The 240,883-nt window shown below is 48.9% G+C and overlaps 1 protein-coding gene and 1 pseudogene across 1 annotated transcript; both read left to right on the forward strand.

The window, feature by feature from the left end:
- The first annotated feature begins 19,550 nt into the window (after positions 1-19,550).
- CACNA1B (calcium voltage-gated channel subunit alpha1 B) lies at positions 19,551-215,787 on the forward strand. Its single transcript, XM_039220724.1, has 47 exons — positions 19,551-19,831; positions 20,877-20,982; positions 24,608-24,747; positions 60,148-60,239; positions 61,430-61,582; positions 62,843-63,033; positions 73,182-73,285; positions 76,287-76,402; positions 77,068-77,124; positions 78,151-78,240; positions 86,099-86,308; positions 90,671-90,783; positions 95,401-95,513; positions 97,661-97,792; positions 98,018-98,090; positions 107,167-107,284; positions 110,502-110,569; positions 113,532-113,641; positions 121,383-122,165; positions 123,099-123,316; positions 152,692-152,818; positions 155,497-155,626; positions 155,938-155,997; positions 157,824-157,930; positions 160,631-160,727; positions 162,303-162,463; positions 165,918-166,055; positions 166,811-167,012; positions 167,245-167,409; positions 167,712-167,822; positions 168,242-168,325; positions 177,614-177,619; positions 181,310-181,426; positions 181,802-181,867; positions 183,461-183,552; positions 186,410-186,554; positions 193,491-193,618; positions 199,353-199,449; positions 202,391-202,499; positions 207,629-207,736; positions 208,396-208,508; positions 209,470-209,597; positions 211,295-211,430; positions 211,584-211,700; positions 212,849-213,056; positions 213,309-213,553; positions 213,929-215,787. Exons 1-47 carry the CDS (start codon positions 19,551-19,553, stop codon positions 214,457-214,459), a joined length of 6,996 nt encoding a protein of 2,331 aa, XP_039076655.1. The 3' UTR covers positions 214,460-215,787.
- On the forward strand, positions 103,986-104,479 carry LOC120222771 (annotated as a pseudogene).
- Positions 215,788-240,883: the final 25,096 nt, after the last annotated feature.

Genomic DNA, 240,883 nt, shown 5'->3' on the forward strand with positions numbered 1-240,883 from the left:
TTGTCCCCCAAAACGTTCCTGGTGCCTCTTTGCAGTCAACCCCACCCTGCGCAAGGAGATGCTGATCTGCCCGGGTCAGTATAGATGAACATGTCCTGTTCTAGAATTTTCTGTAATTGGAACAATACAGCATGTACTTCTGTTATCTCACAATTTAAAAATATATATTGAGCCAAGGAAGCCAGATAGAATCTCTGACTTCTAGAAAAGATGCAGGACAGTGCAAAGAGCTTCTTTTTTTTTTTTTTCTTAACTCTGAACCATTTGAAAATAGCCAGCTTGATGCTCCATCATCCCTGCAAGGACCAGGATGGTGCTGCACTCTCCCAGTAGCCTGAATCTTACATCTGACTCAGAACTTCACAGAATAATTCGTGATCTTGTCATTCATTTTACTCTCTATAGTTTATACCCTAGGACACCGTTATTTTGCCTTAATTAGCCATGTATTATGCTTTTGATTTGTAGCTTGTCTACTCATGTTTTCCTTTCTGGTAATGGCATACTTGTTTTATTGTGTTTTGCTTTATTATGCTTTGCAGATACTGTGTTTCTTACAGATTGAAGTTTTGAGGCATCCCTGCATTGAGCAAGTCAGTCGGCATCGTTTTTCCAACAGCAGCTGCTCACTTCTTGTCTCTGTGTTACGTTTGGTAATTCTTGATTTGTCAATTTTTCATTATTATTATATTTGGTATGGTGATCTGTGACCAGTGACCTTTGATGTTCACGTGCTTTGGGGCACGTGAACTATGCCGTGTACGGTGGTGAACTTGAGCGATACGTGGTGTGTGTGTTCCACCTGCTCTAATGAATCAGAAGCGAGGAACGAGTCAGCTCGGTGAGGAAGGCACGTGGACAGGCTGAAGGCTGGGCCTCTTGCACCAAACATCAGCCAAGCTGTGAATGCAGAGGAAAAGTTCCAGAAGAACATGAAAAGCACTCCTCCAGTGTGCGCACGGACGATAAGGAAGTTAACAGCCTCACTGCCGATGTGGAAGAAAGTGTTCGCTGTCTGGACACAAAGATCAACCAGCCACAACGTTCCTTTCAGCCAAAGCCTCACCCAGAGCAAGTCCCCAGCAACTTTTCAGTTCTGTGAAGGCTGAGGTGAGGAAGCTGCGAAAAAGAAGTGAAGAGCGCAGAGGTGGTTTATGAGCTGGAAGGGACAAGCCGTGTCCGTGAGATGGCCGTGCGGCTGGGCCGGCAGGTGCTGATGCAGAGGCTGCAGCAAGTTCTCCACAAGCTGGAGCTGAGAGCGTCACTGGGGGTGACCACACGGAACAGACTTGCAGGGTAGACAGAACAGCCTTCTGTTGGGAGACGATGCTGTCTAGGACCGTGACAGGGAGAGAGAAATCCGCGCCTGGCTTCAAAGCTTCCAGAGACAGGCTGACTCTCGTTAGGGGCTAAAGTACCTGGTGACTTGAAGTTGAGACCAGCATTCATGAACATTCCAAAAATCCTGAGCCCTTGAGAATTGTGCTCCATCAACTGTGCCCAAGCCCCAGGAAGAGGACAACAAAGCCTGGGCAACAGCACCTCTGTGGTTTGCTGTAGATTTTAAGCCCACTGTTGAGACTTGCTGTTCTGGATAAAGGATTCCTTTCAAAATATTACTGCTCAAGGGCAGTGCGCGTGGCACCCAAGGCTCTGATGGAGATGGACAGTGAGACTAATGTTCTCATGCCTGCTAACATAACATCCGTTCTGCAGCCCCTGGACCAAGGAGTAATTTCTACTTTCAAGTCTTATTATTTTTTTTTTAATGTTTACTTATTTTGAAGGAGAAAGGGGCAGAGAGATTGGAAGAGAGAGAATCCCAAGCAGACCCTACACTTCCAGCACAGAGCCCGACGCGGGGCTCACAAACCGTGAGATCATGACCTGAGCTGAAATCAAGAGTCAGATTCTCAACTGGCTGAGCTGCCCAGGCGCACCACCCCCCCACTGGCCAAATCTTATTATTTAAGAAATACATTTTGTAAGGCTGTGGCTGCCATAGTGATTCCTCTGATAGATCTTAGCAAAATAAATTGAAAACCTTCTGGAAAGGATTCATCATTTCTAGATGCCATTAAGAACACTCATAATTATGGGCGCCTGGGTGGCTCAGTCAGTTAAGCATCTGACGTCGGCTCAGGTCATGATCTCATGGTTCATGGGTTCGAGCCCCACGTCAGGCTCTGTGCTGACAGCTCAGAGCCTGGAGCCTGTTTTGGATTCTGTGTCTCCCTTTCTCTCTGACCCTCCCCTGCTCACGCTATCTCTCTCTTTCAGAATTTTTTTTTTTTTTTTTTTAAAGAACATCCCTAATTCATGGGAAAAGGCCAAAATGTCAACATTAACAAGACTTTGGAAAAAACTGACTTCGAGGGGTTCGGCCTTCAGGAGAAGGTGTGGGTGCAGGTGTGTAAGAAAACTAGGATTAGAAGAGCCTAAAGGTGCTGGCATCTCAGGATAAAACTTTAATAATGAGGCGTTGCTATCGAGCAAAGAAAGTGGTTCCTTGAGGTGGAATCTACTGGTGAAGCTGCATGAAGAGTGTTGGAATGACACACCTACTTAGTTGTCAAGCAGCTTCAAGGTTGAGAGGATGGACTCTGGTTTTCAAAGACGTTCTCCTCTGGGTAAAGTGCTGTCACAGAGGCGCCTGGGAGGCTCAGTCGGTTAAGAATCCAACTCTTAGTTTCAGCTCAGGTCATGGTCTCACAGTTTGTGAGTTTGAGCCCCATGTCAGGCTCTCTGCTGACAGTGCAGAGTCTGCTTGGGATTCTCTGTCTCCCTGTCTCCTGGCCCCTCCCCTGCTCACCCACACACTTTCTCTCTCTCAAAATCAATAAAATAAACTTTTAAAAAATGCTATCACAGAATGCTACAGAGAAATCATCTGTGAAAGAAAGAATTGATGGGGAAGCTCCATTATCATCTTATTTTAGGAAATTTCCACAACCACCCCTGCCTTCAACAACCACCACCCTGATCAGTCAGGAGCTACCAACATGGAGGCAAGACCTGCACCAGGAAGAAGATTCTGGCTCACTGAAAGCTGAGTTGACGGTTAGTATTTTGTAGCAACTAAAAACTCCTTAATTAAGGTATGTGCATGGTGTTTTGATTTTTTTTTTTTGGTCTAATGTTGTTGTACTTAATAAGCCACAGTAGAGTGTAAACATAGCCTTCATATGTACCGTGAAACCACAAAATTTGTTTGACTTGCTTTATTGTGATATTTACTGTGGTCTGGAACCCACCCCTCACCATCTCTGACGTGTGCTTTTTCCAGTTAGTCTATCATGGCTGGAAGTAAAGGAATACCAGAATTTTATCTTCCTCCAAATTGAAAGCCAATGATCTCAAAAGCATTTATTGACTAACCTTTCCTGTCCCACAAACCTTAAATCTCATTTATTAAACTGTGTGCCCGGGGGGGCGCCTGGGTGGCTTAGTCGGTTAAGCGTCCGACTTTCGCTTGGGTCATGATCTCATGGTTCGTGGGTTTGAGCCCCGTGTCGGGCTCTGTGCTGACTGCCAGCTCAGAGCCTGGAGCCTGCTTCAGTCTGTGACTCCNTCGGGCTCTGTGCTGACTGCCAGCTCAGAGCCTGGAGCCTGCTTCAGTCTGTGACTCCCTCTCTCTCTGACCCTCCCCCGCTCACGCTGTCTCTCTCTCTCTCTCTCTCCTAGAAATAAATAAAACATTAAAAAAAAAAATTAAAAAAATAAAATAAAATAAAAAAATAAACTGTGTGCCCGCACACACGCACACCCCTTTTTGTTGTGCTGTGCTATCCTATTGGTTTATTCCTTTCAGAGTAGTGTCCTATTTCCTTATGTTTTCAAATAGAAAAAATCCATTGTAAATACAATACAGGAAAAAAGTCCACTCACTCCCAACGTCTTCCTCATGATTAACAGTTTCATGAACATTCTTCCAAATATTTTATACAAAAATTTATTAGGTCGCCTGGGTGGTTCCGTCGGTTGAGTGTCCGCCTTGGGATCAGGTCATGATCCCGCGGTTTGTGAGTTCAAGCCCTGCATCAGGCTCTGCTGTCTGCGGGGAGCCTGCTTCAGATCCTCTGTTGCCCTTTCTCAGCACCCCCTCCTCTGAAAAGTAAATAGACATCTAAAAACATTCATACTGATAAAAAGAACAATACGTAACGTTTCTGAAGCTCTTACTATATTGGGTGCTGACTGTGTCCAGACCCTTCTAAGTGCTTCACAGACACAATCACCTAAATCTCCTGATAATTATATGCTAGGGACTGTCCTCTCCTTAACAGAAGACGGAACAGGTGTCAAGGACCATGACCGCGGTCACACAGCTGACCGACCCACAGTCTGACTCGAGAGCCCACACCTCCCACATGGTCTCTTGTTAGTTACTGAACAGCCCCACTGGGTGCCGGTCGCCTCCCGGCCTCTGCCCGCCTAGGATCGCCTGTGTAATTCCAGGTTCTTTCGTGATTATGTCTACCTTTCTCTGTGAAGCAACTTCTCATGTCTTTTGCCAGTTTTCATTGATACTGTTAATCTTTTTATTATTGATCAGAAAGAACTCGTTGGCTAGCAAGAAGGTTCATCCTTTGTCTTATACATCAATAGCACTTCTCAGATGTGCTGCTTACTTTGTGATGGGTTATTTAAATATATATATATATATATATATATATATATATATATTAGCTTTTGAGTGCTTTTTTTTTGCTTCTGCCTTACAAGACTTTCAAATTCTTCTATAATGTACTTGGGCAGCTTCTTCCTGTAAACTGCTAGTTTTTAGCCGCTAGCTGTGCGGTGTCGCCCAGGGCTGAGCCCGCTGAGCAGCCGTGCGGAGGCTTCTGGACTTGGTGTCACTCTCGACCTCTCTGGGCCTCAGGGTTACAACACCCTTGCTGATCTCCTGGGGAGGTTACTTCACATTTGCACCAGCCTTTCTAGAATTTCTTTTAAAGGGTAGAAACTGCACAGTCTTCTTGGTTTTTAGTATATTTTATAGTGTATTTTTATATTGTTAGGATTGTTTCTTTATCGTTCTTTTTTTCTCTTTCTCATCATCTTATGTTTGCTCTTCCATATTAGCTTCGTCACATTTTTTTTAATTAAAAAAACTTTTTAACATTTATTTATCTTTGAGAGACGGAGAGAGACAGAATGCAAGCAGGGGAGGGGCAGAGAGAGAGGGAGACACAGAATCCAAAGCAGCTCCAGGCTCCGAGCTGTCAGCCCAGAGCCCGACTGCGGAGCTCGAACCTGTGAACTTGTGAGATCATGACCCTGAGCTGAAGTCCGGCGCTTAATCAACTGAGCCACCAGGCACTGTGCTTTGTTACAAATTTGTCAACTGCCATCTATCTTTATAAAAATCCCATTTCTCTGGGGAAAATGTCCAGAAACAAATAGATCCCCAGGTATGAAAGTCAGGAGAGAAAACTATATAGATTTGGAAAGTACCAGGACGGAGCACTGGTTCTCAGTTGGGCGACTTTGCTTTCCAAGGGGACATTTGCAAGATCTGGAGACGGACCTGCTTGTCACAGCTGAGAAATGCTGTGACATTTGCTGGCATCTAGCAGGGATGCCGTCCAGCAGCCTACAATGCATGGGAAAGGGTCCTGTGCCTCCCAATGCCCGTGCTGTCCGGATGCACCAGCCCCGTGATGGAGAGACTGACTGAAAAGGTGGGGGTAGGCGAGGTATCTCCAAGGGCACAGGGTGGGTGGAGGAAAGGCAGTGGGAGCATCCAGCGCAGGCCAGTAGGAGCCCAGGCGTCACCGGTTGGGCAGTGAGGGCTGGAGAGGAGGCGGGCCGGCCGCAGATCTCCCAGGCTTGTCAGGGAGCTTGGAGTTTGAAAGTCACAGAGAGAACGACACTGTTGGGAATGTGCCTTGGAAAACCTGCTCTGGCCGCTGCGGAGAAGGGACAGGGCGTGGCCATCCGTGTGGGGCCAGGGCAGAGAGGAAGGAGGGACCAGGGACTTCTGGAGTTGGAGCCGGCAGGACAGGGAGGTGCCCTGGGCACAGGGGAGTCAGAAGGGTCTTTAGGAAGCAGTTCTGCTTACCTGCCACCCAGCATTGTGTCACAGCTGAGGACAGCAGCGGGGAGCACAGACCTTGTTCTCTTCCTCGTGGGCTTCCATTCTAGCGAGGGAGACGTTAGAGAGTCACGCATCAATGCACAACAGGAAGTCAGGACGCTGTGCTGGAGAAGCAGACGTTAGGATGAGGATATGGCTGCTGGCTGAGACCTGAGGTGTGGACCGAGTTGTCCAGGCTTAGGGGACATGTGGCACCTGCGTGGACCTGTGTGCCAGTGGTGCTGGCCCTGGAGGAGCAACGAGGCCAGGGAGGCTGGAGAGTGAGCGGCACCACAAGAGAGCCCGGGGGGAGGGGGCAGGCAGGGTAACAGGCCACTGTGGCTGCAGAGAGGGGACAGGACAGGGCCATGACACTCCCGGGTCACAGCACTGGTCCAACAGGCAGGACAGTGGCCACGCTGATGAAGAGATGGAAGGGGCCCAAATAGCTTCATTTTTTAAGTTACTTACATTTCTTTCTTTCTTTTTTTTTTTTTTTTATGTTTTTTATTTATTTCTAGGAGAGAGAGAGAGAGAGACAGCGTGAGCAGGGGAGGGTCAGAGAGAGAGGGAGTCACAGACTGAAACAGGCTCCAGGCTCTGAGCTGACAGACAGCACAGAGCCCGACACGGGGCTCGAACCCACGAACCGCGAGATCACGACCTGAGCGAAAGTCGGACGCCCAACTGACTAAGCCACCCAGGCGCCCCAGAAACTTACATTTCTTAAAAGTTTTTATTGAGGTAAAATTCACTAACAGAAAGTTCACCATTTTAACCATTTAAAAATACAAAATTCAATGGCTTTTAGTAAATTCACAATGTTATGCAATCATCACCAATATGCAATTTCAGAAAATGTTCATCATCCCAAAAAGAAAGCCCACACCTACTATCACTCCCTCCATCTCAGCCCCTCCCCAGCTGGCAGCTACTAATTGCACTTTCTCTGCAGATTTCCCTATTCCAGAAACATTTCGTAAAACAGAATCCTGTAATAGGTGGCTTCTTATGTCTGGCTTCTTTCAGTTAGCATGATGTTTTCGAGGTTCATTCAAGATGCAGATGGGATTACGTGTTCAAGGATTTTATTAGGTTGTATTAGGTGACAATGAGTAGATGTTGTTATTACTAGAAATAAACTGGGAGGCAGTGGGGAAAAGCTGGGGGAGTGACAGGCTGGCACAGCTCTTGACTTGTAGTGAAGAAGAGGGATGGAAGGCGGAGTGGGAGTGTCCTCCCTCACTGAACGTGAGAAGCAGGCTCAGTTGACACACCCCAGAGTCCTCAACCTAAAGAAGTGTGGCCAGAGCACAAACACTGTGATCGATTAGGAGCTTGGCGGCTGAGCCCCTTGTGACTTGTGTTTCTTGTAGTTTGAGGGCTCCCATTTTCATGGCAGCCACAACTGTTTAAGATAATAATGTTTTGTATGTTTCTTTTGTGAAGGGCTGAGTGAGAATTAATTAGCTAACCATCCCTCTGGAGAACCAAGTAAACCCGAGCCAGGGGAGAGAAAGTATAAAGAGTAGATATTGATGAAATCGAAAACAGATTTGGAGACATCAGGAAAGCCAAAAGTTGATTCTTTGGCAAGATTAAATAAGATGGCAAACCTCCGGCGAGATTGAGAGCGGGAGAGAGGAAAATATGTAAGCAGTAAGAGGGACCTGAAAGCAAGCACAGCCACAGATACAACATAGATTAAAAAGATAATATTAACAGCTTTGGGCCGGTACATGTCTAGAAAAATAGACGTGAATCAAATTGACCCAAGAGGAGATGGAAAGTCTGAACAGTCTTATGACCCTTCAAGATAGTGAATCAGTGATTAGAATCACAGAAGAAACACCAGGCCCAGCCGGTGAATTCCACTGAGTTCTCAAAGTACAAATTTTTTGTAGTAATGCTCCCCAGCTGACTTATAGGGCACCATAACCTTGACACCAAGCTCTGGTGGGAATGGGTTCAAGAGGGGAATGCTCCAGGGTGATGTCATTCAGTGACCAGCCCCCAAAACTCTGAACAAGTTCCTAGTTAACTGAATCTCAGTAGTGCATAAAGACAGTAATCAGTCGTGACCGACTGTGAACTACCTGAGGAACAGGAGGTTGGCTTACCTTCGGGAGATCAGTTACTGTAAGCCGCTGTCTTAACATCCAGGCGAAAAATCAGATGATCAGGCTAATGCAGAAGAGGCATGTGATGGGACTCAGCACGTATTCGTGGTAAAAACTAGGAATTAAGACTAGAGGAGAATTTCTTAATTTGACAAAGGGAACCTACTATTCTAAAGGACGTAGCAAACACCATACTTCATGGTGAAAGGTTGAAAGTATTTTAAGATGAGGAATGAGAGGGTGCTCACTGTCACGTTTCTGGACATCATTATGCCAGCTGCTGGCACAGAAGAGAAGGAAAGGAACACGAGACATACGATTTGGAGAAGGAGAAATGAAACTTAGTTTTTCAATATTATCTACATAGAAAACATAAAGAAATCTAACAATAAATTGTTAGAATTAATCAGAAAATTTAGCAACATTGCTTATAGAAAAGCAATATACATAGGGAACTGCATTTTAAAATTATGAGCAATAGGAAATTGGACTTTAAAAACGAAATGTTTTATTATAGCATGAAAAGGTAAAGGATGTCAGAATAAAGCTCATATAATTGTGCAGGACCTAATTTATGGAGAAAATAACAAAACAACAAAGTTTTAGATAAACTAAGTTTTAAATAAACTAAAGTTGTTGTTGTTTTAACCTACTGGGCCACCCAGGTGCCCTTAAGTTTATTTTTAAAAGATATTTTAAAAATTTCTTCAAGTCTGCAAAACCTTTCTTTTACCTAAATAAACTAAAGTTTTAAATAAACTAAAGACCACTCAAATAAAGAAACAGATTTCAGGGGCGCCTGGGTGGCTTAGTCGGTTAAGCGTCCGACTTTCGCTTAGGTCATGATCTCGCGGTTCGTGGGTTCGAGCCCCGCGTCGGGCTCTGTGCTGACTGCCAGCTCAGAGCCTGGAGCCTGTTTCAGTCTGTGACTCCCTCTCTCTCTGACCCTCCCCTGCTCACACTGTCTCTCTCTCTCCTAGAAATAAATAAAAAACATTAAAAAAATTTTTTTAAAAAAATAAAAATAAAAATAAAAAAAAGAAACAGATTTCATTAATGCACTGAAATTCTCGGGCGTCTGGGTGGCCCAGTCGGTTAAGCGTCCGACTTCACCTCAGGTCATGATCTCACGGTTCATCAGTTCAAGCCCCGCGTCAGGCTCTGTGCTGACAGCTTGGAGCCTGGAGCTGCTTCCGATTCTGCGTCTCCCTCTCTGTGCCCTCCCGCTTGTGCACTGTCTCTCTCTCTCTCAAAAACAAACATTTAAAAAATTAAAAAAAGAAAAGTCTCAGTATACAAGTATACAAAGATGTATATTTGCTCCAAACTGATCTTTGGAATTTTATGCAATTCCTGTCAAAAGCCCATTGTGTGTGTGTGTGTGTGTGTGTGTGTAACCTGACAAGTTGATTCTAAAAATTATATGGACAGATAAAAGAATAGCAAAAATTCTCCTACAGGAGAAAGCTAGGTAGGAATATTTACCTTATGTAGATCTTAGGTAACTGATACAGTGTGATGCTGGCACACAGACCAATCGGTCATCTGAGCAGAACTGAGAGCCCGGGAACAGACCCGTGTGTGCACACCGCTGGGGTGCGGGAGCAGGCTGGCTCTGCGGTGGGGAAAGGACGCCTTACGCCACACAGAGACATTAGCTGCATATGGCTCAAAATGCAAAGAGCAAGACATACAAATTTTAGAAGAGAATATGGGAGGATGTACCCTTAACATTCCAAAAGAATATCTTCACAACAATAAATTAAGGAAGAATTTCCTATGATTCAAAAATCACAAAGTACAAAAGTTGAGTAGATTTAGACATGTGTATATCACCAGTGAGACAAGGTTCTGCAGCGCTTTCACCCAGCAAGCCCATGCAAAAATGTGCAAGAACTTCCACAAGTCAATAAGGAGAAAAATGACCGTGCTGAGAGTGGACGAAAATTTGAATGGATGATTTGATTAAGGGGACACATGCATGAGTAACAAATCTATGAGAAGCCGCTCAACTGTATGAATAATCAAGGGAACACAGATTAAAAGCTGTAAGGAGATATTTGAAATGCCCGCCAGATTGACAAAAATATTGTCCTGATAATAGCAGAGTGTTGGGGGGTTGGTGAGGGAGTGTCAGTCGGTGCCCTTTGGGCACTAGTCACGTGGGGCCTCATGAGGCAGAGGCCTTGTCCCTTGGCTCCTACTAACCCCACACCCCAACTGGGGTCTCCTGGAGCCTCTTGCCCACATACCGAGAGAATTATATTAGATGTTCATTGGAGAATTTTTTTGAAATAGCAGAAAACATATAGAGACATATATAGCGTGTCTGTATCCAAGTAGAAGGGACAAATAAATTGTCATACCACAGGCTAATATATGTGATAAAACAACAAATGAATCACAGCTGTGTGCAATGACATGGGTACATTGTGGCAACACAGTGTGGGATGAGAATAAACTTGCAATTCTATTTACATAAAGTTCAAAAGCATGTAGAACTATACAAATACTGTGCAGGGATAGAAGAAGAGAGAAATAGAAGGGGAAGCATGAAAATCAGGGCAGCGGCGGCTTCTGTGGGAAGTGGGGGTACCCAGGGGCTTCGTAGGATATCCTGGGTCTATTTCCTAAGCTGGTTCATGGGTCATTCTTTAAACTTTATGCATATTTTATAATTTGCATGTATTCCTTGGTTTTAAAATGGAAGTAGCAATATGGGGACGATTGGGGAGGGTGCCAAGAGCAGAGGGTGGGCAAGGGGCATGTGGGGTGCTAAATCAGAAGGGGAGGTGGCACAGTATTTGAACACTGAGGGGATGCAGATAAGTTGGAGGTACGGGAGTCTTGGCTTCATGTAGCATCTACCTTTATTATTTTAAAAAAAAAATAAGCATTGAGGTGCCTGGTGGCTTAGTCAGCTGAGTGTCTGACTCTTGACTTTGGCTCAGGTCATGACTCCATGGTCATGGGATCGAGCCTCACATCAGGCTCTGCGTTGACTGTGGAGCCTGCTTAAGATTTTTCTCTCTCCTCTGCCCCTCTCCCTTGCTTGCATGCTCTCTCTCTCTAAAATAAAGTAATACAATATTTAAGAAATTAAACATTATACAAAAACAAAAAATTTTCTCTTAGTTCTGTCTCCCCAACTCCCCACATGAGAACCCAGCATACAGTGGCAAAGGTGGGGTCTAGAAGGGGAGGCACGTCTCACATCAGCATCAAAAACAATAAAATACTGGGGCGCCTGGGTGGCTTAGTCGGTTAAGCGTCCGACTTTCGCTTAGGTCATGATCTCGCGGTTCGTGGGTTCGAGCCCCGCATCGGGCTCTGTGCTGACTGCCAGCTCAGAGCCTGGAGCCTGTTTCGGTCTGTGACTCCCTCTCTCTCTGACCCTCCCCTGCTCACGCTGTCTCTCTCTCTCTCTCTCCTAGAAATAAATAAAACATTAAAAAAAATTAAAAAAAAAATAATAAAAAATAAAATAAAAAAAAAACAATAAAATACTTAGGAATAAGTTTAACTAAGGAGATGAATGATCTATACATTGAAAACTACAAGACATTGATAAATTGAAAAGGACACTCCCCCCAACACCCACACTTTGTGTTCATGGATCGAAAGTTAGCATTGCCAAAATGTCCATACTACCCACAGCCATCTATAAATTAAATGCAATCCCTATCAAAATTCCAATGATATTTTTCATAGATGTAGAAAAAATAATATAAAATTTTATGGAACCACAAAAGAGCCCAAATAGATAAAATTTTTAATGTTTTATTTATTTCTGAGAGAGAGAGAGAGTGTGAGCAGGGAGGGTCAGAGAGAGAGGGAGATACAGAATCTGAAGCAAGGTCCAGCCTCTGAGCTAACTGTCAGCACAGAACCCAATGCGGGGCTTGAACCCACGAACCGTGAGATCATGACCTGGGCCAAAGTTGGACGCTCAACCGACTGAGCCACCCAGGCGCCCCTAAAGAGCCCAAATAGATAAAGTAATCTTGAGAAAGAAGAAATCGAGAGGCATCAAACTTCCTGATTTCAAACTATATTACAAAGCTATACAAGTCAAAATAGTACGGTACTGGCATAAAAACAGACAATAGACGGGTGCCTGGGTGGCTCATTTGGTTAAGTGTCAGACTCTTGACTTCGGCTCAGGTCATGATCTCACGATCCACGGGTTCAAGCCCCGTATACAGCTCAGTGCTGACAGCTCAGAGTCTGGAGCCTGCTTGGGATTCTCTGTCTCCCTCTCTCTCTCTGCCCCTCCCCCACTCATGCACTCTGTCTTTCTTTCAAAATAAATAAATAAACTTAAAAAAACCCCAGACAGTAGGCCAATGGAACAGAATCAAGAGCCCAGATATAAACCCACACATATACAGTCAACTAATATTTGACAAGGAAGCCAAGAATACTCGATGGAAAAAGGATAGTCTTTTCAATAAATAGTGTTGGGAAAACTGGACATTCACATGCAGAAAAATGAAATTGGCTTCCTATCTTACACCACTCACAAAAGTGAACTCGAAATGGATTAAAAATTTAAATGTAAGACCTGATATCAGAAAACTACTACAAGAAAACATTGGTAAAAAATCTCCTCGACATTGGCAAAAATTTTTTGGCTATGACCCCAAAAGCAGAAGCAGCAAGAGCACAAATCCACAAGTGGGATGTCAAACTGAGAAGCTTCCGCATGAGCGGCACTGGCTCAGTGGGTGGAGTGTGTGACTCTTGATCTCAGGGCTGTGGGTTCAAGCCCCACATGGGGTGTAGAGATTCCTTAAAAAATAAAATCTTTAATAAAAAAATTAAAAGCTTTGCACAGCAAAATAAACCATCAGTAAAATGAAAAGTCAACTCACAAAGTGGGACAAATATTTGTAAACCACATGTCTGATAAAGGGCCAATATCCAAAATATGTAGGAAACATGTGCAATAGCAAAACAAAACAAAACAAAAAAACTCAATCTAATTTTAAAATGGGCCAAGGACCTGAACATTTTCCCAAAGATGACATACAAATAGCCAATAAATGGGGCGCCTGGGTGGCTCAGTCGGTTGAGCGTCCGACTTTCGCTTAGGTCATGATCTCGCGGTTCGTGGGTTCGAGCCCCGCGTCGGGCTCTGTGCTGACTGCCAGCTCGGAGCCTGGAGCCTGTTTCGGTCTGTGACTCCCTCTCTCTCTGACCCTCCCCTGCTCACGCTGTTTCTCTCTGTCTCCTAGAAATAAAAAAAAAAAAAAAAAAACAAAAAACAAATAGCCAATAAGTTCATGAAAAGCTAAAAGATATCACTGTCTTCAGAAAGATGCAGATTGAAAGGACAACGAGATATCACATCTATTAGGACAGCCGTCATCAAAAAGACAAGAGCTGACAGGTGCCTTGTGAGGGTGTGGAGAACCCCGTGCACTGTTGGTGGGAATGTAAAGTGGTGCAGCCACTGTGGAGAACAGTGTGGGGGGTTCCTCAAAAAAATTCAAAATAGAATTACCGTATGGTCCAGCAATCCCGCCTCTGGGTATTTACGTAAAGGAAATGAAACTGGGATCTTGGAAAGATGTCTGCACCCTGTGTTCACTGCAGCTTTATTCACAACAGCCAGGACGTGGAAACACCCTACGTCTCTATGTACAGGTGAATGGATAAATAAGATGTGAGACGTACAGACAATGAAATATCTAAGTACGGTCATAAAAAAGAAGGAAGTCCCGCCATCCGTGACAACACGGATGCTCCTGTGGGCACCATGCGAAACGAAGTAAGCCGGATGGAGACAAATACTGTATGAGCTTCCTGACGTGTGGAATCTCAAATAGCTCAACTCCTACGAACAGAGAGGAGAGTGATGGTCGCCAAGGGCTGGCAGGTGGGCAACAGGGAGATGTTGGTCAAAAGGTACAAAGTTCCAGTCGTCTTAAGCCTTCTTATTACAACAACAAAAGAAAAGGTAACTGTGAAGTGATGGATGTGTTAGCCAGCCTCACTCTAGTACTCATTTTGCAGAACACACACGTGTCAAGTCATCACACTGTACACCTTAAACCGACACGTTACGTGTCAACGATATCTCAGTGCAGTTAGGAAAAAAGAAGGGGGCCCTGCAGGCGGGGCTGAGGAGGTGCTGGCCGTCCGGGTATGGTGGACGGAGGTGGGCAAGGCCCCTCCCCTCCAAGAACGGGCAGGGGGCTGAGTTTCGAGGGCAGTGGAGCGTGATGGCAGCGCTGTTGCCGAGCCTGGGGCAGGACGAACTTGGAGACCTCTGAGGACTTCCTGGGGGACGGTGGGTGGCACAAGTCTGTCTAGTGTGTGGCCCTCTGCGGCTGCTGGGCTCATGGGGGCACCCCTGGAGGTTCAAGGCGGGGCATTTTGCCAGTGAGTAGGATGGAGGGCGAAGGACCAGGGAGGAAGAAAGGGCCAGGAAAAGAGGGGCTTGGGGGTCGGAAACACTGAGGTCAGGGTGGGGGGAAGGCCCGGGGAGGAAGAGTAGTGTCATCAAGGGGTAACGGGCTCCAGCCTCCTGGTCCGATGTCCTCCCTCCCGATGACGCCCCCCCTGCATCCCACTCGGCCTCAGGACTGCCTGCCCCACCCCCTTTCCCAGTGAACCCTCTTTTTCTGGAGGAAGTTTTTAACCTGCTCCTCCTTTCCACCTGCAACACCCCTTCTCACTCTCTGTGGATTATCTTATTTCTTAATTCACTGAGAAAGTAGAGCAATCGGAAGCCAGTCCTCATCCTCCACCCAGTTAACCTAGCAACCCACGTGTGCCTTTAGCCGTGCGGTCTCTTTTCCCAGTGAACACGCCCAAGTCCTGCACTCTTGCCTGGACTGGGCAACACACCTTCCCCGCACCAGCGTTGTCCTTCCTATCGGGTAATTTCAAGTGCATATAAAGTCCGGTAACGTCCCCATCTTGAAAGAAACACTAACTCCTTAAAGGCCACGCCTCCGTTAGCTGTCCGGTTCCAGGTCTCCGTTCCCATTTGTAGAAAACCTGGCTGCACCAGGTGTGTTCCCTTGCTGTGCGCCGTTCCTCCTGAGTCATCCGTTTAATCCATTCCACTCAGGCTGTTTCTTACTCTTCTATGGAAACTGCTTTTATCAGGGTAACAGGTTCCTCTGTCTCGCTGATGATTGAGTGTTGTCCTTCGTCTCTCTGGATTGCTCAGCAGAATTTGCCAGATGACTGTAACCTCTCTCTTGACACATGCTCGTCCCATGGCCCTGGAAACTCTACTCTCCTGATCCTTCCCTCCCTACATTCCCTGACTGCTCCTTCTCAGGCCCCTTTTCCACGACTTGATACTTTCTGATTTCCCTGCCCTCCCCCAGGGCTCTCTTCTCTCTGTGTGCTTGTTCCCTCAGTGATGACTTCTGATTCAGGCAGTGCTCTGCCAGGATGCCACCCTCAAGAGGACTGTCTACTGTGACTTGCGGGGGGTCTAACAAAACCTTGGGGGGAGGACTAATAATTGGGCCCGGGCACCACTCCCCCGCTTGCGGCAGCAAGGAGGGGCTGTGGTCACCGGAAGAGGAAGGCAGGAGCTGGGACCTTCGGTTGAGGCTGATGGCCAACCCCAGGTGAGCCAGTAGGAGGGAGCTGGGGGAATACAGGCCTTGACCTTGCTCCCCACCAGCCAAGTACCACCGAGAGTGGGAGGTCGAGAGAGTGAGCTGGTGCAGTCTACAGAGCCAGCACACGGCACAGGGCAGACCGGGGCAGGGCAGCGGCAATGGGAGGGGCAGACACACAGTAGTTAAGGGGCTTCCAGATCTGTGTCTGCAGCTGTCACCTGCCATGTGCGCACCCCCTGCAATATCTACTCAGCATCTCCACTTTTATGTCAAATACAAAATTATTTCCTAATGTCCACCCCTCATTTCCCAGATTCCGTGATGGGTACAGTCAACAGTCACTTAGGTCGACACTGAGAGCCCCCACCGCTCACGTCCCCTCACGTCTTACGACCAACACATCAGCCATTCGGTCAGCGGCGCGACAGAACAGCCGAGCGCGGTGCTTCTCATCCAGACCACCCCAGCTCTCCTTTGGACCGCTGTCAAAACCCCTGATGGCCGCCCGGTTGCGCTCAGTGACAGGACTCCTGCAGCCTCCGCAGCTAGCCTTCCCTTCACCTCACAGCCAAGGGAAGCTCGTTTATGTCTCGGGCCACCATGTGCCCACCTTGGTGGGGAATGTCAGCGCTGGTCCTCTTTGCCATGCGTTCACTTCCCCACCCCCTTGGTACATGGTCCACATCTACCCAGTAGAGTTTATTTTTAATGCTTCTTTATTTTTATTTATTTATTCTTTTCTGAGAGACAGCATGAGCAGGGGAGGGTCCGAGAGAGAGGGAGACACAGAATCCGAAACAGGCTCCAGGCTCTGAGCTGTCAGCACAGAGCCGGACGTGGGGCTCAAACCCATGAACTGCGAGATCATGACATGAGCGGAAGTTGGATGCTTAACCGACTGAGCCACTCAGCGCCCCTGTGTTTCTTTATTTTGAGAGAGAGAGAGAGAGAGAGAGAGAGCGAGCACGAGCAGGGGAGGGGCAGAGAGAGAAAATCCCAAGCAGGCTCCATGCACAGTGCAGAGCCTGATGTGGGGCTGCATCCCATGAACTGTGAGATCATGGCCTAAGCTGAAACCAAGAGTTGGACACTTAACCAACCCAGGTGTCCCTCTGATTTTTTAAACAAGTTTATTTATTTTGAGAGAGACAAAAAATGAGTGGGGGAGGGGCAGAGAGTGAGAGAATCCCAAGCACGCTCCGTTAGTCCAGAGCTGACATGGGCCTCCATCTCATGAACTGTGCTGAAATCAAGAGTCAAGATGCTTAACTCACTGAGCCTCCCAGGCTCCCCTGCCCAATAGAATTTAAAGAGGAATTTGCTGGGGAGCTGCTGAGAAACATTTCCTTTGTTATAAAAGGATATGTTTTTGTTTTAGAGAGAAAGCGAGAGAGAGAGAAAGAGGGAGAGAGAATCTCAAGCAGCCTCCCCACTTGGCATGGTGCCTGATGTGGGTCTTGATCCCACAACCCTGGGATCATGATTTGAGGCGAAATCAAGAATTGGATGCTCAACTGACTAAGCCACCCAGTCGCCTCCATTTGTTTATTTTATTTTATTTTTTAATATTTTATTTATTTTTGAGAGAGAGATAGAGACAGCATGAGCAGGGGAGGGTCAGAGAGAGAGGGAGACACAGAATCCGAAGCAGGCTCCAGGCTCCGAGCTGGCTGTCAGCACAGAGCCCGATGTGGGGCTCGAACCCACGGACCGTGAGATCATGACCTGAGCTGAAGTCGGACACTTCACCAACTGAGCCACCCAGGCACCCCTCCATTTGTTTATTTTTAAAAAATGGATGTTCTTGGGGCACCTGGGTGACTCAGTCGGTTAAGCGGCCGACTTTCGCTTAGGTCATGATCTCGCGGCTCGTGGGTTCGAGCCCCGCGTCGGGCTCTGTGCTGACTGCCAGCTCGGAGCCTGGAGCCTGTTTCGGATTCTGCGTCTCCCTCTCTCTCGGACCCTCCCCTGCTCATGCTGCCTCTCTCTCTCAGAAATAAATAAAACAAAAAAATTTAAAAAATGGATGTCCTTTTTACACCTTTCTCTTTCTTCATTTGAGATGGTGATATAAAGATGGGATGCCTTGTGCCATGGCAGCCACCTTGGGCCATAAGAAGAACGAAGACAAAAGCTGTACACTGCAACCATGGGAGGGAGGAAAGGATGGAAAGAGTTTGTGTTCCTGAAATGGCATACTTTATGCCTTTTTATTCAGCAAGGCTAAAACTGTACTGTGTAAGCCACAGCTGGGACTTGAGCTGCGTACCTCTGAATGCGTCCTGGGCAACACACACCCCAACCTCTGCAGTCTGTCCCCCACTCAGCAGCCAGAGGGATTTTTCAGAACAGGAGTCATGATGGCCTCTCTCCTCAGAACGCTTCTCGGATGTCCCATTACACTGGGAACGGAAGCCGGAGCCCACATCCATCAGCACAGCTCCGAGGTTGCCACCCTGGGCCCCTGTGCTCTGTCCTCGCCTCGCCCGGCACATCTCACTTCTCGACAGCATTCAGGTCCGCACGAGGGTGATTTCCCGACAGAGGTCGTCCCTGACGTGGGGGTAGAAAAGCGTCTTCCACTGTCGCTTGCCATCTCGTTGCCTCGTTCTGTTCTCACAGCACCCACCGTGCGGCGTTGATTGGCCCTCCTGTGCTGGCGAAGGGGACAGGGTCCAACACTTGCCTTATCCCCTCTGCCGCTCACCAGGACTGAGGCTTCTTATCTGCATGTTGTGAGGACCGAATGAACAACTCGTGTGTAAATGGAGTAGAACAGTGTGTGGCACCAAGCAAGCGTTTGCCACTCCTCGTAGGAGAACGTGAGCTGCAGGAAGGCAGAGCTGGGGCCCTGCGCCCGGCAGGTGTGCGGCCGGGTCGCTGGCCCCCGAAGAGCACGCGGCAGCCTCTCTTTCGTTTTCATCGGGTGGAACAAAGGGTCTCTGAACTGAGATTTCAGAACGGATTCAACGCGTGTTGACAGGAAGGCCTAGGAAACGTTCGAGGGCTGAGGGGCCCCAGGACAGAGTTGCGCACCCTGAAAACCTGAGAGCAGGGAGTTGACATCCGTCAGGATGTCAGACTCCGAAAGGGGGGGGGGGGCGGGAACCAGCATCTTCTTGGAGGGGGCCGGTGGTGCCCGCGGGGGGAGTGAGGTGCGGAAAGAGACCAGGGGAGCCAGGGGGCCTAACCCGCCGCGGTTTGGGCTGGGGCTCCTCACGGTAGGTGACGCCTCCCGCTCCTGGGGGAGAAGAAGGGGTCCGCTGGGGCCGCTCAGCCCCGGCCGTCTGTCGAGGACGCCCGGCCCCACCCGGCTTCCCGGCCGCAGCTCCCGCCTCGGCACCTGGCCAGCGCCCGGCCCCGCGAGGGGCGGCGGGAGCAGAGGGCGCCGGACCCCCGCGCCCGCCCCGCCCCCGCCGCGGGCTCATCCGGGAGGCCCGGGCGCCGGGGCGCAGCCCAGAAGGCTGGCGGCCCCGACCGGCCGCGGGGGACAGGGCGGGGGCGGCCAACTGGGGGCGGGGCGGGCGGCATCCGGACGGGCGGGGCGAGCGCGGATTGGCCAGGCGCCGCCACGTGACCGCCCCCTTATAGGGCGTGGCGCGGGCGGCGGAGTCGGGTGCGGCGGCGGCGGCGGGGCCGGGCGAGGTCCGGTGCGGGTCCCGCGGCTCCGCTGCTGCTCCGCTCCGAGCGCCTGGCCGGCGCGCCCCGCGCCCTCCCTGCCGGGGCCGCCGGGCCGGGGGATGCGCTCGGCGCCCGGGAGCCATGGTCCGCTTCGGGGACGAGCTGGGCAGCCGCTATGGGGGCGCCGGTGGGGAGCGGGCTCGGGGCGGCGGGGCCGGCGGGGCGGGCGTCCCGGGCCCCGGGGGGCTGCAGCCGGGCCAGCGGGTCGTCTACAAGCAGTCGATCGCGCAGCGCGCGCGGACCATGGCGCTGTACAACCCCATCCCGGTCAAGCAGAACTGCTTCACCGTCAACCGCTCGCTCTTCGTCTTCAGCGAGGACAACGTCGTTCGCAAATACGCCAAGCGCATCACGGAGTGGCCATATCCTGCCGGGGGCCCTGGCCGCGCGGGGGCCGGGGGACCGTCCGAGGTCGCGGGGACTGGGACCGGGCGCGGCGTCCGGTGTCCGCGACCCGGCGCGCCTGGGAGGAACGGCCTGGGCGGAGGGCCGGGGCCGGGGCCGGGGCGGGTCGCGCGCAGCGCCCAGTGGCCATCTTTCCCGGGGTCGGGAGGAGGGTGCGACCTGGGGAGCGGCGGATGGGGCCGCCGCTCTCGGCGAGGAGGGGGCGGGGCGGGGCTCCGGGGGCCTCCGCGCGCCGCGAGTGCGTGTGTGTTTGAGGGTGTGCGCGCGCGCGCGCGTGTGGTCGTGGTAGTGGCGGCTGCGGGACGGACGCTGGGCGGAGCCCCCTCTCCCTGGACTCGTCCCTTCACACCCCTGGTCTGGGTGCAGAGCGCGCGGCCAGCCTGGAGGGCACACGAGGGCGAATCCGTGTTCGTGTAGGTGTGAGCACCCGTGTGGACGCGAGCCCGGGCGCGTGCCTGGCTGCAGGTGCTTGCGTGTGTGTGAGGGCAGAGCGTGAGCCCGGTGTTGCGCGTGCGTGCGTGCGGGACTCTCGGCACATGTATGTTCGAGCGCCTGGGTAGGTGCATGTGGCTACGTGTGCCTGTGGGTGAGCGTGTGCGCCTGCGCAGCACCCTTCCCCGGCCTCGCGCGGGACGGGGGCGCTGTCCGCGGTGCTGACGAGCGTCTGGACGGGCGGGGGGGGGGGGGCTGGAGGCCAGGACCGCAGAGGCTCCGCCTCCAGGCAGCCCCTGAGGATGCGGGCCAAGAGGGGAGTCCGCGGTGCTGACGAGCGTCTGGACGGGCGGGGGGGGGGGGGGGGGGGCTGGAGGCCGGGACCGCAGAGGCTCCGCCTCCAGGCAGCCCCTGAGGATGCGGGCCAAGAGGGGAGGGTGGGCTTCTGACCGGTCGTTCTGAGCCCCCCGGAGGCGGTCTCGCCGCGGCTACTGCACCGCGCGCTGTGGGCCTCGGCCTCCTCGCCTCCCTCCCCCTCGGCACCTCCTGGCCTGTCCTTAACCCACGCACGCCGTTCGAATACATGATCCTGGCCACCATCATCGCCAACTGTATTGTGCTGGCGCTGGAGCAGCACTTGCCTGACGGCGACAAGACGCCCATGTCCGAGCGGCTGGTGAGCGCGGTGGGGCCGAGGGCGGGGCGCGCGTGGCGGCGGCTCGTCGCATTCCAGGGCCCGTCGGGGTCTGTGGCTGAGCTTGGCTTCCGGGGGCGGGGCGACCTAGGTAGCCCTCCTGCCTGTAGCGGAGGAAGAGGTTAGAACCGGGCAGCCGACACCTCCGTCAGGACCAGGCGGACTGGGGTCGCCAGCTCAGTCCCTGATGGGAAGGGCGCCCCGAGAGAGGCCACGTTAGCTAACAGCTCCCCTGCCTCGTGCCGCTAGCCCCCCCCCCCCCCCCCCCCCCCCCCCCCCCCCCCCCCCTAGCAAGGCTGTCCAGTTCCACAGTCTTAAGCCTTGATCTAAGAAACTAAGTGAAACCTAGGGCGGGGAAGTGGCATTCATAGTGGCCCAGGGTCAGGAATGCTAGGCTCTGTTAGCACCTTCGTGGTGGGTGGGCTGGGTGCCCACCCTCCCCCGCAGGGCTGTGGCGGTCCCTGTGGTATGGTCCTGGGTCTAGGGGCTGTCCGTTTCTCCCTCAGAGTTGTCTTTCCTGGCTCTGCTTGCACTCTCTTCTCATGGGGCCACCTCTACCCAGGGGAAGCCCTCCTTCCCAGGCTTTCTTCCCAAACATCCTAAATCGTTCTCACCCACTCCTGGCCAGAGCTGCACAGATCCCTGGGGTGTCCCCTGTTGAAGCGCGTGAGAGTCAGGATGCCAGGGCAGGGTCTCTGGAGGGGCTGGGGTAGAGGAAAGGTGACATTTGGAGAAGCGGGTCCCATTTCAAAGGTGTGGCTGTGCCCTCTGGCCCCTAGTCTTTCCTGCTGTCCTGATCCCTTTGCCTGGGCTTGGTGTGGCAAGGTCTCTCCCAGGCCTGAGAGACTGAGCCTCAGAACAGAGAGAAAGAGGAACAGGTTGCAAGGGTCTGGAGAGCGAACCTGGGGCCTGGCTGGAGAGCTGCCGGGGGTCCAAGGTCTCTGAGAGACAGTCCAGCCTCTCCAGGGGGCACGGGGCATCAAGAGGAGAATCCCTCTTTCTTTGCACCCTGACAAGTGATTGAAACTCTCCGTAGCTTCTTTCTCTGACGTCAGTGGATATAGACGGGAGGTGATACAGGGCCTGTTCGGTGCTTAGTGTGGGCCCTGAACCCCCACTCCCCACCATCACCATCACAGGCCCAGAGGTGGGGAAGGGGAGACAGAGTAAGACTGACCTGGGGGTACTCAGTTTTGCAAGGCATCAAAAGAAGGCAAGGAGGTGGACAGCCAGCAGGTGAGAGGTTTCCTGGAGCAGTCATTTCTGCAGACTCAGAAGGCCAGGGGGTTTTGGTTGTGAGAGCGGAGGGGTATGAAGGACAGCCCAGCCATGCCACCAGGCAAGAGTGGGTGTGGTCCCTGTGGGGGAGTCCTGCCCCAACTGGAACCAGGCAGGGTCACTTGCCTCCCGTGGCCCCCTTGGGCATGCCGGTGTTTGTGCTTGTGCTGAGTGGGTGTTCTGGAGGCTAGAGCAGAGGGTGGAAGTGAGAGCAGAGAGCCTCTGCCAGGCCACAGGGCGCGGCCGTGTCTCCAGGGAAGTCTGGCAGGGGTAGGGCCAGAGGGAGGCGGGCCAAGAGACGGTGGGGGGTAGGGGGCAGGGAGGCCAGTGCACGGTAATTGGGCTCAGGCTTGTCCTGCTGGGTGACAGGCTTGAGTGGGCCAGCGGGGCATCCAGGCAAGTGTGAGCTGCTGCCTCCCAAGTGAGGGAAGATTTGCTTTGGGGTAATGGAGTTAGGCTGTTGGGAGAACAAGCAGAATGTGCCTGGAGGCCTGGGGAGCCCTTGCTGGCCCTAGTCCTGTGTGTAGACACAGGCCTTCAGGCCCTTAGGATGGATAGAGGGCTGGAACACAGACTGGGGCCTGGAGAGGAGGGGCTGCGGCGGCTTCAGGCCTCAGGCCTGGAGGCTTGTGCTGATGCCGAGGACACGTAGGGGGCTGGGTGATGAAGGGGCAGCTTCTGCATTGTTTGCCAGCCTGGAGTGGGATGGGGCCTTCATAGCTCTCTGTCTCTTGGGGTTCTGCTTCTTGGCCACTCACCAACTTCCTGAGTGGTCTTTGGCCAGAACCTCTAGCTTGCAGTCCCACCTCACCCCTCCCGAGCCTTCCCTGAAGAGAGGGATCTGGGGCAGGCCCTGCCCCATCTCCCAGCTCAGGCTTGCTCTTTCATCTGTCTGGAAGCTCTCTGTGAAGACGAGTTTTTTGGAGCCAGAGTCTTTTCTGGGACAGATGGTCAGCTGCCCCTTCATTTGGGGGAGAGAGGATCCTTCAACTAAACTAGACCTAAAGCTTTCAGAGGATGATTTCTGTCATGAGTCAGCATCTGGGTAACAAGATGGGAGAGCTGGGCCGTGATGGGCACGGGGCTGACGGGGCCCCTGGGGGAGGTAGCTCCTGCCAGGCACAGCCAGGCTGAGGGTTTTCCCAGTCAGATGGGGAGAACGCTTGAGGCCCAGGCTTCCTGTGTGTGGCGAGCGGAGACAGAGGCTGCTGGCCCTCAGTGGGAACTGACAGCAGCCACGGGGTGCCAGCCTGGCCCTCTCCTTCCCTGCAGCCCCCAGGCAGCCAGTCCCCGGGGCCCTGCAACCCTGGCCCCTCTCAGGCAGGGCAGAGCCCCTTTCTGCAGGGCAGTTCTTCCTGCGGCTCCCTGAGGGCAGGGCCTTCCCACCACTCCTTCCTCTGCTTTTTATAAGAGCAGCCCTGGCGTACAGGTGTCCTTGGTCTGCGCTCAGGCCATTCCCCATGCCGACCTTCCCGGTGCACCTCTGTGGTCCAGTTCCCTGGGGCTCACCTGCCCCAAGGCTCTCTGTGCCACTGTCCCCAAGTGAGCAATGCCCCTGGTCACTTACCACACCATCTGTGCATGTCTCCGTGTGACGTCCTCCCCCCCCCCCCCGCCCCGAGCCCTGTACAGCTTGCTCCCCACCTTGCTCAGCACCAGTCAGGCCTGGCCCCAGTTGGTGCTCGAGGCTGAGTGACAAGATGCAGTGACAGCATTCTTTTGCTCCCACTGTTCCTCCACCTGGAATTCCTTTCCTTGCTTGCTGCCTGTCTGTCTTACTCTCCAGAGGCTCTCTGAGGTCTGGGCCATATTTGCCCCCACCGAGATTTGCATTTGCATGTTATGATTCTCCAGAAGATGTGTGTTGAATGAATAAGCAGGTCCTGAGCTGCACTCTAGGAGTTGGGGCATTATCCAGGCAACCCCTGCAGCGATTGGAGCCCAGGATCATGCCGGGTCACCCCTGGGTCTGAATATGGCTTGGTTTCCAACAAGCTGGGAGTCTCCAGCCCAGTTCCTTGATGCCTGGGCCCGTTTCCTTTAGAACCAGGATGATGATACACTTAATGCGCGGGGCGTGGGATGGGCTGCAGGAAAGGCCTGCAGGTGTTGTCAGAACAGCTTCTCCTGCTGCAGGGCTTCGAGGGGTGGGAGGCCCCTCGCTGTTGTGGCTGGGGTGTCGCTGGCTGTGGGAACAGGGCCACATTTCCTGTGAAGTCTGTAGGTGGTGTGGCCAAGTGGGGGGTCAGAGCTGGGACAGTGTCCCCGCCTGCTGCCCCGGGCTGCTCAACTTGGGGTTGGTGGCGACCCTTTCTCTGCTTCTCCACAGGACGACACGGAGCCCTACTTCATCGGCATCTTTTGCTTTGAGGCGGGGATCAAGATCATAGCTCTGGGCTTTGTCTTCCACAAGGGCTCCTACTTGCGGAACGGCTGGAACGTCATGGACTTTGTGGTGGTTCTCACAGGGTAGGCGGCCAGAGCCCGGGCTGTGCCCTTGCTGGGGGCTGGGGGCTGGGCAGCAGGGTCCACACCGGGCCGTTGTGGGTGTGGGTGATCATGTGAGGAAATGCCTGATTGTGTGGGACGGGGTTGTTGCCCGTGAGTGGCAGTCTTTGCTGAAGGGCCTGCTTGCAGCGTTCTGTCCTCAGGTGGAGTTCTTCTGCAGACCACGGGCATGGGGCCACTGGCTCTGTGGCTGGGCCACTGTTGGGGGGTGGCTTCCCAGGGCAGGGGAAGGGCTCTGGGCTCCACAGCCTGTGGCTTGAGCAGTTTCCTGCTTGAAGAGCTGCCTGGAAGTGCGTTCTCAGGGCGCTGATGCTGTGCTTGGATGAGCTTGTGAACGTTAAGTGTTTCCATGGTTTATGGCTCCAGAAAGGTGCTTAATCAGTGTGTCCTTCCCACACTGTCCTCCTCAAATGGACCCTGGTAATTAACAATGTGTGATTCCAAAAACAACGCAGGAAATCTCCACATTGACTTGGGGGTGGGCTGGGGTGGGTGTGCAGGCAGAGCATCCAGCCCGTCGTCGCTGAGCCCCTCCCCTGAGGGGTCTCAGTCTTTCCGACTGCCTGACGATACTTTAGAGCCCTTGCCCTGCTTCTCTGGCCAGAGGACTGATGGCTGGAGCTGAGCTGCTCTGGGAGTGGGGTGGGTGAGTACTTGGGGAATTTGCTCCACAGGACCTGTTTGCACAGCCCAGGCCCCAGAGGCCCCGCCCCAGGCTAGGGACTGCAGTCTCTTCTCTGGGGCCTTGTGGTCCCAGAGAGGCTCAGGGCCCCAATCAGAGAGGAGGAGGCAGGCCCCACTGTTGCCCAGAACACTCCTTCCCAAGGAGGGGTGATTGTGGCCACCCTGCCCAACGACCCCTGACCTGCCTCGGTGCAGGTGACCGCATGTGCAGAGGAGGAAGGAGGTGACCGTGGAAGCCCCAGGCCTGGGGCTCAAGCCTCCACGGGCTCCCTGTGTGTAAGAAGACATGGACTTGGCTAAATAGTCTCTGGGCTACCGAGCAAGACTCTTGTTCCACTGATGATGCTGGTGGGGGTGCTCGTGGTGAGTGTGGCCCCTCAGAGGGTGGGGCGCTCCCCATGCTCCACTGGGCACTGTGTGGGGTGTCCAGGAGCATCGCTGGCTGTTTACATCGCTCCCTCCCTCTAGACAGGAGTCCCTGAGGACAAGATCAGTGTCTTATTTGTCAGGGTGTCCCCAGAGCCTAGCTTGGGGCGGGCCCCCAGGAGAGGTCAGAGTGTCTGCTGAATTTAATGGGTTATGAAACGGCGGTGCTCTGTGCGGGGAGCCCTCTGGGTGGCGCGCATCCATGGGTGATGCTGTCCATGGTGCTGAGTTTCTGGGCACAAGGCAGGGAGGCAGAGGAGCCCCCGCCTACTCCTTGACAGGACCCCTACCCCTGGTCTTCTGATACGTGATAAGCTTGTGCTGATTTCAGGTCCAGGGAGCTGGTGCCTCAGTGAGGGCTGGGAGAACTTCTCGAGGGGAGGGCACAAGACAGAGGAGGATGGGCTCCCCTTCCTGGGAGCGCTAGTGAGAGGGTCCCAAGCGTCCTGAGGCCTTAATTCTGGCCCCTGACCCCAGCCTTGGAGATCCCTGCCTTTGTCCATCTCTTTTTTCGTGCTCTGTTTCTACCCCTGCCTCTCTCTCATCTTTCCTTGCTTCTTTTTCTTCATGTGTACTTCTCTCCCTGCACTCACTCCCTGCCCCCACCTCGGTCGTTCTGGGTCTCTGTCTCTCTTTCTTTCCTTCTCTTACTTTTGTGGTACTTGTCTCTATATAACTAATCTTCTCTGCCTTTCTGCCCTTTTCTGTCTTCTTTGCCTTCTCTATCACTATTTCTTTCCTTCTCGATGCCTTTGTTTCTCTGTGTCTCTTTGCTTCCTCTCTCCCATTCTTCCTTGTTCTCTTTCTCGCTTTGGTTTGTTAGGGTTGCAGAGTCTCTGCTCTCTGCCTCTGCAGAAGGAGGGCTGGGAGTTGGCACTGGTGGTTTCCAGGCTCCCTCTGTCTGTACATCACTGCCAGAGGTGGCTCGGGTGGGGAGGGCGACCTGTGTCCTCTAGGGACTCACACGTCGGCCCAGAGTTGTGCAGGGAATCCGCTCAGGTGCTCCTGCTTGTGGCTCACGGGGGCTTGTGAGCCTGGGTGTGTGTGCATGTGGGTGTGTGGTAGAAGCAGGCCCCAGGTGGTTTTGGTGTGAATGCTAGCCAGTGGGGAAGCCAGGGAGGTGCTCTAACCCAACCCCTCCTGAGCTGAGGTCCCTGTGGGTAGCCATGGGAGGGGCATTACTTCTCATTACTTTGTTGTTTTTAATTAGGGTTTACTTAATTGGGGCTCAGAGGGCTTGGAGGCCCATGGTGGGGAGGGTAAGGGCTCTGGCTGGGGAGGCCACGTTGCTTGGTGGAGCCCGATTTGCCCCTAGAGGCCTTCTGGGGTCCCTTCTGCTTCTGAGGCTGGTGTGCAGGTCCTGAGAGGAGACGGGTGGAATGGGGTCCCCACCCCTGCCTCAGGGCACCCCCTGTCCTCAAGCCTGGGTCCACCCCTAGCAGTAGGGAGCACAGCACCTCGTCCTAGCTCCACAGGGATGAGCTGAGGGGCTTTCCTGCCTCCATCTGCCCTCTCGTCCATGCATCTGCCACTTGGGGTGACTCTTCTGATGCTCCCTCTGCTAATCATCACTTGTTAATTGCTCATTCATTCAAAATCTGCGGAGCCTCTGCCAGGTGCTGAGGACACAGGAGTGAACAAGACCACTGATCCCCTGCTCTGTGGCCGTATCCCCAGCCCTGCTCTATTTCGTCTTGGTATAGACAGGTCTCCTAGAACATTATACTTCATTACGTGTGATGTTTAGTGTGCCCCCCACCGCTCCTGCCCCTGGACATATGCTTGGCAAGGGTAGGTTCTTCATGGCTGCATCCCAGTGCCTGGGGGAAGGTGTGCCATGAAGATCACTCTGTAAATGGAAACGCCTTGCTTCGACTTCCCACACTGAGAAGGGAGTAAGGAGGGCAGAGTGTGGGCCAGGATGCTGCTGCTCTGTGTAGGATGCGTGGAGAAACCCTCAGTGTTAAGGTGAGTTTGGAAGGACATGAGGGGCGAGCCATCTACATATTTGGGGAGGCTGAGGCTGGAGGTGTCAGTGGAGGACACAGGTGTATCGATGGTCTTCAGAGCCCAAGAATAGACAGGCTCCCTGGGGAAGCTGCCCATAGCTGAGCCCAGAGACCTGAGTTTGTAGGTTGGGACTGGCCAGCGAGGTGGGTGGGGAACCCAGAGGAAAGTGGATGGTGTTTCAGGAAGGAAGAGCTCTTCCGGAGCAGAAGCAAGAAGAGGTTGCACAGTTGAGTACGGTATTCAGCAACCTGGACGTGGTCGGGTCTTGACAAGAGCTTGCCGGGAAAGTCTCCCGCAGGAATGGAGGAGGGGTTCATGGTGAGCACCTTTGGGCAGCTCTTCTTTTCAGAATTTTGCAGCACAGCAAGGCAGAGAAGTGAGGTAGCGGCAGGAGGGAGATGAAAGGTTGGGCTCGAGCCTCCGGCCTGTGTGTAGTCCAGAAGGCAAGGACTCACAGAGAACGTAGGCCGCATGTGCTGGAGAGATGTTCTGGGTGATGAGGGAACGTGGAATCCAGAATGTTGGGAGTCCGTGTCTGCTGATGTCAGCGGGAAGCGGGGGAGGAGCTGAGAGTGCACTTGGGCTGGCGGGTGAGGAAGCAGGGCTGGTGCAGAGGTCCTTGGACTGTTGTGTTTCCGGTGAAGTAGGGAGCAAGCACGCGAGCTGAGGTGTGGTGTGGAAGGGTTAGAGGCTGATGTGCGAGGACAGGGGATGGGATGAGGGGGCAGAGGAGGTGGGGGCAGAGGGGTGGGGAGTCGGGTGGGAGACTGTATGGAAGGGAGGGCGGAAGGAAGAGCTCCCTCTGCCCACATCCAGTCCCCCCTCTTCCTTAGCTTCCCTCTCTACTCACCTTCCCTCCTTTACTCAGTGACTGCCTGGCCGCCCATGCCGTCATTCGCTTGGAAGGTATTCGTCAAATGCTCTAGTTGCTGGGGACACGGTGGTGAGCAAGGAGGCTGCCTCCTCCTGGGGGAGACCGTGAACAGACAACACGTGTCATGTAGGGCAGTGAAGTGCAGCAGTGGGCAGATAGCCAGGGTGGGTGGAGGGTGAAGTTTGTACTTTCTTAGGAGTCAGGAAGGTCCCTGAGAAGCGCCTTGAGCAGAGGAGCAGGTGGGAGGGGAGGTGGGTCTTGGAGAGCCTGGGAGGGGAGTGGAGGGTGAAGATGCGGGAGGCTGTGGGGGCTGCTGGAGGGCAGAGTGCAGGGGCTGGAACCTGGTTCGGGGCTGACGTAGGGGACCGTAACCCAGGTGGATATGATGGGGCCTTGCACTGGGGAGGAGTTGGAGGGAGCACTGGTTTGTAGACTGCCCACAGGAAACCCTCTGGCATCTCCCTAGTGAGGCGCCCGTGTCCCCAGCTCACCTGTAACTGACCCCGTGCGTCTGACTCCCTGATGCTGTCGCCATGTCACTGCCTCTTTCCTCACAATCCCTCTTTGAAGCTCCCGCCCCACCTTTTGGTCCTGAGGGGTTGATTCCAGCTGGCAGTCAGAGCAGGGGCAGGAGAAGGGTCTCCTCAGACCCCGGGCACGTCTGCCGGCTGACAGAGCCCAGAGTGCCCACACCCTGAGAATCCCTGCCCCTGTCATGGTGCTTTCCTTCCTGGTCCTGGGGGACAGAGAGACACGTGTCCTAGCTCAGGCAGGTGGCTCCTCCAGGGACATTTCCAACCACAGCTTCTCATTTTACTTCAAATTAAACTGGGATTTCTTTCCAGGACATGTAATTAGAGCTCAGGGTCCTCCCTCCCTGGACTGGGCCTCCTGTGGGAAGCAGAGAGGGTGAGCGGGCTGCGTTGCTCCGGGACGAGGTCTGGGCCTGGCTCGGCCCTTGACCACTGGGGGGCTTGCTTCCTGTGCAGTCGGGGCGTGGACAGGCTTGCCTGCTGGCGCCGTGGAGCCTGGCTGAGAGAGGTGGGGAGCGTGCTCTGAGGGGGCCAGGCCCGGAGGGCACCTGCCCTGGATGAGGCGGGTCCAGCAGGCATGGGCTGAGGGGAGGTGAGCAGTGACAGCGTGTCCGAGTGTGGACCCCAGGGGGCCGGGCTTCACTGTGGCTGACAAGTGGCTTCACGTCGGAATATGAGGTGACCCTGTGTCTGAGTCTGAGATGACAAACCACCATGTCTGAGTGCACAGCAACACTGGATGTGGACGTTGGCTGCACCCGGTGCGTGTCTGGGTCGTGGGCACTGGAGTAGCGTCATGTTCGGCCACGAGAGCTGGCTCCATGTAGGGTCTTCCTCCGCCCTGCCTCTCCGGTCCCACCGGTGGGGTCTCTGCTGGTCAGGCCGGGGGTTTGCCACGGGGGGTCTCCGTGCCTGGTCAGGTCGGGGGCTTGCTGGGTTGGTGCTGGGTCTGGTTGGAGGCTTTCTGGACTTTCTGTTCTGGTCCTGATTTGGGGCTGGAACCGGTCTTCTCAGCATGAAGCTGGACCAAGGGGAGGGGCTGAGTTCCACCAAGTGGCCCCTGGAGCAGCAGAGGGAGGTTCTCGGGACCATGATTTGGGGTCTGAAGTTTCAGTCATTCCAGGCAGCACCCATGGTGCGTCACTGACGACTCAGAGCAGGTCTGGCCGGGGGTCCGCAGGCCTCTCTGGTGCCGCGGTGTCATTGAGAAGTCCACTCCCAGGGGATGGAGGGCGGGGGTGCTGTGTGCCCCGCCCCCAGGTGCCTCGCTCCTGACAGTGGCCTCCGCCTGGGGCTGCTGGGCCCCAGGGACAGGCCTAGAGCCCCATGCTGGATTATGTAACTGAGGGAGGTGGAATCCCGGCCTCCCGCAGTGGCACACACCCCCAGGCTGGGTATTTATAGAGGACCGGCTCACTCACTCTGCTTGCTGTCTCTTTGGTGTCTCCTCTCTCCTATTCCCCCTCCCCCTTCTTCCCGTGTTTTAGGGTTCTTAACAGTCTCCTGGGCTGGAGCTAGGAAAGCATGAAGAGCCAGGCCCCTCCTAGGCACTGCCCGTACCCTCCAACCCTCCCGCCTTGTGGCCAAGGGCTGAGGAAGAGCCCTCTCCCCTCCAGCCCCAAGGACCTGGTGATCCTGGGTAGGGCAGGGGGTCCGGACTTCCCAGCCTTCTGGAGCTGAGCTGTGCTGTGGGCAGCTCACTCCGGGATTCAGGCTCTGGTGCTAGGGCGTCCCCAAGGTTGGCTGGAGCTAGGCATTCTCATGTAGGGTGGAGTGGTGGGGGTTGGGGGGTACTCTGGGCAGGAGCCTTAAGTCAGTGTGCAGATGCCTGGGGGGCTCTGCATGACTTGGGGGTACCTTTTCCATGCCACCTGTCACAGCAGCCCTGAGGGAACACTGACTCAGTCTCTGCAAACCTGCGGCTGTGGAGCCCAGAGCGGAGAAGCCCCTGGCCCAGATATGGCCAACCAATTCCTGGGCAGCCGACATCTGAGCAGGAAGGAGGCTGGGGAGGTTGGCGAGCAACTCCTTCCGGTTTTGTTCCGAGTGAGCTCTGAAGCCTTGGAAGCCGGACTCAAGGGGCCCCTCCACCCAGGGCCCACCAGATTTTTCAGGGAGGGATGGTGGGGAGGTGGGTGGTGCAGACTGAAGACATAAATCCAGTTTTGGCTGCGGGGAGGGGCTGGGATGTGTCCGTTCCTGGGTCCCGCGGTCTGCCTGGCTGCACTGAGTGGCCGGGGAGGGGGGGGCGGGGACTGGGCTGTGAGAGTCAAAGGCTGCTCCCCATCTTGGATGTGGGGCTGGTGGGCTGAAGAGGCATGACCAGAGTTCTGAAATGGGCTCTAAGTTAGTTGGCAACATTTAAGGAGTTTTCACATAAAAATCCACATTTCCATCCAGCTGAGAAGTTCCTAGAGCCTCCTCCCCTCCAGATCCTGCAGAGCTGCTCTTGGGGCTGGTCTGTGACCTCCCCTCCAGGCTCAGGCCTCGGTACTCTGCTCCCCCAGACCCACGGGGTCAGGTGCCTCCATGGAGGTGGCTGAGGGTACCTGTTCACGTATTTGTGGCTGCTGCCCCGTGACGCACGAGACTGTGCGCGTGGGTCGAGCACGCAGCTGCCCTGATGGGTGGAGCCGCCAGCCCGGAGTCTGTCCCCACCCCACCCCAGGCAGCTGCCCTGCTGCCCCTGTGAGAACACTTGTGGGCTCAGAGCTGCAAATTCATACTGAGGCGAGAATGGTTGCTAATGTCTTCACGTGTTACTAGGTCTGAAGCCAAAGCTGTCTCAGGACTGGAGCAAGCGATGGCAGAGCAGGTGCAGGATGGAGGGTCCCCTGCCCCCCCCCCCCCCCCCCCCGCCTGGCGCCTGGTCCCTTCTGGGCTGTGTAAGTAGGGGAGCCGCCGGGATGTGCAGGGCCAGGCTCTTTGTGACCTTGTGCCTTCCTCCCCCGCCTGCAGCTCATGCCTCCTGGGCCCCCCCCAACCCGACCTGCAGTCAGAGGGACCTAGAGCTCTGCGGTTCTCAGGAAGTCAAGGGTAACAAGTCCCTGGGGCGTCCTGCCACTCACCCCTGTCAATGCCGTCCTGCGCCCCTCACTGAACCCCTTTCCCCAGTTCTGTGTCTCAGTCTCCTTCCTGGGGAGGCCACTCTAGGAGCCCCCACCACACCAGCCAGTGGCAGTCTCTCCCCACCAAACAAGATCTGCGCCTCTGGCCCCTGTCCTGGCTGGTGGTGTGGCCCTTTGTACCTCCTGTTGAGTGGGCCGTTTGTGGCTTCTCTCCAGCTCCCACACTGCCCTCCGCCCCCTGGCCGCTTTGGCCTTCTCTTACCCAAGAGGCCCCCCTCTGGCGCTGTGATGCGCTCACCTCTCCACTCACACATGTGTTCCCTCAAAGGGCTGTGTGTGAGCTCGGGCTGCCGTAACGGAATGCCACAGAAGGGGCGGCTGAAGCAACAGACATTTGTTGGTGACTGGAGGTCTGAGATCAGGCGCCGACAGAGTGGGTTTTGGTGCGAGCTGTCTTCCCGGCTTGTGGACAGCTGACCTCTCGCTGTGTCCTCACACCGTCTCTCGTCCACGCACACAGAGAGGTGTCTGGTGTCCCTTCCTCTTCTCCTAAGACAGTCTTGTCTAATGAGGGCCCACCTTTATGACTCTGTTTAAACTTATTACCTCTAAATACAGTCACATTAGGGGTTAGGGCTTTAACACAGGAACTTGGAGGACACAGTTCAATCCATAACGGACTGTGCTCTGACCCCAGGCTGTCTGGACAAGCCTCTGTCTGTTCCCGTCACCACTGTGCCCCGTTCCTAATGTGCTCACCAAATTCTGTGGGGTTGAAACCCAGCCGGCACAGCAGGAGCCCACTTGACCCCCATGGACACAGGGTAGTGTTGTGACCGGTCCCGGCCCCTGTGCCGTGGCTGGTGTACGTGGCTCAGCCCCTCCCTCGCCTTGCCTTCCTCATCCCTCGTGGGCACGTGCCTTTGTGCGGCCTGACAAAGCCGCCGCCGAAGCAGCAGCAGCAGCAGGGCCAGAGAGCCCTGGGATGGCCGACCCAGCCAGGACCGGGGCAGGCGGTGGGGGTGCACTCTGCCGGCACTGCAGAAGGGGGGGTGTTCCCTGGCGCCGTGGCCTCCTGCGAGGGCAGGGACCCCTGAAGAGCCCTCAGCATTGCCTCCCTGCACGCTGTTGGCACCCGGCACCCACTGTGTCAGGTGCAGGTGCTGAGAGTGCAGTGCGGGGGGTGGGGGGGGCGGCCTCTGGGACCGGCAGGAAGTCGGAGCCTCCTTCCGGTCACCTAATTGGTGCTGGGCTCCGTGTGTCCACTGAGGCACAGCTGGAGGCAAGCCCTGCAATGCAGGGCAGGCGCAGAGACCCGAGGCCCCGCCTGCCCCATAGCCCTCCGCTCCGGGCCTCACCCTCTGGTCTGTCTCCTTGAGGGTAAAGTCCTTCCCGGATGGTGCATTTCCTCCCTGGCCTTCCCTGGGCCCACGTGCCGGGACGCGGGCAGGATGGGTGCTGGCCTGGGCAAAGAGACCTCCAAATCTGCCCTCGGAGCTGCTGGGGAAAGGGAGGTAGGCAGTTCTAGCTCCTGAAATGTGAAGAGGTAAATACAAAGTGAAAGCCGACTGTTGTATGAGGTTTCCCGTGTGCTGGCTGCTGTTCTAATATGATAACCCTGCAGCCGTCCTGAGCCATTATCAACACCTCCATTTAAGAAATTAAATACTTCGGAACCCCTGGGGGGCTCAGTCGAGTGTCCTGCTCTTGATTTTGGCTCAGGTCCTGATCCCAGGGTCGTGGGATTGAGCCCCCTGTCGGGCTCTGCACTGGGTGTGGGGCCTGCTTGGGATTCTCTCTCTCTGAACTCCCTCTCTCTCTCTCTCTCCCCCTCCCTCTCTCTCTGCCCCTCCCCCACTCAGAAAGAAAAAGAATTAAATATTTGAGCTAATTGTAGATTCTCAGTATGCAGAGAGAATGGTAAATGGTCACATCCCATGAAACTGGGGCACAAAGTCATAGCCAGACATTTGTACCCTCACAGTTGTGTCCCCCAGTGGCCTCCAGCCTGTGGCAGTCACTATTCTGTCCTCCATTTCCATAAATTTGTATTTTTAAGAACATTATAAAAATGGAATCACACCTTTTGGGACTGGCTGTCCTCGCTGAGGCCAACTCGGAAGATCTGGCATCCAAGCTTTTCCTTTGCGCTGCTGTGCGCTGTTGTGTGGCTTCCCTGAGTCTGCCTAACCGCGCACCTGCTCTCAGACACTGGGTTGTTTCCAGATTTTGAAATAATATGAACAAGTTGCTGTGCACATTCTTATACAGGTTTTTGTGTGAACATAAGTTTTCTTTTCTCTGGGATGAACGCCCAAGAGCACAACTTCCCAACTGTTATCCAGAGGCTGTTATTTTACTTTTTTTACATTCCCACCAATAATGTGTGAATGATGGAGTTTCTCTGCATCCTCACCAGCATTTGGTGTTATCAGTACTTTTTGTTTTACTCGTTCTGATAGATGTGTGGTTTTAATTTGCATTTCCCCCATGGCCAGTGGGGCCGATGTTGGACAGCTTTCACTGTGCTCATTTGCTATCTGAGTATCCATTTTGGTGAAATGTCTCTTCACATACTCTGCTCATGTTCTAATTGAATTATTTGATGCCAGTTCATTGTCAGATATGTGGCTTGCAAATATTTTCTCCCAGTCTGTAGCTAATTTTTTCATTTTTACAGAAGAGACTTTTTCAGAGCAAAAGGTTTAAATGTTGATGAAATCCAGTTTACCAGTTTTTCTGTGTAGGTATTGGACTTGTGGTTTGGTCTCTGAAAACTCTTTGCCAGCCCTCGGTCCTGAAGGTTTTCTCTTATTTTTTTTCCCTGTAAGTTTTATTGTTTGCGGGGCACCTGGCTGGCTCAGTCGGTTAAGCATCTGACTTGGGCTCAGATCATGATCTCGCAGTTTGTGAGTTCGAGCCCTGTGTCAGGCTCTGTGCTGACAGCTAGCTCAGAGCCTGGAGCTGCTTTGGATTCTGTGTCTCCTCCTCTCTCTGCCTCTCCTCAGCTCATGCTCTGTCTCTCTCTGTCTCTCAATAATAAATAAATGTCAAAAATTTAAAAAAAGTTTTATTGTTTGCATATTATGTAAGTCTGTGACCCATTTCGAGTTAATCTTTATATCAGGTGTGAGGGTTCGACTGAGGTTCTTTTTTTTCTCTAGTGCCTGTGGATTTCCATTTTTTTCATACCATTTGTTGAAAAGGCTATATTTCTTCCACTAATTTTTTTGGACTTATGTCAGAAACAAGCTTGACATATTTAGTGGGTTTTTTGGGGTTCTCTCTTCTGTCCTACTGACTTGTGCGTCGAACCCCAAACCAGGGCTGCACTGTCATGACTGCTGCGGCCTCCAAAGTCTTGAAATCATGTAGGCTCACGGCAATTACTTTCTTCTTTTTTTCCCCCAACTGTTTTAACTATTCTAGTTTCTTTCCTTTCGTATAGATTTTGGAATAATCTTGTCAATGTATACACAGATCTTCAGAGGAATTGTGTGTGTTAACTTGCGCAGAACAGACTCTAGTCCCTGAGCGTGGTCTGTCTCTCCGACTGCGTAGATCTCATTCACTTCTTTACTCCACGTTTTATAGATGTCAGGGTTCAAGTCCTGCACATGTTTCGTTAGATTAACATTTGCATTCTCTTGTACTTTTGCTTGAGAATAAATGCAATCGTATTGCGTTAAAAATTTTTTTTTAATGTTTTATTTATTTCTGAGAGTGAGAGAGAGACAGCCTGAGCAGGGGAGGGTCAGAGAGAGAGGGAGACACAGAATCTGAAACAGGCTCCAGGCTCCGAGCTGTCAGCACAGAGCCCGACGTGGGGCTCGAACCCATGAACTGTGAGATCATGACCTGAGCCAAAGTCGGACGCCTAACCGACTGAGCCCCCCAGGCGCCCCCATATTGCATTTTAAATGTCAGTTTCTGCATGTCCGTTGCTAGTATCTAGGACGGGAATGGATTTTTATACGTTTGCTTTAATCCTGCAACCTTGCTGAACTCACTAGTTCTTGGAGGTTTTTTTTCAGTAATTTTTTAAATGTTAATTCCTTTTTAAAAGACAGACATAGCGCAAGTTGGGGAAGGGCAGAGAGAGAGGGAGACACAGAATCCGAAGCAGCTCCAGGCTCCGAGCTGTCAGCACAGAGCCCGACGCAGGGCTCGAACTCATGAACTGTGAGATCATGACCTGAGCTGAAGTCGGACGTTTCACCGACTGAGCCACCCAGGCGCCCCAAGATTTTTGTTTTGAGATTGTTTGGAATTTTCAATGCAGACAAATATGTCATTTGCAAATAGGGACGGTTTATTTCTTTCACTCCAATCTGCATGCCTTCTCCCCTCGTCTTGCTTTACTGCACTGACGGGGCGGCCGGGACTGTGCTGAGCAGGAGTGGTGAGAGGGAGCCGTGGTCTTGTTCCCACCGTGGAGGGGACACATGTTCAGCCTGGTGTGGGTTATAGGTTCTCATTATTAGGGTGAGGCAGCTCCCCTCTATTCCCATTTTCTTGAGTTTTTGTCATGAATCAGTGTCACATTTCATTAAATATTCTGTCTGCATTGGCATAATCACATGACTTTCTCTGTAAGCCTTTTAATATGGTGGATTACAGTGAGTATTGAACCAGCCTTACCTGCCTGGAATAAAACGGTCATGGTGTAGGATTCTTTTTCATATACTGCTGAATCCTCTTTGCTAGTATTCCCACCAGTAATGTGTGAATGATCTAGTTTCTCTGCATCCTCACCAGCATTTGGTGTTATCACTACTTTTTGTTTTACCTGTTCTGATAGATGTGTGGTTTTAATTTGCATTTCCCCCATGGCCAGTGATGTTTGTGTATGGCCAGTTAGCATGTTTATTCATGAGGGTTATTGGTCTGTAGTTGTTTTGTTTTTTGGTACTGTCTTTGTCTGGTTTTAATATCAGGATAATCCAAGCTTCATGAAATGAATTTTGAACTATTTCTCTTGCCATTCTGTTTTCTGGAAACCATTGTGTAAATAGTATGAATTTTTCTTTAAATATTTGGTAGAATTTTGCAGTGAATCCATTTGGGCCTGGAGACTTATTTTTTTGGGAGTTTTAAAGCTATGAATTCAATTCCCTTAATAGTCACAGGGATATTTAAATCATCTATTGATATTGGATGAATTGTAGCTGTTTGTGCTTTTTTTTTTAAAGAAATGATTCATTTAGTCTAAATCGTTAGCTTGCTGTGTATGGAGCCGCTGATGGTGCAGTCCATTTGCCTCCTGACGTCTGAGGCTCTGTGGTGGCACACTGTGCTTCCTCCCTGGCCCTGCTGACTTGTGTCTTCCCTCTCTCTCTCTCTCTCTCTCGCTCCTTAGTCAGCCTCGTTAGAAATTGTCGATTTTATGATCTTTTCAGAGAAATGGTAGTTTCATTGCTATTTTTCTTTTTTTTTTTTTAACATCTTTATTTATTTCTAGGAGAGAGAGAGAGAGACAGCATGAGCAGGGGAGGGTCAGAGAGAGAGGGAGTCACAGACTCTGAAACAGGCTCCAGGCTGAGCTGGCAGTCAGCACAGAGCCCGACGCGGGGCTCGAACCCACGAACCGCGAGATCATGACCTAAGCGAAAGCCAGACGCTTAACCGACTAAGCCACCCAGGCGCCCCTCATTGCTATTTTTCTTTTCCTCTTTCTTTTTCAATTTCATTTATTTCTGGACTTAATATTTCCTGCATTCTGTTGCTTTGGGTTTCTTTTACCTTCTTTTTTTCAATTCTTGTAATGAGAACGTAGAATAGTGATGTGAGACCATTTTTTCTTTTCTAAGTGTGCATGTCGTGTTATGAATTTGCCTCTCAGTGCTGCTTTAGCTCTACCCACACATTTTAATATACTGTCTTTTCAATTTAATTCAGTTCCGTGTGTTTTTAAGTTTTCCTTTAGACTTCTTCTTTGACCTGTGGATTGTTTAACAATGTGCTGTTCAGTTTCTAAATGTTTGGAGATTTTCCAGTATCTTCCAGTTACTGAATTCTAGTTTGATTCCACTATGGTCGGAGAACATACTATACTATCTTGATTGCTTTTGGTGTGTCAGTGTTTGTCAAAGCCAAACCCTAGGTTTGTTCCCTGGGGTCTTGAAAAGAATGGGTGTGCTGCTGCGGGTGTGCAGAGCCGCATAGCTGCACTGGAAGTGCGGGTCAGACCCTGCTCGTGGAAGGTGCTACTGAGTTCTTGTGTGTCTTTGCTGGTTTCTGCCTACCTGTTCTCCCCACTGTTGAGAATGCGTCGAGGGCCCTGACAATAACTGCTGCGTCTGCTTCTCTTTTCAGCCTAACTGGTAGGTAGGTTTTTGCTTCACGTATTTTGCAGCTCTGTTGTTGAGCGCACACACATTTAGGATTGCTATGTCTTCTTGATAGATTGTATTCTTCTGTGACCATCTGTGTCTCTGGTAGTTTATTTGCTCTGGTGTCTACTTTATCTGACTTACTATGGTCTTTCCAGCTTTTCTTTGATTAATATCTGCACAATATATCTTTTTCTATCTTTTTACTTTTAACTTGTCTGTATCATGATATGTGAAGTGACTTTCTTATAAAGAGCATATAGTTGGGTTATCTTTTTTTTTTTTTACTAATTATGCCAATTCTTTTATTTGGTTTAGACCAATTCCATGTGATATAATTATTGATGTGTTAGAACTTAAGTCCATTTTCGTATTTTTTGTTTCTGTTTGATCTCTCTTACTTCTCTGATTTTTTTCTTGCCTTTTCATGGGTTACTTGAATGTATTTTAGAATTCCATTTTAACTTATCTATGTATTCTGAGTGTATCTCTTGTATAGGGAGTGGTTGCTTTAAGTGTTGCATTATATATACATCACTTATCTCAGTCTATTGGTGTCATTTTACCAGTTCAAGTATAGTAGAAATCTTATACACCTTACATCCATTGCCCTCCCCCATTTATAATATAATTGTCTTAAATGTTTCCTCTGCATGAACTGCATCAGGATGTGCAGTAATTTATGATTCAATCATCAAACATAATTTAGGAAACTCAGAGAGAAATTGTATTGTATTTATCCATATTTTAATTCTTTCCATTGTTCTTCCTTCATGGTGGTCAGTGATTCCTTTTTTTCATCCTGTCCCTTCTGTCTAGAGAGCTTTTTATAGTCATTCTTTTAGGCTAGATCTGCTGGTGACAAATTCTCTTAATTTTTCTTCATCAGACAATGTCCTGCTTTCTTCATTCCTGAGAGATATTTTTGTTGGGTATTGGTGTCTAGGTTGACTCATTTTTCTTCAGTACCTGAAAATATTGTGCCACTTCCTTCTGTCATGGTTTATGATGAGAAATCTTGTCCTTTGAATTGTTTTCTCTTATAGGTAAGATATTGTGTTTCTCTGGCTACTTTGAAGATTATATATACTTTTATTATAAAAGTTCTCAGAGAATAGTTGTGTGGTACAATGAACAGTGTACATACACTACCTAGATTCAGTAAATGTTAATTTTGCAATCTTTATTCTTCCTGTATTATATATTTAAAAGATGTAGGTATTATGAAGCTTCATCTCTAGTGTTCCAAGAATGAGGACACTGGCTGACACGATGACAACAATATTATCAGCCTCACAAAACAATCCCATTATCACCTAATTCATTCCATTTTCAAATTTCCAATGGTCTTAAATTTCTTTTTAGCTTTCAGAAGTTTGTGATACGTCTTGCTGTTGATATCATTGAATTTATCTTGTTTGGAATTCATATAATTTCTTGAAACTGTAGGTTTGAGCCTCTTGCCGAATTTGGGAAGTTTTCAGCCAATATATTCTGAGTGCTTTTTCAGCCCTACCTTCTTTCCCTGTCCACGCAGGAACGTGGTATATTAATATTACAGTTGCATAGATCCTTGAGGCTCCCTCCTCCTCTTCTCTTCCTCTTTCTCCTTCCTTCCTCTGTTTCCTGTATTCTGGTGTAGAGCCCATCCTCCAGCATTTCATTTTGGTTATTTTATTTTTCAGTTATAAAATTTTTATATCTTTTATTTTGCTGATACTTTCTTTTTGTTTGTTTCAAACATGTTTGTAATTGTTTGTGGAAGCATTTTTATCATAACTGCTTCAATATCTTTGTCAGATAACTCTAACATCTCTTTTTCCTCAGTGTCGGCATCTACTGGTTGTCTTTTTTCATTCAGTTTGAGATCTTTCTGGTTTCGATGAATGAATTTTTTAATGAAAGCTGGACTTTTCCTTACTATTTTCTGAAACTGGATCTTATTTAAACCTGTTTTAGCTGGGTCTCTGATCCTGACTCCTCAGGGTCACTGATGGTGGTGAGTGGAGGCATCTCCTCCTGGGGTATCTGTGGCCGCTGTGACTGTCCCAGGTCATGAGGACTTCCCTGATCAGGGCTTTGCTGCACTTCACCAAAGTAATAGGCCTCTTGTGACTTGGCTCCAGGCTCCAGGACTTGATGTCCGCCTGAGGGCCACCTTCTGCCAGTGCAGGTCAGGGGTTGGTGAGGGCTGGGGGGGTCGGAATGAAGGGCTGTATAGCGCATCCCTGCAAGAAGCACCCACTGTGCCCTGGAGGACCGTGGGGCCTGTAGGCCCAGCTGTCCACTCTGCAGGGTCGCCACTTGTCCTGTAGCCTGATTTTGAGAAGAATGATCACATGTGGCTTCTCTGCTTTGGGCCGGGACTGTGGCATTTCCTGCATGTAAGGCTGACCTCAGCACGTGTCAGTGTGTCACTATGTGGGGCATGAGATACTGGCTGGTGTCCTAGCCCCGTCTCTTCCTGGGTTGTGAGCCTGGACACTTGGATGTGCTCTCTGAACCTGTTTCTTCCTCTACAAGAAGCAGGTAATGGTGTTGGTCTCTGAGTCCCTGGCACACAGACAGCCCATGCGGTTTTTTGTTTTGTTTTTTTTTTTTGAGTGACATGTGAGTGCCATCTGTTGCCAGGAGCATTCTCCAGGGTGAGGGCTCCCACATGACAGGCCGGCCCTTCTTCAACCCTGCTGGAGGCTACCTGGATTGGGGGTGGGGTCAGGGCCTCTAGTGCAAGGGAGATGGGCCTGCTCAGCCCCAGGTTGGTGGTGGGTTGGGAAGCTGAGAGGATGCTGAGGCATCTTTGGCCGAGACCTGCGGGCTGTCTCCATGGCAACTGTCAGCAACCTCCTGGGCAAGAACCAACACCTGGAAAGTCAGTGATAGAGCGGTTCCTGGAGATGGTGTTGCCCTGTGTCTGCCAGCTCAGCTCCCGTGTCTCCCTGGGCCGGAGCAGGGCTGTGGCCTGACCAGCATGGTGCCCAGCCAGCGGGTTCTGGCCTGGAGACCCCCAGCCTGCTAGTGTGAGCCAGGACAGGGACGTGTAGGGGTGGATGCCTCTCCTGGGTGGAGCTTCTGGCCTCCCATGGAACCACCTTGACTCCCCACCCCCTCATGATGACAACAGCGATGGCTGTAAGGATGCTGGTGCTGGCACTTCTTCCACTGGTGGGTCCTGATACTGCCAGGCACCTCTGTTGAGTGTTCTCTCCTGGTAACCTCACCATGGCCTCTGGGGCCCTCACGCTGTTTGTTATCTGCAGGTCACAGATGAGAAACTGGTTGCTCCGACACGCAGTACCTTCCCTAAGTCCAGCAGCCAGGAAAATGCAGGCTCAGCCTTGAATCCTGGCCTCTTGACTCAGGGTCCTGACCCTAGTGGCCCAGGGCTCAGTTTCCTCCAGCCAAGCCCTCCTGAGCCCAAAGTGCTCATATCAGGGTGGTGAGGGCATCTCCAGCTCCCTGGCCCCAGCAGGGCCTGACCTCCCTAGGACGGGCTGAGTGGTGCCTCGGGAATGCTTCCTGCCTCAGGCCCTAGCTGGGATGGGGGCTTAGCTCAGCTCAGCCAGCCCGGAGCCAGAACCACCATTGCTGGGGTCATGGCATCTCTGAGGGGATGGGGCAGGGGGGCCACCAGCTTTCAGACCCCTACTGATTTGTTGTCTGAACTGAAGTGTTTTTGAGAATCAAAGCCTTGGCTGTAGCAATTGTGCTGGGTCAGCAGCTCAGACCGAGGCTGTCCTGTGACCCTGTCTCTGCTCCCTTTGCTGGGCTTGATGGAATGGGTCTGGGGTAGAGCTGCCTGGTTAGCCTGGGGATGGACAGAGGATGCCCTTTACCATCATAAAACAGCAAGACAACCATCCCCCTCCCAGGGGACAATTGTGAAGATTCAGTGAGCTGTGCATGCCCCCAGTAGGGCAGAGACCCCCCAGACCATCATCACCGGCCTCCTTATGGTTGTGAAGGCTGTCCCCAAACAGTTCCAGGACACGGGCTGAGGAGCTTGGGGATTGTTGGGCCACACTAGGTCTGTGATCTTCCCCAGGCTCAGCATGAACCCTCTGAGAGGCTGGCCCAGGGGGCTGGGGCCAGGCTCTGTCACAGAGGGGCAGCAAGGGGCACGGAGGGGAGCAGGGGTAGGCCAGGCATGAGCACCAAGATGTGGGTTAGAGTTCAGATTGGGATTAGGGTTGGGGGTAGTTGGTGGTTTCTCTCTCTAGCCACTTCTTTCAGACACAGCAGTTGTGGCTTCCTGGTAACCTCTACTGGCTCTTGGCATCTTCAGAAATGGGTGGTCTTGTGGGGTGCAGCTGGGGTGGGTAAGGCCTCAGAGACTGGCTCTGGCTGTAATGTGAGCCCAGAGGCTCCTGCACAGAACGGCAGGGTGACCTCAGCTGGGACCCCAGTGTCTGGGGAGCATGGGGTGAATTCCTGGATTAGGGTAAGGCAGGGTCCCACCTGTCCTGTAGCACCGTGCAGCTAGGAGGGCCGCCTGTGTCTTGGGTGCCAGAGGAAGTGCATCTCTACAGGGGACTGGCTGTGGTGTCTGTGCCGGGCGCCTGCGTGTCCATATGCCACGTGTCCTGTGTCCCTGTGTGCGCTGTGTGTTGACGTGTCCCTAGTCCACACCCCCTGTGCAGGGGTGGCCTGGGGCTGGGAGTTGGGTGACAGTCAGAAGCAGGGGTTCTCTGTGCTCCGGGGCCCAAATCCCTGCGCATGTCATGTAGTTGTAATCATAATTTACATAAAAACTTGTATTTTCCGTTTTTCTTTTTGTATAGCAGCACACTGAGGTAAAGTTCATATACCACGACATTAACTTTTTACAGTGTATAATTCAGTGGCTTTTGAATGAGTGTGGCCATAGTGTTGTACACCCATTACCACAACTGGATTTTAGAACATTTCCGTCGTCTCCCCAAAGAGACTCATCATCAGCGCTCACTCTCCCCCCCCGCCAACCCCCCAGGCCCTGGCAACCTCTCATCCCCTTTCTGTCCAAGGGTTTGTCTGGTCTGGACATTCACACACACGCAGTCGCACACTGTGAGGCCCTTTGCGTCTGGTTTCTCTCAGCCCGTTTTCAAGTTCTTCCATGTCGCACATGCGTCAGTCCTCTGTTTTGTTGTGTCACAACCATGTTAAGTTGTTCTCTGTTGTCGCCATATGAATGACGAGCCAGTGTCCTGTTCATGACCATATGTGTGTTGCTGAACACTGGGATGTCCCATCGGGTTATTAACCATAATGCTGTGACGCCAGTTTTTGTAACTGCGGCTTCTTAATTTTGCATTATTTCGATGGGGCAGATTCCCAGAGTGGACTGGTTAAAAGTGTTGAAACCTTTTTTTTTTTTTAATATTTTTATTTATTTCTAGGAGAGAGAGAGAGAGAGAGAGACAGCGTGAGCAGGGGAGGGTCAGAGAGAGAGGGAGACATAGACTCTGAAACAGGCTCCAGGCTCTGAGCTGGCAGTCAGCACAGAGCCCGACGCGGGGCTCGAACCCAAGAACCGCGAGATCATGACCTAAGTGAAAGTCGGACGCTTAACCGACTAAGCCACCCAGGCGCCCCATAAAGTGTTGAAACCTTTTATGGTAATTCATTTTGGCACGTTGTTCTCCATCCAAATGAGAAGCATTGGTTTACGTCCCCACCAGTTGTATTGAAATCATTAGTTTCACAGCAACCCTGCCACCGGTGGGTGTTATATTTCTAAAGCTCATGTTAATTTATTGGGTGTAAAGCCCTATATCATTGCCGGTTTACCTTCCAGTTTCCATTATCGGTGAGACTGGATATGTTCACACATTACTAAATTGTGTTTAGTTTAATGAGTTATCTCTGTGGATTCTTTGCCTTTTGGTTTTGGAAATTTCGGTGCTTCTTCACTAGCAGCTGTGGGTGTGCACTTCCTGCCAAGCTCGGAGCCAGGTGTGGAGCTGGAAGGAAGCACTGGCTGGTCCTGGAGGGGAGGAGAGCGGACACCCCGCCCCCACCTTCCTCTCTGGCTCGCTTTGCCACCTTGCTTTCCAGGATTTTCCTAAGACTTTGAGAACAGTGGCACCAAGAGATACTTGCCGAACACAAGGATGTGCTTTAACTGCCTTTCCGTCACTGTTGTTCATATAACAGCAGTACTTAAAGTACCTCAACCTTCTTATATTTTGCATTTTTTAACTTCAGTGAAGGGTAAACATTTTTCTTTTCTCTATAAATAAAAAATGTTGATTTTCTCACTTTAAAATGCTGATCTAGAAAAGAATAAAAATCATGACCCACAGTCTCACTGTCCTGAGATAACTTCTGTGAATATTTTGAGCCGTTTCTTCCCAAGTGTTTTCTATGTGCAGGTTTTAAAAAGACACAATTGGTATCGTCCCACAGGGTACCTTCCAGCGTGAGCAGGCCGCCCCCACGCAGGGTGTGCTCCGAAGACGTGGCTCGTTCTGCTGCCGTGGGGACGGGCCGTTGTCACCCCTGTTGTTGAGCGTGTAGTTTGTTTCCAATTTTGCTTTTATAGCTAAGACCCCAAAACATACATGCATCTTTCACACGTCTCTCGTTACTTCCTTGAGACAAATGCCTCCGAGTTGGATGATGGTTTATTTCCTCTCAGTCATATTTAAAAATTCTCCAGTTTCCTGTCATTTGGTTATGCTTCTGTTATCATATATTTAAGTGTTTTTGTGTATAACGGGCTCTGTGTCTGTGTTCCGATTTGAATCCATTTGGTGCTCTCTCCACGTTGGTGTGCGGGCTAGTTGCTGAGCTCAGAGTAAGGCCCTAGTATCTCATTAAAGAAGCTCTTTAGTCTTGGCTCTTCTTTTCTGAATCTTTCTTTAATTTTTTGCCTATTTAGTTTTCCAGAAAAGTTTTGAGATCCCTTGTTGTAGTTCAAAGAATTCCTTTTGGGATGTTGTTTCAATTATTGAGAACCTCTACATCGATTTGTGGAGAATCAAATCTCAAAATACATGTTGTGTCTGTCCATCCAGAAGTACAGCTTATCTTACCATTTATTCAGTGCTGACCTTTCTTTGTTTTTAAAAACTTTCTTTAATGTTTTATTTATTTCTGAGAGAGAGAGAGAGAGAGAGAGAGAGACAGTGTGAGCAGGGGAGGGTCAGAGAGCGAGGGAGACACAGAATATGAAGCAGGCCCCAGGCTCTGAGCTGTCAGCACAGAGCCCGATGCGGGGCTCAAACCCACAAACCGTGAGATCATGACCTGAGCCAAAGTCGGACGCTTAATCGACTGAGCCAACCGGGCACCCCAATGCTGTCCTCTCTTTGTAAACAAGATGCTGTGGTTTTCTGTGTGTCAGTCACTCATATTGTTAAAGTTGTTCCTAAGTGGCCTGTGTTCATCGATGCCAGTGTGGTTGAGGTGTTTGGTGTCATTGTATCTCCAAGCAGTGTTGTCTGGTATCCCTTAACTTTTGAGCATTTACATTCTTGCCACGCTCCGGGGCTCAGGCCTGACCCTGGCTCAGGCTGTATTTGGGTGGAGCTGTGATTTAGTGTTTGCTGATGGCGGGCTTGCAGTTGGGCCCGGCCATTTTCCAGCCCAGATTTCTCAGTGTAGGTGAGATGACAGCACCTGCAGCCTACTTTTCTCTCTTTGCTTTTGGTCTCACTGTGCTGTACTTTTCCTTTGAGGTCCTCTCCCTATTTTCTGTCCCCTGTAGTAATTGAAGTTAGGGGCCTCGCACACATGCAGGGCAATGTTCAAGTCGCTGCTGTTGGCCAGCGGGCCCCACGTGATGCCGCGTGAGTGCCGTCAGAGCCACCCCTTAGGGCTCCTTGCACCCTGTTGCTGGGCCCGCGTCACGTCCCCCTCGAGGCTGAGGCTGCAGGTCCCGGGACAACGCTGTGAAAAATCTGCTCCCGACCAGGCTCCTGGGGGTTTTATCGTTGTCTTCAGAAATCATCGTCTTATCTATTCATTTCCTTATTTCTTACTCACGTTCTCTTATGTTAGCTAGAACTCTTTAAGAAGATTGAGGATTATGCTGGTAATTGTTATTTTATTATCTGATTTTAAAGGAAATCCTTCGTGCTAAATTTGGGTTTGTTGGTACTCTTGAGAGTGGATTTTGAGCATGGAAAGGATCATTCGGAAACCATTTCAGTTTCTAAACTAAACATTCAATCTATCAAAGTTACAAATCCAAAAAAGGTAGTTCTTTTTAAAAATTTTAGATGACTTTGTGACAACATGGATGGTCCTAGAAGGCGTCATGCTCAGTGAAGTGAGACAGAGACAAATACTGTATGGTGTCACACGTGGAATCAAAAAAGAAGGAAACAAAGCCAAACACCGTCAGATCTGTGGTTATCGGAAGTGGGAGTTAAGGGGAGGGGGGAACTGCAGCGAGGTGGTCAGAAGGTACTGACCTGCAGTTCTGCTATAAAGACAGTGAGTAGGAGGGATGCACCGGGCACCCTGGTGCCGCACGGAGAACAAGCAAGCTGTGAGGACTGGGTCCTGAGAGACCCGCACCTCTCCTTCGCGTCTCTCCGTGCGCGATGATGCGTGTTAACTTGACCTGTCGTGGTGGTCATTTCACAGCGGATGTAAATCCGAACATCGTGCGGTGCACCTGACGCTCACATGGTCATGTGTGCCAATTACTTCTCAGTAAACTGGGGAAAAAATTTTTACATTCAGCTGATGAAAAATTATACATTTAGCTATTTTTAACAGTGACTTTCAAGGTGACTCAAATAGTGTTTTATCCCATTTCATAAACTTAGTTAATGTCAAACATTTAAGATTTCATTTATAGCGGCACCTGCGTGGCTTAGTCAGTTAAGTGTCCAACTTTGGTCAGGTCATGATCTCATGGTTTGTGAGTTGGAGCCCCGCATCAGGCTCTGTGCTAACAGCTCGGAGCCTCGACCCTGCTTCAGATTCTGTGTCTCTCCCTCTCTCTACTCCTCCCCTGCTGGTGCTCTCTCTCTCAAAAATAAATATTAAAAAAAAAAAGAATAAAATTTCATTTCTAAATTTACCATAACTGGATCTTTCTAAGTACTTAAGAATTTTGTTTCCAGTACATTAAAGTGTAAATATGGTGAATCATACGTTTGTTTAAATGTTCCAATGCTTTTTACAGATTTATTAAGTTTTCAACTTAAAATCACAAGTCTAAGTCAATTTTTTCATTCCATTCATAAAGTCAGACCCATAGGGTGAATGTGATGCTAGATGCGACCACATTCAGCATGCTGGTGTGTTCTGACAAATTCCGTATATAATCCTCCCAGGGGTTAGATATGGTCATCAACCGAGGAGACTGTCTCAGAACAAATGAAGCTGAGGTTTCTTTCTGATTCATTTCGGGATGTCTTGTTGGCCTATGGTGAGGGCCAGATTCTTTCCAGAAACACCGGTGGCCATGGCAAGTACTTCTCAACTGAGTACTGGGGTCTCAGAGCAGTTGTGGGTGCAGTTAGGCTGTAATTCTGATATTGTGGGTAGATTGTGTTTTTATGGTTCTTTAGATTGTAGATACCTTGTTGCCTGTGTCTAAACACTTTGGCACACTTCACTAAAAAACAAAAAGTTGTTTTCTTGTCCCATGGGACCGTGACAGCTCTGACGTATCTGGCTACTACTTTTGAGGTCCTTTACTGACATTTCAGGGTCTGTCAGTGGGTATCAGGATGCCTGGTAGACAAAAGACTATGGGTGAAGGTAGACATTGCTGTTCCTCCTTCCTGGGAATGACGCTGGAGCTTTCCAAGTGCCCTTCACCAGCTGAAGGCCTGCGTCTTTCCTCGGCTAGACTCCGCTGACCGAACACCTGTGTGCTAACACGCGTTCCCTCCCTTGCATTTCCCTGTAAATTGGCAGTTACATCTGGAGATTTCTCTTTGAGAAATAAAACACTACAATTACAATGGAAGTCTTCTGGGGCGCCTGGGTGGCTCAGTTGGTTGAGCATCCGACTTTGGCTCAGGTCGTGATCTCTCAGTTTGTGAGTTCGAGCCCCACGTCGGGCTCTGTGCTGACAGCTTGGAGCCTGGAGCCTGTTTCAGATTCTGTGTCTCCCTCTCTCTCTGCCCCTCCCCGCTTGCACTCTGTCTCTGTAAAAAATGAATAAATGTTAAAAAAAATAATGGAAGTCTCCTTTATACACTCCCTCAATCAAATTCTGTTCCCTTTCTTCCCTTCTCTTTCACGTTCTGGATATAACGACTGTCCTGATTTGTGGTTGTGATGCCAGTGCGTGCGTCTGTGAGTGTTCCAGTTCTCCCATATATGCCTGTATCCATAAATAATATACAGCATGGCTTGCATGACTTCGGTTGTGTGGGTGTGATATGTATTTACACACAGATATATAATCATTTCACAACGTGCTTTTTTACCCTTCGACGTTGTTTTAGACATTTTCCATGTTAGTAATGTGCAGGTTTATCTAATTTTTACGTGCTCGTCCATATTTTATGCAGAATAATGTGTCGCTGCGTGCATGTACCACTGCTGTGGGCACGCCTGTACGTATTTCTGCAGGCGTTTGTGTGACGTGTCTAGTATGCAGTTAGAAATTGTTTTCCGAGTCATAGGGATGCTCATTTAAAAATTTTCTAGAAGTAGCCAAATGTTCTCCAAAGCGATTCTACGCTTCTCTCCTCTGCCCTCAGAACTGTTGCTTGACGTCACTCGGCTGTGACTTGGCTAAACCGAGGGGGTAAAATGCCATCTCTTCTCTAGTGTGATTTGAATTTCTCTAATTGCCAGTGGTTTTGAGCATCTTCTTGTGTCTGTTGCAATTTGCTGATTTTTCTGATAGGGTATTTGTATTTTTAATATGAATTTATAGAAATTCTTTATATTTTCCGGAGACAGATTCCATATCAGTTATGTGCATTGCAAATATCTTTTTTGTTTTCTCTATAGTATCTTTCATGGTTTAGTTTAAATTTTATTGTAGTGAAATTTATCAACCTTTTACTTTATGGTTTGGGATTTTCATGTCTTCCTTAGAAACCCTTCCCTACCTTGCAGTCATTGAACTATTTTCTTGTTTGTTTCAAAGTTTTAGAGTTTGTTTTCTGCCATTAGTCCTCTTTTTATTTTCTAATTTTTAAATTGTGGCAAAACACATACGACATGAACTCTGCAATCTTAGTCACTCTTAAGTGGTGTTTAATGTACTCTCCGTGTTGTGCAGGTATCAGCACCATCCAGGACTCTGTTCACCTTGCAGATCTGAAACTCTGTCCCCGGTAAACGCTAACTCCCCAGCCCTCCCCTCAGACTCTGGCAGCCCCCATTCTACTTTCTGTCTCTATGATTTTAATGACTTTAAGTACCTCACATGAATGGAATCAAACTATATACATATATATATTTTTTTGACTGGCTTATTTTACTCAGCATCATGTCCTCGAGGTTTACCCATGTTGCATCATGTATTAGGATTTCTTTTCTTTTTAAGGCTAATTAATACCCCGCTCTATCATAATTTGCTTCTCCGTTTGTCCACTGATAGACACTTGAGTTCCTTCCACCTTGTATCTGTTGTGAATAACACCGCTATGAACCTTTGAGATCCTGCTTTAAATTGCTTTGTGTATAGACCTAGAATTAGAATTGCTGGATCATGTGGTAGCTCTGTGTTCAATGTTTTGAAGACCTGTCGTAGTTTTCCACAGTGGGTGCACCGTTTTACACTCCCCCCCGGCGGTGCACGGGGATCCAGCTTTTCCACATCCTCTACAACACTTACTTTCCGTCGGTTTCTTTGTTTCTTTGTTTTTGTTTTTTCTTGATAGTAGGTGTCCTAATGGGTGTGAGGTGGTATCTCAGCGTAGTCTGGATTTGCATTTCCCAATGATTAGTGATGTTGAACATCCTTTTATATTCTTAGTCCAATTGTGTATCTTTTCTTTGAGAAATATCCATTGAAGTCCTTTGCTATTTTTAAACTGGGCTTTTGTTGTTGTTGAGTTGTAGGAGTTCTTTATATATTCTGGATATTGATCTCTTAAAATTTTTTTTAATGTTTATTTATTTTTGAGAGAGAGACAGAGACAGAGTACAAGCAGGGGAGGAGCAGGGAGAGGGGGGAGACCAGAATCGGAATCTGTCAGCAAGGAGCCCAATGCAGGGCTCGAACTCATGGACTGTGAGATCATGACCTGAGCCAAAGTCGGATGCTTACCCGACTGAGCCACCCAGGCGACCCTTGATCTCTTATTAGATAAATGATGTGAATATTTTCTCCTATTCTGTAGATTTATTTTTTCACTCTCTTGATAGTGTCCTTTGATGCACGGAAGTTGTAAATTTTGATGAAGCTCAATTTATGTGTTTTTTTTTCTTTTATGATTTTGGTGTCATATCCAAGAATTCATTGCCAAATTCAATGTCATGAAGGTTTTCTACTATTTTTTCTCTTAACAGTTTTTATAGCTTAAAGTCTTACATTTAGATAAGCAGAGATCCATTCTGAGTTGCTGTTTTGTATCTGATATAAGATAAGGGTCCAACTTATTATTATTTTTTTTCATGTGAATATTCAGTCTTCCCAGCACAATATAGGGAAAAGATGGTCTTTTCCCCATTGAATGGTGTAAGCATTCTTATTGAAAATCAATTGACTGTACATGTGAGGATTTGTTTCTGGGTTATTATTTTATTCTATTGGTCTATATATCTGTCCTTATGCTAACACCACATTGTTTTGATTACTGTAGCTTTATAGTAAGTTCTGAAATCTGAAGATGTGAGTCTTCTAATTTTGTTCTTTTTCAAGATTGTTTTGGCTATTCAGGGTTCCTTGAGATTCCATATAAATTTTAGGATGAATTTTCTATTTCTGCAAAAATTATTATTGGAGTTTTGACAGATTAAATTGAATCTGTAGTTTACTTTGGGTAGTATGGACATCTTAACAATATTAAGTTTTCCAATTTATGGATATGGGATATCTTTTTATATACATTTTTTAAAACAAAATTATTAAAAAAACAAAAATTAAATAAAAAAACAAACTATAGATTTATTTTGAGAAAACTGAAATCATTTGGGTTTTCTGACTTGTATACAAGATGTACATCTTGGATATGGGATACTTTTAAGTTTCTTTAGTGTTCTTTAATTTCCTTCAGCAATGTTTTATAGTTTTCAGTGTATAAATCTTTTACCTCCTTGGTTAATTTTATTCCTAAGTATTTTTTTTTTTTTTTGGTGAAGTTTATTTATTTTGAGAGCGAGAGAAAGAGCATGCAGAAGAGGGGCGGAGAGAGAGGGGGAGAGAAAATTCTAAGCAGGCTTCATGCTGTCAGCACAGAGTCCAATGTGGGGCTTGAACTCATGAACCATGAGATCATGAACTGAGCCAAGATCAAGAATTGGATGCTTAACTGACTAAGCTACCCAGGCACCCCACCCCCCAAGTATTTTTTTTTTGTTATTGTAAATGGATTAAAAAAGCTTCCTTTTTTGTTTGTTCATTGCAGGTGTATAAAAACACAACTTATTTTCTTGTTTTGACTTTATATCCTGAAACTTTGTTGAATTCATTCATTCTGGTAATTTTTGGTGGGTTTTCTACAAATTTAGGGTTTTCTCCATTTGAAATTTGTTGGGATTTTATTTTATTTATTTTTATCTGTTGGGAATTGCATTGAATTTATAGACTAATGTGGTAGATTACACTGATAGTAATTCTACTATTGAACTGTTATTATGTTGCTATGACAACTCAGCTGGCCATTATATACTCTTTTTTTTTTTTAATGTTTTATTTCTGAGAGAGAGAGAAAGAGAGAGAGAACAGGGGAGGGTCAGAGAGAGGGAGACACAGAATCTGAAGCAGGCTCCAGGCTCTGAGCTGTCAGCACAGAGCCCGATGCGAGGCTTGAACCCACCAACCATGAGATCATGACCTGAGCCAAAGTCGGAGGCTTAACCGACTGAGCCACCCAAGCGCCCCTATATACTCTTTAAATACCTACCTTGGAATTTGGTTTATTCTGATTTTTAACTTAAGATTTGTGTTCATAATTGAGATGTGTATAAAGTTTTCTTGTCTTTTCTAGTTTTGATATGAGTTGAGAAGCTTTTCTTGTATTTTTTTAAAAATATTTTTTTATTTATTTCTGAGAGAGAGACAGCATGAACAGAGGAGGGTCAGAGAGAGAGGGAGACACAGAATCTGAAACAGGCTCCAGGCTCTGAGCTGTCAGCACGGAGCCCAACGCGGGGCTTGAACCCACGAACTGTGAGATCATGACCTGAGCCGAAGTCGGACACTTAACCGACTGAGCCACCCAGGTGCCCCTCTTGTATTTTTATTCTCTGAAACAGTTTGCATAAAATTATCTGTTCTTTGAATGTTCATAGAACTAGCTTGTAAAATTGTCTGGGTCTGATGTTCTGCCAGAGAAAACCTGAATCCAAATTCATTAATTATTATTATTTTTAAAAGTTTATTTATTTAAGAGACCGACAATGTGAGTGGGGGAGGGGCAAAGAGAGAAGGAGACAGAGAATCTGAAACAGGCTCCAGGCTCCAAACTGTCAGCACAGAGCCTGATGCAAGGCTTGAACCCACAAACTGTGAGATCATGTCTGAGTGGAAGTCAGATGCTTAATCAACTGAGCCACCTAGGCTTCATTTTTGTAAATGGCTGTGGTAGGCAGGACTCCAAGGTGACTTCCAAGGCTTCCATCCCTGCCTCTGGCCATCTCCCCTTCAGTGTGGGAAAGACCGTGGATATGATAAGATATCACTGCCATGGTTAGTTTATAATCAGTTGACTGTGAGTTAACCAAAAAGTACCCCTCCTAATTAGGTGATCCTTTTAAAGGGACCGGGTCCTTCCCCAAATCAGAGAGTTTAGAAATGTGAGGGACTGTTGAAGGCCGGGTGGCAAGGACCCGAGCCGTCTCCAGGAGCTCAGAGAAGCCCCCAGCTGACAGCAAGACAGCGGGACCCCTTTCCCTGTGAAGCGGCTGGGAAGCAGGACTTGCCCTAGGTTAGCCTCCAGGTGAAGGTGCAGCTGGCTGACACCTTGATCTCAGCCTTGTGAGACCCTCATCAGAGCACACAGCTGCACCGCGCCCTGACTTCTGACCTGCAGAGCTGTGAGCTAATCAGTGCTATTTCAAGTGACTAAAAGAGTGGCAAGTTTTTACCCCACAATAGAAAAGGAATACAATTGTTCATGGCTTATTCAGGTTTTTAAAAATTTCCTGTGAGATATATATATATATATATATATATTTTTTTTTTTTTTTTTACAAATAGTTTATTGTCAAGTTAGTTTCCATATAACACCCAGTGCTCATCCCCACAAGTGCCCTCCTCCATGCCCATCTCCCCCTCCCCCGCCACACCCATCAGTCCTCAGTTTGTTCTCAGCAGTCAAGAGTCTCTTAGGGTTTGCCTCTCTCCCTCTCCTCCACTATTTTTCTGCTTCTTCTCCCCCATGGTCCTCCATTAAGTTCCTCCTAATCCTCCTATACGTGCAAACATATGGTATTTGTCCTTCTCTGCCTGACTTCATTCGCTCAGCATAACACCCTCAAGGTCCATCCATGTTGCTGCACGTGGCCAGATTTCATTCTTTCTCATTGCCGTGGAGTATTCCATCGTATAGATAAACCACATCTTCTTGATCCATTCGTCCGTTGATGGACACTTAGGCTCTTTCCATTTTTTTTATTCAGGTTTTCTACTTTTTCAGTTACTTTTGATAATTTGCATTTTGGAAGGATATATCCATTTCATCAAGATTTTAACATTGGCATACAATTGTTAATAATATTCTTTTGGAATTCTAAAAATCTCTCATGCCTGTAGTTACATTCCCTGTGTGTAATGCCTAACACACTTAGGCATGTGTGCATACATGTGTACACACACGTGCACTTGCATGAGCACCCATGCAAATGCATGCAAGTGCTGTATGTGTTTATAAATGTGTGTGTCTGTGTACAGGTATGTCCAGATATGTGCACACTCTTTCTTTTTCTTGATTATCCTTGCCAGAAGCTTTTTCATTTTATTAAACTTTCAGATTCAGCTTTCTGTTATTTCTCTATTTTCTATTTTAAGCATGTCCGCTCTTTATTATTTCCATTTTCTCTCTTCTGTAAATTTATTCTGCTTTTCTTTTTGAAGATTCTTGAGGTATATCTGTGTTTATTTACTTTCAATCTTTTAAAAAAATCATTGAAGGTTATAAATTTCCCCTAAAACATCACTTTAACCGAACCCCCACATATTTTAATATGTGGTATTTTTTAAATGTTTATTTTATTTAAAACATTTTTAAAATTAATTTTTAATTATTTATTTTAATGTTTATTTATTTTTGAGAGAGAGACACAGCACGAGCGTAGGAAGGACAGAGAGAGAAGGAGACAGATTCTGAAGCAGGCTCCAGGCTCTGAGCTGTAGACACAGAACTCAACACGGAACTCGAACTCCTGAACCTTGAGGTTGTCATCTGAGCTGAAGTCAGATGCCTAACTGACTGAGCCACCCAGGAGCCCCTAAAATTTTTTTTAATGTTTATCTATTTTTGAGACAGAGAGAGAGAGAGAGAGAGAGAGACAGAGCATGAGTGGGGGAGGGGCAGAGAGAGAGGGAGACCCAGAATCCGAAGCAGCTCCAGGGCCTGAGCTGTCAGCACTGAGCCCGACATGGGGCTCAAACTCACAAGCCCCATGACCTGAACTAAAGTCAGCTGCCCAACTGACTGAGCCTCCCAGGCTCCCCAGCAATACATTTTTTAAGAGCCAAGCCTTCATCTCAAATTCTTTTTGTTTTTAAGTTTATTTATTTGGGAAACACACACCTACACACACACGCGCGCGCATGCGTGCGCGTGCACACACACATATCTCCGGGAGAGGAGCAGAGAGAGAAAGAGAGAATTCCAAGCTGACAAACTGTGAGATCATGACCTGAGTCAAAATCAAGAGTGGATGCTTAACCGACTGAAGCACCCAGGCACCCCCCAACTGTCTTTTCTATAGTATCTCCTTGTATATCTTTTAAGAAATATTTTGTTTTAAATATTTCTGCATTTCCACCCCGTTGTGTCTTTTGTAAGTAGCATACATTTGGATTAAAAAAACCCAATGTTGGGGCGCCTGGGTGGCTTAGTCGGTTAAGCGTCCGACTTTCGCTTAGGTCATGATCTCGCGGTTCGTGGGTTCGAGCCCCGCGTCGGGCTCTGTGCTGACTGCCAGCTCGGAGCCTGGAGCCTGTTTCAGTCTGTGACTCCCTCTCTCTCTGACCCTCCCCTGCTCACACTGTCTCTCTCTCTCTCTCCTAGAAATAAATAAAAACATTAAAAAAAATTATAAATAAATAAATAAATAAATAAAAATAAAAAAACCCAATGTAATAATCTTTGCTTTAATAGAAAATTAATAATCATTTATGGTTTCTTTGTAATTACTGATACATTGGACTTAATTCCGGTATATTAATTTCGTGTTTTCTCTTGATATCTTTTTTGCTTTTTTGGGCAGATTTTTCTGACTCCCGTAATTCACAAATTGTTCTGTGTTACCTGTTACCCACACACCTTTATCCCCTCTGCTGGTTTTCTCATACATTGTATTTCTAGCCATTTAGCTGATATCCTTAACATTTTATCATTTATTTATTATTTATTGATTTATTTTTGAGAGAGGCAGAGAGAGTGCAAGTGGGGGAAGGGGGGAGAGAGAGAATCCCAAGCAGTTTATGCGTGGTCAGTGTACAGAGTCTGATGTGGGGCTTGAACTCATGAAACCTGAGATCATAACCTGAGCCAAAGTCAGATGCTTACCTGACTGAGCCACGCAGGTGCCCTGATATCCTTCATATTTAAACACATATTTGTAACCATACATTTGTCTGACACAGAACAGCAAACTACAGCCTATCTTTTTGGCAGCCTGTGGTTATAAATAAAGTTTTATTGGAACACAACCCTGTCCATTTCTCTACATATTGTCTGTGGCTGCTTTTGTGCCACAAGATCAGAGTTGAGTGGTTGCAACAGAGATCTTACATTCGCAAAGCCTAAATACCTACTAATTGGCCCTTTACACAAAATTTTTGCTGCTTCCTTGTCTAACAATTAAGAGTGAGTTAGTCTCTATGACATAGTTTGATTCAGCTACACATGCAAGAACCCTTTCTGTACATATTTGTATTGTTGCCTAGATTGTCAGTCTTACATGTGGAGAATACACACAAAATAATGAAAAGTGAATATCACAATTAAAGAACAATCAAGATTTATTAAATTTAACTACTTACAAATTACTTTCTGTGTCTGCCATTATTCTTGTATACTATGCATTGTTTTTGGGCTCAGGTTTCATCTTGTTTTACTGAGAGTCTGGGGTCATGACTTCTTTTATATCTGAAAATGTGTTTATTTTACCCTCACTTTTCTTTTTTAAAAAAATTTTTTAATGTTTTATTTATTTTAGAGAGAGAGAGAATATGAGTGAGGGAGGGGCAGAGAAAGAGGGAGACACAGAATCTGAAGCAGCTCCAGGCTCTGAGCTGTCAGCACAGAGCCCGATGTGGGGCTTGAACTTGTGAACTGTGAGATCATGACCTGAGCCAAAGTTGAACACTTGACCAACTGAGCCCCCCAGGCGCCTTTGCCCTCACTTTTCATTGATGGTATAGCTGGACACTGAGCTCTAAGGTGACGATTACTTTTCTGCTGTTGCTCTTTGAAGGTATAACTTAATTATCTTCAAACATATATTTTTGAAGTGAAGTGAAGGTTTCTTTCTTTTTAATCTTTTTCTAGATATTTTGTCTTTTCTTTTTTGTCTTTTGTTTTTTTTCTAGATATTTTGTCTTTTTCTGGTACCTTCTAAGACTTTTTATGCTTGATGTTCTGCAGCCTCTCACTGCTTCTGGTTGGATATATTTTCTTTGTCTGGTTGGTACTTGCAGTGCACTTTAAATCTGAGAAGTCGTCTTTAATTCTGGACATTTCTCACCTGCTGCTTCTTCAGATGTCACTTCTTCAGCGTCTCCCCCATTCTCTGCTGCGGCTCAAGCTGGCGTGTGCTGGGCATATGATCTGGCCTGCGTGTCACTCAGCTTCTCTCGTTTTCCCTCTTTGGCTTTTTGGTGTCTGTGGGTGAGTTCCCTAGCACCAGCCTCCACACTGTTGTCCAAACCACTAATACTCTCAAACCAGGCCTCCAGCCCAGAGTGTGATTTATTGTTGTTGTTAATGTTATTACAGTAACTATTTGTAATTGCCAGAACTTTGAGCTAGTTTTTAAAATACCTACCCGTTTCTGGCTGGTTTTGTTCAATAATTTATTGATTTTATCAGAACAAGATTAATCTTCCAGCAATTGATTTAAATAGTTGAATGTCTCTCAGAGCAGTGGTTTTGGTTTGAATAGATATTTTCTTGTCCTTATTTTTTTACCCTGCAAGTTTCGTATTAATTTTTTTTTTTAGTGTTTATTTTGAGATAGAGAGAGAGAGAGAGACAGAGTGTGAGCAGGGGAGGGACAGAGAGAGAGGGAGATGCAGAATCCAAATCTGAGCTGTTAGCACGGAGCCCGATGCGGGTCTTGAACCCGTGAACCATGAGCTCATGACCTGAGTTTCTCCTTATTTTGCTCCGTCTCAGCTTTTATTCCTTGTGCCTCGTACTTTGAGGGGTGTGGGGCACAGGCCTTCTTCCCCAGCAGCAGAGGCAGCAGGGCTGTGGGGCTTTGCTTGGTGGGGGGGGGGGGGGTCAGGCCGCAGCGCTGGTCTTACCTGAAATAAACAGCTGACGGGTGGTGCTCGCTGAGTCGGGCGTTGGGGAGGGAACAAGGCCGGGGGCAAGAACCAGAATTCCTTAGTCGCCATAATGTAACACCTCTGGACTTTTAATTAATTAATTTATTGTCATTTTAAAAATATTTATTCAGTTTTGTGAGAGCGCAAGTGTAGGAGGGCATCAGAGGGTCTGAAGGGGGCTCTGTGCTGACAGCAGATAGCCCCATGTGGGGCTCGAACTCACAAACTGTGAGATCGTGACCTGAGCTGAAGTCAGATGCTTAACCCACTGAGCCACCCAGGCGCCCCAGCTCTGGACTTTTTAAAAGAAGTACATGTTTCAACACTTTTAATCAGTAAAGTAAAAAAAAAAAAAAAAAAAAGACAGTTCTTTAATTGTATGATGCTTGATATGCTGCTTTGATGCCCAAGTGGAAATGTTAAAAAGGCAGTTGGGGGGCGCCTGGGTGGCTCAGTCGGTTAAGCGTCCGACTTTCGCTTAGGGCATGATCTCGCGGTTCGTGGGTTCAAGCCCCGCGTCGGGCTCTGTGCTGACTGCCAGCTCAGAGCCTGGAGCCTGTTTCAGTCTGTGACTCCCTCTCTCTGACCCTCCCCTGCTTACGCTGTCTCTCTCTCTCTCCTAGAAATAAATAAAACATTAAAAAAAAAAAAAAGGCAGTTGGGTTTATGAGTCTGCAGTTAGTGATGTGCGTGTGCGAGTGACCAGCATGCTGAGGGGCTCAGAGCTGTGGGGTAGACCTGTTGGGTCTGAGCCCTGGGGCTTCCACTTCTGGAGTCCGGTGGAGGAGGCGAGGGTGGCGACCAAGACCCTGAGGGGCTGCTGGGAACCTGGGGGGAAACGAGGGAGTTGACCCAAGGGCAGAGGAGAAACCATTTAGAGAGGGAGACTTGACCATTGGAGTCAGCAAGACAAAGGCTTGAACAGCTTTCCAGGGGAATAGTGTGGGTGACAGCCTAATGGGGGACAGGAAGGTCAGGTGGTGGGGACACCAAGGGCTGACCCTCTGAATGAGCTTTGGTGTGGAGGGAGCAGAGAAACGGCTGTGCTGAGAGGTGGCTATTGGAGCTTTTGTTTTTTGAGATGGGACAGTTTGGAATATATTTTTTGGCTAACAGGATTGATTATGATGGCTTTGCTGAGTCCCCTGTAGCTGCTCTTCGGCCTGCCCTCCCCCGCTTGCCCCCCAGCCGGTGTTCTCTGGGGGAAGGTGAGGAAGGGTGTGTGTGGCGCCTGTTCAGGAGTTTCCACTCAGCACCGCCTCTCGTGAGGCCGCTTGCAGTGCAGGAGGCATTGGTTCGGGGACCTGGGCCGGGCTTGGATTTAGTTGGAGGGCAAACTCAAGGCCAGGCCAGGTGCCAGAGACCATGTGTCCTCCTGGGGTGATTCCGTTGAGCCGGAGGTAGGGTCACGCTGGAAGCAGTCATTGCTGACATTGCTGTGAGGACGCCCGGATTCAGTGCCTGCCTCTTCTGCCACAGCAGCACCACACCCGCTGTCAGCCCTGTGCTCGGACAGTGGGGGACACAGGCCAGAAGGTGTCGCTGTTGTTGGGAGAAGGGACATGGGTGGGGGGCACGTACTCTCCTCTCACATGAATGTGGAGCCCTTACTTCCCTGTTCCTTCTCTGTTCCTGCCAGGATCCTGGCCACAGCTGGCACCGACTTCGACCTGCGGACCCTGCGGGCTGTGCGTGTGCTCAGGCCCCTGAAGCTGGTGTCTGGGATTCCGAGTGAGTCTGGCAAAAGCAGTCAGGCCCAAGCCCACCTGGATCACTGACCCCCTCCCCCGACCCCACCATGGCCACAGCCACAGCTAAGCCTTAACCAATGGGCTCTTTGGCTTTGGTGACTCAATGCTCAGTGCTCCTGACCCCTGGGAACCAGGTGTGAAGAAGGCTGGCGTTCTCTGTGACAGCCCGGAGACTGGCCCTGTTGTTTTGCCCTGACTTGGCCTCCCCACATGGAAACTTTGCTTCTCCTCACACGCTCTGCTAGATTTCTAGCTCTTTGCTGCTTTTTCTGGGGTTAAAGCACAGACGAGACCGAGCAAGGAGGTCGGCAGGACGCCTGACAAAATAGTCAAAGGCCCACCTGTCTTGGCTCGGGCTTGGCAGGCCCTTGGAGAACCCAGACCAGATTAAGACACAGTCCTGGACTCAGCTGCCCAAGGGGCCAAGGCTGGTTAGGAGCGTGGCTGGGGGCAGGCGCAGCGTGGCCCCTGTTCCTCCAGTCCAGTGGAAGTGTAGTTTTAGGTTTCCTCAGGGCCCCAAGTGGGCAGGGACCACTCAGGGCTCTGTCCCCCTGAGGCCGCTGCAGGGGGAGCCCCTGTTCCGCCCCAAGACCCTGCCAGGCAAAGGCTCAGGCTTGTATCTAAGAGCTGGGGCCCTGCGGTGAGGGGGTCACGGGGTTGAGCTTCCTCCATGTGCTGACTGTCTCTGGCCTTGTGGTCAGTGGTCAGACACTCCTGTGAGCAGGTCCCTTGCTTTGCTTTCCCTGAAGTGTTGGGGCCTGTCAAGACCTGCTCTTCCCTCCCAGTATCCCCTCCCCTTTCCTCTTAGGACTCTGTTCTGGCTCCACCGAGAGCCCTCCATAGGTCCCCACATCTCCCCAGCACCCACCCTCCACCAGACTGCACACTCTGACACTGCACACCCTGCTCTGTCTACTTCCCTCCGAGACTTATGCTTGGCCCCCCACCCTGAGGACTCTTGTGGAAGCACATGCCGTCCCCCCAACTCCCCACATTCCTCGCTCCATCCCTTACTCTGAGGGTCCTCAGCTCAGCACCTTACCCCAGGACCTCCAGTCCTGCGCAGCCCAGGCGTTCGCCAGTCTACCCACACCCCCACTCGCCCCCCGTATCGCCCCCCGTACCACCCACCCTGCTCTGACGTGCCATGCTCTGGCTGCTCTGGCCCAGGTCTGCAGGTGGTGCTCAAGTCCATAATGAAGGCCATGGTCCCGCTTCTGCAGATCGGGCTGCTTCTCTTCTTCGCCATCCTCATGTTCGCCATCATTGGCCTCGAGTTCTACATGGGCAAATTCCACAAGGCCTGTTTCCCCAACAGCACAGGTAAGGCCTGGCAGCACCCCTTGGGGTCAGACAGGGACCATGCTCTCACTCATCCAGGAGACAGGCACTGTTCTAGGTGCCAGACAGAATGAGATGGGGGGGGGGGCATACACCACAAGCTGGAAAACACAAACACGTGAATAAACACATATACAGTGATTACAGATTGTGGTAACTCCTAGGAAGAAACCAAAGGGGAGTTTGCGATAGAATAATTTGGGAACCTGCTTCACAGAAACTGGCCAGGGGAGGCCTCTCTCCTGAGGGGACAGGTGAGCAGCGATCAGACTGGAGTAAGAGGGACTGTGATGTGGCCGCTGGGCCGGAGAGCTCCAGTTACAAAGATCAGCGGGAACAGAGGGGAAATCACGTGGCTTCACGGCCATGGTAGGAACTCTGAGTCTTCCTCTGAGAGAAATCAGGAAGACAGTGCAGGGCTCTGAGTGAAAACTGATGTCATCTGATTGTTCTGGCTGCTCCAGGGAGACAGAGGCAGAAATAGCATCCGCAGGAGGGTAATACCTCAACCCAAGAGACATGGTGGCTGTGGCCAGGCTGTTTAGGTGGAGGTGGTCATAATGAGTTGGGTTCTGGATGTATTTATTTTGCAGTGAGGCAGATGAGCCACGTGATCATCTCAATCGACGTAGAGAAAGCTCTTACTAAAATTTAAATCATTCATGATTTTAAAAACGTCTTATCAAGGCCAGCGGAAGCAAATCCACTCTGTAGGGGCCAGTGTAGTGAGGCCCGGGCTCTGCAGCCCCCAGCCAGCCTGTGGGCACACGATGTGTGGGCTCCGAGCCAGCCTGCCTGGTAAGCAGGGCCTGCAGTGGCTGGCTCCAGAGTGACAGGCAGCATCTGCATGTCAGGAGAGCCTCGGTGTTAGTTTGGCTGTGAGAGAAAGGAGCAATCAGTGGTGTGGTGGTAGAAGAGTTGGATGTTAGGGGTTTGTTGTTTTTGGTTTTAAGGCGAGCAAGTCCTAAGGCCTGTTTAAACAGTAATGGGCAGGTTCCAGGAGAGAGGGAGATGTTGGCCAGTAGTTCCTGGGAGGGTCGGTCTGAACTCAGATGGAGCCAGACTGTAGGCAGGGGGAGAGCCGGTGCAGGGAGGGACGGTGGGGAGTTGAGGGAGGATTTCCATTGGTGCCTGATTCCTGCCCACTTGTGATGAGGTCTTTGTGACCCAGAAGTCCCAGTAGGGGGTGGAGAACTTGGTGTTTCTGGGTTCAGGGTCTCTGCTTCATTCTCCTCTCCACAGACACAGAGCCAGTGGGTGACTTTCCCTGTGGCAAGGAGGCCCCAGCCCGGCTGTGTGAGGGCGACACTGAGTGCCGGGAGTACTGGCCGGGACCCAACTTCGGCATCACCAACTTCGACAATATCCTGTTTGCCATCTTGACAGTGTTCCAGTGCATCACCATGGAGGGCTGGACTGACATCCTTTACAACGTGAGTTGCATCTTGGCCCTGGGACTGTGGATGGGCCGTGAAGCTCCTGGGATCCCATTTGGGGTGACATTTCTGATCTAAGGGCCTCTGCCCAGCCTCAAGCTCCTTCCTCTACCCCAGGATAAAATACAGGCCCCTTCCTTCAGATGACTCTACCAAAGGCCCTCTGTCATCAGTTTTAACTCATACTTTTGACCTGGGTCCCAGAGTCTCCAGGACAGCTTCTCTTAGGAAAGTAAAACTGAGGGCCAGGCAGTAGAAAGTCAGCAAAGAAAATGCCAGAGAAGATGCTATTGCTGCTGCTGACCAGATGGTCACAGTGCCAATCCTCTAAGCCTCACTGCAAGCTTGCTCCAAATTAGGCCCTGCGTGAAGTGTCCTATCCCTGTTAACTCATAGAGTCATCTCAAGAACCCCATGTGCAATGAAGAAACTGAGGCATGGAGGGGCTGTTTAAGTTGCCCAAGGCCTTAAGACTAGTAGGCAGCTTGCTGGGAACTGCCAGCTCTGCCATCCCTGCTGGGGTTGTCTGGATGGAGGGAGGGAGAGTGAAGCCTGCTGGGGCTCTCGTCCCTAGGCAGCCGGCTGAAGACAGTCAGGAGCAGGGCAGGCTTTACGGCTGCACTGAGCTGACGCTGAGGAAGACTTCTCTGATGATGCTGGCGTTCTGGGGTCAGAGTGTGTGTCTTGCGCATTTTTGTCTTTTCCACTGTGTCTATCTGGTGCTGTTTCCTCTTCATCCTCTTGACCATCAGGTTGCCCGCCTGTCACAGTGGTGTGTACAGGGCAGTCTGGGTTGGTGCCCATGACAGAAGCTGGTCTAATGTCCTTGCCTGATGACCCATCCCACTGCCACGTCCCCTCCGCGTGAAGCTCTTCTGGGAGGGCTCTACCGCAAATGCTTGAGCAGAGTTCTGTCTCTTTTTTTATGTGATGACCTCCCTAGCTACCTTCTAGCCTGTGTGGTCCTGTGAGCCACTAGGGCATAAGAACAATTAAATTAGTTCCTCAGGGGCCCTGGGAGGTAGGCAAGGAAGGTACACATGAGCTAGAGATCCTGGAAGGTTTGGCTGGGAGGGCACGGCTGGTTGCTGGAATGTGCTCCGCTTGCGAGCTGTGGGTGGAGGGCCTGCAGGTACAAGACCCCGCATGTTGAACCTGCCACTTGTATGCTGAGCCCCTGGAGCCCTGTGTTTCCCAGCCTCTAGGAGCCTGGGGAGGAAATGATGGTGATAATCTGGTGGCATGATGGACAGATGGAAAGGGACAGACTGGGACCCTCTGCTCTGTGGGTTCGTGGATATTCGGGTGGATCTCAGGGCCGGGTGTCCAGCAAGTGCTTGGTAGATGCTCACTGAGCAGGCAGGGGGAAGGTGGAAGTTAGGGAAAAGCTGGCCCGCAGTCCCTTGAACCAGATCCCTCCTTGGAGTGGGAGTTGTGTCTCATGACAGGCTCTGTTTAATTGAGGAGAAGAAGAACAGGCACAAAGGCGGTTATGAGGAGCTTGGCTGTTCTTTTCCTACAGCAAATCAAGGAACAATTTCCCCAAGACAGACCCTAAAAATAGCTCTGTGCTGGCCACATCCCTGCCAGCCCCACCTGAGCGAGGACTGCATGAACAGGTTGCTGCAGCTTTCAGTGCCCACTGGGAATTGGCCCGTGGCCCTGGTGACTCGGACTGGTGGGTCTGTGCTCTGCGTGGGAGGGGCTGAGCAGGAACTAGACCCTAGGGCAGGACTGGTCAAGACAGCCACAGAGGCACATATTTCCATTGGACCCTCAGGGCTCTGGGCGCTCCCTGAGATACTGCATATACAGTGAGAAGCAGGAGGCATTTGGTAAAGCCCTAATAATGGCAAGTGGTTTAAAGAAAACAAAGGTGGATGAGAGGCAGGGAGTGATGAGTTAGATACCTTGTGACAGCCAGGCCTGGTGAGGTCTGGAAGCCAGACATGCAGGCGCTATGAGATTGTGCCTTGGAGGTTTGGCAAGGCCCCAGGACACAGTGACAGTGGTGAGCTGTGAGGTGGCCTAGATCTGGCTGGATCCACTCTCCACACTGAAGAATAATAGGGTGAGTTGCTGCAAATCAGACAGGGTGTTTTGAAGGGGATTCTTTAGAGAGAGAGCCTGCCCCTTGCCTCCAACCCTGTGAGAGGAGCTTTCATGGTCCTTTCAGACATACTCCTTAAGTGTGGAGCCCCAAGTGACAGTGCCTGGACTTCAAGGGCAGGGGCCATTGGCCTGCAGCAGTGGGGCAGAGAGAGAGAGGTGGAGAGCACACTTGAAGTTGGGAACAGAGGAGGGTGTGTGAGTGCTTCTCATGGACCAGCTGTGGCCAGGGGAGAGTGGCCAGACAGGAGCCCTTTTTAATTCTGACCAAGGGAGTGACAAGGTCTCAGCAGAGAACCTCTGTTCACGAGGGACTGCTGAAACAATGGGGGTGGGGGTGGGGCAGTTCTCCGGCTGAAGGAGAAATGGCTTGCCTGCAGCTTGAAATGTAAGTGGAGTCAAATGTGTTCCTGGAAGAACCCACAGAAGTGCTTCATGAGGGACAAGTCAGCAGGAAATTTCCGTTAGGCCCAGAGAGATGAGATTATCTCAAGACACCGCAATGCACAGAAGAACTTGCCTGTCCCCCAGCTCCCCACCCCCCCCGCCCCCCTTCCTCCCCTGCTTGGATCGTGTTGGGGTTAGTAACCCAGCAGCCAGCTGAGGAAGAAGAACAGCGCCAGGCGTGGAGGGCAGACAGGGACCACGCCTCCCTCCCAGCGAAAGCAGCCAGCTGTGGCCAGCGAGCAGAGCAGATATTTTCAGTGTAAAGCATGTCAAGTAGTTTTATTGCCAGCTGGAATTGGACACTTAATTACTGAAGTGAGACTGTGTTTTCTAGTTGAAATGATTGTAGAACTTTCCACTACCTAGGAGTTATCAGAAGAGTAATAGGACTTATCCAAATTTTTATCCAGGGGCATGAATGTGATCAAAGGGACAGGGGGAGGTAAGTAAAGTTGGTTTATGGTTATACACATGTGGTTTTGCATATGCTCGCTGTACTGGCCACATACAGCTCTGAGGAAGGGTTGTGCAGATATTAGTTGCAAAGGCTGTGTTTTACAGTTAGCGCAGGTAGGGCCGGGTGTGCAGTGTGAGAGGGAAGAACCGAAGAGGATGCGAAGTCAGCCACTGGGGAAGGTGGTGCCTTTTCTTGAGAAGGGAGACTTGGGGTGAGATCTTTGCTCGGTTTTGTTTCAGGGGAGTAGCAGTGAAGCCCAGCACTCTGATTCGACCCCTAATGTTTCAAAGAACTATTTTCATGCAAGGGAGACGCTGAGTATACAGTTGGGTATATGACAGGGGGCTCAGAGGAGACAGCACGGCTCAGGGTGTCTGTCTGAGATCATGGATGGAGGTTAACATTATGGCAGAGGATGTGATTGGCTCAGCAGGGAATGTAGAAGAAGGCCCAAGACTGAGCCATCTCTGAGCTTGGCTGGTGGGGGAATTCCAACATTCAGAAGACAAGTAGGAAAGAAAGAGACTAAGGTGGAGCCTGTGAGGCAGAGTAGAAACCACAGCGTGAGCGTGCTGTGTCTTAGAAGCAGAGTTAAGAACAAGGCTTTTAGAAAATGATCAGCTAGGTCAGAGGTCAAGAAAGATGCTGGTAAACTTGACAAGAGCAGTTTCGGTGGTGGGGTAAAAGGTGCAGGTTAAAGGTGAAGGCAGGATGACAGTGAGGACGGCAGCTGGAGTTGGCTCTCTCCCGGCTCCCTGTGAGGTGTCGCAAAACAGTGCGAGGGAACTGCGGGGACATATGGGGGTTGGCTGTTGTTTTTTTAAAAACTAAACTTTATTTGAGATAATTGAGGGCTTACATGCAGTTGTACGAAATAATACAGAGACCCCGTGTTTCGTGTAATGGTTACAACCTGCAGAACTAGTGTGATCACGACTTGAATACTGGCACTGATGTCGTCGAGACGCACAACATTCCATCGCGGAAGGACCCCCGGCTGCCCTTGTGGCCACCAACTTCTCTCTTACCCTCACCCCCCTCGATCCCTGTGAACCACTGTCACATCTGTGATGTCAAGGAGGTTATATAAATGACACCATACTGTATGTTACTTTTTGGCATTGGGTGCTTTCACTCAGTGATTCTTTGGGGTTTCATCTAGATTAACGTGTGTCAGTAATTGGTTCCTTTCTATGGCTGAGCAGTCTTCTGTGATTTGGGCGGACCGGGTTTGTTTAACATTTACCTGTCACAGGACGTATGGGTTGTTTCAAGTTTAGGGCTGTTGTGAACATAATTGCTCTACACATTTCCATATGGGTTTTGAGTTTTCATTTCTCAGGGATAGAAACCCAGGAGTGCAATTTCTGGGTTGTATTGTGGTTGCAAGTTTAGTTTAAGAAGCTAAAAATTTCCCAGAGGGCTGTATTCTGTTGTGTTGTCACCAGGAGAGTGTGAATAATGTAGCCTCCTCACCAATATTTGATGTTGTCATTGTTTTTAACTTTAGCCATTCTGGTAAGTGTGTTCTGATATGTCATTATGGTATTAATCTGCACTTCCTAATGGCTAATGGTGTTAAGCATCATTTCATACTTATTTGCCATTCATTTCTCTTCTTCAGGGAACTGTCTCTTCAGATATGTGGCTTGTAAATAATTTTTCCACCTCATTACTTGACTTTTCATACTCTTTACCTGGTTTTTCACAGAACAAGCATTCTTAATTGTGAAAAAGTCCAGTTTATCAATTCTTTCCTTTGTAGCTTGGACTTTTAGGGTCAAATCTTTAATCAGCACTTTGGAGTTTTCAGTATACAAGTCCTGTATATGTTTTGTTAGACATTCAAATGATTTTTATATGTTGATCTTATATCTTGCATCCTTGCTGAATTTACTTATTTATTCTAGGATATGTTTTGGAGAGTCTTTGGGATTTCCTGTGCAAACATGTCTGCAAACAAGAACAGTTTATTTCTTCCTTTCTAATTTGTATGACTGTTATTTTATTTCCTTGCCTTATTGCATTGGCTGAAACTTCCAGCATTATGTTAAATAAGAGAATATATTTCTATGCTCCCAATCTTAGCAAAAAAAACATTGAGTTTTTCACTGTTAAGTATAATGTTAACTGCAAATTTTTTGGTTTTTTGTGGATGTTCTTTATCAAACTGAGGCAGTTCTCCTATACCTACCTTTCTGAGAGGTTGTATCATGCTTGGGTGTTGAATTTTTTTGCATTGATATGATAGTGTGATTTTTCCTTTAGTCTGTTAATACAGTGGATTACGTTGATTGAGTTTTGAATTTTGAAACAGCTTGGCATCCCCGGAACAAACCCCACATGGTCATGGTATATAATTATTTTTATACATTGCTTAAATCAATTTGTTAATATTTCACTAAGGATTCTGACATCCATATTCATGAGGGATTTTGGTCTGTAATTTCCTTCTATTTTGAATTATGTTTGTCTGGTTTTGGTATGAGGGCAATACAAGCTTTATAAAATGAATTAGAAAGTAGCTCCTTCTCTCTCATTTTCTAGAAGAGATCTGTATACGTGGTATTAATTCTTTTTTGGAGAATTGGGTCTAGAGATTTCTTTTTTTAAATGTTTTTTTTTAATGTTTTTTATTTATTTCTAGGAGAGAGAGAGAGAGACAGCGTGAGCAGGGGAGGGTCAGAGAGAGAGGGGGAGTCACAGACTGAAACAGGCTCCAGGCTCTGAGCTGGCAGTCAGCACAGAGCCCGACGCGGGGCTCGAGCCCACGAACCGCGAGATCATGACCTAAGCGAAAGTCGGACGCTTAACCAACTAAGCCACCCAGGCGCCCCTCTTTTTTAAATGTTTTAAATGTTTATTTGTTATTTTGAGAGAGAGAGTGCACCAGAGCATGAGCTGGGGAGGGACAGAGAGAGAGGGAAACACAGAATCTCAAGCAGACTCCAGGCTCTGAGCTGTCAGCACAGAGCCCAATGGGGGGCTTGAAGTCACAAACTGTGAGATCATGACTTGAGCTGAAGTTGGATGCTTTACTGACTAAACAGCCCAGGTGCCCCAAGATTTAATTCTTTTTTATATGGCTGAATGTATATATGTATGTATGTATATACATATAAATACATTTACATATAAATATATGTTTATATATCTTCTTTATCCATTCATCAATCAGTGGGCATTTGGGCTGTTTGCATGTCTTGGCTATTGTAAATAATTTTGCCATGAACATAGAGGTGAATGTATCCTTTTGAACTAGTGTTCTTATATTCTTTGGGTAAATACCCAGTAGTGTGATTGCTGGATTGTAGGGTAGTACTATTTTTAACTTTCTGAGAAAATGTACTATTTTCCAGAGTGGCTGCACCAGTTTGCATTCCCACTAACAGTGCGTGAGTGTTCCTTTTTCTCCACATCCTCAACAACGCCTATTGTTTCTTGTTAAAATTTAATTTTAAATTTAATCAAACAACCACGAAATAAGGTGGTATTTCATTTTGGCTTTGATTTGCATTTCCCTAATGACTTAATGATATTGAGAATCTTTTATGTGCTTACTACACCATTTATATGTCTTCTTTGGAAAAACGTATATTCAGATCATTTTCCCATTTTAAAATTGGTTACTTTATCCTTTTATTATTGACCAGTATCTGTTATGGTTGCTAGACCCTTATCAGATATATGATTTGTAAATATTTCTCACATTTTGTGCATTGTCTTTTCACTTTCTTGATGGTGTCATTTGAATTATGAACAATTTTTATTTTGATGAAGTCCAATTTTTCTGTTTTTATTTTCACCATTGTGCTTTTGGTGTTATAGCTAAGAATTCATTATCAAATCCAAAGTCATGAAGATTTACTCCTATATTTTCTCTTAAGAGTTTTCTTGTTTCTGCTCTCGTATTTAGGTCTAGGATACGTTTTAATTTTTGTATGTGATGTAAGGTAGGGAGTCAGCATTACCCTTTGCAAGTGGATATCCAGTTGTCTTGCTACCATTTGTTGAAAAGACTGTTCTTTCGCCCATTGAATTTCTTGGCACCACTGTTGAAAAATCAACTGATCATAAATGTAAGGGTTTATTTCTGTATCATCAGTTTTATTCCATTGATCAATATGTCATTTTTAGGGGGGAGATTTTTTAAATTACAATTTCACTTTCCTTAATAATTGTAGTACTATTAAATTTGGCTATTTTACATTGGATGAGTTGTGGTAGTTTGTGTGTTTTGAGAACTTGGTCCATTTCCTCCATGTGATTGAATGTATGTAGAGTTGTTTGTGGTATTCCTTCATTAACCTTTTGATGTTTGCTGGGTCTGTAGTGATAGCCCCGGTTTCATTCATAATATTGATAATATGTATCTTTTCTCCTTTTTTCTTGGTCAGTATTGTTAGAGGTATGTCAATGTAACCGATTTTTTTCAGAGAACCAAGTTAAAAATTTGCATTTTTTTCTATTGTTTTTCTTCTCAACTTGGTTAATTTATGCTCTTAACATTATATTTATTTATATAACAAAACGTATTATATGGTTTATGTTGCTCTTTTTTTTTTCTAGCATCATGAGGTGGAAGTTTAGATTATTGATTTGAGACTTTTCCTCTTTGTAATGTATGTATTTAGTGACAGAAATTTCCCTCCTGGCACTGCGTTAGCTGTGCCCTTCAAATTTTATATATTATATTTTCATTTTTATTCAGTTCAGTGTATTTTTATATTTCCCTTGAGACTTCTTCTTTGACCCAAGGACTATTTAGAATTGTTTTCCACCTATAAGTAAGGTGTTATTTCTCTTTTGCCGCTTGAAAGATTTTTGATTTGTCTTTAGTTTTCATAAATTTGACTATGATATGTCATGCTGTAGATTTCTTTGGGTTTATCTTATTTTATTTTTTATTTCTATTTTTTATTACAGAGGGAGAGAGAGAGAGTGCATGCACACACACAGCAGGGGAGGGGCAGAGGGAGAGGGAGCGGGAGTGTTGCGGAGGCTCCACACTCGGCATGGAGCCCGTCACAGGGCTCAGTCCCATGGCGCTGGGGCCACAACCAGAGCTGAAACCAACTGAGCCACCCGGGAGGCCCAGATTTATCTTATTTGGTGCTTGGTTAGCTTCTTGAATCTGTAGGTTTATGTCTCTTGACAAATTTAAGAAGTTTTCAAGCATTTTTGTTTTTAGTACTTTCCAGCCTCCATGAGTGCATGGCGGCCACTCCCAGCACACTGAGCACTGCTGTATTTTGCCGTCCTGATGACATGAACGTTAGGGCTGTTGTCATAGTCCCACAGGTGCTTTAGTCTCTGTTCTGTTTTTTTTTTTTTTTTCTTGTTTGTTTTTGAAGTCAGGTTTCTTTCGGTTTATCAGACTGGGTAACTTCTAGTTTTCTTTTTCACTCTTCACTTATTCTTTCCTCTGTCTCCTCCATTCTGTTGTTGTGCCTTCCATTTAGATTTTTATTTTGATTATTGTGGTTTTCAGTTCTACGTTTTCCATTTGGTTCTTCTTTATGTCTTCTACTTGTTTGCTGATACTATTTATTTGTTGAGATTTTCTATTTTTGAGTGTGTTTCAAGTGTGTACATGATTACTCTCTGAAGTATTTTTATAATAGCTGCTTTAAAATCTTTGTCAGATACTTTTTACTATCTCTGTCACCTAATGTTGGTAATATGTATCAGTCAGGGTCCTCCAGAAATATAGAGCAGATAGGATGTATATGTACGTGTGTATATAGATACATATGAAGAGAGAGAGAGAAATTGACTAATTTGTTGTTGGGAATTGTTTCTTGTGATTATGAAGACTGGCAGGTCCAAATCTGCAGTTTGAGCTGGCAGGGCCAAGACCCAGGAGAGATGGTGGTACATTTCCAGTCTGGAAGCCAACAGGTGGAAACCCAGTAGAGCCAATGGTGCAGATGAAGTCTGAGGGCAGTCTACCAGGGAATTCCCTTTTACTTGGAGGAGAGTTGGTCTTTTTGTTCTACTCAGACCTTCAACTTACTGGATGAGGTCCACCACATTATGGGAGGGAATCTGCTTTACTCTGTCAGTTAAAATGTTAATCTCCTCCCAAACACATTTACAGAAACACCCAGAATAATGTTTGATTAAATATCTAGGGACCCCATGGCCCAGTCAAGGTTGACACACAAAATTAACCATAAAGCATCTGTTGATTTTCTTTTTTTCCATTCTGTTTGTTCCTTTCCTGATTCTTGGCATGGCAGATGAGTTTCAGTTGAAAACTGGACACTTTATGGGGTGCCCGGGTGGCTCAGTCCATTAAGCATCCGACTTCAGCTCAGGCTCGAGCCCCGCATTGGGCTCTTTGCTAACAGCTCAGAGCCTGGAGCCTGCTTTGGATTCTGTGTGTGTGTCTCTCTCTCTCTGGCCCTCCCACACTCATGCTCTTTTTCTCTTTGTCTCAATAATAAACAAACATTAAAAAATTAAAAAAAAAAAGAAAACTGGACAGTATTGGTACTGTGTTATGAGACCCAGGCTATAAAAGTCGAAAGATCTAGGAGATGCCTTTCTTTGCATTCAGTTTTTAGATTATGCCTGAGTGCTGGCTTGTGGCTGAAACCAGGCACATGGTAAGAACTGTTCCTGGGGACTTGTGGACCTGCACTTGACCCGGGGGAAATACGGCATGGGGCTCACTGCCTCTGAGCTGTGGAAGCTGCTGCAGACTTGAGCCTAGGGCCCGTGGGCTCCATTCAGGGGAAGTGTCTTTGGAGCTGACTGGTATGTCTAGCACCCTGGGAAGAATAGGGAAGCTGTCCAAGCAGAGGCTGGCATGCAGCCCTCAAGGTGTCTTGGGACCCTTTGCCTCCCTGGAACAACTCCTTGGCTTTTTAGCATTGCTGGGCAGTGACCAGGACTGCTAAGTGTCCTTGGTCTTTCGAGAGCTGCAGCTCCAGTGAAAGCTTTGTGGGACAAAGGCAGGCAAGTCTGCTGTAGGTCCTGCGTGGACTCCCCCTGTCGGGACCTCCCAGTACCTGAACTCTCCCTGCCTAGGCGCTACCAGGAATTTGAGGTCGGGTCAGGGGCACTTCGGTAACCAGCACTGTGTGTCTTGTCTACCGGGTTTTCCTCATCTTCCCTTTGCTTCCAGACAAATGATGCAGCTGGCAACACCTGGAACTGGCTCTACTTCATCCCTCTCATCATCATCGGCTCCTTCTTCATGCTCAACCTGGTGTTGGGTGTGCTCTCAGGGTAAGAGGCCTCATGGGCTTGTGTGCTGCCTGCCCCTCCGTGTTCTCAGGCTAGGGGAACAGATGGTGGGGTCAGATATGGGCATGCGTGACGTGGGAAAGGCCTCACGGCCACCCTCTGTGGTGGTCGCTCCCAGCATAGTGAGCTCTGGCCAGCCCTTCCTTTGTGCTGCCATCCTGACCTCTGCCATGACCATTGTCTGGTCCTGGCCTCCTTACCTCTATCCCACCCTTGGCCTTCACTTGGCTCTGATGATGGGGGAGGGGCTACTGCTGCACCTCACCTGGGTCCTGGTGGAGTTTCTGGGAGTGGAGGGTGATGGGGCCATCCTGTATCTTAGATTCTCCAGCCCAGCCTTCACCCCTAGCTTGCTCCTCCTCTCCAGTCACTTTTTGGTGCTGAACGCCTCTAGTAGAGAGTAAGGGACGGTGTGGGGCTAGGAGTCCCTCCTGAAGAAAGGTGCTTCCTGACCCCACATTGCAGTGAGATGGGGCACACAGCACCCTCTTGTCTGTACGGACCAATGGCTACAGAAATGCTGTGTGCTTAGGGGCACAGATGGGGTTGGTGTTTGAGGCCCCTGCCCTTCCACCAGGCTGAGGAAGCTGTGTTGGGAAGGCCTGGCCTCCTCTCTGCCCCCACCTTGGTGTCATACCTGCTGTAAGACTGGAGGAGAACAACTCTTCCCTGCCCGCCCTGAAGATTCCTGCTCAGGCCCAGGTTCCTAAGGGAGGCCAGGGGAGAGGCTGGTGGGCTCAAGGGGCAGCTGTCTTACTGGCCTGGAAAGGGACAGCCACTGAGTGGACAGTGGTTAGGGGCCAAGGCCTGCGTGCTCTGGCTCTGAAATGTATCCTTGGCCCCGTCCTATCCTGTGAAGGGTATGTCACTGACATGTCTTTCCAAGCACTTCCGTAGGACGGGCAAGCCCACAGCACAGGGGACGGATGTAGAACTTCTAGTCTCGTGAGGGAATTGCATTGTCGGAGCTCAATGGGGTCAATGGGAAGCCAGGGGAGACCTGGAGCTCTGGCAGCGAAGCCACCTAGGGAAGGGGCCTTTCCGTTGAGACCCAAGAGGGGACCAGGGATGCACTCAGCGAAGGAGGGAGGAGGGCCTCCCGGCAGAGGAGAGCTGGGTTGGAGGTCCAGAGGGACGAGGGGTGCAGGGATGCTCAGAGCTGGAACCAGAGGTGTGGAGGGGAGAGAGGGCGCTGGGCTGGCAGACGGCAGGCTGTGTGGAGCGTGGGCTCCGCGCTGAGGACAGTGCACGGTCGGGAGGTGGTGGAACATGAGTGGGTTCGTGTCGAGTTGGGATAGCAGCCTGCTCAGCCTGGCTTTGTGCAGCTAACCCTCGAGAATGTGCACGAAGAACTCTGGGGTTGGGGGCTGCTACACTGAGCAGGGCCACGAACGTTTTGACTGTGGAGCCCTTCTCTGCACTGTGAGCACCCTGGCCTCTGGGAATGGGATGATATGGGATGGTTTTCCTGTCTCAGCTAAGCCTTCCCTCAGGCCTCCCGGCGAAGCAGAGGGATCCCAGGGCTCTCTTTCAGGCCTAGGGAGGCTTGGAGATGGCAAGGCCCCTAAGGCCAGGAGTCAACGCCCAGCATGTGTGTCCCACGGAAGCAGTGGTTAGAAGCCACTTCTGCAGCCTGGCCTGGGGAAAGCTTGCCCTGCAGGACGCCGTCCATGTCTGGGCAAGAGCTGCTGGAGTAGCGGGCTTGGAGCCAGCCAGCCTCCCGGTCTCCGTCCCAGAGGAGCAGTGTCAGCGAGTCCTCTTGTGGCTTTTCTTATCAGTTAGAACTGATGCCTGGGGAAGGCAGGCCCCGCTGCCGGCTCTCATTTGGGAAGTGGCTGCTGTGTGCAGGGCCTAGATTGCTGCAGCAAGTTTCACTGGTGGCTCTGAGATGGACTCAGGCAGTGCCCCACCCCTGTACCCCAGGCCCTCCTGCCCTCATCGTGGCCAAGGGAGAGGGCCTGAATGGAGAGGGGAGGAGGAGAGGGGTCCTGTGTTCTACAGATTCAAGGTTTGGGAGGGATGGGAGGTCCACGCAGGAGCTGGCTCCTCCCATCGCCAGGGCTGCCATAGCTCAGGCCTTGGTGGACACTTGGCCATGAGCTTGGGTCAGTGCTGGCCAGAGCTGAGCTCTGTCTCCTGCTGTGGCTGTGTGCCAGGAGTCAGGCCTGCCAGGCTCACTGCACCAAGCGCAGAAGCTGATTCTCTTGGAGGAGAAACAACCACTCAGCTGAGACCAGACATTTCTATTCTGCCATGGGACTGTGCCCGCCTACCCTTTGGGGACCTGGATCCTGCCCCAAGCCTGAGCTGAGAAGCTTGCCAGGCTGTATGCTGGGTGCCTGTGTGCCTGTGTGTGAATGGCTTCCTTCTGGAAGTGTGAGGTTGAAAGCTTGGCTGGGAGGCTGGGGCTGAGCTGCTGAGGACCAAGGAGGGCAGAAATCTCTCTCCTGGTCAGAATTTTGGCCAAGGTGGCTTCCATAGGCTGTAGAATGTTTTCCTTTGGTCTCCAGCTTGCCCCATCCAGTCCCTTCTTGCCCTGTTCCTGTCTGTCCATCCCCTCCTAGCAAGGGCTCTGGGTCTGAACCAGCAGAAGAAACAAAGTGGAAGTCCTCTGGGCAATTCTTGACCAGAAGCTCCCCATGGGATGGCAGGTGACAGGGCCCGGCGCTCAGAGGGAAGGATGTGCCTCGGCCTGCTCTGGGGAGGGGGGTAGCATTGTCCCTGCCCTCTGGAGCCACCTCTGGGGACTGTGGTGCTGTCCCTTTGTACTGACAGAGTCTGAGGAAGGAGGGTTCACCTGGGCCCTCTGAGGGCTCAGGCTGGAAGAGGCCATGGTGGGTAAGACTCCCTGGGAGGGGCGGCCCGTGACCTGCGTGTCATGTCCCAGCCTCTTCCTGGTTCTCTTTGCCTCTGTGTCTGCATACCCATGGGTGTGCTCACACTCACCTGCTCTGCTTACTTTTCTGGCCCCTGCATAATGCAGAGAGTTTGCCAAGGAGCGTGAGAGGGTGGAGAACCGCCGGGCCTTCCTGAAGCTTCGCCGGCAGCAGCAGATTGAGCGGGAGCTCAATGGGTACCTGGAATGGATCTTCAAGGCTGGTGAGAACCAGGGGCTGCTGCCCTGCTCCTGGCCTGTCCTTTGTCAGTGTAGCTGGAGCCCTAGCCCTGGGGTGGGTGAGACCAGTCTGGGGGTGGGACGGGGCTGAGGTGCCGGAAATGTATTCTTCAGCTGACCCTGGGTCCTGACACAGGGCGGCCCTATGGCTCTGGAGACACTGGCCCTTCTAATGGAGGCTTCTGGCGTGGCCTAGCCTAGTTTCTGTTTCTGCCTATCAGACTCGAGCACCCTACCCTTGACCTCAGTGTGTTCTGCACCCTGGCTCTGGGTTTTGTCAAGCCTGGGGTTTCTGACCGCCCCCCAGCCCGGCCAGCATTCTTTCCTCCATATGGGGTACCTGCTATGCCTCCTCAAGCGCCTCGTCAGCCAGGAACTCACCCAGTGTGGTGGCTGCTCTCAGGGGAGGGTGATGTGAACACGGGGACAGGACAGGCCCTCCTCGTGAGGCACCGTACGTGGGACACATAGAGGGTGTGTGTCTCAGGAAAAACTCAGCCATGAGCTCCACATCCTTCTGGAATATAAGGCTGAGAAGGCAGGATCGGCAGCAGAGGCGTGTCTTCTTTCTGCTGTTTTCCTGAGGAGCAAGCCCTGGGCGAGGGGAGGGACAGGGAGGCTCCCAGCTGAGGCTGTGTCTCCCTCACAGAGGAAGTCATGCTGGCTGAGGAGGACAAGAATGCGGAGGAGAAGTCCCCTCTGGATGGTAGGTGACCACTGTTAGCACTCCGTGCCCAGGGAGCCACGTGTGCATGCTTGCGTGTGTGGTATGCAAGGCTTCCGCCCTGCCAGGCAGCTGCACGCCCAGCACCTTCCACACGGCCTGGGGCAGCCCTGTTCTGGAGGTCACTGCACGCTCCCGGGCAGTCGTGTGCTGTGGACCAGAGTGAATGTAGCAGGCGGTGGGCTCAGACACCATACCTGCCGAGGTGTCAGCCGGGGGCCCAGCCTGTGCTCACCGGATGGACCTGAGAGCTGTGTTCTCCAACATGACAGTTTACACATGACTGTGTAACCTCACGCGCAAGTCCACTGCAGTGAAATAAAAGTGAGGGTCCTGTTCCTCAGGCTCACCCACTATACCTCAAGTGTTCAATATGCAACAGACAGATGGGGCTAGAGCCTACTATACTGGTCAGCGTAAACACAGATCACTTCCTTCATTATAGAAAGTTCTATTGGACTGTGCAGTTTCTAGAAGTGTTTAAAGTTCAGGTTTAAACCAGGTTGTGTCTGTCTAGAGCCCAGTGTGATGTGGCTCCCAGATTGCCATGGAAGGCGCCCTAGCATAGCCTGGGCCCACGGGGGCAGGCACGTGGGCCAGTGTGGCCATGGTCACTAGCCTGACTACTCGCACAGTCCCGGTGACAGGAAGCCCTTCCTGTTTCCACACCTGTGGCTCTGCGCTCATCTGCGCTGGCCCCTCTGCAGACCTGACGCTCTCTCTGGCCCCAGAGTGGGCTGCTTGGCAGCGGGCTGCAGTCCTGGCCTTGCTTACAGACGTCTCCTGGTCTCCCTGGTAGCCAGGCCTTCCCCACTGATGTCATCATGGAGAAAAGGGAAAGTGGCACTCCCTCAAAATTCCTTGTCCTCTGTGCCCTGAAGACTGAGAGGGGCCCACAGGGGCCAGGATAGATGGTCGCATGATAGGCTGAGAGACACCCCAGCCCTGAGGCAGGTGAGCTGGGTGCTGGCTCATGCAGTCCCCTCTCCCCACCCTTGTTTAAAGCAGTGTTGAAGAGAGCAGCCACCAAGAAGAGCCGGAATGACCTGATCCATGCCGAGGAGGGGGAGGACCGGTTTGCAGACCTCTGTGCTGTTGGTGAGTCTGTTTGGGTCCTCCTGCGTAGTGGGGCCTGTCCTGTGACTGGGTACAGGAATTCCCGCACTTCTTGCCTGTCCTAGCTTCCTGTCTGTCCCCTAGGCTCCCTAGCCCTCTGGGGCCACCCCCTTCCCTTCCTCCCTACCGCCCACACTCCCATGTCCACGCTGATGGCAGGAGGTACAGTGCCCTCTGCCCTCTGCTGTGTGCTCAGCTTTCTTTCGTCGGGCCAGGCAGTGGGGTGAGCTGTGTGTTCAGCTCCTGGAAGTTCCTTTTTGCCCACTGCCTCCTGCCTATTCCCATCAGTGCAGCCCTGGCTGCCTCGTCTCTACCACGCCAACATGGACACAGAGCCTTGGGCCGTACCCCAGAGCTGAAGGCTACGTGTGCGTTACTGACTGTGGGGACCGAAAGGTTCTGGCTGTCTCTCTTCCCAGCCCCTGTCTGCCTTCCGTGCTCCTGGGGCCTCTGGCTTCATCCCCTTCTTCTCACATGGTAAAAGAGAAATTCCGGTTACTGTATCACACAGAGCTGTTTTAGTTCCCTTCCTCAGTCTGGTACCAGAAGTGCCTAGACCTTTTCCCACCAAATGCCCTGTTACTGTGCATTCTGCAGCAGAAGGGGGCTGAGCCATGGGCCTCCACCGTGGTGGTTGGAGACGGGCCTGCATGGCAGTGAGCTTCTCATTGAGGGGCACCAGGTCAAAGATAATGCAGGCGGACTTGGTCTCCAGCCGTCTGTGAGCAGGTCTGAGTCAGAGGTCTGCGTCTCATTATGTGGTTGCATTTATGAGACAACCTTTTTTTAAAAAAATTTTAATGTGTATTTATTTTTGAGAGAGAGAGAGAGAGTGTGAGTGGGGTGGGGGGGACAGAAAGAGGGAGACAAAGAATCTGGAGCAGACTCTTTAATGAAAGTTGCTTATGTATATATCTGTCATTCAGTCGATCAGTCTATCAATCTATCATCTGTCAATCATCCTATCATCTATAAATCAAGCAATCTATGTACCTATCTATCATCTATCCTTTCTGTCTTTTTCTCCCCACACAGTCCAGTAAACCCATGTCAGTATCTTGGGATTTAACCCTGTTTCTCCACACTTATCTTAGATATAATACACATTTGTATCATACACACGTATGATACACACATACACACCTACCGACATGTAGAGTTTGGGGATCTTGTCATGTTACAGATAGGCTTTCATACAAATTTTCCTCATCAGTGCCTCTGGATGCCACTCCCCTCTGTAGTGTGATTCTAATTCGGTCCTGTCAGTGGCTGCCTGCTGTTGTGTAGTGTGGATTTACTCTAATTGGTTGGCTGCTCTCTGTTGATGACCATTCATTTATTTCTAGGTTGTTTTATCTTCATCATGAACAGTGCCACCAAATAAAACCCTATAAGCACCCACCCTTCCTTTCCAGTGCTTCTGTTCTTGCGGGCAGATTCCCGGGAGCTGGGCACTGTGCCCCTCCTCTAAGTGCCCCTCCCAGGTACATGCCATCGCGACTTTTGACTTTTGTGACCTTGAGGCCAATTTCATGATGTCTCTCTGGGGCTGTTGTTCTCATTTCACTCGTTACTGAGGCTTTTGAGCTTTTTTAAAATGTTTGCTTCTGATTTGAATTTGGCTTTTGGTGATTCTTCATATACCTGTCCATTTTTCTGTTGGGTGGTTTGTGTTTGCTAATTAATAAGAGACTAATGTGTGTTGTGGATCTGAGCTTTGTTACAGTTTTTACAAATTTATCATGTGAATGTTATATTTAAATAGTCCCCTTTATTTCTATTTTACTTAGAGTTTTTATTCTGATTTTTTAAAGTCTATGGTTTAGAATAATTCAAGCAACACCTAAAGTATCTGTTCTTCAAGGGTAAAACTGTGAACCATCTAGTAAAGAAATAAAAAGAACTTGGACCAGTTTTATAAATTATGCCTTGTGGGGAAATCTTCCATTTTCAAAGTGTTTCAAACTTGTTTCTGTAGAGCTGCCGGTAGGTCCTCTTAGAATTCTTTTAATCTCTCCTGTATTCAGCCATTTGTTTGTTTATTCTCTCGGCAAATATTTTCAAGTGCCCATGATGTGCAAGTAACTGTTCAAGGCCCCCGGGCTACAGCGCTGAACAAAACGATGCAGCCCTTTCATCTTCTGGGTTTTCTAGCCCAGCTGTGGCATCAGACCACAAGCAGTTTAATAGGAATAGCACACAGTGTTTCACTGCTACCTCTGGAAAAGGAAAAAGTCAAGAAGGGAGGGGTCTTGGGAGATTTGGGGGCTTTGGGATTTTAAAGAGAAGGCCACCAGAGGCCTTTGGTGTGAAAGGGGAAGGGGTCGCCTTTGAGTAAAAGCTGAAGGAGGAAGTCCCCCCCCCATGGAAGGGAACATTCCAGCAACATGTGGAAAGATCCAGAGGCCGGAAGGAGTGTGGGACTTGTGGGGACTGGCAGGGAGGCCAGGGTGGCTGGAGTGGAGCGCCGTGGGTTTTGGGGGGAGCCGTGCCACCGGGGATCAGAAGGTCGTGGAGGGCAGGACCCAGCAAAGACTGCGGCTGCTGGTGGGTTTGCAGAGCGGAGCTGGAGTCGCTGCCCTGCTTCTGTTGGGGCACAGGAGAGCCTCAAGTGGGGGGGGGGGCAGACGCAGGCCTCTTACGAGGCCGCTGTAGGGACCCGACTGGCAATGGCCGCCATAGGAGTGTCTAGTGGCCAGATTCTGGATATGTTCTGAAGACAAATGCACAGGATTTGCTGGCCAGATGGGTGTGGGCATCGGAGGACACAGGTGGCCATGTGCCTTAAGTGGGGGTGGGGTGGGGGCTGAGGGCCTGGGGGCTGACTCCCAGAGTCCAGGGAGCAGCTGGAGGGCCAGTGGGGGCATCCGGTGGCACCCGTATGTGGGGATCTGGCGGTCAGGCTGCAGATGTCACGCAGTTGCTATGAGGGTGTTTAGGCCTTATAGCCACTTGCATCCTGCTAACTCTGCTTTGGATCGTGTGGGGTGAATATGTATTAATGATCATTTAAAATAACCCCAGTTCTGGGGCGCCTGGGGGCCTCAGCCGGGCGTCCAACTTCGGCTCAGGTCATGATCTCACGGTTCATGGGTTCGAGCCCCGCGTCGGGCTCTGTGCTGCCAGCTCAGAGCCTGGAGCCTGTTTTGGATTCTATGTCTCCCTCTCTCTCTGACCCTCCCCTGCTCACGCTGTCTCTCTTTCTCTCTCACTCTCAGAAATAAATAAAACATTAAAAAATAAATAAATAACCGCAGTTTAGATTTCTTTTCTTCTATTTTTTTTTGTTTTAGGTGTCATTACTTTCCTTTTTATTTTTATTAAGTCTATCTTTCTATAGCATTTTGATTTAATTTATTATTGCTTTCTTAATTTCAGAAAATGTGTAACTCTTTCTTTTTCCTTTCTTCTTTACCCACAAAGGCACTGAAGGCTGTGCCCGCCCCCGCATACGGCTTTGCTGGGATGGCCTCCCTTTATGGGCTTTCCCATCGTGGTTTCTTTTCTTCACTGTCAAAAGGTGTCTGGGAATCTGTCTTCCCGCCCCACAAATTTCTCACTTTTCTACCCCACAAACAGCCGCCTCCCCTCCCCTGCTTTCATAATTAGAACCATTCTTCTTTACTATTTTAGCCTGTATTTATCTATTTTTTATACCATCCTTAGTACTGAGATGTATCATTTCCATGAGGAAATTGCTATATTTGCCATCACTCTGCTCCTACTGGGCCCAAAGGTCAAGAAGATGTGACCTTTGCAGTGTTTCCCTCTTCTCCCCGCAAACCCCTGGCTTAGAGGACTTTGGTGTTTGTAGCCGTAGGCTGTCGTTAGTCCGCGGGTCACTCCTCCAGGGAGCACTCCCAGAGGCGGGTTTGCTTTCAGATGTCCTCTCCGCAGCCACTGTCCCACAGACCTGTCTCTGCTTCGTCTCTGTCCTGTGCTTGGCTGGCTTCCCCGAGGCGAGGCTGCCTGTGGGGAGGACCCTCCGAGGCCTGAGGCCCGTTGGCTGGCTCCTCCTTGCTCTGTGTGTCACCCTGTCCCCTTCTTTCCCTGTGCAGATGCGGCCTCGGGGGCTGCAGCTCTCGTCCAGGGTGGGAGACCCATTCTCTGCCCAGCATCAGGCCCCGGGGGCTTCTCTGCCTGTGGGCCCCGGCCTTCCTTCACGGAGGCTTCTTCCCATCTGTGCAGTGACTTCGTCTCCTCGCCATGCTCGTTTTGTGTCCCGACTCCCTGTCGTCCCTGCTCTGACCCTTGAGGTTTCTCCCCTCGCGTGAGACCCGCTTGTCCTTCATCCATCCTCCAGGCTTCTCCTTTCTTTCATCTGCTGAAGGGAATTTTATTTTTTCTCCAAAACGTTTCTCTCTTTTTATTTTTATCGTGGTTGGTTTGGTGCTGCACACGAGTCCCTGGGATTCTGCTGCTTTCTCCCCCTGGGCGTCTGGCAGGGCCCAAGGGTCACTCCCCTCGGGCCTCGGGCCTTGGCAGTGGCTGGCGCAGGACAGGCGTGGTGTGGGGCTTCGCGGGGTGGAAGAAGCCATGCGCCTCATTGTGCCCAGCGCCCCCTTTGTCGCTCCCGTGTCTCACGCGCTGGGCTTGACACCCCTCCATCCGCTCTCACTGCTGCTGTTGGTTGAGCCCGTGTGCTGGGCACCGTTGTTTCGCTGACTCCTACACGGCCTGCGAGGTCCAGGTCACTTGTTTCCTATTTTCGAGCGAGGCCGTGTGACATGTATGAGGCCCCGTGTCTAGGGCAGGGGCGATGGGGAGTTGTGTTTACACGGCTTGTGTTGAAGCTCACTTCATTACCCCATGCTGGTGAATGCAGCAGCTAAGCTCTTTTTCCTCCGTCCCTTCAACGGCCTCTGGTGGGCTCACCAAGGGCTAGGACAGAACTTAGTCATTCTGTCTTCTCTCCGCCACTCAGGGCCTGGCACAAAAACTCTGTACGTGTTTGTGGAAGAAATGGCTGTTAGGCAGGGCTGGCATAGACTTTATGTTAAAAATGAACTGCCTTTTGGGCACATTGGAAAGAAATCCACACATTGCCTGTGGTCATGCATTGTTCACACTAATGCTTAACTGTGACGTCATTCACAGGTTAATTTAATTTTTGATTTCCCCTAGCCTGACGAGATCAGATTCTTGTTCCTTGAAATAAGCCTTCTGGTAGTAAAGAATATGTGCTGACGAAGTTAAACATGGAAACGCAGAGTGCTGAAAAGAAGCAGCCCCGTTGCTCACGCTTTCCCTCCCAGAGCTATGATTCTAGATGTGCCTTGTGTCCATGCTCACTGTGGACCCTGCTTTTACCAAGGACCTGGGCTGGTGTCACGGCCTAGAGCTGACCTGAGCACACGGTGGTAGCTTCTTGCTGGGAATACTGTCCTCCGGGGCCTGTGCCCCTGTCTTCAAAGACCCGGGGCCCAGAATTCCCCGAGGCACCACACGCCCTGTATAGTGGTGGCCTGGGTGTCCCTGTTCCCTAATCAAGTGAGAGGCGGGCGGGTCCCTGTCCTGGGGCTGCCAGTGCTCCCTAGGAACTGACAGAGAGCCCGTCACACTCAGAGTGCTGGGGCTTCTGCTCCCTGCCCTGTCCCTTGGACTGTCTGTTAGAGGGGGGATGGGTGGGGCTTCAAGAGCCAAGTGGGGATCCGTGGTTTTGTGCACATGTGGCTGTGGACACTGCTTTGTGGGTGTGCCTTTGATGAGTGAAGATGTATGTGGTTGTCTGCATGTGGGCATAGGTGCAGGATGAGGGGGGCCGGGAGTTGTGACGAGGAGGTGTTCCTGTGAGGCTTTTTGCGTGTCAGGGGCTCATTGGTTCTTGCTGGGCGTGGTCCAGTGAGCCGGGAGGTGGGGGCCGTGGAGCCTCCCCTGGAGAACTTGCTGCTTGTCTCGCTGGCCACGTGTGTGTGCACAGAGCAGTTCACACAAGTCACGTGTCTGCATTACCTTCCTTCCCAGAGTGGCCCTCTGTGTGTGTTCGTAGGTGTGTCTTTGAGAGTGAGATGGTCAGGGTGTGAATTCATGCTATGCAGTGTGTGTGTGTGTGTGTGTGTGTGTGTGTCAGAGAGAGAGAGAGAGAGAGAGAGAGAGAGAGACTTTGCTTCTAAATGACTCAGGAAGTGGTGAGGGGTCTGCGTGCGTGGCTCTCTGGATGGCTCTGTGCATGGCTCTGCCTGTATGCAGGTCTCTCCTTGTCTATACTCTTGTCTGCCTCCCTCTGTGCACTACTGCTGCTTTTGAGGAGGGAGCGGGTATGTCTGGCTATGGCCTTGGCACTGTGCAGCTCTCAGTGAGGCTGGCAAGAGGTTTTGTTGAGTGAGCTAGTTCTGACTAATTGGCAATGGCCAGTGTGTGGTGTCTGGAGATGGGCTGTGAGCCTGTGCCCTGACTTACCCTGGAGGCTGTGATGGAGCAGTGCTCTTCCGTGAGTCTAGACTGGGTGTGGCATCTAGAGTGCCACAAATTTGCCGTGAGGGCCCTGCAAGGTTTCTCGAAGGGCTGGCTGATGGGTCCTGGCCTGTGGACCCTCCTTCTGAGTCTAAGGATATGTGTGACAGCGTCTCCGCCAACACAGCTGCTCAGCCTGTAGACAAGTCCCTCCAAAGGCCTCAGGGCCTGTCTTCATTTCAGTGAATCCAGGAAAACACCAGCCTGATAATGCTGTTAGCGCTGAGGTTCTGGGTCTGCGCATGCACACACATACACACACGTGCAAATATATAAACATGACACACATACAATTACCGGGGGACTCGATGCCCAAGCTGACTGGTTTTGAACAGTCAGAGGCTCACAGGTGCCCAGGCCTTTATTGCAAAAACTAAGAAACCCTGATGCACTGTAGAGACACAGCCAGACCCTGCACACATGCACACTCACAGCCTCCAGGCGCCCGCGAAGACTGCTCACTTGTTCATCAAGGGTGCGCGGGCTTTGAAGTGAAAGCCTGTGGGCCTCTCCTCACCGAGCCGGCAGCCTGGTCTGAGAGCTGGGCGCAGAACAGGTCAGCAAGCCAATGTTGGGGCAGATGGTACATGGTTGCCATTATCGTCGGGGTGCTGATTTTGTATGGGGTCCCAGAGAAGGGTGTTTTGTGGAGGTGACATCAAAGTCTAGATGTGGAGCTGAGAAGCAGCCAGCTGTGGAAAGAGACCAGCGGTGGGAAGCATTTCACGCTGTCCCAGCAGAGCAGAGGTGGGGTGTGTGTGGAAATGGGGGAGAGCCGCGACGGCTTCGTGCACAAATGTTCCAGAGAGTATGTTGGGCTTTGTGGGCCGTACACACTCACCCCTGCCTCTGTGCCAGAACAGCAGCCATGGACCAGATGCAAACCAAGGAGCTTGGCTGCTTTCCAGGGTACTTAAAAATAGGTACCTAGTGGTTGTTGATCCCTGAGTTGAAGTAGGAGGGAGGGCCAGATGCTTTGTGGCTCCCTGAGGCCCCCGGAGGAGTTGGGATGGCCTGGGGGTATTTGGACTGTGCTGGGGGTGCTGGAGACCATCTGGAGCCTGGTAACCATGGAGACCACTAAGGCTCTGGGTTCCCTCATCTGTGAAATGAGGGTGGGGTCAGGACCGGTGCAGGGAGGTGCGGTGCAGGGGTAATTAGCTAAATGCCAGGGGCACACGTGTCTGTGATCAGAACTGGGGCCTCAAGCTAGTCCCGGGCTGGGGGAAGTGTCCTTGAAGGTGTTTTCAGGCGGGAGGTAGATGTTTGAGATGGGAGTGCAAGCATGTCCTCAAGGCTGTGTCTGTGGGGCACACGTCCACGGAAGAGGAGTGTGTCGGGGGCCTGTGGTCTCCGCGTGTCCTCAGTGCGCTCCTTGTTCCCCCAGGGTCCCCCTTCGCCCGTGCCAGCCTCAAGAGTGGGAAGACAGAGAGTTCGTCGTACTTCCGCAGGAAGGAGAAGATGTTCCGGTTTTTCATCCGCCGCATGGTGAAGGCGCAGAGCTTCTACTGGGTGGTGCTGTGTGTGGTGGCCCTGAACACGTTGTGCGTGGCCATGGTTCACTACAACCAGCCGCAGCGGCTCACCACGGCGCTGTGTACGTAGCTGCAGCCTACGCCTCCCTCACCTCTTCCCGAACCACCTCTGGCCTGCAGCCTGGAAATCCTGTTCACAGCCTTTTGCCTTGGAATGCCCTGGGTGGGACCCCTGCACTGCTGGGGCCTGAGCTTCCCATCCCACGTTCCAGGAGGCCTAGCTGAGCTGTCAACGTGGTGGGAAACGATGGGCGTCCAGGGCACCCTGGGGGGACGTAGGTGTGATGAGCAGATGGACCTGTGTCCCCCCTTGGAAGGGCTTGAGACCCACGGAACAGGGCACTTAGCCCCTCATTCCCGTCTTCCGCGAGGCTGCAGCTCCCTCCCTGGACTCCTGAGGAGAGAGAGAGTCCAGGCCCCTAGGGCTCTTTTGGCTGTTTTCATTTTGCTTTTTGGATCTGAGTGTGTCTGTGACCAGGGCTGACCTGCCCGTGGGCCTAAGGACGGCCTGCAGGGGTCTGAGTCATGACTTCTCTCGGCCCCGGCTCCGGTTCCAAGAAGGAAAGTAACTGGGGTGGTTGAGGCCCCTTGCCCCTCTCCAGGGACCAGGGCTGACCCTCCAGGTCCAACCCTTCTTACCCTAGGGCTCTGCGGGCCACGGGGAGGTGAGTCTCGGTCTGTAGTCCCACCTCACGAGGGCTCTAAAGATGAAGACTCACTAGAGGTGTCTGTCTTCCGGTTAGAGCCTCCGCCTTCCTGCTCCCTGGCGCTCACTCGGCCTGGCACCTGGGGCTGATCTAGACACAGGGCCTGTCTGCCACTTCCACAAGGGCCACGGAGCCCTGTGTGCCTGATGCCACCCTGAGGTGGCAAGACCACCGTCTTTCTTCCAGAGAAGAACCCTCCTGGATCCAGACCCTGGCCCCCGGTGAACCAGCCACACTCCCCTCTTTCAGACCACTGAGCCTGGTCAGTTTGAAGCAGGAGCTTGGGCAGCCCTGGAAGGGTTCTTATGAGCTCTAGACTCTGATGGCTCCACAGACCACTTGAAAATATGGGCAGGGGTGGCTGTGGGTGGGACGCTGGGCAACAGTTTCCCAGACTTGTACTGAACTCTCCTGTTGTGTGATGGGGCCCCTGGAGCTTCTAGAAGACGGTCTGGTCTAGGTCCCCGGGGGAGTGAAGTTCAGAAGCAGTTTGTGGAGGTGCCTGGGGGGCTCAGTCGGTTAAGCATCGGACTCTTGATTTTGGCTCAGGTCATGATCTCACGGTTGTGAGACTGAGCCCCAAGTTGGGCTCTGTGCTGAGTATGGAGTCTGCTTAAGATTCTCTCTCTCTGTTCCTTTTCTTACTTTTATTTCCTCACTGTTGGGGGTTGGGTAGGGACCAGGGAGACAGGGCTTCTTCAACTTCGCCAGTGGTGCAGCTGTTCCCTGGGGTTCCCCAGCCAGGCCTTTCTTTCCCATGGAAGAAGCTGGTGGTGCCTAGTCAGTGTTGTGGGATTTGCCACTCAAGTGGGCAGGAGGCAGCCATCATGGCCTGGTCGCATATCTGGTGTGCAGGAGCACGGGGCTGAGAGTGTCCAGGTGCTGGCCCAGGCCACAGGCATCCCTGGCCAAGAATCTTCCCCCTTGTTGCTCTGTGTTCTCTGTGGCTCCCTGGGAATTTCTGCGTCCCTTGGCATTACCTAGGGAAAATGGCTGGTGGGAGAAGTGGGTATATGCTAGGTCTGCACACCTCTGCTCAGTGCCCTGTACTCTGTTCTTGGCAGCTGGGCTGGAGCTAAGGAAGGCTGACCCAGCCGGGTAGGGCAGGCTTTGCAAGAGGCAAAGGCAGTGCAGGGGTAGAGGGGGTCCCCACCACGACTAGCTTCATTGGAGCTGGCCTGGGACGAGCTACCCTGAAGAGTGTGGGTTCTGTGCACTTTGGCTGTCGGTCCATCGGTCCACCCAGGAGCCACCCCCAGTGCTCCACCAGAACCCCCAAGACTGAGGCTTGAATGGTGAGGAGGGAAAGAAGTCTGCATGCTCAGCTCTGCAGCTGCCTGTTGGGCTTTGTCACCCTGTGAGCCCCCTGGTCTCATGAGACAGGCTTGACCTACCTCTCCCCTGTCCCTCTGTTTCCCCAGCACACGGTCCTTTTATCATGACACAGAACACTTTAAATTCCTGACATCTGCTCCCCTTTGGGGTATAAACTCCTGGAGAGAGGAGTCAACTCTGTCTCCTCTGCAAGCTCAGAGCAGCCCCAGTGCCTGTTAGTTGAATGAATGATTCCTGAGTGAGTGACTGAACACCTTTTCTTGGCCTCAGGGGAGCAGCTGAACATATGAAGTCAAGGGGGTCTGTTCCTCAAGAGAGTGAAAGGGCAGGCAGGGGACACTGGGGGTTTCTGTGTCCAGGGGCTCCCTTTCTCCCAGAAAGCCCCACCATTGGCAGCTTCTATGCTATTTCCTTGCAGCGCCCTCACTTGGGTCTCCTGGGAGCAAGATCAGTGCCCTGGCGGCTGTAGCTCCAAGGTCTGTAGTGTGGGCAGCTGGAAGTCCCATCTCTTTGGCCTCTTCCTCAGGGACCTGACGTCTTTCGGTGAGGGGTGCCCCACAGGGCAGGGGCAGGTGCCTTTGTGACCTCATGTGGAGGGGCTCTGGGGCTCGGTAGCCAGGAGCTTTGGATCTTTGCAGGTTGCCGGGGCATTCTGAGCTGGACTTGGGTGTAAGGTGTAGCTTCCCTACCACCCCTCACACCTGCCACTCTGCACAGCCAGGACCAGGCAGCAGTCATTTAGGCCTGGCTGGGGTGGTTTCTTCTGTTTAGGTCAGCAGGCACCCATGCCTGTGATATCGGTTTCTTGGCTTCTCCAGGGAATCAGCGTTGGCTTCTCATTACCCATCCCATGCCCGGCGTGGGTGCCTTAGTGATTTTTTGGCTGGCTTCAGAGGTCAGGGTTCTTGTGGTGAGTTGCTGCCAGGGGCTGCTTATCCAGGTACTCAAGCCATACATTGACAGTGGTTCCCTACCTGAGACCTTGGGCCATGCAGACCATTGCATGTTTCTCTGTGAGCAGTGGGGGCGGTATCTCTGCTCATCCAGAGCCTGAGCTGCTGCAGATCTGGCCCTGACTGAGGCAGCTGGGTCTGTATGGTGTAGCACTGGGTGGAGAGCTGTGGAGGAGAGCAGATGTCAGTACCTGTAGGATTGGCAGGAGGTGTGTGGTCCCCTCTTCTATTGTCTGCTTTATCAAGAGCTGCTTGAGCTCCAGTCTCCCAACCAGTCTGGATGCGAGAGTTCCCAGGAATGCTGAGCTGGTCCCTTTCCAGTGACTGGACTCTCTGAAGCTTCTCCTCCACTCCTGCTCATGGCTGGACCATCTGGGGCAGGCTCTGCCTTGAGATCTGAGCTGCTTTCCTGGCCCCTGCTGCTGTGGGGCCAGAGGCCACGGTGCCTTTGGGCCACCATACAGAATTATGAGCTGATTTCAGCTCAGCACTTGGGGAGGAAGATCAAAGACAGTGACCTTGTTCTGCCATCTGGAATTACTGGCTTGGCCAGTGGCAGAGCCCGGCTGTGTCTTGTGTCTGTGGCTTCGCACAGCTTCTGGGCTGCCTGTTGTTTATTGCTCTGGCACTGCCTATTGCTCAGGTTGGGTTAGGGGTTGTGTCTTTTCTGTGTGCCTGGGATTCTCAGCATGGCCCCCACTTCCAGTGTGGCCCTTGAGGGTCAGCAGAGCTGGTGGCGGGACTCCTGGGCCAAGGCAGGCCCTGCTTGCTGCTGCCGCTGTGGGGCTCAGCCTGCAGGAAGGTGCAGCCACCCATGGGAGCCTCTGTGTCACTCAGAGGGTGAGGGGGTGACGCCCTCCAGACCCCCAGCAAGCATTGGTACCTCCTGGGAGCCTCATGCTGGCCAGGCCCTGGGGATCCTCAGGTGGTAGGTGAACACATGAACAAAGTTAAAACCAAATATGGTGATGCAGGGGGCTTGAGGAGGGCATCGGGGAAGTCCTCCCGGAAAGACAGGGCGATTCTGATGAGGAGGCTGAGGGGCTCCACTGTGATTAGAACATGTGGTGGGCAGCAAGCCTGAAGGCATCCAGCTTCTCCATGGGCACCCTCTGGGGAGTACTGTATGCCCCTAGAACTTACTCCTGAGCTGCATCCCGGGAGCTCTCCTGTGGAGGCTGTCTTCCCGTGCTGCAGGCACTGGGCACGCGTTATAATTCAAAGTGAAAGAAGCATCTCTTTGTGCCCCTTCCAGTCCCAATCCATTCGTTATTCCTGCCTTGGGCTGAGATTTCCGAGCTGAGGGGCCACAGACCAGGCCTGAAGGGCTCAATCCTGGAAAGGCCCAGAGGTCTTGTCCTCCAGTCTGGGCTGGAGCCAGGTGGGAGGAGGCTGAGAGCTAATCCCCCTCTTCTCCGGCTTCTCCTAGACTTTGCAGAGTTTGTTTTCCTGGGTCTCTTCCTCACAGAGATGTCCCTGAAGATGTATGGCCTGGGGCCCAGAAGCTACTTCCGGTCCTCATTCAACTGCTTCGACTTTGGGGTGAGTAAGATCCTCACCAGAGATGCTGGCTAGGGCTCCAGGAAGGTCTAGCTGTGTCCTGGCTTGAGAGTGCACATAGCCCCCTCGCACTAAGCTGTACCCAGTGTAAGCAGGCGTCTCTGCAGCAGGGCCCAGGTGGTCGAGGGTACTGTGACCCTGTGTGTGTCAGAAAGTCTTCCTATAGGGGCGCCTGGGTGGCTCAGTCGGTTAAGCGTCTGACTTCAGCTCAGGTCATGATCTCACGGTTCGTGGGTTCGGGCACCGCGTCGGGCTCTGTGCTGACTGCCAGCTCAGAGCCTGGAGCTTATCTCAGAGTCTGTGTCTCCCTCTCTCTCTGACCGTCCCCTGCTCACGCTGTCTCTCTCTCTCTCTCTCTCTCCCCTAGAAATAAAAAATAAAAATATTAAAAAAAAAAAAAGAAAGAAAGAAAGTCATCCTATAGACCGGGAGAGGCCTTTGACAGAGGGGAGGCCTGTCCTGTTCAGGCCCAGACTTGTGGGGGTTCCAGCCACAGGCTATTCCCCATCTGCAGGACATCCCACTCTGCTCCCCTGACCCTGTCTGTAGAATCTTACGATCACTGAAGGGGCTGTGACCTGCTGTATACCTGGCACAATAATCTTTTAAATGTGCTGCTGCCCCGTGGGGGTCTCAGTGTCCCCAGCAGAGCTCAAGGCGGCTGTGACCCTGATCCTTTCCTGTCCTGCAGATCTGGCTGCGGGCAGCTTGGCACATGGTTCAGGGGAGGACTGACAGGCCGCGATGGTCCAGCCCTCCTTGTGGGGCTGCGGGGGGGGGGGAAGGGGGCGTGGGCCTAGCCTGGGTCCCTTCACCAACCTCTGGAGGTCAGGGAAGCCTCGAAGGCAGGTGTCCCCAGAACTCACTGGGACAGAGCCCAGGAAGTGGCACAGGCCTTCCCAGGCCAGCAGAGTATGTGAACACCTCTCTGGTGCTGAGTGCAGAGCCCAGAGACGCGTTCTGACCCACTAGAGGCGTTCAGTGAGATGCGGCAGTGCCCTCCCCAAGGCACGCTCGCACCTCTGCAGAGTTCTCAGGAGCCGGGGGGAGCCTGAACGTAGGCAGAAGTAAAACTTCAACTTGAAAATTCAGTGTGACTTTGACTTTTTCTGTCCGTGGAGTTGACAGAACATTGTGTCCATGGCTTTGTTAAATCCTCGCAAGGACTCCCACTTTGTAGATGAGTAACTGGAGATGTGGTGTGATTGGCCCAAGGCTGCCCAGCTACTTCGTGGGGGAGGCAGTGTGGACCCAGGAGTTCTGGCCCTGGACCAGCGGGTTTATGCCACGCAAGGCTGCCTGATCTCTGTGGGGAAGTGGGGGCGGTGGCTGCCCAGGGCGTGCTCTGAGACACGGACACCTGCGTCCGTGAGGCACGCCTTCTTGTCCTTTGCCGTCTGAGTTACAAGGAAGGGCTGTAGTTCACATAGGCCAGAGGACACCCAAAGAGCTGAAGTGATTTCAGAGAATCCTTAAACTTGTCCTTAAACTTGGAAACGTATTTGTGTCTTCCTGTTTGAACTAACTGGATCCCAGGACATGGGACTAACTTACACATAAGCTAACAAATTATTCCAAAGTTTAGCAGCATAGAGTATGTCTACTGTCTCATAGTTTTCTAGATCAGGAGTCCAGGCTTGACTCAACTGAGTGCCTGTGGCCAGGGTCTCTCAAGGAGGTCACAGTCACACTGACAGCCGGATGCCGTTATTTCAAGCCTGGATAAGGACTGGAGAATTTGCTTTCAGGCTCATCACATGGCTGTTGATAGGACAGGACTTGGATGACCAGCCTCCAAGCTCACTCACATGGCTGGTGGCAGGCCTCAATCTCAGTCACATGGGCATCTCCTGACTCTGCGTGTGTGTCCTGATGACATGGCAGCTTGTGACCTGAGAGAGAGAGACTGAGAGAACCCAAGACAGAGACACAGAAGCCCAGTCTCCAAGAGATGACCCATCAGTTTTGCTTTATTCTGTTTGTTAGAAGCGGGTCACTTGGCCCAGGCCGTGTTTAACAGGGGGGCGGGGGTATATTGCCCAGGGGCGTGAAACCCAGGAGGCAAGTGTCACTGGGGGCCGTCTTAGAGGCTCCCTGCCGCAGTCGACCCTCTGGCCCAGAGTGATTCCTATCCTTGTCAGTGTGAAATGCACCCACCTCCTTCTGCTTCCCCAGCCACATCCATCGTAGCATCAGCTCGGAGTCCAGGGCCTCGTCATCCAAATCAGGCCAGGATATAGTCCAGGCTCTTCAAGGACAGCTGCTCAGTCCCTCTCCACCCATGGACGTGGTGAACTAAAGAGACAAGATATCACCCACCTGGTGATGGGATGAGCATGGGTACCTGCTGTAGACAGTCCTGTTCAGAGGGGACAGCAGGATGCACAAGGAGTCCTGGCCCATAGAAGTTCTGGAATCCAGTTGGGAAAAGTTGGAAATACCAGGATTAGCTCTTAAGGCCTAGAAAGCTCCTTGGGCTTTTGATTTTAGCCTCTGTGTCACCTTTCTTGTTCCAGGAAAGCTAACATATGTTTTCAGCTAGACAGTTCTCTCAGCCGGCTTCCTACCAATAGAATTTTGGGAATCCAAAGGCCTATTTTTTGTCTTGTACTGTCTCTGTCTCTTTCAACCCAAGCTGGTGACGTTCCTGCATAACTAAGTCTTTTCAGAGCACGGTGGGTATGTTGTGAGTCTTCCCGGAATTCACTCCGTTTGACAAAAGCGGTACCTACACTAGCGATCGGCCCTTCCCTGCTGGGTGCTGGTGCTGAGCGGACTGAGGCAGGTGCACGTTTGTGCCCCGGAGGACTTGCTGCTCAACGGGCTGACTTGTGAGGCACACCTCTGTCTCTGTGGGGCTAGAACGTGGGACGGAACAGGGCTCTCGGGCTCCCACAGTGTCACAGTTGTGCCCCTGCCCTGGCTTTTTCTTTGGACTTTGCCATTTCCTAATGTGGCACTGTTTGCTGTCTGGAGAGGCTGAGCATTTCCAGAGCTGTCGGGTCCTGTATGATAGCACTTCCCTGTGCGTCTCCCTCTTCCCACCCTGACTGTGTAGCAGGGAGACCCTGGCAGAACCCGCAGACTCTGCTTGGAAGTCTCAGAGGCCTGCCGGTTTGTGCAGCATGCTTTTGTCTTTTCACATAACTGCGGGCAGCAGTGCGGCTGAACTTCTGCCCATGCACAACCGCGCTCCCTTTAGTTTCTTGCCAATGTCCTCGCTGTCCCCCAGACCCTTATGTGAAGCGTTCACACTCCCTCACTATCCAGGATCCACAAATAGTGTGTTGAGGGCACTGCAGGCTCTCGCTGACGTGCTGCTCGGTGCCCATTCTCTGGCTCCAAAACCACTCCTACATTGCAGGGTTATTGAAGAGTGCTCCACTTCTGTCTCCAAAATGTGTATTGGTTTTTCTTCATGTGTAACAAATCACCCCAAAGCTTAGTGGCTTAAAAAACAAACACTTGTCTCTCATTTTGGTGGGTCAGGAGTCAGCCACTTTCCTGGGGGGCCCCCAACTGTCATTCCTCCACGAGACTGCAGTCACCACAGGCTCTTGGGGGCGGGGAGCTCATGCCTAAGCCCTTGCTCATAGCTGACAGGCCTCAGTTCCTGGTCACAGGGGCCTCTCCTCATGCCCCACAACATGGCAGTTGGTGACCCACAGCAGAGCCGAGAGCACGAAGGAAGCCCTTCCTTGTAACCTAATCTCAGAGTTGACAGCCCATCACTTCTGTCACATTCTGTTTGCTAGAAGTGAGTCACTAGGTCCAACCCGCCCTTCAGGGACAAGGCTATTCAAGGAGGGGGGAGACATCAAGAGGTGAGAAGTCGCCGTGGGCCATCTCAGGGGACACCTGCATCATGAACAGACGGGAACACGTTCTGAAGACGGAGCTGCTGGAAGACTAGCAATAGGAGAGTAGATTTAAGAAACGGTGCTCACCAGCCCCCGACAAACGTCTGGGCGCTGCGTGTGTGCTGTGAATTGGCGGAGGCGCTCAGGTTGCCAGCAGCAGGCGGTGGCAGGCTTGTCCCGCCGTCGTGCTGCCAGGGTAAAAAGAGGCGTGCAGCTCTCGGGCTTCCCGGGAGTGGGCGGGGCGCCAGAGGCTCTCGGAACCATGCCTTTGTGTTCAAGGTGGAGAAGTATGCGGATGGCCGTGCACGTGGGATGGCCCACAGCGGGTGCGCCTGCCGGACCAGACGTCGGGTTAACGGGCCAGGGTCAGACTGTACAAGAGGCTCCAGCCATGCCTCAGGGCCTTGGTCCTGGCACAGTCAGCAGTTTCGCAGTGCCCTGGGAGACTGTTGGCGTTAGGCCGACCTGGCTTGCAGGTGGTCTGGAAACCAGGAGGCCTGCCCACACTCCACATCCCGTGTCCCCTTGGTATGTCCGGGGTGGTCATGTTGGGGCGCAGGTGAGCACCAGGACTGGTGGGTGCCCCCCAAGGGCTGCAGGAGCTCAGGGTGAGGCGTGTGCCTTGTGCTGCGGGTGCTGGGAGTGATCCTGCTGTACACACGCCAGGACGCTTGCCTGCAGATGCACACGTGTGGGACTCGTGTGCGTGCGCCTGAGGCTGACCCCGTCTACACTGCAGGTCATTGTGGGGAGCATCTTTGAAGTGGTCTGGGCTGCCATCAAGCCGGGAACCTCCTTCGGGATCAGCGTGCTGCGCGCACTCCGGTTGCTGCGGATCTTCAAAGTCACAAAGTATGTCACCTGTGTGCTCCTGGGTGGAGGGGCGACGGGGAATGCAGGTCTCATGTGAGACTGGTCAACACAGCGTGCTTGTTCCTAGGGATTCATGGTGCTGGCCTTGAACTCAGCTGTCTGGAACCTCTTTCTGTGCTTATAATAATGGTTTAAATACAAAAGATGCTTATAAAACACACTCCCAGCATGGCTTTGTCTTGGCCCTGGGGGCCCGTCTCTCCCCAGGGTTGTTCCCGACTTGCTGGCAGGGTCCCTCGTTTGCTGCTCCCCACAGTTTCATGCGGTCCCCTCTTTTGAAACCAGCAGTCCCATCTTTCAACCTTCAAAGTATTGCTTTGCTTCCCAGTTAATACAGGAAATAAAAGCTATCAGATGGAAGTTTTTTTATTTTTTATCATCCCAGCCCCAAATCTACCCACCTTCCCTGAAGGCACCAGAGAGGGAGGGAAACCTCAGCTGACTTTGACCTTCCAACCTAAACACCTGGTTCCCACAGGCCTGCTGTCTCCCTGTGCCTGACGCGGCCCCGTTTAGGCCGTGGCGAGAGGACAGTGACAGGCTTGTGTTTTCAGTTCCGTTCCACTTGGTTCTTTACGTAACCCTGGTAAAGGCTTGCTCCATTCTGCCATGAGGGGGTGAGGTCCGTGTAGAGGTGTGATGCAGTTACTGAGTGCTGGGCCAGGGTTCTAGTGGTGGGAGGAGGGGGAACGCCTCACCCACAGCTGTCTTTCCAGCAGTGCAGGCTGCTGTGCCACACAGCACGTCAGGGGCCTCACCTGCCCAGAGTTTTTGGACTCCTGTGCCGTGAGCAGGTAGCCCACACGTGCTCCAGCACAGGTTTCCGTGCGGTGTCCCCTGCAGCCTGGGCTCCAGGTCACCCCTCCAGTGACCTCTCAGAGCCTCACTGATCTCCTCAGGGTAGATGGGAGTTCTTTTGGTCTTTTCCAGTTTGTTTTAAATCCAAACCTAAGACCATTTGAAGACATGATGGTGTCACTGCAGGAGAGTTTTGGGCAAGAGTTTGGCCTCGCTGGCTGCACAAACGCTGCTGGATGCCTCCTGCCGTCTGCTGTCCATCCTCCGTCACTTCCATGTGCGATGCTAGCACATCACACTGGGAGGTGACTGCAGAGGCTGTCTTCACCTTAGCTGCCGGGCTTGGTGTCTTAGGGGCTCCTTCCAGAAACCAGGTGGCCCCTATCCCGAGGTGGGCTGGCTTTTCCAGAGTCTTCCAGCCCATCTTCCACGAACCCTTGAGTCCCTTATAAGAGAATCCATGAAAGACAGGTGAGACTCTGTGACATTGGCACCAGGGAGGACAGGCTTTGAGGGCCCAGGGACGCCCAGTGGCAGGGTGAGCACAGGTGCCCCCCCACCTTTCCAGGGTGATAGAACAGCATGTGCAGAGACACAGAGCCATGTGGCAGCCGTGTGTCCTGGCCTCTCCTAGGGAGGAGCTCTGCAGACACAGGCGTGGGGTTGGGAGCCCCAGTCACTCAGTGAGTGAGCTGTCAACAGCCAGGCCACCAGCAGACTTCAGTGGGGCCTGTGTGCCTGGATCCAGCTGAATGAAAGGGACACAGTCTCTGGCCTCCAGGAGCATTTGAAGAGTGCGGCGGAGGGGTGGTCACTGTGGGATGCCAGGAGATGGTCTTGCAGTGCTGTCCGCCTACGCCACGCTGTGTCCCAGGCCCTTGGTGAGGGGGACATTCACGCTGGGTTTGCACCGCCCGTCACGGCGCTGAAGACCTGCTCGGTGAGGGCCGCTGGGCCGATCGTCGTCTGGTGCGGCTCATTCTCCACTCGTGGTCTGAGCGGAGGCATCTGGAGGCTGCTCGGGTGCTGAGGGGTGGAGAGAGGTTATGCACCATTCTGCCGGGCAAAGTAGCAAGGGCAGCTTTGGGAGACAAGGGCGAGTCCAGCCCTGGACGCTGGGGACTCCCCCGTCCGTCTGGAGCGCCTGGTGGGGGAATCGGGAACTCTGGGCAAGAACTCTCCCCGCCCGTCCCGGTGTGGGGCCCTTGGGGTGAGAGGGTCCCGGGAGCCACGGGTGTGACAGTGGGGGTCGAGAGCGGGGCGCCGGCCTGAGCCTCGGGCCCCAGTGGGTGTGGCCAGGTGCACGCTGAGCCCGCCCGCCCCAGCAGGTACTGGAGCTCGCTGCGGAACCTGGTGGTGTCTCTGCTCAACTCCATGAGGTCTATCATCAGCCTCCTTTTCCTGCTCTTCCTGTTCATCGTGGTCTTCGCTCTGCTGGGCATGCAGCTGTTCGGAGGGCAGTAAGTGGGCCCTCGGGCGCGTCTGAAGCTGGGGGCCGGGCGGGGGAGGCAGAGCCCGGAGCCAGTGCGCTGCCCAGGCCCCTCCACCTCTCTTCCACCTGGAGGTCCCCCGGGAGGGCAGCGGCGCCAAGCACACGGCCCCCCACAGCCTGGGGCAGCGTCGCATGCGCGTGCCCCTGGGTCCTGGTGGTGCCGCCTCCTCCCAAGATTTCTTATTTTCCTCAGGTTCAACTTTCAAGATGAGACCCCGACAACCAACTTTGACACCTTCCCGGCGGCCATCCTTACCGTCTTCCAGGTAAAGCTCCTGGTTCGCTTGGCTCTCTAGGTGCTGGGAAGGCAGCCTTCCCTGTCAGCACCTTGCTAGTGCCTCAGCACAACCTGGACAGCCAACATTTTAGACAGAACTTTCCAGAAAACAGAAGAGAACAAGTGGGAGATGAGCATAGGAAGGTCTCCAGCATGTAGGCCTCCAGTCCCTGGGGCCCTGCTACCAGGTCTAGGACCTAGTTCTGGAGGGAAGCTGGGTGCTGTGATGCTGTCCCAACAAGCATGTGTAGCTCCCTGGGGGGACCCAACTGTCTAGTGGCCATTGGACTTCAAGCCACCAACTTATGTCTCAGCCCCTAGAACCTGGAGTCATAGCTGTCTTTGACCCTTTGAGAATAAAACAACAAAGCGCTACCTAAGCTTCTCCCTCCTGTATGTCAGGTCCAGTGGCCCTTTTGTTCTTTTTTTGTCTGGAAAACATGCTCACCACGGCTCCTTGGGACACTCAGGCTCTTGGCCCATGTCCTCTGTGATGCAAACCTTGTCAACTCAGGTGATCTCTGCCCTCTTGGAGGGTTCCCTTTTGAAGCATTTAGCACTTTGCCCCTTGCAGGGCCGTAGCAGCCCTGATGCCCCCCACAACCGACCTCACCGATAGGATAATGCCAAATGTTTCTGTCTTATGAAACTTTGGACGCCATACCTGCGATTGAGCAGGATGAGGTGGGTTATTGTTTTGTCCATGATGACTCTTAGGGAAGCCCAAAAGGCCGTGTGTGCACAGGCCAGGGACTCAGCTTGGCCCCTTGGTCTCTGGGGCTACCAGATTAGGGCCTCTAGCAGAGGGTGGCCATGACCTTTCCTGTGCATGCAGTCTGCTCAGCGAAGGGAAGGAGCACCTTCCTCCTGTGGGTCACGAGGGCTGCTCAGTGAGCTCTCAAAAGTCAGGCAAGGGGAATCGGCAGGAGTGTGCTCCAGACACAGTGCAGGAAGGCGAGTGGAGTCTGGAGCAGTGAAGGCACAGGGTTTGTGGCAGAAGGACTGGGGCTGATGGAGGCCAGGCTGGATGGGCCTTCCTTGCCAGGCCCAGAGGCTGTGGCTAGCAGGAGGTGTCCCAGGGGCTCCCGAGGCAGGGAGGTGATATGATCGACGGGGCTCTGCTTTGTTCTGTTTGTTGCAAGAAAGGAGCCCAATGAGGTTCATGGTGCTGGTATAGGACAGAGGGGGAAGAGGAGGTCAAAGCGAGGGGAAAAGATGGCTCTGGTTTAGACCTTAGACCCCTTTGCCTCTGAATACGGCAATAAGTATCTAATAAATACACATAGAAATTAAAAGGACCCAGCCACGCAGAAAACAAACTGTGGGCCAGAAACCGAACAGTGATGAGAGACGCAGAGCCTCGGGCACATGGAATGTGGTCTGTGCAAGGCAGGTGGGCTCGGTGTCAGAAGCACCCATGTGGGGCCTGCCTGGCCTGGCACTGGGGAAGGCATGTGGCCCTCTGAGGAGCAGAGGAACAGAGCTGAGAGAAGGCAATTATGGCCGGAGGAGGCTGAGAAGATCTCAAGGGCAGACGACGGGCCAGGCCAGAGCCATATCTTCCATGGATGGGGCTGGATGGGGACCTGAGACCCTAAGATAGGAGCTCCTGCTTCTGAATAGGGCAGGGGGCACAGGAAGAGCACATGGCCTTATGGTGAACCTGCAGACTGCACCCTGGTAAGGCTGACCCTGGTGAAGCTGACCTCACAGAAGAGGGCTGACAACATGTGCAGTTGGAAGGTGAGCTCACTCCTAAAGAAACAGGAATAACAGAAGAAATCCAGGTGACTTTGCACCCAATGTGCTTGAGAGCTATAGAGTGTTAGGGGAAGAACTCGTAATATATGACACAAAATTACAAAAGAAAAGTACCTAAGAACCAAGAATAGGTCAATATGAAAAAGAACTAAGCAGAAATCCTAGAAATGCAAAATATAGCTATTTAAATTAAAAAACAAACAAACAAACAAAGGTAAACTATACACTGGATATGACCCAAGAAAGGATGGGTGCAGTGGAAGCTGAGGAGGAGCCGAGTCAACTGCACCACGTTGGGTGAGACCTGCTGAGTCCTAGAGCGTGCGTGCTCAGGGAGCTGCTCAGGGTGAGCAGTGGCGATGCTAGATCTAGGCATGTTGTGTTAAAGAGGAAATCTTAAAAACAACTGTAGAGGGGCGCCTGGGTGGCTTAGTCGGTTAAGCGTCCGACTTTCGCTTAGGTCATGATCTCACGGTTCGTGGGTTCAAGCCCCGCGTCGGGCTCTGTGCTGACTGCCAGCTCAGAGCCTGGAGCCTGTTTCAGAGTCTGTGTCTCCCTCTCTCTCTGACCCTCCCTGCTCACGCTGTCTCTCTCTATCCTAGAAATAAATAAAAATAAAAACAACAACAACAACTGTAGAAAGAGATTTCCTACAGGAGAAGGACAGCCTGATGGCAGAGGGTTGGGGGGGTAAGTTTGAAATACTGGGGGACAGCCCCTGTCACCCTGGAATGCCAACCCGGAGAGACGAGGTTCAAGCATGAGCTAGCCCTGGACACGTTCAGATGCTAATATGGAGAGTCACTAACCCCCCGATTGCCGAAAGCACTGCAGACGTGTGTACATTTAGTAAAGCCAATGATTTAGAAGAAAAAGAGAACATTATACTCACCCAAGAAGAATTTAAAAATCTTAACTGTTTCAGAAATTGAATAATTAAAAACCTACCCCCTCTAAGCCACCATGTTCTGCTAATTTTATGAGTGAATTCTACTAAATATTTAAGAAAGATATTATTCCAATTTTATACACATGACTCCAAAGAAGATAAAAAGGTTGGCACCAAGCTCATCTTATGAGACTAGAATAACCTGGATATAAAAAACCATAACCAAATTAATGTGAATGTGCTCTATGGTGAGTTATAGGCAGAGACCACAGAAGGGGGAGTTGCCACACAAGGAAAACGTTTATTTGCAGTAAATAAGGAGATCATGGGGAATAACTAACAAAGCTGTGACTCCCCATCTGAGGTGAGTGTGCTCCTTCGATATGAATATTCAGAAAGGGGAGCTTTGTCCACATATACAGAGGTGGGCATAAGTCACTCAGGCCTGTACACACACCATCTGCTATGCTAGTGAGGGTTGTACTCCACCTTAGAAGGAGATTTTCACATTAAAACAAGGTAAAGAGGTAAAGGCAACTGCCTCACATAGCATGGCCCACCTGCACAGGTGGGAGTTTGTGATTGGGCTCAAGCTGGTCTAGGCTGGCTGAGCTCTTCCTGTTATTTGCCTCTGAAAAGTTAAGGCTAACATGCATGTGAAGAAGAAGGGGGGACAGTGAGGGTTTTGCTGGTGACACAACTAGACAAGGATAATCAAAAATATATAGGTTGTGATCACAAACCCAGAGGCAGAAGAGAAACAATAATCAAATCTAGATTTGCTTACAAATTATCATCGTGATCAACTTGAGTTAATCCTAGAAATGCAAGATGACTTAGCATTAGAAAGTCTATTAATGGAATTCATCATCTTAGCTGACTGAAGGATTAAAAAAAGCCCTATGTGATCAGAAAAAGCACGTGAACCCAACAAGAGCATGGCACCGAGCGAGAGAACAGGAGAAACGAGATTGGGATATTGATTCCTTGTTGAGGTTGGGTGAAGAGCATGTGGGGATTCAGTATACTCTTTATGTATGTCTGAAATACACGTTTGCTAAAAAATAGAATCACATGATAAAACCCAACACTCCTTTCAAGTAAAAACTCTTAGCAGATTATGCTGCTATCAGTGGTCTTAGTGCAGTAGAACAAGAAAATATGAAACAATTTCTCTGGATTGGCAAGGAAGAAAGAATATTTGCAGCCAGAATATTTATATACACAGAAAACCTGAGTGTTGTAATTGCTGACAGTGTGGGACAATTATGTTATCCATAGAGCAAAACACGAGATTGGATTCCTACTTTGTACCAGATTTGAAATCAGTTTGGATAGATTAAGGTATAAATGTGAAAAGCAAATTTGAAACTTTAGCAGTACAAAGAGGAGTGTAATGGTACTAACTCAAGGCAGGGAAATCCTTCCTAAGATCAAGGAAGCACAGATCATAAAGGAGGAGATTGACAGATTTGACTGTTAAAATAGAAATTTCTGTGCATCAAAAGATACCATAAGAATGTTTTTAAAAAGTCACAGACTTGGGGCACCTGTGTGGCTCAGTCGGGTAAGCATCCAACTTTGGCTCAGGTCATAATCTCACGGTTCGTGAGTTCAAGACCTGCTTCGGGTTCTGTGATGACAGCTCAGAGTCTGAAGCCTGCTTCAGATTCTGTGTCTCCCTCTCTTTCTCTGCCCCTCCCCTGTTCTCTCTCTCTCTCTCTCTCACACACACACACACACACACGCACGCACGCACTCTCTCTCTCAAAAAATAAACATTGGAAAAAAAATTTTTAAGTCATAAACTTGGAGAAGACATTTTCACAGTATTAGCAAATAGCCATCAAAGGGTTAGTGTCCAGAATATATCAAGAACTTCCACAAATCAAGTAGACATTAACCAAAAGAAAGCTGGTGTAATATTAACATCAGCCAAAATGGAAGTTAAAGGGGAAAAAAAATGTTTAGTAAAAATAAAGAAGTATATTACATAACGACAAAAAGAAGACAGCAATCCTGAATCTGCCTGACCTACCAACACGGCCTAAAAATACACGGAGCGGAAACTGACAGAAGTACATGAAAGTCCACATCTTATAAGAGGTTTATAGTACATTTCTTTCAAACCATAGGATGAGACTGACAAAAGATGAGAAATTATGTGGAAGAGCTCATGAAAAACACACACGTCAGCTGACGTCTATAGAAAGAACCCTGTACCCAGCTGATAGATAGCAAACAAAACAGTCATTATAGAGCATTCATGGAAATTGACCACATGTTAGGTCACCCAGGAAATTCCTACAGGTACTGAAGAATTGTTATCCAATAGGGTACGTTCTTGATATAATTTAAAAAATAGAAGGGCGCCTGGGTGGCTTAGTCGGTTAAGCGTCCGACTTTCGCTTAGGTCATGATCTCGCGGTTCATGGGTTCGAGCCCTGCGTCAGGCTCTGTGCTGACTGCCGGCTCAGAGCCTGGAGCCTGTTTCAGTCTGTGACTCCCCCTCTCTCTCTGACCCTCCCCTGCTCACGCTGTCTCTCTCTCTCTCTCTCTCCTAGAAATAAATAAAACATTTAAAAAAATAAAAAAATAAAAAATAGAAACCATTAGTAAAAAGTTATTTAAAATCTTCCCCATATTTGAAAGCTGAAGGACCAAGTTAAAGAAGACATCAACAATGGACAGTATGAAATACTTAGACAAATAATAATATCAAAACTTATGGGATGAAGCTGAAGCAATACTTAGAGGAAAATGTATAATCTGAAATGCAATTACCAAATAAAAGAGGGGCACCTGGGTGGCTCAGTCAGTTAAGCATCCAACTTCGGCTCAGGTCATGATCTCTCCGTTAGTGAGTTTGAGCCCCGCAAAATTTTTTGTCTCTGTCTCAAAAATAAATAAAAGTTAACAAATATTTTTTAATGTTTAGTTTTGAGCAAGAGAGAGAGACAAAGCACGAGTGGGTGAGGAGCTGAGAGAGAGGGAGACCTAGAATCTGAAGCAGGCCCCAGGCTCCAAGCCATCAGCACAGAGCCCGATGTGGAGCTTGAACTCACAAACCACGAGATCATGACCTGAACTGAAGTTAGACGCTTAACTGACTGAGACACCCAGGCGCCCCTAAAAAAATATTTTTTATAAAAATAAAGACTAAAAATAAACTAGTTACTCATCTTAACCTAGAAAAGAGTCTCTGGTGGTGAAGTCTAGAGGAGATATGCTGAAATGGCACCTTGCAAGGGGAAAGAAAAGAAGGAAGAACAAGTCATCAGCCTTGGACCTCAGGTAGCTAAAGGAGAAAATGTGTTCGGTGTGTGCCACATCTTTTCATCCTTTAATGACACTTTTGTCCATATCACCAATCTTTCTGGCAAGGAAACCATTTGCCATGTGACTGATGGATGAAGCTAAAGGCTGATGGAGATGAGTCCTCTCCCTACACTGCCATGTGGCTGCCCAGGATGTAGCCCAGAGGTGCAAGGAGCTGGGCCTCACTGCTCCACATCAAACTCCAGACCACAGGAGGAGATGAACCAAGACCCCTGGACCTCGGGCCCAGTCAGTCCTCAGAGCGCTTGCCTGCTCAGGAATGAAGATTGGGTGGATTGAGGATGTCACCCCCATCCCCTCTGATAGCACCCTCAGGAAGGGGGGTCGCTGTCTGTGAACAGGATTCCTCAAATTATTGTTTTCTCTTAATAAATTGCCTTTGTGTAAGCTAAAAAAAAACCTATAAAAGATTAAAGTAAACAAAAAAAAATGAAAGCAGGAAAAAATGGTTAATAAGCAGACATTAGTGGCACAAAACTAAAACATCAAGAAAACAAAATCATAAAAAGCTTGTTCTCAAGAAGATTAATGAAGTAGATAATACTATAGCAAGACTGATCAAGAAAAAAAAGCACAAATAAAAAGTATAGCCCAAAAATGAGCTGTAACTACAGGAAAGGGAGAGATTTTTTTTTTTTAAATCCCAAAGAATATTATGGTAAGAGATTTGGAAACTAAGATGAAACATGTACTTTTATAGGAAAACATCAAAGATTTAAGTTAGCTTAAGAAGAAGTTAAAAACCTGGATAATTTTATAACCATTAAAGAAAAAGTGTCTGTAAGTGCTTTTTCCCTGCCCTGGGCGTGGCAGTTTATAAGGCGATTCCTACCAAGTGCGTAAAATTCATTTGTGTTGCTGAATGCAAGATTAACACAAAAATAGAGCTTTCCTATATGATCTGATCATTCAACTAGAAAATTTAATTAAAATGAAAGATTTCATTCACAGAGGCAATGAAAGCTGTAAGGCACCCAGAAGTCTACAAACACTATGCAAGACTTTTAAGGGTGAAATTATAACTTGTTGTTAAAGGGCCTGTAGATCTGATTATGTGGAGGGTATGTTTATAATGAGGAGGCCGTAAAGTGGCAAAGGTATATGTTCTCCTAGTTCAAGCTGTGAATTCATCGTGCTCCTGATGCAAATTCCAACAGGACTGCCTTGGAATTCAGCACATTGATAGTGTGGAAGCGTCAGTGTGAATTCAGCATATTGATGGTGTGAAGAGTCAATGTCCAAGAATGGCCAGGACAATTAGGGAAGGACGGATTCGTCTCGCCACACGTCCTGCATTTTTACAAAGCGACAGCGGGGAGTATCGTGAGGCATAAAGACAAAATACCAGAGAACCCAGAAACATGACCAGGCTAAGTAGGAAGCCAGTCATATGAGGGGGATGGCATTATACCTCAAAGGGGACAGAATAGTTTAAAAAGTGGGTCTGCGAAAAATGGCTTTTCACTGGGGAAAATCTTTGCTCTTCATCCCCATGCATACGCAGAGCAGTTACCACAAACTCCAGCTGGGTTAGAAACCTAACTGCGAAAAACCAAACTTAAAAATGATTTGAAGAAAATAGAGGAGACTCTCTTCATGGCCTTCAGATGGAGTGGAATTTCTTGAGGTTCAAACAGCAGAAAGCACGGAACAAGTGACACATTTGGCTGCATCGCACTCACTTTGCCATAAAACAGAAACAAGCTGAGAATACCTCCAGTAGCTCCTGCAGACAGAGGACGTGTATGTGCAAGGACAGGCACGCAAGTGTCACAGCCCGTGCGGGGAAGATGGGGCATCCGAAACCCAAGACAGCTGAGGAGGCCCCAGAACACCACACCTGGTCAACTCACCCTCTCGCCCCTCAGATGGGGGTGTGTCCACCACAGGTGTAATTTAGGGTAAGAGATTTGGAAATCTCTTGTAAAGTCAGAGGCTGGCATGGCCAGCTGCCTGTCCGTTCCAGTTTCAGGCAGACCTTTCTTGCAGGGAAAGTCCGTAGCAAAACCCTAGAAACAGCTAAGGTGCAGTCAGGAGGCGCGTTAGTAGAAGGCTGAAGGACCGCGGCAGGGGACATGAGCAAGTGGACCTGTGTATTACAGGGATAAACTTCAAAGTACGATAATGGATGAAGATAGCAAGTTGAAGAATGATGTATGTAGTATGAAACCTTTCTGTGTGTGTTTAAAACACATGTGGCATATTTTGTTTATAGATACGTGGCATGTTGTGTGGGTAGAACCCTACTGACACGCTTCCTCACCAAGTTTGAGAGTGGGGTCACCTGTCGGGGTGACTGTGGGCAGTGATGGCAGTGGGACAGTGAGCAGCGTCCATGTTTTGAAAACAAATTTAGTGTTTATTTTTGAGAGAGAGAGAGAGCGAGCAAGAGCGGGGGAGGGGCAGAGAGAGAGGGAGACACAGAATCTGAAACAGGCTCCAGGCTCTGAGCTGTCAGCACAGGGTCCGATGTGGGGCTCGAACTCATGACCTGTGAGATTGTGACCTGAGCTGGAGTCGAACGCTCAATGGACGGAGCCACCCAGGCGCCCTGAGCAGTGTCCATTTTTATGGGTGGACACATGAATGTCTTGTTACTTGATCCTCTTGTACTTTTCCGAAAACATAGTAGCAAAGAGACACATGTTTCTCAATGGGGCAAGGATTGCATTTAGCTACCCTCATAGCTGGACCCACTGTCGCACTATCTATAAAATCACGGCCTAGGTGGTTCTGGGAGTCGGGAGTTCTGCCTCTTCAGCTCTGTCTCATTTCTCCGGCTCATTGCTATAATTCTCTTCCTTGCCCTGGCTCTCCTTTTCCTTCCAGTCGGCACCCCCTTTCCATTTTTGGAAATGCTAGAGCATATTCATTTTTTGAGGCCTCAGCAGCCATGTCTTTCTGCAAGTTTTTCTGGAGGACTCTGGGCCACCTTGGCCTACAGAAACACCATCATCCAGAAACCTGTGTGTGTGTGTGTATACACAACCATATCTTGACTCTGAGTGTGCACACGGATGTGCGTGTGGGTGGAGGTGGCCATGTAGGCATGCCTTGTGGTACTGTCCCTCCACAGATCCTAACGGGAGAGGACTGGAACGCAGTGATGTATCACGGGATCGAATCGCAAGGTGGAGTCAGCAAAGGCATGTTCTCCTCTTTTTATTTCATTGTCCTGACGCTGTTTGGAAATTGTATCCTTCTTGCAGTGTGTTAGTGCTTGGTCTGCTGGGCCCGGGAAGACTGGGGGCTGTGGGGTGTGTTGGCCGTGAATAGGAGAGGTGCCTTCTCATCGAGTGTGAACGATGGCACCTCTCCCTCCAGGGAGCTGGCTTAAGTCTAGACGGTGAATATTCTCGAGGCAGCCTGAACTTGGGAGATCTGGAGGCTGTGGGCCAAGGTGGATGGAAGCATGAGTTGTGCGTACAGTGTCCAGAGGGGGATGGTATGGTCAGTGGCAGGCTCAGGAGGGATGCTGTGGGAAGATATGGGTTTTGAACACAGGGCAGTAGGTTCCCCGCCCACCCCACCCCCCACTTTATTTTTATTTTATTTTATTTTATTTTTAAATATTTTACTTTATTTATTTTTGAGAGAGAGATAGAGACAGCATGAGCAGGGGAGGATCAGAGAGAGAGGGAGGCACAGAATCTGAAACAGGCTCCAGGCTTGAGCTAGCTGTCAGCACAGAGCCCAATGTGGGGCTTGAACCCACGAACCATGAGATCATGACCTGAGCCGAAGTCGGAAGCCCAACCGACTGAGCCACCCAGGTGCCCCCCCCACCCCCCACTTTAATTGGGTAATTAAGTTTTGGTACTGGGCTTTTAGAAACCTTCCCCTGCTGAAAATCTCATTCCTGCAGAGAAATGTAAGGCAAGGTTTCCTGTAGTGGGTGCCAGTTGAGCATGTGTTTTAGGACCTCGTGTGGGAGGTGGGTCTGTGGGGTCAGGGAGAGCCCAGCGCAGGTGACAGCTCTAACTCAGGCAGGTCACCCGAGAGAAGGGGGCTGCTGGGCTCATGATGCAGGCAGGGGGCAGGGCCGGGAGAGGCGAGGCGTGAATGTGGCCCCAGTGCTGGGGCAGTAAATTCAGGCTAAGCAGGGGCACTCAGGTTCCCAAAGTCTTCTGTATCAGAGCCGCCCACGGAGGGTTAAAGCTCAGCTTCCAGCCCAAAATGTGCATTTTTACACATTCCCCGGGGGGTGCTGGTGTTAATACTTCGGCCTGGGGACCCCGCTTAGAGATCTGCTGCGGTAAATATCCTGTAGAGCCTGGAGAAAGATCTGAGCTGCCGAAAAACACCTGTGAGCTGTCTTCTCCCAGACTGACCTGCCGGCTCTGCCTTGTCTCCCTGCACACACACCTGGACACGACCCCCCGTTGGCCCCTCCTTGCCCCTGTCTTGCTGGCTGTCATGCCGGCCTGTGACCTGTAAGATTCCAGACCTCACCCCTCTCTGCCTCCATCAGACCGTCCCTCCTGCTACAGACCCAGCAGGGCTGTACCATCTGTCAGCCCTGTGTAGTTCACGGTTCACGTCCTGGACCCCGGGGTGGGGAGCCCCGGCCCCCCTGGGAGCCTGAGAATGAGGCCTGGGAAGGAGGACCCCGGGTGCTCAGGAGGGACAGTGTTTGTTTCAGTGTTTAGCAGACAGGTGGGACCTGGGGGCTGGCTGAGAGGAGAGCCGGAAATGGCAGCCATGGTTATCAGAGAGAGAAGGAGCCTCAAGTGTTGGCTTCAAATGGCGGGGGTTGAGGGTGGGGGTGGGGAATAGCTACTGTCCAGAAGAGGTGCCCACACCCCCAGAGACTGAGCAGTGGCCTGGCGCTCTTCACAGCTAATTCTGACCTTGCGTGGTCAGGCCAGGTGTGCCAGCGGTCAGGCCTCGTGGTAGCCAACGGGCCTCAGGTGCCAGGGCACGACTTCAGTGCTGCTCTCCAGGGGAAGTCTGCTGAGACTGTCCATGGCTGTGGTTAGTGTGGGGAAGTGGCCCGGGGCCTTGGTGTCCTGTCCTCTGGTCTCTGCTGGGGCCCTCAGCAGCCTTGCCAGTGAGGCAGTGCACTGGCACATGGCACCCCCCTGAGTCTCAGGGGTGCCTCTCTGCCAGACTGCGGCCTGAGCAGCAACAGTCATCGCTGTCGGCTTCATACAAAGCTGGCTGCTTCTCAAGCCTCGCACTGGCGGGAGCAGCTGCAGCCGGGGCTGGGAGGTGAATCCCCAGGCCTGTGGTGAAAGAGCTCAGGTCTAAGAGACACAGGGCTCTGGCTGGGGTGACTTTGCCCCCAGAGGACACTGGCAGTGTCTGAGACAGTTTGGTTGTCATGGCTGAGGTGAGGGGCTGCTGCATCGGGCGGGCAGAGGCCAGGGATGCCGTTCGACATCCCATGACAAAGGGTTGCCTGGCTCCAGAAGTCAGCAGTGGCGAGGAATGAAATTAGCTGGGGAGGGCAGCCAGGGGAGGCCCAGAGAGGGCCTGAGGCACAGCTCAGAGTGCAGGCAGGGATGGTTCCGGGGAGGTGCTGCTCTGAGGTGCACAGGGGAGGAGCTTGTGGGAAAAGGCGGCTCTAGCCCCAGGAAAGTTGAAGTGACTCACGTCAGTGGCCTGACCTGGAGAGACTGGAGGAAGGCAGTGCAGAGATGTAGCTGCCCACCACAGGCCCATGTCTGTGCCATTTGGACCCCTCCTGACTGTGGGATCCTAGGTGGGTTACTTACCCTCTGTGGCCTTTGCTCACTTCTAAAAGGGGATTGAAGTAGTGCCTTGTCAGGGGGCTCCTGGAAGGGCTCACTGAGGTGGGGTAGGGGGGCTGGTGTTGTCTGCCATCAGCATGGCTTGGGTATTGTTTTTGCCACTCTAGCAGGAGGGCGCCTTGAATCAGAGGGTCCCAGGACTTCACTCTGAAAACGGAAGGGAGGAAACAACACTGAGCAGGTGTTCCTGAGCCTAGCCTGGGAAATGAAGGCACTGGTCACGGCCAGATGTGCATGTTTATGATCTGTCTTAGGTGGTCTCTGCTCACGGGACCCAAAGGTGACAGAGCCCCCTGTGAAAGCAGGAGATGTTGGTTGGGAGGTCTCTCACACCGGCCAGAAGTTTAGGAGAAGTAGGCAGTCCAAATTCATCCAACACAGCCTCTGAGTTTTGGGGCTGCAGAGTCAGGCCTGAAGAACTGGGCTGAGGAAGGGGTTTGTGTGGACATTACGGGGAGCTGATGTGAGATTGAGTGAAGGAGGGATGGGCAGACCTGGCAGCCCGGCTAGTCCGTGTCTGAGGGCGACAGGAGCCAGGGAAACACGGGGACTTGAGGGATATGTAGTCACTGAGGATCTGGGGAAGCTGTAGCATGACTGTGGGAGATTTGGGGGGAGGTGGGTAGAAGGGTTCCCTTCCTTAGCTGGAGCCAACCAGACACTCTGCTGAATGTCTTCCTGGCCATCGCTGTGGACAACCTCGCCAACGCTCAGGAGCTGACCAAGGTGCGTGGGTAGGGGCGCCGCCTGCAGCGCAGGAGGGGCGGGGGTAGAGTGGGCGGGGCAGGGTGTGTGGCTCTGGACGAGTCCGGAAAGCCATGACGAGGGCCAGGCCGGGGTTAGGGGCCCATGTGACCACTGCCCACGGGGGTCTCCTCAAGGTCCTGGACAGGCAGAAGTTAGGCTGCCACTTGGGTGTGGGGGGTGGTGCTGAGGAAGCATGAGAGATGACATGCCAGGAAGGCAGAGGAGCACAAGGGCAGCTCCTGAAGAAGTCACGACCTGGAGAGAATGGCCAGAAAGGCAGGAGGGTTTATGAGGAGCAGGAGACGCGGCCTGGAGTGCGGGGCAGACTGCACTGGGTCACCGCACTCGTCCCTGGGGGGTGAGGGGCCCCTGCGGGCAGCCTGCAGTGTGCATGCTGAGCTCAGGCAGTCGCCGGGCAGCTCTGCCCTCAGATGCCGGGCCTGGCTGGCGCCTGGAGGGACAGCTGCTGCCCCCTTGTCGGCTCATTTGTGCCTCAGCAGGACGGCGTCTTCTCCTGGCTCTGCCCAGCGGGCAGCATCTGATACCCCTCTCTTATCCCTGAGCCTGGTAGGGGGTGTGATTGTACATGGCTTCCCCTGTGGTCTCCTTCCCGATGACACAGCCCCCTGCCTGGTCACCTTCACCCTCACAGCCATGGACAGTGCAGCCCTGGCTCCCAGGTGGGGGACCCTGCTGCCTAGCGAGGCCACCCGCGGGCAGTGCTCCCCGCTGCGGAAACCCCGTGTGCCGGCCATCCTGGCGGAGCCTGTGGCCTGCTTGTGCAGCTGCCCATGTACACGTGTGTGTGCTGGAGCTCACCCCTGTGCACACTCCTGTGTGTGTCTGACACAGTGCAGCCCTCACTATCTAGCACATCCTGACTCTCAACATCATCTCTGTTCCGGGGCTGAGCTTGACTTGGGCCTTCCCTGAGGAAGGCAAGTTCAGGACATGTCTGCGGTCAGCAAGGGTGTGTGCAAATATGTCACGGTTCTTCTGGCGGGTGTCAGGTGCCCTGCTGCCCGCCCCCTGTTCTCTGGGAGGAGTGCTCCAGGTGGAGGCCGGCCTATTCAGTGTGTCTTCCTTTGCTTCTTCTCAGACTTCCTCTTCTCCAGGCCCAGGCCTGGGCCGTGGTGGTGCCTGTGGGTATAGACGCCTCCCCTGCTCTGGTTGCTGCCTCCTGAGGACCTGGAAGTCCCACTGGCCTTCTCATTTCTGTTGTTGGCCAGGGCTGACACTGGCCTTTGCCATCTAGGAGTGGCTGGAGATTTACTGTTCCTGGCCCCCAGCTGGGCTTCCGGGCGGTGGGGGATCCCCTGCGTCCACAGAACATCTTGGTGTCAGGATTTCTGGAACCGCAAGAAATGGGTACCCAGCAGCATTGGTGGCTGGGCACCAGCTGTCTTGGGGCAGGGGTGAGCTTGAGCTTGAAGTTCTCACCCATCTCTTTGGGTTGTAATATGGGTGAGAACACACCAAGGAAGTGATGTCCTCGGGGCCCTGTCTCCATGCAGACACACCCTATGAGATAGCTCCTGTGGACCAACTGCCCATATTCAGGAATTCCCTTTCTTTGGGAGGTGGGGCAGGTGGAGGCCTGTCTGTGTCAGGCTGTGGGGCATTTCCTGGGCTGGCCCTCCTTCCTTTACATTCCCACAAACGTATTACAGCACTACGTTCTTTTCAAAGTGGAAATGAACTCTATGAAGTTTTTACAAAACCTGTCTTCTCTGCCCCAGAGGGCTGTAAGCCAGGAAGGAGTCCTTGACTTGAAGAAGGACCTCGAAAGGGGTGTTCTGTGGTAGATGGAGCTTTGCCTTCTCTCTGGGGCTTGAAGCTTGAAGACCTCTTCACTGTGGTGGGAAATCTGCAGGCAGCTAAGAAGGGTTTTAGTTTTTGCCATTTCGGGGCCTCTATGAGAAGATTTAAAGATGTTTTCGGCCACACTGGGAATGCTAGCTTCCACGGAAGCCAGGTGGGCCTGGGATTGCGGTTTTGGGGAAATAATGGTGGTCTCAGCAGTGTAAGTGGAGAACATGGAGCCCTTAGTTTCTTTCCATGGGCTCATGGGCTCAGCCCAGAGCTTTTCATCGAGATCCTAGAAGTAGAGCATGTTGGTTGTGCCTAGTGACATGGGGTCAGGGCCAGAGGGTCTGCCCAGAAGTCCACTCCCTTTCCCATGGAGGGGTTAGAGGCAGTGCAGGGTATCTACACATGTGTCAGAGAGCCATGGGGGTCCTCCCCAAGAACTCAGTGGGGGAGAGGATACTGTCAGGCATTGTAAGTGGCTGTCCATGTGTTGGGGGACACAGCTAGGGACAGGTAGACAGATGTGATCCGATGGGTCCGAGTAGGAAAGCTCAAAGGCTGTGGGGTAACTCTGTCTGACCCACTCCTGGCGACAGTTCCTGTGGGTGATGCTGAGCCAGGACCTAGGCTCGGGGTGCAGACTCCTGCCCCTTGTCCTTGCTCACGGTTCTGGGGCAGAGGCTGACTTTATTCAAGTCAGACAGGTGCCCCTGGGATGGAGGGGCCGCAGGTGGGAGGAGAGGTGAGATGGGTTTGCGTTTTGGCAGTGCCAAGTCTGAGATACTGTGGGACAAGCGCGCAGGTAGCGGCTGGGTCCTTGTGGCTTGAGCTCGTGTATGGCATCGGGGTGCAGGTGCAGGGCTGGGGTCTCTAGTGGTGAGCACCCTGGGACTGGCCCGTGGCAGGAGGGTGCTGAGGCAGGAATCCTGTGGAACATGGCCCAGAGCAGCAGGTATAGGATACCAGAGAGCTTGTGTGGAATTGGTGCTCATTGCTGGGGCCTGGATGGATTGTGCTCATGCTCATGTAGGGGCCGCTGGCTGGCCCACAGGTTTAGAGGGCAGGAGGGACTTTGAGACCATGGGAGGAAGAGCTTCAGAGGTTAGCTGCACATTTCTGTCTGTTCAAACAGGATGAAGAGGAGATGGAAGAAGCAGCCAATCAGAAGCTTGCTCTGCAAAAGGCCAAAGAAGTGGCTGAAGTGAGCCCCATGTCTGCTGCAAACATCTCTATCGCTGCTGCGTAAGGCTCTTGGGGGTGGACTGCAGGGTGGGGGTGGGGGGTCTGCTGCAGGGTTTCTCGGCTGGGCTCCCAGCAGGGCACTCCTTCCCGGGGCTACCTTGGAGCATCTTGTGTTGGCTGGAGCTTCTTAGCACACAGCCTCCCCCAGGAGCTGAGGTGAAAGGGAACGGCTCTCATCTCAGAGGGTTCATCAGGAAGAGGGTTCATCAGAAAGAGCCTCCATGCCTTCTCCCAGTCTGAGTGGGGGCAAGGTGTGGCAATGCATGGCCCTCCCATCATGGGTGGGATCGGCTCTGATTAGCTCCTTAACAGTCTGGGGTGGCTCCAGAGCTCCTCGCCAGGAAAGGACTGTGAGTCAGGGGTAAGGTATTGATATGCTTGTTTTATAATTTTTTAAAAGCTTGTTTATTTAATTTGAGAGAGAGAGAGAACAGGGAGGAGCAGAGAGAGAGGGAGAGAGAGAATCCCAAGCAGGCTTTGTGAACTCACGAACTGTGAGATCATGACCTATGCCCAAACTGAGTTGGACGCTTAACCAGCTGAGCCACCCAGGCACCCCTCAATATGTCTATTTTCTACACAGCTTTTTAGGAATGTATTTTGTGAATTGAAAGATTCTAGGTAGTATTTCAGCAACCCAAGAGACTTAATGCAGTTTCCCAAAATGTATGAGGTTTCAGTATTGGGACAGAGGTCAAGGCGAAGCCTTGCTGATGAGAAGAAGTAAAGGCAGGGTTGATGCTTCCTTGGGGTGGCTGGTCATCCCAGGGTTCAGCTGAGTTTGAAGGCACATTGCAGAACCATATCTGGGGGTCTTAGGGCCTTTAGGATTGGGATAGCCTAGGGCCAAAGGCTGCAGTGTGCTGGGGGAGGTCACTGCTGGGGGAAGAGAGGGGTGGGAAGGGGGAAGGAAAGTCTGGCCTGCTGTCAGGGTGGCCATGAAAGAGCACAGAGAAGCTCTCTTTTTGTTGGGAGCTCACTCTCTAGGCCAGGCTGAGTCTGTCTGGAGCTGCTGGCTTGTCTTCAGTGCCACCCCACCCTACCACACACCTCCCGTTTCCTGTGTGGACCCACCTGGCCTCCCTCCCTCTCTGTGGGCACCAGGAACAGCCACAGGTACATCCGTGGTGATGTGTGTCTGCGCTGCTGAGTGTGAGTGTTCACATGTGGATGTGTTTGCCGGGAGTGTGGTTGTGCAGGTGTGAGGGAATGCATGTGTCTGCTTGTGCGTGAGTGTGTTTGTGCATGGGTAAGTGTGTATCATAGCAGCCCCGTTCTTGTTTGGCAGTCCCAAGAGTGATGACCTGTTTTCTAGGAAGGCCTTTGCAGAGGACCTGCCTCCAAGCCAAGCAGGAAGCAATGGCCTCTGGGGGAGAAGAAGCCAGAGGAGCTCATGAGCCCCTGGGGGGCCCAGGCAGGGGTGCAGGGGGCCTGCAGGGAGCCAGGCAAGACACAGCAGTCATTTCTCAGACAGCGACTTGTGTGCTCAGGGTTTAGTTGTCTCTGTTTTGTTGTTTGGCTGGTTCAGTGACTTGATTGGCTTGGTCCTGGGCTTGCTCTGAGGCATTTGTGGTGACCTGGCCGATGGCTCCTTCTCCTGAGCTTTGTAAGTTGCTGGTGGTCTGCCTTAGCAAGGGTGGCGGGTGAGCCTTTGACTTATTCATGGGCCTTGTGGGTTTTGGTTCAGCACTTGCCCTCTGCTCGTTCTGGAGGTGAGTGCCTTGTCCCATGGGCCCTGATGCCTGTCAGAGCCTCCTGTTCCCTGGGGGCATGAGGCAGAGCATCCGTTCCCATCAGGGCCGAATTTCAGAGAGGCAGGCGCTGGGGCCCTCAGCACAACCACAGAGAGCATGTCAGTCCACCAAGAAAGGTCTGGATGCTCTTCCTCTGCCCCGTCCTCATTTGGGGTACTGCTATGTAGGAAGCAGGCTGCAGACTGGTATCCCCGGGCCCAGGCTATAACACCAGCTGCTGGCCCCATCTCCACCGTGGTGCTTCTTTGCTCTTGGGTGGCGTTCTGGGGACGCACAGGTGCTCTGCCTCACAGTGGGTCCTGAGCTCCGTGTCAGCTCGTCCCGGCACAGCCAGCCTGGCACGTGTGCGGGCTGGACATCCTGCGGGTCCTCCTGGGGCGTAGCTCCGGGCCGCTGCCCTCTGCGGCACGCCCTTAGTCTGCTTTTCTCAGACACGGCGGTCAGTCGGATGTGATCACTGAAGATCCCGCACACGGGGCGAGATCCGAACTCCTGGGTGTGTGTGAGTGTTTGCTTTCCTTTTGGCGTGGAGACCTCTGAGCGCTGGAAGCTGTGGCTCAGAGCTCCTGGTGTCTGTCCATCCTCGGTCTGCTGCCCCCCACCCCCAGCTGTTTCTGTTCTCCTGGTGAGTTGTGTCAGGCAGACGGGCAATTCCTGCTTGTTCCCCGCTGCTGCGGGGGGTGAGAGTGAAGCCTCCGAGTGATGCTCACCGTGACCCTGCTCCCTGCAGCCATGCTGTGTGGTCTGTGCGGTGGGAGGACTGGCCCAGATGTTCTCTGTGATGCCGGGGGGCCCTTCGTGTCCTTGGTGTTTGAGAGGCTCTTCTGGGCCTGGTGCGGCGTCACATAGAGCCTGAGGGGACAGGGGCTCCACACCTCCTCAGAGGGGTGTCCCTGTCCTTTGGAGTAGGGCTGCAGCCTCAGATGACGGCCACTTCAGGCCCCTAGGAGGGAAGGGATGGTAAGGATGACATGGCCCTCCTGGTTCTCTGTACTTTGTCACTCTTCTCTTCACCTGGACTTCGGAATGCTGGTGCACACACTCACTCACACACTCCTTTACCTCACAAGAGTCACAGCCCCCTGACTCTCACTGCCATGCATGCTCGTGCTCATACTTGTTCACACTCACCTGGTCAGTCACTCATACATGTTCACATTCACACACACATGCTCGTTCATAACCCCACACTCATTCACACACTCATATCCACATTCTCATATACTCATACACCATACATGCATTCACATTCAGTCATACACTGGTGTGCATGCACACATGCACATGTGTGCGCATGCACGCACACACACGCGCACGCTCACACACACACACACACACACACACACACACTCACGTTTGTACCCAGGACCTGCAGGCGGGTGAGTTGCTTTGAGCTCCTCGTAAAAGTGTGTAGACTCAGTCTTGAGAAGGAGGAGCTGGGAAGCCATTGGTCCTCCCCCAGGGAAGCTACCTTAAAGGGGAATGATCGTAGAGATCTTTGGTTTCTGTCTGTTGGTTTTGGAAAAGCCTCCAGAAAGTCCCTGGGAAATGGCTGGAGCTATACCCAAGGGAGGTGGGTTGGTGACATAGCCTGTTAGCCCCTGGGAAGGGTCGTGGTGAGCTGGAGGCATGTGGTTTAGAGCCTGGGGAGCCACGTGGTCCGGTGGGCTGGGGCAGAGCAGGGTGGTCAGGCAGCGGGGCCCAGGCAGAGCAGCAAAGGTAAGGTGTCCTGTGCTAGCTGGCTTTGCTCTAACTTGAAGGCAAGGCGAATGCCCAGGTCATCCCACTGCAGCCCTGTGGGAGTGGGACACCAAGTGGTAGGGGAGGGCCATTTGGAATTTTGGGACAAGTGGTCAGCAAGCTCTCACCAACCCCCCTGCCCTTCTAGGGGCAGAGTTTGCTGAGCCATAGTGGATGGGCCCCAGGACCGCAGCTTCTCTTCTTCCAGCCATGATGGGGTGTGCTGTGTTCTTTTTAGCGTCACTTTCCTGCCGGATGCTCTTTCTTTCTCAACTTCTCTTTTACCCCGAGGTCTCGGCCGGTGCCCATTCTGATGGAAGCGTCCCTGGCCTCCTGCCCAGATGTACACTGCAGACTGCGCCCTGACCTGATGTGGCTTAAACATGTTCTTGTCCTTTAGAACCCTCTCTGGTTTTCTCACTTCTGTTTGTTTTGTTTTTTGCATGTGCAGTTTTGTAAAGCACACTCGAGGTGCTGCATCCCACAGCTCATCTGTCTCCAGCGTAAACTCACCGTGAGTTGCTCTGCTACGATACCATCTGTGGCTTCATGACAGCTACATGCGAACGCCTCCCTCCACTCCTAACTGCTTTTCCACCCCCAATCACTTGCTTCAGGGGCAGCTCCAGGAAAGCCTTCTGCAGCTGGCGGGGGACAGTGGGCATGCTTCCCGACGTCCCTAAGTCCTGCTTACGGCATCAGCCTCTTTGAGCTCAGCCCCTCTTCCTCTCCCTCCTGGTCGTCTTGTCTGCTGTCTGTCCCTGTGCCGTCTCTCTGGTGTCTTGAGCACATTCACTTCTCCTAAGGTGACTGCCGCTGGGCACCAATGGGTGCTGTCTCCTCATGGTTCCCATGATGTAGAGTGTTCATTAGGACTCACAGAAGATATTCATGGGGTCCTCCTTCTCCACCCCCTTTTCACTTGGGAGGGGATGTATCTATGACCCTTAAGAAGTTGTTCTAGCAAGAGCAGAGTCGCTATGTCATGTTAGATCAGCCAGAGGCTGAGGTAGAGCCATAGAAACCCCAGCATGGCTCTCTTGGAGGTGATACCAGTCTCATGGGGGAAGTTGTCCCAGGAGACTTGTCCCCAGCAGCTTCCTCCCACGGGTGAGACTGACCCCTGCAGGTGAGAAGTCACTGGAGTGCTTGGGTGTGGTCAGCCCACCTGAACGGGGGTAGCTGGGTGCCCTCTCTGTGTTCTGGTAGTGTGGGAGCTCTTGGCAACCCTGAGCCACCCGTCCTACTAAGCCAGCACAGAGCTGGGTTCAGCTTGCCCGCAAGGACTTGGAGCTGCTGGCTGTTGGGGCCCTGATGTCTCACAGGGTAAGAAAGCTGGATCCTGGATGACTGAGTCACAGGGTGGAGTGAAGTGTGGACATAGGTATTGACGGCATCACAGAGGCGGCTGCTTCACATTACCAGCGGCTGCGGGTAACTGGCTCTCTCGGCCCAGAGACTTCAAAGCAGGGCCATGGCAGTGAGGCTTCTTTTTGGGCTCTACAGGCATCCGCAGTGCCTGGCACTGGTGTGGCTGAATAGGCTATACCAGAAGCTGGGGTCGAGACATCATGGGAGTGGCCCCATGTGGCTCCTCAAAGAGGCTTTTTAAACAAGGACTTTGTCTGGGTTATTGTCAGCTGTGTGTCCTGTTCTTGCTGCTTGTGCACTCGGCGGAGAGGTGCAGAGAGACCAGTGGTGGCCACACTTCTTTACGTGCCAGAAACAGCAAGGACAGAACAGCAGCCAGGTGAGTGCAGGCTGACACGGACACCAGTAAGGAGGAGAGGCCTGGTGCGCGGACTCATAGACACACCCAGAGAGGAAGTCAGCAGCGTCGCTGGTGACACTAACTTCGGGTGGCAGTAGGCCCAGAGAGGCAGAGAGACCCAGCAGGAGCAGGGCCAGGTAGGGCCCAGAGGGGCCATGTGACACGAGTGTTCAGTGTCTTGGTCCCCTGGGAAGTTACGAGGGGAGTCTGCCAGCCCCGTGGCACCCTCCAGCCTAGCAGGGTAGCTGGTTGCTGGGAGACAAGGAGCGCAGCCCAGGGTAAGGCCGAGGGCAGAGCCATATGGCACGAGCTCACCCTCACCTGAGCTCCCAGCCACTCCCAGCCACTCTATTGTTCCCGCTGCCTTTACTGCCTGTCTGTTCTCACACTGACCCTGCTGACCAAATGGTGCCAAGTCCAGGTCCGTGTCAGGCTGCTGAGCTGACTGTCAGTCCTCTTATGCCTGAGGAGTGACCCTCAAGGCTGTCATACCTTTCATGTGGTTCGGCATTGTTGAGTTGGGTCCTTTGTTTTGGTGCCAGCCTGGGATGGGTAGGTCCCCTGTGGCTTTGGTTTGAAGCCAAAGAAACAGAGAGTGGAAGGTCTGTTACAAGGCGTCCCCAGGAGCAGGGCTGCCCAGCTTCGGTGTGTCAGAGGAGGCAGCTCAGGGCCTGGGGTGGCAGTGGGAGCTGTGGGTTAGCAGATGGCCAGAGAGGCTGACAGTTGTCCCCGCTCTGTTGCCCTGCCTGTCTGCCACATGGGCTCCCAGGTGAGGGACAGACATCGTACTCTTCTGCCTTCACACTTTTGAGGCACTGCCCTGGAAATGGCTCCCAGCACTAGAGCCTGGACCTCACTCCAAAGGAACAGGATTAGGTATCCTATGCTTTGTGCAGGTCAACTGCAGGGACTGGGCTTCCCCCCACCCGGCTACCTCTGTCTTTGCAGGTCAGCATGGTGCTCAGTGGCCCAGGGTCCTGAAGCTGGTGGCCTTTCCAGCCTGGGCCGTGGAGCTGGTGGCTGTGTTGGCCTGGGGCCCCTCAGGCTGTCACTCTGGGCTGTGGTGTGTCAGTACAGTTGGGGTCTGGCCAAGGCCTCACATCTTTAGATACCTTTTTTCTGTTTTGCCTTTGCATGCATCTATTCCTGGCTCCGTCAATGGCCCAGTGTGGGGCCCTCTGTGAGTCGCAGCCTCTAGGCTCAGAGTCTTCATCTGTGAAAAGGGGGCAAGGGCAGCACCTAATTTCTGAAGGTGGTTGTGCTGGTCGGATGAGGTGGGCATTGCAGCCCGTGGCGCAGTGTGGCCCTTGAACAATACAGGTGCCACAGCCAGCATTGTTCTTATGCTGCCACCACCACCACCATGGCGGGTCCAGAAACCTCCAGAGGCGGAAGGGCAAGACTCTGGCCTCAGCAAAGGTTTCTGTTTGGCCGAGGTGGGACTGGAGTCGCCTACTTTGGAGTCCTTATTCAGCAAAGATCCCAGAATGCAAAGGGCTTCCCACGTACCCTGGGCTGTGGAGCCCCACATATGACCATGTGGGTGAGGCTGGAGGGTGGTCGAGGCTTTCGGTAGCCTGTGCAGTGAGGGCTGAGTCTGCAACATAGGCCGTTCCTGGTGCTGGAGGGCTCCTCTCTGTGCCCGTGGATGGAAGGGGCTCTCTGTGGAGCCAGGAGAAAAGAGGGCATTGAGGGCCATGGGAGGTAGCATCTCTAGCCCTAGACCTGAGTGCTGGGCTCCTGGGGGCAAATGGTCACTGAGCCCAGTGGCAGCTGCCCGGATGGGGCTGATCGCCTTAGGGAGCAGTCACAGCTTACTCGTTGCTCCGTTTAGGGCCCGCTGCCCCTGGCCCCTTGCTCCCTGGGCTATTGTCTGCCCTGTTCCTGAGGGCCTGTCTCTTCTCAGGTTCTGTCACAAACACCCCTGCCTCCTTCTGGCCAGTGGCTGCCTTTCTGTAGGTGGAGATGGAGAAACACCTCCCTGGGCAGCTCTGCCATGTGCTTGAGCAAGGCCCACGCCCCAGGGCTGCTGCAGGTGGCTCCCTGCCTCCTGCCTCTTCCTCAGTCCTGCCCCATTTGGACGCTACCCCCCCGCCCTTCCCATCTTGGCCTTCCTGGCCAGCAGCCCCCCTGCCCTGGAAGCCTGTCTGCCACCCCATGCTGGTGCTTACCATTCCCACTGCCCTGCACCCCTTGGCCACGGGCTCCTGGGCACCTGCTCAAGGGCGGCTTTTGGCCCCCACCCGGGACCCCTCAGTCCGCGGGGTCACGATGGCGTGGGGGCAGCGCCGAACTCTTGTTCCGCTGGGTATCCCCCACCCGCTCTGCACCGACGGCCAGGAGCCTCCAGGGCCCCTACCCTCCCTCCTCCCCGCGTCCACTCTGCCATCCCTCCATTGCTGCGTCCATCTGTGGTTTCCCGTGCGAGGCAGATAGGCGGGGAGGGGGCGGCTGCTCACTGCCGGTCTCCCCACAGCAGGCCGCAGAACTCGGCCAAGGCGCGCTCGGTCTGGGAGCAGCGGGCCAGCCAGCTGCGGCTGCAGAACCTGCGGGCCAGCTGCGAGGCGCTGTACAGCGAGATGGACCCCGAGGAGCGCCTGCGCTACGCCACCACGCGCCACCTGCGGCCGGATATGAAGACGCACCTGGACCGGCCGCTCGTGGTGGAGCTTGCGCGCGACGCGCCGCGCGGCCCCGCGGGAGGCAAGGCCCGGCCCGAGGGCGCGGAGGCCGGCGAGGGCGCGGACCTGCCGCGCAGGCACCACCGGCACCGCGACAAGGCCCCGGCCCCGGCCCCGGCGGCGGGGGAGCAGGACAGGGCGGACGCCCCGAAGGCCGACGGTGGGGAGCCGGGGGCCCGGGAGGAGCGGGCGCGGCCTCACCGCAGCCGCAGCAAGGAGGCCCGGGGCGAGCGCGGCCGTGGCCCGGGCCCCGAGGGCGGTCGGCGCCACCACCGGCGCGGCTCCCCGGAGGAGGCGGCCGAGCGGGAGCCCCGGCGCCACCGCGCGCACCGGCACGCACCCGACCCGGGCAAGGAGGGCGCCGCGCCCGGGACCAAGGGCGAGCGGCGGGCGCGCCACCGCGGCGGCCCCCGGGCCGGCCCCCGGGAGGCAGGGAGCGCGGAGGAGCCGGCGCGGCGGCACCGGGCCCGGCACAAGGCGCTGCCCACGCACGAGGACGCGGAGAAGGAGGCTGCGGAGAAGGAGGGCGAGGGCGAGGACAGGGACAGGGACAAGGAGCTCCGGAACCACCAGCCCAAGTGAGGGGGCGCGCGCGTGGGGGTGGCGGAGGGGGCTGGGGGTGCAGCTGGGGCGGGGTTCTGGGGTGCAGGGCTGCCCAGCGGCGCCTTTTCGGGTTGGTCGTCCCGCCCTGCGTCTCATTCTCTCTCTCTCTGCGGTGGTGACGGACCTGCGCTGTTGGGGGGACATGTAAAACTCTTAAAACGGCGTGGGGATCAGGTTTGCGCAGTGAACGTCAGCCATGATTCTACGGCTCGCAGGGGGAAAAGAGGGCGTTCGGGGACATTTTGGGACTGGTTCGGGACAGGCTGGCTTGGGAGGAGCATCGTGGCGAGGGGAGAAGAGAAAATCCGGAGAGAGCCTGAGGGAGGCCCGAGGAGGCCACCGGGGGCTAAATGGGAGAAAGGGATGGGGCCAGGCTGGGGGGCCGTGACAGGAAGGGCCCCCCTCCCCTCCATACCAGCTCACCTGGCCTTGTTCCCGGGCTGGGACAGGCTGGGACTCTGACTCTGTGAGAAAGCTGGGCTAACAGGAGGCCCCAGGCCAAGGCCAGCAGCCTCGGGTGCCCGCCCACCAGCTGGAAGCCACTGCTCAGGTCCAGACCCTGTCTTTGTGTGCAGAGTTCCATGCTGGGCCTTTGGCCTGGAGGGGCTCCAGGTGGAGTAGCTTGGATTGACAACCTCTTCCAGGCCTCTTCATTCTGCAGACAGTTCCCTTTTATATACATATTGTGGTGCCAGCCGTGCCTGGTCTTGTTCCAGGGACAGACAGGTTGAGTTGGCCCCATTTTTACTTTTCAGACCTGAAAACACAGAAATGTTACAAAGTGATAAAAGCCATCTGAAATACCAGAGTAGCAGGGGAAGTGGTCAGGGACATAAGGAGCTGGATTTTGCAGACTGACTGATGATGCAGGGGCTGCATCAGAGTCTGATGTGCATTCTTGGTTGCAGGGAGCCGCACTGTGACCTGGAGGCCGGTGAGGTAACGGGTGTGGGCCCTGTGCATGCATTGCCCAGCACCTGTCTACAGAAGGTGGAGGAACAGCCAGAAGATGCAGACAATCAGCGGAATGTCACACGGATGGGCAGTCAACCCTCGGACCTGAGTGCCACTGTGCATATTCCAGTGACGCTGACCGGCCCTCCTGGGGAGACCACGGTTGTTCCCAGTGAGTATCTCCCCGTATCAGCGGGGCAGGGCCCAGTTTGCTCTCCCCCGTCCCCCTTTCTACACCGCAGCTGCCTGGGGAAAGAGCATGCCTGTGTGAGCCTGTCGACCCCAGCTCGAGACAAAGTTCTTTGTGGTCAGCATTTGTGCCTTGACATCTCTTTGTTTTCCAGTGCCCCAGAGGAGCACTGTTACCAGTACATGCCACTTAAACTCTATTATCTTCCCTTCCAAAAGTATTTGCAAGTTACCAGCTCCGTGACAGGCATGGTGTTAGAGCGCTGGGGACAGCCGGAGGGAGCGGAACCAGGCCGCCCTGTGGGGCTTACGGTCTCATCAGGGGAACGGACCTCAGGACAGTCGCAGCTCTTCATAGTTGTGTGAAAGCTGCTAAGGACGTTGGCCCCAGACTTGATGGGGGCTGAGAACTAGCGGGTGAGGAGGAGGAAGCTGTTGGGGTGCTGGTACTCCTACTGCCTTACATGCCCTATGACCCCTGCACAAAGATCCCCACAGGCCTTTGCCTGGGCCCCTTTCTTCTTTTGCTCACTCACAAGCTCATGAGGTCCTGCTTGAGGACCTGAGCAGGCACTGAGGGTACAGGGTCAACAAGATGCCGCTCCAGTATTTAGGTCACTCGGTCTTGTAGGGACAAGACAGACAAATACCGTCCCCTCACACTGTGTGGAAGGTGCATAGACCTCTTGTGAGCCCCGAGGATAAAGTGCTGCAGGGGCAGGGGAGGACACCACAGAAGCAGAGCTGACGTGCAAGGCCCAGTGAAGATTTAGGTCTCAAGCAGACCAGTTGCCACCACATGCTCGCCCGTGTTTGCAGATGTGTCCACCAACACAGTCATGTGTCTGTGCCTGTTACCTCTTGCTCAGGTGTCTCAGGGCCTGCGAACCAGTGCACAGTGCTAAGTGTGGCAACGGGAGATGGCCAGCTCCAGCTCCTTAGGCTTCCCTTCTTTTTGCTTCCTTGGGAGAATGCTTTCCCTGGCCCATCCTTGGTTTCCCTTCCCATGGTTATTAGTAGGTATGTCTTATCTGACTCCTGGAAAGCAAGCCCCTGATCTGATTTTCTCTGGATAAACTTGAGTTTATCCAGGTGGGTCCACCGTTCCCACCTGACTTTTGTCCAGCCCCTCCTCCCCAACTCCTGGCAACCACTGATCTTTTCTACTGTCTCTGTAGTTTCACCTTTTCCTAAATGTCATAGCGTTGGAGTCATACAGTGTATAGCCTTTTCAGATTGGCTTCTTTCACTTACCAACATGCATTTAAGGTTTCTGCATGTCTTTTCATGGCTCAATAGCTCATTTCTTTTCAGCAGTGGATAGTATTTTGTCATCTGGGTATACCACAGTTTATTTATCAATCTACCTATTGAAGGACATCTTGGTTGCTTCCAAATTTGGGCAATTATGAATAAAGCTGCTCTAAACTTCTGTGTGCAGGATTTTGTGTGAACTGTTTTTCACCTTCTTTGGGTAAATACCAAGGGAAGTCATGGCTATATCATATGGTAAGACTATGTTTCATTTTGTAAGAAACCATCGAACTGTTTATACCATTTTGCATTTTAACTAGTAATGGATGAGGGTTCCTGTTGCTCCACATCCTTGTCAGCAGTTGGTATTGTCAGTGTTCCAGATTTTGGCCATTCTAATAAGTGTAAGTCATAGTATCACATTGTTTGAATTTGCATTTTCCTAATGATGTGTGATGTGGAACATTGTTTTCATATTCTTATTTTCGATCTGTATTATCTTCTACAGTGAGATATCTCTTAAGATCTTTGGCCCATTTTTTGATCTGGTTGTTTTCTTATTTTCAATTTTTAAGTGTTCTTTGTGTATTTTGGATATCACACTTTAATCAGCTGTCTTTTTTTACAAATATTTTCTCCCATCTGTGGCTCATCTTCTTGTCCTCTTGATGTTATCTTTCTCAGAGCAGAATTTGTTCATTCTAGCTGATCCATTATTTTTTTCATGAGTCATATTTTTAGTGTTGTATCTAAAAAAGGTCATTAGAAACAGGGTCATCTAGGTTTTCTCCTATGTTATCCCCTAGGAGTTTTATAATTATGCATGTCACATTTAGGCCTATGAGCCATTTTGACTTAACTTTCATCAAGGGTATAATGTCTGTATCTATATTCATTTTTGCATATGGACACTCAGCACCATTTGTTCGAAGAGATGATCCTTGCCCCCTTGATTACCTTTCTTCTTTGTCAAAGATCAGTTGACTTTACTTCCAGGGTCTATTTCTGAGCTCTCTATCATGTTCTGTTGCTCTATTTGTCTATTTTTCACCAGTACAATGCTGCCTTGATCTCTGTGATGTTACAGTGAGTCTTGAAGTTGGGTAGTGTCAGACCTCTGACTTTGTTCTTCTCCTTCTGTATTGAAGTGTTGGCTATTGTTGAGTCTCTTACTTCTCCATATAAACTTTGGAATCAGTTTGCTGGTATCCATAAAATAACTTGATGAGATTTTGATTGGGACTGCATTGAATATGTAGGTCAAGTTGTGAAGAACTGACACCGTGACAATACTGGAGCTTCCTATCCATGAACATGAAACATTTCTTTATGTAGTTCTTTGCTTTTATTCATCAGAGTTTCAGTTTCCTATATGTAGATATTATAGATACTTTTTTAGATTTATAGTTAAGAATTTCATTTTGGGGAGAGCTAATATAAATTGTTTATTCTCGAGTTAGTTAACGTGCAGTGTCGTCTTGGCTTCAGGAGTAGAACCCAGTGATTCATCACTTACAAATGACACCCAGTGCTCATCCTCATAAGTGCCCATCTTAAATGCCTATCACCCATTTACTCCACCTTCTAACACCCCAACTCCCATTAACCTTCAGTTCTCTGCATTTAAGAGTCTCTTATGGTTTGCCTCCCTCTCTGTTTCTATCTTATTTTTCCTTCCTTTCCCCTATGATCATCTGTTAAGTTTCTCAAATTCCACAAGAGTGAAATGTGATATCTGTCTTTCTCTGACTGACTTATTTCGCTTAGCATAATACTCTCCAGTTCCATCCATGTTGTTGCAAATGGCAAGATTTCATTCTTCTTTGTCACTGAGTAGTATTTTATTATGTGTATATATATATATATATATATATATATATATATACCACATCTTTTTAATCCATTCATCAGTCAATGGACATTTGGGCTCTTTTCATAATTTGGCTATTGTTGATAGCACTGCTATAAATATTGGGGTGTATGTGCCCCTTCAATCAGCATTTTTGTATCCTTTGGATAAACGCCTAATAGTGCAATTGCTGGGTCATATGGTAGTTCTATTAGTGATATTGTGCTTTTAATTTCAAATCCCACTCATTCATTATTGATAAATAGGAAAGCAATTGACCTTTGTGTATTAACCTTGTATCCTGCAACTTTGCTAAAAATCACTTTTAGTTCCAGAAGTTTTTTGTTGTTGCTGCTGTTGATTCTTTTGGTTTTCCATATAGGTTATCGTGTCATCTGTGAACAAATACAGTTTCATGTCTTTTGTCCCAACCTGTATACGTTTTGTTTCCTTGCTGTGCCATAGTGCATTAGTAGGACTTCCAGCACGGTGTTGAAAAGGAGTGGTGAGAGGTGACATTGTTGCCTTGTACCTCATCTTAGTGGGAAAACTTCAGGTCTCTCATTATTAAGTATGAGGTGAACTGTAGGTTTTTTGTGGGGAGTATTTATCAAGTAGAGGAAATTCACCTCTATTCCTAGTTTACTGGGAGTTTTTATAATGAGTAGGTATTGGATTTTGTCAGATGCATTTTCTGCATCTATTGATATGATCAAGTGACTTCTTTTTTCATCTGTTGATGGGATGAATTACATTCAATGATTTTCAAATGTTGGACCAGTCTTTAATACTGGGACAGATCCCACTTGGTTATGGTACATAATTACTTTTATACTTTTTTGGGGATTTGATTTGCTAATATTTTGTTGAGAATTTTTGTATTTATGTTCATAAGAGATATTGGTCTAGTTTTCTTTTATTGTAATGCCTTATCTGGTTTTGTTATTAGGGTAGTGCTGACGTCATAAAATAAGTTAGGAAGTACCCTTAGCTTCTATCCTTTGAAAGAGATTGTTGATGATTGGTATAATTTCTTCCTTAATTATTTGGCAGAATTCTTCAGTGAACCCATCTGGGCCTGGTGCTTTCTGTGTTTTTGAAGGTAGTTAATTTATGAATCAATCTCTTTAAAAGATAGAATTTTTTCTATCTCTGCCCCTATTTATTTATATTTATTTAAAAAAATTTTTTTTGAGAGAGAGACAGAGTGCAAGAGGGGGAGGGGCAGAGAGAGAAGGAGATACAGAAGCTGACGCAGGCTCCAGGCTCCACCACAGAACCCAAAGTGGGGCTCGAACTCAGGAACCACAAGATCATGACCTGAGCTGAAGTCGGATGCTTACTGGACTGAGCCACCCAGGCGCCCCAGAAGTTTATTTAGATTGTGTATTTCTTCTTGTGTGAATTTCAAGGAGATTTGTCCTCCCAAGGAATCGGTCCATTTCATGTAGGTTATCAAGTTTGTGGGCATAGAGTTGTTCATTGTATTCTTTTATCATCCTTTTCATGTCCACGAGCAGTCGTGATGTTCCTTCTTTCATTTCTTACATTAGTAATTTGTGTTTTTCCTCTTTTTCTTACTTAGCCTAAATAGAGACTTACCAATTTTAATGATCTTTTCAAAGAAACAGTTGCATTGAGGGGCGCCTGGGTGGCTTAGTCGGTTAAGCGTCCGACTTTCGCTTAGGTCATGATCTCGCGGTTCGTGGGCTCGAGCCCCGCGTCCGGCTCTGTGCTGACTGCCAGCTCAGACCCTGGAGCCTGTTTCAGTCTGTGACTCCCTCTCTCTCTGACCCTCCCCTGCTCACGCAGTCTCTCTTTCTCCCTCCTAGAAATAAATTAAAAAAAAAAAAAAAAAAACAGTTGCGTTGGTTTTGTTGATATTCTTTATTAATTTTCTCTTTTCTGTTCATTGATTTCTGCTCTAATTCTTAATATTTCTTTTCTTCTGCTTATTTTTTTTTACCATGCTTTTTCTTTTCATTTCCTAAGGTGGAAGCTTAGATCATTGATTTTATTTTATTATTATTTTTAAATTTTAAATGGTTTATTGTCAAGTTGGTTTCCATATAACACCCGGTGCTCATCCCCACAAGTGTCCTCCCCCTCCCCCCCCCATCTGCCCTCAGTTTGTTCTTGGCATTCAAGAGTCTCTCCTGGTTTGCCTCTCTCCCTGTCCTCCACTGTTTTCCCCCTTCTTCTCCCCCAAGGTCCTTCGTTAAGTTCCTCCTAATCCTCCTATACATGCAAACATATGGTATTTGTCCTTCTCTGCCTGACTTATCTCGCTCAGCATAACACCCTCAAGGGCCATTCATGTTGCTACACATGGCCAGATTTCATTCTTTCTCATTGCCATGTAGTATTCCATCACATCAATAAATCACATCTTGATCCGTTCATCCGTTGATGGACACTTAGGCTCTTTCCATGTTTTGGCTATTGTTGAGAGTGCTGCTATGAACATTGGGATGCATGTGCCCCTATGCATCAGCACTCCTGTATCCCTTGGGTAAATTCCCAGCAGTGTTATTGCTGGGTCCTAGGGGAGTTCTATTGTTAATTTTTTGAGGAATCTCCACACTGTTTTCCAGAGGGGCTGCACCAGTTTACATTCCCACCAACAGTGTAGGAGGGTGCCCATTTCTCCACATCCTCGCCAGCATCTAGAGTCCTCTGATTTGCTCATTTTAGCCACTCTGACTGGCGTGAGGTGGTATCTCAGTGTGGTTTTGATTTGTATTTCCCTGATGAGGAGGGATGCTGAGCATTGTTTCATGTGTCTGTTGGCCATCTGGATGTCCTCTTTGGAGAAGTGTCTGTTAATGTCTTTTGCCCATTTCTTCACTGGGTTGTTTGTTTTTCGGGTGTGGAGTTTGGTGAGCTCCTTATAGGTTTTGGATACTAGCCCTTTATCTGAGATGTCATTTGCAACTATCTTTTCCCATTCTGTTGGTTGTCTATTAGTTTTATGGATTGTTTCCTTTGTCGTGCAGAAGCTTTTAATCTTGATGAGGTCCCAATAGTTCATTTTTGTTCTTGATTCCCTTGCGTTTGGGGATGCGTCAACTAAGAAATTGCTGCAGTTGAGGTCAAGGAGTTTGTTTCCTGCTTTCTCCTCTAGGGTTTTGATGGTTTCCTGTCTTATCTTCTTTTCTAATATATGCATTCAGTGTTATAAATTTCCTTGTAAACATTGCTGCAACAAACTGGTTAGTTGTATTTTCATTTTCATTTAGTTAAAGGGGCGCCTGGGTGGCTCAGTCGGTTGAGTGTCCGACTTCGGCTCAGGTCATGATCTCACGGTTCGTGGGTTCGAGCCCCGTATCGGGCTCTGTGCTGACAGCTCAGGGCCTGGACCCTGCTTCAGATTCTGTGTCTCCCTCTCTCTCTGCCCCTCCCCAGCTCACGCTCTCTCTCTCTCTCTCTCCCCCGCTCTCGCTCAGAAATAAAAACAAACATTTAAGAAAAAATCATACATGTTTTTATTTGATATTTATTTATTTTTGAGAGAAAGAGAGAGAGAGAGAAAGAGGCTGAAAGAAAGGGGAACAAAGGATCCAAAGCAGGCTCCAAGGGGGCACCTGGGTGGGTCAGCCAGTTAAGCGTCTGACTTTGGCTCACATCATGATCTCACGATTTGTAGGTTCAAGGCCCACATCAGTTTCTGGGTTGACAGCTCAGAGCCTGGGCCCTGTTTCAGATTCTGTGTCTCCCTCTGTCTCTGCCCCTCTCCTGTTCACACTCTGTCTCTCCCTGTCTCAAAAATAAATAAATATTAAACAACAACAAAGCAGCCTCCAAGCTGACAGCAGACAGCCCCGTGTGGGGTTTGATCTCACAAACTGCGAGATCATGACCTGAGCCTAAGTCAGATGCTCAACTGACTGAGCCACCCAGATGCCCCTAGTTAAAAATATTTCTAAATTTCTTTTGAGATTTCTTCTTTGACCTATGTGTTACTTAAAAGTGTTTTGTTTAATTTCTACATATTTGAGGACTTTCCAGTTATCCTTCTGTTATGGCTTCTAGTTTAATTCTATGTGGTCTGAGAACAGACATTGTTGCCCACTTTTTAATTGGGTTGTTTGTTTTCTAACTGTTGAGTTTTAAGATTTCTTTCTATGTTTTGAGAATGAAATCTGGCCTTGTGTAGCAACATGGATGGACCCTGAGGGTGTTATGCTGAGCGAAATAAGTCAGGCAGAGAAGGACAAATATCACATGTTTGCACGTATAGGAGGATTAGGAGGAACTTAACTGAGGACCATGGGGGAGAAGAAGGGGGGAAATGGTGGGGGACAGGGAGAGAGTCAAACCATGAGAGACTCTTGAATGCTGACAAAAACTGAGAACTGATGGATGTGGGGGGGAGGGGGGTGATGGGCACGGAGGGGGGCACTTGTGGGGATGAGCACTGGGTGTTATATGGAAACCAACTTGACTATAAACTATTTGTAAAAAAAAAAAATAAAGACTCAAGCAGAGAATAAAATAGCAACTACAATAAAGTTTTTTTGAAAAAAAAGATTTCTCTATGTTTTGGATACCTACTTTTATCAGATCTGTGGTTTGAAAATATTTTCCCCCAGTTTGTGGCTTGTCTGTTCATTCTCTTAATGTCAAGTGTTTCTGGTTGTTAATGGTGCCAGGGTTAGTTTGGGTTCTGTCATGGCCTCTGCTGGAGCAGAAATCTAGGCTACTGCCTTTTATATGTCAAATTTGCATCCTCCTCTTTTTCTGAACACTCAAATTGTGTATTACTTTTAGCACTGACTCTGGTTTCTTTCTAAGTATATTGTCAGAACTTCTACAAGTACAGTTTTAACTATTTCTTTAAAATCTTAGACCTCTCATTGTTTGTTTTCCTAATTTTTAAAATTTTTTGCATGATTGCACTGGCTAATACACTATCAGGTAACAGTAGAGTTAGTGGGTTTCTTAGTTAGTGGGTTCACCCTTAGCTTGTTTCTGCCTGTATTTGGGTTTGGTGTGTGTGCGTGTGTGTGTGCGCGCGTGCGTGTGTGTGTAAAATCAAGGTACAGTACCCATAAATTCCTATTTCAGTAAGTATTTGTCTGGAATAGATGTTGAATTTTGTTGAATGTCTTTTCAGCATGCCAGACATCATACATTTTCCCCCTTAAATATGGGGATTTATAGTAATGAACTTTCTACTGTTGAACTGTCTTTGTGGTCCTAGAGTAAACCCCACTTAGTTAACTTTTTTTTTTAAAGATTTATATTTTTGAAGTAATCTCTAAACCCAGCGTGGGGCTTGAACTCACAACCGCAAGATCAAGAGTCATATGCTCTACTGACTGAGCCAACCAGGTACCCCAGCTAACATTTTTTTAAATGTGATGTTAATTTTGTTAAAACTTTATGTAAGATTTTTGGATTGATACTTTTTACTGACACCAGTTCTCTTAGGGTTCCCAGACTGAATTCCAGCATGAAGGGGGTCCCCTGAGTACCAAGCAATTCTTGGACATCAGTGGGGTGTCCAAGAATTCAATTCAATTCTGATACTACCTACCAGTAGATACCATCAGATTCCACAGGTTAAGGGCTCAGTCTTACTATATTGAGTCCTATAAGCCCTCACTTCAGACACCAGTCAGAAGCCACAGGCCATCACCTGTGCTTCTGACCTGCCAGCCACAGACCGGAGGTTCCATCAACTTCTCCTTAAGCTCTTTAAATTTGCTCACAGAGCTTAGAGAATCACTTATGTTTACCAGTTTGCTAAAGGATATGAAACAGGATAAGAATCAACAGCTAGATGAAGAAATATGTACGGTGAGGTCTGGAGAAAAAGATGTGGAGATTTCACGCCCTGTATCGGCAAGCCCCGCTTCCCAATCTCTACCTGTTCACCAACGCAGAGGCTCTCTAAACCCAGTCTTTGGGTTTTATGGAGGCATTGTTGCAGTCCTAAGTCATTGACCAATGGTTGATTCAATCTCCAGCCCCTACTTTCTCCCCAGAAGTCACCCTCATTAGTAACAGGGCACCCAGGTCACCTTTGTGCCTCTAAAGAGTTTCTCAGAAACTGGATGAAGGCCAAATGTATCTGTGAAATAGATTTTAGACCAAATATGTATTTCTTATTACAGTCATTATAGTGCATGTTTTAGAGTGAGATATGTTCTATAGCTTTCCTGTCTTATCGTTTTGATAAGGTGGTTTTTTTTTTAATGTTTTTTTTTATTTATTTCTAGGAGAGAGAAACAGCGTGAGCAGGGGAGGGTCAGAGAGAGAGGGAGACACAGAATCTGAAACAGGCTCCAGGCTCTGAGCTGGCAGTCAGCACAGAGCCCGACGCAGGGCTCGAACCCACGAACCGCGAGATCATGACCTAAGCGAAAGTCGGAAAGTCGGACGCCTAACCGACTAAGCCACCCAGGCGCCCCGATAAGGTTTTGATATGAATACTATATAGTTACAATAGGCTTGACTTAATGTATTTATGTAATGTTTCCCATTTTCTATTATTTTAAGTGGAAAAATTGTACTATAAAAATTATAATGTATTAAAGTTGGTTGTACTCAAAATCCCCAATCAATTTTTTAAAAATATAACTAAAGTATAGTTAAACACTGAAAAGTATAAACTATCACATTAGGCATAAAATGCTTTCCCTGATCACCACAGTTAAAATAGCTGTTAACAGGATGTTGCTTTGGACACATCCTTTATTGAAGCTTATTGCACTTTTCAAAAGCATCCACACATGATTCTAATAGTCAACCAACTGAATTTGGAATCTTGCCTGAGAGTTTTTCCTACTTTTTTTTGATGTTGTTAAAAATGTTGTATTGAGGGGTGCCTGGGTGGTTCAGTCAAGTGTCCAACTCTTGATATTGGCTCAGGTTGTGATCTCGTGGTCATGAAGCTAAGTCCTGTATGGGTTCCTCTGCTGAGAGTGGAGCCTGTTTGAGATTCTCTCTCTGCCCCTCCCCTCTACGCTTGCACCAATTTGCACACATGCGCGCACACTCTCTCTCTCTCTCTCTCTCTCAAAATAAATAAACATTAAAGAAATGTTTGGGGTGCCTGTGTGGCTCAGTCAATTGAATGTCCGACTTTGGCCTGGGTCATGGTCTCCTGGTTCGTGGGTTCAAGCCCCCCATTAGGCTCTGTGCTGACAGTGTAGAGCCTGCCTGGGATTCTCTCTCTCTTCCCCTTTCTCTGTCCCTCTCCCCACTCATGCTGTGTCTCTTTCAAAATAAATAAATAAATAAATAAATAAACTTTAAAAAATGTTTATTTTTTAAAATAAAATTAATTATTTAAAATAAAATTTAAAATAAAATTTTAAAATAAAAATGTTGAGTTTTGGGGAAGTATACATTTTTCCTACATAAACATCAGCCAAAAAACCTCCAACAACATTGTAATGAGAGATACATGTGATTTCCTGAAGTGAGGGTATTATAAAACTGAGGGGAGGGGCGCCTGGGGGGCTCAGTCGGTTGGGCGTCCCGCTTCGGCTCAGGTCATGATCTCACGGTTTGTGGGTTCGAGCCCCGCGTCGGGCTCTGTGCTGACAGCTCCGAGCCTGGAGCCTGCTTCAGATTCTGTGTCTCCCTCTCTCTCTGCCCCTCCCCCACTCACTCTCTGTCTCTCTCTCTCTCAAAAGAAAACAAAAGACATAAAAAAAATAATTAAAAAAAAAAAACTAAGGGGAACTCTATGGGGAAAATTTACCCGAGGTGTTCTATAGGATATAACCTTTCCTGATTCATAAAAATAAAGTTTTCTTGTTTTCCTTTTCTGGGATAGTTTAAGTAGCATAGGATTGCTTGGTCTTTATAGATTTCATAGAATTCACTTGTAAAAGGCGAAAGATTTATATGATCTGAAGAGAAACCAGAGTATAGAATTCACTTGTAAATTCATCTGGCTCAGGTTTCTTTTGAAAATAATTTCTTTAATAATTTCTCTATTTCTTTATGGATATTGTCTGTTTAAATTTCTTATCTCCTGAGATCTCTTTGGTAAATTACAACTTCCTTAGAACTAATCATTTGATCTAAGTTTTCCAATTTATATATATATATATAGCTATGCAAAGAAGTGGCTTAAGTTTTCTAAAAGAACTTCCTCTGTTTTTCCCTCCTTGTCACTTTTTATCCTGTGTATTTATTTTGAAATTAATAGAGTTTATTTTTTAGAATAGTCTTAGGTTTATAGACAAATTAGCAGAAAATACAGAGTTCTTATATAATCTCCTCAGCCAAACACAGTTTACCCCTGTTATTAACATGTTATTACAATTGATGAACCAATATTGAAATATTATTATTAATTAAAGTCCATAGTTTACATTAGGGTACCCTCTTTGTGTTGTACATTCTATGGGTTTTGACAAATTCAGAGTCATGTATCTGTCATTAGTATCATTATCTTGTGTATTTTATCTTTCCCTCTTTTTTTCTTGATTAGATTAGTGGTTTATATATTTTGTAGGTTTTCATAAAAAGAACCAGCATTTTATTAGTTCTATTGTGATTTTGTTTTTTAAATGTTACTTTCCAATTTTATCTTTATTATTTCCCTCTTGCCTTTTTGTTTTACTTTGTTGTTCCTTTTCTAGCTTCCTCAGTTAGAGGCTTAGTTTACTTATTTTATTCATTAATTTTTGTTGTATGATTATTTAGGGCTATGAATTTTCCTCTGATTACTGATTTAATTGTATCTTACAGATTCTGACATTTGGTGTCTTCATTTTCATCAGATTTTAAAGAAATTGTGTAATTTTGGTTAGTATTTCCCCCAGGCGTTTGTAGATACTTTGGGAATTTCTACATAAAGAATCAAGTTATCTGCTAATGAACAGTTTTATTTTTCACTTTCTAATGTGTGTGCCTTTTATTTCTTTTTCTTCCCTCATTGCTGTCAACTTCCACAATTGTGTTGAACAGCAATGGTGAGAACTGATGTCCTTCTCATATTCCCATCTTGTGGGAGGAGGGAACATTCAGTCTTTGAACATTCAGTATGACATTAGCTGTAGGATTTTTTAGGGGAGGGGTTGTTGATAGATGTTCTTTATCAAGCTGAGGAAATTCCCCTCTCTTCCTTTTTCTGCTGAGTTTTTATATTAAACTAGTGCTAAATTTTGTCGAAAGGTTTTCTGCGTCAATTGATGGGGTCATATGGTTTTTCTTATGTAATATGGTAGTTTACAGTGATTGGTTTTCAAATATTAAGTCAGCCTTGCTTCCCTGGGATAAACTCTACTGGTGATTGTGTATAATTATTTCTATATTTTGCTGAATTCTGTTTCTTAATATTTTTTAAGGGGTTTGCCTCTGTATTCATGAGGGATATTGGTACTTTGTTGTTCTTGTGTGTGTGTGTATGTGTGTGTACGTGTGTGTGTGTGTGTGTGCATGCATGCATGCACATGCTCATGCTGTCCTTGATTTTGGTATCACAATAGTACTGATTTCATAATATGAACTGGAAAGTGTACCTTTTTCTGTTTTTTTGGAGGTGATTGTATAGAATTGGTGTTACTTGTCCTTCGGTGTTTGGTAGAACTTGCCAATAAAGAATGTCTTTTTTGGAATTAAAAATTGTCTTAATAGTGATAAGGCTATGTTATCTATTTCATATTGGGTGAGTTGTAGTATGTGCTTTTGAAGAAATTGGTTCATTTAATTTGTCAAATTTATGTGTGTGTTGTTGCTTGTAGTATTCCTTTATTATCCTTTTGATGTCTTTGTGATCTGTAGTGATAACCTGTGTCTTATTCCTCATATTGGTGACCTGTGTCTTTTCTCTCTTTTCTTTTCCTATGAGTCTTACTACAGTTTGTTAATCTCCCTGATCTTTTCAAAGAATTAGATTCTTGTTTCACAGATTTTCTGTTTTCTGCTTACAATTGCATTTTATTTCTGCTTTATTATTTTCTTCTTTCTGTTGCTGTGGGTTAATTTGTCTTTTTTTGGTTCTTGAGATGGGAGCTTAAGTTATTGATTTGAGTCCTTTACTCTTTTCTAATGTAAACATTGAGTGCTCTAAATTTTCTTTTTTTAATTTTTAAAAAATGTTTATTTATTTTGAAAGGGAGAGAAAGAGCACAAGCAGGGGAGGGACAGGGAGAGAGGGAGAGAAAGAATCCCAAGCAGGCTCCACGCTGTCAGTGCAGAACCTGATGTGGGGCTTGATCTCATGAACCTTCAGATCATGACCTGAGCAGAAATCAAGAGTTGGACACTTAACTGACTGATCCACCCAGGGACCCCTAAGTTTTCTTTTTAGTACTGCTTTATCTGTATCCCACAGATTTTGTTATATTTTCATTTTCATTAAGTTTCATTAAAAAATTTTCCCTTGAGATTTCATCTTTGATTCATGGATTATTTAGAAGTACGTGGTTCAGTTTCTAAGGAGTTGGAGATTTTCCTGTTGTTTATCTGTTATTCACTTCTAGTTTGATTATTTTGTGGTCAGTAAGCATACTTTGCGTGATTTTAATTATTTTAAACTTATTAAGGCTTGTTTTATGACTGAGGATATGGCATATCTTGCTGTATGTTTTGTGGGTGCTTGGAAAGAATATGTGCAGCCATTGTTGGGTGGTGTGTTCTGTAGGTGTCAGTTAGATCCTGTTGGTGGATGGTGTTGAGTTCTGTGTGCATGTTGGTTTTCTCTCTAGATCTGTTAGTTGCTAGGAAAGGGGCATTCATGTCTCCAACTGTAAAAGTGGATTTGTCTGTGTCTTCTTTTGATTCTATGAGTTTTTGCTTCACATATTTCGCAGCACTGTTATTGAATACATATACATTTAGAATTCTGTCTTCTTGAAAGATTGACTCTTTTATCATTGTGTAATATGTCTCTGTACCTGATAATTTTCTTTACTCTGATGTCTACTTTATCTGATATGAATATACCTACTCTTACATTATTTTGATTAATAGTTACATGATGTATCTTTTTCACCTTTTGGCTTTAAAACTAGCTATATAGTTATATTTTATGTTAGTTTCTTTTAGATAGCATACTGAAGAGTCATGTTTTTAATCCAGTTTGTCAGTTCTGTTTTTTTATTTGGCATATTCAGACCATTTACTTTTAATGTAATTGTATATGTTATAACAAGTCTGCTGTTTTATTTTTTGTTTGTTCTCTCTGTTTTACATTTCTCTGGTTTCTTTCTTTTTTTTCCTTCCTGTGGGTTACTTGTATGTATTTTAGAATTCCATTTTGATTTATCTATAGTATTTTTGAGTGTATCTTTTTGTATTGGTTTTTTTTTTTTAATGGTTGCTATAGGTATTACATTATATAAATAAATTACTCTAGTCTACTGGGGTTGTCATTTTACCAGTTTAAGTGAAATATACCTCTCTTTTTCCTTCCTAAATATCTTAATTATTTCCTCTGCATATATTTAGAATTACATCAGTGTGTGTTGTAATTTTTGCTTCAACTGTCAAACATAATGTAGAAAACTCAGGAGAAGAAGGAGGAAAGTGTGTTGTATTTAACCATATTTTTGTTTCTTCTGTTGTTCTTTCTTCGTTCCTGATATTCCAGTATTTCTTCTTTCATAATTTACTTTCTGTTTAGAGGGGCTTTCCTTAGTATTTCTTTTAGGGTAGGTCTGCAGGTGACAAGTTCTCTAAGTTTTCCTTCATCTGAGAGTATCTGGATATTCCCTTCATTCCTGAAGGATGTTTTCACTGGGTGTAAATTCTGGGTTGACAGTTCTTTTTTTTTCAGCACTTGAAAAAACGTGTGCCTCTTCCTTCTGACCTCCATGGTTTCTGATGAGAAATCCACTGTCATTCGAATTGTTTTCTTCCTATAGGTAAGCTGTCGTTTCTCTCTCGCTGCTTTCAAGATTTTTCTTTGTCTTTATATTTCAGAAGTTTGATTTTGATGTATTTTGGCGTGGGTTTATTTAGGTTTATTGTGTTTGGGATTTGCTCAGCTTCTTGAATTTGTAGGTTTATGTCTTTTTGCCAAATTTGGATATTTTTTCATCCATTCTGTCTTTGAATACTTTAGCCCTGCCCTCTTTCTCTTTTCTTTCTAGGACTCTGTTGACATGAATGGTAGATCTTTTGTCCTAGTCCCAGAGGTCCCTGAAGCTCTGTTCACTTTTTTCAGTCTATTTTCTCTCTGTTGTTCAGAATGGGTAATTTCTATTGTTCTGTCTTCCAGTTCATGGATCCTTTCCTCTGTACCTTCCATTCTGCTGTTGAGCCCATCTATTGAGTTTTTTATTTCAGTTATTGTATTTTTCAGTTCAAAATTTATATTTCTTTGCTATAACTTTCTATTTCTTTGCTGAGATTTTCTATTTTTTCATTTGTTTCAAGTGTGTTTTTGTCTACTGAAGCATTTTTATGATGGGTGCTTAAAAATCATTTTCAGATAATTCTATCATCTGTATCATCTTGGTGTCTATTGATTGTCATTTCTCATTCAAATTGACATTTTCCTGATTCTTAGTGTGACAAGTGATTTTTTTAAATCGAAACCTCGACAGTTTAATATTCTGTTATAAACTTCCGAGTTTTATTTAAATCTTTTGTTTTAGCTGGTCTACTGTGACACCCCTCCAGCAGGGGGAGGGTGAGTGACTGCCTCATTACTGATAGATGGGGGGGGGGGAGTGAAAGCACCTCATTCGACCTCAGTTGACACCCAGTGGGAGCCAACTCCTTATTCCTGTTGGGCCTCCACTGATACCATCCTATCTGAGAGAGGTGGGAGTGACTTGTTACTGCTCCTCATGTGACCTCCATTGACACAGCAGGGGTGGACTTCATAACCTCTGGGTGGTGGTAAAGTCCTGGCTTTCTTCTAGGACTTTTTCTGGCAAGTAAAAGAAAAGGATGCCCCATTACTTCCGAGTAGGAATTGTAGTCCAGGCTACCCGTGTAATCTTTACTGATACAACATGAGTTGGGGTCTTGTTCCCACAGGGTGAGATGACGGTTCCTACTCCCCTACTCCCTACCTGGCTGTCTCTGATACCACCCCAGCAGGGGCGGTATCTCATTACAATCTAGTGAGGGTAGAAGTCTGTGCTCCCCTTGATTTCTGCACTATGAACCGAGATATGACTGTAGTTTTTTTCTGGGGTGTTTGGCTATAGTAGAGTGGTTATCATCTAGAAGTTTCCTGTCTTGCTAGGCTGTACCTTTCCTGGTCCTGTCATTAGGGAGAGCTGACTTTTTGGGGGGCTTTTAAAATCTGTGCCTGTTGGCATTTCTGAGTTGTTGCTTCTCCTGGACCAAGGTTATATGAGGCATAGAAGAAAACCCTGAAAAGAAAAACATATTGCTCTGTTGCTCTTAAGGCACCAAGCTCCCTAACCAATCTGGCTTCTCTCTGCCTATTAGAATTCTCCAATATTTGCCTTATATGTGACGTCCAGGGTTTTTAGTTATGCTAGTGGGATGGATGGGAGAAAGCTCTTCTTTGCCATCTTTCCAAGAGTTGAAGTCTTGGGTTAATCTTTAAATATGGCATGAGTTGAGGGTAGAAGTTCTTTTATTCCCCCAATCCCCTCCTCCCCTCTCCCCCCGCCCCCCCGCAAGGGTATGCATTTGTTCTGTTGGCATTCGTTGAAAAGGTTAGCCTTTTTCTACTGAATTACTTTGCCCCTTTTGTCAGAAATCAGTCAATAGGTGTTACTTCATTTCAGGAAAACAATCTAGGATTACTGGCTTAAATGTTAGTTCTTTTACATTGTTTTATTTTTGTTTTTTGAGACATTCCAATTATACAAATGTTGATCTACTTTGTCTTCTGTATCACTTTCTCTCTGATCCTTTTGAAAACTCATTCCCTGTTTCACACTCCTTCTCTTGGAGCATTTGACCTCTGTAATTTTTTTTTTTTTTTTTGTCTTACTATAATTTCAGTCACATCTCTTTTCCCTTGGACTTTTTGTGATTTCTGAGACAGTCTTGTCTTTCTCTTTCACTTCATTTCTCAGATGATTTCTTATTCAGTTTCTCTCCTGAGTTTAGTCAGCTCTCATGTCTTATGTCAGGTTTTCCATACATTTTTATTTTGAGCTTTTAATCTTATCTGTGGTGATTTACATTATTGCTAGTTTGCTGGTCTAATTATATTTAATTCATGTTGGAAAGTTGTGTTGTAGTTTTCCTCTGCTTTGCCATTGATTTTTGTGGAGTATTTTATATTAGCTGAAACGTTTTGTCCTTACTTTCTTTTTTCTTGTGGTAGAAGCTTTGTATGACTGTTGGGTTCCATTTTCTGATAATGAGGAAGTGTGTGCGTGTGTGTGTGTGTGTGTGTGTGTGTGTTGAATTTTCCTGGACCAGTAATTACTAGTGATTTTGTGGAGAGGAAGGAGGAGCTTGGGTGGCTTACTTGCTTTCTGATCGAAGAGTACCCTCTTCTGTTAGGACAGTGAAATCCAGTCTCTGTATGCAGTGGGGAGTGCCGTCTAGTTCTGATCTGGTGGTAATACCCCATCTCTGGAGGACCCTGGACCACAGCCACTTGTTTTTCTTTTCTTCCATCACAAAGCCACCTCCAACACAGAGTGTGCTGCTCCCTCCTAAGTGATACTGTTTGAAGTGTTGGAGTTTGGAGCTGACAGCCAAGAAAGAATTCTTGAGATGTCTTTGGTGCAAAGAGGTGATTTTATTAAAGCACGGCTACAAGACCCATGGGCAGAAAGGGCTGCACTAGGGTTGTGAAGAGTGGCTGATGATATACTTCGAAGTTGGGGGAGGTAAAGACAAGGGGAAGATTCCAAAGGGACTTTCATATACTAAAGAGCACTCACAGGATCCTGGAAGTCTGGCTGTTATCAAGCTGCAGTTGTTTTCTCTTCTAGCAAATCATAAACATTAAGATGGTAGGAACCCCTGGAGGAAAGCTGTATTCTTGTCTGCCTCAAGTGTTTGCCAACGACCTGCAGGTTATAAGGAAAATTAATTTTGTCCACATTTCCTTCTGCCTTTGTTTCCCACATCACAACAGGCCTTTTTCCTCCAGAAGTAGTGTCTTCCTGAGTTCACTGCTGCTAGTCCTGCGTAGGTCCTGAGAGTCCCCAGGAGTAGGCCCCTGACCTCTGGATTCCTCTTGTTATGGTGGGGCCCTGTCTTCTTTGGAGGAACACTTGTTGACGTGTCCATGCCTCCCACCATCACCTTGACTCTGCTGTCCTTTGCCACTTCCACACAATCCCTGCTTGTAGGTTTCGGGGTTCATTTCCCCACTTACATGTAATTTCAAGCTTATATTTTTCTTATTTCCCATATGCTGTAAGTATGGACTGTGGATTATTTTATTACCTTTCCTTGTTGGCTCTGTAGTTTATAGAGGATATGGGGAGAACTTGAGTGTGGGTGACTGCCATTATCTATGGGAGCCGGCCTATTATTTTCTTAGTTTCTGCTGGATTTATAGTTGTGGCCACTGTTAGATTTCTAATTTTTTCCTCCTTTCCTCCCTTCCTCCCTCCCTCCCTCCCTCTCTTCCTTCCTTTTCTCCTTCTATTGACAAACTTCTTCCCCCCTAAAGGTTTGTCAAGTTAAATAGACTATCAGAGTCTCATTTTCTGGCTTTCTTGATCTTTCCCATTGTATCTTTGTTTTCTGTTTTGTTGATTTCTGTTCTTAGTTTTTCCTTCTACTTCCTTCATCTTTCTCATAATATTCTTCTTTCTAGCTATTAGCTGGATACTCAGTTCCTGACATTTAAGCTCTTCTACCTTGCTAATGTGTTTAAGGCTTTAACCTTTATTGTAAGCAGTGTTTTAGTTGTATCTTACAAATTTTGAAAAACTATAGTTTTCTTCTAAATCTTTTTCCAAGTGTCATTGTAATTTCTCATTTGATATATGAGTTTGATGGTGGTAAACTCTCTAAATGTGCTTGAAGAATCTTTAACATTGGCTGTAAAAAGTAGTTTTGCTTTGTATGGAATGCTGGTTAGTTCTTCTCTCTGCATCGTGCAGTCCACCGTCCCTGCCACCTGCTGCTCCTGCGGAGACACCAGCCTTTCCTCCAAATTGCTCTTTTGTGTGGCTCTATCTTCTCTCCAGGCCACCCACAGAAGGTTGGTTTTTTTTTGTTTTTTTTTTTTTGTAAGAAAATGGAAACTTTGAAAGCAGAGACACAAGTAAAATGAACCTTCATATTCTATCATCCTCCCTTAAGGAATTATCCACATTTTGATATTACTGTTTCACTTTGTACGTCTCCTTTTTTTCTGCTGTGCTTTTTGCATATTATTTTAGGTATAACTGTGTAAGCACCTCTAACAATTAAGGATTTAATAACCACAAAGCATTATTATGCCTAGCAATATTGGTAATAATTTTATTATGTATAACTTTGTAAGCACCTCTAACAGTTAAGGATTTATTTTTTTATTTTTATTTTTTATATTTTTTATTTATTTCTAGGAGAGAGAGAGAGACAGCGTGAGCAGGGGAGGGTCAGAGAGAGAGGGAGTCGCAGACTGAAACAGGCTCCAGGCTCTGAGCTGGCAGTCAGCACAGAGCCCGACGTGGGGCTCGAACCCACAAACCGCGAGATCATGACCTGAGCGAAAGTCGGACGCTTAACCGACTAAGCCACCCAGGCGCCCCACAATTAAGGATTTAATAACCACAAAGCATTATTATGCCTAGCAATATTGGTAATAATTTTATATTATTTAATACCTGTCCCAAGTTTAAATTTTACCAATTGTCTCAAAAATAACTTTTTACAATTGATTTGTTAGAATTAGGATCCAAATACATTTTACTCATCTGATTTTGCTTGATCTGTGTATGTCTCTTTTACCCTAAAACAATTTTCCCCTCTTATTTTATAATCGCATTTATTTGTTGAAGAAATTATGTCATTCATCCCATAGAATTTCCCACATTCTGAATTTGATTGTTTGCGTCATGGTGTCATTTAGTACATCCTCTGTCCTCAGTATCTCCTGTAAATGAGATCGAAAGCAACCTTCCGAACCGTGTTTGGTGTTGGTGGCAGTCCTGTGTCTTTAGGATGTTCAACAGCGTCCCTGGCCTTTGCCCTCCAGACGCCAGAAGCACTCTGTGATCTTGGTAACCGAAACACTTCAATAGACACGTTGCCAAATATCCCCAGGAGGTTAAGTTGCCCTTGTTTGTAAACTATAGATCTAGAGACTTGACTGGAATCAAATTAAACTCTTTGAAGAAGCTTCATAGGTGGCGGTGGACACTTCTATTGCATTACACCAGGAGAATGCGTAGTGTCTAGAGTCATAGGGGTTTCCTTCTGCTGATACTAAGATTCATCAGTGGTTTTGGTTTGATCCATCCACCAGCCTTTCGCCTAAAGAGTTTAGCAGACACTGATGTCTGTTACCCAGGTCTGTGATTTCATCATGTGTCACAAAATGATGGATTTATTATTCTGTCATTCTTTATGAATTTAGTATTTTGATGTTTTCCATGAGGAAAAACTTATCAATTGTTTGAAATACAGTTTGTATTTGTATTAAGCAACATACATGCTTAATTCTGTCCCTTTATGTACAGGTCTTTTTTTTTTTTTTTAAGTTTATTTACTAATTTTTGAGAGCGAGCAAGTATGAGTGGGGGAAGGGCACAGGTGGTGGTAGAGGGAGAATCCCAAGCAGGCTCCACGTGGTCAGTGTGATCAACATGGAGCTTGTACTCACAAAACTGTGATATCACAACCAGAGTTGAAATCAAGAGTTGGTCACTTATTTGATTGAGCTACCTGGGCACCCCATGAGTCTTTATTTATTTTTTTCATTTATTTTTTTAGAGAGGGAGAACATGCGAGTGCAAGCAGGGGAAGGGACGGGGGATGGGGGGGGAATCTTAGGCAGGCTCCACGCTCAGCATGGACTTGATCTCATGACCTTGAGACCCTGACCTGAGCCAACATCAAGAGTCACGTGCTTAACCAGCTGAGCTACCCAGGTGCCCACATATGGGTCTTTGAAATAGTAAACTGATGCTCAGAAACTCTGGCTATGAGCAATGAGTAATTTATGAGAATTATCATCATGAGTTTGTTTGTTTTTTTTTAATGTGTTTGATGTGCTTTAGTCTTTGGACTCACTATTACTTTTCATACTCAGATTGTACCAACTTTGGCCATTGGGAGCCCATTAAGGTCGAGTTTTTTGGACCTCACATGCCTGTAGTTGTCTTTGGTAGCTTTCTGGTTTTCATCTATGACAACATGTTCCAGGGTTATTATGTACCTTTTCTGTCACAGACATGGAGTCAGCCATCTGTCCAAGAAGACCTGTGTACTGGACACTGGCTATTCCTACACATTTGCTTCTTCTTCACCTTCAGCTCCTCTTGAAGGACTTCCTATGACCACTGTGGGAAGAGGACAGGAAGTGGACAAACAGGAGAGTTTACATCTCCCAGGTGGCCAGAGCCACAAAGGAAGGGTGTAAAGAGTGAAAGCCCAGGGGCGCCTGGGTGGCTTAGTCGGTTAAGCGTCCAACTTTCGCTTAGGTCATGATCTCGCGGTTCGTGGGTTCGAGCCCCGCGTCGGGCTCTGTGCTGACTGCCAGCTCAGAGCCTGGAGCCTGTTTCAGTCTGCAACTCCCTCTCTCTCTGACCCTCCCCTGCTCACGCTGTCTCTCTCTCTCTCTCCTAGAAATAAATAAAAAAACTTAAAAAAATTTCCTTAAAGTAGTNAAAAAAAAAAAAAAAAAAAGACTGAAAGCCCAGTCCTGTGGCTTCAGGTAGGGACGGCTTAGAGGTCTGACTTAGACCCCAGAGTCCCTGTGGGAGCAGCCTGACTCTGCTGTTGCAAGGTTTTACCTGAAACTGCACTCTTGCTTGACTGTCTTCTCTTTCCTGTTCTGTTTTTCCCATTGCATATTCTTACTTCCTTTGTCATAGATCAATTGACCATATAGACATGGGTTTATTTGTGATTTTCTGTTTTGTTCTTTTGATCTGTGTGTCTGTTTCTGTGACAGTACCATACCATGTTGAATACTACATCTTTGTAGTGTATCTTGAAATCTGGGATTGTGGTACCTCCCATTTTGTTCTTCTTAAGATTGCTTTGGCTATTCGGGGTATTTTTTTTGTTCCATACAAATTTTAGGATTGTTTGTTCTAGTTCTGTGAAAAATGCCATTGGTATTTTGACAGAAATTGCCTTAAATCTGTAGATTGCTTGGTAATATGGACCTTTTAACTGTGTTTTTCCAATCCATGAGCATGGAATATCTTTCCATTTGTTTGGGTTGTCTTCAATTTCTGTCATCAGTGTTTTATAGTTTTCAGAGTACAGGTCTTTCACTTTCTTGGTTAAAGTTTATTCCTAGGTATTTTCTTATTTTTATTGTTATTATTTTTTAATAGTCTTATTTATTTTTGAGAGACAGAGACTGAGCATAAGTCAGGGAGGGGCAGAGAGAGGGAGACACAGAATATGAAGCAGGCTCCAGGCTCTGAGCTGTCAGCACAGAACCCAACACGGGGCTCAGACTCATGACCCACGAGATCATGATCTGAGTCGAGGTCAGACACTTAACCGACTGAGCCACCCAGGCACCCTGGTATCTCATTATTTTTTTGTTAATTGTAAATGGAATTGTTTTCTTAATATCTCTTTCTGATTTTCATTATTCATAAAAATGCAACAGATTTCAGGGGTGCCTGGGTGGCCCAGTCAGTTAAGTGTCTGACTTCAGCTCAGGTCATGAGCTCATGGTTTGTGAGTTTGAGACCTGAATTGGGCTCTGTGCTCAGAGCCTGGAGCCTGCTTCAGATTCTGTGTCTTCCTCTCTCTCTGTCCCTCCTCTGCTCACGTTCTGTATATCTTTCTCTCGAAAATAAATAAATATTATAAAAATAAAATAAAAATAAATAAAATGCAACAGATTTCTGTATATTGATTTTGTATCCTGCAACTTTACTGAATTAATTTATCAGTTCTAATAGTTTTATGGGAATCTTTAGGGTTTTCTATATATAGTATCAAGTCATCTGCAAAAAGTAAAAATTATTTGTCTTACCAGTTTGGTTTCTTTTTCATGTCTGGTTGCGGTGGCTAGGACTTCTAGTACTGTGTTGAATAAAAGTGGTGGAAATGGACACCATTGTCTTGTTCCTGATCTTAAGGGAATACCTCTCAGTTTTTGTTACCATAGTGTATGATGTTAACTATGGGTTTTTCATACATGGATTTTATTTGTATCATGTTTATTTCTTTTTGAGAAAGAGAGAGAGAGTGAGCAGGCGAGGGACAGAGAGAGAGGGAGACACAGAATCTGAAGCAGCTCCAGGCTCCGAGCTGTCAGCACAGAGCCTGATGCGGGGCTCGAACTCACAAACTGTGAGATCATGACCTGAGTCAAAGTCAGATGCTTAACCGACTGAGCCCCCAGGCGCCCCTCATAGCATGGCCTTTATTATATTGAGGTATGTTCCCTCTAAGCCTACTTTGTTGAGGATTTTTATCATGAATGGGTGTTGTACTTTTTTCTTTTTTAAAGAGAAGAATATATCATATATTCTTTTGGCATTTGTAACTCAAATTTTTTTCTTCTTTCTTTTGGAAATATTAAGGAACTTGTTGTTTTTTGCTTACATGTCTCATTTTTCCCTCTATGAGTTTAAAAAAGCTATGAACTCTATTTCCGTTTTTTTCCCTAGTGATTATTCTAGTAATGCTATTGTGCACACATAACAAAGTCTACAGTTATTTTTACTCTAAGTTCTCTTTTGAGCAATGCTAAGACCCTAGAGCAGCAGCTGTAATCAGATTTCTCCCAACATCCTTGTTACTGTTGGCCTTTTTAGGACGTTTCAGTCCTGTTTCTAATCTTACAAAGTAGATATTATTGTTTTGACTTCTAGGGATCATGTTTATTTAAGTGCACAAGGGTTTATCAGTTTCTTGGCTTTCCTTTTTGTCTTGCATCTCAGATGTTCCTTTATATCATTTTCTTTACTTTTTCATTGAAGTGTAATTAACATACAGTGTAATGTTAGCTTCAGTAGTACAATCCAGTGACTCAGCAATTCTGTATCTCACTCAGTGTTGATCATGGTGACTACACTCTTGATCACCTTCACCCACTTCACACATTCCTCACCTACCTCCCCTTTGGCAACCACCAGTTTTTTTCTCTGTGTATAAGACTTTGTGTTGTTGTTTTTCTCTTTTTATTTTGTTTGTTCAAATGTTTTGTTTCTTTTTTTAATGTTTATTTATTTTTGAGAGACAAAAAGAGACAGAGTGTGAGTGGGGGAGGAGAGAGAGAGAGAGAGAGAGAGAGAGACATAGAATCCGAAGCAGGCTCCAGGCTCTAAGGTGTCAGCACAGAGCTCAACATGGGGCTTGAACCCACAGATTGTGAGATCATGATCGGAGCCAAAGTCAGATGCTTGACTGACTGAGCCACCCAGGTGCCTCTTGAATGTTTTATTTATTAAATTCCACATATGAGTAATATCATTTGGTATTTGCCTTTCTCTGACTGAATTATTTTGCTTAGCCTAATATTGTGTAGATCCATTCATACTGTTTCATTCTTTTTATTTTATTTAATTCTTTTTAAGTTTATGTATATATTTTGATAGAGAGAGGGAGAGAGCAGGAGTATTTGGGGGCAGAGGAAAGGTAGGAGAGAATCCCAGGCAGGCTCTGTTCTGTCAGCACAGAGCCTGAGGCAGGGCTCTATTTCACAAACCCATGAGATCATAACCTGAGCTGAAACCAAGAGTTAGACACTGAACTGACTAAGCCATCCAGGCTCCCTGAATGCTGAGTAATGTTGTATTGTATACATATGCCACATCTTGCGCATCCATTCATCTATTATTGGACACTTAGGTTGCTTCCATTTTTTGGCCATTATAAATAATGCTGCAATAAACATAATGGTGCATATATCTTTTTGATTGAAATTTTCATATTCTTTGGGTAAATGCTCAGTAGTAGAGTCACTGGATCATCTGTTTTTATTTTTTGAGGCATCTCCATACTGTTTTCCACGGTGGCTGTACCAATTTGCATTCTCACCAACAGTGCAGAAGGGTTTCTCTCTGTGTCCTCCCCAACACTTATTATTTCTTGTGTTTTTGATTAATATCATTTTCTGTCTTCCTTAACTATAGACATCCTTGCTACAACATGACATATTCATTCCTGACAATACCATGCACTGAATATAATAGGCCTGAGAGAAAAGATAAGGTAAAGGGCAGTAATTCAAGATCTGTGCAGCTCTGAAACTAGAACACTAACGGAAGCAAGAACAATCCTAATAAAAAGTAATAGCAAAGTTAAATCTCTGTTGGCATTGACCCCCAGGATCAAACCTTCATTCATCCTCTTTCCTTTGAGCTTCCTTGAGGGCATTTGCTTCTAGTGTAGACCAGCCTCATTTTGCATATGTGCAGCAGTGAAGGAAGGGTAATTGGGGCTTATGGAGTGACTCTCATTCCCAGACACTTTGTTATTTTGTAACTTTAGTCTTTTTCTCTTTCTGCTTTGTAAGACTGTTGCTTTCTGCTTGGATTCTATTTCCTTGCACTACAAAGAGCAACATGGCCTTAGGGGAAAAGCTGGGGGTGGGGGTGGAGACTGTGGGGTCACTTCTGTTCTTCCCTTCTCCCAAGGATTGTAGCTTCTTGGCTTCTGTCCACATTGATTGGTTCCCAGTGCCTTTAAACAGTTACATTATGTATTTAGTTTGCTTTTATAGTTGTTTTCAGTGGAAGGATGAGTCCATTTACATTTCTCTGTCACAAATCACGAAATGCTGGATTAATTTTATAGACTTTTATGGTTTGTTCATTTAAGATTCATTTTTTGTTTCTTTACATATTTATGTTTAGCTATTTTATATTTCTCATCTAAAAAAATTTTTTTTTTTAATTCTTGAATCTGGGGCCGCCTGGGCAGCTCAGTCAGCTAAGCATCTGAGTTTGGCTGAGATCATGATCGTGCATGAGTGTGAGCCCCGCGTGGGGTGAGCACAAGCCTCATGTTGGGTGAGCCTGACCCCGGCTTCTGGTGAGCCCTGCTTCTCTTTCCCTCCCTCTCTCTGTCCCTCATGGGATTCTCTCTCCCTCTCTCTGTGTCCTTTTCTCACTTGTGTCCCCTTTCTCTCTCAAAAATAAATAAAGTAAATAAATAAAGTCTCTAAAAATATTCTTGTATCTGTAGTCTAGGGAGGGTTTAAATCTGTTGTTTCTGCTGTCTTTCATTCATGGTGATCTTGCTTCCTTGTATGTTTGGTGACTTTTTTTTTTTAAGTTTATTTATTTTGAGAGAGAGCCAGAGAGCACAAGTGGGGGAGGAACAGGAAGAGTGAGTGAGCACAAATGGGGCCAAGGCGAAGGGAGGGAGACAGTAATCCCAAGCCTCTGCGCCGTCTGAGAGCAAAGAGCCCGACATGGGGCTTGAACTCACGAACCAGTGAGATCATGACCTGAGCTGAAATCAAGAGTTGGAAGCTTAACCGGCTGAGCCCCCCAGGGGCCCCTCATTTGGCGGTATTTTTATTTAGAGTTCATGTATGACTGACTTAAATCTACCATTTCTTGCCTGGGGTTTTGTGAGATAATGAAGCCCTCTATAAAATGAATCCATTGACTACATTTTCAGTTCTTCCAAGGGTGGCATATAGGTGGTGCCATTCTGAATGTACAGGAGAGGAATTCTCTCTCTAGCATGGGTGTCTGTGGGGTTTACATTCTCTTCAAGGTGAGAAGGTTGCCCAATCTGCAGGGCCAGATGAGGGGGTGCTTTTGTCATGACATCTGCTTTCCCAGAAGCCCAGAGCACCACCAGTCTGGGCTCACTTTAGTCTTCTTCGAGGGGAGCCGTTCAGTAGGAACCCTCATGTAGCTCTTTACTTTGTAGGGACCCAGAACACAGGGTTCTTACCCCAGCCTTGGTAGGCCATGTCCCCACTAGGTAATGTCTCAGTTCGTAATCTAGAAAATGGAGATAACAGGGGTGCCTGGGTGGCTCAGTCAAGTGAGGCATGCAGCTCTTGGTTTTGGCTCAAGTCATGATCTCACGGTCGTGGGTTTGGGCCCTGGTTCGGGCTCTGTGCTGGCCGTGCAGAGCCTCCTTGGGATTTTCTTTCTCTCTCTGCCTTTCCCCTGCGCGCTCTCTCGCTCTCGCTCTCTCTCTCTCTCTCTCTCTCTCTAGATAAAGAAATTAAAAAAAAAAAAAAAAAGAAAGAAAGAAAATGGAGGTAATAATGCATGCAGTGAGTGCTGTTGGATCATACAGAGCACTTGGATGATGTCCGGCACATGGTTGTTTTTCGCAAATGTTCTCTTCCTTTCTTTATCCTTTGCTCTGTATCTGGCCATTTTGCTTGGTGAAGTATCCTGTTCTGTGATTAAACTTTTGTTACTGTCAAGTTTTTTTTTTTTTTTTCCCTAACTTCTAACAATGAGTTTACTTAGTCTGCAGCAGTTTCATTTTGATCCTCTCCTTTTTTCCTGGTCTGCTTTTACTTAAGTGATGACTTTTGTTGTTGCTGTAAATCTATTTCAGGAGGAGTATTTCCATCCAGGGTCTAGCATCTTTGTTCTACTCCTTTCGAGCAGTAGAATTCCTCATTGAGTCTATATCGGTCCTGCCTTACTGTTAACTGTGCAAGAGTCTGAAATGCTGTGGTTTTAAAATCATAAATGTTTCTTAATTTAAAAGTAATCTATGCTCATCATGGAAACAATTTTTAATTGTTATAAGTATAGTGAAGAGAATTAAAATTCCTGTCAGCCATTAAGAGATTACTATTGCTATTACTAGTATTATTATTATTTTCGTGTTATTTCTCTTCCCATACACATTATTTTTTTGGAGTTGAGTACATCTTGGATATGCAAGTATATAGCCTTTTTTTAAACTTATGATATCATTAGCTTCTTTTCTCATGGAAACTATTTGTAGACATTTTTAATATCTGTAGTAAGATGATTCAAATACATAATCTTCCTCCTATAGCTGTACATTTTATGATTTTTTGGTTTTGTAGAAGAACTTAACACAAACACCTTTGTGAATACAGACTTGTGTGCTTGTTTGATTTCCTTAGAAGATAATGTCTTACAGATTAAATCAATAAATAGAATTTTTTAGGACTTTATTGCCAAATTGCTTTCTGAGAAGATTATATAATTATGCCATCAGCCAGGAGTTTGGTGGATTGACAGCTGCTGCTGCTGCCCGGGCTCTTCCGCGTGTAGCCAGGACTTTTCTCTGGCCCCGCTGTCTTCTGCAGGACTAGTGGCCACACAGGCCCTGGGCATAGCCACCCTCATTTTCGCTACCCTTTAACAACCTCTGCTTTTATGTGTCTTGTAAGAAGTAAAAATGGGGTATGCCAATAGGCATTAGCTCCAGGTCACTGCACTGCCCTACTGCCCCTGGGGTCTCAGGTACTCTGTTATCATGAGAATGGAAACATACTTCAGGAAAGTTAAAAATGAAAAGTCACTGTGAGAAAAATACTATGTACAGACAACAAAATCAATTTAACAAAAACAGGGTCATGGCCATTTTAACCCCAGGTAATTTGATTAGTGGGAAAGCAAAGGATGGGGCTGAGGGGCAGGGTGTAAGAAGTGGGGGGCAGAACCCATGCGAGATGTATGCTGTACTCAGGTCCTCCCTGGGTTACTGCCCTGGCTCTGTGGGTATTTGCCAGGGCCCTAAAGGCAGAATCCCTGGCAGGGTCTGGCGGGACCACCATGTTCGGGAGGGCATCCGTGTCCAGGACTGCTCCTCCCCGCCCTCCTGGCCCGAGATGCCTGCAGAGGCAGTGGGGCATTCTCACCTTTCCTCAGGGAGGCACTGAGCTCAGAACCGGGGAGGGGAGCCTACCGGTCCTGGTCTCTGGGGCCAGTGTGGACTTTGGTGTTCGTAGAACATCTAGACCAATGGCCCCTGGTGGAGGCAGAGGTGTCCACAGCCAAGGGCACAGTGCTGACCCTAGTACAGCAAGAAATGAGGAGGGTCTTCAGTGATGTCTCAGTTCTCAGTTGTGATCTGACTGTGACTGGAGGGAGTCTCATGTGAAGCTGTGTTCTTAGCCACACACCCTTCCCTGGCTGGATCCCTGCAGACCTGTATGGTTGGGGACGGGACCGCATCTGTCGTCTGGGTGAGTCCTGTGTGATGTGGGCTTCACATGTACCACACCTCTAACTCGGTGGCCCTGTGTGATGTGGGCTCCTCGTGTGCCACACCTCTAACTCGGTGGCCCTGTATCCTTGTAGGTGGTAACGTGGACCTGGAAAGCCAAGCTGAGGGGAAGAAGGAGGTAGAAGCTGATGACGTGATGAGGAGTGGCCCCCGACCTATCGTCCCATACAGCTCCATGTTCTGTTTAAGCCCCACCAACCTGTGAGTCTCCTTCACCTGCCCATGCTGTGTGCCTGTCCCATGTCTGTGACCATGATCCAAGTGCATGGTAGCAGGGTGTGCTGACATGACCCGGCAGACCAACTGATTCCGTGTACTTTGCATGTTCTAATGTCCTGAGCATCACAGCAGTCTGCAAGGACATACTTCTCTTACCTCACCCTACAGAGGAGAACACAAAGCCACAGGGAAGGTCCATGGCTTGTCCACAGACACACAGCCAGTCAGCCCTAATGGTAGAACTAGGGTTTAAACCTAGTTAGTCAGTCCCAGAGCCTTGCTGTTAACCCCCACTGTGGCGAGGGTTCATTGCCACACACGTGCACCTAATTCATGGTCCATCATGTATGCACACTTCCATTTGTCCACCTTTCCATCATGCCCACTGTGCATGCATGCATGTGTGTGCGCACCACATTCACTCACATATCTGCCCATTTCTCTCTTCTCGGCTTATCACGAAGTCACCAGCATTTCTCATCCACTCATCAGCCCAACTGCTGCATTAGGTCAACCAATATTTACATACTAACAGCATTTTAGGTGCTGGGAATGCATGGTAATGAGCAGAACAAACAAGGATCCCTGTCCTTAATAAGCTAAGTGAAGACAGGAAGGTCATGTTTGGTCTCAGTGGGAGGCAACAATGGTGAGGAGGGGGAAGGAGACCATCCCTGGTAGAGTCAATAGATAGAGCAAAAGTGGAAGCACTTAAAAGCCAGCGTGTTGGAGCAGGGAGGCCAGAAAGCAGCCAGATCTGGTTGAGTCAGGCTTCGTCCTCTGTCCCCATCCCTCCAGCCTGCAGTCTCTCCATTCAGTCTCCATTTTCCATCCTCCATCCCTTTCTCCATGCCTTCATTCAACACACATTTCCTGGGAGCTTGCTCTGCTCTGTTAGAGAATGTGGCCTTGCCTGTGAACACTGCTGTGTGGTGCAGGAGGGGACAGGTAACATCTGGGAGCAGCTGGGGAATGTCAGGGGGCCTTTCTGGAGGAAGTAGGGATCTTAGTTGAATCCTGAAGGGTGGATGAGAGCTAAGGTGAAGAGAGAGGAACAAGCATTCGTTGTGGAGAGTAGAGAAATCATAATGGTCTAGTGAGGGCGTCAGGTGCAGAACAGCTGAAGACAGGACCGAGTGGAAAAGCACAGAGGCCAGCCAGCTGTTTTGTGTCCTATGAAGAGGCTGTGATTTGCCCTCAGAGCACCGAGAAGCGTGGAGAGGCAGCTGGGGGTCATTTGCAATACAGGCTGCATGTCAGCAGAGTCCTTGGACACCATTTACTAGGTGGTCAGGGTTTTCTGGAAAAGATGGACAAGATCTGATGTTATGTGTGGAGGTTTGGGAGTGAAATGCTTGGGGAGAAATTTTGGAAACAGAATCAGTGGAACTTGACGATAAATTAGATGTGGAAGGAGAAGGGGATGTCAGGGATGACACCCAGAGTTTCCGCCTGATGGCTGGGGCCCCACCAAGCTAGGGAGGCGAGCGCAGACCCTGCAGAGCTGGGGTGGCTGGTGGACATCTCAAGGCCAGGTGAGTTCAGGGGCAGATGCTAGGGGTGGAGCTCAAGGTGGATACTCAACCCTGAGATGCAGAAGGAAAGAGGCAGAGATGGAGCATCCTGGAGCTGGGAAGAAAGGTGTGTACGTGCAGAGGGAGGCATGGCCATGGGAAGAGCGGCTCTGGTGGGTGTGGGGGCCAGAGTGTGGCAATGGCTGTGGTGAAGAGGAAAAGAGCATAGTAGGCCCTTCAAGGCAGAGAGAAGTGGGTGGGTGTGGCCCGGAGGTGGGAGCTCCTTCAGACCCAAGGCCCTGGGAATAGGGAAGTGGTGGTAAGAGGGAGGGGCAGAGCCCAGAGTTGGGACACATGTCTGCCCTGTACAACGGTTCTGTGACTGCTCCTCCTTGTCACCTTCACTGCCCTCATAGAGGTCTTCCCAGACCTGCTGGGTCACCATCTACTGCTGTGTTCTAGCACCTGTCAGCATCTGGGAGTCTCCTGTTGGGTTATGTCTACACTGTACTCTGGTGCCCTTGTTCACCACGGCACCCCTCCTGTCTGGCACGTGCCTCCACACAGCAGAATAGTGGTCAGTGATGCTGACTAGTGCTGAAGGTGGACAAGGGACTAAGTACAGGTGTGTGCATGCAGCTCTGGGGGCTCAGACAGATACAGACCAGCATGGACCTAGAGAAGCTTCCTGGGCTCTCCAGAGAGGCCTGCTGTCCATAGGAGTGCTGGTGTTCAACCTCCTCCTCTCTGAGCAACCCCTCCATGCCACGTACAGCAGGCCTGTAAATCAGTACAGGGCACGGCTGTCCACACGCAGAAGTAAATGAGTGGGTGTGGCTGTGCTCTCACAGAACTTTATGGACACACACAGGCCTGTGAACTATAATTTGCTGGCCCCTGCCTTCCCACCCCTCTTCCTGAGACACCCTCTCAAGAGTCTGAGTCACCATCAATAAGCTGGCTGCTGTCTCCCAATCCAGAGATACTTAGTACAGCTTGGTTCTGGTATAACACTTTCTTGCAGGGAAAGGCCAAGCATGTGCTCTGGTGCAGGGGTGGAGTGGGTGGGATTGGGTGGAGAGGTGGGGGGGGAGGGGCAGCCCAGCCCACATGTGGGTCCCGGGTGATCTGTGCTTTGCCCCACAGGCTCCGCCGCTTCTGCCATTACATCGTGACCATGCGGTACTTTGAGATGGTCATCCTCGTGGTCATTGCCCTGAGCAGCATTGCCCTGGCAGCTGAGGATCCTGTGCGGACAGACTCACCCAGGAACAATGTGAGCACCTCATTCAGGCTGTGGAGGGACTGGGAGGTGCCAGAGTCCTGTCTGCTCCCTCTAGGGGTGTGGGGATGAAGGTCTGGGGGCACCTCCTGGTCCAGCCCCAAGTTATAGACAGGAATAGTGAGGATATGCCCAGGGCCAGTGCTGTTGCCAGCTGGGATTCCTCCCATGACAGTGGCCCACAGCCCCCCTGGCCAAGGAGGTGTCTTGCTCAGAGGCCTGGAGGGAAAACGTGTTCACCCTGAAATAGTCTCAGCTCAAGATTTCAGCCTAGCCTTTGACAATAACCTTCCTGCTGTTTCTAGGCTCTGAAATACATGGACTACATTTTCACAGGCGTCTTTACCTTTGAGATGGTGATAAAGGTGAGATGTGTGGTTGCCCTGGTGGCTCCAGGGCTTTGCTCATCCTCCCCTATGACTGAGATGCCACGGGGCCCCTGTGGCCTCTGATGAGGGCATGTGGTGGGTGTGCCCTGGGTGTATGCTCAGTGAGAGAGCGCATGCACAGGTGTGTGGTGACGTGTGTTGCGGAGGGCAGAGGCCAGTTCATGAAAGAGTCACCACATTATCCCAGCTTTGGGAGAGCTCACCAACACCATCCCTGTCTCCACCTCACTGCTAAGCAAGGGCTACAGGCTTCCGTGAGCGTGGGCTCAACCTCCCCCTCGGGGTTGCCTCCTGATAGCAGAGGAGGAAGGCCCATGACATCAGGCTGGGAAGAAGGGAAGCCTGGGGAGAGGGTGGAGGCCTCAGCACCCGAACGTCACGGTAAGTGAGTGCTGAAGACTCGTGTAAAAGAACTCAGGGGGCGCTGGGGTGGCTCAGTCAGCTAAGCGTCTGACACCTGACTCCAGCTCAGGTCATGATCTCGTGGTTATGAGATGGAGCCCTACATCTTCATCCATAAGATTTTCTCTCCCTCTTCCTCTGCTCCTACTCTGCTTGCTTGAGTGTGCACATGTTGTCTCTCAAAAAAATAAATAGGGGCACCTGGGTGGCTTAGTCAGTTGGGCGGCCGACTTTGGCTCAGGTCATGATTTCGCGGTTCGTGGGTTCAAGCCCCGCATTGGGCTCTGTGCTGACAGCTCAGAGCCTGGAGCCTGTTTCAGATTCTGTGTCTCCCTCCCTCTCTGACCCTCCCCTTCTTATGCTGTCTTTCTCTCTCAGAAATAAATAAAAAATGTTAAAAAAATAATAAATAAATAAATAAAAAGTAAATAAATAAATAAAATAAAAGAGCTCAAGTGTTCGATGTTCGATTAAAGACTGACCATTTCATTATGATTATTTCTGTCTCTAAGTATTGACAGGCACTGCTCCTTTTTAAGTGTCTGACAGGTGGCGGTGCAACACAGCTGCATGCACACACATATGCAATCTTTGACTACAGTGCAGCTTCGGGTGTGCCAATAACTTGGTGACTTCCGTGTGTGTGTCCATCTGTATATCACCTCTGCTTCTTCACTTCCTATTGTAAATTCCTGGGGCGGGGGAAGCATTTTTTTTTTTTTTTTTGTCATCCTATTTTATAGACACGGAAGCTAAGGCTTAGAGATATTAAGGCGCTTGCTGGAAATCACAACTCTAGGAGGGGCAGAGCCAGGTCCTTGTGAACCCCACCAGTCCTTTCTCCTGCTACAGAGCTGACCCTCTGAGAGTCTGGGCAGGAGATCCTGGGGCTGTGTATTCCTGCAGCCCAGTGATGCGGGAGCGAGGGGTCTCATTTTCAGGCTCCAAGGGGGTTGGGGACCCAGGCAAGATCTCAGCCAGTCATTACCAATGAGGGATATTTCAATCAATGGCACCGAGGTTGAAAGGCCCACTGAGGGCCTCAGAGGGTGTACCCTGAGTAGAATCTTTTCCCCAAATCCATGACTCGGGGGCCTGGCCCTGGTTTTCTTTCTAAAATCTTGTGTACCTTGGGGCACCTGGGTGGCTCAGTCGGTTAAGCGTCTGACCTCGGCTCAGGTCATGATCTCACGGTTCGTGGGTTTGAGCCCCGCGTCAGGCTCTGTGCTGACAACTAGCTCAGAGCCTGGAGCCTGCTTCAGATTCTGTGTCTCCCTCTCTCTCTGACTCTCCCCTGTTCATGCTGTTTTTTTCTCTCTCTCTCTCTCTCAGAAATAAATAAAACACAAAAAAATTTTTTTTTAAATCTTGTGTACCTAATATGTGTTTCTCCTCTGAAGATGATTGATTTGGGACTGCTGCTGCACCCTGGGGCCTATTTCCGGGACCTGTGGAATATTCTGGACTTCATCGTGGTCAGTGGGGCCTTGGTGGCATTTGCCTTCTCGTAAGTACCTGGGTACTGTGTCTGCTCTGGGTCTGGCTGGGCTGCAGTCCCCTGAGCCGTAATGCGTGTGGGAGTAAGGGAAGGGGTGGCCCACTGGCCTGCCCGGGCTGTCTGTAGCTCCTGTCTACTTGGGGCTGGGCTGTGTGGGGTTGAGAGGGTCTTAAGGCCCACTTGGACCTGCCACAGCTCGTGGTTCTGAAATTGTGTGGGCGGTCTTCTGGGTTATTTGGTGCCTACCTGTCGGGCCCTTCAGAACAACAACCTGTCCTGACCTCAGCTGCACCACTTATTCAGCCAGAGCTGGGCTGTGCTGGTGCGTGTCTTTCTCCATTGGAGCGTTAGACCACTTTCTCTAGCTCCGTAGCAGGCAACACTCAGCCCTGTTGTGGCTGGGCCTGGATTGGCTCAGACCTTGCATGGTGGTGGGCATGGGACAAGTGTGAGGGGCTTGGGTGGGGCTGTAGAGGAAATCCAGAGATCAGGAAGATCCCCAGTGGATGCAGACACTGAGGGACGGTGTCTTCATCTTCTCTGAGCCCTTGGGGAGGGCCAGGCCTCCTCACTGACTCTCTTCTCTTTGTCTCCTTCTTGCTGGACTCTCGGTAGGAGCTTCATGGGGTAATGCCTTCCCTCTGCCCCGTCCTGCCCCACATCATAGCACAACATGGCCCCCTGTGGGCCGGTTCACCACCATGCCTCACCTGCGCTCATCTTCCTCCACTGTCCCGGATGCATGCTGCCAGGAGCCATGTCCCCACGCCACGTGTTCCTGCCTCACTTCCGGGGGCTGGGCTGGGAGCTGGGGCTGGGGCTTGGCATGGCCAGTCCTTGGTGGGGAGGTGCCCCAAGTGAGTTCTGGAGATTGGGGACATGGGCCCTGAGGGCAGTGAGGGCTCAGGAGGGGCCGCTGTAACCATGGCCACCAGGATGTTGGGCATCCTGTGATCCCTTCCCACCTCTCTTCTCCAGAAACAGGGCTTTCTCTCCTCTCTGCTCGCCACAGCTGCCTCTCTGGGGGTCTTAACCGGCCTTCTTTGTATATAAAGTGTCAGTGAGGAGCTTGGGAGTGAGACAGGGGAAGGGGTACAATCCAGCTTGGTGGCCTCAGAGCAAAACAAAGGCTCTGAGCTGGCAGGAGAGAAACAGAACACCCCGAGGACCGCCCCTGCAGAGAGCCCTACCCCAGAAAACCAAAGCAGGCGTCCCTCCTTTCTGCCTCCCTCAGTGTCTGCCCACCCGCCCTGCCCCTTGTTCTCTCTGTGCTGGTCTCAGCAGGGCTGCTGGAGGGATCCGGTTTGGGGTTGGGTGTCCGGAACGCTGGGGTATAGAAACACCTGACATGGTGGTCTGGAGGGTGGGTTTTTCCCATCTGGAAGCTTGGTGTTTCAGAGAGAGTTTGATCTGGTTCTGGACTCTAGGCCCTAGCTGGGTCTTGGGAGAGATATAACCTGTAGATCCTGCCTGGGCCTCATAGTTCACTTTCCCTGGAGCTTGGCTGGAGTCCAGAGAAGACCACTGGCAGCCCTGCCCCCTCTCTTTGTGTGCAGGCTCCTTGGGAGCCTGGAGGGAAGTGGCCTCTGAGCAGGATGGAATAGGGCCCCCCGCCCTGAGTCCTCAGCCACTGTTGAGGGCGGGGTGTGCTTCTAAGAATTGCCTCCTTAGGAAGTCTGTGAAGGCCACTTGGGACCCTCGCCCCCACCATGCCAGCCCTGGCTTTCAGTTGGTAGGAGGGCCAGCCCCCAAAGTCTGACAGTTTCTGGGCCCCTGACAGCATGAGGGAGCCAGCTGGGTCTTCTCTGGCTTCCTCTGTGACAGCTCCTGATCGGGGCTCACAAGGTCTTGGATTTCCAAGCTTGCATCTGGTGCCTGGAATTTTCTTTACCTGACTTCTTGTCTTACACCTCCCACTCCCCCAGTCTGGGTTTTCTTGTCTGCTGCTCTCTTTGTCTCTCTGTGGCTCTTTCTCCCTCCCTCTCTGTCTGTTTCTTTCTCTTCCCTTTAATATTTCTTTCTTTCTTTGTCCACTCCTTGCATTGCATTGTCCCTTGCATCATCTCTGTATTCACCTAACGTTTTCCCTTTCTTACTCTCTCCTTCCCTCCTTCCCTCCCAGCACACCTGTCATCCCTCTTCTCCTCCCCCCTTTCTGTCAGTTTTACATCATCTGGAGGAGTGTGGGGGCAGCTGAGAGAGTATAGACAGGGAGATCTAGACATGTTCCTCCCTACCTCCCTATACCAGGACACAGAAGAGCAGCCCTTCCAGAAGGCTCTTGCACTAATGGCTGTAGGCTTTCCTGTGCTGGCGCCAGGCTAGATCCGCAGTCCTGGGGCCAGCCCCCATCTATCTCTTTGTTTCCATTGCCGGTCTTAGCATGGTGGCCAGATGAAGCTGGTTTGGGGCGGATATTAGGGAAGTGCTGGGGTAGAAATAGACGACGTGGTATGGAAGAATGGCTTCTTCCCTCCTGGAAACCCTTAAACCAGGTACTGCTGACTCGGCCCTGGCCCTTGTCTGCTTAGATGAGGCCTCTGCCATGCAACCTGTAGGAGATGCAGAGGCCTTGCTGCTCCCAAGTGTCTGCCCTGGGGCCTGAGACAAAGTGCTCAGGGGAGCCTAACCCAGACCCCAATAGGCTTTGTGGAATCTGAGCATGAGTGTGCATCCTGCCTGTCTGCATGTGTGGCTTCTCCCTTCTAGAGGATCCAAAGGGAAAGACATCAACACCATCAAGTCCTTGAGAGTCCTGCGCGTCCTGAGGCCCCTCAAGACCATAAAACGGCTGCCTAAGCTCAAGGTGAGACTGTGGATTTGGGGCTTGAGGAGTGTGCAGGGCTGTGTATACGTGTATGTGTGGATGTGCATGTACTCGTGAGTGTAGGCCTATATGCACATATGTTCATGTAGTTATGCTTGTGTGTGTGCGCACACAGTGCACAGATGTGAGTGCATGTGTGTGTACAAGGTTGCATTGCATGTAGGTATGCACACACGTGTGGTATGCATGTGTGCACGTGTGTGTTCTATGTATGCAGTGTGCACGAATGTGTGAGTGCACATGTGTACATGTAACTAACCCTGTCTGGCTGCAGCTTCCCACATGGGGTGGGAAGAGAAAGCTGAGGGAGGACCCCTACTGGTGCATTGTGTGAACAGGTCAGGCTCCCTCAGCTCTGTGACCCTCCCCCAAGGAACACTTAGTCTCACTAGTGTTCTGGAAGGCTCTTCTTCCTCAACCCGGCGCACCCACAGTAGAGAGAAGTGGAGGGCCCAGGGGGACATGCAGGGAGGTGGAGGCTCCTGAGAAATGGTTATGGGGCTGGGCCCTGAGGATGGGTGTGGCTGATGTTCTGGATAAAGGAAAGAGTATGGACCCGAAACACTTGGAGAGTTGTGTGAAAATATGATTACTGAGCTTGTTTCTCACTGTGAAGAGTGCTTTGGATGCTTAAACTCATTTAATCCCACAGAACTGTGTAGTGCAGTATTGTGAGCAGCATGCAGATGTCAGCCTTGCAGGCATGAAGCAGTGTGGGGGTTGCAGAAGAAAGTTTGCTTGTGAAGGGGTCGGCTGGGGGGTGGCTTGAAGATGGCCAGAGGCCCTGTGTGCCATGCAGGGGCTTGGACCTGGGCTGGCGGGTCAGGGGTGTCATGGACACCATGCAAGTGGACAGTGGCTGCATTTGCTGAGGCAGCTGCTGGTGTCTAGACTGTTCCAGGCAGTGTCTTGGGAGATGGTTGTGGGTCTGCCTTTTTGCACAGCCAGAGCAAGATGGGGGGAATCTCCTCAGCTCTGAGACATAGGGACCGGGGCCAGGGTCAGCAGTACTGGGCATTCAGGGAAAGCTGAGCTTCTGGGTGGGGAAGAATCTGAGAAAAAGCCCAGGCAGTGGTGGTGACAGACGACAGAGTCACCTCTGGTCTATTCTGAAACGTGCCAGAAGTCCCTGTCTTGGAGCTAGCCACAGCACTGTTGCCTTTCTGCCCTATATTGGTTGCCGCTGGTAAGCAGGGGCAGTGTGGCCCACTAGCAGGCCAGGTGCAGGAGCAGGGGCTGGCCATATCCCTGTCCACACTCTTCGCACCTCCGTGTCGGACACTCCTGATGCAGGTCGGCCTGGGCTCCAGGCCGTCCTCACTTACGTAGCCTGACCCAGACTTCTAGCACCAGGTTCCCATCATGGGCCAGCCCGCCCGCCCACACCACCTGTCCCACCACCTCCTGCCCACTCATCACGTCCTGGGAGAGGCGGTGGCAGGCAGCTTCCTGTGTTAAGCCAGCGGGCAGCAGGCCCCTCCACGATTACGGCTTCGAGGGTCCTCGGGTACTGGGAGGCCCGGAGGTTCTGAGCTGAGCTCTCTTCCCCTCCAGGCTGTGTTTGACTGTGTGGTGAACTCTCTGAAGAACGTCCTCAACATCCTGGTTGTCTATATGCTCTTCATGTTCATATTTGCTGTCATTGCGGTGCAGCTCTTCAAAGGGAAGTTTTTCTACTGCACGGATGAGTCCAAGGGGCTGGAGAGGGACTGCCGGTAAGCTCAGGCAGGGCTGGGAGTGGGGGCTCTGGGAGGAGCCTGCTTGGGGTCCACCAGAGAGCTGGGGATGTGCCTCTGTCCCCAGGGCCACACTGGGACTCCTGGCTCATTTTTCTCAGCAGAGTCGGGGACCAGCCACTTCTGAGGGACACGCTCTTCCTGCCCATAGACATCAGGGAACACATGGTGGGGGGGGGTGGGTAATCACTGGGGTGTTGCTGGAGGGCTATTCAAGTCTTGGAGCTCTAGGCTAGACTCTAGGATCAGAAGGGCTTCCCTATGCCTGGACCTGCTTTCACCATCACTATGAGGCCTCAGGTCTTTCTGGACCAGGCCCCACTCCAGAGCAAAAAGGAAAGATGCCCTCAGGGAAAAACTAGGGGAAATGGAGGTGGGTGCCAGTGTGGGTGCTGAGCAGGGCAGTGTGGGCGGCTCCTTCTCCAGCCGAAGGCGATGACCCAGCTGCCTCTGTTAGTGTAATATTCTCTCGTGTGAGTGCACCACCACGTACTTACCCACTCTGTGACTGATGGGCATGGGGACGTTTCCAGTCTGAGGCTCATGTGAGAAGTGCTGCTGTGACTGTCCCAGTATGTGTCTGCTGGGAAGCACACGCATGCAGTTCCAGGAGGTGTGCACGCCAGGGAGTGAGACTGCAGGGTGGCGCACTGTGTTTACGTTCAGCTTCTGCAGGTGGTGCCAAATCCGTGTGTAAAATTGCACTCCCGCCACACGGTTGAGAGCTCCAATATTGCACACTGTGGGAATACTTGGTGTTTTCCATCTTTGGCTCTGTAGCCTTTCTGATGTTGGGCTGGTAGCATTTCTCAGTGGTTTAATTTGCACTGGGCACCTCCCCAGGTGATTGAGCACTCGGGTATCCCTGGTAAGGGTCTACGCAAGCGTCTGCCTGTTTTCCCGTATGGGATGTCTTTCACTTTCTGATTGATTTGTAAGAATTTTGTAAAGTCCTGGATAGGCATTCATTGCCAGATCTATGGATTATGTCTTTTTAAAAAACAAGGTCTTAGGGACACCTAGGTGGCTCAGTTAGTTAAGTGTCTGACCTGATTTTTTTTTTTTTAATGTGAAGACAAATTGTAATGATAGAGTAGATAAGACTTTTATGTTGCAAAATAGGGTTCATCCAATCCAGTGATTAACTTGATATGCTGACTATGGAATCCTAGCAAATGGTCTCAGTACTTCTTTCTCTGAGAGAGTGTGCTAGATACAAGTGATTAAGTTAAAGTTAACTGTTTAATGCCCAAGAGGAGGGAACTCCAGTATAGAAGGGAGAAATATAAGCAGATACCAGTAATTTGGGGGGTTGGGAGGGGAAAGAACTGCTAACTCTATCTGTTGGGGTGCAATAAGGATTGGTAAAGGCTGGTGTCTGACTTGATTTTAACTCAGGTCACGATCTCATGGTTCGTGGGGTCAAGCCCCGCATTGGGCTCTATGTTGACAGTGCAGAGCCTGCTTAAGATTCTCTCCCTCTCTCTCTCTGCCCCTGACCTGCTCACACACGTGTGTGTGTGTGCATGCACTTGCTCTCTCTCTCAAAAGAAGTAAACATTTAAAAAATAAAAGAGTAAAATTTAAAAAAAAAACAAATTATGTTTAGTTCTCTTTGTATCCTTTTCAGAAAATCTGTACAAAGGTCAGGGAAATGTCCTGTTATGTTTTCCTCTAAAAGTTTTAGTTTTGCCTTTCAGTTTGAGATGTGTGATCTATTTGGAGTTGATTTTTGTGTGTTAGGTGAGGTATGGATAAAAATAAATTTTTCTGTAGGTGGATATCCAGTTGACCCAGCACCGTTTATCTCAAAAGACCATCTTTTCCCTACTCAGTGATATCCTTTGATTTTATTGAGATAACAATTCTGATGAATCATCCATTGAAAGTGTATAATTTAGTTTATTTATTTATTTTTAAATTTATTTCTGAGAGAGAGAGAGAGACAGGGTAAGCAGGGGAGGGTCAGAGAGAGAGGGAGACACAGAATCTGAAACAGGCTCCAGGCACTGAGCTGGCTATCAGCACAGAGCCCGACGCGGGGCACGAACCCACGAACCGCGAGATCATGACCTAAGCGAAAGTCGGACGCTTAACCGACTAAACCACCCAGGCGCCCCCAGAACATTTTCATAAGTTAAAAAAAGCAACACAAAAAACCCCATACCCTGTATTACCCACTGGCTCCCCATCTCCAACCCTGAGCAACCATGAATCTATTTTTTTGTTTCTTTAGATTTCTCTGTTCTGGATGTTTCGTGTAAATGAATCATAAATATGTGGTCTTTGGTGTCTGATTTCTTTCCTTTCCAACATTTGGGTTGTTTCCATCTTTTGGCCGTTATGATTAATGCTGGTATGAACATGTGTACAAAGTTTTTGTGTGGACAGATGTTTTATTTATATATTTATTTATTTAATGTTTGTTTATTCTTGAGAGAGGGAGACAGAGCATGAGTGGGGGAGGAGCAGAGAGAGGGAGAGACACAGAATTAGAAGTAGGCTCCAGGCTCTGAGCTGTCAGCACAAGAGCCCAACACAGGGTTCAGACCCATGGACAGCTAGATCATGACCTGAGCCGAAGTTGGACACTTAACCAACTGAGCCACCCAGGCACCCCTCATTTCTTTTGAGTATATACCTTGAAGTGGAATTGATGGGTCATGTGGTAAATCTATTTACCAGTTTCCGGGACTGACAGACTTCCAGTGGGGCTAATCCATTTTATATTCCTACCAGCAGTGTGGGAGAGCTCTGATTTCTCCACATCCTTGCCAACACCTGTTATTTTCCTTTTTAAAAATTTAATTATAGCCATCCTAGTGGGTATAAAGTGATATGTCATTGTAGTTTTCGTTTGCATTTCCCTGATGACTCATGATGTTGAATATCTTTTCATGTGCCTATTGGCCATTTGTATATCTCTTTTGGAGAAATGTCTATTCAGATCTTTTATCCATTTTTAATTGGGTTATTTGGGTGGGTTTTTTTTTGTAATTGATTTTAATAGTTCTTTATATATTCTACATTCAAGTCTTGTCAGAGAGAGGATTTTCAAATATTTGGTCCCATTCTGTGTGTTGATGATATCTTTGAAGCACAAAAACTTTACATTTTGATGAGGTCCAATTTATCCATTTTTTTTCTTTTATTGCTCCTGATTTTTGTATCACACCTAGCAATCCCTTCCCAAATCCTAGGCTCCCTTGTGTTTTCTTCTAACAGTTTTCTAGTGTTAGCTCTTAGGTCTTTGATCCATTTTTAGTTGGATTTTGGACATGGAATGAGGTAGGGGTCTAGCTTCTTTCTTTTGTGAGTGGATACCCAGTTTTCCCAGCACCTTCTGTTGAAAAGACTATTGTCCCTCCATTGGATGGGCAGCCCTGGATCCTTTGTCTTTAACCTCTAATCTCCTCTATGTTCTCATTTCCAGGGGTCAGTATTTGGATTATGAGAAGGAAGAAGTGGAAGCTCAACCACGGCAGTGGAAGAAATATGATTTTCACTATGACAACGTGCTCTGGGCTCTGCTGACACTGTTCACAGTGTCCACGGGAGAGGGGTGGCCCATGTGAGTGTTCCTATGGTTCAGTGTGTTGATCAGGCTAGAGCAGAGGGGCAGCTCAGACAGGGAGGCCCATACTTTGCATCTGTTTGTGTTTTACTCAGCGAATACCCCATAGGCTCTTGTATCTACCAGGTAAGACATGGCTCTGCCTTCTAGGAGTGGGGCAGCCTGGAAAGAGGAGGAGATTAAGCCAAAGCACACAGCAAAGTGATTTCCTGAAAGCCATTTTTGAGTGACTAAAGATCAGAGGGAGCATGGGGCTATTCAGCATCTCCCTGTGCTACCCCTCTGGCCTCGGTTAAGGGTAGACAGAGGATGTATGTGTTCAGTGCCACACTGGATGACAGGGAGGACCACTGGATGACAGGGAGGACCACTGTTCAGAAGGTAGGATCAATGCCCCGACAGGCGGCCCAGGGCTTTCTAAAGGCAGGTGAATCTGGGTATGAGCCGGTGAGCTGGGCGTGAGCAGGGCAGGGCAGAACTCCAGGGCCCCCACCTCTCCTGGGGTTAGGACCTCAGGCACCTGGTGGCCCTCCAGCAGTCCTGAGTACAAACCCCTATCAATAAGGCAGCCCACCTCCAGGAGATTATAGTCCCGGTGTGGGGGGCAGGCTTTGCCCTGCCGCATTGAGCCTCCCTTCCTGTTGCCATTTCGGGGCTCAGGTATGGCAGCCTCACCTGTGATACAGGTCTAGACTCCCCCATGGTTCTGTACTCAGGGCTCCCCCGCCTCTTGGTGTTTGCTCTTGGAACAGGGTCCTGAAACACTCTGTGGACGCCACCTATGAAGAGCAGGGTCCAAGCCCTGGGTACCGCATGGAACTATCCATCTTCTACGTGGTCTATTTTGTGGTCTTCCCCTTCTTCTTCGTCAATATCTTTGTGGCCTTGATTATCATCACCTTCCAGGAGCAGGGTGACAAGGTGATGTCTGAGTGCAGCCTGGAGAAGAACGAGGTGGGTGGCTCCCCCTTCTGCCGCATGTGCACATGTGCAGTGGGTGCTCTGCTGGGCTCACCTGATGGGCAGCGTGGGCAGGACCACTGGAGGCCGGCACAAGACAGAGAGAGACTGAGTGATCAGTCAGGGCTGCCTGCGAGGATGGACGAGACGGGCGTGGGGTGCAGTGGGTGCTACCGCGTGGGGTTCTCACCAAACAAGTTCTCAGTGCTCCTTTCTTCCCACGCAGAGGGCTTGCATTGACTTTGCCATCAGCGCCAAACCCCTGACACGGTACATGCCCCAGGACAAGCAGTCGTTCCAGTACAAGACGTGGACATTTGTGGTCTCTCCACCCTTTGAGTACTTCATCATGGCCATGATTGCCCTCAACACAGTGGTGCTGATGATGAAGGTGTGCTGCGGGCCCAGTCCGGGGGCAGTGGGTGCCAGCTGGGTGCGAGAGAACTGTAGCTGCAGTTGACCACGTCCTGGTCAGCATGGAATGCCTATGAATGCCCAGCCCCCTAGGATACCCATGGGCTGAGAAGGCGAGAATGTCCTAGAAGACAGGGAGAGCAGGATGGGGTGTCTCTACGCTGGGCAGGCATGCAGTTGTCTCTGCATGCAGTACTCTGACAGAAGGTCAGGGTGATTCCTCGTGGGGTGTCTTGGGGCAGCTGAACCTGTGACTAATGGTGCTCATTCCCCACACAGTTCTATGACGCACCCTATGAATACGAGCTAATGTTGAAGTGCCTGAACATTGTGTTCACATCCATGTTCTCCATGGAATGCGTGCTGAAGATCATCGCCTTTGGGGTGCTGGTAGGTGCCTTGGCTCCCTCTTGGCCTCTTGGTGGTCTTCATTCTGGCTTCCTGTCTGTAGGGAGACCTGCAGAGACTTACGGTATGGTGCTGGAAATCTCCCAAGCCGCCAGAGTATATGTGGCCTTGCAGGGGCCCTGAGGAAGGGGCTGCTTTAATGCTCTCAGCTGCCTGAGCTCTGCCCCCAGCCCAGTCCCTGGAGACAGGTGGGGCCAGATTCCTCCTCCCTGGACTCACAGCTCTCAGTCTGCACCTGCCCAGGCCCACAGGTGTTTACTTAACCGGCTGTGGTGTCCCACCTGGGGTGGCCCATCTGTCCCTTTGCCCCTTTCTTGATTAGAGGCCACTTCCTGCAACTCCTTGCCTGGCAGAACCCTCACCAGCCACTAGCAGTAATTGCTCTTTTTTTTCCTCTCTAGAACTATTTCAGAGATGCCTGGAATGTCTTTGACTTTGTCACTGTGTTGGGAAGTATTACTGATATTTTAGTAACAGAGATTGCGGTAAGTAGTGTTCCCTGTCCCTCCTCCAGGGCCCCAGCGTGGTTTCCTTCTAGGTGGTGCTCCCGCAGTGTGTCTCGAGGTCCTAAGTATTAGCTCCTCTTCTCTTGCTAGAGTTCCTCAGGACCCCCTGGAAAGAAGGAGGATCCTCTCCAGAGGTGGAGATGGGGACTGGGGACTGTCTTGGCAAATGCTTTTTCTTGGATAAGAAAGTGGTTCCCACAAGGTCTTCCCGTTTGGTGGCCTGAGAGTCACCTGGGAGCTCCATGGCAACAACTGACCAGGAAGCCAAGAGTCTTTTAAATCTGTGTGTGTCTAACGAATCTAACAACTCGGCACCAAAATTACATAAACTAAGATCAGCAAGAATATAGAATATTTTATACCAGGTTTGTTTTACATGTTTGTATGTGTGTGTATAAATAAAACTGGACAATCTCATTCATATCAAACATGCATGGATTATATGTAAAAACTGACCAAGTACTACTAGAATATAAACTTGTCTCAACAAATTTCAAAGAATCTGAATCATAAAGGAATCTTACTTAAGTTAGAATTCTTTACATTAGAATTAAATGGCAAAAAGTCTCATCTGTGTCTTACGCTGAATTCCCTAGGAGCGCACCCTGAGACGGGGTGCTTGTACAAGCCACTTCTTAGGAAGGGGTCCCGGGCAAAACCGTCAGAGAGCAGTCTGGGGGAACGGGAGGGCAAGACAAGGAGGGCCCGAAGCGCTGTATCAGGGGGTGAATTAGCTTCATCCCTCACGGGTGCTGGGAGACCTGGGCAGTCACGCTTCCGAGCTTCCTGTGTACCTGTTAGTGCTCAGCTAAGGGCTGCAGCGGGAGGTGTCAATTGTCAGACCCCTCTGGCGCTTCTAAGTGCACCCCGTGTGTAGGCAAAGCAGGCTCTGGCACCTGCTGGGGGACAGGAACATCAGATTCCAGTGCAACAGCGCCACACTGTGCCCGCTCAGTGGTAACAAATGTCTGCTGTGCCACCCTGGCCCTGTACGCACCTCACCCTGGGTTTACTTCACTCATTCTTCGTGATGGTGCTGGTCACCATCTCTGGGAGAAGAGGGGTGGTAACCAGCTAGAGCTGATCTGAGTTAAATTGATGTTCATTAATTCATTCTTCCTCTGATCTTTTTGAGTTCCACTGAATGGGGGCCATCTGCTGCTCTGGTTGCTGGCCTGATGAGGTGGCCCACACTGTCATCCACTGTAGCCCAAGCCCCTGCTTGCCATACTTGTGTTCCAGCTGTCATAGTAGTCCGGTCATAGTTAAGACTGGTCATAGAAGCACCTAGAAAGGCCCCAGTGAACACCCCGATTTCCAGATAGACTTCTACCTGCCCCTATGTACTGGTAACTCTTCCTTTCTCAATAACCAGCATATAGGACACCTGGGCAGCTCACTCGGTTAAGAATCAAGATTCTTGATTTCTGCTCAGGTCATGATCTCATGGTTGTGAGATCAATCCCTGAGTTGGGCTCAGTGTGGAACTTGGAGCCTCCTTGGGATTCTCTCTGTCCCTTCCCTTTTCATTCTCTCCCTCCCTCTCAAAAATAAATAAATAAATAAATAAATACATACATAAACTTAAAAAAGAATAATCTGCATCAAATACCCTGGCCAGTATGGAAACTGTGCTCTGCCTGCTGGTCTTAAGGCATGAGGAGCCCACGTGACAGGGGGCCACATGAGCTTGGTGTTCCATAGTGGAAACTTTCCCTACCCCTTGAGCCAGGACCTCTAGATTTGCCATACCTAAACTTGGGGAGATGATGAGCACTAAGTCTGCCCTCAGTAGCTGGAGTGATACTGAGAGGGGCCACCCTGACTTCATCCCTTGCTTCCTGGGTCTGGGCATTTTACCAGTGGGGCACCCAGTGCCATCTCTTGGCCATTAGTTCATCTTAAAGGACAACATCCCAACCCCATGAGGTATAGCACCAAGCCAGCGTTTAATCTGTGCCTTTAAGAGTCTTTTTCAACGTTTTATCAGGTTGGCATCTCCTGAATGAGGTTGAATATGATATGCCAGTGGATCCTGAGTCATGTACTCCTTTGTACCTCCTGTGCTTACCATGAGCTGATGTTATGTGGAATCCCATGTAGATGAATCTCTGATACTAGTGCAGGCCAAGGTATTCCGTCAGGAAAGACCAACCCACACCCAGGATGTGAGTGATCCCAGTTGAGATAAATCGCTGCCACTTCCAGGTGAAAGGATTCCCATGTAAGCAACTTAGTACCAAGTGGCTGATTGACAGCCTAAAGTGTGGCACACTGTAAAGACCTAGCTGACTTCCGCTCATAGCAGGCTGGCTGTTCAGGCCAGGGCTGGATCAACTCTGCTGAGAGGGAGCCCAGCTGTTTGGCTCAGGCACAGCTTTCATCTCAGTCACCACGGTCACTTTATTCATAGATCTACTGTATGAACACTGAGGCTGGTGAGGATGGAGGCTGGCTGCTACCTGTTGGATACATCATCTCAGGGCTTGGTTTTTGGTGCCCCTACAGCCGTGGATGCTCTGTGGCAGACCTGATTGTGTAGTAAAAGGACCCGCATGTCACATCTGTTCCCCGGGTCCATCCAGCCTTTCCCCAAGCTCTGTTCCCTCTGGAATCCTGACCAGGCCGTAGCTCTTGCCAGAGGGCCCGTAGTCCATACCACAGGCAACGTCTTTCTCCCTAGACGCTGTGGCTGAGTAGGTTCCCAGGGCACTGCCCAGAGCTACGCTTCACACCACTGCCCTCCAGGTTGGGTCTGTGTGGGGCACTACTAAGGCCGCACCAATTTATCAAGCCAACTGCTCCATAAATCAGGTTGGAGTTTTTTGTCCTGGCTTTAGTGATCATCCCATGATACACTGGGGTAGCGGTGAGCTGAGGAAGACAGAGGTGCAGCAAAGGTGAGAGGTCTGAGGCACTGGGCCGCCTGTAGTATGACTGTGCCCTCTAGGCATGCTTGGGTTTGGCCCTGGATATCGTGCTTCTGTCATATGCTGGATTGATGGTGGGCCTGCAACATACACTCGTAAGGAGAACCTTTGGTACCATAGATACAGCTGTTTCATGGTCAGGTGCAGTCTCCACCAGGGCCAGGGCCCAGTAGCCAGGCGTAACCCTCTCACTGGCAATGTCTCCAGCAGATGACATGGACTTGTTCCAGAATCCTAGGTCTTTGCATTGGCTTTCCTATGTAGGCTTTCCAGGGACTCCACGCAGTGTCTTTATCTACCACAGATACCCCAACACTGTGGAATCTGTTGCGTTCTATGGCCCAAGGTATAGGGCTCCAGGCACTGCAGCATGGAGACCCCGCTCCCACTCTGAAATCTCTCAAACCTGGTAGCTTTGTGTCACTTGATAAATAGGTCACAGCAGTATTTCCTTAGTGGTAAACGCCATCTCTAAAACTCAAGGAAGCCAACCAGAAGTAGGAAGTAGGAGATGTGATAACCGATTTGTCTTTTACCTTGGGATCCATGTCCTAACATGGCTCATACCACTGATTATAGTGGTCTTATAGATTAGTTTTCTACCTAAAATATGAGGACAGATCATTCCAATCCTAAACAAATTCTTCCAGTGAGTAGAAAAAGAGTGAACATTCCCTAACTATTTGTATGAGACTAGTACAATCTTGATACTAAACATTTTTAATGGAGTATAATAAGGGAAGATCATAATCCACACATTAATGTAGATACAGGCACATCAGAAAGTCTAATTTACATTAACAAAGTACAATATTAATGTGATTCTGTCTTGGGTACAGTAAAACTCAAATTGTGATAGAAATTTTTGGCAATCTAGGAATTATTGACTTGATGAAGAGAATTTACCAAAAAATCCTGCACAAACATCATATAATGGTTAAATTTGGAAAGAATTCCCTTTAAAATCAGAGAAGGGCAATGATACCTGTAAGCACTACTTCTTTTAAACATTGAACTTCAGGTCCTGGTCAGTTAAATAAATTAAAAAATGTCAGCTCTACGAAGACAGGTTTTTGCCTGTTTGGTTCACTGCCATATTCCAGGACTTAGAATAGTATTGACACTTTAGGTATTCAGTATACACTTGTTGAATGAATAAGACCAAAAATAAAAAAATAAAATGTCTAAGTATTAGACAAATACCTACATTTAGGAATAGGCAAAGCTGTCATTATTCACAGATAACATTATTATCTATGGATGAAATCTGGAAAAATGTAACACTGATAAAGAGTGTTTAGCATGGTTGCTGAGATTACCCGAGTGAGTAGTTGACTGAATGCCATTACAGCATCAGCAGTCTTGACAGTAAACCTAACAACATACATATACAAGATCTGTGTATGGAAAAGTGCTAAGCCTCAGTGAAAGATAGTAAAGAAGACTTAAATAGATAGTGTTCTGTTGCACATTAAATAATAAGTAGTGTCAATTTCAGAGATAATTTTGTCCAAATTGATCTCTAGGTTCATATAATTTCAGTAAAAATACCAGTGATTTTTTTGTTTGTTTTGGAAATTGACAAGTTCCTTCTAAAACTCATCAGAGAGAGCAAAGGCGCCCAAATACTCAAGATATGTAAGACGCAGAAGATGCTGCTGGGCGGTGGGGGAGGGGTACAGTTATGCCGATGATAAGACGACTTATAAAGCTACATTAAGAATATGGTGCTGGCTTGGGGATAATAAACAAGCCAATGGACAGAATCAAAAGTCTAGAATCAAAATCACTTGGTGTATGAAAACTTGATATATGACCGTGTTACTTAATGGGGAGACCGTTCAACAATTGATGTGAGTATAATGATGATCAATATCAGGAAAACCAGAAATTGGATCTTCACACCATTTACAAAGAAAAATGTATTTCAAATGGATGAAAATACTTAAATATAAGAGTGAAAACTTTAAAATTTTTAGAAGAAAATACAGACCTTGGGATAAGGACTGATGGCTTAAGCAAAATACATGAAGCACTAGCCATAACTGAAAAAAAATTTCCTCTAAAATAAAGAGTCTCTGCTTATCAGAAGAAGAAAGGACAGTCCATGAACAGGCCGGGGATGTTTGCCTCACATTCCTTCATTTTTCTGTTACAAATATTTATGCATTGCCTGTCATGTGCTAAGAAGCATTCTAAGTGCTGGGACAAAAGATGAAAATCTCTGCTCTTCTGGAGCTTTGTTCCCGTGTGAAAGAAATGGGTATCAGATCATGATAGGCACTGGAGAAGCAGCAGGAGACATGGCAGGGTGGGTGTGGTTCCAGGCCTTGATGGCTCTGTGTCCAGACAAGATGTCACTGAGACGATGACTTCCAAGTAGAGATGTCTGGGTTTATGAGGAAGCTGAGCAGGGGACATCGGGGAGCAACACCAAGCCGTATACCCAGCCTGTGCCTGCAGTCGCAAGGGAGGCGTGGGTGCGCTGCCACGGGAGCAGCGTGAGCAAGGGGTGAAGCAGCGTAGACAGAGGAGATGGATGACAGGGAAGGCCTTGCAGTTGAAGTAAATTTTGGTTTATGTTGTGAGTGAGATAGGAGGATTTGGAGGGTTTTGTGAAGAGGAGTGACATGATTTGGCTTTTCAGACCAGACCTCTGGCTGCTTTGTTGAGAATACAGTGCAGGGCACAGGCAGAAGCTGCTAGACAACTTAGGGGAGTCTTAGTTTGGGTTATCCCAGACGGACCCCAGGACAGGAATTGAGTGCAAGTCATTCATTTGGGAGGCAATCCCCAAGAATTCCCGGGGAGTGATGGAGTGGACCAGGGAAGGGAGGCAGCCAGTATAAGATGCTCTGAAGTCAGTTAGCATTGTGGGTCCTGACGGGGAGCTCTGAGCCTCAGTTACCCATCAGGTGGTAAGTGACTGGGGTATTTTTCACCGAGTGCTGTCTGCCACTGGTTGAAGGCTGCTGGCAAGAGTGGGGAAGTTCTCAGGAAAAAAAGATGTAGATGCTGATGATTGAGTATTGGGCCTGTGGGGTGAGTGCCACTGAGCACCACTGCAGAGAGCCTGACAGAGGGACTAAGGGTTTGCGCTAAGGTGAGACACTGTCATTCAGGATGGTTGTTTTGTTTTGTTTTTTACATTTATTTATTTTTGAGAGACAGAGCAAGACAGAGTATGAGCAGGAGAGGGGCAGAGAGAGAAGGAGACACAGAACTGAAACAGGTTCCAGGCTCCGAGCCATCAGCACAGGGCCTGACGCAGGGCTCAAACCCACGAACTATGAGATCATGACTTGAGCCGAAATCAGATGCTTAACTGACTGAGCCCCCCAGGCGCTCCTCGGATGTATTTTTCCGTAGAGCTGTAGATGGACCAGATGTGGGTGTGAAAGTTGAGGCAAGGATGGCATCAAAGTCTGAGCACTTGGAAAATGGACTGTTATTAATGAGAATGGAAAATATTGTGGGTGGAACAGGTTTATTCTGGACAGTCAGGATGCAGTTTGTGCATCTTAGATTTGAGTTGCCTGTTGGCCTTCTCAAAGGAATTGTCTCAGCAGGTTGGACAGATGGGCTGGAGTTTGGAGGAGAGATTCATGCCAGTGTCATAAGATTGGGAATCATAAGCATATAAGATGGTATCAGATCCATGAGACTGAATGAGGTCAATAAAGGAGAGAAAAGAATGAGCTGCTGAGTTCTACAATGTGCCAACATTTAATGACAAAGTCATGGCTGGAGGATAGAGAGGTTTTCTAAACCACTAGCAAAGGTTAGTGTCCAGAATTTGCACGGCTCTTCTGTGAATCAGTAAGAAAAACAAAAGTGACCAAATCAAAAAATGAGCTGAAGGTATTTTAATAAGAAACAGAAATGGCCACGGGTGCCAGGGTGGCTTAGTCAGTTAAGTGTCCCACTTCAGCTCAGGTCATGATCTTGCGGTTTGGGAGTTCAAGCCCTATGTTGGGCTCTGTGCTGACAGATCAGAGCCTGAAGCCTACTTTGGATTCTGTGTCTCCCTCTCTCTCTCTGCCCCTTCCCCACTCAAGCTCTGTCTCTCCTCTCTCTCTCTCAAAAATAATTAAATGTTAAAAAACACTTAAGAAAAACAAACAGAAATGGCCCATGAACACAGGAAAAGATGCTCAAGCTTAACTGTAATCAGAGAAATGTAAAGTGAAATGACAATTGAGATACCAATTCACACACTCCAGTTTGTCAAACAGGAATTCCAGCCATGCCAATGGTTAGCAAGGAAGTGGGGCATCCAGAACCTGCACAGTACTGTGGGGGTGTCCGTTGAGCAACCTCTTTGGAAAGGTGCGGTAGTCCCTGAGAGTTGAACATATGCATGCATGCAGCTCAGCACCTTCTCTCTTAGGGACACATGCCAGAGTGTGTCTGGGCAGGTGACCTGGGGACACTATCACACACATGTTTGTGGCAACATTGTTCACAGTAGCAGCAGAATATGTTGATATGGTATAATAACATAGTCCACATGCACTAAGAGTATGAGGCTGATCCCCATGTCCAGAGGAGCACTTCTCACAAACAGGCTTTGCTCACTGTGACCACAAGTGTGTCCAGGTCCAAAAAGCTTGTGCACAGTATTGTCCCATTACAAAGGTTAAGAACAGTCAAGTATAGGGGCTCCTGGGTGGCTCAGTCGACTGAAGCATCCAACTTTGGCTCAGGTTATGATCTCATGGTTCGTGGGTTTGAGCCCTGCATCGGGCTCTGTGCTGACAGCTAGCTCAGAACCTGGAGCCTGCTTCCTATTCTGCATCTTCTTCTCCCTCTGCCCTTCCCCCCCCCCGAAATAAATAAGCATAAAAATATTTTAAAAAAGAAAAGAACAGTCAGGTATTACACATCTTAAGAGTTTGTGATAAGACAGTAAAGAAAAGCACTTATTAACAAGAATTAAGGGTAGTTAACTACATCCAGGCAGGAGAAAGGGAGACGGGATGGGCTTCAAAGGTAATGGTGACATTCTTGTTCTTTTGAATAAGAATGATGAATATATGGATATTTTATTATTTTTCTTCAAAATGCATATACACACGTGTATACATATTCTTTTGTATATGTGATATGCTCATGGTTTTGAAAAATTAATAATCTGGGCAAAAGTTCGAGTCCCCATTTTAACACAAAAACGGAGGTTGTTATGTCCTACCAACCGCTGGTGTTGCAGCACTGCCCGAGTGTTTCTCAGCCAGAAATAGTTTGTGCCAGTGTGGTGTCTGGGAGGCGCAAGCTGCCTGCTAATCCCTGCTGGCCTCCTCCCTGGACACACGTATTTTTGTTCCCTGGATAAAGGGATCCAAACATTGGGCTCCCAACTGCAAGGACACAGCGCTGGGGGTTTCTTCATGCGTATGTGTCCTTGGCAGAGAGGGCAGACTGATGAGAGGGCATCACGAGTGGGGCATGCCAGTCGTGCAGAGAGCACAATGCTTAGTTGTCTTCTGGGGAAGCCTCCCCCTCGGAAGAGGCCCACGTACGCCTTCTGCAGTGCAGGTGGCTGGAGTAGCCCTGTGTCTTACTTCAAATAAGCCCTCCACGGCCGCTCCCAGCAACCCCTGGTGTCAGCAGGGCTGGGGGGAGAGCCGAGGAGCCACTTGGCTTGGAAGCTGCACTGTGCCCTGACCACGAGTGCTCTCAGAGCTCAGTCTGTCACCCTGTCCTGCCTAGAGGAGAAAAGATGAAAGGAAGCCGTCGTGTGGATTAGTGGTGTCTTTATTATTTTTTTTCATTTGTAGTCACTTCATATGTTACTTTGTGAATGTACTTTTTTTTCCTTAGGCAAAAATATGAGTGTCAGTTCCCACCTCCACCTTAACGATCAAAACAGAACAATAGTCTTAACCAGGGTTATGTAGAGACAGCGTTCCCAAGCAAGCATAAAACTGACATTGATTTCTTTGCCTGGAAATAAAAAAATAAGTGTCTGTGAGTCATCTTTGGATTTGCATTACAAACAGGAATGCAAATGAATGCCGCCCTGTCTGCATAACCTACAGATTTCAAAAATATGTTTTGATTTGATGCATTTTAAGCAAAATATGCAAAGTTTACTAAAATCCTAAAATTTTCCAGTTAAGTATTCAAGGTTTGAGGTTTTGCTTGTGTTGATGACTCATTTTCTCTTTTGTTTTCTGTTTTTGTTCTTGATTTACCTTAACCTACCTGCTGACTCACGCCATCCAACCAACATACACCGCGAAACCATGTCTCCGTCTGTATGTTGCGCACCTGCCGCTCAAACATCCCAATTTGTAAATAATACGCAAATATCCATCCATGAAAACATCACATATAGGAAACGGTTGGTTTCATGACTTTAAACGGTTCTTAAAATCCTTGCTTTGCTTGCTGTGCTCTTGCTCTTCTTCCATTTCCTGTGGCCCCCCCAGCCACTGCCTTCCCGAGGTGTGGTCAGAGTCTGGCGGTACCCGTTCCCTCTGGCCTCTTCTCCTCAGCTCTGGGGGTCCAGCAGGGCCTCCTGAGAACCCTCCCAGGAGCCGTTTGATTTTAGGAACTGGCCTTGGGTCTAGAGAGCAGGTAGGGTCTTCTTGATTGAGGTGGGTAAGTGGCCGTCAGTTTTTCCTGTTGGGATTCACTCAGAATTGGAGGAGTTTTGTAGGACATGAGTTTGGACCTGATCCTAAGAGTCCATGGTTTCTCTCACAGCGTCTCCCTTCTGCTGTGTTCCCATCATAGAAACAGACATGGTCGGCTCTCCCCAGTGGCCTCTGATGATGTCTCCTGTAGCATTCTTCCCGGATACGCCCTTCTATAAGGAATCCTCCCTGGGTCTCAGGGCTAGAAGGGATTCGAGATTTTGTCTTCATGATTCAACAGGGGTTGCGTAAGGCCAGACCGAGTAGGAAGAGGGGGTCTGCCCCAGGACACAGTGGAGCACGGGGCTTGTGCATTCAGGCGTCACTGATCCTCGTCAGTGTGTGTCCTCAGTCAGGGAGCTTGTGTGGAGTGCGGGCGGCACCAACTGGGCTTCCTCCCAGGCCTTTAGGGATATTTGGGAGGAGAGCGGATACCAGGAGTAGACTAAGCTGAGGCCGTGACTGTGAAAATTTATACAAAATAGCAAATATTTGAGATTCCTATTACAGAAAGTCATTGTTTGTGATAAATTATTTCACAGTTGGAGCAGAAAAGCTTGAGTTTTGAGAAATGCTGTTAGCTGCCACCGAAATCCCAAGCAAAGTGTTCTGCATGGGCTTCGACTCACTCAGGCCTCTTCGCAGCCCTGCCCTGTCTGCATGCGAAGAGCACCCCCTTTGTGCTCTCCCTCTCCCTCCGGAGCACACGCCTCACCTGACATGCTGTGCACGCACATGCTGGGTACCTAGGGCTCTCCTTTCTTTTTTTCGTCTTTGCCCCATGAGAAATGAGTAGGGGAGCACCCTTGCTGCACCTCGCTGCCAGTGTGGAGTATGGCCCCCAGCTGATGTGCACAGGTCACTTGCTGTGACCCTGACTGGAGGCAGTGATGGTGGGTGCAGGGAATGCCAGTCTGGGTCTGGGACCAATTAATCACCTTTTGTGGGGACCATGTTTCACAGTGCCCGGCGCACTTCTAAATCCTTTTCCTCAGTGATTCCTCACTGTCTAGGCACAGTGCCCTAATGTCTCCATCTTGTGAATGAGGAAGCAGGGACTCCAAGGAGCTAGGAACAGTGCACCCTAAAGGTGAATCAGCTACCACAGGAAGGGATGCGATGATGCTTCTTGGGGGTACTCTAGACCCTTTGTGATGCAGAGGCAGAGTAAGGAAGGGCCTGACTTTGAAATAGTAGGTAAAGTAGTAGGTTGTCCCTGGTGAGACAGAAACCATGGACTCTGGGAGGATAGGACAGACTGGGTCTGTCTCCAAAGCGTTGGCTGAGGCCAGAGGTGACTATGCACAGCCACGGGGAGACTGCCGTGTGCTTGCTGCCCCCAATCTCCTGCATGCAGTCTGCATGGTGGTTCCTGGCAGCTCCCGCCCTGGGTGCGGCCACAGTGTGCTCAGCCTGTCACGCTGTGCTTGGAGTGTCTGTGGCTGCTGTCACCATCCGTCCTCACGGCTCTCAGGGCTATCTGTTGCCACCCCCACCCTTCTCCTGAGTGCCCACTGGAGCCCTGAGAAAAGAAGTCTGGGAGGAGGGATGGGAACTTGAGTCTCAACAATATATAGTAAGTGACTTGTTGAGCTTTGCATTTGTGCATTAAGTAATTTGGATGAATAATGCCTTCCCCTGCCTTGTTTGTCTTCCATCCCTTTTTTTTCTCACCCAGAAGCCTATATGTTTCCCAGTACCTTCAGGACATCTTCTGATCTGTGCCCATGGCCTGAGCAAAGTGCTTTGGGCTGGGCAGGTGCTGACTATATTTTAACAGTCGTGGCCCCTCCAGACCCAACTGAGCAGGTGGTTTCTAAGTAGAGACCTTAGGAGACGCCAGGCACTTGGAAGCCCCCTCCCCTTCCTCTGCTTTATTGTCTCATACAAAAGATTTATTTCCTGGCACTGTAGACAAAGTCCCCTTTCTATCCCTGTGCCCATCCTCCTGAGGCTACTGGCTCATTTGAGAGCTCAAGAGCCCACGGAACGAGCGTGGATGTTTCTCAGCCGTCCTGTACCACTGAGATTCTCTTTCCCCAACACAGCAGGTGAGGGAGCATGCGCAAAAAAATTTGTGTACACTCCAGGCGTCCACTTCTGCCTTCTTGCTGATCTGGACTACAGTCGGCACCTCCTGCGACTGCCAAACCTCCCACCCATGGGTTCCATCTCCAGCCCTCGCAGAAACAGTTCATAGTCTCCAGCCTCCCTGTTGGAAACCAAAGGAGCAGACAAGGGCTGGGTTGGGGCCACTGTCCATAGAAGTTAGGAGTGAGACCGGTCCTCATCCCAGCCAAGACCAGATGGGCAGTCCTGGAGGGAGGGCAGCCAGCTCTCCCCAGGCTCCCAATGCCTCCTGCATGTGCTTTTCTGCTGCTGCTCTCATTCAACATGCTGTGTTCTCTTTTCTCTTCATTTGACCACTGAATCTGGTGACACAATATGTCTAAGCCTGAGCTGCTTGCACACGTTACAACACCCAAGTGGCAGGAAACTGCTCTCAGGCTGTGGGTGGGCACCTATTCTCTCAACAGACAGAGGGTGGGAAGCAGCCTGGGTCTACAAGTACCCCCGTCTCACAGATACCACCCAGAGCCGTGCTCCCTGAAAGGGAGGTGCCAATAATTTGAGATGCCTCTGGGCCAGGGTGGAAGCCTCACTCCCAGGCAATCTGTGGTGTCCAGAGATTATTGTTTCTTTTGGTGCTTGATTTTGAACCCCTTGGATGTGGGAGCAGTGCTAGATATCCTGCCGTCTCTGGAGCTGAGACCGTTTGTAAGTGGCTTCCATGGTGTGAGCAGCAAGGTCACCAAAACTTACACTTCCTATGGTGACTTGTCTGCAGGCACCCAGAGCAGCCCCAGAGGAAATGTTTGCCCCTCCGCCAGGTCCCAGGCAGGCAGGGCCTTCACTGACTGTGTGGAGAAGAGGAGGGCCCTGCCACCAAGCCTGGGACGGGGCCCTTCAGAGGCTCTCAGTGGAGAAGCAGTTCTGCCCAGCACTCGGATGGCTTGGCTGTGTCCTGCAAGAGGTGGTCGATGTTAGAGGCCCAGCCACAGTTGGTCTCCCGGTTCCACCTGGCAGCAAGGGGCTGCTTCTAAGAACTTTTCTCTCTGTCCCTCCTTGTCAGGCCCAGGGGAGCCTAGAGTAGAGGAGTTTCTTTGATTTGCTGCATGAGAAGTGATTTGCAATGACAAGCTTTACTTCTGGAAGGTTTTCTGGGGGCCAATTGCTGCTTATACTGTAAAGCAGTGACTTTTTGTTCAATCTCTCTTTGTATCCACTTTTCTTCGGACCACAGCAAGTCAGGGAGAGGTGGGTGGGGACCAACTTGCCTGCACTTGCAGGAGGCTGGTTACCACAGGTTAGAGAACAGCCTCTCTTCCCTGCAGAACAACTTCATCAACCTCAGCTTCCTACGCCTCTTCCGTGCTGCCCGTCTCATCAAGCTGCTCCGCCAAGGCTACACGATCCGCATCCTGCTGTGGACCTTCGTCCAGTCCTTCAAGGTGAAGCCCAGGCACGGCCGAGTGCCCTGCCCCTTCCCTTTGTCATGCACGGTGGTGTGGCCACCGCTTCCTCCTGCAGCCAGAGCAGCTCCCCTCTTGGAGCTCCATATGGTAGTTTACAAAGACATTTTAAGGTGTCCAGGGAGTTTGATAATGCTCACTGACTCTGAGATGGGCTTTATGATTGATTAGAGATGAAGAAACCGAGGTGGTAACTTGGTAGAGGGGCTTCATGGTCAGTGGGGGTGGATCTGCAGTAGCTGAGGTCTGAGTGGCTCCAGAGACCCAGCCACCATCCACTCTGCAGACAAGGCCCAAGCAAGGTGGCTATTCAGCCCTCCCTGGAGCTGCCCCATCTCCTGCGTGTCTCCACAGGCCCTGCCTTATGTGTGTCTGCTCATCGCCATGCTGTTCTTCATCTATGCCATCATTGGCATGCAGGTGGGTGTGCCTGCCAGGATGGGGTGAGTAAGAGGTTCCTATGCCCTGGAGCAAAAGGGTCATCAAATGATAACAATGACAGCTTGACACTTGGTGATGATTTCTGTGAGCCGGGTATTGGTCTAAGCACTTCATGAACTTAATTCTCAGAAAGGCTGTTCTATCAATAAAGGACACAGAGGTTGGGCATCAAGAGGTTGGACCTGTTGTCCAGAGTGGGAAGGGGGGAAAAATCCACTGCTGTGCTCCTGAGTGGAACCCCACTGGGCTGTTGATGGGCAAGTTTGATTGGGTGCTGGACCCCCATGGTAGTGGAGCATTTGCACATTTGCCTGGTGCTGAGTAGCCTGTAGAGCAGCAGCTGGCCATTCTGGTAGTCCAGAGTGTTGACCTGATCCTTTAGAGGAGATTGTATATTACAAAAGGAAAAAGTCAACAGGATCATATCAGATCACTATACTGTCTAATTTAGTGTGAATAACTTAGATTGTCTTTATTTAACCAAAGAACCCTTTGTCAGCTATTTGGGAAGACATTGAAAAAACACAAAGCAGTGTTCCAGTTTTAAACCTTTGGCATCTGGCCACTTTCCAACAGAAGGGTGAGAGATGGATTCACATGTTAACAAATAGTGGGAGAAACCATTGTCTTCAGGGTTAGCTGAAAACTGATTTTTAAGCTCTGTTTCAGGGATTAAAAAGTTCTCCTACTTTATTTATTTATTTTTTTAAATGTTTTATTTATTTCTAGGAGAGAGAGAGAGAGACAGCGTGAGCAGGGGAGGGTCAGAGAGAGAGGGAGTCACAGACTGAAACAGGCTCCAGGCTCTGAGCTGGCAGTCAGCACAGGGCCCGACGCGGGGCTCAAACCCACGAACCGCGAGATCATGACCTAAGCGAAAGTCGGACGCTTAACCGACTAAGCCACCCAGGCACCCCAAAAGTTCTCCTACTTTAAAATGTCCTGAGATCTGATGCTATTTAAAACAAATATATATCTTTTCCTGCTTTGGTCTATGGATGTACAAAACCATAAATGTCATTGAGCTTTACTTCTGGTGACTATGTAATAATTCATAAATTTTTCAGCCAGATTCTAGATATTAAGCCAAGTACAATTACTGACCTGTTTGCATTTCTAACCTTGAAAAGATATCAATAAAATGTATAAAAAGCCCATTGTGATGTTTGTACAGAAATTTAAAAAGAAACTTTCAAGTGATCTCATAGCTATTACCAATATAATTACTGCTTCAGAATCATTGACAATAGAATGAACTTTCAAATGCTTCCAACCCATGTAAACTCAGCTCCAGGTCCCATTTTTACCAGGCATGCAGACTTGAACCTGTGGACATGCTGAGCTGTGGGACATTGCCACATCTGGCTTTGGAGAAGTTTTGTCTGGCACTGGAAATGCATAGACGCTGCCAGAGCTGGAAGCCCTAGTCCTCCAGTCCCTGCAGCAGCAGTAGTGGTAGTAAGGGCCGTGTCCTGTGCCTTGTGGGTTCTTATGTGTACACACCCTCTTCTCCTTGGCCACAGCTCCTGATGACCCAACAGTATCAGCCTATGGCCTTATTTTTCGTTTCAGGTTTTTGGAAACATTGCCCTGGATGATGACACCAGCATCAACCGACACAACAACTTTCGAACGTTTTTACAGGCCTTGATGCTGTTGTTCAGGTGTGTTGTTTGGGAAGTCAGCCCAGGCTCAGAGGCTCCTCTACTCAGGACACACAGGGTGTGTGCTGACCCATGCGACTGCCCAGCTTGTGCTGACTTCTGCTCAATGGACCTTTCCAGCATCTCCTCTTTTTGTTGTCCTTTCCTAAGGGTTCCTGGGCTTCAGTCAGCCTGAGAGCCCTGTGTTAGTCTGACCTCTACCACCTCATCTCTGGTCCCTGACAGCGACCACAAGGCCTCTAGTGAGGCTGCAGCTGAAGGTCTGGGAGGTCAGAAGGTACCCAACAAGGCCTTTTTTGGTGTGCTGGCCATAAGCTTTCCATCTCTTCACCTTGTGGATTATGAGGATCTGTGGGATCAGGGGGAAGCAGGGCAGTGGGAACCCCTCTTGATATAGTGTATGCTACTCACTGAACCAAGGAACTCAGCTGGCCAGAACTGCTGGTCCAAGTGCACTTCCACCTGCCCCCATGGCTCACAGGGCTGCAATTCCCAAGACCCCAGGTCAAGCGCCAGGGTGGACCCTTGAGGGCACAGAGCGTGTTTCTGGCTCAGAAGCCCCCCTGCAAAGGTGTGCTTGAGAGCACTTGGTGCCAGCTGCTTTTCTTAGGCACGGCACCCCCTCTGTGGATTGGAGGCTCTTGACCATCCTGGTTTGGAGGCTGAAGGAAGAGGGGTGAATGTGTCTCCCTGCCTCCAGAGTCTTTTTCATTTAACCAAGCCCACCACCATGAGCCTAGGAAGGAAGGAGTTCTTTGTACTGGCTTGTGGAGGAGAGGTGCTGACATTAGACCCTACCTGGGACCCCTTCTTGAGGTGTCCAAACTGATGTTCATTTATGTAAATGCATTGAGCTGATGCAAGGCCTGTGCTGGGGGATGCCCAACATAGCTAACCCTGTGCAGATGCATTCTGGGGTGTGTGGAAGTTCTTCTTTCCCTGGAGGGAGATCAGAGCCAGGTCTGCTTTGCTGAGCTGTCTGGAAGGAGTTGTCTGACTCTTGTTTCTTCTTCTTCATCTTTTTTTTTTTTAATTTTTATTCATTTTTGAGAGAGAGAGAGCATTAGCAGGGGAGGGACACAGAGAGGGAGACACAGAATCTGAATCAGGCTCCAGGCTCTGAGTTGTCAGCACAGAGTCTGACGTGGGGCTTGAACTCATGAACTGTGAGATCATGATCTGAGCTGAAGTTGGATTCTGAACTGACTGAGCCACCCAGGCACCCCTCTTGTTTCTTATATCAGATGGATGAGTATCCTTAAGCCTACACTTTCCCCAAATAGAGTCATTTCTCTGGATTTTAGCTATTCTGTTAATTTTATCTCTGTATTTATTAATGTCCTGCCTTTGCTGCAAGAGTTGAGGCAGGCGTATGAAACAGGCCTTAGTTTTAAGTCTTTGTTTTCTAAGATCTTTTTTCCTCCTTGATCTCTATGTTACATATGAACACCAGTATCAGCCAGACCTGGCACAGGGCAGCTGCTCTGCAGGAGAAGGCCTCTACCCCTAGCCTTTGTCAATGGGGAGTAGGCTTGGCTTGTGCCCACAGCTGGCCATAGAGGCACACCAATGTGAGGGGACTCAGGCCTCTGGTCTGCCTATAAGTTTTGTGCACATCTGGCCCTCGTGCTGGCTGCATATCCAGGGACAAAAGTCCATGAAGAAGGGCTTTCCAGGGTGGCCACTGAGGTTGGGGTTGTTCTTGGTGTGTTCAGGAAACAGTAGAGGCTGGTGTGGTTGGAGTGGACTGAACAGGGACCACTGGGAAAAAACAGGTAGCAAGTCACACAGAGCTGCGGGAAGTCATGTGAATTTTCGCTTTTGCAGTGAGAGAGGTTGGTTGAGAGGAGAAGTGGCCTGATCTCACCTATGTTTAGCGGACCCAAGGGGCTGTTGTGTGGGGAAGATCATTTAGGAAGCTGTTGCAGCAGCTCAGGGGAGGTGATTGTTGCTTAGCCCAGAGTGGTGGGAAGTGGTAAGATTCTGGCTGTTTTTTGATAGTAGATGAGTTGATGAATAGAGTATGGTGAGTAGGAGAAGAGGCAAAGATGGCTGCAACATTTTTGTCTTAAGAAACTGGAAGGATGGAGTCATTTTCTGAATCAAGGAAGGCTAGGGGTGGTGGGGGTGGGGTGGGGAGACCAGGAAAGCTGGTGGGCTGTGCTGGCTTTGAGGTGGCAGAGGGGCACTCACCATGGTGCTGAATTTTGGTGCAGTGCCTTATTTTCAGTAAATGGTTCTTTCCAAGTTAATGATCAATCCTAACGACAGAGGACTCTTTTTAAGAAGCAGGCATCTCCACGGGGCACCTGGGTGGCTTAGTCGGTTAAGCGTCCGACTTTCACTTAGGTCATGATCTCGCGGTTCGTGGGTTCGAGCCCCGCGTCGGGCTCTGTGCTGACTGCCAGCTCAGAGCCTGGAGCCTATTTCAGAGTCTGTGTCTCCCTCTCTCTCTGACCCTCCCCTGCTCACGCTGTCTCTCTCTCTCTCCTAGAAATAAATAAAAATATTAAAAAAAAAAAAAGAAGCAGGTATCTCCTGGGGCGCCTGGGTGGCTCAGTCGGTTAAGAGTCCTGCTTTGGCTCAGGTCATGATCTTGCAGCTTGTGGGTTCAAGCTCTGTGTCGGGCTCTGTGCTGACAGCTCAGAGCCTGGAGCCTGTCTGGATTCAATGCCCCTCCTCTGCTCACATTCTGTCTCTATCTCAAAAATAAATAAAAATAAAAAAAGAAGACCTTACAACGTGAGCAGGGAGGGAATCTAGAGAGGGTATGCACTTGAACGAGCTCTTCAGAGATCCCTTCCAGGCTGGTCTGGGCCTTTCTTCGTGGGCCTCATAACTCCGCCGTTCTTCTCAGGAGCGCCACCGGGGAGGCCTGGCACGAGATCATGCTGTCTTGTCTCAGCAACCAGGCCTGTGATGAGCACGCCAATGCCAATGAGTGTGGGAGCGACTTTGCCTACTTTTACTTCGTCTCCTTCATCTTCCTTTGCTCCTTTCTGGTAAGTCCTGGTCACTGTTTCCATGTGTCCAGCTCTCTCAGTCCATCCTGGGTCCCCTTACATCTGTGACTGATCCCTGATACTGATTCATGTAATATCACAAGCTGATTCTGTGTTGATGGTCCTGTATCCCCAGAACTGATGACCTCATTAACCCCAAAAGGACCACCTTGTGATGAGCTCCTGTGGGCCTTGCCTTTCCTTCTTAGAAAAGGTTTTAAATTTCCATGGGATGGGGCGCCTGGGTGGCTTAGTCGGTTAAGCGTCCGACTTTCGCTTAGGTCATGATCTCGCGGTTCGTGGGCTCGAGCCCCGCGTCGGGCTCTGTGCTGACTGCCAGCTCAGAGCCTGGAGCCTGTTTCAGTCTGTGACTCCCTCTCTCTCTGACCCTCCCCTGCTCACGCTGTCTCTCTCTCTCTCTCTCCTAGAAATAAATAAAAAATATTAAAAAAAAAAACTATAAATTTCCATGGGACAATTGTCCCTTAGTCTTTAGCCTCTACTATGGTGCTGGGATACAAAGAAGCAGCACTCCAGCCAGTGTGCCTGGGGCTGATGAGCCTCAGGAAACTGCTGGTTGGAGAGGTCAGTGGACTAGGTCCAAGGAGTGTGAATTTTATTCCAAGTCATCAGACACCTCTGGAAAACTTTGAACAAGGGCATGACACAATCTGTTTGACATTTTAAAACCTTGCTCTGGCTTCTGGTCAGGAGAGGCTGAAGAGTGGTCAGGGAGATGATTGGAGGTGACAGTGTCTAGAGAGGGGTGGGGATGAAGAGGGTTGAATGTATTTTAAAGTTAGAGCCAACATGACTGATGATTAAACACAGGTGTGAGAGAAGAAGAGAGAGAGTGTTGCCCAAGGTTTGCAGGGGTGGTGGAGAAACAAGCCCTATGTGCTGCTAGCGGGAATGTGAGATGGTGTAGCTACTGTGGAGAACAGTATGGCAGTTCTTCAGTCAAGTAAAAATAGAATTACAGGGGCGCCTGGGTGGCTTAGTTGGTTAAGCGTCCGACTTTTGCTTAGGTTATGATCTCGCGGTTCGTGGGTTCGAGCCCCGCGTCGGGCTCTGTGCTGACTGCCAGCTCAGAGCCTGGAGCCTGTTTCAGTCTGTGACTCCCTCTCTCTCTGACCCTCCCATGCTCACGCTGTCTCACTCTCTCTCCTAGAAATAAATAAAACATTAAAAAAAAAACAAAAAAAAATAGAATTACAGTATGATCCAACAGCCGTGCTTCTGGGTATATACCAGAATTGAAGGCAAGAACTTGAGTAAATATTTGTACACATATGTTCATAGCAGCATTATTCACAATAGCAAGAAGGTAAAAGCAATCAAAGTGCCCATCAACAAATGTTTGGCAAATAAAATGTGACATGAATGTGCAAGGGAATATCATTTAGCCTTATAAAGGGAGGAAGCTCTGGGGCGCCTGGGTGGCTTAGTCGGTTGGGCGTCTGACTTTCGCTTAGGTCATGATCTCATGGTTCGTGGGTTCGAGCCCTGCGTCGGGCTCTGTGCTGACAGTCCAGAGCCTGGAGCCTGCTTTGGATTCTGTGTCTCCCTCTCTCTCTGCCCTTTCCGCACTTACTCTCTGTCTCTTAAAAATGAGTAAACAATGGGGCGCCTGGGTGGCTTAGTCGGTTAAGCGTCCAACTTTCACTTAGGTCATGATCTCACGGTTCGTGGGTTCGAGCCCTGCGTCGGGCTGACTGCCAGCTCAGAGCCTGGAGCCTGTTTCGGTCTGTGACTCCCTCTCTCTCTGACCCTCCCCTGCTCACGCTGTCTCTCTCTCTCTCTCTCTCCTAGAAATAAATAAAAACAAACATTAAAAAAATAAAATAAATAAAAAATAAAAATAAAAAAAGGGAGGAAGCTCTGACACTACAATATGAGTGAACGGTGATGTCATTATGCTAAGTGAAATAAACCAGTGACAAAAAGTAATGCAGTGTGATTTCACCTGTGAGGTCCTCAGAGTAGTGAAGCTCATCGAGACAGAGGGCAGGATGGTGGGTTCAGGGGCTGGAGGAGGGGATGGGAGTGCGTGTTTAGTGGGGACAGAGTGTCAGTTGGGGAAGGTAGAGGGGTCCTGGGACAGACGGTGGGGATGGCTGCACAGCAGTATGAATGTGCTCGACGGCGTTGAACTGTGCACTCAAAAGTGGTTATATTGATACGCTTTTTGTTATGCATATTTTACCTCAATTTTTAAAAATGGTATTAAAAAAGACTTAACCTACATCGTATTCAAACTCTTTCAAAACATAGAAGAGGAAACACTTCCTATCATATCCTGTGATGTTGGCATTACCCTGAAACCAAAGCCAGGTAAAGATGCCCCAACAGAAGAAAACTGTATTTATCCCTGACAAATATACAGTAAGAATCTTGAACAAACTAATTCCAACAACACATTAAAAGGATTATATACCATGATCAAATGGGATTTATCCCAGGAATGCAAGGATACATTTTCAACATATAAAAATCAGTCTAGGTGATGAAGAAAAAACCCACATGATTACCTCAATAGATGCAAAAAAAGGCATGTGACAAAATTCAGTACCCATTCATGATAGAAACTCTTATAACATGATGAAGAACAGTTATGACAAAACCTATAGCTAACATAAATTCAGTGGTGAAAGACTAAAAAGTGTTCCCTAAATATCAGGAACAAGACAAGGGTGCTCAATTTTATCACTTCTGTTCAATTCGACATTGTGCTGGAAGCCCTAGCTAGAGCAGTTGGGCCAGAAAAAGAAATACAAGGCCTTAAAATTGGAAAGGAAGAAGTAAAGCTATCTCTATTTAAAGCTGATGTTATTGGGGGCGCCTGGGTGGCTCAGTCGGTTGAGCGTCCGACTTCGGCTCAGGTCATGATCTCACAGTTCGTGGGTTTGAGCCCTGCATCGGGCTCTGTGCTGGCAGCTCAGGGCCTGGAGCCTGTTTCAGATTCTGTGTCTCCCTCTCTCTCTGACCCTCCCCTGCTCACGCTGTCCCTCTCTCTCTCTCTCTCTCTCTCTCTCTCAGAAATAAACATTTTTTTAAAAAAGCTGATGTTATTGTATATAGAGAACATCCCAAAGAATATACATACGCGTGTGCGCGCGCGCACACACACACACACACAGTACTGAAACTAATAAATGAGTTAATCAAAGTGTCAGAGTACAAAGTCAACACACTGAAATCAGTTATGTTTCTATGCAACAGCAATAAACAACCTGAAAGTGGGGCACCCAGTCGGTTGAGTGTCCAACTTCAGCTAGGGTCATGATATCGCAGTTTGTGGGTTTGATCCCCATCAGCACAGAGCCCACTTTAGATCTTCTCTCTCTCTCTCTCCCTCTCTCCCTCCCTCCTTCCCTCCCTCTCTCCCTCCCTCCTTCCCTCCCTCTCTCCCTCTCTCCCTGTCTCTGTCTCTCTGCCCCTCTCCCATTTGTGTGCACATGTTCTCTCTCAAAAATAAATAAACACTAAAAATTTTTTAAAAACCTGAAAAGGAAACTAAAGAAATAATTCCATTTCCAGTAGCATCCAAAGGGATAAAATACCTGGCAATAAATAAATACTCATGGAAATGAGACACTTGTACACTGGGAACTGCAAAATATTGCTAACATAAGTTAAAGATGACCTAATTCAATGAAAGGACATGCATGCCCATGGATCAGAAGAGTTAATATTGGTAAGGTGGCAGTGTTCCCACAAAGTGAACTCCAGATTCAGTATGATCCTTGTCAGAGATCTGTTGGCCTTTCTGCAGAAATGGAAAAGCTGATCCTCAAACTCCTTTGTAATGGCAAGGAACCCCAATTAACCAAAAAATCTTGAAAATTGAAGACCAAGTGAGAGGAGTCATATTTCCCTATTTCATAACTGACTCCTATAAAGCTACCATAAATCAAAACAATGTGGCTGAATAGACACTTTTCCAAAGAAAACATGGCCTACAGTCACATGAAAAAGTGCTCAACATCATTCATCATCAGGAAAATGCAAATCAAAACCACAGTGACCTATCACACCTTTAGAATGGCCTGTCATGAAACAAAGAAACAAACAAAAAAGCCACAAGAGATTACAAGCATTGGGAAAGATATGGAGAAAAGGGAACCCCTGTCTAATGTTGGTGGGTATGTAAACTGGTGTAGCCACTATGGAAAACAGTATAGGAAAATAGTATAGAAAAAATTAAAAATAGAACTAAAATATGATCCAGCAATCCCACTTCTGGGTATATATCCAAAGGAAATGAAAACAGGATATTGAAGAGAAATATGCATGTCCATGTTCATTGAATCGTTACTAACAGTAGGCAAGATATGGAAACAACCTAAGTGTGCATCAGCAGATGAATGGATAAGGAAGATGTGATACACCACACACATGCGCACACACACTGGAGTATTCAGCCGTTGAAAAGAAGGAAATCCTATCACTTGTGACAACATGGATGGATCTTGAGGGCATTATGCTAGTTCAAATAAGCCAGACAGAAAAAGACAAATACTGATTTCACTTGTATGTGGTATTTTTTTTAGGTTAAATTCATAGAAACAGTAGAAAAGTTGTTGCCAGCGACTAGGGGTTGGGGAAATAGGGAGAGGTTGGTAAAAGAGTACAAACTTTCAACTATAATATGAATAAAGCCCGAGGACATAATATAAAACATGATGCCTGTAGTGGATAACACTGTACTGTATAATTGAAATTTTCTAAGAGGGTAGAACTTCAATGTTCTACCACAAAAAAAATATGATAGGTGTGTTAATTAACTAGATGGTAGAAGTGCTATATATATATATATATATATGTATAGCATATATCAGATTACCACAAAATACATTTTAAGTATCTTATAATTATGCCATATATATATATATGAGATATATATATATATGAGATATATATATATCTCAATAAATTGATGGTGGTTGGGACAGTGCGGTATTGGCATAAGGATAGATAAATAGCCCAATGGGGTGGGATTGAGATTGTAGAAGTAAGTCCAAATATGTGTGGATAATTGATGTTTGACAAGGATGCCAAGACTGTTCAGTATGGAAAGAATAGCTTCTTTAAGAAATGGTGAAGGGGACATCTGAGTGGCTAAGTCAGTTAAGCCTCCGCTCTTGATTTCATCTCAGGTTATGTTCTCAGGGTTGTGAGATCATGTTGGGGTGTGGAGCCTGCTTAAGATTCTCTTTGTCTCCTTTTGCTTCTTTCACTCTCTCTCTCTTAAAAAAAAAATGATGAGGAGACAACTGGGTATCCACATGCAAGAAAGCAAAGATGAACGCCTATCTCACTACATTTATATAACTAAACTCAGAACTGAGGAGACTTAAATATAAGAGCTAAAACTATTGGGGCACCTGGGTGGCTTAGTCGGTTAAGCGTCCGACTTTCGCTTAGGTCATGATCTTGCGGTTCGTGGGTTCGAGCCCCGCGTCGGGCTCTGTGCTGACTGCCGGCTCAGAGCCTGGAGCCTATTTCAGAGTCTGTCACTCCCTCTCTCTCTGACCCTCCCCTGCTCACGCTGTCTCTCTCTCTCTCCTAGAAATAAATAAAACATTAAAAAAATTTAAAAAAAGAGCTAAAACTATAAAACTCTTAAAGCATAGAGGGCATATATTCACGGTCTCAGGTTTGGCAAAGGATTCCTAGATTTGACCCCAAAATCACAGGTAACAAAAGAAAAAATAAATCAGACTATTCAAAATCAAAACTTTTATGCATCAAGGGGGATTATAAAAATGTGAAAATACAGTCTAAAGAATGGGAGAAAATATTAAATCTCATGTTTTATAAGGGGATAATATTGAAAACACTTACGGAACTCATAGTACTCAACTAAAAAAGGCAACCATAAAAAAATGGGCAAAGAATCAGAATAGACATTTTTGCAAAGTAAATATACAAATGGCCAACAAGCACATGAAGATATTCAACATCTTTGGTCATTAAGGAAACTCAAATCAAAACCACACACTCCCTTCACACTCATCAGAATGGCTATAATGATAATTTTTTAATGGAAAATAACAAGCATTGGCAAGGACATGGAGAAATAGTAACTTTGTACATTGTGGTGTGAATGTAAAACGAAGCATCTTCTGTGGAAAACAGTTTGACCAAAAGATGGAAAGAGTCCAGGATGTCCGTTAGTGGATGAATGGATAAACAAATTGTGGTATATACCTACTATGGAATATTATTTACCCTTAAAAGCAGTGAAGTTCTGACACATGTTAAAATATGAATGAACTTCACAGAGTCATGCATGCTAAGTGAAAGAAGCCAGGCACAAAAGGTCCTATATCGTATGATTCCTTTTACATGAAATATCCCATATAGACAAGTCTCTAGATATAGAACAGAGATTGGTGACTGCTGGGAAGGCGGGGAGGGTGATTACTTAAAGTACAAGGAATTTTTCTGGGGTGATAAAGAAATTTTGAAACTAGAGAGGTGGTTGTTACATAATGTAAATACATTAAATGACACTGAATTGTATACTTCAAAATGATTAATTGTATATTATGCGAATTTCAACTCAATTAAAAAAAAAAAGCTGAGCTTTCAGCCTCTAGAGTCCAAACTACTGACTCCAAAGTCACTGCTGTCTAGCTAAGAGGAGAATAAGATGGGGTTGGGAGTTTGTGGACATGAATTAGGGTCTGGAAACAGAAGCAGAGAGCAGGAGAGGTTCGGGTGAGCCTGTCGGATCTAGAACCCGAGGGCAGGGGGCTGCTGGGGGGGGGGTGGCAGTGGGCGTGTGGCAGAGGCCCAGGGGCTGGCCGGGTCGGAGTGGCCTCTGCTGCCATGATGATTTCACATACAGAATTTGGCTGGAGGGTAAGGGCTAGGATAGAGGCAGGCTGCGGTCTCTTTATGTCACCCGTTCCCCTTCCTGCCCTACAGATGTTGAACCTCTTTGTGGCCGTGATCATGGACAACTTTGAGTACCTTACACGGGACTCTTCCATCCTGGGGCCTCACCACCTGGACGAGTTCATCCGGGTCTGGGCTGAGTACGACCCGGCTGCGTGGTGAGTGGCCCCCAGGGCGGTCCGTGCCACGGATCCTGGGACAAGGCTGGGTGGCTTCAGGTCTGTGTCATGTGAGCACCCCCTCAGGTTTTGGTCAGGCCCACATAGTGGGTGTGGGGTCCCCTGCGGGTGCCACTCCCCTCCTCACTGCCGCGCTGCTTTCACACCACTCCCTAGGCCGAGAAACGCTGCCTGAGACCTCAGTCCAGCCCTCAGGAGGTTCCCGGGGGTCTGTGAGTCTCGGAGCTCTTGCTGAATGGGAGTGTCCTGTCTCCACACAGGTCTGTCACGTGAGGGTCATGGAGGGTCGCCCCTCAAGGGCGAGGGTGTGGACACAGCAGGAGGGCCATCTGTTGGGGCCTCACCGTCCGAATGAAGCTTGGAGGCCGTAGTGGCAGAAATAACATTCTCCCCGATGGTCTCAGGCCTCTCCCTCTCTGCCATGTCCCTTGGGAACAGGAGCCAACATGCATCTGTGTGTCCCCAGCCCGGGCTGCAAATAGTGGGTGCTTGGTGAACTTTTGCTGAAATTAAAGGAGCTACCAGGAAGGGTCTAGCATGCGTAAGACCCTTTGGTCGTGGCAGGAAAGGTTTACTGAATTTCATAAGTGAGGGGTGATTTGTTTCCAGACAGAGCAAGTGTGTCATGAGGGGACTGGCTTGGGTTAGAAGGTTGTTCTGTGATTCGTGGGAGGGTCCTGCACACCCAGCCAGGACATACTTTTCATCCTCGGGGCTAGCAAAGTAGCCCGGACTCACCATCTGCCCATTTGTCTGTGTCTTCATCACTCGCTCATTCACTTGCTTATTCATTCTTTTCACTCTCTCAAGTGGATACTTGAGTCGTTAGGGCATGCTCTCTGCAAGGCCGAACACAGGACATGGAGGGGCCAAGAGACCTGGGTGCTGGGTGAGGCGCAGGCCTGCTCAGTGCCTTCCTTGCTCGAGGTGAGCGCTCAGCAGACATGAATGTGAATGAATAATGCATCAGTAAGTGGGTGCGTCCGTCCCTTCCCTCACTTGAAGGGAGCAAGAAGACTGTGAAGGTGGGGTGTAGCCTCTTCCTGCCTCCTCTCTCTGGGCTTCCCCGCCCATGCTCCTCTCACACAGCTGGGTTTGGTCACCTCTTGTGTGGTAGAAGCCTGGAAAAGACGGTCAGTGTCCTCATGGCAGGGACCTTACTGCTCACAGAGTGCCTGAGGTTTTACCTATTTTTCCCTCAGCTGAAGCTCAGCATGAGACGTGCTCCAGAGCTCTCTGACCCCCTAAGCTCCTGAAGACCTGGGAGCTCAGCAGGGCTCCCAAACCGCACTCTCATCCACCCTTCCTAGAGCCCCCACCCTTTCCTGTGAGGATCCAGAAAGGTGCTGCGTGAGGCCCTTCCCAGGCTGGGCAAACCCTGGAACCTCTGGCTACATCAGCAACTTTAGGGCACTTCCAGGCCTATAGTGTCTCTGGGTGTTTTTCACTGTAATGAAAACTGCATCGTTTTCACACAGTGCAGAGCAAGTGTGGCTGTTATTAATGTTTCATGGTGTGTGTAGGTGACCGTTTTTGTGGTTGGAGAGTCCTGTCATTTTGCTGATGCATCAGCACCTTGGCCCTGCAGTGCTTAGTATCATTCTGGCACCCATAGGCCCAGGGAGTAGGCCTGGGTTCTCTGGTCAGGAGAGCCCTGGCAGGTCAGAGGGCTGGAGAGACCCCAAGTAAGGCAGGCTTGAGGCTTATTCTAGAAGCTCTTCCAGACTGTGGTCTAAAGGCATGCTACTGTTTCTGGGCACGTTGTTTGTAGAGATTGTGCGGCAGAGAAACAGAGATGCTGTATGGGATGTGACTTGGACCAAGGGACAGAGGCCGGTCAGTGCAGGCCTGTGAGAGGGGAGGACTTCCCCCAAATCTTTATGAACTATAGACCTAGGACTTCCCCTACTCTAGCCACAGGTGGAGCAGCACTGGACTTGGGCCAGACTGTGACTTTGCAGTGGTGCACAGGGTTTCCCAAATCCAGAGTTCTGAACGTGGGGCCTCTGGAAGGCAGGCCGGGAGCATGGTAAAGGAGGTGCTTATGGAAGAGTAGATAGCAACTAGAAGCTCACCCCAGAGGTGACATCTGGGAAATAGCACACAAGACCATGGTCCACAAGTAGCACAGATGTGGGCCACAGCTAACGCTCAGACTTGCTGCTCCCACCTGTGGCTGGGGCTGGAAACGTAGCTTGCCTCCAGATGGTAGGAGATGGGAAGGCCCAGCAGAGACAGCTGAGTGGTTGGAGACTGAACCCGTATCCTAGGCAGGACAGAGGGTGCTTTGAACCTTTCAGTAGCCTCCATGGCAGATGCAAGGATGTGGTCATCTTTATAACCCAGGGGGCCACTCTGGAGAGACTTAGAAACAACGCAGTTTTGTGAAATTTCCCAAGCTTTCATATGTGTGTGTATGTATGTGTTTGCACCTGTGTGGCTATGCGAATGTGTGTGCAAGTGTATACGTGTGTGTATGGACGTGTTTGTGCATATGTGTACAGGTATGTGCACACACGTAGCACGTGTGTATGCACGTGTGTAGCAGACACACGTGTGCTCATGCGCACATGGTTTGTGTGTGTGTACAAGCACGTACATATGTGATTGTGTGCAAGTGTGTGAATGCAGCGCATGTTTGTGTGTATGTGTGCATGGGTATACGCGGGCATATGCATTTGTGTGCGTGTGTGTGAATGCACGTGTACCTGGATACATACATGCACGTGTGTGCGCACACGTGCATGCTGTGGAGAGATGAAGAAGGCATGGGCTTGTTGCTTTCTGGTGCTGCCTTCTCTCATCCTCCGTGTTGTTGCTGCCTTGCTTGGTGGTGAAGTGTAGAGACTCAAAAGGAGAGTCACAGTCAAACCTTCTGTGAGCAGTCTGTCAATTCACCTTGATGTTCATCCATCTGCCCAGCCAACATTCCTGAGCATCCGCCGTGTGCTGGGGACTGGGGGCCTGTAGGTGCAGCAAGTGTGTGCTCTCAGGACACTGAGCCCAATAGGGCTGTGGGAGGGCAGAAGACCACAGTGTGAGGCAAGGGCATTTGAGGAGGGAGAGACCCTGTGTGGCTGGTGAGTCAGGGGAGGTAACATCTGAACCAAACTTAAAGAGGGTAGAAAGGATTGAGCTGTAGAGAAGGAGGTAGAGGCAGGGGTGAAGGGAAGGGAGTCTGTCTGATGGAGAAGAGAGCGCACTGCAAAGGGGCCGGAAGGGGGCTTGGACAGGTTGAGAAGGCCTTGAAATTTGAGAGAAACAAGTAGCTTTGGCTTTGTTTTGTAGACAGTGAGGACAGTTTTTGAGTTGGAGTGACAGTATTATGCCCCTCCTTTTCATCTGGTGCCATCTGAGGCATCTGATGGTGGAAGAGAGAAGATGAGCCACAGAACAGGCTGTAAATTGGGTTGGGGTGATTATTGGGGCTGGGGGTTCACCTTGCTCCCAGCCCCTTTGTGCTCGGTCCTTTGGGTCCAGTTAGAATTAGCAAGCACCTTGGGTGTGGCCCAAGAAGTGGGCTTCTTCCTGCTTCCCACTTTTCCAAAAGTAGTTTGGAGCTGATTGCACTGAGGAGGTTCACAGTACGGGAGAGAGAGACATCAGCATTGGCCGGGGTGCCACCCTGCGACCAGGGGGTCTTTAGCTGGACCAGCAGATTCCAGGGGATTCAGGAGGCAGGGACAGTCAGGAGAGCCAGGCACCGGGTCTCAGGCGCTCAGGGAACAAGCGGAGGGGCCGCAGAGTGGGTGGGTGAGCGAGGCCCTGGGAGAGATGGACCGGCGGTTTCCACGTGTGCACAGTGGGAGCTTGGGACAGGGGCTGGCACTTGTTCTGTACAGTGTGTCTCCTGCCTGCATCAGGCTCTGGAAAGTCCTTTGGGATTGCTGTGCCTCCCAGGCTGTCCCAGCCCCAGGATTCCCTGTGGGGAGCTGCCTGTCCAGCTGCCTGGCTCCTCCTCCACAACCGTGCAAGGACACATCTTCCTGTCGCAGGCTGGGCGGGCGGGCGGGACGGGCTCATCGTGCCTCGGTTGCCATAACCTGTGACATTTCCTTTCCAGTTGCCGGATTCATTATAAGGATATGTACAGTTTGTTGCGTTGTATTGCGCCACCCGTTGGCTTAGGGAAGAACTGCCCTCGTAGGTTGGCCTACAAGGTTTGCAACTTCAGAGCCTCCATCCGACATACTCTTCCCTGCCCGAAATGCAGACACAGCACACACTCCCTGCCTGGTTTGGGAATGACGACACCTCACCTCTCTCTCCTCCCGTGCTGCCCTGCCCCGCACTCCAACCTCCTGGACGCTTTGGCCCCCCACCTAATCTCCCGACCCCTCCAGCTGGCTGGGGAGAGGCAGCCTTCTGAGGCAGTGCACACGAAGCTTTCTGGCTGGGCCTTGAGGGCAGGGGTCGGCCGCTGGGTGGGAGCCGGGGGCCAGGCCCTGCCTGTGCCAAGGAAACAGCTGTCTTACGCCTCCAGGCTCTCAAGTGGGTGCTAGTAGTCAGATAGGCCTGCGGCCAAGGGCCCCAGAGGAGGGGAGCAGGGGCACCAGCAGACCAGGAGCAGCTGCCCCTCCCAGTCTGAAGAGCCCAGCAACCCAGGGGTTTCCGGTCCCTGGGGGAGGAAAGGACAGCGGTAGTGGAGGCCCAGAGGCAGGCCCTCCGGCTTCACCTCTGGATTGATTCACTCAGCCAAGGCTGGGCACCCTGGGAGGAGGGCCAGGCCCTGGGGCAGACATGCCCGCCAGGAAAATGTGGTCCCTTTTCTCTCCTGGGTGGCCTGAACCCAACTGTGTCTCTGGGACCCCAAGCAGGTCCCATAGGCAGGTACCCCCAGGGTTGATGAGGCAGCAGGCCTGGTGGCCTGTCCGCCTTGGGAAGGCAGAGTCATTGGCCCCCAGACACCTCCCTGGATCTGGAGCCTCGTCCCACTTGTTGGCCCCAGCCCTGTCCCTGGTGTGCTGTCAGGAGGGTGCAAGAGTGGCCCCAAGCCACATCCCACCCCAGCTGCCCACCACGCCCCACGCCCCTGGCCCCCATCCCCGCAGTCTCCCATTTCCTGCCCAGCCCTGACTCCCAGCAGCAGCCCTGCCCTGGGCGGCCTCGGGCGTCTCTGGGCTTGGAGCAGGACTCACCCTTCAAGTTTGTCTCTAGAGCCTCGGGACTCCTTGCAGAACAGCGTGGCTCTCACTCTAGTTTTCTGGCTTGTTTTAGAGTTTTCTCCACTTTTTTAGCCTCTAGGCTAACTTGGAAGCAAATTGAGCATTAAGGAATGCTGATGTTTCTGCCGTGGTTCTCAGGCCGGCCTCATCGGTCATGTAATTCTGTCTGCCAGCTCTCCCGGCATGGTGAAACCGCTCTTTTCTGATTTGGCATTATCTGTGGTTTCTAAAAGTGTAAAATCAGAAGTTGACAACCCAAAGCCGCCCCGATGCAGCCCTTCCTCATCCCTCCATGTTCATTAGCTCAGACGTCACCCCTGCCCGCTGCCCTGCGTGGGGCTGGAGTGTGGAGGTGAGGCTGGGGGGGGCAAGGAGGGGATCGAGTCAAGCAGAAAAGTCCCTCATTTTACGTACTTTGACTTTGGCATTTAATCTGACGCTGGTTAACTGGATCTGTTTTCTTGTCTGCTTCCTCCCCCCGCCCCCCTCCTGCCGCACCCCTCCTGTGGACCCCACTCTGCCTCTGCCTCTCTGGGCCGGGTCTCCAGTGGGCGCATCAGTTACAATGACATGTTTGAGATGCTGAAACACATGTCCCCGCCCCTGGGGCTGGGGAAGAAATGCCCTGCTCGAGTTGCATACAAGGTAGACCCCGACCCTGCACCCTGGAGGCTGGCTGTGCTGGGGGCTGGTCTCCTGTCTCCTCTCGGGCTTGTCCATCTGTCTGCCGCTCTGCTGTCTCACTGTTTTCTTCCTTTTCCCTGCTCCAACCATCTCCTCTACGTTCCCAGACAGAGGGACACAGGTACCATGATGGTACACCCGGCCCTTGTCCCTGCAGGTCTGCCCCCTCTGAGAGCCCCCGAAAGGCTCAGGAAGACGGAGCCAGAGCCCTCCACCTGCCTCGTTCCCTTTCCTTCTCTTTCCTGGAAATTAGGAGACAGACCAGCCTTTTGACAGAAGCGTTTTTTGCTCTGGGCTCAGGACCACACTCAGCTCCTCTGTCCCATAAACACCTGATGAGGGTGGAGTTATCCAGCCCTCAGGGTCTGACCCGGGAGTAGTAGGGGCCTGAAGGGCCTCTGGTATACCCGACTCAGCACATGCAGAATTTCCCCAGGCCTGGGCTGTTGTCAGCCTGGGGAGGAACATCTCCAGGGCTTTGTTAAGTTCCACAGAGGGAAGGAGGCACTGTGGCATTAAGAAGGAAAGGGTACCAAGGAGAGGCATCCTTCTGTCATTCCTGGCGCTGCAGGGTAAAGACAGTCTCAGGGCCCCAGGTAGGCCCATGCCCCCTCTCCCAGGAGGCTGAGTTGCAAAGAGGGGGTAAACTGAGGGACACCTCCAGGCCTCCCTTCTGGGGGGCAAGCAGGTCACATGGCCCAGCCCCAAGCCTGCTCCCTCCTGCCCATGTGCCCTCAGTCACCCCCACCTTGGTGTGTAAGCACCTTCCATCCCTCCAGCACCCCCACCCCTGCTCTGCACTGAGAGCCCTCCTGCCATCCCCAGTGCTCCCAGAAAACAGAGCTGGCCCAAGTCCTACGGCTCAACCAGCATGTGTCTGGAGCCTCCTTGTCACCACCCTCTTTCTGAGCAAGCTTCCCACCAGAGCTTTCATCTCTCTGGTTCTGTCCACGTTGTCTGTCTCTGTGCTCTAAATCTAGGCATGCATCTGTCAGTTTGCTCAGCACAGCCTTTGGAAGCCAAGTGGCTCCTTCAAGCCACAGACAGATGCCTCTCATGTCTTCCTCGGCCCTCCCCTGTGGCATGCATGTTGTGCCTGCCTGGAGGCCTGCATGCAAGGCTGTAGCTTTGTGTCCAAGAAGGAGAGTTCTGTCCACACCGATACCTGAGGCCAGGTTGGGCATGCAGGGCCCTCATGGGCTGGCCTTTAAGGCCCCTCCACAGCTGTGCTGGCCAGCTCCAAGGTTCTGGTCATGAATAGACCAGGGGAGGCCTGGGGTGGGTAGAAATGGATGCTTGGGGAGCCAGTGAGGGCCCAGGAGATGCACAGAGTAGTGTGACCACGAGGGTCTAGGCCCAGGGTGGAGATGCCTGTCTGTCTGCCTTGGCCTTGCCCTTCTAGGGCCTAGGCAGGCAGAGGAGAGCCTCTGGTGAAGGTGTCCTGGACAGAGCTCTCTTCTCTTGGAAATCACCTACTTGCTCCTCTTTCATGCTGGAACCTGACTTCTTGACTCCCCTGGAAAGGAGTCCCTCTGCCTCTTCTACTGCCATCGGTGCTAGTCTGCAGGGACCCTGTGCTCTGGAAAGCCAGTTTTCCTGATGTGCATCACACAGGTGATGTGTGAGGTCCTGGGACCACGATTGGAGGTGCCAGGTGGGGCTTTGCCAGCATTCAGCGGGGGAAGAGTCTGGGCTTTTGTCTCTAGCCACCCACTTTCCATTAGGCTGAAGACTGGATTTGGAGCCAAGACGCTGTGGGCAGGGCTGGGGGCCCAACCCAGAGGGGAAGAGAGGCTGCCGTGTCGCAGGATACTGGCTTGGCAGAGGGCAGGCAGACCCCAGACAGGGACCCTGTTCTCCCATCTCTAATTCTATCATGTGGTAGAGGACAAGAGGCTGCTGGGAAAAGACAGGTGGATCACAGTGTCCCTAGGGCTCCCCCTGGTCAGCTTGGTGACCTTCCATGCTGAGGACATTCCAGACACACGAGGGATACTTTTGCTCCCAGAGATCACATAAGTTCTCAGAGCCTCAGGCTCTGGGCAGCTGCTGGCTATATCCGGAGGTCTATGGTGTAGACACATGTCTGTCTCCAGCTGTTCTGTCCTTGAAAAATGAAGAGAGGAAAGGGGAAACAGGGAACAAAGAAGCAGGGCCCTGCCCCAGTCTGGTCTGGAGTACTTTTATTCCTGTGCGATGGGCCTGAGCTCCCTGCCAGCCTTCACACTGGCCCTGTGCAGTCCCATCTTTTCTGGGTCCTTCTGACTGGAAGGTGCTGGCTGCTTTGGGCAAGTTACATCAGACGTCTCTTCCAGGCCCCCTGGCTGGGTGGTGAGAGACAAAAGTCTTCCTGGGGTGGAGGGACGCCTCACTGGGAACTGGACCTCAGAGCTGTGCTCTTGGCCATCCTACCCCTTGCCCAGTATGCTCTAGGCTGTGGGTGGAGGAGATGACATTGGGCAAAGCTATAAGGGCGGGAGTCTCCCCTCCTGTCTATGGGCTCTCCCAGGGCGCCCCAAGCTCAGTTCTGCAGCCCAGACTCTTCCCTCTTCATCCTAGGCCATATCCATTTGTTCTAGCCTTGGGGAGGGGTCCTTCTGGCTAAGCACGTTCCTGTTCTTTCAGAGGGATCCAGGCTTCTGGCTTAGCCTCCTTCTACAGTCTTTACCCAGACTTCTTTTCTGCAGCTAGGAGAATCCTCAGCTCAGATGACGGTGGGGGTCCAAGGGTGAGTGTGAATGCTGGCAAAACTCCCAGCCACCCAACCTTGCTTGGCCATGGGCACCTGCAGAAGCTACTTCCAGGAGGCCAAGCCCAGCCTCTAGGGGCTTCGAGCACCTTGTAGTCCTGTGGCGGAGGGACCCTGGTAGGCATGGCCCTGACCTGCTTCCCTTGTCCCTAGCGCCTGGTTCGCATGAACATGCCCATCTCCAATGAGGACATGACTGTCCACTTCACGTCCACGCTGATGGCCCTCATTCGGACCGCACTGGAGATCAAGCTGGCTCCAGGTGAGCAAGGCAGCATCTGGGGAGGGCACCAAGCCAGGGCCGGGCAATGCACTTCAGAGACACCCCCAGGTGGGTGTGCAGGGAGGAGGGTGAGGGGGCTTGTCTGGAGGGGAGTGAGGACAGCTGCCCATGGCACCTCTGTTGGGCACTGACTTTATCCCCTGGTAACCATCCCGCATGTGAGCATTTTTATGATCCCATTTTCCTGAGGGATCTGAGGTGCAGTGAGATTAACTGACTTGTCCCAGTTACCCAGAGCTAGAGTGTGGTGGAGCCAGAACACAACCTGGCCCAGGTTCACATGAGTCAGCACCCTTACAGGGTGAAGAGTCTGCCCACTCACCGTAGTGAGCCCAGTTCCGGTCAGATCCTCTCCTGAGCTAACTGACAGGACCACACAGCCTGTGCCAAATCTAGGGGAGAACAAGCTCTAGTGTGTCCTTTCCACCTTCATCTTCGTATAATGACTGCTTTATCTTCACAGAGAAAATTAGAGCCACTAGAGGGGACCTGCACCATCCCTACCCCCAAACTCCCCTCCTGGCTGCACCATGCCCTTGAGCTCAGCCACAGGCATGGATGAGTCAGGGCCAGTCCCCACCTTCTCATCCTCTCCCGAAGATGTCAAGCTAAAAATTCTGTACCCTACTTCTTGTCTCATCCATTTTTTCTATATATTACATTATCTGTATCAATGTGTAAGCATACTAGTATCTCTCCCATCTTTAAAAGGTTTTCTTCCCCCTCCATTGGCTTCCCTGTTTTTATTTTTTCCTTTATCACAACGAGCTCCTTGAGAGACTGGTCCGTATTGCCTCTCTGATTTCAGGCTGCATTTGGGCTTTCACTGCAAGAGTGGACTGCTCTTGTAAAGCTCCCCAGGGACCTCCACGTGCTCAGCCCTTATCTTACTTACCTATCAGCAGCCTTTCCTCCGCTGTCACCTCCTTCCTTTTGAACCCCTCTGATGTTTCTTGTTCTGTTTTCTCTTGTCTCCCACCCTCTGAATGTCACTATGCATCTCAGACTGTTCTCTTTGCCACCTTTGTCATTCCATCTATTCTTATGGCTCTAAATATTATGAATTTCAACATTTGGGTTTCTAGTCCCAACTCCAGACATGTACCTCATGTGAGGTGTTACATGAAGGAAGTTGTTTACCATCTCCACTCGGAGATGTTCCAAAGTTCCCGTGCCCAAACTTGAGCACCACATATTCCCCCTGGTCTTTCCCACCTCCATCAGCGGGAACTCTGTTCTTCAGTTAGTCACTCAAGCCAAACCCTTTATAGTCATTCTCCCTTCCACCTTTTTTTCCCCTTCCTCCAGTTCTGATCCATATCTGGTCTCTTGTCATATCTTCAGATTCTACCTTCAAAACACACCAGAACATGATCACTTGTTTGCCCTCTCCCACTGCCAGCTCCTCGTCCAAGCCACACTCTCCTGGGTCTTGACTAGATTGTTTTAGTAGCTTCTCATTGGTCTGCTTCTGCCCTTGTCTGCCTTCAACATAACACTCAATAACTTCAGCAACTTAAATGAAATAGAAAACTTCATGGACACAAACTGTCAAGATCATTCAAGAATAGATTACCTGAGTGGGTTAAAAAAAAAAGTAAGCGAGAGGGGCACCTGGGTGGCTCAGTGGTTAAGCATCCGACTTCGGCTCAGGTCATGATCTCACAGTTCGTGGGTTTGAGCCCTGTGTCGGGCTCTGTGCTGACAGCTCAGAGCCTGGAGCCTGCTTCACATTCTGTATCTCCCTCTCTCTCTGACACTCCCCTGCTCGCTCGCTCGCTCTCTTTCTCTCTCTCCTCAGAAATAAATAAAAACATTAAAAATTTTTTTAAAAGTAAGAGAGAATCTGAGTAGCACTATATTTATTAAAGAAATTAAATTATAGTGAAAAGCCTTCCAACCAAGAAAATTCCAGCCCCAGTTAGGTCCATAAGTGAAATCTACCAAGCATTTAAGGAGGAAATAATACCAATTCTCTATAAAAATCTTTCAGAAAGGATAAAAAGAGAGGATATTTGTCAACTTACTCTATGATGCTAGCATGACTCTGATACTAAGACTAGACAAAGACATTATAAGAAAAGAAAATTTCAGACCAATATCCCTCATGACTGTAGGCACAAAAATATTCAACACAATTTTAGCAAATTGAATCTAGCTATATATATAATATGATATATATCACATATCATATTATATGTGTGTGTGTGTGTGTGTGTGTTTGATGACCAAAGTAGAGTTTATTCCGGGAATGCAAGTTGAGTTCAAGTTTAAAAATCAATCAATGTAATTTAATATGTCAAAGAAGTAAAACTATATTATCATCTCCATAGATACAGAAAAAGCATTTCATAAAATTATGTATCTATTCATGATTGTTAAAATTCTGCATAGACTAGAAATCAAAGGAAACTCCCTCAATCTGATCAAGGATATTTGTGAAAAACCTTCAGGGATTAACACTCTTAACAAAGACTGACTCTGTCCCCCTAAGATCAAGAACAAAGAAAGGATGTTCACTGTCACCATTCTTGTTCAACATCATACTTTAGGTTATTGTCATTGTAATGTTAAGGAAGAGAAATAGGAGGCATACCAATTGGAAAGGAAGAAATAAAACTGCCTCTATTCACAATTTATCTGATTGTCATTAGAGAAAATCTGAAAGACTCTAATAAAAAGTTAATAAAAGAGAGGCATCTGCAAGCCAAGGAATTTCAAGGATGGCTGAGAACCACCAACATCTAGAAACAGGCAAGGAAGGATTCTTCATCAGAGAATTTGGAGGGCACACAGCCACGTGAATACCTTGCTTTTGAGCTTCTGGCTTCCAGAGCTAAAATAATAAATCCCTATTGTTTCAAGCCATTAAAAAAAAGTTATTAAAACTAATACACGAGTATAGCATGGTCACAGGACACAAGATCAATAGATAGGAAGAAAATGTATTTCTAGGTATCAGCAATTAAGAATTGAAATGGAAAAAAATTTCCATTAAATTTGCACCAAAAACATGAGATACCTCTGTGTTGCCAGATAGCTCTAAAAAGTGTATATGTGAGATTTGTATGTTGCAGATTTCAGAACATTGACTGAAAGAATCAAAGAAGACCCAAATAAATCAAGCAGTGCATCATAGCAATGCATCAAGTCATGCATTGGAAGACTCCATATTTTCATGATGTCAGTTCTTCCCATATTGATCAATAGAATCAGTCAATTTTAACCCAGTCAAAATCCCTGCAACCTTTTTAGGCAGAAATGTACAAACTGACTCTGAAATGTGTATAGAAAAGCAAAAGAACTTGAATAACAAACAATTTTGAAAGAATAACAAAGTTGGAAAATGCACTCTACCTGAATCAAAGACTTTCTGTAAAGCATGTTAATCACAGTGTGTGGTGTTAGTGACAGGACAGAGACATAAATCAATGGAACAACAGAGACTCACACTTACATTTCAATGTTTTTTTTTTGTTTTTTGTTTTTTTTTGGTAAGGTGTAAAGGCAATTAATGAAGAAAAGAATTATTTCAACAAATGATACTGGAAAAACTTAGACAATTATGTGATAAAAAAAAAAAAAAGGAAAAAAATCTTGACATTTAGTGTCTTAGTCTTCTTGGGTTGCCCTAACAAAATACTGTATAACTCAGTGGCTTAAACACAGAAATTTATGTCTCACAGTCTGGAGGCTGAAAGTCCAAGTCAAGGTGTCGGAAGGTAGGTTTCATTGTGGGGCCTGGTCACCTCCCCGCTGTGTGCTTATGTGGCCTTTCCTTGAGTCCCTGCAGAGAGTGAGCGAATTTTCTGGTGTCTCTTCTTACAAGGACACTTATGACTTCATTTCACGTTAATTACCTCCTTCTAGGCCTTATCTATGAATACAGTCACAATGAGGGCATACATACAAAGAAAACATATACCTACACAAAAACGCATAAGCAAATGTTTACAACTTTATTCCATAACCACCTCAAAATGTAAGCAACTCAAATGTCCACAATTGGTGAATGGGTAAGCAAACTGTGGACTATCTGTACAATGAGATAGTACTCAGCATTCAAAAGGAACAGACTACTGGTACATTCAGCAACATGGATGAATCTCAAATGCATCATGCTGAGTTGAAAAAGTCGTACTCAAAAGCCAATACACCGTGTGATGTCATTTGTCTGACATTCTGGAGAAGGCAAAAAAACTGAGACAGAAAATACATGAGTGATGGGATGGGATGGATGGGAGGAGGCTAAGGGGTCAGCTCCAAAGGGAACAAACAGAGGGACTTTGGCAGTGGTGCAGTGTACATGTCTCTGTTGTGGTGGATACATGGCTTTAGGCATCTACCAAAATTCATCGAATGGGCTAACTAAAAAGGGTGAATTTCACTGTATCTACATTATACCATAGTAAACCTGATTGTTAAAAAAAAAAAAAAAAGATAAATCCAAGTATTCTGTCCATCTGCTCAGCACCCTCTGCTGCTTCCATCTCAGCATCTGCACCCGGCACTTCCTGCCCTCCCCTCCCCTCCCCCATGAGCCTTGCTGTCCTGGCTCACTATGTAGCACTCTAAGGGCTTTGCACGCCTCATCCCTTCCTGCCTACAGGCTCTTACACACACTCCACCTTCTCATGAGACCTTTCCTGACTACTGTATCCAAAATCCCTCCCCCCTTTGCTTTTTCTGCACCCAACATACTGGATTTTAACTTACTGCCACTTTATTGCTGATTAATGCCACATCATGCCACCAGGGAAGCTCCTTTGTTTTTGTTCCATCACCTAGAACAGTACCTGGCATGTGGGTTGTTCCCTGAGAAGTTCTGAATGGGTGGATGAATGGCTGGACCGTCACCGAATTGCGTCTCCACTCCCAGGGCCTACACACATGCACCTCTGTCTCGAGGCAGGTTTCCAGCAGGAGCTCTGACAGCCGGCATGGCGTGTTTCTTCCCGTTTGGCCTTTCTCTGAGCACTGTGTTTGCCCTAATTCCCCCCTATACCACACCTTTCCCCGCCAGCCCCAGCTCTGCCTACTCCCCCGAGGGGGCCTATGGGACAGCTCCTTACATCTTTATTCCCCTCCACACCCTTGTCCCATCCTAGCTGGCACGAAGCAGCATCAGTGTGACGCAGAGTTAAGGAAGGAGATTTCCTCTGTGTGGGCCAATCTGCCCCAGAAGACGCTGGATTTACTGGTGCCACCTCATAAACGTAAGTGAGGGCAGGAAATTCCCCATCCTCACCCCCTTTTTGTGTCCAACCCAGAGGCAGAGCTGGGAGACCTGGGCCAGGGAAGCCTTGTAGATAGTCTAGACTTAGTTTCCACCTGCAGGAAAAATGGTCTTATAAGCCAGTACACAGGGCTGTGTGTGTGTGTGTGTGTGTGTGTGTGTGTGTGTGTGTGTGTTTTGGGGCGGGGGGAGTGACCTGGGATTTATTCTGTGACCACAGTCACCCACACTCTTGGTGGTGGATATACTTCAAAAAATCCAGAGAAAAGCAAGGAGACTCCTACAGTCAGAGATGCCAAAAAGGATGAAGTGCTTAAAGATTAAACTCCACATCCACTCCTTTGGGAGGAGATTGAGGGCCGTGTGGGGACAGTCAGTGCATCTCCAGGGGGTACTTGCTGAGTGTCAGGAGGCGCCAAGTGAGGACTGTGCAACTTTGGGCCAAGCCCTGTACTTCCGCCTGAGTGTGTCCAGGAGTCCTTGTGGGGGGGGGGCGGGGGGGGAGGAACGGGGTGGGGCTTCTTCAGCCCACTCCCCCTGCCTTCCTCATGGCCGGGGGGGGCGGGGGGGCTGCTTCTTCAGCCCACTTCACCCTGCCTTCCCCCTTTACATTCCATCCTCTGTTTTCTCTCCATCCAGCTGACGAGATGACAGTGGGGAAAGTCTATGCAGCTCTGATGATATTCGACTTCTACAAACAGAACAAGACCACTAGAGACCAGATTCACCAGGCCACGGGTGGCCTATCCCAGGTACCAGGTTCCAAGATTTCCAAGAAGTAAATCTGAGGGTCTGGCATCCTTCAGTCGTTTGACAGCAGAGGGAACCCACACCCTTGTTGGAGATTGCACAGTGGGAAAAGGAAGAGGAGAGGCTTTTACAGCTGCCTCAGCTCTCTGGCTCCAAAGTCAGAAGCCCCATACTGCCTGTATACTTCCCAGTGGCTGGTCTCTTGCTGGTCCTGGGGAACCCCTGACTTGGAGAGCTGGTGTTCAGGAACGGAAGACAAGAGGCTGAGAACAGATTCTCCCAGAGACACCACTTTTTAAGTGGTAGAAGAAAGAAGTTTGAAGAATACTTGAGGAGGAGGTTTGGGGAGGTCCCTACACATAGGCAGGGACCAGAGAGATTTAAACTGATAGGTCATGATTTCTTCTACTCATGACGCTGACTGGGCTGGTTGGGGGATCCATCTTCCCAGTGTCATCCTTCAGAGATAACAACATTTCCACACAGCCAAAATATTAGTGACCCCCATGTAGACTGTCTAGAAAGTGTCCATCTTGTGTCCAGAGCTTACAGGGACATTCACCCACCTTGGGATGGGAAGTATCTGTGCCCATGGCACCACTCTCCACTCCCGTCTGTTGGAGACTCCCTCCTGCCCTGCAGCTCTGAAATCTCAGAATTCTGCTTAATCCAGGGCTCCTGCAGCCTCTAACTGTCAATCCACTTTGATGATGAGGTGAGATCTTTTTACCATCTGTAATTGGATGTAGTCTCCAGATTTTGTAAGTAGGGAAGCTGAGGCTGCAAGAAGTGAAATTACTTTCCTGAAGCTGCTCACAGGCCAGGTTGGGAGTGAGCCTGCCTCCTTCGTAGGACTGGGGGTAGGGCAGAAGGAGCCACAACCCATGCAGTGGGGTCAGGACAGCTTTCCGAGGCACCTGCCTCTGCCTAGAGCTTTTCTTCTTCTTTGTGTCCCTTGTACAGATGGGCCCTGTGTCCTTGTTCCACCCTCTGAAGGCCACCCTGGAGCAGACGCAGCCAGCTGTGCTCCGAGGAGCCCGGGTGTTCCTTCGGCAGAAGAGCTCTGCGTCCCTCAGCAACGGTGGGGCAGTGTGAGTACCAGGCCAGGGTGTGCGGTGCAGGGAGGAGGGTGCTCTACCTCCCAGAGGGGCTCCCCATAGGCAGTGCTCCCGGACAGGGAGCCCTCGTCCCATTACCCCCTTTGGGGATTGGCTCCACTGTCCACCCTGTACCTGCCTCCCACCAAATGGCTCAGTGTGGGTGCTGCCTAAGGCCTAGGGCGCTGTGCTGCCAGAGATGTTTCTGTGGTGGACTCCAAAGCTCACTCCTGAAATGTCAGGTGGGTGCCTCTGACAGCACTGAGGTCCAACGGTTTAGACAGCTGATGGCTCCCACTGGCACCTCCTGTAGTGCATGCCCATTTGTCCGTCCGGCGAGGAGCCTCTGCTTCATCCCTGGCCTTTGGTGCCTGCTGACCATTGCGAAATTTTTTGTCTCCTCCTCAGTCCTTACCCCATTCTGTTGATGGCCTATTTGTGTTTTCAACTTCTGAACTCCTCTGAGACATTTTTCTTTCCATATCTCCACTCTGGTAGTGATTTCCGAAACAACTGTATTTTTTAGGCAAATTTTTAATGTTCTTCTCACCTATCCCCTAACTCTTGCCATAGCAATTCTTGGTAGTGAACCACCCAAAACCAAGTGTTATAGAATAACAGTCACCTTTCTAGCACTGTGGGTCACTGAGGGGTGGTGCCTGGCAGCCAGGTTGGACTCTGCTTGCAGGCAGGCTCCTCTCAGCCATCCCCTCAGGGCCAGCAGGGTCCCCATGTCTGCTAACATCCCACTGGCCAAAGCAAACCAGTGGCCAAGCCCACAGTGGGACACGGGCTGTGCATCACCCAGCAAGGACTGAGGTGCGAGGCCTATGGCAGCCTGGGCATAGCATGCATGGTGAGAGCTCCCGATATCTTCCCTCTCTCCTGGACATGTTTTGGACCTTCTTTTCTGGAGCCTTGTTGTGAGTCATGGAGTGTTAATCAGATAGGTTTTGCCGAGGGATAAACTGCCATAACTTAGTGGTGTGTAACTTCTCACATTTAGGGGCCAGCTTGGCAGCTCTTGGGTCCTGGGCCCTGGCTAGCCCTCCTGGGGCTGGTGGACCTACCTGATGTCTTCTCGGATTGTTCTCAGTCAGATTTCAGTTCAGGAAAAATGAATGTTACTTATTTTCATGGTTATAGTTTTTATAGAATCAGTTACCACTCCCTTTTATTGCAAGTGCAATCAGCCTGGACCAGGCAGTCGGGGCATTTACTTTGCCGTCTGATGCTGGTACGTGTGCAGCTGGTTTCAGGATGGAGTGACCTTGGGGATCACAAGGCCTGGAGGCCCAGCTTCCATTCTCCTGACTGGGCCTCCTGTCAGGGGCTTACTACTGTAGATCATGTACACATGTGGCCCTGTCCTTGCCAAGGACCATTCCTGCTCCCGTTACACATGGAGGATGTGAGGCCCCTGTCCAGGGCTGAGGAACCTGCTGGTTGTCCACAGGCCGGAAAGTGATGGGCCCAGACTTCCCTCTCTGCCCGCCTGCTCTGAGCCCTGGACCTGGGTCTGCATCCCTTGCTGAGCAGCCACCGGAGAGTGCCTGTACTCCAGGGGCTTCCTGTTTCTGGGATTCCTCCAGCCCAGAGCAGAAAGGGCCAGCGTAGGCTCCTGCCGGGTCGGAGCCAGGTCCTAGTGGCCCATAGCCTTCTTAGCCAACAGGACAGCCCTCTCTTCACAGACAAACCCAAGAAAGTGGCATCAAGGAGTCTGTTTCCTGGGGCACTCAGAGGACCCAGGAGGTACCCTATGAGGCAAGGACACCCCTAGAGCGTGGCCACTCTGCAGAGATCCCGGTGGTGCAGCCGGGAAAACCGGTGAGGACTCCCGGGGCTGGGTGGTCAGGCTGGGGATGGGAGATGATGAGACAGGGATGGTGGGAGATGGCAGGAATGGATGGGGGGGAGCTCGGGATGGGGGAGCAGGTGGGGGGGGGCAGTGGGTGCGACTGCGGGCTGCTGTATGCCCAGGCTGTGGATGTCCAGATGCAGAGCATGGCCCTGCGAGGTCCTGACGGGGAGCCCCAACCTGGGCTGGAGAGCCAGGGACGAGCGGCCTCCATGCCCCGCCTGGCTGCAGAGACTCAGGTGGGTGGCCTCGGAGGGCCCGGGTCGTGGGAGGGCTGGGGAGTGGGGGACGAAGAGACCTGGCATAGGGAGGGCTGGCGTCCCACGTGAGGCCTCCACACCTGCACTGCAGCGTGGACACTGTTAGCCCTGCTGTGTGCCGTGTGGTCCCAAGATGCTGAGCCAGAGTCCGCCGAGCCCTGACACGCGTCCCTACCGCCCGCCTGTGCTCAGCCTCCTGTCGTGGGACTGGGGCCTCCGCCCTCCTCTGTCCCCGTGTCCCTGACCCCGCCTTTCTCTCTGTCTCGAACATACCTCTCCCACCCCACCCCACCCCTTCCCCTTTAAACGCACACAGTGCCTCATACTTTGGCCCTCCCTATTCCCACTTCAGGCTCTGAGGACGACCTGCCCTGCCCCTTCTCTAGAGGGGGACGGCATCACCTCCCTCCTTGGCGCCTTCTGGGATGCTGTGGCTACGGAGCAGGAAGCTCCAGGGCAGGGGGGCTGTGGACCCTTTCCCAAGGTCTCAGGGAGGGGTCTGCAGACCTGAAGCTGTGTCGGGGGGGCCTGGTTTCACTTGCTTGGAGGGGGAAGGCCTGTAAAGGGGCATGACCTGCAGCCTGGGACCTTCGGTGTTTCCCTGGGGCTGACTCTATCCCTGCCTTCTTTTGTGATTCCGGATTCTGCAACATTTAAATTGATTTTCATTCTCGAAACTTCTCTCTGCCTCCCACTGGTGGTGGCTTGTGCCCTCTTCCCCTTCCTGATCCTGGCCAGCTGGGCATCCAGCTTGAGAACACCCAGCAGGGGCCGTGGATCAGCTCTTACTTGGAGGGCACATTCCCGCAGGTCCTGATTTCAGCCCAGGGCAGCAGCCTCATGGCCCCGGGCCAGCTGAGCCCTCACACTCCATCGCCCCTCAGGGTTCTTCCAGTCAGGTCCACAGCCTCCCTTTTCCTGGCTTCTTCCCTGTCCCCCCAGGGATGCTCAGGCCAACAGGCTGCCTGGGCCCTGCTCAGCCTCCCTGCTCTGGGAGAAAGGGTGGGCTTCGGTGGGGAGTAACTTTCCAGCGAGAGGGAATGTCATGGCTGCTGCCAGTCACCCTGGAGTCTGCCCCAGGCCCCTCTCACTGGCTGTGTCACAACCCACATCCTGCCCGCCAGCAGCCGGCCCCTGACGCCAGCCCCATGAAGCGCTCCATCTCCACGCTGGCACCCCAGCGCCCCCACGTGGCTCATCTCTGCAACGCTGCCCTGGACCGAGCCCCGGCCAGCCAGGCTGTGCCCCACCACCACCACCGCTGCCACCGCCGCAGGGACAGGAAGCAGAAGTCCCTGGAGAAGGGGCCCAGCCTGTCCGCAGAAACAGATGGCGGTGCGTGAGAGGGGTCCCCCAAGTGGCCAGGGCCTGAGGGCAGGGGTCTGAGACCTTGTTCCTTTCTTTGCCTCACGCACAAGCAACCCGGAATAGGGGGTGGTGAGTCCCAAGTCTGGGGACCAGGCAGGACCGCCCACCCACCTCAGCTCTTCCCCTGGGTCTCCCTGCTGGCCCTGAGGACCAAGTCTGGGGTGGGGGGTCTGTCTCCCCACCTGGCTCGCTGTGCTGATTTCTCCTCTTCCTGGCCAGCACCCAGCAGCGCTGCGGGGCCGGGGCCGCCCCCGGGAGAGGGGCCCGCAGGCTGCCGACGGGAGCGTAGGCAGGAGCGTGGCCGGTCTCAAGAGCGGAGGCAGCCTTCTTCCTCCTCCTCGGAGAAGCAGCGCTTCTACTCCTGTGACCGCTTTGGGGGCCGTGAGCCCCCGCAGCCCAAACCCTCTCTCAGTAGCCACCCCACATCACCGACAGCCGGGCAGGAGGCAGGACCCCCCAGACAGGTAAGACCTCCTCACAACCCTCCCGGGCCTCTGCTCTGAATCACCCGTCACAAATCTGCCCTGCCCCCTTCCTCACTCCATTCCTTCCCCACCAGCCCAGTCCTCTCGCCACCCCTCCCACAACTTCCCTGGTCTGGCCTTTGGTCTCTCCTCTCCCTGGACTGTGCCTGTCTCTTTGTCACCCACTGTTCCCTGACCACCACCCCAGGACTAACCGGCACCATCTGCCTTCCCCGCCACCGCACCGCTACCTGTCCCCTCCCCCTGCCAGGGTGCCTGCCCCTCTCCATGCCCCTCACCCTCACCTCCGTGGTTCTCACTTGCACTGGCCTCTGTCCATTTGATTTTTATTTGCTCTACTCTGTTTTCTTGTAGGGTGGTGGTTCAGTGAATGGGAGTCCCTTGTTGTCAACATCCGGTGCTAGCACCCCTGGCCGCGGTGGGCGGAGGCAGCTCCCCCAGACTCCGCTGACCCCCCGTCCCAGCGTCACCTATAAGACGGCCAACTCTTCCCCTGTCCACTTTGCTGGGGCTCAGACCAGCCTCCCCACCTTCTCCCCTGGCCGGCTTAGCCGTGGCCTTTCTGAACACAATGCTCTGCTCCAGAGAGACCCCCTCAGTCAGCCCCTGGCTGCCGGCTCTCGGATCGGCTCTGACCCTTACCTGGGGCAGCGTCTGGATAGTGAGGACACTGCCCGCGCCCAGCCTGAGGACACGCTTACCTTCGAGGAGGCTGTGGCCACCAACTCGGGCCGCTCCTCCCGGACTTCCTACGTGTCCTCTCTGACCTCCCAGTCCCACCCCCTCCGCCGTGTGCCCAATGGCTACCACTGCACTCTGGGACTCAGCTCGGGCGGCCGGGTTCGGCACAGCTACCACCACCCCGACCAAGACCACTGGTGCTAGCTGGCTGCACCGCCTCCACCACGCACCTGCTCAGCGGGCGCGTTCCAGTCGATGAGTTTTATCATCCATGCTGGGCTCCCAGGGACGCTCAGGGGCACCGATACAGGGGCAGCAGCCCCTGGGAGGAGGGGCCTCGCCTTTGGGGCCAGCTGAGGGGAGGCCCCGCTGCTCCCCCTGTCCCCTTTCACGCTGGACCAATTCCTAAAGCCCTTTTGGAGAGGGACATGGTTCTCTCTCTCCCCTTGTATGCTGCCTGCCTGGGTCTCATACCACAGACCCTACATGGGAAGTGGCTGCATGTGCTGAGTAGGACCCTGACAGTCTGAATCCTGTGTGATGGATCCCAGCATCTGGGGTGTGTGCCTAGAGCCATTTTTAGGAGGTCTGAATCTTGTGGAGGCCATCCTTTATTCAAGTGTGTGGTACAGAGGAGCCCAGCATGTCGAAAAGCCTGGCAAGACAAGACAGTTGACGGTAAACAGCAGCCTTGGGAGCCGGCCTTTGGCTCCATTCAAGTCTTGTCCGCGCCCACAGACACACACACACGTTTTGTGCGGCATTGCTCTTTGTACCTGGAACAGCAAATGGACACTAGAAATACACTCACACACTCTCTGTCCTCTCCCAGATGCTGTCAACCCTGACAGGGACCAAATCTGGAAACCATTCTTGCTGTTGGTTTTGGTTTTTAATCACGACACCCTTCCCTCTTTTGTCAATTCCATATACTTGACCTAGAAAAAAAACAGAAAAATGAGGAAGGAAATAGTAATATAACTTTAAAAATTTCAACTTGTAGGAAGCTCTCAGCTCTTCGGTGTGTGTGTGTGTGTGTGTGTGTGTGTGTGTGTGTGTGTGTGTGGCTTGTGCGAGGCAATGCTCTTGTGTCCAGCCTGGGTGGTCCCCCAGCGACCCCTGGCTCCTGCTGCTCTCGACCAAGTGCCTGACTTCCGAGCCCTCTCGTGCCAGGCTCCTGGGGGCGGTGACGTGAGGCCTGTGTGAAGCGTGGGTGGACTTTGTGGAAACCGTTCCAAATATCAACCAAGTAGAAAGCTGCTGTCAATGGAGAACACTCATATAACATCCAGGAGGAGGTTGTAGGTGGAAATGAAATGACCATTTCCCCATTTTCCTCCCACCAGTGGAAGAGTTTCCTGGGAAACCACAGAGCAGGGTAGAGCGTGTCCTTGTGTGTGGGGTTTCAGTTTGTTCTACATCTGAATCTCAGGGATGGGATGCCTTCCAAAGGGGGCATGATGTCTGTTGTCGTGAAAGTTTCTTTTCAGATAAGGCCAGAGAGAGGGAGAGGTGGTGGGAAGAGGGAGAATTGGGGGAAGTGGAATGGAGCCGTCGGGGCAGGAGCGAGGAGGGCCCGTGTCTGAGCAGATGCGGGCACTTGGGATGCCCTGACTGAAATGAGGCCCAAGCTCGGAGGAAGCGACTGGTGAAGGAGAACCTTGGGTACCGGGGCTCGGGTGGGAGTTCCCGAAGCCCAGCACTGTGTGTGGCACAAGGCATGGGAACACAGCAAACAAAAGAGAAATCCGATCTCATGGCTGCTCTCAAAAGGGAAAGACCGTAGTTAGGATGCTGTGCATGAAACACAGAGAACTTTTGTTTTGTGAAGAAAGGGAACATTTAGATGATTAGATTATGGTGCATCCTCCCTGTTTGGAAATGTCAGATGGTCTCTTTGCTGGATCATTTGAGTGTTCCATTGGCTTTCACCCCATGACTCACCTTAAAGAAACTTGGCCTGTGATGTGTGTGTGCGTGTCTGTGTGGAGGTGTGTCCCAGTGAGTGGATGTCGTTAACCCATAGGGCTATGCAACAAAAGACACACATTTAATAGAACTAAATCACATAAGACCGCCACCTGTTCTAGGGTTTCAGCATGATTGTGACCAAACCATTTTATAGAATTTCCTTACTGGAAGGCACAACACTCTGAAACTTTAAGATTACAGAGTATTTTACTGCAATAGGAAATAATAAACTGGAATGGAATCTCAGACTGTGCATGAGACCGCTGTGCTCCTGTTGCAAAGCAGAAGGACGTGTATTTTGTACTGAAGTTTCATCTCTGGCCCATGTTATTTTGAATGTATCCATTCTGTGCAGAACCACAGCTACTTCCCTGGCCGTGTTGGGTGGAGAATCACTGTTCTAGCCCCACACAGCCTCACCACTTTGTCTGGATTCTTCTAGACGCTGGAATTGGTGAAAACTACAGGGAGTCGGGGAGGAGATACTGTGTCTTGTTTTCTGACTTTGGGTTTTGTTTCTGTATCGTCTCTTTTCAGCTATCCTATGTTTCCACTGAGATCTCATAGTGAGTTGCCAAATTTGAAATGCATTAACCAGTTGTCTGCATCTGGACCAGTCAAGCAGTGGCTGTAGTTTGAATAAGTTATGTGTGCATGTAAAATATATACATATATACATATATACAAGTATGTGCATGAAAATGTATATCTTCGTACTTTTTGATACAATGTATTCATTTGTTAATTTTTAATTATATTTGATATAAATCAAAGGTTTGTTGCAAAACTTTATATTTAAGAACAGTGTTAAAAAATACCCAAAAAGAAGTCCCAACCATGCAACACAACTGGGACCTGCTTTAAAACAATCCTGTGATTGATGAGTTTGCTGCCTGAGTAATATTGATCACCCAGACTTTGGATTCTGCTATTGTTTCTACAATGACATTTTGTATGAATCAAAGTCCTTGGATTAAAATAAAACTTAGCAAAAAATCAAAAATAAACCCCACCATTCTGCTGGGTGATGTATGCAAGGGCTGTGGGAATCAGTAGTTGGTGAGTCCATGAGAGGCAAGGCCACCTCCATGGGCATGTGGGCAGGATTGCACAGTTGAGGAGATCTCAGGAGAAAATGAGAATCCCCTGAAACTTTTTGGGCCTGTTCATGATGCAAGTGTGGATCAGCCTGAGAATCTGGGTGGGGTTAGGGTGAGGGTCATGGGGTTGGGGTCGCCACGCTTGAGATCAGGGTCAGGGTGTGGATCAGGGCCAGAATTTGGGTTAGGCCTAAGCATAATGGGCTTTGTTCCCCCTCCTCCATCTCTCTGGGCCTGCGGGAAAGACGGGATTCACCCAGGGTCACACATGCAGCAGAGGTTGAGCTGGAGCATTTGTTTCTGCCCCTCAGTCCTAGGCTGTAACAGAAAAAAAGCAAAATGACCACCTGGTCACTGACTTTCACATCCCACTCCACCCCAGTCAAGGGTTATGGAGGGCCTCAGAGGGTATACAGGGTTCTACCCTCCCACCTGGGAAGGGGGCTGCTGGCCCCACCCTGCCTGGGCTGCCCCAGGTTCTAGCACAACTGCCACCCACAGGGCACTCAGTAGACACGTGTGGGTTGGTACAGAACTGTATGTGGGGGCCTACCAGCCCCCACGTACAGCTTTCTTGAGGGCCTGTGAGGCCCTCCCCGTGCCGGCTGGATCCTTCATCCTATCTGAGTGATCGGCAGTCAACAGTCAGCAGGCAGGACAGACCTTGGCCTCCAACCATCCAGGCTGGCATCTATGGTCCTCCAGCTCAGGCCAGGCAGGGTCTTGACTACCCTCATGGCCAATTACTGAGCTGACTGTGCTGTTGTGCAATGCAATAGGTCCATGGGCAGTGCAGACAGCCCCACGGGATGTTTCTGTTCCCAGTATCTGTGTGGTTGAGACAAGTGCCTCCTCTCTCACAGCCTTTTAACTTGCCAGGAGAAGTAATGGCCCTCCAAATGATGAGTGTGGCCCTGGCCACAGCAGCCTTACAGTAGACTGGCCCTGCGGTTCTTTGGCCTCCCCATTTGACATGCATAGTTGTTAAGAATCAAGGGTGTGAGAGCAACTGTGTCTCCCTGTGGTCAGTTTCTCACTGAGGCTGTGTGGTCTCAGAGAGCCACGTGCATGACCCAGGACCATGGCCTCCAGATACCCTGCCAAAGTGTGGATTCATGGTATGGAATAATCCTTGAACTTCCCACTGCCTCACTGAGAAAAAATTTCCTTACCATCTTCACATTTGATCTCTGTTCTTTGTTTTCTTTTGTTTTTATTATTAAAATTAAAAATATTTTGTTTTGGAGAGGGAGAGAGCATGCATGGCAGAGGGGCGGAGAGAGAGAGAGAGAGAGAGAGAGACGCTTAAGCAGGCTCCACATTCAGCAAAGAACCCGATGTGGGACTTGATCCCATGACCCTGGGATAAGGCCCTGAGCCAAAATCAAGAGTTGGACACTCAACCACCTGAGCCACCCAGGCGCCCCCTGATCTCTGTGCTTTATAAAGGAGGGAGATGAGACTGGAAAATGGGTCAGTTTGTTCTTTGGGGGTGGGTGATTAATGTGGTCAGGGGGCAGGTTTGACTCTTGGGCTTCCCCCTCCCAGGGACATGAGTGAGGTCTGTGTGCCTTCCAGTCTCTGAGATTTGAGTACCTGATGCCCAAGGCAGGAACCTTGAGTTTAGCACCAACAATGCTAAATACTTTTTCAGGAAGTGGAAGAATGTCTTGATCTCGTGGGACTCCAGCAAGAGCACTGGATGGGCAGCTGCAGTCCCTGACCCTAAGTGAACCCCTTCCTTCCTTGGACTTTGGATTCCACAGCTGCACGGTCAACCATCAGTCATGCGGAATCTGGTACTCTCCCAACCCAGCACTTGTCATGCCCAAGTCCAGCACTTTTCTTTCCTTTCAGAACCACATCTCACCTGGCTCCCATCCAAACAGTTCCAGAGGGCAGCCCCCACATTTCACCCACCTTGAAGATGGGCATATGATCCAAGTCTAGCCAACCCCATGCCCCATCCTCTGGGTATTCTGATGGATTCAAGGATGAGAATGTGACCCAAGCCAGGCCAAAGGCACTTTAAGCCATGACTTTTTGTGGAACCAAAGAGAAACCCTTCCCAGCAAAATGGACAGTAAGTGGGTGTCAGCTTGGAGTTGCTGGAGGCCCCAGATGCAGTGAGGCAGACTGCCCATAAGGCATGTAGCAGGATGGAGGGTTGGAGAGCATCCAGGTCACATTGTGAGAGTGAGTCCCTGGGCCTGCCAGATCCAAACACACTCTTAATTTGCTACTTGCAAGTATTGATTTATTTCTATGACTACAAAATATTAATTTATTTTACTTCAGTAAGTGTGTCCAGTGCCTTGCCATCCAAAAATGTGCTAGCTGACACATCACAAACAATGACCCCTGAGACTCCCTGTGCACACCGTCCTCACTGGGCAGGCCATGGCTGGGCGAGATGAAGAGAGTGGGTAGAGTCAGGTCTCAGGAGAGCTCCAGAACAGCTCCGTCCCTGTTCCTTCTCTGTCCTGGGAGAGGAAGACCCCAGAGAGGAGTGAGAGGAAAACTAACAGGAGAAAGAGGCCCCTGGATGGCTAATTGCTCTTTTTGTATTTTCCTTATTTTGGGGTCCATCTTGTTAGTGTGTATTTTTAGTAGGAAGCCACTCATCCCTTCTAGGTTTCCAGTCTGATGCAACCAGGTTTCTCTTATTTGACCTTTAAATTCTACTCTTCTATTTTTCTACAGAATTGTCACAATTAATGAACAAATTTGACATGTTAAAAAGATTATTTATTTTTTTGAGAGGGGGGAGGGGTAGAGAGAGAGAGGGAGACAGACTCCCAAGAAGGCTCTGCACTGCCAGCGCATAGCCCAATGCAGGGCTCAAACCCGCCAACCATGAGGTTATGACCTGAGCCAAAATCAAGAGTCAGGTGCTTAACCAAGTGAGCCTTCCAGGCGCCCCTTGATACGTTACTATTTCCTAAAGTCCATACTTTACTCAGGTCCCTCTGTTCTACTTTTTCCTGCTCCAGTGTTGTGTGCAGGGCACCACATGACATGTATTCATCATGTCCCTTGAGGCTTTTCATGGCTGTGACAGTCACTCAGACTTGTCTTGTTTCTGTGACCTTGGCAGTGTCGAGGAGGACAGGTCAGGTATTTGATAGAAAGTCCCCCAGTAGGATTTACTTGATGTTTGCCTCATGATTAGATGGGGGTTATGGGTTTTGAGGAAACAGATCACAGAGGTAAAGTGTTCTGTCATCGCTTTATATCAAGGGAACATGCTTGGGAGGCCACTTATCACTTTCTGTGTTCACTTTGGTCACCTGGCTGGGGCAGTGTTTGTCAGGCTTCCCCACCATGAATTACTCTTTCCCGTGTGCATATAATGTGTCTTCTTGAGCAGGAATGCACTATGCGGAGCCCACACTGTAGGATAGAGGAGTTAGCTCCACCTCCTTGATGGATGGCTGAGTGTCTACATCTATTATGTGGAATATGATAGGTCTATTCAAACCATTAAAAAAAAAAAGACTTATGTAATCTGTTAATAGAAATGCAGCCAAGTAATTTAAAAGATTCCATTGGCTTCATTGAATGATTGATGAAGCAGGCAGCATCCCGTCTAGCAAACAGAAAGGAGCTCCTTTGAACTACAGGGAAAGAAAAGTTTTTAAAGACAGAGAAGGCATTGAAAAAAAGAAAATCATCAGCAAAGGATGCATTGTTCTAGGCAAGGTCGTCATTCCAAGGAGACCTGAAGGGGCTATTCGGTACATTTTCCAGGTTGACTGGTTAAACATTACCTGGGGCATGTGTGTGTGAAACTGCAGTTAGGTTAGGTAGTAAGTCTTGGTTTGCTGAGTCTCTGAACATAAGTGACTCCACTTTTGGACCTGTGGTTTCCTTATTGTTTGTTTGTTTGTTTGTTTGTTTATACCAGTGTGGACACCTGGGCAGTCATTTTAGGCTGTTGGTTGTACTCCAGCACTACAGTGTTTGGTCGCTGGTTCATTCTTGCTTGGCCATTAAGTGCACTTTCTACTGGGTCCTCCTGTTTTCCTTTGACTTCTTTCCATCTTTGTGTAGGTTTTCTTGGTAATTTGTTATTTTTTGAGATTCAAGATTATCCTGGCTTCTATATTTTCTGCCTCAGTCTTGATGTCAGAAATTTCTTCAAGGAGACCTGGTTCCTTTCCTTAGAGAATGGTATTTAAAAAATTAAATGTGGGAGGGGCGCCTGGGTGGCTTAGTCGGTTAAGCATCCGACTTTCGCTCAGGTCATGATCTCNTCTGTCCTTTTCACCCATCCAGTTTGTGCTAATTTGCTATGGCAGCCCAAAGAAACTAACACATTCATGAAGATAAAAATGTGGATGACCTGAAGATAATGAATTTTGGGGCGCCTGGGTGGCTTAGTCGGTTAAGCGTCCCACTTTCGCTTAGGTCATGATCTCGCGGTTCGTGGGTTCGAGCCCCGCGTCGGGCTCTGTGCTGACTGCCAGCTCAGAGCCTGGAGCCTGTTTCAGAGTCTGTGACTCCCTCTCTCTCTGACCCTCCCCTGCTCACGCTGTCTCTCTCTCTCTCTCTCCTAGAAATAAATAAAACATTAAAAAAATTTTAATTAAATGTGGGAACTAAATGTGCTCATTGGACAATGCAAGGAAATATATGAATATGTACACACATTTAATTATAAAGTTTTCTATGTGGAACTGCCTGTATCTACATTAAGTGTAAAGATGAATTTACACTGGTGTCTCCAACCTGGTCCACCATCACATGGGCATTGTGATCTTCTCCCTTTGCTGGTCTGTAACTTCTCACTCCAGTAGTGAGAAAACCTGGCACTTACCACCTGCCATTTAAGTAATTCATCGCTCTGTTCCAGATCACAGATGTGGCATTTTCAGAACTGTTAGCTACCACCCTGATGGGAGAGAGCTTTATGAAATAGGGTCCACTGTTTATGTACAGTACATTTTTCCTTTTGTCCATAGCTTTCATTCACTCTCAAAGTTATTTAGTGTAGCACCTTTTGCCACACAATCTACAGTGAGGTTTTTTTCCCCCCATATATCCTAATACAGTTAGATTATTTTTCACAGTCTATATTTCCCTGAAGGGGAAGAAGAAATTTTCTTTGATCCAAGGTTCTTCCAGCTGGACTAAAAATGAAATTGACATGAGACAGATAGGAGAAAAAACCGAAGTGTAATCATGTGCTCAAGGAGGTCCAATAATGAAATCAAGACCTAAAGAAATGACCAAGGCAGGCAGATTTTGTACTTTGTGGACAAAGAGAAAGTACACCTGTGGTGAATTCACAGGACAAAGAAAACCTTGGGAGCTTCAATTAGTAAGGAATTTTAAACAGAATTTGGGCTGGAGTAGTTAATTAGTAAAAAGTAACAAGATTTGTTTATACAGCCTTCAGGGCTCTAAATTTCTCTGGTGATGTGGAAGTCTCTTTACTTTCTGATACAGGGGGACCCTCACATGGGAGACTGATGTCCTGGTTCCAGTGGGACAGACAGGGTCTGAGTGTCCCTCTTGCATAAGCTGTCTCTTAAGTAACTTTTTTTTAATGTGTTTTCTTTTAATTTTATTTTTGAGAGAGAGAGAGAGAGGGAGAGAGAGGGAGACAGCATAAGCAGCAGAGGGTCAGAGAGAGAGACATAGAATCCGAAGACAGGCTCTAGGCTCTGACTTGTCAGCACAGAGCCCAACGCGGGGCTCGAACCCACGAACTGTGAGATCATGACCCAAGCTGAAGTCGGATGCTTAACTGATGGAGCCACCCAGGAGCCCCATGTAACTTTTATTTAAAATGACTTGTATGCCAAAGTGGCACATTTGGGGTGGCCTGTCCTTGTCCCCTACACCATCCTGTGATACTCCCTCATCCTAAATAACTGACTTTTATTAGATTATGATTTACTCTTTGGGATGTAAAAATCTTTGGGTTTTGACAAACACATAGTGGCAGGTATAAATTGAGTGGCACTCAAATATCATGGAATACTTAAAAACCCCACCCTCTGATCCTTTTATTGTGGTAGGTAGGATACCCTACCTAAGGAAAGAAAAAAAAAAAAAACACCTCAAGGCAACCTGGCCATACATGTATGTGACAACATCCCTCACGACCTTGTACATGAGACTACCTAATCAGACTGCATGTTTGTGTTTTACCATATACGAGAGAGAAAGAAATAGAAAATATATAAAAAATGTGGCACTCAGGGCTCAGTTCTTTGGGTACAAACCCAACTGAGTCATGCTGGCATGAATAAAGTTGCTTCCTGGAAAGAAAAGCCTCGGTGTCATGACTTTGTGAGAAACCTGCTACATTGTCATCTCCAGTTTTGCCTTTTCCAAAATCTCATATAAATGGGTCACACAGTGTGTAGCCTTTTCAGACTGGGATTCTTATACTTAGAAGAGTATATGTAAGGTTCATCCATGTCTTTGTATGGCGTACTGGTTCATTTCTTTTTATTGGCGAATAAACTAACAGGAGAAAAACAAACAAGTTAATAACATACATGTGTCCTGTACTCATGGCGGATACCCAGAAAAATGGAGTAACGCCCCAAAGTGGCCCAGCGCTCATCCTAAATGCTATCTTCAACTAAAGACCAAATTATTTTGGGTGGTGGGAAGGCCAGGTAAGGCATGTTATCAGATGAGCACAGTAAACAAGGTTATGGTCGTTAATACAGCTTTAAGTCTGTGTCTTCTCTTTTGCTAAGAGTTTCTTGAGATTTAGTCAATTTTCTGTTCTAAGAGGGAGACACCCTTAGAAATGGAGCTATCCTGGGGCGCCTGGGTGGCTTAGTCGGTTAAGCGTCCGACTTTTGCTTGGGTCATGATCTCGCGGTTCGTGGGTTCGGGCCCCGCGTCGGGCTCTGTGCTGACTGCCGGCTCGGAGCCTGGAGCCTGTTTCAGAGTCTGTGTCTCCCTCTCTCTCTGACCCTCCCCTGCTCATGCTGTCTCTCTCTCTCTCCTAGAAATAAATAAAAATATTAAAAAAAAGAAAGAAATGGAGCTCTCCTTTATAAGCATGCATTTTACTCACCAAACAGCAACTTCTACCCAGCTTCCAGAGATTCCCCTGTGTCTGCTGTTTCTTAAAATTAATCAACCCAAATAATTTTTCTGCCAAAGAGGTATATTTGAGGTTGTGATGTTCTGCTTTCTTTAAATGGATGCACTTCAGTTTGCTTAGGGATTCACCTATTGAAGGACATTCTGGTTTAAGTTTGTAACCATTATTAAACAGAACTTCTATATGTAAATACATGAAAGTTTTTGTTTAGAAGGGCACCTGTGTGGCTCAGTCAGTTGAATGTCTGACTTCAGCTCAGGTCATGATCTCACAGTTCGTGGGTTCGAGTCCCGCATTGGGTTCTGTGCTAAGAGCTCAGAGCCTGGAACCTGTTTCAGATTCTGTCTCCCTCTCTCTCTGTCCCTCCCCCACTCATGTTCTGTCTCTCTCTGTCTCAAAAATAAATAAACTATAAATATATATATTTCTAAAAGAAATATAAATTTAAATTTATAAATTTAAAATTCTTTATAAAGAAACTATTATATATATATTTATATATATATATATATATATATAAAAGAAAGTTTTTGTTTAGAAACAGGTTTGAAAGCAGTTGTCTAAATAACTAGAACTGTGATTTTTGGATCTTAATGTGAGACTCATTTAGCTTTGGGGAAAAGGCCAAACTGTCTTCCACAGTGGCCCAGCATGAAGGAGCATTCCTGTCATTCCTCACCTTCCACCAGCTGGTATCCTGGAGTTTAGCATTTCAAGAGGTGTACAGCAGTCTCTCACTGTTGTTTAAATTTGTAATTTCCTTATGATGGTGTCTGGCAAGGTTGTGCATGCTTATCAACCATCTGTATCTCTTCCCTCTCCAGGCATCTATTTAGATCCTTACTCATTTGTTATCAGTTAGGGTGTTTGTTTCCCAATTACTGAGTTTTGAGTTTTTGGTCTATTCTAAACACAAATCTTTGCCAAATGTAAGATGTATGTTTTGAAAATACTTCCCTCAGTTTGTGGCTTGTCTTTTTGTTTTCTGAGCAAGGTTTTTCACAAAGTAGAAGTTTTAATTTTAGGAAGTTCACATTATCAATTTATTTCTTTTGTGTTAATGGCTTTTGGTGTTCTGTGTTAACACTCATCACTGAACCCAAGGTCATTTAAATTTTCATGTTTTCTTTTTGTTATTTTGATAGTTTTGCATTTTATTTTATTAAACATTTTTTAATGTTTATTTGAGAGAGATAGAGATAGAGAGCACAAGCAGGGGAGGGACAGAGAGAGAGGGAGACACAGAATCCGAAGCAGGCTCCAGGCTCTGAGCTGTGTGGGTCTCGAACCCACAAACCGGGAGATCATGACCTGAGCCAAAGTTGGACGCTTAACCGACTGAAACACCCAGGCACCCACATAGTTTTGCATTTTATGATATTTTTTATATATGTTAAATGATACTTTTTATTTTTTTAAGAACTCTCAACAATAGCCAAAACATGGAAAGAGCCCAAGTGTCTTTCAATTGACAAGTGGATCAAGAAGATGTGGTTTATCTATACAATGGGATACTACATGACAATGGGAAAGAATGAAATCTGGCCATGTGTAGCAACATGGATGGAAGTTGAGGGTGTTATGCCGAGCAAAATAAGTCAGGCAGAGAAGGACAGATACCGTATGTTTGCATGTATAGGTGGATTAGGAGGAACTTAACAGCGGACCATGGGGGAGAAGAAGGGGAAAAATAGTGGGGGAGAAGGAGGGAGGCAAATCATGAGAGACTCTTGAATGCCGAGAACACACTGAGGGCTGATGGGGGTGGGGAAGAGGGGAAGGGGGATGATGGGCATGGAGGAGGGCACTTGTGGGGATGAGCACTGGGTGTTATATGGAAGCCAAACTGACAATAAACTATTTAAAAAATGTCTTTGCACTTTATTTTTTTTAAATTTACATCTAAGTTAGCATATAGTGCAATAACGATTTCAGGAGTAGATTCCTTAATGACCCTTATGCATTTAGCCCATCTCCCCTCCCAATCCCCCTCCAGTAATCCTGTTTGTTCTCAGTATTTAAGAGTTTCTTATGTTTCATCCTCCTCTCTGTTTTTATATTATTTTTTTGCTTCCCTTCCTTTATGTTCATCTGTTTTGTATCTTAAAGTCCTCATGAGTGAAGTCATATGCTATTTGTCTTTCTCTCACTGACTAATTTTACTTAGCATGATACCCTCTAATTTCATCCATGTAGTTGCAAACTACATGGGGAGTATGAACTGGGGAGGGGCAGAGGGAGAAGGAGACACAGAATCCAAAACAGGCTCCAGCTTCTGAGCAAGCATTCAGCACAGAGCCTGATGCAGGGCTCGAACCCACAAACCGTGAGATCATGATTTGAGCCGAAGTCAGACACTCAACCAACTGAACCACTCAGGTGCCCAAGATTTCATTCTTTTTGATTGCTGAGTAATACTCCATTGTATATATACACCACCTCTTCTGTATCCATTCATCCATCGATGGACATTTGGACTCTTTCCATACTTTGGCTATTGTTGATAGTGTCGCTATAAACATTGGGGTCCATGTGTCCCTTTGAAACAGCACACCTGTATCCCTTGGATAAATACTTAGTAGTGCAATTGCTGAGTAGTAGAGTAGGTCTATTTTTAATTTTTTGAGGAATCTCCATCCTGTTTTCCAGAGTGGAGGCACCAGTTTGCATTCCCACCAGCAGTGCAAAAGAGATCCTCTCTCTCTGCATCCTCACCAGCATCTGTTGTTGCCTGAGTTGTTGATGTTAGCCATTCTGACGGGTGTGAGGTGGTATCTCATTGTGGTTTTGGTTTATATTTCCCTGATGATGAGTAATGTTGAGCATCATTTCATGTGTCTGTCGGCCATCTGGATGTCTTCTTTGGAGAAGTGTCTGTTCATGTCTTTAGCCCATTTCTTCACTGAACATTTGTATTTTGGGTGCTGAGTTTGGTAAGTTCTTTTAGATTTTGGATACTAACCCTTTATCTAATATGTCATTTGCAAATATCTTCTCCCATTCAGTTGGTTGCCTTTTAGTTTTGCTGACTGTTTCCTTTGCTGTGCAGAAGTTTTTATTTTGATGAGGTTCAAATAGTTCATTTTTGCTTTTGTTTCCCTTGCCTCTGGAGACATGTTGAGTAAGAAGCTGTGGCCAAGGTCAAAGAGGTTCTTGTCTGCTTTCTCCTCAAGGATTTTGATGGCTTCCTATCTTACATTTAGGTCTTTCATCCATTTTGAGTTTTTGTGTATGGTGTAAGAAAGTGATCTAGGTTCATTTTTCTGCCTGTCACTGTCCAGTTTTCCCAACACCACTTGCTGAAGAGACTGTCTTTATTCCATTGAATATTCTTTCCTGGTCTGTCAAAGATGAGTTGGCCATATGTTTGTGGGTCCATTTCTGGGTTCTCTATTCTGTTCTATTGATCTAAGTGTCTGTTCTTGTGCCAGTACCATACTGTCTTGATGATTACAGCTTTATAATACAGCTTGAAGTCTGAGATTGTGATGCCTCCTGCCTTGGTTTTCTTTTTCAAGATTGCTTTGGTTATTTGGAGTCTTTTATGGTTCCATACAAATTTTAGGATTGTTTGTTCTAGCTCTGTGAAGAATGCTGGTGTTATTTTGCTAGGGATTGCATTGAATATGTAGATTTTGGGGGCAGTATTGACATTTTAACAATATTTGTTCTTCCTATCCAGGACATGGAATATTTTTCCATTTTTTGGTGTTTTCTTCAATTTCCTTCATCAGCTTTCTACAGTTTTCAGTGTATAGATTTTTTCATCTCTTTGGTTATGTTTATTCCTAGGTATTTTTTGGGTTTTGGTGCAGTTGTAAATGGGATTGATTCCTTGATTTCTCTTTCTGTTGCTTCATTGTTGGTGTATAGGAATGCAACCAATTTCTGTGCATCGATTTTATATCCTGCCACTTTGCTGAATTCCTCAATCAGTTCTAGCAGGTTTTTTTGGTGGAATATTTTGGGTTTTTCATATAGAGTATCATGTCATCTGCAAAGAGAGAAATTTTAACCTCCTCCTGGCTGATTTGGATTCTTTTATTTCTTTGTGTTGTCTGAATCCTGAGGCTGAGACTTCTAATCCTATGTTGAATAACAGTGGTGAGAGTGGACATCCCTGTCTTTTTCCTGACCTTAAGGGGAAAGCTTCAGTTTTTCCCCATTGAGGATGATTTTAGTGTTGGATCTTTCATATATGGCATTTATGATCTCGAAGTATGATCCTTCTATCCCTACTTTCTCAGATTTTTTTTTAAATAAAGAAAGAATGCTGTATCTTTTAAAAATGTTTTATTTACTTCTGAGAGAGAGACAGTATGATCAGGGGAGGGTCAGAGAGAGAGGGAGACACAGAATCCGAAACAGGCTCCAGGCTCTGAGCTAGCTGTCAGCACAGAGCCCAATGCGGGGGTCGAACCCACGAACTGTGAGATCATGACCTGAGCTGAAGTGAGACGCTCAAATGACCGAGCCACCCAGGTGCCCCAAGAATGCTGTATTTTGTCAAGTGCTTTATCTGCATCTATTGAGAGGATCATGTAGTTCTTGTCCTTTCTTTGATGTTTTGAATCACATTGATTGTTTTACGGATATTGAACCAGCCCTGCATCTCAAGTATAAATCCCACTTGGTCATGATGAATAATTTTTTTAATGTATTGTTGGATATGGTTGGTTAATATCTTGTTGAGGATTTTTTTATCCATGTTCATCAGAGAGATTGATCTATGGTTCTCTTTTTAAGTGGGGTCTTTGGTTTTGGAATCAAGGCAATGCTGGCTTCATAGAAAGAGTTTGGAAGTCTTCTTCCATCTCTATTTTTTGGTATAGCTTCAAGAGAATAGGTGTTAACCCTTCCTTAAATGTTTGGTAGAATTCCCCTAGAAAGCCATCTGGCCCTGGACTCTTGTTTTTTGAGAAATTTTTTATTACTAATTCGATTTCTTTACTGGTTATGAGTCTCTTCAAAACTTCTATTTCTTCTTGTTTCAGTTTTGGTAGTTTATATGTTTCTAGGAATTTGTCCATTTCCTCCAGATTGCCCATTTTATTGGAGTATAATTGCTCACAATATTCTCTTATTATTGTTTTTACTTCTGCTGTGTTGTTTGTGATCTCTCCTCTTTCATCTTTTATTTTATTTATTTAGGCCCTCTCCTTTTCCTTTTTGATCACACTGGCTAGCGGTTTATCAATTTTGTTAATTCTTTCAAAGAACCATCTTTTGGTTTCATCAATCTGTTCTACCATGTTTTTTGTTGTTGTTGTTGTTGTTGTTGTTGTTGTTGTTTGTTTCAATAGCATTGATTTCTGCTCTAATCTTTATTATTTTATGTATTCTGCTGGCTTAGGGTTTTATTTGCTGTTCTTTTTTCAGATCTTTGAGGTGTAAGGTTAGGTTGTATATCTGAGACCTTTCTTAGGAAGGCCTGGATTGCTATATGTTTCCCTCTTATGACTGTCTTTGTTGCGTCCCAGAGGTTCTGGGTTGTGGTGTCATCATTTTCATTGGGTTCCATGTACTTTTCCTTAACTTCCTCCTTAACTTCCTCCTTAACTTCTTGGTTAGCCCATTCGTTCTTTAGTAAGGTGTTTTTTAGTCTCCAAGTATTTGTTATCTTTCCAAATCTTTTCTTCTGGTTCATTTCGAGCTCCATAGCATTGTGGTCTGAAAATATGCACGGTATGATCTCGATCTTTCTGTACTTGTTGAGGGCTGATTTGTGTCCAGTATGTGGTCCATTCTTGAAAATGGTCCATGTGTACAGGAGACGAATGTATATTCTGCTGTTATAGGATGAAATGTTCTGAATAGAACTGTTAAGTCCATCTGGTCCGGTGTGTCATTCAGAGCCATGGTTTCCTTGTCGATTTTCTGTTTAGATGATCTGTCCATTGCTGTAAGTGGGGTGTTGAAGTCCCCTACTATTATGGTATTATTATCAACGAGTTTCTTTATGTTTGTGATTAATTGGTTTATATATTTGGGTTCTTCCACATTTGGAGCATAAATGTTTACAGTTGTTACGCCTTCTTGGTAGATAGAGCCCTTAATTATGATATAATCCCCTTCTTCATTTCTTGTTACAGTTTTTATTTTAAAGTCTAGATTGTCTGATATAAGTATGGTTACTCCAGCTTTCTTTTGGTGACCATTAGCATGATAAATGGTTCTCCATCCATTTCAATCTGAAGGTGTCTTTAGGTCTAAAGTGGGTCTCTTGTAAACAGTATATAGATGGGTTTTGTTTTCTTATCCATTCTGTTACCCTATATCTTTTGATTGGAGCATTTAGTCCTTTGACGTTTAGAGTGAGTACTGAAAGATATGAGTTATTGCCGTTATATTTCTTGTAGAGTTGGAGTTTCTGGTGGCATTCTCTGGTCCTTTCTAGTCTTTGTTACTTTTGGTCTTTCTTTCTTTCTTTTTTTTTTTTTTCCATCTTTTCTCCCCTCAGAGATTCCCCCTTAAAATTTTTTGCAGGGCTGGTTTAGTGGTCACGAACTCCTTTAGTTTTTGTTTGTTTGGAAAACATTTTATCTCTCTATTTTGACTGACATCCTTGCTAGGTAAAGAATTCTTGGCTGCATATTTTTCTGATTCAGCACATTGAATATATCCTGTCACTCCTTTCTGGCCTGCCAAGTTTCTGTGGATAGATCTGCTGCAAACCTGATCTGTCTTCCCTTGTAGGTTAAGCATTTTCCGCCCCTTGTTGCTTTCATTATTTTTTCCTTGCCTGAGTATTTTGTGAATTTGACTCTGATATGCCTTGTTGATGGTGGGTTTTTGTTGAATCTTGTGGGTGTCCTCTGTGCTTCCTGGATTTTGATGTCTGCATCTTTCCGCAGGTTAGGAAAGTTTTCTGCTATAATTTGCTCACATAACCCTTCTACCCTTATTTCTCTCTCTTGATCTTCTGGAACCCCTATAATTCTGATGTTGTTCCTTTTTATTAAGTCATTAACTTCTCTTTTTCTTAAATCGTGCTCTTTTGCTTTCCTCTCCCTCTTTTTTTCTCTTCATTATTCTCCATAAGTTTGTCCTCTTTATCGCTGATTCACTGCTTTGCTTCATCCATCCTTGCCACTGTGGTATCTATTTGAGATTGCAGCTCAATTACAGCATTTTTATTTCATCCTAACTACCTTTTACTTCTTTTATCTCTGTAGAGAGGGATTCTAATCTATTTTCGACCCCAGCTAGTATTCTTATCATCATGATTCTATATTCTGGTTTAGACATCTTGCTTGTAACTGTGTTGGTTAAGTCCCTGGCTGATGTTTCTTCTTGCTCTTTCTTTTGGGGTAAATTCATTCATTTCATCACTTTGAAGGAAGAAAAGGAATTAATAAGAAAAAAATTTTTAAATTAAAAAATTGAAAACAACACACACACACACAAATAAAATAAGTGATACTAGAACCTAGGTGTGGTTTGGTCTGGTTATTGAAAGGAGTTTGATTGATTACAAAAAAAAAAGTGGGGGGGGGGAGAAAATAAAAGGAAAAAAGAAACAAAACAAACAAAAATATTTGACATTTTGAGAAAATGAATACGATGAAATAGAATAACTTGAAATGATGGAAATAAAATAGAATTTGAAAATTTTACCAAAAAATGTAATAAAAAAATAAAGGGAAATATTTTTAATAAAAATTGAATATAAAAATAAATTTTTAAATTATCTTTCTGTATTCAAGTAAAAGAAAAGAAACGAAAAAAAAAGAATAAAAAAGGAAAAAGAAAATTGAATAGATGGGCCAGTGAACAGACTGAGATACGATAGATCACTTTGCCCTAGAAGTCAAACTATGAAGCACTTTATAGTCCCTAAACTAAGCAGGTGGAGAGATTTGTGGTGTTCCTGAAGAGCATGGTTGGCCCAGCTGGGCGGGGCTTAGTGTAACAGCTCCGTTCTCCACTAGGTGGCGCTGCTTAGCTTACTGGGGTGGATTGTTGTGACACCTGTAGGTGTGTATGCGCATGCGCAGGTGGGGTAACAATGGCATCACCCAGGTATTCAGACTAGTATCAGAACTCTGTGCTCTCCCTAACCAGGAATTGCGCACCTGTCCTTTGTTTTCAGTTTCAGTCCACTCCCCACTTTTGCAGTGTAACCATGCTGTCAGGTTGCCAGGTGGCACCTTGCTCCTGGGTTTTATCTGAGATGCGGGTGCATTTCCTGACCCCTCACTTCTGAGGGACTGAGCCTTTGACCCACTCAGATCCTCTGGGTGAGGGTCTCACTGAGGAATGGCTGGGTGCTGGCTGTACCCAGGAATGCTGGTGAGATCTTGTTGCTGCCAATGACCAGAGACTTGTGGCTGGGCGCCAGCCTGCCCCAGAAAAATTTCACGCGGGATTATGGAAAAATCTCGCGTGGCCCAAGGACCTCCGGGACCCACTCTTTTCCTGGAAATTCACCCTTCCCACCAGAGCACCACTAGGTATTTGAGCTGTGGAGTTTCAGACTCTGTCCTCCCCCTATTTACAGAGTCTTAATGGAATTTAAACCCTCTCCTTTCTCCTTTCTTCCTTTTTAGTTCAGTCCCTGCGGCTGTTTCCACCTCCCCCCCCCCACTTTCTCTCTAGCTGCTTTTTTCGGGGGTGCTTTTCCCATACTCTCCCCCCATCTCCATCCTCTCTCTGCAAGCAGAAACAGCTCCTTGCCCTCTGCTTCTCCTCTCTCCCCCAGTTCATCTCTCTGCACTGCGTGCCTGCTGAGTTCTCTGGTTCATGTTGTGGATTTTGAGAAAACCCAAATCAGTTTTCTAGGTGTGGTGAATAGTTTAGTGTTGATCTGGCTATATTTCATGTACATGAGATAAAAAAGACTTCCATGCTGTTCTGCCATCTTGGCTCCTCCTCTGTTTTTTTTTTTTTAATGTTTATTTATTTTGAGAGATTGGTGCTATCTGCACAGAGCCCAATGTGGGGCCAATCTCACCGATCGTGAGATCATGACGTGAGTGGAAATCAAGAGTGAGACTCTTAACCACTTAACTGAGTGACCCAGACACCCCTTGTGTTTGCATTTAATCTTAATTAATTAATTAACTAACTTATTTTTTGCTGCAAAAGGTGATTTTATTAAAGCATGGGCACAGGACCTGTGAACGGGAAGACCTGCCCCAGGACCATGGGGAAAGACTGGTTATATACTATGGAGTCGGGGAGGTAAAGTCCAGGGGAAGTTTCCAGTGAGATTTTCATATACTAAGGAAAACTCACAGCATATTAGAGGCCTCACTATTGTCAAGCTAAGGTTGTTTTTCCCCCTAGCAAAGCATTATCATTAAGACAGTAGGGAGCTCCTGGAGAAACATTTTACTCTGCTTGCCTCAAGTATTTGCCAATGGGCTGCAGGTTATAAGGAAATTTAATTTTATCTGCCATTTTCATTTGCCTTTGTTTCCCACATAATTCCCCCTGGAACAATTTTACATTGATGTTGCTGAGGGTGGAAGTTCTCATTTTCTGTAACTTCTTTCTCCTGAGTAGGGGTGTAGAGATGTCTCTACCTATAGGTCAACATTGGTCAGTTGGGGAAGGTATTTATATATAGGAGTTACCACAGAGTAAGAGGCAGTCAATCCAGGGTAGACAACATATATGAACCTCCTTGAGTAGAAAGGATCATCTGTCTTCTAGAAGTTATGGCTGTGAAGGAGTCTTGGAACCAGACAGGAAGACAACAAAATAAGGTTCATGTTACGAGAAAGAGAAGTATATGTTATATTTAACCCTTTGGTAATTTTCCTTCAGTGCATTAATGTCATTTGAAGAGATTCGAGGCCTTCCACTGGTTCACATGACTAAGAAGGCATGTCAGCTTGCATAGTAGATTCCTTCCATTTTGGAGTTAAAACCCCTGCTGTATTAGATTTCCAATCTTTTAAATACTTAAAATCCTTTTAATCATGTCTCTTGGGTTTATATGGGGTGGGTTTCTACTTAACTATCAGATCATGTTCAGGAAGGCTATGACTTGCATATTCATTTAGAGATGTATCAATTAACCCAGCCTCAAGTGAATAATTAAATAAAGCACTATAGTCTATTTATTGATAGGTCTACTGTGAGAAAGGACTTTTCATATGCAATTACTGGAGGAGTCCATCCCATTTTTAGTTGTTTAAACATTCTTATGCCCATGGGGTCCTGTTACTATCTGCACAGAGTAACAAGAAAAAAGATAGTCCATACCTGTGCTATTGTGACAATTTTTTCAAATTTACCTCAAGTTGTCCAGCTTAGGCAAACAACATTTATAGACTATCAGAACTAGAATTTAACATGCACAAAGGTGCATTATTGAAACAATTTTTTTCTCTAAAAACCCTGATTTTCAGAGGTAGCCAAATCAAGACTAATTTGTTTGTAAAACAAGTCCAGTTTTAACAACCTTGGCCTAATTATTTATATAAGGTTAGCAAGACTAGTGATTGATCGTATAGATCTTTCAAAGTTTGCTTTGGTGGAACCTTTCATAAGGAACCTCTAGACTGAAATTTTAATAGCCTCTCTAGGCCAGAAGCCAAGCCAAGTACTTGTCATCAGACCTGCCTGCAATACCTGTAGATATGGGCAGATTTTTCTTCATGAGGTCCCCACAGTATCCTGAGGTTCCTGCACCTGCCAGGAAGTGACACTTTTTACTCACCTGGTAAGGGTGCTGGGAAATCTGTAAGCAAGGTATCAGGCCAACATTTCCAAGGGGCTTTATTGGCGTCATGCTTCATAGTCAATCTTAGTTCTTTAAAGATGTTACCATTCCTGCCAGGGCACTAACTTCTAGCCAAAAGGCAGGCTTTCTGCTCCCCCTAGAGTTGTCACAGGCCAGAAGATTGCAGCCTGAGCGATGGATATGAAAGTGTTCCAATAAGACCATACTTCTCAAAAGGTGATGAAATGAGAATAAAGGAAGGAAAGAGTACTCAACAAGTTTGCATCGGCTCAGAGTACAGATTAAAACTCATCGCCCCACATGATGGCCACCATATAAATGATGAGTTTTTGATGGTGATAGTGGGGTTCTTGGGGTCCAGAGCCCACGGCCAAGAAAGAATGCTTGAAGACGTCTTTGGTGATTTTATTAAAGCACAGGGACAGGACCTGTGGGCAGGAAGAGCTGTCCCTTGTGTTTGCATTTTAAATTTATCTACAGTTTCCAGTGAATTTTGGTGCAGATTGTAAAGTTTGTGTGTACGTTTCATTCCATAGTTTCCAATTAATTGTTCCTTAACTACTTTTAGCAAAGTTGGGGGATAGTGGGCTCCAGTTGTTTCAATTAAAAAATGTACTGGATTCAGCGGGTGGCCAGGAGGGGGCGCTGCCTCCCTGGATCTGTGAGCCCAGAGTGTCCTGCACTACCGCCACCGCCTGCAGAGGGCACCCGAGCCCCTCTCCCTGACGCCGGTGCGCGCAGGCGCACAGCTGCCTCCTGCGTGACTAAGGACCCGCTGTGTGGGATTCAGGAGGACGTGGGACCGCGTCCACAGGGACAAGAACTCGATGTCGTCAGGACCCACTGTGGAGGCCTTGGGAGGACCTGGCCCTGCGTCCACACCGACCAGAACCCTGTTTCCTCAGGAGAGGAGGATTCGGGAGGAAGTGGGCCCACATCCACAGGGACAACAGCCGGGTCTTCTCAGGACCCGCCGCGGGAGGAGCAGGTGAGGAGAAAGCGAGGCGGGGGGAGGAGCTTCCGGAGCAGACGCCGCTGAGAGGGGTCGGCGTTCGCACCGAGGAAGGGCCCGGCGCGGCTCGGTGCGCGGTGAGGCGGGGTCCCGCGGGGGCTGTGCGCGCCGCCGTCGGGTCCTCCCTCTCCGGGGTCCGGGGCTGCGGGGCGGCGCGCCGGTGTTGCTGCTCCGCGCCGACTCGGTTCCCGCCGCGTCCTCACGCGGTTCCCGGTCCGGCAGCAGGTGCCAGGCGGTGCTCGCGCTCCCGCCGCTGTGGCCGCGCGGGTCCGGGTGCCTGTTCCGTGTCTGACAGAGTCGTGGGGAGTTCGGTGCCGACGGCCCCGGATGTGCAGACCGCTCCGGGCGGACGGACGTCGTCACCGGACGGAGCCCAGAGTGGCCTTCCGTCTGCGCGCGTCTCCCTGCGTTTCTGGCCCCAGCGTCCTGTCGTCCTAGAGAGCAGGCCTGTCCCCTCCCCGCTCAGAGTCCCTCCCGGGCACTTGGTTCCTTCTGACGCAGGTGTCAGCGGGTCCGTCTCTTCGTGTCTCTTTCCGATGGTCGTCCTGAGTGTGTACATGTGCACGTGGGGTTTCTGTGTCCGTGTCGTGTCCTGCGAGTGTACGCACTTATTAGTTCTGTTTACCTTCAATATAACACCTCCAGCTTCTCCCAGGAAAAATGGGTTCACTTGGGACAGAGAGAGTCTTTGTCCTCCTGTGCCTGGCGTGTTTCACTCAGCATAATGACTGCGGGGTTCAATCCATGTTGCAGCGGGTGTCAGAATTCCCGCCCTTTGTAAGGCTGAGCCGTATTCCGTTGTGTGTAGACCACATGTTGTGTATTTATCCATCTATCGGCCGTCACTGGGTTGCTTCCGTCTCTTGGCTGCTGTGAAGAAGCTGCTGTGACTAAGGGAACGTGAACATCCGCTCCAGGCTTTGCTTTCAGCGTCCGGGGGTGTGTGTGCGGGTGTGCAGTGCTGTGCGCACTTTCTGAGGAACCGCCGCACTGTGCTCTGCAGCCGCGCCATTTTCCTTGATTCCTTTACATGGAAGAAGAATATTGCTGTTTATGGGTCTGCCCGGTGTGTTTCTCCATTCACCCACCGATGGGCATTTGAACAGGTTTTCTACCATTTGTGGCTGTTGTGAACAGTGCTGCTGTGTATGCTTGTGCAAGTGCTCTTTTTTTAAACTACTGTTTCAATTCTTTGGGACACACATCTAGGAGTAGAATTGTGGAGCCAAATGGCCATTCTATGGTTTTATCTTTCTGAGGAAATCCCAAACTATTTTACACATAGGCTCCACCATTTTACATTTCTACAAGCACGGTTTAAGGGTTCCAATTTCTCAACATCTTTGCCAACATTTGTTATGCCATAGTTTTCTATATTATAGCAGTTTTAGTACATGTAAACAGGTATCTAACTGTGCTTTAAATCTTCATTTCCATCAGTCCTTAGTTTGTTCTCAGCATTCAAGAGTCTCTCATGGTTTGCCTCTCTCCCTCTTCCCCACTATTTCCCCCCTTCTTCTGGGGGGGAGGGGGGAGATGGGCATGGAGGAGGGCACTTGTGGGGATGAGCACTGGGTGTTATATGGAAACCAACTTGACAATAAACTATTTGTAAAATACATACATACATACATATGTACATACACCATAAATATTCATTTCCATAAGGATTACTGATGTTTAACATCTTTTCATGTCTATTCACCATACATATGATCTATCCTGGGAAAGTATATCCCAAGTCCTTTGTCCATTCTAAAAATCATGGGTTTTTGTTGTTGTTGTCAATGAGTTGTATAAGCTCTTTATATATTCTGTAAAAAAGACTCTTACCAGACAAATAATGTGCAAATATTTTCTTTCATTCTAGACATTGTCTTTTTACTTTTGGAATAGCAGATTTTGAGGTACAAAGGTTTTTAATATTGAGGAAACTAAATTTATCTAGTTTTCTTTCCTTGCTTGTGCTTTGGTGTCAGCTCTAAGAGCATTGGTAAACTCAATGTTCATGAAGATTTATGTCCATTTATTTCTTCTACAGTTTATAAGTTTACCTCTTACATTTAAGCTTTTGATCCACTTTGAGTTAGTGTTTGTATGTGGTGTGAGGGCAAGGGTCCAATTTCATTCCTCTGCACATGGATAGCCAGTCGTCTCGCACCCTTTGTTGAAAAGACCATTGTTTCCCCAATGTTATGCTGTCCATGTTTGTCAAACTTCAGTTATCCATAGATGAATGGGTTTATTTCTGGGTTTTCAATTGAATCCCACAGGTTTGTATGTATATCTTTATGACAGTATCAATATTTACTGTTGCTTTGTTTGAAGATTTGAAATTAGGAAGTATGAGCTTTTAACTTTGATTTTTTTCTGTTGTTTTGTTTATTTTGTGGTCCCTTGATCTTCCATGTGACTGTTAGGATTAGCTTGTGCATTTCTTCTCAGAATCCTTTGTGCATTTTCCTGGGAATCACATTGAATCTACATGTTGCATTGTGTACTACCCTCATTTAGCAATAGTACATTTTAGATTGTCTTTAATTTCTTTCAGCAGTGTTTTTTACATTTATTCCCAAGTACTTTATTGATGTTGATGTGACCTAAAATGGAATTGCTTTCATAAATTCTTCTTTATAAGATTCATTGCTAGTGTATACAAATAAGTGAGATATTTATGCAACAATTTTGTCCTGTAACTTTCTGAATTAGTCCAATTATTTCTGTTGCTTCCTTAGGAAGTTTTTTTATATAAAATGATGTCATCTTTGGTTTCTGATTCCATGTAGTTCTACCTTTTCCTTTCACACGTGGATGCCTCTTCTCTTTCCTCATTGCTCTGGGTAGAACTTTCAGTACAGTATTGAGTAATGGGTGAAAAGCCTTCATCTTGGCCTTGTTCCCAATTACAGAGGAAACATTAGTCTTCAGAATTGGGAATGATGTTTGCTATAGGTTTATTAAACAAATTACCCTTGATTCCTACTTTCTTGGGTCTTTGTCATTAACTAGCATTGGATTTTGTTCAGAGTCTTCTTTTTTTGATCAAATAATATTATCACTTTTCATTGAAAAAAAAAACTGTGGTGTATAACATTGCTTGGTTTCAGTGTGTTGAAAAACCCATGAATGTCTGGAGTAGATTTGTCATTGGTGCGCAGTACTTTTATGTGCTTTGGTTTTATATCCCTGTATTCTGTGGAGGATTTTTACATCTGTATTTAAAGGGATAAAATGTTTTTTTTTTTCCTGGGTTTGTGATGTATTGATGTGATACGACTGGGAAAGGATTTAGGGGTTAAAGAACTGTGGCTGTGGATGGAATAAGTCATGGGGATAGAATTAGGATGTGTGAGGATGCAGGTTAGGGTGTGAGTTAGGGTGCCAGTCAGGGTGAGGGTTAGTGTGTGGGTGCCAGGAGACGGGTTAGGGATTAGGGTTTTGGGTTGGGGTTAGGGATTAGACCCTAGGGGTTAGGGGTTAGGGGATAGGGCTTATGGTTAGGGATAGGGTTAGGGTTTATGATTAGGGTTATGAGTTAGGGTGACAGGGTTAAGGTAAGAAGATTAGAAGGATGGAGAGTTAGGGTATAGGGTTAAAAGATTGGAGAGTTAGGGGGTTAAGTTTAGCGGTTAGAGTTTCAGGTTTAGGAGTAGTGTAGGGTTAGGGTTAAGGTTATGGATAGGGTTCGGTTAGGGCTTAAGGTTAGGGTCTGGGTCCGGGTCAGGGTCAGGAGTCAGGGTCAGGGGTTAGGGTCAGGGTGAGATTCAGGGGTCAGGGTCAGGGGTTAGGGTTCACGGTCAGGTTCACGATCAGGGTCAGGGTCAGGGATAGGGGTTAGGGTCCGGGATGGGGTCAGGGTCAGGGATAGGGGTTAGGGTCCGGGATGGGGTCAGGGTAAGGGCTAGGGGTTAGATGTTAGAGGTTAGGGGTTAGGGTTCGGGTTAGGGGTTAGGGTTCGGGTTCGGGGTCGGGTTCAGGGTTCTGGCTCTGGTTTAGGGGTTCGGGGTTTGGGTTCGGGTTCGGGTTCGGGTTTAGGGCTTAGGGTTTAGGGTTAGGGGTTAGGGTTTAGGGTTAGGGGTTAGGGTTTAGGGTTAGGGTTAGGATTAGGGTTAGGGTTAGGGGTTAGGGTTAGGGTTCCTTGGGTTCTTGGGGAAAACACCTTCTTGGTGGCCACACTCCACAATGGCTAGAAGCTGACAGAGCTAATCTGCAACGTCCTCAGCCACGAGACCACGGTGTGTGCAGTTGTCCACCAGCTGGTCTCTGATGAAATTCTCTGATACCAGAACTAGCATTTTGCTGGTGTTGATCACCTGAAGTGACTTCACAATGGGTGAATTCGATGTCCTCATTTTCTGTGCTTCACGATGAAGTCCCAGGAGACCAGTGGAGTCCTGCTGTGTTTTCTGGATGAATTTCACATTCATTTTCGGTACTATCTTGGGGAAGGTGCTCTCACCTAGGGTCTTGTGAAGCACATAAACATGGGTCACCTCATTGTCAGTGACGATGGGTGGTGAAAGCCCCCAAAGCATGGTGACCTGCTTAACTACACTGAAACTAACAGGTCTAACTACACTGATCGTAAATAACACTGTGAACTACACTAACTATGCTAACCAACAAACCAAAAATGCAAAATGGGCTAATATCAATAAGGCTAACTACACTCACTAGGTTATACTAACAATACTACGCTCACTAACTATACCAACGAGATGAACAATACTACCTGTACTAAAATGCTAATACTAAAGAAACAAATGGAAAAAAAAAA

The sequence above is a fragment of the Hyaena hyaena genome, unplaced genomic scaffold (genome assembly GCF_003009895.1).
Source record: "Hyaena hyaena isolate Hyena2069 unplaced genomic scaffold, ASM300989v1 scaffold_911, whole genome shotgun sequence".
Taxonomy (NCBI): domain Eukaryota; kingdom Metazoa; phylum Chordata; class Mammalia; order Carnivora; family Hyaenidae; genus Hyaena; species Hyaena hyaena.

Coding starts and splice junctions, on each gene's coding strand:
- CACNA1B (XM_039220724.1), top strand. CDS start 19,551: ATGGTCCGCTTCGGGGACGAGCTGGGCAGCCGCTATGGGGGCGCCGGT. Junction 63,034..73,181: donor GGACTGACATCCTTTACAAC/GTGAGTTGCATC, acceptor CTTTGCTTCCAG/ACAAATGATGCAGCTGGCAA. Junction 199,450..202,390: donor CTGCTCGAGTTGCATACAAG/GTAGACCCCGAC, acceptor CCTTGTCCCTAG/CGCCTGGTTCGCATGAACAT.